This window comes from Oreochromis aureus, linkage group 18 (assembly GCF_013358895.1).
Source record: "Oreochromis aureus strain Israel breed Guangdong linkage group 18, ZZ_aureus, whole genome shotgun sequence".
Classification (NCBI taxonomy): domain Eukaryota; kingdom Metazoa; phylum Chordata; class Actinopteri; order Cichliformes; family Cichlidae; genus Oreochromis; species Oreochromis aureus.
Window position 1 is genome coordinate 7,974,557 of NC_052959.1, and position 206,538 is coordinate 8,181,094.

A 206,538-nucleotide genomic window follows, 5' to 3' on the forward strand; every position below is an offset into this window, starting at 1 on the left:
GAACATGCGTGGCAAAATGCATGTATATTACTGATGCAAACTCATCAGATTGTAAATACACATCCGTACAGGAGCCGGTTTATCCTCTGGCACAAAGTGCATTGTAATGTTATTGTGTCAGTTTAATAGGGAGCTCTTGTTTTCTACTTGCTGTGAGTGACTGCAAAAACATCAAACTAATGTTGCTGTGTATCACTCGACTGATGACTGGCAAATCTCTGCAGAAGAATGTGCATGTGTATTACTTTAATGTGACAGTGAGCTAATGTGACTTGTGGTCACAAGACAGTACAGTACAGTGTGTGATCAAGGATGCATGCAAATCCCAGTGAAATGTGAACTATGTGTGCTGCCCTAGGGGAGCAGCACTCTATTTTTTCAGAGCTTATTCACTGTTGATTTGTTGTCAATAATTAGAGGACTGATGCTGCTTTAAACATTCAATTTAATTCACTTTTATTCATATAGTACCAAAAATCACAACAATAGTCTTTTCAAGGTGCTTTATATTGTAAGTTAAAGACCCTTCAATAATACAGAGAAAACCCCAGAAATCAGACGACACCCATGAGCAAGAAATCGGTGACAGTGGGAAGGAAAAACTCCCTTTTAACAGGAAGAAACTGGCAGAACCAGGCTCAGGTTGGGGTCAGAAAAGGAAGATAGGATAAAAGACATGCTGTGGAAGAGAGCCAGAGATTAATAACAAGTATGATTCAGTGCAGAGAGGTCTATTAACACATAGTGAGTGAGAAAGGTGACTAAATAAGAAGAAAAACTCATTGCATCATGGGAAGCCCCCAGCAGCCTAGGGTTCAGGGTCACCTGATCCAGCCCTAACTATATGCCAGGTTCACCAAACTAGCATTAAAATAAAGTCAGCCCCCAAAGACTCCCATATTCCTTTAAACACACAGACATTTACAGGTTTTCAAAGAGTGTTTACAGCTGTTTACATTCTTCATAGTTAATGTCAGCATTTACAATAACATAACACATATTTTTTTATACAAGTCACACTTTTAAAATTTACTGAAACTTAAGTTTACTGCACTGAAATGGACCTTCATTAAGAGTTTGTGGTTTTAGTACCTTTTGGAGCATTTTAATAGAATTATTTGACAAATATAGTGATTTATTCAGCAGTGAATACAGCCTGAAATCTGTGCTCTACTTTTGGTGTGGGAAATTCTAGTTTTTTTTTGTGTGTGTGACTAATTAACAGTTATCCGTTTCAGTGCAATGCACCTATAAAATCTGTGGACACACCTTGGTAACCAAGCTTGCAAGTACTCAAAAACATATATAAATACATGGCCTTAGATTCCAGGTTGGAAAAATAAAGCCAATGATTAAACCTGGAACCTTGGGTTAGGCATGTTCATCAAGGAGCTTTAGAAGTGATGTTTACATTTTAAGGTTTAGGAGTTTTCTGTTTCATTCTAAGATGAATGAGCTCAGCTGCTCTTGGTTAGTGGGAGTACACTGCTGGTGTGAAACAGGTGTAAGTCCTGAGGGGCATGTTAAGGCGGAGGGTTGTTTTTGTTTTTGAAGGAGTCACATAATCACGTCCTGCATAGAGGAATGCTGTCTTGTGTGGACATACATGTTTCGCATTTCAATAGAATCAGCTCAGCGTCGTCTTTGTTCTCATGAAAATGTTCCTCCGATGAAATGTCAGACATTTCCACTGGATTTGATTTTCCAGTTTCTGAGCAACTGGAATGACTTTGAGAGAGGGGTCGGGAAAGCAATCTCTTGGACTAATCGAGTCTAAGAGATTGCTTTGCACAAATTGTTAATTTCTCGTAGCAATTAGTATGTAACTTTTTAGTACAGCATTAAACTGAACCCACTGACATGACAGTTATTAGGTTTCGCTGCTAAAATGATATTTGCAGAGATAATCAGTACAAGGTGAGGAGATACGATCAGTGCCTTACCCACAAACACACTGGTGCTGTTTGTGTCCCCTTCTTTGTGGTGTATTTTTATGCCAACCTCAGGGCAGCATTGAACTTAATGGGAAGCGAAGGCTTGTCCACTATGTTTAGTGTGTGTGTGTGTGTGTGTGTGTGTGTGTGTGTGTGTGTGTGTGTGTGTGTGTCCTACTTGTTCTACATGCTCCCTCTCACTGTGCTCCTCATTCCCTGCAGCTCTGACAGCATGGACTCATCGCAGCGAATGCGACATGCTGCACTGTGATTGGCTGAATGTGAGCTGTAGCCTGGCCCTTTCTCCAATTCAGTGGTGAGGTTATAGTGATGCAAAGACTTTTTCTTTTTTTTCCCTCTAGACCTGTATTTTTATTTCCACAAATCTATTCTTTGAATTTGTATTCACACACCAAATATGGAATTTGACGTAATGGCAAATCCCTTTGAATCACTGTTATTCATCCTGCTGTCGTACTATTTATGCGGGTTCAACTGTGTCCTCCTGTCGTTTGTGTGGGCAGTGTTTTCACGTGTGTCTCTAAGTGTTGTTGCGTTGTGTTTCATGGTCACTGCCCTGTCAGCACCATTTTCTTGTCAAGGTCTCCAAAGAGCTGAAGGTGGACATTTTCTCACTGACAGAAAACACTCCAGAAATATTAGAAACAGACAAATGAAGCTCAACTTTGCCAAGGTTTAACCTCAGTAAGACTATTTAATCTAACTTGATCTGGTCGTGGTAAAGGAGTTTTTGTTGTTGCCACAAAGAAGAAGAAGGTGTACAGAGACAGTGAAGTGGATGTGAATAATATAATAATAATAATAATGCATGGAAGGGACTACAGGTCTAAATGGGCAAATACCACAAAGTTCTTTTGTGAGGATATGATCAAAAACTGTGACAGCTTTAATCCAGTTGAGCTTTACTTGATAAATGTTTTGATATCTGAAATAATAAGAAGTAAATGTGACTGACAGCATGTAGAATTACCAAAAAGATGATCAATTACTAGCCGTCAAATGAAATTGACAGGTTGAACTTGACAGGTTGAACTTGAGTATATTAGTGCAGGTTTGACCTTCTTTTGGTGTGGAGGTTGCATGTCTGTACCTGTTTGAGTTTTCTCTGGTTGCACTGGTTTTCCTCCACAAGACTTGTGTGCTAGATTACCTTGTGATTCAGTTCAGGCCTTAAACGAAAACCTCGTGTGAGAGAGAAGAGTGTGTGACCTATGCCTCTTCTGGTTGCTGGGCTGGCAGGTTGTCTCTGTTTGTTTGTTTTGTACTGGGAGTGCTCAGTAGGTATGGTTGGGTTGCCAGTTATTAGGAAATGCCTTGGCCCAGTTTTCCCAGTATAAAGGCACTCTCCTTGCTTCCTTTGAAGAATAACTCCCCCCACACTGTCTGTTGTAACACTTCATCAGTAAATCTCATAGTTCAGTCAGACTATCTGGTTGAAAAGTTAATTTTGTTTTATTTGGTTAATTCTGTTCATTTCAAATTTAATATTTTATTGTTTTTCTATGATTTAACCTCCTGTTATCTGAAGTTATGTCCTCCTGTTATGTATAGTAACGTTGCTCTTTTGAGCTTTGCTGGGTTGCTTTTGTGGGGTGAACACGGTATGCAGATTTTGTCCCCACAGAATTTCTGTGGTTGTGAGGTTGTTGGCCAGGTGTTGGCCACTCCCTAATTTCATCAGTCATTAGTGCATAACAAACATAAAGAACAAGGGCTGAGCTACTTTGGTGGTGATAAGGTCTAAGTGGCCTAGTCAGTGGTTGCTAGGGAAAAATGCTTTTTTAGGATCTGTTGCCAAGTTGTTCCTGGAGGTGGATGTTACCAAGTTAAGTGGGTCATAAAGAAGGTGCTGCAGCAAAATCTCCATGTGGTTGCTCTGATCGTTAGTTGCTACAGGCGCGTAGTTTGTGGACAAGTTGCCATCTTCCATGCAAAAAAATGCCAACAACGACAACCCGCTTAGAACCTACAGCAAGTGTGTGGTGGTTTTCAGTGCAGCACCATATATACCTTATGTACAGAATATACACTTTTCTCTAGTGGCTGTGGTTATCAGGAGTCACTGAGTCTCTAGTCTTGCATTAATGAGGATCTGGCTAACTGCATCAGTTTCATAGGGACCACGAGCAATAACTCACAGCTGGCTAAGAAATACACATTTTTTGCTTTGCAACCAGTGATTGTCATATGGTTGCTCACTGGTCTCCAGGCTTGTCTGACTGAACTGGTCAGACAAGCTCTGGGAGAGACGTTGCCACTTTCAGGGATTTAAATAAAGCTGCTGGGGTAGAATATGGATCACAGGTCACCAGAATTTGTAGTTTCTTTTCATATCTTTGCTTTTCCTTCATGTATAGAGGATTCAAGTAGTCTTGGCTTAAGACAGGTGAAAAAAAAGCTGTTGTCCTAAAGTGTTGTCCACTATTGGATGTTACAATGGAGTAATGTTTTTCCTGTCAGGTTATTTCCTGTCACATGACTGAAAACCACAGATAAGCCATTGTAAGGAGCCATTTTCGAGGTCCATCACCAACAGTTTAGGAACAGTAGGAGCGAGGATAAGCAGTACTACCAGTAGTCACGTGAGCTGAATAATGATTTCAACCATTGTGTGAACACTTTAAAAATGCCATTCCCTGCCGTAATGCCTCATATGTAATAGAGCAGCTGGTGAAAACGGTGAGGTGGCTGCATTAGCAGGTGACTATGCTCTGTCACATCACAGGATCTGGGACATGGGTGTGGTGTCTTTGGCTCTAAGGACAGTGCTTTTGGTCGGGGATTATTTGTCTTCATGTTTAAGAAAATTTGGAGGTGAGGTGTCAGATTTGCGTGATTTAAAGTGTGCCACTTCTGTTAAAAAAAGGGCATGTGAAAGCAAATTGTTTCATAGAAAAACAAAACAAGTCAATGTGAAATCTGCTGCATTAGTGGTTTCACTTGCAAGTGTGGTTTTTGACTTATTTTTTGTTTCTGACGCCTGTGCAGAACTCCCCTCTGATGCTGCTGACTCGCCTTCTATATCAGATGTTTTATTTCTTTGACAGAAAATCTTCTTTGAGAAGACGCCTACTGGAATCTTGAGGGACTCTGGTGCTGTAAGGGTGTTTATTCACATGTCAGTAATCCCTTTTGTCAGAGAGAAGTCCAATACTGGTGATTCAGGGTATGGGGTGGGGATTGTCTGTTCCATTGAATGGGGTGCATCTGGTTCAGGGGAAAGTGTGTATGGCAGTGCGTCCTGCGTTGACCGTTAAAGTGTTGAGCTACGAGCTAAAGTTGGTGAGCTACAGTGAACATTTAACTGGATGTTCCTTCAGCGACAGTTATAAATCCGTCCCTTAAAAAAAAAATGCACGAGTTGAGTGTGAAGAGACCTTCCTAGAAATGTTTGCAGTTTGCTGTGATGCATGCTAGGGCATGTGCAATTTGAGAATTCAGATGAAGCAAGTGTGAAGGGAGAACCAGCTTCCTCTTCTGTGTTTTACACGCAGAGCTGGTAGAGCACATGTCTACTTCCTTACAATGGTCTACTGGTATTCCCTAATGGTAAGCTTGGTTTGGGAAGTTCAGTTTTCTTTGTGGTGGACTGCCAGCCTAGCTTTGCTGTTTCACTGTGTTCAGCCTGTCATTGTTGCAGACTTGCATGGTGGGTTCTGACTGGGGGAATCAGGCAGCGCTTTATGTACAGTTAAAAAACACTGAAACTCTTAGAAAGTCTGTTTGTTTGGTGACACACCTTGTTTGGTGACACACCTTCACAAACTCACATTATTCAACACAATCGAGGTCGGAAGGTCAAACCAAATAATCAAATAGTGCTTTCACTGGGTGTCGGCTGACAGGTGTAATCATTTGTATGCACGCCTCCAGGTATGTTACTCTTAATACAATCAGGGTGAGGTGTAGCCACAACAAACTGAGCTGTTTATTGTAGAACAGTTTCCTGTGCCAAGAACAAATAGGAGCTGACGCAATTGTTATGCCTGGCCAGATGACCCCATGTCTTCTCATCCTGCAGCTGTTGTGTGTAAGCAGGGTGCTGCTAAGGTTGAGGTAGTTTTATTTTGCATTGGGAGTTTACTTACTTCGTCTGCGTTTTGTTGTCCCCAACTTTGTGGGAGGGGATGTGACGGCCCCACCAATTTTGTCTGCTGGGTCAGCAGATTGTCTATGTTTTGCGTTGCAGGTGTTGCAGTAGATGATGTTGGATCATCAGTGATCGGGAACACTCCGGAGCCCAGTGTTCCCAGTGTAAAAACACACTCCATGTGCTCCCTCAGAAGAAAACTCTGCTTGCACTGCATGTCCTGTAAATCAGTTTTAGCTTTCAATCAAGCTACATCCCACTCGCAGTGCTAACACACATGCCAACACTACTGACTTGCTCACTGACATATCTCTGATAACTTTAGTTAGATTCAGTAATTTCAAATAAAAGATTTTGTTATTTTGTTTGACCTATGGTGTCACTTCCCACTGTCTTTCATGTCTTTCAAGCCATGAATTGCACAAAAACATTAACTTGAACTATTAGGATATAAATTAGCGACTAATATCCCAACTAAGTTTTTACATTTTGCAATCAACCTGCAAAAAAGTGAAAATCCATTAATTCAAAATTCCTCTGACTTCTTAAATACATTTAAGTTTCCTTCTAAGCAGCATCCTAAATGTGTGTTTCAGCTCTGAAAATAAAAAGGTGGTGCTCAGGTGTCTGTGTTCACTCGGATTTTAAGGAAGGAAAACCATATTCTGATACTTTTTTGTATTTTTTCTTATTCATTTCATCTTTATTGAATTTTCCCCTAATCAATGAGAGTGGGCACACAAGCTAAACACTGTTAAGGCTATGGTTAATGAAATATGACTCTGCAGTACATGCAGTGCATAATGAATGAAGCACAATGTCCTGGCAGGCCACAGAGTCAAACTAAACTAGCAATCACTCCAGAACAGCCAATCTCAGTGCTAGCTCACGTGAGCTGACGTCTCAGCTGGTACATCTCTGTGCATCCATATGAGCCGTGCTATTTACGAGACTTGCCAGATTCAGCCTGCAAACTGTTGTTGCTGCCACCTCAAGCTGCTTTGCAATCCACTTCCTTCCTTTTTTAGGCGATGCTGTTTCTTGTTTACAATATCAGTGTTATGGCCAATGTCACTGACGCTTGCTCTGTTCTGCTGCTCTTCCTGCCTTCAGGCTGTATTATCATGGAAGGATCGGGTCATGTGGCCTACCACCACCGAACTATACTGCATATATCATTACTGCAGATAGAATAACAGGCATATTTTGACTAGTGTGGCCCTGACAACATTTTATTTTTGAGTTGACTGATCCTTCTACGAACTTTACTGTGTGAGTTTTCCACTACAGTGTTTAGAGATTAAACCAAACTTATTCTCGCTGTACCAAAAAAGGGAAAGTGGTTATTGGTCAGTTCTTATTCCTACAGGTAGTACATGGAGTTGCTGTATTTTTATTTCATTTCATTACATTTGTCAGTGTGCACTGTGTGCTTGACTTATACAGAGGTTTGCCACACCTGGAATACTTTGATAAAGAGGGACTGGTCTGGAATTATCTCCAGTGCAGCAGGCTCATAATTCCCAGTGACGCCCCTGGGTACATTTATAATAATCTCCAGCAGACCTTCACTCCGTTTAGGTCTGTATTTAGAGCCATTAACCCACCGTATGTATCCCCTTCTCCCTCACTCCCTCACTCTGTTTCCTAATAGCCTGGATTAGCTTCTGCTTTAATAGACCCATCCATCTCCTCTGTTTATTCACTAGTTTTCTCTTTCTCTCTCTCTCTCTCGCACACACTTCTTCTCTCCTTCTCTCTCTCTGTCTTCTGTGCTCATGGGCAATTACACAAACAAATGCAGTTTGTTTTCCACTCAGTCTGACTGGAAGGCAAATGAATGGATTTATCAGGTCGTTACATTTTTAGCTGAAGGTCAGCTGTTACATTGTGTTATCACCGAGGAAAGGTGAAGTCACACTGTCACTCCTTCCATTTGCTCAGTAAATTAGCCATGCAGATTTATGTAAATTCCTGCCACAGAGTTTGGCTTCTGATTGGCCAGAGCTCGCTGCAAAGCACCCTCAGAGTTCAAATCTGAATTTACATGGTTTGACAGGAAGAGGAGAGGCGTAGGCAGAGGGGAACGGCTTTGTGTCAGCTGACGTCGTGGAGATGACATTCGTCAGAAATACGTAAGATGTCCACGCGCTCTGATGAGAAGACGTATAGGCAGCACAAGCCGTGAGGCAATGCTGTGGAATGCTGAAGGATAAATCAAGGGCAACCCAAAATATTCCAGATGGTTTTTTTCCCGTTTCATTTCCACAAAAAAATAAATAAAAATAATAATTGAATTTTAGATGGAAAAACTGGTTTGGTATCTTTAAAAATGTCGTGTTCTGCTCATTTCCGGCTCCATACTTGTATTCTTTGACCCTTTAAAAGCAACTTTGCATGATTCATAGTTCAAAAATTGTTCTTTTTTGTCTGCCAGTCAGCTTTCTTCTGACTGCAAACAAAGATCTGAACAGCAGGTTAGTTTAAAGCAGTTTGAAGCCTCAGCATCTGCAACATAGGGATTAAATCAGTGTGTGAAACACTGGCCATGCTTTAACTTTTGAATAAAGCTGTGGGTAATGTTGCGTTGCTAATTTCATAGACATATTATGAGTCTATATACAGTTTGTTATTTTGGATTCCACTCAGGTGTTTCAAAATAAGATCCACAGTTTTGGAAGAAGGTTTTTTTTAATACAGAGGTCATGTTTATCGATTAAATGCAACTAATCTGACCTACTCTGTAAAACACAGAGGACCCTGAAGCAGCATCACACACATATGTACACACGGACACACGGTTACAAGCGTGGGGGAAAAAAAAAAAAAAAAAAAAAAAAAAAGGAACAATGTTTGACCTACTATTACTGTAGGCGGGGGCGCTCGTGTACATGCTTCAACTTTAAAACGTCACCCACCCACCGCTTTCCCCCACCATCTCCTTCCGTCGTGTTTCGATTCCCTGAGGGGAGGAAAATTCCTCTTATCAGCTCCAACCAGATGCAGCATTGTGTGTGCGTGTGTGTGTGAGGATAATCCCTTGCCTTTGATTGGCTCTGCACTAACCCGTTTTTGGTGTAGCTGATGACTTTGGAGGGGGCCGGGGGGGTTCTTCTAGAAATGGCAAGTTTCATTGAGCTTTTTAAAGGTTGTGTCTTTTAAACGGCAATTACAATGTGAGGCATCTTAGAAAAGGCATTTCAGAAAATCCATTATAAACTGTTAACTCCTGCTTAATCTCATTGTATTTGCATTGAACAATGCATCTGCAAACCTCTATGGGTGTGTGAGTGTGTGTGAGCGTGTGTGTGTGTGAGTGTGTCTGTGTGTGGGGGTGTGCGTTTGACTGTGTGTGGATGTGTGTGTATGAGTGTGTCTGTGTGTGTGTGAGTATGTCTGTGTGCGGGGGTGTCCGTATGACTGTGTCTGTGTGTGTGTGTGAGTGTTGAACTAGTAAGCACTGACTCACTGAGCTTGTCTAAGATCATCAGTGACATTTCACCTCATTCTGCTCCTTTAAAGAAATTTGCTTGCCTCACCTCTAATTCTTGTGTGTAGGTGTCAGTGGGTGTGGTGCCTCCCAGAAAAAGCTTTCCAGTCCAACTGCAAATAATAAACCAAAACCCTTCACTTAACTGTGGATGATAAGCATGTCACGACATGGAAAGTCAGCATCCATTGGCTGCAGATGTACTGGTTCATTTCTCCATTCAGCGCCTCAGACACGAGCACGTGATGATGTCTGCCTCTATATGTGTGTGTGTGTGTGTGTGTGTGTGTGTGTGTGTGTGTGTGTGTGTGTGTCTCGTTGTGCAGTCCAATTGCCAAAAATTGAGAAAAACGAAAAAAACTCTCCCCCCTTGTAGTTGCCATAGTAACCAGTGAATCACCGCATCTGGCAAATTATAGGGCTGTATTGAAGGGTGAGAGGGTGCGCGTACATGAGAGTGTAAAGTGTGTTTGTGTGTGTTTGTAGGAGAGTGTGAACCTGTCCTGCATACAAAAAACTGATGTGCAGGTGAATATGAAAAAGAAAAATTGGATGATCGATTATGTTTTCAGGTGATCGATAACAGGTAACACACACACACCCCCACACACACACACAAACACACAGACACAATCTGGGTCACCGATGCCAGTTATTAGGCTCTAAAACTCATGATGTGTTGAGATTTTGTCCTCCTGCAGGGCAGCTTTGTACAGTGAAATAGCCTGGCTGTAGAAGAATAGACACATAGAGGATGAAGGTGTCTCCAGTGACCTTCTCCATCATCGATGAAAGGTGTTCAGGTATGAAGAGAAACTGATACAAATTCCCCTGTGGAGATAGAGACAAACACCCACCTTCACTCACTTACATAAACCCACTAAAAGAAGGTCAAGAGGAAACAACTGTTCTCTTCCAGTTATTTTTGCAGCACGCAGCGCTGTATAGTGGACTCCATCATAATTGTAATACATCAGGTTACATTTATACGCTCATATAAATATGTACATTATAAACAGGCTGATTTTTGAAACTTCACAACATCCCATGAATGTTTTTACTTACTGGCTAACGAGGTCTTCAGATCATAGGTTTGCATCATTTAATATTCCTCTTTGCACTTCTATCTTGACTGAATTGTTATTTTGCATTTCTAACATGTGTGATCTGTTCAAACTTCACTCTTCCAGCATGTCAGTGTATTTTATTTTGTCACAGTAAAATACATGAAAGATTTAAAAGTATCAACTGTAGAAAAATGTGTTCAAAACGGGCAATTCCTCCAATTAGAAAAAATCCACAGTGAAAAAACATACTTACTTTGCACGTTTACATTATTTTTCTTCTGTTGCCTAAACCTTAGCTTACAGCAGATTTAAATTTACATCAATTTTATCCTTAGCTTATATCTTAAGAATTAACATGAATAAATCATGCTGACATAGATGATGCCAACTGGAATATTAAAATATGGGTTTCACATCGGAGGCGATTATAAGTGTGTCTGTGTTGATGACATGCAAATGAAAACTGATGTATTTCACAAAATTTCAATTTCAAATGACCTTTAAAAATTTAAATGCATATTTTTTGTATGAAATAGTGTTTTATGTGTATAAAAAGAATATTAGTCTGCTTGTGATGCATTGAAATTTAAATATAAGTGTGAAATGACCTATAAATTGTGTATGTGCACATATGACATGTCTGCTTCCGTTATTGACAAGTGATTGATAATGTTGGGATCACTTGTGAAAATTAATCTTCTTTGTTTTTCTTTTCCCTCTCTGGATGGATTACGCGATAGGTCAGTTTGAATTGAGAAGGCGTGGCCTGAGATTATATAAAGGTGGACTGCTGGCTGTACAGGAGACAGATGGATGGGTTGCCGTTTTGGAAGTTGCTGCTAATGTGAAAGATTTGACAATAAACTAATGCTAAAACTCAGCTCAGTCAGAGTGATGTCTGCTGTTTTCTGTACTACACCTCCTGCTTTTAGCTCCACTCAAAGAATTAAATCTGCCCCTGGAATAGTTGCCACATGTTCTGGAAAAATGTATAAATACTATTTTTCATTGAATGCATAGATTACAGTACCCAACAGCTAAAAACCCCTCAAAAGTACATATGCTAATAATTTATAAGTGACATTATAGATACTAGCAGTGGGTGAATATAATGTATTGAATCTGCTGTGACACACTCTGATTTCTTGCATTAAAAATGAATATTTCCATTTTTTTCTGCATTAGTAAAACTATATCGGGCAGTGCACGTATACATGCCTCTATTATCAAAAACAAACTAGTATATTTCTGTGAGTAATCTCTGAGTTATGACAGAAAATGTAAAAAAAAATGTTGTAATAGCACCTTGTCTCCTCCTAATTTATCTGACCTTATCTGTATCGCAGAACTTTATCAGTGTTTCTATATTTGTAACATATTGTTATATTCTTGTTGCTTGAAAGGACATTTTTGTCACTAATTGTACTGACTGAACTCACAAGTAACTGTATAGTCCAGCATCTGAAAAACAAGTTCATGCATTTATTACTTCTAGGCTGAACTAATGTAATTCATTATTGTCAGATTGCTGAAAACGCTCCTTGAAAAGCCCTCAGTTGATCAGGGAGTACAAAGAGAAAGAAGGATAGGATATTTAATGGATATTTAAGAGTAGAACGGGAGGCAGAGACTTCAGCTTCCAGGCTCCTGTTCTGTGGAAAAAGCTCCTGGTTTGGATTTAGGAGACAGACACCTTCTCTACTTTAAAGATAAGGCTTTAAACTTTCCTTTTTAATAAAGCTTATAGTCAGGGCTGGATCAGGTGACCCTGAATCCTCCCTTAGTTATGCTGCAATAGGCTCAGACTGCTGGGAGATTCCCATGATGCACTGAGTGTTTCTTCTTCAATCTCCACTCTTAGTAACTGTTTTTGCACTCTGGCTCTCTTCCACAGTGTCTTTTGTTCTAGCCCCCTCTCCTCACCCCAGTGCCAAATGGCTGCCCCTCTTTAAGCCTGGTTCTGCAGGAGGTCTTTTCCTGTTAAAAGGAAGTTTTTCCTTCCCACTATTACCAAGTGCTTGCTTGCAGGGGGTTAAGTGATTGTTGGAATTAGTGGGGAGATAAGAAAAAGCATAAAAACAGGAACCAAAACTTGATAATATCACAAGAACAAAAAGTCAGTATTATGGTACAAAAAAGCTAGGACAACAACATGAACATCCAGTGAGCACAGATCAAGCTTGGAATTCATTGGAAATAGTGATTGTGTCATCTTAATTAATGTAAGTTCAATATTAACTCTCCCTACTGTTAATTGCTCTGTGGTGCTAACTAGTTAGCTGTTAGCTTGTGTCTGCCGCTTCATGATGAGTATAAATGGTAAAGATAAGGTTTATTTATATAGTGCTTCCAAAAACACAATTCTGTATTGCTTTATGTATGTGAGTTAGAATGTGAAAGCATGTGTTAGTACAGTGAAAGTAAACACAGCTGCAGGCTAATATTTCACCAAAGGTTTGTCATTACCTTTTAGTGATTTGATGCTTTACAGATAAATGATAAATTAAAGAACTCTTCCAACAAATATTCCTTTAATTTGATGTCTTGTGGTGGTGGACAGCTCTGTCTAAAGGGCTGCACTGTCAGCCAGGAACACACTGCTCCATTAAGGACAGGTTAAAGATGATCACAGCAACTTAGTGGTGATGTGTTCCTCTGCTGGGATATGAATAGCTAAACCATGCTAACGCCCACCTCATTTACCCTTTATTTGTCTGTCTGAAATTCATATATACAAACTCTAATTTGCTATAAAATAATTTTCTACATAATTATTTGATCCCCTGCAGTTGTGTGTATAAATCATGCATGTGCACAGAATCAGTTTTTTCCATTCCAGGATCTCCACCACCACAGGTAAGACCAAAGTTGTCAAAGGACCAAGGGTGTAGATCTGTACAAGGCTGGCATGGACTACAAGACCATCAGGAGGAAGCTTGGTGAGAAGGTGACAGCTGTTGGTGTGATTTAGTTTTTTGGAAATGAAAGAAATAAAAAATAACCATCAATTGCCCTCAGTCTGAAACTCAATGCACGACCTTGGCTCGTGGGGTGAAGATGAGAAAGGTGATGGATCGTCCCAAAACTACACAGGAGGACCTTGTTAGTGCTCTAAAGGCAGCTAAGAACATCTCTGGTAAGACACTGTGCTGTAATGCCCACAAGGTCTTTCTGCTCAAGAAGACACATATGCAGGCCTCCCTTATGTTTGCCAGTGATGTAAATCATGAACTCATGTAACTCATCATGTAAATATTTCAAAGAAGGCTTGGGAGAAAGTGCTGCGGTCAGATGAAACCAAACTGAAGCTTTCTGGCTTCAACTTGACTCGCCGTGTTTGGAGGAAGAGAAATGCTGAGCGTGAATCAAAGAACACCATCTCCACAGTCAAGCATGGAGGTGGAAATGTTATGCTTTGGGGCTGTTTTTCTGCTAAGGGTACAGAACAACTTCACTACACTGAGCAGCAAATTGTTACAGGCATGGCCCTTTAAGGGTGAAGCCTGATGGGAAATGTATTCAGGGCGGTGAAGGGACGTGTGGGACTGCCCCATTTGTTGGTGTGTGTGTGGAGCGAGGGAGAGAGGAAAAGGGGGAAAAATAACAAGTAGCCACGGAAGAGACGGAAAGAAAAGTATTAAAAGGAATATAATAATAATAATAATAATGCATTGGATTTATATAGCGCTTTTCAAGGCACCCAAAGCACTTTACAATGACATTATTCATTCACGCTCACATTCACACTAATAACTCCCACGGCAGCCAGAGTTGTGCCGGCGATGATCGCTGTGAGTAAACTGTTACAGCCCACTGTACATGGTGTTCGCGCCTTGGAGAAGAAATAAAGTTCGGTGAAGCAGTTGACCCCTGCGACCTTGAAAAGGATAAGGGGGAGTGAATGGATGGATGCTATTTAAGTAGTAAATTGACACAGGTATTGGGGTTATGATATTATACCTCTGCATTTTTTCCCCTACTCGTTACGTTTTCTAATCAGGAAAAAAACAAATCGAGCACTGCTCACAGGAGGCCGTCCTTGGCTTGTGTGACTGCAGCACTTCTCTATAAATCACATGGGTAAATGGTCTGTGTTTCAGGTTTAACCACTTCCCATTACAGAGTCATATGGCTGTCAGCCCGCTGTTTATTGGAAACATCTATAAAAACCCTTACAGTTTAAGTCAAATAGCCATCCTCTCTTCTCACCTGTCAGCGTGTATACACGTCGTCACCCTTAAGATTAAGACTTTGACATCTTTATTTTCAATTAATGTGGGCAGAGGAAGAAAAATTAGGCACCGTCTAGGGGAAGAGAGGACGAGGAGGAGGAGAAAGAAAAGGGAAAATGGGGGAGAGAGAAGATGTGAGATGGACGGCAGATAAAGGGAAGATGGAGAAGAAGAGGAAAAGGCAAATGATTGATGGATGTGTATTTGTGTGTCTGCGTGAGAGCGAGAGAGAAAAGAGGGAGGTGAACACAGAGAGAAAGAGGTGTGTGAGGGCACCATTAAAGCCTTGTACTATAAATCTCTGACAGTGCATGTGTGTGGAGATAACGGAGGGATGTCTCTCTCCATTCTGGCTCTGTCAGAATGATGTATGCCTCCCTTTCTTCCTTCCTGTGAAATATTAGCGGGGAGCCCTGTGCGTGTGATCTCCGCCAGCATGCGGCCGGCATGTTTGGTAATTCCTCACCTCTTATCAGCGCTCACATGAGGTATTGTAGGTGGGAGACTTGTGGTCGCCTGGGAAAAGAGGCAAAGTGACCCAGAAACACAGTCACACACATCCAGACAGCCGGGAGACACACAGGAGTGAAAGAAAAGCAGGGAACGAAGAGAGAAACAGCCAACAGCTGACAGTGACAGCTTTCTTGATGGAGGGCCGCGTGCTTGACAGGTGTGATTGATTGCATAATGGCGAGCACATTTCGGGACTCTGCTCTTCATTTAGCTGACAGCATTTTCTTTATGGCACCTTGTGTTATGGTATCATAATCATGCCAGTGCTGCTGGAGCACCCCAGAAATAAATCTTTATAATCCCCACCACCACATGAGGAGATGCAGCAGAGCCGTTCGGGCCCGTCTGTCTCCTCCGTGCCGTTTGAAATGGCCGCCTCGCCTGTCGGCCAGATTACCTCATCGTTCAGCTGCACCACAGACAGGGAGGAAAAGGGGGAGGAGGGGAATGAAGGAGGGTGTGTTGGCCCTCAGGTGAAACTTTACCATCTCTCATGTCAGCCTGTCGGGACTAGTGCAGGCTAAAAACAAATGTACGCATTTAAAGCCTTGGAAGGTGTGATCACTTTATAAATATTAGTCAGTAGATTTTACATAAAAGATGGAATGAAATGACGGTCAGTCATAGCAACTAAGCCTCAGTAAAGTATGGCCCCACTCTGCTTTTCCTCTTAGCTTTATGGAGCCTTTTAACTTCTTTTTAGACGGACTTTGATTTTCCAGTGCTGCACATATTTTCAGCTCAATCAAATCGTTGCTCCCTGACAAAGTTTGCAACAACCTGGTGGAGACCAAAACACAGATACAATTACAGTTAATATTGCATGGCTGAATATCCATCAGGTGGTCAAAATGCAACTGAGAAACGAAGATAATGTCATTAGTTTGTTCCATCTTCCTTACCACTTATCCAGTTCGGGGTTCAATGGTGCTGGAGCCTATCCCAGCATCAAGTCGGGTGAACACCCTGCACAGGATCATTAACAGGGCTACACAAGTTCATTAGTTCCTGGAAAAAGAGCCTCTTTTTCAATTTTTCATTCTTGTTTTTAATGTTGCCACTGTATACTACTAAAGTGAATTTTAGTAATCAAGATGTGACTGAAGTGCAGACTTAAACTTTAATTCAAGAGGTCTAATGAAAGTGTAGCATGTAGGAATTACAGACATTTTTATACATAGTTCTCCTGTTTTCAGAGACTCAAAATCAGGTTTAAATATAAGGTCTGTTTTTCATACTCGTCCATTAACTCATGGACATCACCAAATCCTGCGTTTCCCCTGAGATGCTCTGCGAGGCCTTTGCTGCAGCCGGCTTCACTCGCTGCTTGTTTTGTGGGCCTCTCTGCTTTCAGTCAGTCAGATCAGGTGACTGACTTGGCCACTGAAAAATATCCCATTTCTTTGCTTTTGAGAAACTCTTGCAGCATGCTTTGGGTTAGTATCCATTTACACTGTGATCAGTTTTCCAGCATTTGGCTGAATCTGAGCAGAGCTGAAGATACTCGACAATAGCAAATAGCAACAAAAACTCAACACCTGTCATCAGATTCAGATTTTTGTATTATTTTAGGTATCGTAATACTTATCGTACATAACAGACATATCTTAGAGTATAGGGAGTATCTTAATACCTTATACTGCCTGAAATGTTCTTTCTATGAATCCCCACCGCTTTCATTTATCACTTTGCTTTAGGACTGTTTACAGAAACTGCGTGTCAGGACACTGTGACACTCAGTGTGGTTAAAGTTGCCACACAAACACACAAATACTGAAATTTCTCTACAACATTCAACACAATTATGATTTTTACAGGTGTTTGTATAAAGCCTTGAAGAGAGTGAGACAGGTTAACTACAGATAGAAAGGCTGTCCAGTTGGCATGATATTATTATTTATCTATTTTTAATCAAAGGCAATAAAGGTTTAGTCTGTGTTACTGGGAGGCTACACGGTCAAGCAATGGAGGATGTTTCATAAACTGGGCATTTACGTAACATTAGACCTGGTTTATGAAGCATCCACACTCTCAGATGGGGTGAATATGTGTGACTTTATGGTCAATAGCTTTTTAATATGATCATTATTAAAGCTGCTATAGCATTTACATCAGAGATTTGCCCAGATCTATCTGTGTCTTCACACTTTGCATAGTCATCTTAACACAAATAAATTCATCAGTTTCGTGGTTTTTAAAAAAAAAAGTTTTTATTTCTATTTAATGAGTTCATTCTTTTATCAAATGAGCCCATACTGAAGGCTCAGTGCTGCACAAGCGGATGGACAAGAGGTTGAAAATGAAGCAAGAAAACGACTGCATAGGCAAAAGTGGGAGGCAGATGGATGGAACGGAAGGAAGAGGAGGGGGGAGTAAAAAAAACCAACCCTTGAAACGGGGATGAGTGAGTGAGAGACAAAGATGGAAAAGGGAAAGAAAATGAAGAAATACAGAGTTGATGAGAGAGGAAATGATGAATGGGCTAAAAGAGAGACAGATGGGCCCGGTCCATCAGTGAGATGTGGGGCAGAAAAATGGAAAGAGTAAGTAAAAGATCCGCTTAGGAAGTCAGAGATGATGATTACGATGATGATATACAGACACAGTGAGGCACCCAGAGGCTGTAGCCATCCTTTTAAAGAGATTTCACATTAAATGTAAAACACGTGTAATAATAATAATAATATTAGCTGTAACACCCACCTCCCCTTGGCACATCTTATCATGGCACAAACAAGAGAGCGATTTAACAGCGCAATAAAGTGATGTGTCACTTATGACTGTTCGCAAATGCCACATAAAGTGAAGGAGGTTAAAGAAGAGAATGCTATGAAGACACTTTCCTGGAAATTGGAGGAAGGAAATGAACCTGAAAATAAATAAAAATTAGATACTCCTTTTTCAAAACTGTCACAAATCTTAGATAATGTACTTCTAGTTTCGATCCCTTATGTACACTTCTAATGCAGTTTTAGTTATCAAATGGTATCAAATTGCTTAATTTAGACCTATTGTGTTTTTCCTTATTTTCTGCCCTTTAATGATATTGTAGGACGTTCTAGGAAACACATATTGAACAGAATTAGCTGATCAACATGTTTTATGTTGTTTTTGTCCTTGTTTGCTCTCTTGCCTTTATTTCAGTGAGAAGATTGTTACTATGTTATTTTCCAGGCACTATGACTCCAAAGACACATGTTAGGTTAACTGGTTATTCTAAATTAGCTGTAGGTGTGAATATGAGTGGGAATGCTTGTGTTAGTCCTGCGACCTGCGTTTCGCCCTGTGACAGCCTGGATGGACTCCAGCACACTCGTAATTGGATAAGCAGGAAAAAAAACGAGGTATATGGAAGTTTGTTGTCACTCTTATGTGTTCTCAGTAAACTCAAAACCTAATCTGTCAGGAATTACCATAGCTCTGTGTAAAGTCTTCAAACAGGTGTGAACATCTCAGTTTCCATCTAAAATCATCTTTATGTTTTCGATGGGTGACCCTAGAAAGAAAGAAAGAAAAAAAGAGGTCAGAGCAATCAGGCACAACTTCATGACCACCTGCCTTTTATTGTGTTGGTCCCCCTTCTGCTGCCAAAACAGCCCTTAACTATTGAGGCATGGTCTCCACCAGAACCTTGAAACTGTGCTATCGTATCTGGCACCAAGATGTTAGCAACAGATGCTTTAAGTCCTGTAAGTTGTGAGGTGGAGCCTCCATGGATCAGAGGCCAAGTCAACACCTCAAACTCCTTGTTGTGCTCCGTAAACTATTCCTGAACCATTTTTGCTGTTAGCCACAGCCATCAGGGGATACTGTTTCCATGAAAGGGTGCACATGGTCTCCAACAATGCTTAGGTAGGTGGTACATGTCAAAGAAACATCCACATGGATGGCAGGACCCAAAATTTCCCAGCAGAACATTGCCCAAAGCATCATACTGTGTCTGCTGGCTTGCCTTCTTCCCATAGTGCATCCTGGTGCCAGGTGTTCTCCAGGTAAGGGACACACACACCTTGCCCATGATGTACAAGCAAAATTAAATCAGTATGCAGTGATACAGTAGCTCGTCTGTTAGATTGGACAACACAGGCCAGCATTCGGTCCCCACATGCATCAATGAGCCTTGGCCAACAATGACCCTGGTTCACCACTGTTCCTTCCTCTGACTTGCTTTTCATAGATACTGACCGCTGCAGACAGATCCTTAGGCTTCTGACACATCAGCTTTTAAAAGACAAAATATTCACTTACTTCTTAATATATCCCACCCACTAACAGCTGCCACGATGAGGAGATAATGAGTGTCATTCACTTAACTTGTCAGTGGTCATAATGTTATTCCTGATCATTGCATCTATTGTAACCGAGAAAGGCACATGCAGTAACAAACTATTTTCAGCTTCATGTGCTAAACAGGACTTGCGTGTGATCTAGATCTTTCTTTCTTTATGTTGATTTGTGATTATATCACACTTTAATTAGCCTGACTTGGCACTCTCACTGGAAAAGTGGATGTTTTTTTTTCCCAGCAAATAAATCAATACTTGTATCACCTCACTTGTCCTGTTATGTAGTCTGTTTGTGATGTCACAACTGGTATTTGGTGGCTCCCCCTCTGTCCCTCTGACACACACACATCCTCAGACGCACAGCGCCATAATGGAGCAATTATCCGCTCCAGCTCCGAGCTGCTCCTGTGATTGTAATTTGCATTTATTATTAGCCTTCAGTCTGCTCGAGGCCGTGAGACGTGATGGTGGATCGTCACACGCCACATCACACTGACAGACCTGCACAGATGCTTCATAAACACGAGGACACGGTAACATGAGCGTGAGCGTGGCACATATACATACAAACCCACACCGCAGAGAGACTGCTTATGACGGCATGATGTTGCTTTGTTTTGTTAATGCTAATCTCTGTTAATAAAGCTACAGCAGGGACTGCATGTTCCATCACACAAATACATGCTCCACATTACACATTGTGATGTCCTGGAGGACTATGACGCGTTCTCGAGCTGTGTATTCTTTCACTGTCACGACAACCTCATCATATGGAAATTTGGGAGGAGCAGAGAGTCTGTCAAGGCGCATGCACCGAATACAACCAGGCTGCACCCTACTGAAGGCCCTCGCCTGCGCTCTCTTTCACACACACACACTCATACTCATGCACGCAATGGGAATGTGCAGGTGATCAGTGAAGTGTGAAATGATTCTGTTATCATGTCGTCTGTGTGGAATATATTTTCCCATCAAGCTTCCATGGCAGGTGTGCCTGATGGGCTTGTGGTGCTGGTGTGTTTTGGGGTGTGCATTTAGTTTCTGTCTCCATCTGTTATTGGGCAAGAAGAGTTGAAGCGGTGCACGTTCAAACGAGCATTAGTAGCTCGAGTTCAGCCTTTGTCATTTGACACCGAGAAACTCCCACTCCAAAATACTCCAAATATTTCTTCTGAGCTCAATGTATCTGGGGTCTTTGGATTCTGTTGGATCTTTATTTTACTTTGGAATAACAGAGGCTCTCCCATATTAAATGGGAAAATCATCAGGCTTAAAATATATAGCTTTTTGCGCACATTTCAGCCCAAATTGAGTATGCTTCTATCTGCTAATGACAAATAACAGGAAAATCCCAAAGCCTTGACCCTTGTCGAGGGGTGCAGTAAGCATTTCTGTACTGTTCGGGGTCAACAGTATGTGTAGGGCATGATTTTGTTTTTACCACAGTCTGTGTAAACCCTCAACCACTGGCTCAGCATTAGCATTTTGGCAGCCACCATGTTCTTTTTTTTTTTTTTAAAGCCAGAAGTTAGCTTGTACGGATGAAAGGGTGACGTGCTAATTTATCAGCTAGCCAGCTTTGTTAGCAAGCCATGTTCATAAACAGTAAAAGTACAATGCACAGGCACGCATTTAAGGCAATTAGTGCTAAGTAACCGAGTGATAAATAAACACCAGAATGTCACTCACTAAAACAGAAGCACAAGTCTCTTGGATGGGCTGTGGCCCACAGCAAGCTGTAATATTGGTCACACAATCCATTAAAACAACTCCAGCAGAGTTGGAAAACACAACAAACTCCTACAAATACTGTGAAGAGGTCCAGTTTAATGACTACTAAAAGTAGTGGATGAGGCTTAGCAGACTCCTATTATGATGTCTCTCAATCACCATGGCCACAAAACAAATTTTCAATATGGATGAGTTATAAAAAAAATCTTTTTCCCAACTCAGAGCTGAGGTGTGGGGAAGGGGGAATGCACAGAGCCCAAAACTGTACAGACACACATTTAAAGTAACACTGCTAAGTAAACGGGAGTTCTTGGGGCCTGTAGTCTTTGAACACACTCCCATGATCTTTATGTCTATGGGCAATTCTGGACTTACCCATAACTCAGGATTTATGATACTATTGCAGAATCCTCAGATGTAACCTGGTGTACACCTCCCTCGAAATGTCATGTCAGTGCAGCCTGCAACTATTGTGTTTGGCCTGTTCAGTACTCTTAGTCCTCCTGTGCATTTCCAGCTGCTATTTGCTGCAGTTTTTGAATGCATCAGTGAGAAAATAACAGTCATCAAGAATAATAATCATAGCACCTAAAAAAGGACTCACAAATCTTAGGAAATTCCTCCAGGGAAGTTTATGAAACTATCAGAATGTACAAAGAAGTGGAAAAACTGGAATGACAAACCTGTTTGTCTTTGAAAAAACAAACAAACTGAAAACAACAAGTGTGGGAACCCAGGAGGGGAAAAAATCCTGTCATCACATGTAAAACATTGGGACACACATCATGCACAAGCACAAAAAAGCCCGCAATGATGTCGACGACTTACAAAAGTTACGTTGTAGGCTCTACAGAGGTTCCCCGCATTTATCTGCTTTGTTCCTTCCACTGTTGAATTCAGTTCAGTGCAGTTCAATTCAATTCAGTTATAGTGCCAAGTCACCTTTTATATTGTAAGGTACAAACCTTACAGGTTGTGCAATTGTTGGGAATTTTAACAATTGCCCTTTGAGTAAGGACTTTGCAACAGTGGGAAGGTAAACACGTTTTAAGAGGAAGACGTACGGAAGAACCAGACTCAGGTAGCCATCCGCTACAACCGGTTGAGGGTGAGGGGAGGGAGACAGGGCAAAAGACACATGTGGGAGAGAGTCAGAGTTTAAAGTCAAAATTACAAATGATTAATTGAAGGTTTATAAGTGAGTGAAAAAGAGGTGAGTGAAGAAAAAACACTCGGTGCATCATGGGAAGCTCCCAGCACTCTGAGTCTATTACAGCATAACTGAAGGAGGATTCACCTGATCCACTATAACTATAAGAGTTATCAAGGAAAAAACGCTTTAAGCCTAATCCTTAAAAGCAGAGAGGGTGTCTGCATCCCGACTCCAAACGGGGAGCTGGTTCCACAAAGAGGAGCCTGAAATCTGAAGGCTTTGCCTCCCATTCGTCTGAGAGCCAAGTGTTTCATGTGGGTGATTACATGCTGTGAGGTCTTTAAGATAAGATGGGGTCTGATTATTCAGGACCTTGTATGTGAGGAGAAGGAGTTTAAATTTGATTTTGGATTTAACCCTTCAAACCCTTGAATGTATGCAATGAAGAAAAGCCAACATGGCAGAAAAATGCTTTCTCTTCATGGTCCTTGTCAGTGCTCTCACTGCAGCATTTTGGATCAACTGAAGTCTTTTCAGAGAGTTTCTATATAATTATAAAATAATTATATAATTATGTAATCATATTTAATAGCCCAGCCAAGAGATAATAAATGTATAAACTCGTTTTTCAGCCTCACTCTGAGACTGGAGGTTTGTCATTTCAGAGATATTGTGCAAATGCAAGAAAGATTCCAACATATTTGTTTAAAGTCATATCCTGGTTAAAAAGGCTCCGCAATTCCTCGCAGTGTTACTGGAGGGCACAGTCATGCCATCCAGAGTAAGTCTCGGGTTACAGACAATAGATTTGAATTTTGAAGCAGAAAATTAGAGGTCATCCAAGTCTTTGTGTCTTTAAGACGTTCCTGCATTTAACTAACTGTGTGTTATCTGGCTGCATGGATAGATAAAGTCAGGTATCTTCTGCATAGCAGTGAAAATTTATACTGTGCTTTCTAATGATACTGCCTAAGGGAAGTATACTATAATACCATAAGAACAGGGATTCTGCCTGCAAGATTCCTGGATTCCTACTCTCCACTTTAATAAAAGCCCACAAAGTCTACACTGAAAGCACACATGCACACGCTTCAATGGCATGTCAGCGTGCACGAGACAGCCCCAAGGGAGTGCTCAGTGTAAGAAACTTCATGACCCTGCCTAATTGATATATAGTTTTATGTGTGTGTATGACACCAAGTGAGTGTGTGTAGGAGATGAAGAGCAAAATATGCATTTAACACTCCAAGCTAACCTTACCTTTCTCGAAACAGCACTTCAGACTCTAGGAGAAAATGAACAGTCCTGCCAATCATGTGCTAATTTAGGCTCTGTGGGATGTCTGAGTCTGGAGCCTGTCAGTCTGACAGTCCATATCTCGCTGCGATTTTAAGACAACCGTGAAACAATGCAGCCAAGAGCAAAGGAGACCTCAATCTATCAAACACACACACACACACAATACCTTGTTGCGTCTTCACATTCTCTCACACACTCACCGACACACACATTCACGACAGAGGGCAGCTCTTTCGATGTATGCGCAGCTAATGTGGCGGTTACAGCTACTTATTGAATGAAATATGGCTGAGATGGAGGGTGGACAGAGGCAGTCTCTCAAGGGCTGTGAGAGAACCCTTCAAACCCTTGAATATATGAGCTCAGAAACTGTAAACATGCAAATGCATTCTTAGTCTCTGCTTTATTTTGTACGTTTGCAAAATTGTAGAAAGTTGAGGGTATAATAGCCGGATATCTTTATAGGAATATAGCATACAAACATTTGATGAACCATTATAAAAAATTAAACTGAATTAATGACTCCATACACTGAAATTAAGCAAATTCTCTGATTTGCAAAACAACTATCATAATAGTCATAAGTTGGCTTGGTCTCCATACTCTGGGCTCACTTAAAAATAATGGGATGCACCAGATTGTCCACTGTGGACGTGTGCTGAGTTTTGGGGTAGACACATAAGGGTATGTAATCACCTTTTCAGAGTATCAAGTGTTTCATTTTTTTTTATCCTGTTGAATATGTAGAACTTCATTTACTGTGTAAATCTTTTGATTAATGTAAGGGAAAAGACAGAAGGGTAACAACAACGGGTAACAACTAAAAAACAAGGCTGTCAGGAACGTAACTCTGTGTGTGTGCAGTCTGTGGGCTAAGAATGTTTACATGAAATGATTTGTTAGTGTTACAAACCCATATTTAAAAATTATATTCACTGAGGAAAAAGAAACACTAAGGAATTTTGCAATATTATTATTATTATTTAACTTATTTATTTTCATTTTGATACTGCATCTCTCCCAAAAGCAGTCTCACAAGACAGCAGTCACCATGAAACACCTATAGGCACTCATTTCTTCTTTTCTTTTTTTTAACTTTATATCTAAATTAACTTTAATTCCAAACGTTCCCAGGACCATTGCTTCCATAAGATAAGATAAGATAAGATAAGATAAGATAAGATAAGATAAGATAAGATAAGCCTTTATTAGTCCCACACGTTGGAAATTTTTTGGTCAGAAAGTGGGGAGTACAAAGTTAAGAGCAGCAAAAATTAAGAAAAACAATAGAATAGAATGAGATAAAACAGAATAACATACTATACAAAATAGAATAAATAATACGCATCAGCAGCTAAATGTTAAAGAAATAATAATAAATCTTTGCTGGAGTGCCATTCATTCATTCATTCATTCATTCCATAGATTTCAAATCATTGCTTGGCATGTCTCTGATATAATGGCCAAATTTCCGGCAACATTGAAGGCCACAGCGACTGTGCGTTTCTCCGTTGCTTAGTAACGGCTGCTTACCTCCTTCTCCGACAGCTAAAGGAAAGTTACAACCTTCAAGTTTCACTGCAAGAAACTGTCAGAAATTCCCAGAATAGGACCTCAGACTTAAAGCCCTTTGAACTTTGAACGATCAGATAAACAACTTGTGCAACAGCAGGTGTCCGTGACGGTCTGGTTCTACTAGCTACAGGTATGCTGTTTCTGTGAACTGCAGACCTGTTGTTCACAGGCTGCTCACTCTATGCAGTTGTTGGGCAGGACACTCGTTGCTCTAAGTGAGTCACACATTTTTCAACTTTGTCTTTTCACTGCCCTACACATCCTATTAAGAAGCTGTATAATAATAATAATTAGTATTTTTATTGTGTCTTCACCTGGATGTTGCTTTCTGCTAAAGCAACTTGCAAACCGGATGGTGAAAAGATTTTAATGACAACATTAGCTTCATGTGTTCCTCTGCTTGTCATCAGTATCTCATTTTCTAATTTTGTGAGATGACAAAAACGGTAGTTCCTGACTAATCACATTAAAACGCTCATCTGGTAGTTATTATAAGAAGACCGTAAACAGCAAGACTCTCAAAGGCTGCTATATATGTCTTGTTTTGGGCAACAAAAACAAACATTATTATTCATTTATGTACAGTTGTACAGGATAAGAGGTGTTTCTGCTCTCAGTCAGAGAACACATAAAATAAGTGATTAGACTGCAACTATGGGATATGGTGAAGGGAATTTACACCCAGTGAAGATGACAGGAAATTAATTCTTTCATTGCTGTTGCAATGTATACAGTACCTGAACGAGTACCAACACAGACCCATGGAAAATGAGCATCTATATGTAAATGTTGCCCTTTATTCTGGACAGCATTTGGTCTTTACTTAGACTTGTTCTCTGCATTCATATTGTTTTATAATGTTGAGCTGCTCTTTGAGTTTGTGTGTGGCCCACCCCTAGAGCCACACAATATCGAAATTCTTCCAGCCAGTGATCAGACCAATGAGATATGCCTCTGATACAGTTCTGACACAGATCACCTGTGATTTCAGGATTGGCTGGGCACCTGTGGAGCAGCTGGAAAAGAAAGGCATGGAGATGTTAAAGTCCTCAGGCTCAAAAGGAACAGGTGAGTACAGGATAAAATGCAAAGCACAAAGGCAAAAGAAATAACATTACAAAGTGATTATGGTGATGATTGTCAGGGGGACCGACAGATGCTCACACACCAGCTGAACCTCTCCTCATGTATAAAGCTAAAGAGGACAAAGCACAGACTGAGGAAGAGAATGTGAAGTGTGAAGACCTTAAGGCTCCAGTGGAGCTTTTAATGAAGGTACAGTAATGCAACTGGTCCAGCTTATCCACACTTCATGCTCTGTCCACAGAGTGCTTTTTTCTTTGCATGTTTCAAATGTCTGAAATGTTTTTTGCTTCAACTTTAAAGTGAAAATGTTAACTTTCAGTTCCTCAGAGCTCTGAAGGACAAATACTTCAAGCTGGCTGTTAAACTCTGTCACATGAGTACGTATCCTGCACCTGTTTGCTATACGTCTGTCTGTCGGTCAATGAATAAGTGAGCGAGCCGCCAAGTTAGTCAATGCTACCTCTTCTCTCCTCGCTCCAGTTCTCATCTACGAGCCAGACAATCCTGAGGCCTCAGAGTTCCTCCCATTGATCCAGAAGAAGCTGCTGGAAGGTGACAGTTGTCTTTGTACAAACACTTTAGGCTGCATGTTACAGACTAAACATCGAAGGTGTTGTTTGATTTTTCCATCAGAGCAAGACGCAGAGAAAAGCAACGAGGAAGAAAGTGATGAGGAGGATGATGACATTGATTCCGGAAGTGATGAGGACTCCTCTCATAGCTCATCTTGCTCCTCTTCTTCAGCCTCAGATGACTGATTGATTGATTGATTGATTGATTGATTGACTGATAGTACTGATGATGATCATGATGATGATTATGAAAAGGAAAACCATTTTAGCAGACACAAGCCATGCCCTCCTGCTCATATTTACCCTTAAAGCTGTTCGACCTGTCTAGCAGGGACTATGTTACATATATTGTGTTTATTTTAAGGCACACTGCCGCTGCCCACAGTCGCAGTCTTTTCAGTATAGACACAGTGACAGTTACATATTCTCTCATATTTTCACCTGGAAATAAAGTAGCTCCTGTGGACTGAGCGGATGCCCTCATTTCCTGAAAACGTGAACTGATAAATCGCTGATAGATCACCCGTGAAAATATACGGGCAAACCACACACGCTTCCTGATAAATCCGATAAACCTCCGGTTGCACGTTAACCTGCAGAAGAGACTGTAAATGAATCTACTTGATCAGTGTCATATCCATTTTGAGAATGATTATGTGATTAAATGTAAAATACCTTAACTCATTCGAACTGATGGTAAAAATGCATTGGAAAATACAACCCTGCAGTTTTATGACCAGACATGCCAAAACTGAACACTAGGAACACACAGCACATACAGTTAGCAGCTAACTGCTCAACACAAAGAAGCAGCTGAAGAGTTTCGGCCTATAGATGTGATGATATGTAAATGCTGCATTCATGTTCCTCATTCTTGTTATTATAACAGATATTTAACAGTAAAAAATCTTCTAAGCGGTTATGTTTGATCATCACTTAAAGTCTCATCAGCAGTCTCCAACTATTGGTCTCCTAGCAGCAATCTGGCCACTCTGCATCCAGCTTGTAACCCCTTTGATGCTGACTCTAGCAGTTATGTTGAAACATTACCTAAACTGATTTTTAAATTGTCACCGTCATACAAAAACATGTTTATATATCATCATTCAGACTGCATGAAATTCAACACAAAAAAAAACAACAGCACTTTTTTCCCTGGAAGTTTACACGTCTACCACCATGTTTGCTGAATCCTCCCATGGCTTTGATTTCAGGATTCTTTAAACATCAGCTCTCTCTGTGTGAAGATGATAAGCGATGCTGCATGACAGGGAAAAGATGTGGTATATAAGGAGTATGTAAATGTCACAGATTTGTGCATGAAACAAGAGAGACCAAAGCCATCATTTCTTACTTGTTTTATTTTTCACTTTTCACTGTGGATGAGAGCTGTAATGTGACCCAAACAAAAAAACTGATTCTGGAGTCCATCTGGTCCACTATCCAGTCTTTTGTTATGGTGGCAATTAAATTAGCACAAATAAAATGTTAGCCTATGTAAACTCATAAGCAGTGAAGACCTTTTATGTGCCCTGTTTTAGTGCAGATGTAAATCCCAGCAGCTAAGCCTCCTTGTTGAAGGCCATCAGTCTGAGTTTATCTTTATGCATCTCCACATGTCACTTGTGAGTGGAGAAAGATATGATTGGCTCCTGATAAAGGCTGAATAAATTGCAGCGGCTGAATGAACATAACGGCTGGTCCCTGCCCATGCACTGGATCCAGAGGCAGGCGTGAGGATGACAGAAAGGACACTAAGCCAGCGCCCGCCGTGCTTCGAAGTCTCGGCGTTATTGTCCGTGGCGAGGTTAAAGCAGTGAGTAGGTCAGAAATTATGATGTAGGCAATGTTTTCATCTCATGAAGGTGAATATTACAGACAGTGCTTGCATGGATGGATGGCTCCTGGATGGCTTGTCCTGCTCACTTTATAATAAATGTGTCTATTCTGGAATAAATGGCCTAACAGCTTCCACAGGTCCCCAAAACCCAATCAATCAACAGATATGAGGAGATGGGCCGGATGTTCTGAATATGTATCTGTTGGTATTTAAAAGCCCAGCTGTGCAGTTTCCTTCCAAGGTCAATTTCTATGTAACCAAATTTACATTCAAGTCTCCACCCTCATCCCTGTGACACCCACCCACACCTGGAGACACAAGAGCTCGCCCACACACACATACACGCACACAGGGGCGGGTAAACGTCATCGGTATTTTTCCTTTTGCTTGTTTGGTTCCTTAAAGTGGATTGTAGCTGTCAGTAGCACTCAGGGAAGCTTCATTAGCCGTCAGGGTGGGAGGCAAGGCTGTGACTCATGCCTGCGTGAAGAGACCAATGGGCAGCCGGATCCTCAGATATAAATAACGAATAAAAATATTCTTGAGTGAGAAAGGGTCACTTGCGCGCCGCCGGATGGGATTTTATCAGTGCGCTCTGTTGATATTCCGCCATCGCCACCACTGGACTGTTTCTTGTCGCGCCTTCGGGTGGCAGTTGTAACATTTAAGTTGTACTTTGTCTGGACTCGACAACCTGTGCGCCCCGTGAGCCGGTAAGATCCCTTCTTCTTTCCTTCTCCAGCTGCACCCTTCGTGTCTGTTTCTTCAGAGACAGAGATTGGGGGGAAGATGCTTAAACCACTCCACTTTTCAGCCGCTGATATCGTGAGATCAGCTTTGGAGGACAAAATGTGAGCGCAAAAACTAAACAATAATAATAACAATAATGATAGAATTCTCACATAAATCATTCCCAGACGGGAGACAGAACGAATTTATTAGTTGTTCAGTCTCTCTCTCTCTCTCTCTCTCTCTCTCTCTCTCGCTCTCTCGCTGCCTCTCTGTCTCGTGATGACATTGTAGTAAGGGTGGTGTTCACAGCATATCTTAATTGAAATGTCGATTACTGAGTCAACACATGAATGGGGAACGGTTATTTATGTGGACACTGTCACCTCATTTTATCAATATTTGCTGCCTGTGAAGTATCATTTTTAATGCATTCGTTTTATTCTGATTTTCTGATCATCTCGGTGATTTTATACGATGTGAAACGCGGGCCTTACGTGTTCTTTCTTTAATATTTTGGTTTTGATCGTTTAAAATGTCAGCTGTTATATAACAAAACAGATTTTTCTTTTTAAATTAAACGATGATTTGGTTTTAATGATCCATAAGAACTTAGTGCAAGAGCGAGCCATGTTTCTTTTGCTAGTTCCCAACTTAAAAAAAAACAACAAAAAAAACAAATCTGTAAATCTGTGGCCCATTTTCTGTAAACCTGTGTCATGCAGCAGCGCTGGGTTAGTTAACAGCTGACTGGATGCAACACAATCCGAAGAGTGTCTCTAAACAAAACCGATACCCATGCAGCCATTTTATCCCCCAAAGTATTGCGATGTGCGTCTTGGTAGCGCGTTGTGCGCAACTCACTCCAAATTGCGCGGCTTCAGCCGTTTAAAGGGAGAATGAAGCGCTCCCGGTGACGGACGGAGCATCGTTTTCTGATCAAAATCTCGGCCTGCCATTTAAACGGCACGCAATTATCGTAAATGTGACACACAGCGTCTCCTAACACTGAGTCGTTTTGTTTGCAGCTGAATAATTCCCGCACCTGGAAACCAAAGTAACAGAGGACTGATGGCTACGTCTGAGCCGAGAGCTGCCGGCGGGGACCAAGACCCCAACTCAGCTAATTTAAGACCTCCGACCACAAGTAGGTCCCCACACTCCTCTCCCTGTTAACAACACTTTGGCTTCGGCCCCCCGAGGCTAAATTGTGTTTAAGGTTGTCAGTCTCCAGAGCGCTCGGGCTGTGGTGAAAGCCACTCGGTGCCTTGCTCAAAGACACTTCTGCAGCGCGATCTATCGCCAGCACAGCGGTTTAAACCCAGGTTCACCCTCCACGCGCCTCTGTCTGCTTCTCTCTCTCCCTCTCTGTCTCTCTCCCCTCCTTCCCTGTCTGATAAAGGAGAGTGTAGCCCGGGCCATTTGCTGTGCGGGCTCCGTCGTTAATCATTCCGGTTAAAAACAGAGCCATCACAGCTGCCTGTCGCTGTCTGGCGGATCAGCGGTGCGCGCCGAGCGGCGGACCTGGCAGAAATAATGCGCCATTAGAGCGCTGGCATTTCTAACGATCCCAGAGCGTTTTTCCTGAACGTGTTCTATTTCAAAATATGAGTTTCAACCGAAAAATAAAAACACAAAGATTTGAATATTTGATCCTGTGCGCCTTTCGTCTTGATATACAGCAAAAAAAAAAAATTGATATAAGAATTGTCTGTAGTAATTTGTTTAGGCATGCTTTTTTATTCGCATCCCTTTTTAAAAAAAGAAAAAGAAAAATCTAAACCTGTGCATTAACCTGTGGGTTAATTAATCACGTCGAGCCTTTGTCGCATACACAAAATTGACTCCATTAGAGCACACTTGAGCAGCCATCTGCAGTCCAAAGCAGGGAAATAATTGCAGTTTTGTTTTGTTTTGTTTCAGAAAAACGTTACAGGGATAGCCTGCAGCTCCTTTTGTCCAGTGTGCAAATACATGCTTTATTTTCCCTTCCTCGTTACCGGATACAAAATTTCGAAATCTTTTATCTGTGGCCCTTGAGTGCCAATAAACATATAAAAAAAATATTCAGACTTTTTCTTTAATGAAAATTCGAACCAAGAAAAAGTCCTTTTAAAAAAGGATGTTTGTTTTGTCTGCTTGCTCGTGTACTGCTGCTGCTGCTGCTGCTGCTGGATGTTGCCATTATCTCTCTGCCACGCTCCATCTCACGCCTGGCGGCTTTGCGTGCGCGAGGGTCTGTGTGTGTATGTGTGTGTTTATGCCTCGGCCTCCGCACCAAGGGCTGTTTTTTTGTCTGGATGAAATTGCTTCAGTAAATTTAAATACTTGTTGTTGTTTTGTTTTTGGTTTTTTGGTTTTTGCAAGTTCTCCATCAGGTACATTCGCCTCGTCGCTTCTCACTTTTTGCGCCGTGCGCTCTGCATCTTGTTCCCTCAGGCTTTCTGCTCCATCTCAGCTCACGCGTGTCCACGCTCTGGTTTGTGTGTGCGTGTGTGTGGCACTAAGTGTATATGCATGCATGTGTGTGTGTGTGTGTGTGTGTGTGTGTGTGTGTGTGTGTGTGTGTGTGTGTGTGTGTACATCGACGCACTACGCTCCAAGTTTGTGCTTCAAGCGCCTGCTGTAGACTTCCAGACCAGAGACATTACCAGCTCGCTCCACTCACATACTGTGATCCACTCAATTAATTTCTGCCCTCCTCCGTGAGCTCATTTCACGGGTGTTAATTCCAGTCCGCCCTTTGGCTGGGTGTGTGAGCCGGCGTGGATTTGCCGTGCGGGTCACTGTCGGTCCCTATTGATTGAACTCAAATCGGAAGTGTTAGCAGACTCATCCCCCCTTGTGATCAGAGGGAGTGTAAGGAGGCTAAATCCGTGTTCAACAAAGCCAAACAGTCAGTGTAATTCTTTACAGAAAATATGAATATACCCAAACACCCCACAGTCGCACACCTGGCCAAGAGTCGCTCCTTCACGCTTTCATTTATTTATTTTTTGTTCCATGTGCTCGCTGTGCTCCATCATCCGCCTCACCACATTTGCTCGCGGTCTCCACGCTCAGAAACTCAAACGTTCATTTTGTTTTAGCCAACGAATACGCGTGGATGCACGGATGCACAAGGAAACTGGGGATGAAGATTTGCGGTAAGTTTTGTTTCGCCACGAAAAAATGGTTTAATCTTGTAGATGTTATTTAAGAAAATGAAATAAAGAAATAAAAAAAAAATTTAAAAAAGATTTTTTTTTTGACATACCATGGCCCTCAATATTGAATTCCGTTGTGACTGGTTTCCTTCTTTCTTTCCTTCTGACCGTCTCACATTTTCTTTTGCGCTTTATTATGATCTTACTCATTTCGAGGCCCTCAGAAATATAGGCCACATTACAGGTTGATAGAGCGGGGCCGTCCTCCACACTGTCAGTGTGCGTTTCCATCTTCCAAAGGTCACTGGACATTAGCCTGTAGGTCTGCTGAGGAGAGCCCCGGATCAGCCCCCCCGCCCCTCCTTGCACCCTCCCCTGTCTTTCCCATTTCAGCACCAAGAGAAAAATCTCCGGGACAAGCCTGGAAACAGAAAGCAGAACGAGCCTTAAAATAACTCGTAACGATTTGCTTTTCCTATCACATCCGATTATTTTTTGAGTCACTTTTCTCAGGCTTACTGTCAGTGTCTCTAATAGCCCCTTTTTTTCTTTTTTCTTTTTTTTCTTTTTTTACAGTGGAGGGGGTGGATGTGACGTTTATTTTCTCAATCACTTAAAGGAATCTGCTTCTTTCAGAGGCTCACACGATGGAAAGTGTGGATGTTTATTTATTTGCAGTCATGCAAGTTGAATTCAGTGTCACGTAAAGCTGTATCCATTCAAAAGGCGCATTATTGACCGCTTTACTGCAGCACAAGTCTGAGAAAGTCTGACATTGTTTTGGTTGTTTTTTGTTTTTTAGTAAGTGATCATCAGATTTTCATTAGTTAAATGACGTTTTAACCCCGTGCAGTGGCCACTAATTATTCATACGGTTTATTAATGAGCAATAAACATTTTCACTGAAAATATATTTTTACTTTAAGAACAAAGAGCCTGGGGCTTCCCCGTGTTTTTTACGCGCAATTAGGCCCACGCATTATTCTGCACATATATGCGAAAAGCTTATAAAATCTGACGGTGGCCCTGTAGAGACACGCTGCTTCAGGGCACTTTGCATCCTTCATTAACCCCTCTTCGGAGGGTGTGTATTTATTGGCTGTGTGTGGCAGCCTGTCCTGAGCACCGAGGCAATCAGACTGCACCTATAGGGGAGGGGCAGGCTGGCTGGGCGCTTCCTGACGGGGTGAGGCTGTGATGTCACAGGGTGAGGCGGGCACCCACGGGTGCTTCCTCTTCCTACTTAGCTTATATAAGTTTGGGCACCAACAGAGAAGCTTTTCAGATTAAAGTATTCCGACTGTTTATGAGCTGATAAAAAAAAAAATTCACAAAAATCTCAATTTTCATTTTTGCTTTTTTTTTATTTTTATTTATTTTCTGTTGTATTTTAATTGTTGGTTTCGCTTTTCGACCTTTTTCTTGTTTCTTTTCTCTTTGTTTTGTTTTTTTTATGACTGGGATGGAGATGTTTGGTGATAACTCCTTCTCTTCGCCGTGCAACACCTTAGGGTTCCTGCAGAAGAACAACAGCCTGGAGGAGAAGGGGAGGCTCGCGGGCCAGAAGAACTTGCTCTCGTGCGACAACAGCGACAGGGACGCGCGCTTCCGCCGTACCGAGACCGACTTCTCCAATCTGTTCGCGAGAGGTGAGAAAACCACACTTCCGCTATCCCAGATCTTCCTTAAAAAAAAAAACCCCACCAACATTATTATTGTTATTATTATAAAACTAATTATAACTCGGGCGTATTATTTCAAATCAAACATCGCTTTCCTGACACAAAACAGAGAAGAGCGTCTTCACTTTTCTGTCTGCCACCTCTGTTTTTGTCCTCTTTTTGCTCGATAATGACAGTGAGCTTTACAGGAAAATTAATTATTAGGCCAATATCAACAGAACGAACGAGAGGCCAAACTGTGCTGGGTTGGGTTATTCGTGTATGTATTGTGATGTAAACCGTGCTTTCGGAGGCTAAACTCGAGTCTAAATAAAAACCTTGCAGAACTGAAATACTTGGATATTCTGGTGGCAGAAATGTGACGTACAAAGTGAGGGGGAAAGCTCATTTTAACACCTTAATTTAGCGGAAGCGTGATTTTGTGCTATTTTAATGTCCGCATGAGTTTTAGTAAATTGTAAAGTAAAGTAAATTAAGACAACGCGACGGAATAAATAGATTACAAAGCACTATTTTTTCTTAGATTAAATATAAAATACTTTCCTTTCAAAGAACAGAATTTCTTTTAATGTCATTATAGACATACGTTTTTGCCTACTCTTTCCTGTTAAAATGTCTGCTGAGAAATGTATTTTGTGTGTTCTGATGGCTTTTTCACAACTTTAAGCCTGCTAGCCAAAATCTACGACCACATGTGGAGTCGTCTTTATTCGATCTAGCATAGCAGAGAAATGTAGCCCGAGAAACTGAGGGGAAATGGACAGAATTTTAGAATTTAGAATTTTACTCAAAAACAAAGTGCACAAGCTTTATAAAAGCCAAGCTTTTTGATTCATTTCCCCTACTTTCTTTCCCCCGCCCCACTCCTCTTTTAGACCTCCTGCCGGCTAAAAATGGAGAAGAGCCCACCATGCAGTTTTTGCTGGAGGTGGTTGACATCCTTACCAACTATGTCAAGAAGACTTTCGACAGGTCTACAAAGGTTTTGGATTTCCACCACCCTCACCAGCTCCTGGAGGGGATCGAGGGCTTCAACCTGGAGCTGTCCGACCAGCCCGAGTCCCTGGAGCAGATCCTGGTGGACTGCAGAGACACGCTCAAATATGGCGTCCGGACAGGTAAGGGCTTTGGGACTACCTTCATCGTGGAGGAAACATTAACCTACCCCAAAAGGGAAAGATTTTTATTTTTTTCTTGAAATACAAATTCAACTGTATATGTGCTTGGGTAACTCACATGGAGGTGTGTTATTTTTGATGGCAGAGGAGATTGGTATGTGTGATGTGGGCTAAGATGCAATTAACTTTTAACTTTTTGCATTCAAAGGAAACAGCAGTGGGAGATGTAGTCCTGCACCTTATTACTGCCACAGACATTATAGTAATAAAGCAGGACATTATGTCTCTGTTAATATCCACACATGTTCAGTGTGTGGATTTTGAATGTGACACAAACTATTAGAGAATGGGCCGTTTCTCGCAGAGTACACAGCCTATTTAGATGACTGCCATATGTATTGTACCCCTGGTAATTCACTTCACATCCTCCCTTTCTTCCACCCCCCGACTTATTAAAGCATGTGTCGCCTGAGGGGATCCTAACACGGCTGATTCAAGCTGTTAAAAACGACAACGCTCAAACTGTCCCCCGGGTTTTATATATCAGGCAGTCACTGACTGTGTCTACAACTCAGTAGCACTCTTTTTCTCTCCCTCTCTTTCTTCTCAAAACATTTTGTGGCTGTTTTTTTAGTTTGTGGGCTAGAGGAGCTGTCCGCGGTGCTGAAACCACACATCTTTCATTTCTTTTGTCACACCTGTTATTTCATTTTTATTGTTAATTCTTTTTAAGACTCTGTTTATTATGTGAGGAATGCACCTCCATAACCACAGTGTACATGTACATGAACTTAAACTGATTATTGAACTTTTTAATATTTATTTTGTATTATTTTTCTCTCCCTTTAGGTCACCCACGCTTCTTTAACCAGTTGTCTTCTGGCCTGGACATTATTGGTCTGGCTGGAGAGTGGCTCACCTCCACCGCCAACACCAACATGTAAGTCACACAGTATGCTCTCTGTACCGAGTGCCTGACACAGTTTATGTATAGAAGGGAAACACCTATACAATTCACAGGGGGACAACTGATATTTCCTGTTTGTAGGCCAGTGGAAATAGCCTCTAGTCATCATCATATATTAGCATTGCGGAAGTGCTTATGATGTTCCCCTGGGCTCACTCCACCACTGGTCAAAGGAGGCCGATTATATAAAGTGTTTGTGTTTTTTTCCCCTGTATTGACAGATGGTAGTCTGGCACAGTGTTATACTGTGTGTATATCACACACCACCAAGCCCCAGGGGGTGGTTAGATTGCATATTGATCTCAGGTCACAGTTACATGTTTACCCAGCTTGAGTGGAGAAGGCCTGAACCCCACATCAGCTGCACACGCTCTCAGCACACACAGATCCTGACGCAGACATGCTCTGAATGAAAAGCCACAACTCTGTGACACGATTACTGGAGTAAGGTGACAAATTATAGCAAAACACAAGCACACACACAGAGGTTCATACGGATGTCCACAGTCAGTTCATCCACATTTTTTACTGAGCAATAATCAGCCTAATATTTATAGCAATGTCACTTTCATGTGATTTTCTTAGATTTTGATGTGTATCCATAGCAACGTTTAAAATATTAATAATTTCAGTTTCCAAAAATCTTCGTAGTGAAATGATTCAACTTTTTACGTATGAAATATCAGAAGTGTGTGAAAAAATTGCCCAGTTATCCACAACAAAAGCAGTCATTATTAAATAACCTGTTTAGTCTGTCCAGCAGTCAGTAGTCAAAGGCTAATAAATTCTGTTGTTACATAACACAAAGAAAAGCTGCAAAATTGCACAATGCAGGCTGGAAATGGGAAATGTTACAGGATAGAATAAGAGTCGATCAGCTAATCAACTTATTCTGCAGGCTGTTTTATCAGTGAGAGACACAAATCAGTTAAGGTCTGTCAAAAACAGCTGAGCTTTATGTAAAAGAGGATTGTTTTAAGCTAAGGCTCGATCATGTAGTCATTATTAGATCATGAAGAAAATATAAACTCCATGGTTTCCGTATATATTTACACTTCACCCATTACCCAAACAATCTTTAAACATTACAGCTTCTTACAGACTGGGTTCCTTTAACCAGCCATTAACAGCTTCATATGGCAATCACAATGAAACTATGATATGATAATACAGACGTTTGTATCGTGACTTCAGTCTCAGTTCAGACTTGCCGCATTCATAGATAGGAGAAAACTGAACAGATTCCAGTGAAGAACTACTCTTGCAAAAATCACACCTGCATAAGTCTGACTTGGTGAAAGGGTTGGGACATCACTGCAGAAGATAACAGGACGAGTGAAGCACAAAAGGTCACCCAGAATAAACAGTAATTACAAGACAATGCACTTTAGACCTAAAAGAATATTGTCCAAAATTGCTGCTGAAGAAAAGATTAAATCTGAGGACAGTAAAGCAAAAGCTAGAAGAAAACTGTGACACCTAATTTGTCCAATTTCTATTCAAACATTAGCTTAGGAAACTACCTTCTTAGAAAAACTTTCCCATCTCATCTCCTGGTTGGAAGAATGCCCCAAGAGACGGGGCCATTGACTTCCCACACACGCTTGTGCACGCTTTTATAATGACACATGCACACATGCACACACACCAGCTCTGGCTGTCCCAGATAGATACAGCAGCTAGGGTTTCCAGTCCATTGACTACAGGCTCATTGTGAGCTGGTGTTAGCAGATAGGCCAGCTGGGCCCCACACTGAAACACAATGTCCTCCGGCTGCACAGAAAACCCTGTTACATTGTGGAAACTGGCTGCTGCAGCTCCCCACAGAGTGCTCATTCCGGCTCTATTGTCCCTGTGGGTACAGACGGACTCAGTGGTCCTTTGAGGGGCTGAGAGGAATGTGTGTGGTGGTGGTGGTGGTGCGGGGGGGGGTCAGAGGGTTAGTCACATACAGACACACGCGCAAACACACACACAAACACGTCCATAAACACACTTACACACACACATTGAGTGCCCTTGATGATGATAATAAGGGCATTTAGGGGCTGTCCCTGGGGACAGGCAGGTGACTGAGGGGTAATTTTCACCCTGAAAAGACCAATGATTGGCTCTGATTGTGATAATGATCACCATTATTGCCATTACAGCGTGAAATGACTCCGAGAGAAGGAGAATTTTAAAAAGGTTCACTGGGGTTTTTTGTGCCTTTTTTTGTCCTGTGGCTGGGATGAGTTTTGAGAAGAAAGGAATATGAGACATCCAGGATATTAAGTCTGCTTTATATAAACCATAATTCCACTATATCAAAGGACGCTAAATTGGTGAGATGAGGCCAGTGAGGGATTGAAAAGTGAAAAGTTATCCTTGGGTGTAGCAGATCATAGTCACAGCCCAGAAGTCATAGATTAGTCCAGCGCGTTTACAAAAGCTAAAAATCTTCAGCAGAAATATTTACACAAGAAAAATGCTTCCTTGGTTATTTGTCTTCATCTTTCATATTTTTTTTTTCAATTTCTCTTTGTCTCTGTGTTTTTGTTCTCTGTCACTCAGCCTCTTCGTTGTGCGTGTTTCATGATGTTGCTTTGCTGCGTGCTTTTCTGTGCGCACTCTGCATCATCCCCTCATCTTCCTTTGTTGTCCTCTGTCACACTTCTCTTCACTGCATTGTTTCCCTAAATCTCACTCTGCTTGCGGCCTTTATACCTCCCCCTTTATACCAAAATACAAAAAACAGCCTCAGCCCTTGCGCGGATAGCTATTTGAGGGGAGGGGAAAAAAACAGGGAGGAATCAAAGAAACGTGGAGATAACGCTGCTTCTAATTTGGGTGATGGGTGAAGCTACAGCGATGGAGGTGGAGGAGCGTTGTGTAACTGGCCTCATTAGAAGCGGGGTAAACAGGGATCAGCGTTAAGGGTGCGTGTGGGAAGCAGTGAAATGTCACTTAGCAAAGAGACCAAAAGCTCAGGCCTCCTTTCTGTGACACATTTGACCCACTTTAGCTTCTCCAGGAGTTTCGTTGGTTGGCTGTCCGTGGAGATAACAGTCGTTTTATCTTTTATTAACTGACAGACAGGTCAGACACATATCAAGCTTTAAAAGCGTTGGCTCATTTCAAGAGTGTGAAGATTACTTCTTTTTTTTTTTGTTTTTGAATCTTTTCTCTTTCATCTTTTTAATGAAATAATGAAATTCATAGGCATGGGCTCTCCCTCATTTTTTTCTATATGCTGGGGCCAACAGAGGGTCTTATCTCTTTAAAGCACTCCCTCTCCCTGTCTTTCTCTCTCTCACACACACACACACACACACACACACACACACACACACACACACACACACACACACACAAACTCGAGTTCTCTCAGCCATCACGTCAGCCCCATTCAGAGTCGCCGCTGAGATCGGCACCATTGACAGATAGCCATCAGAGCTTTGTGTGCTTTAATTAAACCACTGAGTGATTTTAGGAGGCATTTGAATATGAATGTTTGCTGGTTGACTCATATCAGCCACTTTTTAATTAGCCCAGTCAGCACAAGCTCCACTTTTGTGCTCTGCAGATGGAATTATAGAAGGACTAATGAATATTATAGACACACAATGAATATCACTGTGTGTGTTTTGGGGGAGTCTGTGGACTCTCTTCCTTGCGAGTGCATAAGAATGCGCAGTGTCTCTGAATGATGTGCTGCTTTCATTACTCGGTGTTATGATTGGCAGGTTCACCTATGAGATCGCCCCGGTATTTGTGTTGATGGAACAGCTGACTCTGAAGAAAATGAGAGAGATGATTGGTTGGCCAAACGGAGAGGGTGACGGCCTCTTTTCCCCAGGTCGGTCTGTAAATCACACAACCCATGTGTAGCCAATATTCATATTACTGTATGAATTTTGGTCCAAATATTCCACGTACATGTACACTGCACAGACTGTGTGCTGCTGTCCAGGGTACTGATGTGTGTGTGTGGTGTGCTTAACAGGGGGTGCTATCTCCAACATGTACAGTGTGATGATCGCACGGTACAAGTATTTCCCAGAGGTGAAGACCAAGGGCATGTCTGCTGCTCCCCGCCTTGTCCTTTTCACATCTGAGCATGTAAGTGACCACACACACACGCACACACACACACTGTACATCTCAGGTAATCTAACAATGCAGATAAGCTGCTTCATTGACTGTAGATTAATCAAAGTCAGGGAATAAGCAGTAGGTCTGTTTAAATCAGGGCACTGGCTGTTTCAATTCATTCATTATTTTAGGTTTTTTTGTATTTTTGTCCTAAAAAGAATTTGACAACTTGACAGAGAGCAGGAAAAATGTCAAGCAACAATGAGCTCTCAAAATATCCCCCCTTTTTGAATTCAGAGGTATTTCATTGCTATGTGTCCCCACAGAGCCACTACTCCATAAAGAAGGCTGGAGCTGCGCTGGGCTTCGGCACTGACAACGTGATCCTGCTCAGCACGGATGAGAGGTTTGTAATCGTTGCAGAAATCATCTGACGAATACTGTATGTGCAACATGTAGATCCACATCGATTCCATGCTGCTCTGCTCATTTTCAGAGGGAGAGTCATTCCTGCGGATTTGGAAGCCAAAATCCTCGACGCTAAACAGAAGGTCAGGGTTTTTTTAGCTTTTTTTTTTTTTTTTAAAAATAATTACATCTCCATGTACTATTATCTCTAACCACATTTCTTTTCATCTATCCTGGGTACTACATCTGCAGGGTTATGTGCCATTGTTTGTGAATGCAACAGCTGGTTCAACCGTGTATGGAGCATTTGACCCCATCAATGAGATTGCTGACATCTGTGAGAAGTATAACTTGTGGCTCCATGTTGATGTGAGTAGTTTGCAGTAGTGATGATAGCAGTAGCTACGGTGCGTCATCCACTCCTTTAACAGTACTGTTTTGTCTCGTTAGGGCGCGTGGGGTGGTGGACTGCTGATGTCTAGGAAGCATCGCCATAAGCTTAATGGAATTGAGAGGTGAGCACATGGGAACTGATAAGCTGCTGTGTTGCTATTTAAAAGAAACCTCACCGTGCTAACGATCGCACTGACAACACGCTTTCCAGGGCCAACTCTGTCACATGGAACCCACACAAGATGATGGGTGTGCCTCTGCAGTGTTCAGCAATCCTGGTCAGAGAAAAGGTACAGGAACACACACACACACACACACACACACACACACACACACACACACACACACACACAGTATCTTGTTTCTATTACTTCACCTTAAAATTTTATGATGACAAGTTTTAGAGACTTTTTTAATCCAAACATTGAAGCAGGTAGCCACATGTCATTATGAAGTCCACATATGTATACATATGTAAAGCTATTGAGTTTTAAAGCTTTTGATGTTCTTAATTACTTCTGTTTATGTTTGTAAAGGGGCAATAGTACAGGCAGGACAACAGCAATCATGTTTCATGCTTTTCTTTGAGTTACAAGAATCGAATCATTTATGACGACAAGTTATCGATCTACGGTTAGAACACTGTGTAATAAATGATAACTTGTACATCAACATGATGTATATCTGAAAGATAACACAGAGACAGAATAAGATAATATGGAGGCTTTCATTCAGTAAGGTTAGTTTGACACAGACATGTAGCAAAAGCTTAAACATTTCCATTACACTTTAGGGGGGTTTCTTCACTTTAACCTATGAAAAATACAGTTCTATAAATATCCATATTGCATATTCAAATTAATCAGCTTTTCTTGGTACATGTAGTCTGACATGTCTAAATGATGACAGCCTGGGCAGGAGAGCTGTGAAAGGAAATGTTAACAGTTTGTACACTTTGTCTGTAGGGAATCCTAGCAGGCTGCAACTCCATGTGCGCTGGCTACCTCTTCCAACCAGACAAACAATACGATGTTACATATGACACAGGGGACAAGGCCATCCAATGTGGCCGACATGTGGACATCTTTAAATTCTGGCTCATGTGGAAAGCCAAGGTGAGCCGGGTGGACAGACGGGTGCATACATGCTGGCTAAAAAAGCCAGAAAAGCATCTCCAAGCCAATAAGAACCTTCATGGTTTTGTTAGTGCAATGCTATTTAGTGCTATACTGAGTGTTTAGTATTGGCTTCTCTTTTCCCCTGCAGGGCACCACTGGGTTTGAGCAGCACATTGACAAGTGTTTGGACCTGTCTCAGTACCTATACAACAAGATCAAGAACAGGGAGGGATATGAGATGGTGTTTGACGGAGTGGTGAGCTTCCCTCATTTCTTTTTTCCTTTACCGATGTCCAGTTTTAATCACCAGGGTTAACTCACTGCTGTATTTAACAGAATGTTGTTGTATGTAAATGCAAATAAATAAATAAAAACCCACCGTGATCTGTATCTGATGTGTTCATTTCTGCCTGCAGCCCCAGCACACCAATGTTTGCTTCTGGTACATTCCACCCAGCCTGAGAGGCATGCCAGATGGAGATGAGAGGCGAGAAAAACTCCACAGGGTACAACTATAATCACACTATCAGTTCCAGCACGATCAGCTTCAAACAGCCAATAAAAGTGTTCCCATTATTAGATTACTTTCAGGAAAACAAGGCTCTGTTTTGTCATCTTTTTCACTCCAACAGGTGGCGCCAAAGATCAAGGCCATGATGATGGAGTCAGGGACCACCATGGTGGGCTACCAGCCTCAGGGCAATAAAGTAAACTTCTTCAGAATGGTCGTCTCCAATCCTTCGGCCACCCAGTCTGACATCGACTTCCTCATCGATGAGATCGAGAGGCTCGGCCACGACCTGTAGACCTCACAGCCATCGCTGCTCCAGGGCCATCCCGGAGTCTGTGATCAATTTTACTGCAAAAGCAAACGCCAGAGTGAAACATTCACAGTGCTGCAGACCGAGAAATAATAGGATACGTTTTAGGTTCTTTCTTTCCGGTCTGCCTTTGCCTGCAGCACTCTAAATGTTTCCACCGCTGGAAAGAAACGAGCAATGAGAGAGCCTCTGGAGTTTCTTACTAGCTCTGGCCCACATAGGTACTTCTATAGAAAAAAAAATATAATCACTATCTAAAGTCTCCTTTAAAGCAAATGTGCTCTAATGTCTGTGTGTGCAATTGAGCCTTGTAATGCGCACGTGTGTGAAAGAGAGTGTGTGTGTGTGCAGTCTTTTAATGTTTGTCTTTTATTGTCTTGTGTGTGTGCCACAGCAAATGTGTGTGTGTGAGTGAGTGTGGTAAATTAATGAAAAGTAGGGGGGAAAGCACAGATTGAAGTATTACAAGTATCATCAAGTTATTCTGCTGTATCATACATGTGCTGCACAATATGGTGGTGCTTTCAGCTGTACATATGTTTGATCTCAGCGCTCTGACCTGTTTGCCCTGAACCCGGTGTCCAAAGCCCCGCAGCGGCGTATTTTAGGCTCGCACTGTGTTAAAAATAAGCTAACGTGCTCAGCATAGTTACAGGTTGTGTAAAGTGTCGAGCTGTTACACGACTTCGGACCATCTGACAGAGCTACAGTCTGCAATAGTTTCCCTCGTAGAAGATCCTGATTTAAAGCTATCGTTGGTCTGTGACAACCTTTAAGTTGTAAAACTCTGGCTCATTGTCTGTTCCCTGCAGTCATGTGATGCCCATTTGTGTTTAAACCAATGTTAATATATTCATATTTGATGATATGAGAATGAGACAAAATATTTATTGCATTTCCGCAGTTGATTGCAGATTCAGGTATTTTATTGTACATGTATCTTTATGCGTATTACGCTGTAACACAGTGAACCGAGTAAAGTTTATTTAAAGTGATATCGTCAGCCAAAGAGAGAATCGGGAACGCAACAATCCATTGTCCTTTATGTCCTTACTTCTTATAGACTAGGTGTTTGTAAAACGTTACCTGTTGTCCTTTTTCTGCGATGCAATCTCTATAAGTGTGTTTCTTTTTGTGATTGTCAGTCTTTTTGACCGAATGTTTTGAGATGATTGACTGGCCTTCTGATGAGATTAAGAATGAAACCTCTATAATCCTCTGGCCGCGGCGCCAGTCTTTTATTTTAGTGAGAAGCACAAGGATGTGAGAATGTACTCTCTTGTTGAGACTGGGAAGAACGAAGAATTGCGTCTGTCTGAATCCTAATGCATTACTGTAATATAGTATATTAATTGTTACACATATTACTTGTATTCTCAGTGTGATGGGAGCTCAATGGAATATCTTGTACAAAGGTACCTGTTAGTGTCTTTGCACATGTTCACCTTACTTTCCTCCATTGTAAATGGATGCGTTTTAGTATAAGAGTTATGTTAACAGAGTATTTATTAGGGACCATATGTGAATGGCACAATTGCATAAATCATATTTAAAGTAATCTGTGTACTGTATGTGACAAGTAACTCTTGTATGTGAAGCCGGCTAAGGGAACGTTTCCCTGGCAAATTTTCAGTAGGCACTTTAACAGAATCATAACATCTTTAACAAGATATTTAATAAAGTCAATATAAAGAGAACATGAAATGCAGTGTGGCTTATTGAAAAAGCACAATAAAGAACACCCTGAAAAATGACATTTCATTTGTGTCCCTACTCCAAAGTATCCCATTCTCCCAACAAACTGTCTTTATCAGCAGCTACACACACACACACACATAGAGTGTATATTATTGCCTCTCTGCCTAATCATCCTCCAGAAGCTTTGTTTGGCCCCCAGCTGTGTGTCGGATTGGCTGTGAAACCCTTCTCTCCAGCTCCTTCTCGTCTTTATTCTTTCCTTGCTCTTTGCATCACTTTTCCCTCCTCTCTTATACTCATTTTGCTTTAAAAGAAAATCCTTCGACCTTTCTACTTTCTATGCCTTTTATTAAGCTACGATTTAGTCTGATTCAGTCTATTTAAGGCCCCATTTCATGAAGAAATAAATAGAATGCTTCCGGTGTTTCATAACCTCTAAAAAAAACCAGAGGAGAAGCTCTGGAGTGAAGCTGCACTTATTCATAGAGATGTGCTCCCGGCGCCCTCTGGTGGTGACTCTCTGCCGGCACATGATAATGATACCTTATGAAAAGAGCTTCTAATAGTGCTCCTTCTAATTGAAGGAGTTTCAATATATACAAATAAAAACATAAGTATGAGAATGCTTAGGCCCTACCTATATAAAAGGAAGCTTTTACTAGGTTTTACATTAGCATTTGCATGACTCTGGCTCGTCCCAGTTCAACTGGTTTCACTAAATGTTCTGGGATGTATTACAGGAGAAAGACAGAGAGCATCTAACAGGCAAGGCATCAGTATTCTGTTCAAATTAAAGCTTTAAGAATCTCTCACTGTGAGGCAGCTGTTGTGAATGGAAGTGTCACTTATTAAGTCTCACATCTTTCAGCAGGAAGTATGACACAACAGATAGAGTGGTTTGAACAGGAAACAGAGCATTATCTGTTATGGTTCAAAAGCAACAATCTGCAGTGTTAAAAGGAGACGCACTGTCTTTCAGGGAGAAACATTATGTCAATATTTTTGACTACTGAGCCACCATAAATTATTAGGTGGCATGTGCTAAAATAAGCTCAGATGAGCAAGCATCACTGCACCATCAACTTTAAGCTATAAAAAATACTGACAGTAAAAGATAAAAGCAAGTGTCAGTTATGTGGATCTCACCACTAGCCCGTAGAAAGGCAATAATGGAAGCTAAAGTCAATAAAGCGCTCCTCCTTCCAAAGCAAAAGCACTGCCCTCTGCCCTGTAAAGGCTGGGAAATAAAAAGCTTCATTATACACTGCAATTCAAAGCAGCTCAGTGTAACAATAGAAAAGTAGCTTCAGGGGTAAAGACTGACCTCACTTTTCAGTCCATGTATTCACGTTAATGCAAAACTGCATTAGAAGTAAATTCATGATGTAATTAAAATGTGTTTATTAACAGTTTTGCAGGACAACATAAACCAAAAGAAGCCACACATGCATGAATATGTAAATCTGCATATAAAGTGAAATAACCAATGAACATAACAATATCAACATAAAAGGATTATTACAGCACGATGCATTACCAGTGTATTTATCCACAGAGTGTCACTGCATGCGCAAAGTAAGAATTCTAAGTCTTGATGTAATTTAGAGGAGGCTCCCAGTTTATCGTCATTTAGGAACGTGTTGGGTACCCGAAAGCGTAAAATGTTGACGATTTGTCACCTAGCGTAAAATATTACACTTAGGGAGTGAGAACGTGTTGATTTACCAGCAGAGCCATTTAGAAAACATCTAGCTCTGTTCTAATTATGACTTCTTCTTTTTTTGGGTGCATGTCAGATTTAATGTGTATGAGACAGAGGAGCCTTGCAATAAGATTACATGTCTTTCTATAAGAGAGAAACAGGGAATAACCTTCTTCGCATGGGCGGGGAGCATGAAGCTATTTACAGCTCTACAAAAAATGGCGATTGAGGGTGATGGGAGGAAATGTTATGGCCAAGCTTGTGGCATGCATACAGCCTCCAAGTGGGCTGAACAAGCAAAAAAAAAAACAAAAAAAAAAAACCTTTCTGCCACTGTAAAGACGTTTAACTACATATTTAGTCATATTTAATATTAAAAAGTGCAATTTCAACAGTGCATCTCAGTTTTTCTGCATGATGAAGAAATGCTGTAAATGAAAGAAATCTGTCAGCACAAATCAATAAATGTGTAAAATTACAGAAAAAATTCTGTTAGCTCATTGCCCGGGTGAGTAATTCACATTCATTCACAAAAAACAGAAACAGGAACTTCTCTGCGTTTTAATCATCTTTATTCACCTATTGATTAATTACTTTGGTGCAGAATGAATGGCGGTGGAGGAGGTCTTTATCAGTAACATCCATTGGATTGGATGACTGGTCCCCCGGGCGCTATGTTTGACACGCCTGGTGTACAGAACCATGAGTGGACTGAATGATGGACGTGTGAAGAACATGTGAATGATGAGAGCTGAGGAATGTTTACAATTGTGGGATTTGTGTTTGAAGATATTCTTGCTCTCAAGAAGCAGCAACTGTATATTACTTCAAATTATGTAAGTACACATCTTGGGGATATGGAAGATTAGTGACAGAGCCAGTATGAACCATAATTAAGAACTTTACAAACTATTACAAAATATACCTTGATAGATATAGCAACAGCCAGCAAAACTTATGTGTGAGCAGGCTATACACAGGTAAGAGGAACTTATTTAAAATAATTCTAAATGAATCAGTGGTGTGAGTTTCTTGGTCGATTGCTTTTTTCTGTTTTCTGTTTGTTTGTTTTTTAAGATAATGAATTTTGCATCTTTCACTGAACCAGTTTGCAATCAAAGATTTTTACAGGTACATTTTAATGATTTTTTGCAGGTTAGGTGTAGTGAACTAGCAGAGCATGAACGCTGCCTGCATTTGATAAGAGACTTGTAACAGATTATAGGAAGAAGTTTTAAATGAGGATCGGTTTCTTAACCTAGTCACACAACTTCATACAAAGGCAACTAAAAGTGCTGAATAACTCTAAATGTATGTAATTTGATTAAAATAAAATAAAATAGTAAGATTAAAAAGGCAAGGTATATGTGACAGTCATTTTGAAGTTTTATCTTTCTTTTAAATGTGAACGAATATTCGTTTAGAATGTTATGTGCTACTGTTGTTTTTACTGTCTGACATTAAAGAGGCTTGTTAATATTAATTAGCTATTACCAACAGGAATTTCAAGGTTTTGAAAAGGCGTTGTTTCCTGCCACGTAATGACGCATGCGCATCAGTCCGCTTGTCGTTTGGCGACGTGTACCCGGTGAGTGGAAGTACTAAGGATTCTTAACGCGCTGGGTAACAAGCGGCCATAAACCAAACTAAAAAGGCCTTAAAAGAGCAAAAGTATGGGAGGTTCGCAGAGTGTGGAGATACCGGGAGGAGGCTCCGAGGGATACCACGTCCTCCGGGTGAGTTTGTAGCTTCTACAGCCTGCTCTTAGCTCTTAGCTTAGCCTCCGGTCTGAGGCGAACGATACCCGGTTATATGTGTTGACTTAAGGCCGGGGATGACTGCCGGGGCCTCCAGTCCAGCAAACCACCACCTCTGTGAAATGTGTAGTTTAAAGCTGTGTCAACCCAACACGCATCTTTAATCACGGTGACTGTGTATGCCTGCTGCTCAGCTAGTTTAAATATGCTTGCTGAAAGCAAAGAAACCGTAGGGCTAGTTGATGCTACGTAGCTAAATTGAATGACAGCTGCCAAGCTAGTTTTAGTAATAGACTACGTTATCAGACACTTGTATACAGGGCTATTTTTACCATGTTTACATACGCTTAGCCTTTGATTAATCTACTAGTGAGCTAAAATGAGCATTTAGTATTTGTCGTCCAATAGTGGTATCAGTGATATCAAAATAGCAAACACAGAGGCTAGACTTGATAGCATAAGTGTCATTCAGAGTAGGATTGACCCCCATCCTGATTATGGTATTCGTATACAAGGTAACTCAGATCTAAGACTGATCTGACGTGTTTGTATCCTAGAAGTTGCTCATTTGAAAGCCAGTAGAGTCATGACTAGTTTGCGTGTTGGTCAGCACGATTTATTTAGAGGAAATTAGCTTGAATTTCAATAAAGCATCACAGCCTAGCAGCTGAGGATATCCCTCATTTTCATACAGGTTCAAGAGAACTCGCCTGGGCACCGGGCAGGGCTGGAGCCTTTCTTTGACTTCATCGTCTCCATCAACAACACCAGACTGGTGAGAAAATGCAGCACTTGCAGTTTGCAGGATGAAATAGGAGCCTTATGGAAGGCTACAGTTCACAGTTGCCCCTTTCTCTACTTATGTTTGTTTCATTTTCTGCAGAACAAGGACAACGACACATTGAAGGACTTGTTGAAAGCCCATGTCGAGAAACCAGTGAAGATGCTAGTTTACTCCTCAAAGACTCTGGAGCTGCGGGAGGCCACCGTGACCCCCAGCAACCTATGGGGGGGTCAGGGCTTGCTCGGTGTCTCCATTCGCTTCTGCAGCTTTGAGGGAGCCAATGAGAACGTGTGGCATGTCCTGGTAGGTAGCCACAAAGGTTGTGTGTTGCATCATCTCTGTCTGTGTGATACAGCAGTAATTTTTCTCTGTCTAATAGGAAGTGGAGCCTAATTCCCCAGCAGCCCTTGCTGGCTTGCGGCCACACACTGACTATATAATTGGAGCCGATACTGTTATGAATGAGGTTGGTTACCCATACTTTTCTTGGTTCTTGCTGCTGTCACTCATTGTCACTAGTTCTTGATGATTTACCTTCTTGTCCTCCTGTTTCTGCAGTCCGAGGACCTCTTTTCTCTAATAGAGAGCCACGAGGGGAAGGGCCTGAAACTGTATGTGTACAACACAGACACTGACAACTGCAGAGAGGTGGTTATTACACCTAACACTGCCTGGGGAGGAGAGGGCAGGTAATACACAGACTCCTGTTGGAATTTGTCTAATTTCAAAATAAGCATCCTATTTATTTGCATCTGACATGATTAAAAATGGAAATGCATAAATATTATCAGCCAAGTAAGGTCAGCTGTTTTTATTAATGATGATGTCCTTTCTGGGAACAAATGAGCCAAAATGAGAAAAAATGAAAAGGCCGATTTAAATCTCTTTGTAAAACATGAGGATAAAGGTGGTAAATTAAAGGTCTGAGACCAGGTCGATGTCAAATGATTTTCACTGGAGAACACTGTTTATATTCTCAATTCTCTTATATTCCCCTTCTCTAGCCTTGGCTGTGGGATTGGCTATGGATACCTCCACAGGATTCCCACCCGACCGTTTGAGGAGGGGAAGAAGATCAGTTTCCCTGGAACTTCTTCCAGTGAGCCTGTCAGTCCACTGAAAGACGGATTTACTGAGGTCAGAATGTACACATTTATTTAAAAAACAGGGCAGTTTAAAGCTGCTTAAGTATGACTCTGTTGAAACTTCTTGTACCTGTGTCGATAAATTGCTTAAATTACTTAGTCTATGTGCAGGTACGGCATTGGAAGGATTTGAGTTTAGCATGCACACAGCCTGTTGGAGAGAACAGTTATGTTTTTCAATAGATTCAATGAAAATGTCTAACTTCTGCAGGTGCAACTTTCAGCAGTCACCCCTCCTCCTGCTGCACCTGCAGTTCCCTCTGGCCTTGAAGGGTCACTGTCTGCCCTGTCAATCAGCACCTCAGCCCCGCCCACCATGCCCAGCGAGCTACAGACAGGTATGTCTACACTTTCACTCACAGATGTTTGTTAAATCCACCAGTTTTAAGTTTGATACATGGCAGGAATATTCTCATCTAATGTTTAATGTCTCTCTTCTTCCAATTCAGGTTTGCCCACAGTCCCTCTTCTGCCCACCTCCACTAACCCCTCACTCACCCCTCTGGCTCCACTGAATCCTGCCACTGCCGGCTTGAACCCAGCCACCACGCTACCAGGTGATTTCAGCAAGGTTCACACCCTTCCTCAATAAAGACACAAGTCTTCGTGTACACATTACACACATTCAGTGAACATATTCATGTTGACATTTCCCACACTCAGAATAACTTTCCTTTACAAAACCTCATCAACTACCCCCTGCCCTTTCTTCTCCCCCTGAGCCTTTTTTTTGTTTTGTTTTTGGCTCACATCAGTGGCAATGGTGCTTTGTTTTTTGTTTTGTTTTCTAGTTGTGATTTTTGCCTAGTTTTACCTTCTAGAGTGGTTTACTGCATTAAAGCTGCACACATTCTGGAGAGCAGTGTACATAAGACTGAAGAAGTCTAAGAACATGAATGATTATGGTGGTTGTGTGGATGTGTTTGCATTTCTAGGTCTGATACCCCTCCCAGGTAGCTTAACAGCACTCCCTAACCTTCCCAACCTGCCAGTCCTAGATCTCAGTGGTGTGTCACTAGCAGGCGGCAGCACCTTGCAGCCACCAGCAGGGATGACAGGTGGGTAATGAAGACTTTACTCCAGTCTTTGCTTTTAAGCTCATGGAATAAAGGATCATTTTAGTTTTTGAAAATGAATTATTATTTAATTACTGCCAAACCAGGGAAGAAGTCTTGTGGGTGAACTGCTTCCAGTCTGTTCAGTGAGCAAAATGCACTGTTGCATTTAGGCAGCTGAGTGTGATCAGGAGATGGTTTGTAGTTAGATCTTGATGGTATAAACATGTTCATGCCAGCGTGGGTTGTGACACTTTATTGCTCCAAATTTCTACAGAGCAGCTGAAAAGAAGGTGAAGTGTGAAAACGCTCTGTTTGAAAAGTTAACCTGAGTTTAAAAAAAAAAAAAAATACTATCATGAAGGAGGCACAGTACCTTAGTTATTCTCTCTTATCTGTCTTCAACAGTCCCATCTCTGGCTCCACTCCCACCCCTGAACCTTTCAAATCTGGCCACGTTGCCTCCTCTGCCCACCATGCTGCCCTCCCAGCTGCCTCCTGTCCTCTCTCAGGGTTTGACTCCCATGTTGCCAACTTCCACTGCCGCCCCTCCAGCTTCAGTTACGGTCACAGCAGCACACATGATTAATCCAGCCTCCGAAGCCACAGCCCCCACAGAGGCAGGATCCACAAGCACCACGGAATCTCCAGCACCTACGGAAACAACACTAACGTCGTCATAACGTGGGAAATATGACTTCACTTCCTGTCAAACTCAAACACACCTGGTTTGGCTTATCCTTCCATCTGTCGTTCTCCGTGTTTTCTATTTATTTGGCCAAGAGTGAACAGACGCATCAATTCAGACACAGAGGTCAGCATGCTCACGGGCAAGGAAGCTTGTGTGGAGCGAAGGAGGATGCAGAGAACGGAAAGCGCCTGTAGACTGGTCTGACTGCTGTGTCTGTATTGCCTGATGGCCATAACGCAGAGGAACTGTTAGCACTGCAGCTTGCCTAAGCTACTGTATGAGGAAGATGAAGTCTACTCATTCATTTGTAGTTTACTTTTCACTTCCGCAGTTAGACAAGGCAAGGACCTCTTGAGATTTTCACCTTTCTTGTATGGCAAACCTCTCTGTTTAAGTTTTATATAACAATTTATGTTAATGGATCTGGATGATAAACACAGTTTATTGAATTGCCAACATAATAAAGAAAAAATCCGGGATTACAGCTGGAAGTTAGATGTTACATGAATTAGTCCAGTCCAGAATTAAACTCACCATACTGGAAGAAATCAGACCATAAACCCAAGAAAAGAAATGTTTGTGCTGCTGAATAAACAAGTAAACAAATCCTGAGTGTGATCAACCAACAATTTCCTGTATCTTTTTTTTTTCTTATTAGTTAATAGAACCACCAGTCAGATTAATTTGAGTCATATGTATTCCTTTTTGTTGCTGTATGTTTCCACCCAATGAATGAATCTGCATTATTTTGCACCACCTTTGTGTTTTGAAATTTAATCCTCTTGTGTGTCTCCTTGTATATCCAAAATCTGTACTTCATACCATCTCAGCAACACAGAACAGTGAGAGCCCGAAGGCCGTGCCAGAGGAGACAGAGGTTTACACAAACATGAGCTACTGAGTAAAGTGTGCACTTGCTGCTGGATACATTAAACTTGTGAGAGGTTTTTAATGCAGAGCATATCTCCTGGCATGGTCTGAGTGGAGTGGCAGAGCTGCAGTATGGCCACAAGGTGTCACTATAACAGAACTTTCTGAGAATATCTACAGTATGTACAGGTCACGCAATAAAGCCAAATAAATTTTAACAGCTTCCTCTGTGTGTTAATTTATGCTGTGCAGTGTTTGTTGCTACTAGTGAAAGCTACTTTGCACTTTCAATGTCCCAGATAGACAAAAACAACATGATGAAGATGGCCAAAAAGAAAATACACGAACAAACAAGGTATTATGGAAAATTGGTGCAGCAAGGCTTGTGTATGGAAAGCTAGAAGATTCAATATTCTGCATCTAAGCAGCATTTCGGAAAACCACAGAATAAATATTTGGGGAACAAAAGAAATTTACATCTGCCTAATAATTCAGTTGTAAAGCAAACATATAAGAGGTCCTAAAGATTGCAGTAAAATGCACCAGAAAACATGTCTTTCAAAATTTGATACACTTTTTCATAATTTTCAGACAACACCTGATCATCGAAGCAGTTTTCACATCATACACACAACCTGTAAAAAAACAAATAAAAAAACACTACTTCTAGTTCGTCACACACCTCATCAGAAAATCAAGAACCAAAAATGTGAAGTCTGCTCAGCCTTGTGTGGTCGTGTCACAGTGATCGTCGTGTCACTTTTCTCATTTTCATTTGAAAAAACAAAACAAATCAAGGTCCTTCTAGAAGCAAGTCTTACCACTCAGCAACCGTTCTGAAACACCTCTGGACAGTTATGTTGAAGCATGACTTAAATTAGCTTTAATTCAGTTATGGAGACATAAAAGCAGAACATTTTTCATCAGCAGACCAACATCATCAGGCTATAATTTGCCGATCTATCTGTATCGGCGTTTATAAACATTTAAAAGTGAAAAGTTAAAAAAGAAAGGTGTTGATTGTTGATGTTGCACAGTTTGTTCAGTGCAACTGGTATCAGTGTTAAAACTGTATAAGTTGGCATCTAGTATTTAATCCCCAATCAAAATGCTTAAAAACAAAACACACACCAAAAAAAAGCATGCTAATTTCATCAAAATGAAGTTTTAAAAACCCTTTTCACCTTTTTCAAACATCTACTGGTTCGGAATTTTCCTGTAAATTCTTCAGATAGCACCTCTCTTTCTGATAATATACATGTTGAATATACATTGCATTGAAGGTCTCATAAGACTGCAATCTCATTTTTTTACACATTTTATAGTCTTGTGCAACTTAATTATAAGAATTAAATTTAAAACAAGTCATCTTTACTAGAGCAATGCATGTGTCTTATAAGACTTGCAAACACTTGGTATTGGGAGCGGAAATGGAAATTCTTCTAAATGAAAACATGTCTGTAAAAGAAATGGATACATCAACAAGTTAAATTTCTGTTAACATTTTATAAAAACGTCTATTGTCATCGTCCCTCCTCTTAAGTTCTTGATGTTGATCTTCAATTCGCCTTTCAGTCTGTGCGTTCTGATCCAGCTCATATAATACCATCACACCATGAGCCACAAGTGTGAGCAACCTTGATTCATGTGAAAGGAAGAAAAAAACATCTGTACTGTAAAAATATTTTGATTCTGCCACCTGTGGTTTCTGTTGTGCATCACAAGTGCAAAATGTTTTGCTGTGAGTAGGAATGTGGTTAGTTTTGCAAAAGAAGCACATGAGCTTGGGGAATTGTATGTAACCGAGGATAATTATTAAAGGCTTTGCTAAAAGAGAAACTGACTGAATAAATGGGCTCAGGCTACAACATTTCCTATAGATAATGAGAACTTTGTGTCTGAAAAATGCAGAAAAAAGCTTTAATAAAAGCCTGTAAGTGAACAAAAACTCCAAACTTGTGAAATAACAGCAAAAAACAAAGTGGATTGAACTTCCTCCAGGTCCTTAATTAGGGGGAAATGACATCAGCGGTTATAGATGCTGCAGATGTATAATCATGGTACACAAGTCATAATAGTCATACCTAAAATACTTATATTTTTAATATATACGTAAGCAATCACATACCCTATTCTTATGTGTAGTGATTACTAAAAACCTATTTTTGGCATTTAAAAGCGACTGAAGTTAGAAGTGACAGTAATTGGAGTGGAAAAGAGATCCTGCACATGCTTGAAACTTACCAAGCTGGAGATTTATAAAAGACAACGATACTTAAACAGAGCTAATAAATCTGATGAAGGACAGAATTTTTAGTTCTGTATGTTCTGTTTTATGCACCTTCCCCCACTGATGCTGGACACCAAGTTTAACCTAAGAAATTCTGTAATTAACCTTGTAAAATTCAAACTGATGGCCTTCAAAATAAATTGTATGAATAAAATATCCATATTACTATGATCCTTTCTTCCCTACATACCTTTTAACCACATTCAGGTGAGATTGTAATTGCATACTGTAACACAAGCCTGCTACAGCATTAAAATACACTCACCGGCCACTGTATCAGGTACACCATGTCACCTGCTTCTTTATTGGTTTTCTGCATTTTACCAGGTGGGAAATCATATTTGGTAACTCCAAAATCTTGTATTGTATTTTGAAATAAAACTGGATTGTCAGAGGTCAGAGGATAATGGACAGACTACTTTGTGCCGATAAGAAGGAAGTCAGATAACCACAGGTATGCAGAAGAGCATCTTTAAGCACACAAAACACAGAACCCGGAAGCAGATGAGCTACAGCAGCAGAAGACCACACCAGGTGTCACTCCTGTCAGCTAAGAACAGGAAACTAAAACTTCACACGTGGCTTACCAAAACTGAGAAGCAGAAAACTGCAAACACATTGCCCAGTCAGAAGAGCCTTGATTTCTGTTGCAACGTTCGGATGATAGGCTCTCAATTTGGCATAAAAAACATGAACGCATGGGTCCATCCTGCTTTGTACCAGCAGTTCGGACTCAGTATCGACTGAGCATTGTTTAAACACCCCAGCTTGCCTGTATATCATTACTGACCATGCTCATCCCTTTTATTACCAGTGTATCCATCGTGCCTGTATAACACACGTCACAAAACTCAATCATCTCAAACTGGTTTCTTGAATATGAGAATGAGCTCGCTGTCAGCAGATCTCAATCTGTTCGGGATGTGGTGGAACAGGACATCGTCATCTTGGATTTCAGCCAATAAATCTGCTGCAGCTTTGTGATGTCATCATATTAATATGTACCAGAATCTCTGAGGAATGTTTCCAGCACCTGTCAAATCTATGCCACAAAGAATTGAGGAAGTTCTTAAGGCAAAACTGTCTCCATTAGTTACTGGCAAGGTGTAACTAATGAAGTGACTACCAAGTTTATTTATTTTATATACATATAAAAGTAGCTAGATATAAGCGTGTGTGTATATATATATATGTATATGTATATGTAGGCACGCATATATAAATATTGCAGACTTTCTTTGGCAATTACCACATGGGTGTTGTTGCCCTCCTCCAGTCTCCATCTTGTTGCACTTCTACCAAAGTTACATAACCCTCCACAGGAAATATGGGTCGCAGAGCAGGAACTAGTACTTGTCAGGCAATCTTTTAATGACGAAGCCTAGCATCAGATTCCTAACATGATATGACTTTTACTTTACTAATGGATGTATTTCTATTAAAACATGTTCTGCTGTATGTACCTGATATTTCACACCGTTCTGTTCAGCAGATGAAAACGGAGGGGGGGTGTTTGTTTCTTTTATTAAACTGGAAACTTGTTATTCCACTTCCTCACTCGCTTTCACTTTCACACAAGCCGTGGGAGCTCCTCTCGTGCGGTTTAATGGTCTTGTAATGTTTCTGAATTGATGTTGAGTTTCTTTGTTTGTTTGTTTTTTTTACCCATCTAACACCTAACATGTCAACAATCAATTCAGGATACATTTTTAAATTAAGGCATTACTTTTATCAATCCCCTTATCACTTTCGGCACATAAAATTCTTACCAATCCGGGATCCACGTTGCCTACATTTGAGAGGGCGTAAAAGGCACAAAACCATACAGGTAAGTGTTTTATTTAGACAATGACAACATTTGGATATATCCACTCGAACTCTAGCCACAGTAAATCTTGCTGCAACTGCAGCCAACCTGGAGCGTGCACACTTCTGCTGGCATGAACATTTCTCACTACACAGCGCACTGGGCCTTTGCTCTATAGGTCTGTTGGACTTTTACATCAAAATAATCAAAAAAAGTGTTGTGGGTGGGAAATAGACCAAAAAAAACCAACAAAAAAAAACACAGAGGCTGAATGTTGGTGGCAGAAGAATGTGTTGCATTCCCTTGAACAGCACAGCGGGCGTCTTATTTTATAAGAACAAAACAAAAAAAACAAAAAAAAATCCTCTTAACACAGTTCAAGTATGCACATATGCGAGGTGAAAATCATTCACAGACGTGTTACAAACTAAAAGCGACACTTATAGCAGCAAACTGAGAACAGCTTTCAGGAGGAGATACAAATTAAACAGAGCAAAGTGATAGCAAGGAAAAGCCTCAATATTATAGATCTGCTAGTGAGTGACGTCTCCTGCATGTGAAATCTACAACCAATTCTGCGTCCTGATGACAGCAATAGCAGTAACAGCTGATCCAGCCCCCCCCCCCGCCCCCAACCGCCTCTTCTTCAGACGAGCTGGCGGGCGGGCGGGGGGACAACATGATGGATTTTTTACCTGAACAAAAAACGATTAAGACAGATTCACAGATCCACTTCCTGCAACAAAAAAAGGAGGAAAAAAAAAGTGAATGGAAGTGAAATTTGATGAAGCGGGAATAAAGCCCACACTGCAGTGCTAAAAGCCAGCTAGGAGACCAGATGAAGGTAATCTGGACTGGAAACGCAAACTGAATCCAGAAATATAATGTCATTTTTTTCCTTTTTTTTTTTTAAACATCAAGTCTGATCAAGGTTAAGTGATCACTTCCAAGTCCTTGTCTCAGATCACTTTTTAAGTTAATCCCTGTGGGGTGCAGATAGGAGGCAACAGGTAAAGTCATTTGGCCGTCTCATTAAAATGAATTGCAGGTCGCCTCAAACACCGGTGCCTCCTCTGCATGTCCGGTAACCCCCATTTTCTGACCCCTGCTGGTCAGCGCCCTCATTAGCATCGAGACTGTAACTGCAGCTTTATGTTGACGTGAGTTTTAGCCACCTCATGAGGTGTTTTATGACGTGCGTGTGTCTACATGTAGATGTATATAGAGCTACGAGAAGGGAGGAGGTCATTTAATGTCTTTTAAGGAGTTAATTCCTTAAACAAATCCTCTAGATTCATCATCGTCGTCGTCATCTGCTTTCCGCTCTTCTTCCCATCTATTCCTTCGGTTTATACTCCGCCTCCTCTCTCACGCAATTGAGTTCAAGGGCATGATCAGCCTTTACTTCCTCTCATTTTTCCATCTTTTCTCCTGTTCTGTTGCTAATGTATCCGTTTTAGCAACAGCTCAGGTGGAGAAAAAGAAAAAAACAAAGATCCACATCTACTAATCGATGAACATTCCTGCCTCAAGACTGGCCAGACGGTCCCATCAGAATGTTAGTCAGTAGGTGGGAAGAGATGAGGCGGAGGGCTGCAGAGAGCCGGAGGAGTTTGAGCGTCTCATGTGAGGGAGGAGGTAGGTGTCCGAGCACAGCTGGTGAACGTCGTACCTATCCTCCTTGCGATAGGCCAGACAGCGGCGGATAAACGCCTGCAGAGCACAAAAGAGCACAAATTAAAATGACAGGAGACATATGCTGCTCTACCTTTTGTTACTGTTTGCCACTAATTTAGATCCTATTTATGGCAAGGCAATATTATCAGCTGCTTCTCCGGTAAGTCTCTCACAGGTGAACTGCGGGTGGCAGTTCACCTTATTCTGCTGTGCCTGACATTTAACATTTCTCCACCAGCTATGGGCTCTAATTTGAGTGTCACTCCAGCTTGCAGCAAATTTTCAGGCCAGAACACAGACTACTAGGGCTGCCACGATTAGTCGACTAGTCACGATTACGTCGACTATTAAAATCGTCGACGACTAATTTAATAGTCGACGCGTCGTTTGAAGCTTTGTACGCAGGAATAAGTAGTAGTATTTAAGAGTGTAATAACGGACTGAAACAGAAGATGGCAGCACTGCATGTACAAGGATGCCAGCTGCCGTTAAACCTCAAGAAGAAGAAACTGTGTCCCAGAATTCATAGCGCCCCAGCGCAGTTGTCAACAATGGCGGCAGCTAGTTAGTTTTAATATTACTCTCATTATTCTTTCTGGGTCACAAAATAAACGTTTAACATATTTTCAGGTGAGAATGTAACTGTGTAAACCTCAAATATCTGCTCAGTCTATCAAGACACCACATATTTTCAAAAGCGCTCCGACGTTTTCGGAGACGTCTGTTACCCACCAGCTCCATAGCGAGCCGGGTTTCTAGGCTCATTAGAGTCGGTGAGAACACCGGACTCCCGGCAAATCGTTTTCAAACTCACCGCCGTCTTTCGCTACTCAGGTTAAACATGTAATATAAGTCACTTAGATAACTTAAAAATGATATTGTTTGGCTTTTTTTTAGTATTTTATTTGTTCCTGAGTAAATCGGTTTGGGTGAGAAATAAAGTTATAGTTTTTGCACAGATGAATAAACGTCAAGCAGACAACTGATTATCAGAAGTGTGAGATGCTCGAGAACATACTCCGGTGTCCTGTTATATTTTAGATAGCAAGGAGCAGACGGCTGAGTTTATTAAACTTCACTGAAACAATCTGCAAATTTCATTAAAAGTGTAATAAACTATCATCTTGTCTTTATTTTTAGTTAGCACATACCTTAAACACTTCAAGCTGTAAGCTAATGATAGTTATATAAGAGCAGACGCATGCTGGTGCAATAAGCTGTACATTTTACATCCAATGGATGCATGATCTGATTAGTCGACTAATCGCAAAAATAATCGGTGACTAGTCGACTATCAAAATAATCGTTTGTGGCAGCCCTACAGACTACTGTCAGCTACTTCAGCTCTGAAAGGTTTAGTCAGAGTCTAGTGCAGGACGAGATCCTCTCTGGAGAAACAGCTGAATGATATCAGGGACCACTAGTGGTCAGTGAGCCATCTGGGTAGGAAACAAGACGTGATAAAGGAAGGGGTGTAGCTAGCTAGCAGCTAGCTAAAGAAATACTAAAATGAATCATGTATATCAGGCTGTCCCACCCAACTAAAGTCTAGGAATAGGAAACTATTGGTTGCAGCTGACTCAGATGAACGAACATGTGTCAACATGTCGCTGGACTACCAAACTACATCTCTGTTAATTATTAACACTTTAGTGTGCAACTGTAGCCAAAACTGCAACACAAGTCTCGCCCTGCTTATGCTTAAAAAAAGGAAAAAAATCATCTTGAAATGTGAGAAACTAAAACCAGTGAATTTTTCTGATTTCTTTCACACTAACATAAAAGTTTATCTCTTAGAGTACACAAGGTTTGCCTCAATTTAATCTCTCTAAATTTCACCAGATGTGATTATTTACTGATGGACTGTTTCATGTCACTTTGGGTTTTACAGGATTTTGCATTACTGTCAAACAGCAGATCCATTTGTCAGGTATTGAATTACCTGGGCCCAAAACAGACGTCCCAGCATGGTTATTAAATCTATGGATATTCCTTTTAGTTGAATTTAAAGAACATTTACTATATTAAGATTTTTAGAGCTGATGTAAAATATAGAAGATTTTATCCACACCGCCCACTATTGACTCACCATTAAGATGCTATGCGGTTAAAGGTCATTAGGAGATGCCATTTACAAGCTACTTTTCAGTCCCGAGTTTCAGCTTTATTGCATTAACGTTGAAATATTGCATCACTATGAACATAATGTTCATGCAATTTGAGATATCAAGCAACAGGAGTAAAACTAAGTGCGAGCAGCATCCATTTTATAGCAGCTATATCAATAAAGGTGACGTAAATGTCCTCGTGTGTCCGTAAACGTGTCTGTGTGTGCGTTACCTTTGCCTCTGTGCTGGCCTGTGGTTTCGCTGGGAACTGGACTTCTGTGGCTTTGAGGATGGTGTTTTCCTGGAGGATGTCCTGCTGTGACTGATTGTGACCAAACGGCTGTAAAAACAAAACACAAGATTGAAATTCAAAATCTTCATGTCACTTCATCTGACCTTGGATGTTGTGATGCGTGGTGTTACGATGCAGCACCTTGCGTCCATAGAGGCACTGGAAGAAGATCACTCCCACAGACCAGACATCCACCTTGTTGGAGATCTTAGGTGGTTCCTTCCCCACCACAAAGCACTCTGGAGGAAGGTACCTAAATACAAGATAAAGCAAACACATTTATAAAAGGACATCGTATATCAGATCAGAAATACATGACATTATCTTTAAAAAAACTGAATTGAGCTGCTTCCATACGCAGGCGGGTCAGTAGAGGTGTGATTTGTCCTGGCACAATCTACACACTCAGACATACCACAACTACACATCTGCATACAGAGCACCAGCTGTTCGACAAAAAGCCAAAATTTGGTGCTTTGTGCATTTTTTGTGCTGCAAATTTATTTATAAATAAAACTATACACTCTGACTTACAGAGGACTAAAAGTGCTAAAATGAATTTTCATTTTGTCTCATTAATCTGGGCCAAACCAACTTGCTCAGAAAGACAAAACAGTGAAATCAAGAAGACATCACTAGTCAGTTATAACTTAGGTCAGCAAGGGGTTTGAAAACTGTGTGCCTGGAGCAGGCTTTTCTTAGTGGGTATGATGCATTCTGATCACTCGGTCAGTTAATAGCTGGCTTTTGCAATGCATTCTGGGATACCTGATGGTCCACATCACCACTCCCATCAGTCCATTATTTGAGATCTCTCCGTTTTACCTTTATATGCAAGGTAACCAATCAGACATTGATGAGCTATAGTGACGATTTCATGATGCACTGCGGTACACGAATCATAATTACTGTGAAATACTTCAATGTTTTTAAATAATAAGCAAATATTTTCAATAATTATTGATATATTTATTTATGATGTATTTATTTCCTTACTTTCAATTTAAATTCATTTCTGACACATTTACATAATTATTCACAGATTTAATTATTTATTTCATTTTGGCACTTTTAGCCCTCCACAGTTTCCTTCTATGTGATAGCATGCTGCATGTGACATCTTTGTTATTGTTCTTCTCATGTGGGTCAGTTCAGGACTGTAACCTGTGCAGATCCATACTTGACTCTATACCTACCATGTTTAAAAAATTATAGTCACGATTCACTGTACATCTTATTAGTAGCACAGAGACACAATTTATACACGACATACGCCCACAGATTTAGTGCGCCGTCTCTTTCAGATAATCTGCAATCATGGGTTTAACCTGTCTGTCAGTCTGGGAAGGGTATTAGTGTATGTGTGTGTGGGCATAAGTGTTACCAGTAGGTGCCCGCTCCCTGTGATGTGAGGTCCATGCCGTCAACACCATAGTTGTCATCATCCATTATCTTGGACAGGCCAAAGTCTGTGATTTTGATTTCTCCACATGCTGTACCATCCACCAGCAAGATGTTACCTAATTGCCACAAACGCAGGAGATTCAGTAAGTGTTTAACAATCAGATATCCTGCTTTACAGTGAAACACTAAAAATCATTAAAGGAACAACAATTGACTTTGATTTCATGTCAAACAGGAGACTAACCAGGTTTGAGGTCGTAGTGGATGATGGGGGGTTTGATTTCATTGAGGTAGCGCAACGCGCTGACAATTTGCATGACAATGGAACGTGCCTCTTTCTCTGACATTAGCTTGTTTTGTTTCAGGTAGAAGTCCAGGTCATTTCCTTCACAGAACTCCAGCACCGTGCAGAACCTAACAAAGACACATGCACATGGTTACAAACTGAGGAAACAAAAAAAAAAAAAAAAAAAGATGAACAAACAAGACAAGAACAGTATTTGCAACTTCAGCTTGTTATCAGTTTAGTGATCCTTAAGTAGCTAGATACACTGATTAATCAGTATACCTTTCTCTCAGGAGATGGAAAGCCTAGAGGCTAAGAAGAGACATTTCCTTCCCCCATATGTAGGTCAGAGGTCAGGGTCAGGACTTTGTGCTATTTAATGAGACTGATCTCAGTTTCCAGCCATGTAAGCAAGCTGCTTAGTTATCCAAGGAACACTTTACGAAGTTGGTATAATATGAGCAAAATTTACCTCAGAAATATTTAAACTGTCTATCTGGATGAACATATAATGCCCTCATTTGGGTATGCGAGACTGGCTGCCGCTTCCTTTAAGCACCCTCAGAGTCTGGGTGACTACACCTCATGTGCTGAGTTAACACTCACAGACAGAAGTTAAACCTTCAAAAAATAACATCCATTGTCAGAGCACGTTAACACTGAATCATACATTCCACTGTGATTTTCTAATCTGATACCACCCTCACCTAGAGCCTCGAGGCACAACACAAACAATTCATGCATTATTTGAATATTTACTGGGTTTGGTCTTTGCAAGGCTTCAACACTAACTAGTGTGCACCATGCTGGTTTACAGCCATTAGAAAAAAAAGGTTTTTAACAGTAGTGAGAGAGGTGCATCTTGAGGATATGTGAACCCAGCAGGGCAGCAGCTGGCAGATGTCACAGGTCACTCACGTGTCAGTATCCAGGGAAAAATAGTCATACAGTTTGACTATTCTGGGATGGTCCAGCTGCTTGTGTATCCGGTACTCCCTGCATGCATGCCTAGAAGGGAAAATGTGTCAAAACAGCATGTGTAAATAAGGAAACATGTTGTCTTTGTGGACCTCAATTATTTTGTGTCTGTGGATGAGACCTACTTGTGGTAGTTCTCCTTTTTCTCCTCTCTCCAGTTCTTGTTGAGCTGGTGGATTTTAACAGCAGCATAGCGCTGCTCAAACAGGTCAAAGGCCTGCACGTGAAAGGAAAGCACGCTCATACATTTTGTCTGTAAACATACATACACCCAAAGAGAAAACAGGAAAAGCGCAGTCCTTCCACAAAGACAATACCTTATAGACTTCACTGAAGCCGCCCCTGCCCAGCAGGTGCAACAGAAGGTACCTCTCATTCAGGGTGGGATGGTCTTTAAATCTGAGTGAGAAAAATGCTTAGTGAGCAAAAAAAAATTAACACAGCATAAAAAAATACTAACCATTCATACATTCAGGATGTGTGAAGTTTCTATTATATCATCTCCCTTGTGATACAGCAAGTTTCGGTGCCAATGAAATGAGGAATTAACCTAATGAGTACACAGCTGCTCAAGGCAATCACCAACTTCTTTGTGATTTATATTCATCATATGACCACTTGATGATTTTATTCCACATTAATTTTGTTTTCATTCATCGGCTCTACTAAATAACCAGTGTGGAAAATAATACTAATGCTCATCCACAGTCATGTCTTAACTGTCAGTAAACAAGATCCGTCAGCGGGGCTGCCGAGTACACTTACGCTGAGCTGTCCTCGTTGTTTATCCTCTTCAGCTCTCTGATATGAAGGTTCCTCACCCTCTCCAACCGCTCTAGCTCTGCTTGGATCTCTGCCTCCTCCTTGACAACCATGAAATTTAGACATTTTACAGTTTAAAAACATTTTACTCATAGCTATGGTCAAACAATTGCTTTCAGCATAATTTCAACAACATTTTCACAAACAGTTGGTTTATTAGTTGATGCTTTTTATTTATTTATTTATTTTTTTAAACACTCACCTTCTTCAGATGTCCAAGGCGGAGCTTAAAGATTTCTTCCTGCTCGTGGTACTCAGCGAGGGTCAGTCTGCCAAAACACAGAGAAATCTAATTTTCCTAGGAATTCCAAATGACACCACTGCTAACCGCGGCTTTCAGTAACTTTAAAAAATAAATATTCAAAAGTGAAAGTTAAAACTACCCATAGAACACAATGAAGAGAGGACAACTATTCATTCTTTTATCGTTTAGTATCATTCTCACAGACAGCATATACTTATTTCATTGTACTCACAGCTGGGGCAAGGAGGGTTTCAGGAAGGGGTCAGAATCGTTGCCGTTAACCACCTTCGTTTTGCGCTGCTTGGGCTCAGATGCGGAGGCCACAGAGAGGGAGGGAGATGCAGGGTTTGGAGGCTTCCTCTTTGCCAGCAGCTTCCTTTGGCGCTCTATGTCCTCTCTCTGCTGGTTGATGCCCTCCTGCTGCCTGTGTAGAAAGAAAGGCACAAGCAAGAAATGGATCATAAGGTAAACACTGAGGCTGGATATAGACAACTCATCTCTGTTTATATTCGTGGCTGTGAAGTGAAGCTTGCACAGAAAAATCACTTATAAATAATAGTTGACTGTGTTTGATTTAAAAACAAAACAAAAAACAACACATCACTTGATCAGGTTCTGGAATGCGTATCCGTCAGTCCACTGCTCCGTGTAGGACGCTCCGTGTCTGACGGTGGTGAAGTGGCCGAGACGGAGGCGATCCTGCATGCTCTTCTCGCGACATGACTGCTTCTCCTGAGTGCTCTGTGGGGGAGAAACAAAAAACAAAACAAAAACAGGCAGACACACAGTTAGAACAATGGCTCTGTTGTTGAAGTATCTTAGCTGAGGCTCGATACTGTTTTCAATTCAAGCTAAGGACTCCAGCAAAATATTCCAGTGATGAACCCTGATCAATTACTATGCAGACTAAAAGTGCATTAAGCAACGTTTAAATATTATGAAACAAAACAACTCTGAATTAAGAGAGGTTGTTTAAACACCAAGTCTTCCACCACCGTGATACTATATTTATCTCGGTGGAATCCGAATGAGAACAAGTGGATGATGAAGATGTTCAAAAACCTACCAAACGAAACACGCTTTTCTTTCTCTCAGCAGCTGTGCACCAAAGCAACGCTAAAACACCAGAAAACACTGGACTAAGAAATGTATTTTTCTTTAATGTCATCATCTGTGCAAACAATAAGCTTCAAGTTTACTCAGTAAACACTAGCTAATACATGCTAACACACTCCTGCATCATCTCCTCTTTCAGATGTTAAAGAGAAATGATCAGCTTTAAATGTAGTATGGTTTTTGGTTTTTTTTTTTGCCAAATGTATGTATGTGTATGAAAACACACCTTCTCTATGAGCAGCTTCTTGCTCATGGTGATGCACTTGTTGAGTCTCTCCTTGTATTTCTCCAGGAGTTTTTGCTGTTCATCAATCTGCCGTCGCAGGTCACAGTTAGCCTGTTAAAAAACAAAACAATGAGGAACAGAATGAAAGACTGTTTACATGTAATATAAACCTAGTGTGATTTTGAAAATCTTGGTCCACTAAAATCATGCCTACTTGCCAATCAGTCAACTGGACATGGCAACAAAAACCTTGACATATGGTCTAGATTATTTAAAATGATGCTAGCCAGCCAGACCAACAAGTTTAGTTTGGATCCATCTTCATGTAAACAGTCAGTCAACATTAATGTTTTACAAGTCAGAGCCAGGCACTAAAGGCACTTCCTCTCCTTTGAAAGTAACCCTGGAGATTAAAGCATATTGGCCAACTGAGTGATATGGAGACTACAGCCCCATACGATCTGAACAGCCGTCCATCCTTCATCACCTACTGATCAACACGGAGATCTAACTCACCCTGAGCAGGTCATCTATTCGCCCTTCTTTCTTTTCCAGGTCCAAACTTTTGTTGCTCTCCAGGGCAGCGAGTTTTAGGCCCGTCAGTTCAGTCTAAAAAAAGCCAAATAAACAACACCAGTAAGAGATGACAACTGCCTGATTAAAAATTTAAAAAGAAGCAAAAGAAGAAGAAGGAAAAAAGCCTCATGTCAGTGTGTAATCCTTACCTGGACACATTTGCTTGAGGAAGCTTTGAGATTGTGCTCTCCAAAGCACAGACTAGTAGGTGAGGAGCTATTCTGACGGATCTACACACACAAAGGTTTTGTTATAAATCTTAAATTTACAGACATTTACTTGTACACAATCGATCAAGTAAGTCTGATCCCTGAGCAAGACTTTTAGGGGACACATGCTTATTTGCAGCATCAAATTGTTTTCTTAAAGTGTACTAGAGTAGCTTTGGAGAATTCACAGTGCTAAATAATCCTTATTTGGCTGACACTCGGCTTTGGTGCAGCCCCAGTTCATCTCCTCAAATACTCACGATGGAGCCTGGGGCAGAGTGTGAGTTCTGCGGAGAGCGGCGAACTGATGGGAGACCTCTGACTGGACTGGAACCATTTCCACCCTGGAACTTTGCACAGAGGATAAACTTAAGACTTAAGAAAGAGGTTCGAAATGATAAGAAGAAAGAGCAGTTTTTGTAATACTCACATCAAAATAGTCACTGATCTTGGGCCCACGTGTCGAGGTCTTTCCTGCAAAAACAAAACAAAACAAAACAAAAAAACAGTTCAAATTCAATGTCAGCCATCAATAACCCCCCCCGAATCATGCTGCTTTAACACAGACATCCACCATACCTTGACTACTCTCTGAATAGGTATCAGCTTTCCTTTTTCTCCCTCTGGACGACTCAGAGTGCTTCTTCTCCGGAGTCTGTAAATAGATATGAAACAAAAACGAAAAGCATGAATCCCCTGTGCTTTATCTAACAAAGCAGGATCTTGTGGTGGTGTTCAGCAGGAAAGAGCAGCAGGAAGGAAGAGTACATACTGAGTAGGCAGGAGAGCTCCCTCTTTTCAAATCACAGTTCTAGGAAGAGAAAAGAGGGAGAGGTGGAGGTAGCAGGAGAGACAGAAAAAAAAGAGTGGGCAGTGCAAGGAAAACACTGACAATATGGCTATGCTTATAAGCACATATTACTGTGCATCTCTTTAATAAGTGGTGTAATATGCTCTGACTGTATGTGTGTTTTACCTCCGACTCTTTGTCACTAGATGATCCCAGACTTCCATAGCTGTGATTAGAGGATTCATTAGCCAGACCCTATTCAGAGCAAGAATTCAAACACAGAGAACAAGAGAACAGTCAGCACAAGTCAGCTATTCAAGTTCTATAACGATTACTAAACGTAAACAGCAGTAAAACAAACGCTGAAGGCAGGCAACACGGATGGCTCATCTGACAGGAATCTAGCCTCTGCAGTTCTAAGGTGTGTCACTTGGATCTCTTCCAAATCATGAACATTTCCAGGAACTATGACCTCCTTTTTAGGAAAACAGGAACTTTTTTGCCCGCTTTTCCACTAGCAGGAACACGCGTTTGGTTTTTACTTCCGGGATTGTGACGTAGCCCTTTCTGGCAACTTCTGATCATGGTGGGAGTTAGCCACTGCTGCTTTAACTTCCGTAAAGCATGTTTTCTACAGCTAGCAAGTACCGATTGTCAACTAGACTGGATTGGCAGTTGTTTTTTTTTCCCTTTCACACTCAAGCTAATTTCTCATGTAGCTCCTACAGTAGGGAAAAACAAAGGCATCCACAGCTCTGTAATGAGTCAAGAAACAAAGATACACAAAGGGAAGTTTTCTGAGGAAGTTTTTGTGCACCAGCTAACTGTTTTTGAGTGAGACATATGAAAATGGAGGCTTTATTTATTTATTTATCTCTTCTTATGTTCTGTGTTACCTTAGCACCGCCGCTGGTGCTCCCAGTGCTGCCTCCCGTGTTGCCGCTGACAGCTCCTGTAAACCTGGCCTCCAGCAGCTCCTGTCTCCTGGGGTCCAGGCTGTGCAGCTCCTCCATTGGGCCTGGAATGACGACAAAAGCACAATACAGTGAGACGCTTATATTATCACCCATAATCGTGCTATACAGAATTACAGCAGAGCACACTGCTGTGAAAAAAAGAATAAAAATACCCAATAAGAATAAAAACGGGCGCAGGAAGATACATAAGTCGACAGTATCAGGGATGGGATGAGGAAAAATTAGAATGAGAATAAAAATAGAAAAATGCATTTCATTCGACTGGGAAGGAGGCAGCCGTTCAAAAGACGTGTTTGCAATATATATGCTGGAAATTACAGCAGCTGAGTGACACTGTAAGTACAAACAGAAAGCATGGAGGTCATTTTACACCTAGAGAAATGGCACAAGAACAGACCGCGCTGGCTTTAGTCTGGCAACACAAAAATTGTCAGCTGGCCCATCTACAGTATTGTTTCTTTAAAAGTTAGCCTGTCACACAGCCTCACTGCACTGTCCTCAAGCAGTCTAACCTTTGAGGATTTCAGTACTTCTGAACATTTGCAGATGGAGGAAAAATAACAAGTTGCTACATCACTCAAAAAAGAAGCAGACGGCAGCCGTGTGTCTAATTGAAATGCTACACGTGTGCATCAGTTCTCCTCACCCTGTTGAAACAGGCTATTTAGGCTGTGCAAAAAGCCCACATTTACAGTTGAATTTTCAATAGTATATAGATACATTTTCACACATCTCAGTGGTTGACCTTTCAGTTGCAAATCAGAACCACAATAGGCACAAAACGACATTCACACAATATTAAACCACAAGTGTGTTAACTGTGCGTGTTATATACATATATGTATATATGTAAATATACACATATATACACACACACACACACACACACACACATATATACACACACACACACACACACACACACACACACACACACACACACACACACACATATATATATATATATATATATATATATAACACACGGACAGTCACACTGGGCCTAGAACAACCAGTTTCCCAAGTGAGAGGAAGGCAGGTCTTCATACTCCCTACTGTCTGCTGCAAGTGTTTGTTTCCTTATTGGACATTTCCTGGCTGTCATCTTTACACAGCTTCTGGCACAGGGGCAAGCCTTAAAAGGCATAATGGACATTATGAAACCTTTGTGCAGTCAAACTGGGAGCACAACAGAATACCAACAGTATGTGGGGTTATTTTAGGACAGACAACATTTGGGTTAAGTGATCTATAAAGCTAGACCTTCGTGTTGGGAGAATTATTTTGTCTATTTAGACATTATTGTTATGGGTCTTGCGTAAAAAAAATTTAATAAAAAAATAGTCCTGAGCACGTATCCTATATCGGTATGGTACCTATTACGCAGATTTTGATTCGGAATAACTTCGTAACACCGTCGCTGTCTCAGTAATTTTCCTCTGCCCTATAACTAATGGCCTTAGCTGGAACCGTCTAAACGACTGCTGATATTTACCCAGTTTTGTCACATTACATCCAGCAACTCCGAGTCACAAGTAAATAACATCACGTCAACAACATAACAAAAGACGTGGAACAACAAATGCGCCCAAACTGGTTAAAAAAGTACAACCCACGGCCTGTTTGGTAGTTCAAAGTAGCAGGGTCATGCATTACAGCGTAATAATGGATGCATGCATAGCTGCGTTGTTTAATATTCCACTAGATGCTGTTGACAGGATGTTACAAACTGCTACAAAAACACTATTTTCGGATCGACGGCGATCGATTGACAAGAAATCACGAAACATGACAGCGAAACAAAACGAAACAACAAGCTAGCACTGCCTTTGTGCAAACACGATAGCCCGTTGCTACTTAGACTGGCCATCAACTGAACTGACAGCTGACATTTGGCTTCCAATTCACGGCATCACTGAACTTGACATCCATTTTTTTTTTAACTTGAACGAACGCTAGCTCGACACGGCCAAAATAATCCACTTCTCCAGGGAAAAGAACGCACTTTGGGGAGAATGCGAGCGGGTCGTGCACTTGGGTGAGCTGGTGTACCTTCCTTGCTCTTTGCGGTCGCCGTTATTTGTGGTTGAGAAATCGTTGGGGACGAGGAGAGCTGCGACCAAGATGGCGTCGCCTCCAAACTTCCACCACCACTTCCACTGTTACTTTGGACACTCATGAAGCCACTTTACCGCCGTGAGGAGCCAGCGTACACACTGCCGTTCGCGGAAATCCCGAACTCGCGTTCATGGTTCTTGACACCTGCCGTCGCCAAACGGGCCGGTAAACGTGAGTTACTCCGTGGCTGTCGGAGTCGCTAGACGTCTCGCATTTTGTGCTCCGTGCGGGTCCTGCGGAGGAGCGGCTTCTTTCGAGACTCGTTGAAACGGATCCAATGTAACCTTTGCATGATGACCGCACGCGCGCCTGTCAGCATCCAGTTCGCGAGCGGAGCTTTGATTCTGGTAGGCGAGGCTATCGCGAGGCTCGCGCGCGCCTAGCTGCGCGGTGGGGGGATGGCGTGACACCGAAACAGACACTGATCTGGGATCATTTTACCCTCCTCCAAAGTAGCCCGAGGTTCACCAGAAGGCGCTGCTCAGCGTCGACCTGAGAACAGCTCCTTGTTTTGGTGAAAACAACAAGCACCCAAAAAAATGGCCGAAAGTTCGTGTCTGCTTAGAGAGAAGGAAGGGAAAGAGAAACACACAGTAGGCTTTATGTACACACACATAGTCATACAAACTGACTTTATATACGTAGATATGCGCACTACTGTAAGTAGTACGTACAGTGTGCCAGTTTAGTTTGGCAGCAGGGAGTGAGCGTGTGGGTCTGTTTGTGTGTGATGACTGAGTAAATGTGTTACAGTAGGCAGGGCTGTGGTCTTGATATACTGTTGTTTCAGTCTTGAACTACAAGTTGCGGGGAGGAGGAGGAGGGAAGGAGGGTATGGGGGGGTGCAGGTGGGAGGATAGTGATGTGGTCTGGGCTATAAGGTCTTTTGTTCCAAAATTGGTGCAGTGCATCAAAATGCCTTTGCTGTGTTGTAAGGCAGCACACACACACACACACACACACACACACACACACACACACACACAAAACTCTCTAACATTTAACTGTCTGGCCTACATCTCCCTCGGATTCCTGTCTAATACATTTATGTAACCTCGACATGTGCAGCTGGGAGTCAACGACTGTGCGGGGAAGCTTCCTAATCCCTAATATTTTTAGTGTTTTTAATCTTACGGGTTCAGATAAACATTCAAAGTGATAGTAAACACACCGCAAAACGGATTTTGTGTCTGTCAAACCCAGCTTCCCCTTGCAGTCATATTGCATCAGGCAACAGACGGAGCCACAAATGATCATACTGCACCTCATATGCACCTGCCCATGGTAACCTGATTTTTTTTTTTTTTTTTGGTCACATGGTTTCCATGGTAACAGAGCAATCGTCTTGACAGGCAATCAGGAGGTTGTATAAGCAGTGTACTACATTACGCTACACCATGTATGTACACACACACACACACACACAGTCACTCAGCCGTTATGATGTAATTCCAGGTATGAAACTGGAGTTGTGTTATGAGGAAAGGGCTGACGGCAGGCTGATATTCAAGAAGCAGCCACGACATTCCAGGAGCATCAAATGCCTGATGGAAAACCGGGAGTGTTGGCTGACATTTTACAAACTGCCTCCGGCTTGCCTATACTGCACACAGCTAAGGCCTGCAACAATAATGGCCTTTCAGAAAATAATAAAAGTTTGACAAAGCAGAGGAAGTGAAGCGGAAAAGAAGTAGCTGCACAGTTGCAGAGGTATGACTTTTTATAACAGCTCTCGCATCCAACAGTCCAACTGTTAAAAATAAATAAATATAAAACAAACAATTTTCTATTTAAAGTATTTCAATTATGTTCAAGCATCGAAAAACTCGATCAATTATAAGAAAATAAAGAAACATTTAAAATACCTTGATACACGTTCAAAGTCCAGATAAAAGTAATTTAGGATGCAGTCCATGCCAACATCCTTCTTTCCTTATATCATTTTATGATGTATGAATCAATCAAGTAATAAAAAAGTAGGTAGACTTGGAATAAAAATTAATGTACGTGTGTAGTTTTAAAAAAAAATACTGAAATATAGTATTAGTAAATATATGTATCTGCAGTTATGTAGCATACTGTAGGTGATTACTCAATAAGGCTTAAAATATGCTCATCAGAATATTTACAAGACAATCAAGAATCCTTCTGAAAAGGGAAAAACTTTAAAATCTCGCACCGTATGAAGATGACCATACCTCATGGACTAAAATGATTAGTTTAACTACAGATTCAAGAGACATTAGAAATAGTAAAAAAGAAATAGTAGAATCATATGAATAAAGTTTACTCTATAATACAATCTCACATGAACAACATCACACAACATTATTATAATGAGTTATTATTTATTTAACATTAAATAAGCCAAAACGCAGTGTGTGGAGAAACTAAGCACACCCTTACTGCTTTTATAGGAATTAAGGGGGTAAGTAGCAGCTAAGTGCTGCTAATCAAATGCACTTGATTCCTTAGAAAGTGCTGGCACCTCTGTAGAAAACACCTCATACTAACTGTGATGCACGGTGGACGAGGGGTGATGATTTGGGCTTTACATCATGAGCTCATCTGTATACCAAAGTATTCTAGAGTCAGATGTGTGGCCTTATGTCCGACATCTAAAGCTTAGCCAAAACTGGGTCACGCAGCAGGACAATGATCCCAAGTATAGCAGCAAATCTACCACAGAACCACTGAAGAGAGAAAAGAATTAAGGTGTAGCAATGGCCCAGTCCAAGTCCAGACCTTTACTGAGCTGAAGTAATACTGTAAAAAAGAGTGAAGCAAAATTCCTCTACAGTGATGTGAAAAACTGATAAAATAATATGGAATACGATTTCTTTGGGTTATTACCCCAACCGGTCGCAGCAGATGGCCGCCCCTCCCTGAGCCTGGTTCTGCCGGAGGTTTCTTCCTGTTAAAAGGGAGTTTTTCCTTCCCACTGTCGCCAAAGTGCTTGCTCATAGGGGGTCATACGATTGTTGGGTTTTTCTCTGTATTTATTATTGTGCTATCTACTGCACAATATAAAGCGCCTTGAGGCGACTTTTGTTGTGATTTGGCGCTATATAAATAAAATTGAATTGAATTGAATTAAGTTAAAGGTAGTTCTACAAGTTACTGAATCACAGGCTGTTATAGTTTTTCACGCACTGCTTCTGCATTTAGCTTTTTGTTAAATAATAAAAGTAATAATAATGACACAGTATAATATGTCATTATTACCTAACCATACTGACCTAACTTTAAGACCTAGCAAGGACTGAATATGTCTCGATCAGTAAAGAATAGTTAATCAGTTAGTTTTTTTCCTCCCTTAACAACAATCTGGTCTATTTTAGGCCACAGGCTTATTGTAATGTTCTGATTTGTTGCATAAAACACTACAAAGCATGCGAAGATTAACAGTTTGTTAACATGAATTTCACATATTCTAAATGTGTTAATGAAAATGGAAAATACTTCCATGCACAAGGGTTCCTGTTTGTGAAAAGGGAGCTGCGTTTTAATGCAAGTGCACATATTTCTTGGTGAAAAGTGGGTTTTTAAAAATGTTTTATTTTGAAACTGATGGGAATGTGCGCTAAAAAAAAGATGTGTTTTAAAATGCAAGACATAAGCAGCAGCAGGGAAATGTAATCAGTGTTTTGTGAATTGCAAAATTTACTGTTAAATGTTAATCATTTTAGGAATAAGGACACAGTTGGACATCATATTTTAATGCCATGACAGTTACATGAATGTCAGAGGAAGTCGTGGACATGCAACCGTTTCTTCAGAAAACAGAAATTTAATGCATTTAAGGCGATAACGACGGAAATATTACAGTTTGAATGCTTGCTCATTAGAAAGAATTGTAAATGCTAAAATCTAAATGTACAAATTGATGAGTTTGTATTTTTAAGGATACAAATACATTCCTATAGAGACATTCGGCAGGAGTACATATAATCCACAAAGGGTAAGTCTATACTTTCATCAGTGAAACCTTAAGAAAATATACTCTTCCTGTGATTAAGGGGGGCCTGCCTTGCCTTTTCATACATGCTGACGTAGGATCTGAGGAGGTCTTCGATCGTGTGGGCCTGAAAAAGAAAAGAATGGTTCTTTTTGTGCAAATCTTTCACGTCATATTTTATTCTCCTTAACATTTATTGGCATTCACTCTGTGTTTTGTCATGCATCAAAATACATTCAAAGCCCGTCACTCACATTTGGGGTTTCACAGACGAAGGTGACGCCCCTGAACAGGGTGCCGATGGTCATCTGGAAGGAGTTGCCTTTGCTGAAGTACTCTGTTATGCGGCTGAACTCGTGCATTATCAGGATTTCCTAAAAGAATTTCAAGTAATGCAATGTTATTTGCAAATAAGCACAAATGACCTTAGGCTACTGTAAAAATATAAATATATTGTGCTTTTTATTGAACATACCTTTGTTTCTGGGTCTATTAAGCGAACCCCTTGCTTGTTGATGCCGATCAGAAGTATAGCTGGGTAGCTAGATTCACATGTTTGCTGCAAATGAAACAACGTAACATCAGTTTCCTCAAATTCTTGCGTGCCAGCGTGTCTGTCACTTAATCCAGCTAACTCACTTTAACTTCAAAGAAGGTACAGCCAAAGGTTGGCCAAATTGAAATGATTTTCAGGAAGTCGATTTTGGCTTCGTCTACTGTGATGCCACTCTGCTGCTTGTATGAGGAGATGATGTTCTGCAAGAAAAACGATAAAGTATAAAATAGCCTTACACCGGAGCTCCAATTCTATCTTCTGGGACATAAAATAGACCATTTGGGTGGTGCTTCTGTACAATTTGTTCTTTACCTTCTTCCATTCATCAGGGGACATGATTTTTTGCTGGTCAGCAGGAACCAGGTCCTTCAGCATTTTGGGGATCATGACGAACTGTGACATGTCTGACTCTACTTTAACTCTGAATAGGAGCCCACCCAGGGTAATCATGTCTTCTTTGGTGCAGTCGTGGTATCCCCGCAGGTACCTTGATCGTTCCTGCAAAGAAGCAAATTCGAGGTAAGATATCGTGGCAATTATTCATCTTAAACATGAAAAGAATCCAAGTGAATAAAGAGAGTGACTGTAATATATATACCTGTGGGAAATGGAAAGTGAGATCTGCTTTCACATCTTTCCCCGGGTTCACATTGAACCAGAGCTTCCTCTTAAAGAGCACCAAGGAAGGTAAATTGGCCTGAGTGACTGAAAAAAAGCGAGATTTACACTGATTAGATCTGTCAAGGCAAAGATATGCATAAAAAAAGTGACCGCAGCTGGTTTACTCCATTACCTTCTTTTCCCTTTTTCTTTTTTTTGGGGACGTCTGAGGTTATCTTTAGACTGTCAAAGAAATATTTATCCTCTTCCATGCTCACCGTCTAAGGATTGAAACCAAAATAGCTTTGTCACGTAAAGGAAAAAGTTGTATTTGTTACATATGGTCAGTATTGTCATATTGTGCATAGCATTTTTGTCTTTTCTATCAGATCACAGTACAAGCTAATGTCTGATCGAAAACACTGAACTGACAGTGTTAGGCAACCCCACCTTGGTTAGCGTTTTCAGGTACAGGCCGTATCCTTCAGGTGAGTTCAGAATGAGCTGAGAGGCGATGCTGATGCACATGTCTGCAATTGTGGTTGTTGATGTCACCTCGACTATCTGCGCCACAGGAAGGACAAGAAATCATGATAACATTAAATCGACATTTAATGGCAAAACTGATTCTTAATCTCTCTCTTACGGTTAATACAACTCCAGTGCAAAAGAAGCTGTGACACTATGTAAAATGCTGTGACACTATGTAAAATGTAAATAAAAACAGAATGATGAGCCAAATGTTTTTAATTTGTAAAAGGTCTGGACTTCAGGCAGTTCAGCACCTGGACTCCTCTACTACTAAGCAATGGTGTTGTAATAGCTTCAGTATGCAATTTTGCATTGTCTTGCTGAAATGTGCACAGACTTCCCTGGACGACACGTCATCTGGATGGGATCATATGTTGCTCTAAAACCTGCATTGGTCGTTTCTTTTCAGATATGCAAGCTGCCAATTCCATTGGCAATAATACAGCCCTGTGGCATCAGAGATCCAGGCTTTTTTTTTCCAACTTCAAATTTCGATTTGATTGCAAAACGGTTTTCCAGCTTGCCTTAGTCCATTTTAAAAGAGCTTTAGCCCAGAGAAAAGACGGCAGCATATCTGGAACATGATAGACCTTTAATCTAACCCTGTGAATGTCACATGAACTGTGCTCACAGACAGTGGTTTCTGGAAAAGTTCCTGAGCCCATGCAGAGATATCCATGACAGAATAATGTCTGTTTTTAATGCAGTGCTGCCTTAGGGCCTGAAGATCACAGGCATCCCGTATTATTTTACAGCCTAGTCATTTGCGCACAGAGATTTCTCCAGATATTCTGAATCTCTTGATGATGCCATGTACTATACATTATGAGATATTTGGTCTTCCCAGTTTTACATTCAGGAATAATATTCTGAAAATTTCCCACAATTTTCAGAATATTATACATATTATACATGCAGATTGGTGAACCTCTCATCTTTACTTCTGAGAAGCTCCGCCCCTCTAAGATGTTCTTTTAATACCCAGTCACGTTATTAATCTGTTGCCACATAACCTGAACAGTGCAATAATGTTCCTTCAAAGGTTTCTTTTTAGCACAAGTTTTCCAGCCTTTGCCAATGTTTTTGAGCTATGTTGCTGCCATCCAAATCAAAACGAGCTAATATATTTCATCAAATAGCAAAATGTAACCCTTTCATGCATGAATTATGACAACCTCGATCAGGATTGTTTTCTTAAGTATTTTTATTCATCTTTAGGCATGAAAAGATGAATGAAAATACTTAAGAAAAAAAATCCTGATTGAGGTTGTCATAATTCATGCATGAAAGGGTTAAATTACAATAATTACAATGAAACATGTCATACATCTATAGTAACATTAAACGACCAGTGGGTGGCAGGGTATGGAGTGACACATCAGTGTCCAATGTAGTGGTTTATGTGCAAGTATACCATCAACACTGACACAAATACAAGAAAACTGCCTTTGGATAGCTGTCCACTGTAGTGACCACTATGCGTGAAAGGGTTAAACATTCAAGTTTAAACATTCAACATGATTTCATGTTCTATTGTGAATAAAATAGGGATTTATGAGTTGTGCAAATGATTGCATTTTTTAAAATTAACATTAAATCCAAAAATTGATTGAATGCAGGTTCTTACATCAGTTGTATCATCTGGGAAGTGGACTTTCTGGAAGATCTTAGGGCTGTTCTGTTGGATGGCGTCCACTTCTACGAAATGGGGAGGAAGATTCCTGGGCTTCTTACTGAGTATACAAAACAAATGAAGTTACACACAAAAAAAATATTTATGTGGAATTTGAGATCACTAAGTTCCGATATCGGCGTTATCTTGTGGACATGTTTGTTTTTTTTAAAATTAAACTCAGTTTTTTTTAAACAGCTGATAAACTTTTTTATGGCTTTTTAAGTGTGAGTCTGAGAAATCAGTGCATTATGGTCATTTTGGGGGCCAGCATTTACCAGAGAGTAGATTCTGTCAGTTATATTTTCATCATAATTTAGTACCAGTTTTAAAGGAATTTTATTTTCAAAATATGGACAGCCAAATTTTAAGGTATAAAAATTGTCAGTATTTCTAATCTTCTCAGGATTTTTGCTTCTAAATAGTGTTCGTATCGCCAGGCTGACCTGCAGATCTCCTGCAGCCTCTCCAGGCAGAGAGCAGCCAGTGGGTATCTGGGCCGCGACTCCAGGAAGCGCTGTGTGTATTTCAATAAATCATAGCTGGGCGGGAACAAGCCTGAACACAGCCACATCAGCTGCCACCCACGCTCCATACTCAAACTGAAGTAAGGGGAAGAAGGAGAAAACGATATGATGGAAATGCATTTTGTGTGATTATTGTTTTGGTGTTTTTCCGACACAGTGAAGCACACTGGAGAACCTGTTGCTGTTGGCGGTCATCTGTCTCATGATCTGGCAGTAAATTTCATCACGCAGTTCTTCATGCTTTGTGGCTGGACCAAAGATCTGGTCGGTCAGCTCTACGGGACTGCGGACATGTTTGATGGGGTAGTCGCCCATGTACTTCAGGATGGGTAGAGGCTAACGTTAAGGAATCACTCAAATGACATTAAAATTAGACATGGCTCTTTCCTCTATAGATTACAGACAAACTGCTGAAGAATTTGGTACCATACTTTCAAATATCTGCCCATGTGAACCAACAGTATGGATGTTAAACTGTGGTTTAGTCATAAGAAAACATCTCAGCAATCCTTAAATGCAGGTACCAGTTCATGTTTTTTTAAAGGATATCAGTGAAGGCACTGCAGGCCAGGTTGCTGAGCTCAGAGTTGTTGACCAGCACCTTAAGGAGTGGTTGCTTGAGAGGCTCTCTGGAAATGACCCACAGTTTCTCCCTGTTGCCTCCTTTGTATCCTTGCCGACCGCCACCCACAGATCTGCGAGGGACAAAGAGCTTAAATATCAGCTGCACGAGTGCTGTTCGATTTGCCAAATGAAGAGTCAAACATGAATGCCACATTTTTGAGAAGCGGCATTTAGCTAAACAAATTAAGAGCCTCAGTATTACCTGAAATTCTCAAGGGCAAACTCTTTCAAAGAGACAGGGGCCACTGTTTCTTCTCCTTGAACAGGGTTAGGGATTAGTGAAGCTCTCCTCCTATCCTGCTTTGGATCAAGTTGTTCCTGAAGGGTCAGAAGCAATTTGCCAGTTACACCACAAGAGGGCGTTATATGATGTGAACTAATAGAACTTGTGCATCTCTCACTGCATAAACTTAAAAGCGCACAATGAAAAACCTTCATGTCTGTAAAGATTTTCTGTTCTTTAGTAAAGTCTTTACCATTAAAACACCATTAAAAAATGAAATCAGTGATTTGCCTAAACCTGAGCTCTGATAAACTAGTCATAACTACTTGGGTATAAAACTACTCAGCATGTAAGGTAAAGTCAACTTTACCAGCATTTCACTAGTGGGCTCGGTAAGAGTTGGCAGGAACAGCAATATTTTCTTATAGACTGCACCAGAGCTGCCGGTGCGCTTGTTGGCGGCGATGAAACAGCTCTCATTAGGGGCACTTTTTTCTTTGTCTACCTGCAGGAGGTCACCTCGCTTACAAACCAGGAACAGCGGGTCATCTGCAGAAGTGTACAGAGACAGACAGACGTGAGTGTTTTGGTATGCATGAGTGTATTTATGCATATTGAACATACTGTAGACTCTTACCTGATTTGCTAGAGTCCTGCTGAGCGGTTGCAAACACTGAGCGCTGTCTCAGCCCTTCCACATTGTTTTCTATCAGTGCTGCCATTTTCTCAGCTTCCGCAGACTTCAGGACATACTCTCCTGTGATCGTGATCAAGCTAATGGTCTGGGCACTGTCACTAAATGGGTCATAATCATCAGTGTCAGTTTTATTAGATTCTTTTAAAGGCACAATTAAAAAGGGTTTTTAAGAAAGTAAATAAAGCAAATTTACATACACACAAACATAAAAATGTGAGACCATACCTCTTCTCCTGGACTTTCCTAACTGCTATGTAAGGAATTTCATGAAGTTGCCTATTTCTCTCGTCCATGAAGAAGATGCCAGTCCAGTTTACAGCCACAATAAATCTGCTTTTGGGCAAAGGTGGTCCTGTGAACAGATATGGCGTTGCAGATTTTAAGTAGTGAACTACTTTGCAATACAAATGTGTAACATGGCAACGTTCACTTGTAAAAGGATTGTATATCCCAGCCTCTGTGGGAAATAAGCTGTGCGCAGACTCACCTGACATCATTGTGACTTCAAAAAACTTAGAAAAGTGGATTGCCCACTTCTTGCGTGCGATGTCCACCAGTTCTCCTTTGACCTCATCCGAGTTTTGCCTCCCACTGACATAAGGACCCTACGTGAGGTAACAACGATTGTGAGGGCGCCTTTATGAGGCGTTATGTTTTAAAACAATACATGGTGCACATACATAAAATAGACCGATTTACCTCTTTGTGTGCTGAGCTGATGAACTGGGTCCATCTTGTTTTAGACTTGCTTTCGATAAGCTGGGTGGTGATGCACTCATCAACCACCCTGGTGAAGTTCTCAACGCTATACTCGGAGCCAAACTTGATGTAATAGTGCATTGTTGCCATCTGGATATAATCATCATCCTGAGTGGATAAAGTACAACTTTATTAGATACAGTTGACAAAATGTTTGGAGAACATCACGATAAAATTTACAGTGTACAATAAAAAGTGGACCGATAGCTACTGCAAATAACAAAATAGTTGACCTCACTAAGTAACTTATTTGATCTTCAAAATATTTGAAAACGACGAAATGCCTGCTGAAATTCTTACTGTTCATTTGTTCGTTTAAGAATCACAATTATTGCATTTACTCTAAAAACACAATGAATGGAAAAAAAAACCCAACTTTAATGATATATTTTCTTTTTTTCTAAATCCTTCCATAAATCCTTCCTTGTTCTTTAGTGAGACACAGGCAATGGAACCAAGCCGTGAACAAACATCTACAACTTTTAAGCTAAGCTAGTAGGAAATGGTTGCCTGTCTATGTGTCCGACAGCCACAAAGCAATGTAAGCAGTCATTTATTCCATTTATATTAACTTCAGCTTTCACTTTCCTAATCATTGTATTTTGCCAACTCTTTGGCCGTTACATACATCTCACCATGTACCCAAGCTAGTTGCTTAAATGTTAGCTAAGCTAAACCCAAGCTAAGATGTCTTGTAAGGCTTACAGGAGCTGCAAGATTAAATGAGAGGTTTCTGTGGGTTTGTCACTTGTTCTATTGTTACAATATAAATCCTGATTATAGAAGGACATTAAAATAATTATTTATGAGTTACTTCTCAGACTGCAGCAGTTTTACTGGCTTTAACTGTTTTATGTGATAAGGCAGCTAGCTTATCACTGGAAGAGATTGCAGTCCTTTACAAAACCTTGCCATGAAAATGAAGGCATTTTCATTTTATTTTGAAAGGGGAGTGCCTTGGAGGCTTTTTTATATTTAAGGTCTCTTAAGCGTTGGTCCAGTAACAATGAGTGCCACTTTTGTGCTTTATTTTGTACATAAGAGGAAAATACACCAGAAAAGTAGATTTGATAATAATAAAATTTATTGTTATTATTACACTCTGTTTTCCATAATATTTCAGGAAATAAGTAAGAAGCCTTACCTTATCTGCAACGTACTCTGCTGCCTTGATTCCTTTGATGATCTGCCTGTAGATAAGATCTGTGCTGACTTCATCTAGTCTACATTCGTGCCAGGGTGTGAACAGTTCCTTGCGGAGGGACAGCGACCATGGGGCATCCTTCTCCAGTCTGCCTTGCCTCCTCATCTCTTCCTCACACTGAGATATTGCATCCAGCACGTGTGCCCCAGAGTTCCCCAGAGACCACATCTGGAGACGAGAAGTCAACAGAGGTTGAATGAGTGTGGCAAACTGCAATCTTTCTGCACTGGACTAGTCTGAAACTACAGTCAGAAGATACAGAGTAACCAAGCCTTGATGTAGAATCAGAAGCTATCACTGACCTTGTCATAGAGGCTAATGTACAGGGAGAATCCGTAGGTGTCTTTGAGACCGATGTCGTTGGCCACATCTTGGCAGACTTCCTCAGATGTGGAGGACGAGTCCAGTTGTATTTCAATATTTCGACCATCCTGTATTGCCACAGTCGTTTCAATGGGTTTCCTGGTCCTGGCAGCCTTTCAGTGCAGGGTGAGAAAGTAGAAAAAAATCAGTTGTTTCCAACCACAATTCAAATTTTGCTGCTGCTGGCCAAAAGTTAAAACTAAATAAACAGTGATCTCAGCACCATATTGGAGCGCCTTCTGCTTTTTACCTGTAGCTCTATCCAGCAGGGCAACTCTTTTCTTTGTCCATTGGCTACGATACGTTTCAGGCGCTCAGTGCAATAGCCCCTGTAATCATATGGCCCTCTGCGGAGAAAGTTCTCTAAATACTGTGAAGCACAGAACAGGACACAGTGAGCAACATGATAATACCTCGGCTAAATTCAAGTAAAGTGACATGACAAGGATTAAATATGAAGTTTGAGGCAGGATTAATGAATGACTTCATGTAGATTGACCTTCCTGAAGAGGTCTGTTGGAGGGAAAATCCCCAGACAGATGGAGAGGAGAATCCATCCTTGCATACGACTCCTCCTGTCACTGTTTTTCACCAGCTGCTTACAGATCTGACAATAGATCTCATCCCTGCACAGAGAGAGAACCAAAAAATGAAAAAAGTAGGTAACATCTTATAATACAGCCCATAACTATAGTTCCCTGTAATTGAAATGACAATGTAATCATATTTACCTACAAATACTTAAATTTAAGTACCGCATATGTAATTTTAATTGATGTGTAAGTAATTTTAGGCAGCTCATGTAAATCCCAGAAAGTTGACTCGTTTTCAGTGGGAGAAACGTTTCATCACACATCCATGTAAATATGGCCCACAGCCCAAAAACTAAAAATTGGGAAATTATTGTTTTTCTGCAAAATTAGCATAAAATTGCACACTACTTAAAATTACTTACACACATTTACCTACAGTTATTTACAGTTATATCATATTGTTCATTCTTCAAATTACTTGTAAGGCAGCATTTACCATATGCCGTGTTTTGACAGAGCATAGCCGATGATGATGTGAATTTTTTCCAAGTCTGAAAGTGGCCTTTGCAGCGTGGTACCCTCTCCAATCATAACATCCTCTTCTTCTATCAAGTTTTCTGGCTGGTTACGATGACAATAATAAAAATAATAGTAATAATAATAACAATTGCCATACAGTGTGTGTTATGAATCAGTGACAGAAAAAAAAGACAGAATGAAGAATATTATAGTCACCTCCTCGGGGATAGAAGAGGCTCTTCTGTTTCTGTCAAACTTTTTCTTGTTCTTCCTCAGGATTTTCTGTCCGGAAATGACATCATTACTAGAGGTTAAATAGTTTGATTGGGGTTTTTTTCAGTGTAATAATAAGATATATGCAATAGTTTACCTGGTCCAGTCCCACCAAGTTGCTCAGCCTCCTGCCCTGCCTGCTGGGCGGAGCCTGGGGTGTGTTGCTTGATGCCACTGATATGGCATCTGAGGCTTTAGGTTCTGGTATATCCCCCATGAAGCGCAAAATGATCCACCATATAGTCAGACATGCCTGGAGGTGAGAGAGGAAGGAGAAACTGTGTGTGAGGAGAGAAATCTCTTGGGTTAATAGTGATACGGCTGTGTCTCGTTCCTGTCTGACTTCTCACCAGTGCGTCACCCTCATCGTCGTGATGCAGAAGAGACTTCTTGAGTCGGTAGGGTAGGTGCGTGTGGCTGGCGTTGCCCTGGAAGTAACGCTGGCTGAACCTGTAGAATGAATACTCATCACCGTCGTCCTCAAAGTCATCGTTCTCCTCCTCCGCCTCATCATGTTCATCCACCGAAGGGGTTGGGCTTATCGAGTTTGACGGTGGGGTGACTATCAACTCTGTCTTCAAGAGCTCAGAGTTTTTCTTTACAGGCTCTGGACTGCTGTGACTCGTCTTTGGAGGGGAAAGCGAATTTATACCAGATGTTAAACGCACGCACTAAATGAAGAAAAACTAGGACATGTTAACATGACAGAATTAGAATCAGCTAACCTCAGATTCTGAGATTTCTTCGTCTGCTACATTGACTGACGGCGTGACGGGAAGATCATAGTCGTCTGAATCATGCTCTGACACTGACTTGATTTCCTCGTACAGTATCTGTGAGCGAACAACCTCCTCCAGCCGCTCTTGAAGCTCCAAGGCAACCTGGTCTTGGTTCTCCTTCTCCATGTCTAAAAGTAAAGCCTTCGAGACACAAAAGAGACAAAAAAGGTTTGAAAGTAGGCTCCTTTTCAGAGTGCAACTTGTGCAACTTTACCTTCCAAGATGCTGAGCACTCACCGTGTCCCTCATGGACTCAACTTCCCTTCTGGCCAGCACTCCTCGCCTTTGCGCCTGCAGCCGTGTGACTGCCTCTCTCTTTTTCTTCAAGTCCTTCCTTGCCACATAACCTCGTACCTGAACCCGATCAATCAGTGCAATTTAAAGTAAATTATTTAAGAAATAACAAAAGTATCAGTAATTAATAAAATACACAACATCCGATATGTAACGTAGATTTTGATAAGATTATTTGATAAAATATCCTAATTTCACTATAAAATGCTTAAAATTTGATCAAATACAGCAATATTTTCCAATATTCCAAACAATATAAAGCAACTACTTGTAACATATTGCACTAAACAGTTACTACATGAGAGTACATGCCTGTGCTTGTATGACGACTGCTGCTTCTCGCTGCTTTTGGTACTTTGCCTGAAGTTGCCGGCTACGGATCAGTGCTGCCAGCCGCTCAAAGCCGCGCTGAACCTGGTCAGACCGAAAGAGGGAAACAAACCTGAGGTGAATCCTCCCTAAACATCAAGGCATTTACAAGCTCTGACTTCTATAAAAGGTTATCGAACCTTTGTTTTCATGTAGGCTCTCCAGGACCGCTGTAGCACCACGGCTGCCGAACGCTTCCTCAGAAAAGACTTTCTAAAAGAGATTTGAAGCAAAGAACTTAAGTTAGGTAGGTGTATTTTTAAACCTTCATATGTGCAGTCCTTTCCTCTTATGTGTCCCCTCTGCACTGGATATGAATGTGTATGATGTCCTGCACCTGTCTTTCTGTCCAAGCATGACTCTCTGGATCACCACAGCTACCCTGCTGAGCTCTTGTTCCCTCCGCTTTTCAAGAATAGAATCGTGGGCATCCTGAAATAAAGAGAATTTTTTTAAAAAAACTTTCTGATATATGAAGAAAACTTCAATCTTTAATCATATTCCAAAACTGAATCCACATTAATGTCGTTCTGTAATCATTCAAGAGAGATGTAATGTCTCTTTGATTTAGCGTTTCGCCATGTCTTGGCATACTGTGCCTCGAGAAAAAGCTACAACACAACATGGTTTGCAGTTACAAGTTTTCAGCACCTTTAGGAAAACTTTGGTATTGCCTATTTTCCATTCGCCCTCCCTTTCGATCAGCGCCTCACAGATGGCTTTACAACAGGTCAGAGCAGACTCCTGGAGAGACAATAAAGCATGTATCAGTTAAGAGCTGATGAGAGAATCCAATAAAAGACTCATTTTCACATCTTGGTTTCCAAAAACAGGATGCATCATGACTTAACAGTATTGGGGTCGCAGATGTTCGTCTTCAGGAGCACCCTGTAGCGCTTTAAGAAGTCGTCGAAGGTGTGTCGAATGGGAAATCCCAGCTTCCGGATACGGATGGTGTCGATCATGCCGGAGTATCTGAGCTGACGCATACACAGCTCTCTGTCAAACACCTAGAAGAGAACAGATTAAAGTGGGGATGAATATTCTATGTGGGCTCTCTTAACACATCAACTATCCAACCTTTTTATTATTCAGGCTGGACTATGGGGTGATTTCCACGTCTACAGTAAAATGTCAGCAGTTCATTACTGTAGGTTTGATTTGAGTGTGTGCCCAATCAAGTCATCATCCAAGCCGAATTTGGCACATGTGAATATATCCGTGTGCCAGATTTTGTTTCTATCAAATTTCAAATCTACCCAATGTTTATTGCCACTTTTTTTTTTTTTTTTTACAACAGCTATTAATCTCAGAGAGGCTGGAAGAAAAGTTTGGTTGTCAAATTCCTCTGAGGTATTCCATCTCAAAAATGTCTTCAAATTTTATTTTAACATTTTTTATGGTTCAGAGTTTGAACATATATAATGATTACTGTGAAATTTTTGCTCAAATACTTTTCAAGATCTATTTTTTTGAAAAATGGCCCATCGACCCACCGGATATTTTTTCACACTTTGAAATATGTGGTAATTTTTGAACATGAATATCTAAAAAACTATGGAAGATAAAACCCTGGAATTTTCTGTGCTTTTTCATAGCAATCCTTACATATGCTCAAACTTTGGCTTATTAGATTTTTAGGTAAATTAGGGAAGGTCAAGCAGAAAATGTACAAAGCATTTGCTGATTTGAGACTTAATGACCCATTTGAATTTGAAGTGGTCCTGTGTGGACCACGATCACCAAGTAAGTGCCAGCCCTGCTAGCAGGTGCTTGGATTTCACAGGAGAACTGTGGCACTGTGGACTAACAAAGCTTTGCCACATTATTGGTCAGAGAGTTCTGAATGTTTGAACTTTTCATGACTTCTAGTCTAAATCCAAAGGGTGAGAAAAACTCACCAGTTACTAGCGCAGCATTGTACTTTACTCTCTGTGATATCAGGTGATGTTTAACAGGAAATTGGCTCCATTGGTTTATGGCACAAACAGAATGAGCTCTATTGCAAATGGTGGCAGTAAACATTAAAAACAAACAAAAACACAACAACATCCTTATCATTTTGGGAAATGACAGGATTTAAAGGAAATGCCTGAATTTCAGCAAACATTAGTTTGCTGAAATACACTAGTTTATCACAAGCTTCCCCCTCATTTCCCTTTTTTAGCATACATGATTGCTCAGTTTAAACAGCAACTGTATGGTGTTGCTGTGGTGGCGTAAGCAGTTGCTCATTCACCTCAGACTGCTTGTCGTTGTTGGGTTTGAAACAGCGGATGAAGAAAGGCTGGCAGGCAGACAGAGCCTTCATGAGGGAGTCCAGAGACTGCCGGAACTGGCCGCTCAGCGTCGGCACTTGTTTGCGAGTGTCAGCCAATCCCTGCGAGGATGACACGTAACAGAAGGAAAAACTCAAAAATGAAGTCCTTGAGACAGTGATGGGGGGGGGATGACGACGGAACATTTATTGCAGTTTGCCCAAGGATCAGACATGATTTTATCCTTTCATACCCGCAGAGAGTTGCTTGGGGTCATGATGAACTTCTTATTTTTAACAGCCTTAATCCCATTGGTTGACAGTTCAGACTCAAATATGTCACGCAGTAGCTTATTGGCAGACATGTCAAGCATCTTCATGATGTCAGAACTGACAGCATCCCTGTTCTTTTCCAAGAAACCTGAGGAAGGAGAAAAAAGGCAACAACAAAGTATTACTGCGCTCATGAGCACCTTGCGTTGGCTGAAGTTTTAATATTTGCTGTTTGCTTGCCTACCATTGGAGTCGTACTGAACCAGGCCAGCGAAGTGACAAATCCCAAACTTTGTGTCGCGTTCACTCCTGGAGGCGATGTAGTTCTTGTTTCCTTTGTGGTGCTGGTTCAACTTCTCTAGCATCGTAGCGTCTGTACCCTAAGGCCAACCAAGTGATTATTTAGAATAAAAAAGCTTCTGCGGCAGGGCAGAACCTTAAATAAGAAACCTCAGCAAAAGCATACCTTTGGAAAATGGCTCTCCTCATCAACGAGAGCCAGCACGTTACATTGTATTCCAGCTAGAAGGTCGAGAATCTTCTGATTGTCGCTAAAGTTGATGTTATCCCACACGACGCCCTGCTTCAGGTACTCCTTCTGCTCGAGCTTGAAGATGTGGGCCACGAAGAACTGCTGCAGCTTCTCGTTGGCAAAGTTAATGCAAAGCTGCTCAAAACTGTAAAATAAACGATGGATTGTAAATGGTGATAACTGTGAAAATTAGATAACTTAGTATACTACGAAATGCCAGCTCTGTCTGATCGTCTAATGCTTCTTAAATATGTCAACTTTATGTGACAGGTGATACAGGGCGGCAGTGCTGTGGCTGTGAAAGCTTATAGATATCAGAGAAATACGTCTGACTCAACTAATCGAATGGGTAAAAATGAGGATACTGGTAATGTACACTCACAGGCCACTTTATTATGTACTTTATTAGGTTCAGCTGCTTGTTTACTTAAATATCTAATCTATCCTGCTTTGCATCAACAGTTCAGGCTAAGGTTATTGTAGCTGAACAATGCTAAAGTGAAAAAGAGTACTAGACCTTTTAGTTAACTAAATTAAAAAGAAAAACTAGAGTTTAAAAAAAAAAAATCAAACTGAAATGATTTTGTGAAAATAAAAAAAATATATTCTTAGTTTTATTATTTGATAATCCTGTAAAATTTGTTATCACAACTTGTCTATTAAGGCTTTGACAAAAATGTTTATTGAGACTTTGGAAGTTTATGAGCCTGTGAGTCACCTGCTATCAATTTTTTTTTGTTTCTTAAATTGTAATGCCAGTACTGATTTTGTAAAACCTTGCTTTTGGCATACGCCCTAACTACTATAATAGTTATAAAGACTAAAACCAACACTGAAACTAATAAAAATTTATAACGACAATAAAAACTGAAGTAACATAAACTGAACTGAATTCAAAATAAAAAGTCAAAATGAAAAAAAATATCTGAGGAATTACAAAACAGGAAGTACAGAAAAAAACCCTCCTGACCTGTTAGTGTTGAAGTTCTCGAAGCCAAAGATGTCAAGCAGGCCGACGGACAGGTAGGCTGATTTGGAGTTGCTGGTCAGCTTCTTGTAGATGACACTGTTGATTTTCTTAACAATCCATATGAACAGCTTATTGTAGATCGCCTGAGAGATCAGAAACCAAGCACAGTTACATTTGGTGGAGTTCTGAAACACGCAAACTGTTTATTCTTTTCTATATTTAATTGTTTCTTTTGAGCTCTGCACCTGACCCACATGTTGGTGACGACGCGTGTGTATTTTTTCATGTCTTGTACCTCACAAACATAAGAAATCAGTCACACTAAACTGAAGCTCATCAAGGAAAAGTAGGACGAGAGTTTTCTAAAACATGCAGAGTAACTGTAGCAACGCTGTAAGCACCAGTCAAAGGTTGGAAATCATCTCCTGCTCTATAAAGTACAGCGTGCAACATTTACAGGGCCCAGGTTTCTTTCATCCTAAGCCAGGAACCAATAAGGAAGCAGTGATTTAAAATCGCTGGCTCTCCCTCATTACCTTCACAAAGGCGTCTCTGCAGTCAGCTGCCTGTTCACAGCTCAGGGGTTTAGTCACCATTTCTCGGTTGGTCTTAAAGGATCGATGAGTCAGATTGTTCGCCAGGGTGGGCTTCTCCACCTTTAAGCACAAGAAACGTGGAAAAAAAAAACCTTTACTAGTGCTATTTAATAGCAAAGCAGATCTTATCTGCTAATAGAGAAGGAGACCCACCTCCAGTAGTGATGCCGCCACATTGAAATGTTCTGATTTGCTGACATCACTGGATTCCATGTTATTTTGAGTGTTGGCTGATGGAAACACAAATTCACACATAAGACACAAACAACACAATAACAGCTGTAAGGAGTAATACTGTGAAATTAGGTCAGTGTGAGTTTTAAAAGATATTACAACCAGTCAGGAGATTCAACAAAACCACTTCCTACTACACAAGTACAAGTCAAAATGTATCCAGCTTGGAACATAAAATACTGCTAATGCACAAATCCAACAGATGCATCTAGGGACCAAAAGCTGATGGTGAAATTATTATTTTTGGTCCTCTGGTGTCAGTGAAACAAAGAAACTTTCATTCATTCGAAAACAACTGTTCCAAAGTTACACATGAAAAATCATAAAACCCATCTCTCAACTTTGTTTGGGAAAAGGTGACATGACCACATAAACCAATAAATCAGAAGCCAAATTCTCTATTTTTTAATAAATAAATTCATTGACAAATTCAAAGTGTAGAAATGATTTAGTCTTATGTAATTCAGGTGCTCACTGCTATTCGGTTTCACTGTTGTATAACTAGCTGCCTGTTTATGGAACTGCAATATGCCATAGCTATCATCAGGCCTAGTGATGCTCTTATTTATTTTTGGCACTGAATCAAAATCTAGCATTCGATAAAATTAGGAATGGAGATATGTTTGATTAAACGTTAGGCAATATTTGAATAGCTGTTCTGTTGAACTCTGATAGGGAAATGATTTTAAAGATAAACTAAGCTACATTATGTGCAGGCTAAAATCTTTACATAGTTTCTAACTCTGTATCCTCACCCTCAAAGCAGACGTTTCCCAGGTGTAGTAGAGCTGCCAGGAGCTTGAAGATTTCATGACAGTCTTTTCCTGAGAAATTCAGCGTTTTTAGGGCGGAATTAATACGACTGTAGTCTTTAGCATCGTCTCGTCCTCCACAAGCAATGCAGTTGCCCTGAAGAGTGAGAGACAGGATTTAGAATAGCTAGGGGAAAGCAAAGGTGTCAAACATAAGGCCTGGGGGCCAGAATAGGCCTTGCAAAGACTCCAATCTGGCCCACATTACAGCTTTGGAAAATGTGAAGCTTTTAATTGTATTTTCATAACTTTCACAGCTTTGCCAATTAATAATTAACAATACTGCAATTTATACTACACACTAAAGTAAATGACTAATAGATAAACAATGATATGACATAAAATTTCCTATTTTTTTACTATCTAGTGTAGAAATGTCTGTGGGGGGTTTTTTTTACAGTGAAAAAAAAAAGAAAATTTGCTGTGAATTAATAAAACCTTAAAACTACAGGACAGTCTGGGCAATGAACTAGCAGAATTTATTCAGTAATTGTACACGACAACTCAGTAACTTCACCAGCAATGCTGGCAGTCACAGCCTTCCTTATTGCAATACCTTGGTAAGGAATTTGTATTCCTTAGCATTCCCGAGGCTCAGGCGTTTTTTCTCCTCTGCTGAGATTCCTGCCAGCAGGCAGTAAAATATGTGGTAATTTCGCTCCTCCAGAGCCTGAGGTTGCAGAGGAAAAAATTAATCATTAGTGTTACAAAATGATAAGCTCATGGAAGTTTTTATGTGGGCTGGGTGGGAACACGTTTACTTTAGCTTCACTCCTCTTGTTGATGGTACTGATAGCGACAATGGCAACAGCAGCACATGAGATTAAGCCAACAACAGCACATCGACTGAAACAAACTCTTCAGACATAGCGTGTTGGGTTTTTACTGGTTTACCGCACATGCCCGCCCCGTGAAGAGATAACAAAGGTTGTCTTGAACAGAGCTGACTCACCTGATGACAGACACGAGACTTTTCCAGAAGATACTGCTCCACGCGTGCACCCTCAATCACTCCATCCTTGTTGAAGAAGATTTCCAAATATTTCCCAAAGCGGCTGGAGTTGTCATTGCGGATTGTTTTAGCGTTTCCAAAAGCTGAAATGCAAAAAGAAAAAAAAGAAAAGTAGTTGTTGTTCATCCGTGCCATAAAGACAACATTTCATAATGACTGTACGTTCTTTGGCTGGTGTTCCCTACCTTCTAGAATCGGGTTGGACTCCAGGATCTGCTTTTCAATCCGCTGCTCAGAGAGCTCACCGCTGACGGCTGCCAGGTACTGCAGGATCAGTTTAGTGCTCTCAGTCTTCCCTGCTCCAGACTCCCCACTTACAGAGATGGATCAAATCAATGAGCAGTTGTAAAGGATGAAATTCAGATATCAAAGATCCTCAGTGATAGAACAGACGCTGACCTGATGATGCAGCACTGGTTTTTTTGATGGCGAGTCATGTTAAAGTAGCAGGCCTCAGCGATGGCAAAGATGTGAGGCGGGAGCTCTCCCAGTTTTCGCTTATGGTATAACGTGACCTGGAGACAAAAAGGAGGGTACGCGTGTGACGTACATCACTGCGATAGGAGAGTGAAGTCATCAGTTGCGCTCTTATATCCTTACCTGCTCTTCTGTGTATATTGGAAAATCTTTGTATGGATTCACGGCCACCAGCACCGATCCCGTGTAGGTCTACACAATCAGAGAAATGTTGCATTAGAAATGAATCTCCTTTAACTTTCTCTACTCACTACGTGTTTATACACAATCAATAATTATTATTAATCTCTGGCTCTATTCCACAACATGTCTTTTGTCCTGTACTTAATGCTGCTCTTGTCAGACAAATGATCCAATGCTATTTTCAATCACGGCTAAAAACAGAGCAATTATTAAAGCTATTAAAATGCTTACTTATATCTGTTACTTATGTCTATTCATATCCATCTCATTTTGTCAGACACTAAATAAAAAGGTAAGACTATGAACATTTAGAAAGTTTGTCCACCGGACCTGTAAAATGATAAATGTTACAGCGTCTGTGTTTTTATTTGCGACTCAGTAAAATACTATGTTTTTTTTAAAACTCTTAAATAAAAAATTTACTGCCACTAGTAAAAGACGGTGAAAATAAATGTTCCGCAGTGAAGTTTGTGCGAATTTGGAGTCTACTGTGCCTGGACATCTAAAATGTTCTATTGTTCTGATTTGCCACAACTGAATCAAAGTTGATTTAGAGAAATAAATCCCAGTGAGAGAAATCTGAACAACTCATGTGAGGCTGGAATCAAACATCAAGGGAAGATGTTTTAAAGTGATCTGGGAGAAACAAACCGTTACAAATTAAAGGAATATTTCCTATAATCCATTATGCGTCCATACAATTGTTCTTAACCACTTATCCACATCAGGTTTGCAGATCCCTGCTGTCTTTGGGCAAAAACGTTAACAGAATAGTGTTTATATCAGGTCATTCACAGTGCGCTGGCCTCATGATGTGTCAATATTTTCAAAATTGAGTTGAATGAACCAAATCCATTTTACCAAATCTGCTTTTTTATCCTCAGCAACTGTCTTCTCTGTCTTGTAATATATATTTCTTTCTATTTTTAGCTCTGGGAGACGCTTTGCTGTGTCATGTTTATAATGACAGTAAAGATAAAGACACTTGACGTCAAGTCAGGGATTTAAGGTACAAGTGTCCAAAGCTTGGTGACAAAAATCCTTTTTTCCTTCAGTGTGTTGCTCACATAGATGATGCCTTGTCTGTGTCTGAGCAGGAGGTTTCTGAGGAGACCGGCCTCCGTCATGTCCCCGAGTTTGATCATGTCGTCCACCCCCTCCACCGATGTAGGGTGCATGATCTTGAGGGAGGCTTCCTGCTCCGGTGACAACCTGCGCTCCTGAGGAAGGGTGAAAACGGGAATACACTCAGCGACATAACACAAACTGTTGCTGTTTTGGGATGTTTGATTTTTCCCCTGTGAGAGTGCAAAAACACTGTTTACCTTTCCCTCATCATCCACCAGCAACCGCTGACCTGACGGTGTTACTTTGACCCTTGCTCCGATGGGCACCCCTATGCTCGAGTCCACCCAAACCCATTCCCCCTGAAAGCAAAAGACAGAAAGATTTCACGTTGTCCTTCAGGGACACGGGACTAAGTTTCAGTTTACGGGAACACAAAGTGACACTCGGTGGGGCAGCAGTTCTCTCAATAAAACTCATATCTCCAAAGTTATTATCTCGAGTTTGTTTCAGCCTTACCTTTCTCAACATCACAAGTTTCTTTTATTTCTAGTCCCTGGAGAGAAAAAGAAAAAGAAATCCATACAATGAGTTGCAATTACCAAAGTACTGACGATTTAAAGGGTTTCTTTTGGCTTTTTTAATCTGAACTGTTGTGTTCAATGCCAGCACTTAAGGTGAGCACACGTAAAAAAATCACAGAGCACTGTTAATGTCACTATTAAAATGAAAACGGTCTACCCGATGATCCTTTGGTGTGGGATCTTCATTAATTCCCGTCTCGTTCCTCGTCTTTGCGTCTTATAGAATCCGTCTCCGTATGAGGAAGGATAAAACTCAGCGTACCTATGAGTGACAGAGGTTTTATGACACTTTGACTTTGGACTGACTGTAAGAGGAGGAAGAGAAATGGATCACTTACTCAGAAGTGAATAAGGAACTTGTCACAGTGGAGTGATGTGTGTCTTTCTGGGCAATTTAGGGGAGCTTATCCAAACGTTTTTCACCGTGAACTTGCAGTATTCCTACTAAAGCTTATATCAGGTTACATCCACTACTACTATTGTACAGGACCAAATCTTGAAATGCACAATCTGCTGAAATCAACAATTCATGCAGGTCATGTTGTTTAAATAAGAAGTTAAATAAGAAGATAATAACTTTATTATGTTGACATAAAGGAGATTTTACATAAACGTCCTTGGTGGTGGATTTACCAGGGTCACTGCAGTGTTGTAATGGATGGATGTATATTCAGACTTTGGACCCTGCCTGTGTAAATTCTAATAGACACAGCTGAGCATCTCCCTGCTGCTGCAATAAAGATGTAAATATGAGATTAGACTGAAGAGGGATCAGATTTCTGCCACAACAGTCTTATTATCAACATTCTTGTTATCAATTAAACCCTATTGTATGCAACAGGGTGTGGGGAGTCCACCATTGTAGCCCTGCTGGGTCTTCAAGAAGCTAATGTTTCCTGGCAGTCAGAAGTTGTTCCTTAAATCATCAGGAAATCCTGAGTCGCTGTTAAAATTTCATGGGTTTAAAGTCATGACAGTATACTTGGCTGATTGCTCACAGGCGTCAGCCCATTCAGCTCTGATAAGGAATTCCCTGCAAACCAGTCACAGTTAAGAATGGAAAGCCTCGTAAAAGCTTCATCACGACAGTGCTGCATGGCTCTGGGTAACCTCCCACAGATGGGCAGTGCAGCAATGCTTATGTAATTTAATGGGGTGGGGTTTAATTGTCTTCAAACCTGGCTGCTTATGACGTCAGAAAGAAAGGTGAACTTCTGGTCTCTAGTCATCAGCCTGGTCTTTGACTATTTTCCTAATGACACGATGGAACTGACGCATTGAGACGATCATATCAGGAAGCTTTCATTTTAAATGAAAATCTGTTCCTCATACATATAAAGTAAAGGTGGGGTTTTTAGCAATAAACATGCCTTGAGTCTAGGTTTTTATTGCTGCTGTGGTTCAGTATTTGCCCTGGTTTGTTGTGACTTTGTTTGCAGACTATTTGCATTTACTGCAATGACATTATGGTCCTGAGGCTACGGGGCAAAAGGTAGAAGTGCTGTAGGTTGGGGGAAAAAGCTCAAAGGTGGCAGCGTGCATGTGTGGAAAAAAAGCCCAGCAACAATATCAAGAGAAATACATTTTTCAGACCTATTTAAGCCGGATATTTGTTTTTCTTTCTGTCCTCATAGTGACGAGTTAGGAAGGTGTTTAACCTTTATATACTGTTCATACTTCAGGCTTTCACAGTATTGGCCAAGAACTCCTTCACAGACACTCCCTCAGTGTTGACACGTAAATCTAACCTACAGATTTCTTAGAATGTATAAATAGTCTGACATAAATGAATGGATGATTCATTTAAGTTTCAGAGAGAATACAGAGTGGACTTTCTAGGATTTATAACACTCGTTTTTCTGTGAATAACATCCATTTTCACACAATTTCATGCCCCATTTAAACATAAAAACATACAAGAAATGATCTAAAATAAATTCTATTAAAAGGAAAAAGTGTTGGGATTTATTAGACACCAATGTATAACCCTCTCATTAACCACTGTCTTCATTGTTAAATGACAGAAAGACCACATTTATTATCATCATTACCAGCTAGTCCACAAACTACTAGCAATTTCCAAGCAGTAGTGAGGAAACCTTGTGTGCCAAAACGACTCAAATTTGATCCAAACAGGACACAAAGGTTAACGTGGAACGATCATAAAGATTTCAGACTATATTTACATAGAAGCAGATTCCACTAAAGCGGCTTTGCATGATCTATAGTTCAAAATAATCCTTGACTTTTTATTGGGCCCTCTCAGGTCATTCTCTATGTCGTGTTTGTTCTCTGTCCCCTTCCTTCAAGCCAAGTTTCTTCTGAGTAAAATAAAAATAAATCGTATAGATGTCATCCTGCCCTACCTGCCTAGATCCTGCACTGTCCCGCTGTCACCCTTTGTCACATTTAGTGCTTTTATATTTTTAATCTTTTTTTATATTTATCTCTATTTCTAGACTCGCTTTGTTTTCTGTTGTATGTATGCTGCTATGACAACTCAGTTTATAGGATTAATAAATTACTCTGATACAGGGGACTATTTATTATTATTACTCTAATTATCATCACTAATACAGGATTTTTCTCTCGGACACTCACTCCGATAGTCAGACTTTCAGCTCTCATTTTCTTCCCAGTGTTTCAGGGAAATAGGCAAATTTGAACAAACTTCACACTTACCACCAGCGTGTTGTCTACTTTAACCTCATGCGACACATTTAAACTTTAAAACAAAAAACAAACAAACAAACTAAAAAAAAACACAACCCCCCTCCGTTTCATAAAGGTCATATTCAACCCAAGGAAAGGGTGTGGGATATACACTATCAGCAGTTTATGAAGGCAGGGTAATCAATTGTTGCTTGGTGGTGAGCTACAGTGGACAAAACCTTATCTTTTGAGCTGTTGGAGTGCGTTTATCACAAATTAAGACACTCCTTGGCAATAAAAAAAAAATAAAAAAATATATCTGTGTTTGTTTGCTATATAAACTAAACAGAAGCAGGCAGTGCCTGTGTGCTAATGGTGATATATTAATGGACCCCAAAATAGCAGCTGATTAATGTCAGATTAGAAGTTCCTTTCCTTAGTTACAATCATCACCACCATTAATTAAAAAAAAAAAAAAATAAAAAAAACCCACAGGCATGATAAAAGTAATTTACAGACAACAAAACACACAGTTTGGATTTCATGTCTGTATTTTCCTAAACACAATCAAATATATTGCACTGGAGGAAGTACAGAGCATATCATCAATGCACAGTGAATACTGACCAGACGTTACATGTGACATATGACCAGAGACCCAAATAAACTGGATTTTAATGTTTGCCTCATTTAAATGTGACAAGAAACTTTGTCAGACATCTTACTTCTTCAACACAGTGGCTTGTACTGGCTTTGTACCCCTGGATTTAAAATTAAAGTACTGTCTGTACATGTAAAAAATAAAAAGACAGCTGTTAGATCTGTCAAAAAAAAGAAAAAAAAAAGGCAAACAAAATGGATTTGACATAGACGAGAAAGTGTGCAGATACAGCAGCTAATCACACAATTCAATCAAAATCAGGTGTGAGAACTAAATTGAGGCACAGGGACTGAGTCAAAGAAAATGTGGGGCCCAACTCCATTTAAAAATGTGCAGCTGCTCCAGAGTTCAGTCCCTGTTCGATCAAATTAAATTGAGCGGATAAAAGGAAGGCTGACATTCACATTTAAATATCAATGAGGTACATTAATCATTTGTGCTGACCAAATCAAATGTCAGCATAAAAACACAACTACATATGAGCAAACATATAATTCATTAAGACCTCAAGGCAGTCAACATCTTTAGCAGCAATTCACACTTGGGTCATCCCTGTGTTTTGCAGTAAAAACAAAGAGTTGGTAAGCTTTGGCCTGACTAAAGAAAAGCTTAGTCTAAACATATCGCTCCAGTCCAAAAAAAACCCAAACAAAACAAAACAACAAACCCCCCCCCCCCAAAACAAGAACTTTCTTTGGATTGGAGCAATACGTTTGCTCCTATTTCACAAAGTAGAGCAAAGAAACGTCCTGTGAGCTGTACTGAATGACTGAGACCATTACACAACATCAGAAGAATCCAAAGAAAACTTCTCAGTCAGCCTGACAACTTTTCTTTTTTTTTTGTTACATGTAAATATTAGTTAGTATATTAGTGTACTTGTTCTGATAATCTGAATTAATCAAGGTGTCACACCTTGCTATCACAGCTACATTTGACCTGTGTAGCTTCACTGTGGCAACAAGTTAAAACAACCAGAGCCGGTCACAAGTCACTGGTGTGGTAAATCCAATGCCTAGCAAAATACAAACCATCGTCTCTTCTCAAACATCAGGAAGCCGCTCATCAACATTCAAATAAAAATGGTTAAAAATCCTATTTTTCATATTAGAATGTGTATAGCAGTTATAGTCACACCAAATCATCAGCAAACAACAGCAAGACAGAACTCACTGCTGCCTTGATTCTTTCACCGTCAGACCTGAGTCAGAGCTCAATTTGGAATCTTAAATTGGAAAAAATAATATTGAATTAATTCAGATTTAAAGCCACGTAGTATGTCTACCATAGATTTTGAACTTCTTCCATTGATTCCACAAAGGAACGGAGCCACAGGACAGCTGTAAGCAAAGTCCCGTATGACAACAGATTAAAAATATTACATCCTATAACTTACCTTGAATGTATGCATGTGGGCTATTTGCATTAAATGAGTTAAAAGTATGAAAAAAAAAAAAACAACTGGAGAAGATTAAAATTAAAATCGGACTCAGATCTGACTGAATTATTGCTTCTACGTTACACTCTATAAAATGTTATTCCTAGCAACCAACAGAAGAAAATGTTCCTGACTTCCATTCAACTGTTTGTACGTTTATGATGCGCTGTCCTCGGGTCTCTTGAGCACTGCGCTGTATTTCAGAGGCGCATCATCCGACTTGAGCTGCACCTCCACTAAAGTGAAGACTGAAATGACCTGAACAGACAAGAAATTCTGATTTATTCATTCCACTCCTTCAACTGGCTTCAAAGACATTTTGTAATCATGCAAATCAAAATTTGTTACACTACTCTACCAGTCTACAAAAACAAATAAATGTGGGGTGCTTAACAGTGCTTTGGCATTTATTCTCCTGAGTATACAAAGTCACAGGCTCATGTTTGTGCTCTCACCTGCTCTACAGGCGGATCCTCCGGGGCCTCTGCAGTCCAGAGCAGCGTCAGCTCTGATTTCTTCCCCACCTTACGATGGCGGAACGCGTCCAGGCCTGTGATAGACTAAAGGTGGAAACAAACAGTTTTCAGCTGTTTCTAATATAGTAATAAAGGGATAGTTCTGTTTTGCTCTGTCTCTCATACGACAGTCTCATTTCTTTCTCCCGAGTGAGATATGAGTGTTGAGCAAAAGCATGGTAAGAACTGCAAAGAACTGAAAGTCATATACAGTCAAAAGCATAATCTCTTAATTAGTAAAAAGTAAAAAATTAAGACTTGGAAATAAATTGGTATCTTTGATGAAAAAAAACAAACAAACAAAAAAAAAATCATATTGTAAAACACATTGTTGGAGCTGACCTTGCAATAGATGCGTTTCTGGACTCCGTATCGGAGCACCAGCACATCGAAGGACTGATCCAGCACCCCCATCACCATGGCTTCAGAGTCCAACGGGCCAGACTCCTGCAAAAACGCGTGTGGTGGATGCAAATACAAACAATCTTTAGCTTAAGAAACTAGCTTAAGTCTCAACTCGTTTCACATTTTATGAATCTAGCTGAAGACAGGCAATTAAAAAAAAAAAACATTTTGAAATAAACACTGGTTTGGGTTATGGTTTACTACTTTTTTTATGTTAAGATGTTAAAAATCTACAACACTTCTCGCCTCCACCAGGACAGATATATAAAGATATGTAATGAACTCTGCTCCAAATCTGCTCCTGTGTTGTGACGTTCTTATCTTTGACCTTTTGGATTTGAGCAGTAATGATGAATGAGCTGGTTCCTAGCCTTCATACAACATGCCTCATTTATACGAGCACTTGTTTTCTATGTCTGAGTGCTTGCCAATATTCACACACCTTCACTTTCCAATAAACACACTGGGAACAACACAGAATTCAGCATCTTGTCCAAGGAACCAAACCACCAACCCAGCTCTACTTCCTGAGCCATAGAAAGCCCCTTTATCATTTCATTTCGTTTATCGAGGGAGTTGCGTTCTAAAAATAGGTGAAATAGAGATAGGTGAAATCTGCGAAGTAGCCAGCTTTATATTTTACAATTATTATAGATGTTTTACAGCCTTAAAACCCCTCACTACACACTTTTCTTAGACAGGCATGAACATTTTGACACGTTTCTCTCTTTTTTAAACACTCGAAGTTCAAACCTTCGTAGAAAAATACGTCCAGTATTATAGAATGAAACCAAAATCAAACCCTGTTTTCAGGTCCAGAACATGGGAATAAGCAGCCGGACAGAATTCAACATTACTGAATCAATGGTAGGGAAGTGGAGGAAGCAAGTACAATGACTTGAAGAAAGTTTGACTTATCTGACTGTTTTGTTTCTCTTAATGCTCCTTATAATCCGAAAAAAATACGGTAACTTCTACCTTCCTTTAGCATGTCCAGAAGGTCAACTTTTTGTCCGAGGGTTAGCATCTTCCTCTGCCTTTTGGGCGCTACCGCAGGTGTAAAACGTTTCATTGACATTGTTGTGTTTGTTTGGGAGAAAACTCGAAGATTTATGTAAATTTGACAAGCTGAACGCATTCTGTACTGTACAGGAGACACGGCACGGAGGAGAGTGAGTGACAATGGTCGACAGCCAATCAGGACGCAGAACACAATGTGCTGTTTAAAAAAGAAAAAAAGAAAAGAAGAAAAAAAACCCACAAAAAACCAAACACACATGCAAAATTGCACACACCTTCACAAAGACGCCAAAGAAGAGCTCAGAGCTGAGCTCCTGGACTCTCTTGGACAAAGCCTTCTTGTCGTTACAGTGTGACGCTTGTTTCTCTACCTCCTCTGTTGACAGGCTTATTCGAGGCCCACATTCTGTATACAAATATTCAGCGGAGACATGAGTATCAGAATTAATGGACACAAATTTAAGTGACACTGATTTTCTCGCTCAGTGCAGTTACATGCTCGTGTGTGTAGAGATATACATGCTTTGTTACAGCACTTTGATCAATGAAAGGTGTGTTTAAATGTGCTTTATAAATACACTTTACTTATTTAGTAAAAAAACAAAAGGAAAGAACAAACAATACATCGACTGAGAGCGATGTTGGAGGCTCTTTTGTGCCTTTCTCCTCACTGTCAGTCAGAAATGTCACACAATAGAAATTCTGTCATTTGTCTGAAAGAGCCTTTTGTGGAAAAGAGACCTACTTAGTGAAGAAGCCAGCAGCCGGTGCACGATGATGTCAGCATAGCGCCTGATGGGTGATGTGAAGTGTGTGTAGAGGGGAACGTTGAGGGCGTAGTGCTTAAAATTCTGCTCCTCCTTCACGACTCCTGTACAAAAGTACAACGCCATCTGGGAAAGACATATCAACCAGATTAAAGATAAACACTACAAAACTAATACAAACAGGTTTTCTTTTCACTGCTCTAAATTATACTAGTACTAACTACGAGTACTAACCTGCATTGGTCTGGAGCACATGTGGGTGAGGACTTCTTTTCTGGCACTTGTGTACTCATCATCACCAAAAGCAGTATTGAGACTCTTCTGCATGTTGAACAAGAAGAAAGAAGGTTTTCAATTTACTCTAACCGAACTTCAAACCCTGAATGCAATTGGATACCAATGCATTATGGGTACTGACGTGTAATAATCCAGCAGAAGACAGGTCGATTTTGATTCCCAGCTGGTCACACAACTCTTGCAGCTCATCCATCATCTTGGCTTTGGGTGGAGGGTGGCGCCTGAGCAGGGCCAACTCGGGGAATTTGCGGTAGATGTGGTTTGCTGTGGCAATGTTAGCAAGCAGCATGAACTCCTCCACCAACCTGGAGAACAGGTTTTATTAATGAGAGATTAACAGTCAAAGGAGGGGAAAAGACTGTGATAGGACTGATTTTAAACAGCACAGAGACAAACAAAAAAAAGAAAAGAAAGAAAACCCCAACAAAACCCATCTGTCATTAATTTACTGACAGATTATTCAGGCACTGATTAAAAAGAAAAGTCCTTTTTACTCACTTGTTACTGTCTCTGTATTGGTAAATATAACAACCTTGAGGCATCATTGTCTCTTTGTCAAGAGTGAAAGAAAGCTTCAGCTGAAACCATTAAACAAAAAATATACTTCAGTACAAGAAACTGCAGTAATTTAAGATTGAAGCCAGTTCCTTTGGCCCAGAATAAAACATTGTATATACAAACATATTTTCCAAACATTCACTAAGCGTAAGAGTAAAGACAACAGTATTTCCTCTCATAATCCAAAGAACACACCAGCACTAACCTGATCGAGTCTGAGCGCTCCTCCTAAGAAACGTTGAGCTCTGAGGTTCTTGGCAATAGCATGCAGGTTGAGCACAGCTTGGTGGACCTCATCAATAGGGTGCATGGGGTCCACGGGTGGCAGCTCCTCAGCAGAGAACATCTTCTCAGGGGCCTCGATCATGCTCTGAGCATGGTCGTAACTCAGCTTCACACAGGAGCGGATGATTGAGCGGCCAAACCACTCATTCAAGATCTGACAAGTAAGGCGGAACCAAACAAATGGGTCAATGGGAAAAAAACAACACAACATCAGATGCATTTATATCAGTTTATATACCTTTCCCTCGGGTGTGAGCGTCCAAATAACGGAGAAAGTGAGTCGGTCGACGAGAGGGTTCAAGCTGCACAACTCCTCACACAGCAACCGAGGCAACATGGGGATCACCTGGAGAGTGACGAGACAGACACTGAGGGCTGAGAACTTAAGTCACAGTTTAAATGATGCCCCTGAAATTGAGAATTAATGACATGGAAAAAAAAAAAGCCTCAGGGAGTACTCACCTTCTGAACCAGGTAGACACTAGTTGCTCTTTGGCTGGCAATGACATCCAAAGAGTTTCCTTCCTCCACAAAATAACTCACATCAGCAATGTGAACTCCCACCTCAAAATTGCCTGCCACAGACAGAAAAATTAGGACCACAGACTGTATTATAGAAGGTGCACGTAGTTGTACGGTTTCAATTCAATGTATTATTACAATGCTTGTTCACAAAAGAACACCTATGTCAAGTTGTATTATATTGTAAAAATAAAGACCCCACAATGTCAAAGAGATTTCCAATGAGCAAGCACTTGACACTTGGAATGAAAAACTCCCTTCTAACAGGAGAAGACCTCCTAAAGTACCAGGCTCAGGGTGCGGTAGTCATCTGCTGTAACTGGTTGGAGGTGAGAAGGAAGCTCACAGAAATACACAGTCCCATTGTATACCTGTGACAAACTTCAGTCATAAGTTTGGCCCACCATAAAACCTTGCTTTATCCACCTTCTTTATTCAAATGCGGACCATATTTACAAAAATAATAGTTTCTATTAAAGTGTGTATTAACCAAAAAGACTTGAAATTAGTGATTTGGAAAATAAATTCAGCAGGGTAACAAAATATTATTTATTAAAAAATAAATAAATAATAATAATGATAATAATGATCTGTTCGGAAGCAAAGGAACCGCCACCTAGTGCCCATTAGCAAGAATGCAGGTTTAAGGCATTTCTGGATTGGCTTCCCTTTTCAGAGCCAGAAGCTACATCCATCTTTTATGTACAGGCTATAGTTAGAATAGGATACTTATGACCAATGCACCACACCCCAATTAAAAATTTTTCATGATAATCCCTGACCATCGGTTATCAAAAACTGTTTCTTATTTAGTGCTTTTCTACTTAGATTTATACAACTTGCCTCATTCACACAAGCACTTTTTTCTATGGTTTTTCTATGCAAGTGCTTTCTATTTAACATTCATGCTTCAATGAATGTATCACAGAGCAACTCTGTTTTAGTATCTTGCCCAAAGATATTTGGCATGCAGACTAGAGCAGCCACCAACCTTCCAATTAGTAGATGACCTGCTCTACCTTCTGAGCTATATCCACCCCTGTCAGACATCATCACTGTCACTGAGCATTAGCAATTTACCATCTGGCAGCTGTTTACAGGACAGGGCATCATCCAGATCTCTGGCAGTCGCTGGGTCGATTGTGAAGATGCACTCATTCCTAAACATCACAAACATTGAATTATGAAATAATCAGCAAAAGGCTGACGGAAAAACAGATGCAGATTCATAAAATACAGAAAGAAACAAAAAAGAAAAAAAAAAAGAAAAACGACAAACGACAAACGTATTTGGGCTTCAGAGTCTTACCTCAGGTCTTTTCTCTTTCTCATCTCTTCAGGTGGGATGGTCCAAGGCAGATTCTTGGGAAGACAGTCCAACACCTCGTCTGAGAACTCAGAAAAATCAACCTCATATTCTATCAGGATGCCTTCTGTCTCTGGCTCAATTTCTCCAGCCTGTCCCAGTGACTTGGCTAGTCGACTGTAGGAAAAGATTTAGTGTCAGCAGAGTTCTCGAAACCAGAGTTAACAGTTCCCTGGATTATTCGACTATAACACTCACCCCTCTGCAAAATTGCTGTCCGCTGCCCAGTCCGTGATCCGACAGATGAACAAGGTGTTGTTGTAGTCACCCGGACGGGAACTAAAATCTTCAGGGCAATCAGCAAGGGGAACATTAATCCGTGGCACCCGGTGGTCCACAGGGGAGAACAAGGCGAAGGGCTTGTCTGGCAAGTGCTTCAGGAAGCCAGTCGCAGCTCTTGAGTGTTTCTTTTCAACAATGTAAACCACCTAGTAGAAAGATTGCAAGGGAAGCGATCGCTTTGAAAACTGTCCTTTACTTGAGAAGTGATAAATCACTGCTAAAGAAAAACAAGAAGAACTTATGGCCCATTTAGAATATTGTTACTGCAGTAACTTAGCATAGGATTGGAGTAGCTTTAGAAAAGATTTACACGAGTTAGGCAAATGATACAATTCCCATGGAAACTTCTAGCTCATACAACGTAGTCCTGTAGAGCCCTGTAATTGCTTTATCTCAAGCAGGAGAAATAAAAAACTGCATTAAGATGATTTTTTTTTTCCTTTTAAATGTTTTGTTTGTGAAAAGGAAGAGAAATTGTTAGTAAAAAAATGCAACACAACAGATGTGATGGAAGCTCACTTTAGCTGTCTTTTGGAGTATCTCTCCATTGGATCGTGGTGTTGATGGTTCTCCCAGACGTTCTCCTAATTCCATCACATCAAGAGAAATATTAACAGGTATTAGTTGCACTTTACAGACTTTTGTTGTTATACACATACTCCATTTAGACCAATAAATAATGGTTTACTTTGGTTTCATGTCGAGGTCTCGTCTTTCTGCTTTTAGAATGCTACTCTCCATTTAATCCTTTGAAGTTATAAATAATCTTACTAATGTCATGTAGGGTAAGGGTTAGTGTGTTGTAGAAGTTATGTGCAACCACTCCATGCATGAATGTAAATACAGACAAACAAGAAGGACTGCTGGAAATCTACTGATATGTTACCAATCATGTGAACACGAAAGCATGGCTCCATCCTTCCCTAAAACCTGCAGTTCAAGCTGCTGGTGGTGGTGGTGGTGGTGGTGTAATGGCATGGGGAGCATTATTTCGGCACTCTTTTGGAGACTGTAGTACAACCCGAGCATGGTTTAATTGCCTCAGCCTACATGAGTATTGTTGCTGACCATGTCCATCTCTTTATAACCTCAGTGTACCCGTCTTCTATGTAACAAAGCTCAAATTGATTTTTCTTGAGAAAAAAAAAAAAGTATTGTTTCTTGGACCTTGTTGAATCTATGCCAGAAATAATTAATAAAGGTTTGAAGGCAAACGGGGAACTTATGACATGTACAGTTGAATTGCTTTGCAACAGAATAGGTGCAATGTGTGATACGGCAGCTATTAATTAAAATTATTTGCAGTGACCAGTGTATTTATACTACCTGATATATTCTGATATTTGTTGTTTTGTTCATCCCGGTCGCTGCACTGCTCTTCCACAATAACAGCAGAACTGGGAGTGCTCTTTGTCTTCTTTGTAGCTGTTTGCACAGTGGGCGTGTCTGACTCACTGGCACCCTCACAGTCAGTATCTGACCTCACAACCTTCCAAAAAACAAACAAAAAAACCCAAACAAACAGACAAAAAAACCCAACCCATAAATAAAAACATGCAAAAAAAAAAAAAATATTCAAACTTAGTACAAGTGTGTATAAAACAAAGTCTGTTATAGGATACCTTTAAAAACTAAGTTAATGTTTAGCATGTGGGAACTGCAAACGTATAACGTATAAAGACAGTACACATTCAGACCCCGCCCACACCAGTAGAACAACAATTCAATGCTTGACTTCATTTTGTTCAAAGGTGCTTCTCCCTTAATTATGTCTGCCACCAAAAAACTTTCGCTGAAAAGCATCACCAAAAGTTTTTATGTACCTCCTAAAATCTGAGTATTTCATAAGAAAAAAAAACTTGAATTCTGCACATATATGTCACCAGAAATATTATTAGTTTACCTTCCACTGCTCACGAGGTAGTACTTGCACAACTACTATGTCTCCATTCAGCGCTCGGTTGCGAGCAACAATTCCATCTAAAAATATATCCCGTGTATCATCCTGTGAACACAAAAAGAAATATTTTGAATTAAACAAGGTCGCTGAGGCAGCAAAACATGATGTGTCAAATTCATTCTGTTTGATGGGAGGCCACGCCAACTTACAGGAGACGGAACGAAAGCTTCATTGTATTTCTTGGGGTTTATTCTCAACTGACCCTAAAGACAAAGAAAGAAATAACCAAACCAGTTTTTTTCAGATAACCACTGCTTCAACAATATTATTTCTGCACTGAGTGTTTGATTTAGGAACCTGATCAAAATGCATTTATAAAATTGAGAATAAAATGATAAAACTTCTATGTCTGTATCACTTGACTATTACAGAGTAAGATCAGCAATACTGAAAGAAATGAACTTCCAACTCATGCTTATACCTGAATAAGTTCTCCTCTTTTAAGACCATGGGAAACCTCCTCAGAGGTCATGTAAGCATCAAACACTTGCTTCTTTGATCCTCTGCCTCCTTTGTTCTTACCCTTGTCAGCAGGAGAATTGGCACTTGAAGCTGAAAAACAAACAGTTCTGTAATTAAAGCCACTATTAATTTAAATGATCATAAAATACAATCCCTACAATGGTAAGCCACAACACACCTCTGGGCTGCTTTACGTTTTTATCACGACCATGAGGAGGTTTGGGACTTGACATCTGAGAATCAACTCCACACTTTGATGTTCCTTCTCTAATCTTCTCATCTTCTGGGTGCTTTGGCAGATTTTTTTTCTTTGACTTCTTAGGAGACTGAAGACGTCCACCAGGCTGATCGGTCTCTTTTGAGTCGACATCTCTATTTGAATCCTTGTTTTTTCGCTGTTGCTTCTGGTGTTTCTTTGCATCATTTGATTTTGAAGAACCCAGCTCCTCCCCAGACTCGACGTCTCCGTCGTGGCTGGTGGCGGTATCCCTTCTCTGCCCCCTCCGCTGCCCATCAAACACACCATGCCTCCTCTCGCAGTCCTGCTGAACATTGCGAGTGTTTAGTTTCTCCATGTACAAAGACAATGAACTCTCTCCTCCTTTACTTTTCACAGAGGAGGGGGAGAAGTCACTTGAGTCAGAGAAATCATTAAACACTTGGTCCCTTTGTCGTGCTGGTATGCTGACCCTGTCACTCTGGGCTTTGAGCTGTGGGCTTGGCCCGTTGTCTTCCCTCTGAGAGGACGAATCCTTTGCATATTGTTCTAGATACATACTGAACTTGCTGCTGCGGTGCTGACTAAGAAGCCTGGCATAGGCATCTTTCTGAGGAGGCCTGCTCGACTGATTCTGGCTGTGCTTTGGCTCTCGATTCACGTTAGCCTTCTTAGCCTTCCGAGGGGAATCCATCAGTCCCTGTAAATAGAGAAAAGTACACACTGAAGCCAACACACTTCAATTTCTCACAACGCAGCTTTTATTAGAGAACAACCATCGGTATAATTCAAAGTATGACTAAAGAGGAGGTTGTTATACAACGACAGACTCCCCAACTCGGTAGTTGATTTGGAGTCCATATATAATGAAGTAACTTTATACAGTTACTTTATCGTTAATATTAATACGCTATAAACAGTGTTACAAACAGAGACACGGCTGGAAGTTAACTAAATAATGTTAGTTAACCATAATTAGCTAGAAACATCCGTATTCTGCCACTGTCTTCGGTATTTACGTGTTAATAATCTCTGCCCTAAGCAAATCTAAACAAGCCCGTAACAGTTGACTCACGCTAGCTAACAGTTGTTAACGCCGCCTGGTTAGCATCAGCTAGCTAGCGACTTCCAAGGGCAGGTGTCGGTTTAAGCGCTTTTTAGTGGGACCGACCGCGACAGTTATCACGACAAACGAGTGGGACATGGACATAAAGACTGTCAAACTGGAAATCTTAAACATTACCTCTTTCACCACGACGAAATCGATGTAATGTCTCCCAAAGCAAAAGGCTAATTGATACGTTCACGTCCGCGCTCGTTATCAATGGTTATTCTCACGCTACCTTTGAGGGCTGTGGGAAATTTTGCTATCTGACATTGTTAGCGAGTCTACGGGGGAATTTACAACAGCAAAAAAAAAATAAAAATGGTGGTGGCAATATAACCTTCAGGGAAAGGCATTTTTAAAGCGTTGTTTTTAGGGAGAGTAGGTAAACTGTTACATTATTTGTTTATTAGTTCATTTTAAAGCAGTGATCAATGATTGTATGTAGGCACCGCAGTTTATGTCCACTGAAATTAATGCTAATTCACACAGGCTAATGTATTAATATAACTGACCAAGTTCAGTAAGACGGCTGCCAAGTAGTGAGACTAATTTATAGGAGTCTGCTACAAATGGAAGGATACTGAGGAAAAGGTGTGTGCAAAATGTCCCATTTATGTGCTAAGTAATAAGCTCAGCATATGTAGAAGTAATCCCCATGAGTCAGTCCAAGAATAAAAACTGTAACAGTAGGCCCAGTTTTATTTTTTTTTATTTGTGTTTTTGGATTGGTGTGATAAGTCAGGCCTGGAGCTGAATGTGAACAAGACCGGGCAGATGGTCTGGACCTTTTCTAACACATAGAGGGAACTGGCTGAAGTGGTCATTTAGATTCATGGGGGAACCTGCTGGTAGATGAGTACGAGTATTAGGGCTCAGCCTTTGGTAAATAACTGAAATTCAACAGCAACGGGAAAGCTCAATTATTTTTTAACAAATCACCCTCGCTATATTCTGCTCTTCCTTCATAGAGAGCATTAGAAGGTTCTCCTTTATGTGTTGGTTGCACTCCCATCAGTCTTTATTACATGCATCAGTTGTAGAACACTGTCAAGGCCTGCTCTAAAACCACTGGACTCTCCAGTCAGTGTGAGCATCAGATTATATGGCAGACCCCTCACGTACCCTGTGGCCTGTATTTAAGTGGCTCCCTTATGGATGCTGTCTTCACTACTCATGCTGTAGGACTCAGAAGAGAAGGGCAACCTTTGTTCCTGGGGCTGTCCAGCTCTTAAATCTTACTTATTGCTGACCTGCTCCTCATCCTCTTTCTTTACACACACACTAACACATATATGATTACATATCTGGTACTTTACATGAAAATACATGTACGTTTTCTTCTTAATTCTTTTTTTTCTCAATGATTGGAAATACATTTGAACTTCAGCTGGTTGTCTTGACCATGTCTGCATGTCTGTCATGCACTGAGCTGCTCTTGTGTGACTGGCTGATTAGAAAAATTGCAATCATTTGAACAGACTAAAATGCTAAACAGTTAATTCTGGGAGAAGAAATCTGAGCGGGAGAGTTCAGCTCTCTCAATAGAAAAAGTGGATGAAGCTGCACCTCCAGATGGCAGCAAAGACAAAATTTTACTGCCCAACGAAACAGGATCTGTGTGACAGTTGTGTAAACAAGTTAGATTGTGTAATGAAGATGACAAGGAAAAAAAAAAGTAAACCAAATTGTCAGGCACGTTTATGTGCATGTGAGTGTGTGTAATTTTACTGGATCACAGATTCAAGTTAGCTAAACTAAAGGCTGGAGAGTCTCTTCTTTCTCCCGACAAACTGATTTTCACACTTGTCTGTTCACGCTCGCTTCGCTTCCATAGTACAAGACAACTTATGAATGCTTTTTCCGAGTGCATGCACATACAATGTCCCTCAGCACAATTCCTCTGGGAGAGCATGTGGCTGTGTCTTTTTGAGAAAACACAAGCTGGTGTGTGTGTGTGTGTGTGTGTGTGTGTGTGTGTGTGTGTGTGTGTGTGTGTGTGTGTGTGTGTGTGTGTGTGTGCAGTTGGATGAGGCTTTCAGACGTCTGTGGGTAACAAGTAAATGAGGCTGTCATTTCTCAGCTTGATTTTTGCAGCACCTATACACGCTTCATCCTCAGTCCTGGATGCAGTTGAATCACTTTGGAGCGATGCTTGAGATCAGAGTATCTCTGACATATTTAAATGACGTTAGCAGAGCAGGGGTTACATCAAAAAGGATATTTGTGCACAGCTTGGTTGCTTTTAACCTCACCCGTAGCAGGCTTTATTGACAACATCACAATGCACACATTTTCTCACACATGCTTCTGGAAACATCTGGCCTGAAATCTGTGCACTATTGTGTTGATGGTGTGATATGAATTAATTAGGTTTCACCTTCTGCTGCACTGATAGACACAGTCAGGGGGTTTCAACAGTACTTCAGTGCTGGATTTAATCTGCACAACACATAAAACAATAATACATAATAGTAGTGATAACAACACAACACTGCACTGATGTGAGCAAAGGACCTCAGATACATACACACATGCTCAAGAAGACAGGCAAAGTAATGAGCCTTGAGGAACGAAAGACATGCTGCATTTACCAACATCAACAGTGATGAACTGTTGGCAGACTCTTTCTTTTAACCTGCATTGTTTGTGTTTCTGATAAAAAAAAAGGGAAAATAAACACAGACATTGAGGATATTTGTTTATGTATTTATTTTACATTTTGTAAGACACAGTTTCACTATAAGATCGGGCCATTCATCTGGAACATTGCACTGATATTTGCAGATGAAAATGGCTTCTTTCTTTTTTCCCCCATCAGCATCACTTGAGAAATGGTCCCTCCTTTGGCAGCTTGTACCATGGGAAATTAATACAGTAGCACTTTTGGGCAGCCTTTTTCATCTTTATCAGGGAACCGCAGTTGATTTGGCAGCCAGAGCAGTGGCATTTAACTGTGACTGATTCTACTGAGATGGAAGGGGATTCTGTACATGTATTATTTTAAAAGTGGACCTCTATTTGCCTAATTTCAGTTTTAATGGCCAATTTTTTTTACACAGAGCCACTTGATTTTGGCAGAATTTTTTTCCGATGGGCAGCAGAGCTCGACCCGCTTCACATAAAACCAAACACTGAAAGCAGTGACAGGTTTTTTTTCTTCTCTACACAAGTTCATCCTCATCACGCTGTGCTCTCACTATACCTCCACACGGGCTGAGGTCTAAAACCGTTTCCAATTTATAGAGCTTGTGACGTTCTCGACAGCTTCTACAGGTACATCAGCACAGATGGAGAGATGTGACTGAAGGTGGAGCCTTTAATAGCAGGTGATGCTGGTGTGACAGCTAACTGCATCAGTGAAAGTACATCATTCATGCATAAAGATTAGAATTATAAGTAAACATGCCTGAGGCAGATCAGAACAGATGACTTGATATCATTTCAGAACAAATCTCAGAAAACTCGCTCTTTGTCGATAAACTCCTCTGTGATTCATGGGATAAATCCACACACTGTGTGAATAACGCCTATCATGTCTTTTCTTTCAGTGCCCTCTCCAGCTTGGGTTTCATCACAGGCTTACATTTAAACTCTCCTTTAAAAGGTCACAGCTTCTGCCAAACCCCGGACAGCACCTTGCAAACTCAGTAGTTTGAGTTCAAATGCAGCTGGTTGCATGGGTGTGGCAGAAAGAAACAGACTCCTGAGTGCAGGAAGAAAAACAAGCAGCAGAGGAAGCACCCCCTAATTTTTATTTATTTATTTATTTATTTTGCTCCTGAGCCTTTTATCCTCCTTTGCTCTCTTCTGAGAAAATCTAAAGGAACCTCTGGGAGAACAGAGGAAGCGTGGGTGAGAGCGCACGGCTGGTACAGCAGCCGCTACCGTGTTGCGGTTGTATGGACCCCAAGTTGTAAAGCATGCAGATGAAGCAGCAAATGCCTATCAAATATTTATCAGAGCAGGGGAGCCAGTGCAGCTTGTAAGAGAAGATGAAATAGTGGGGGCAGGAGCAGTCACTCTGCACGGTCTCTTTCGCTCAGATGCTCTCTCTCTCTGTGTCTCTCGACTTCCCCGTTCATTCGCCATGCCTGCCACAAACACACCTTTTCTTTTTGATTTACACGCACTCTCTTGTGAGCATCACCGGTTCTACGTCTGCCCGTGAACGTCTGTTTTTCATGTTTTCATCTGGCTGATTGGCTGAGCGGTGGTGAGTTTGTACAGTAGTTGTAGCTGTAAATTGTGTAAAACCAGACAGGCCGCAGTCGACATCGCTCGCTGCAGCGGACAGCATGGGGGAGATCTCTGCCTCGTCACCTTCCACTGCCATGGTAACGGCCTGCGAGTCACCCCGGGCGAGGTGCACTCTGCATCACCCATTTACAGTCCGGGGATGACTCCCGATCAGCCCCATGGACACGTGCGCACGCACTCGTGAACATAAACGAGTCCCCAGATGGACTAAACACAGGAAAGCAGCACAAAGAGGAATGCCCACTCTCTTATTTACTCACTGCTGCGTGGGACAAAATATGATGCAGCGATGTATCACACCGGCTTCCTCTTGCAATATGTTATCAGCACTGGTTCCAAATATAAACCCTTGAATTAAAACGTGCGGGAGTTAAATAAGTTGATGAAGGAGAACTCGTAAGGGAGGGACCAAACCATAGGGGTAAATGATTCCACTGTTACATTATTTATCCGTAATAACAAAAACAGTAACACATAAAAACCGACACAACAATCCAGGGGATAAGCAGATCATCCCAGACTTTCCCCTCTGTTTTAACGGGTAGCCATGCTAAAGTCTCCTTCAGTTACAAATTGTCTTGCAATGTATCACATGGCAGAATCACTGTGTGGTGGTACCACTGTCATTGTGAGTAATGTACCGTGACAGAATCGTGAGTGAGGCCCAGTTTATGTGCGCTTGGACGCGCACAGATGCACACTCGGTCCTATTATAGTTCTTTCAAGTCCCCCTGAAGGATTTGAAATTAGTGCATTAGGCTATACTGTAATGTCTCAGTGCCTCTAAGGCTCGAAAGGCATCTGGACATCTGCAGACACACCGTCTCGTTTGCCCTCTCTTGACGAAATTTACGTCACTCGGACCCACGAAAGCGTGGATCTGCGATTCCCAGCCGCACATATAGTATATTAGAACACACCTGGCTAATATACATGGTGCTGGGTTGATGATCAGAAATGTAACCCTTGAGAAAAAAGTGTGGCTGTAATGTGTGTAATGTTCTACTTTATACACAGTTTTGGACATTTTGTCGTGTATATAAATAATCACAGTTTAAATTATATGTGAGCTCCCCCCCTCTCACTCACTCACACACTCACACAGTCGTTTTTCTTTTCTTTTCTTTTCATTTACAAAGTAAATCTAGTTGCCAGGTTGCTCCTCCGTCTTCATTACTCAGGGCTCCTCTTCATCACCACAGCCTCCCTCGCTTTTCTTCCTACGGGCGCTACTTTCAGCACCGGACAGCTCTCGTCGTTCCCACGCTCCGCCCACCTCAGACAGACCGGCAATGAGAAACCAGCACACACGCCGGTGGGCGACTCTCGAGGTGGCCTATTAGGGTTTTATTGGGAGGGACGGAACTTCGAGTACAATTTGCTCTCTCCCTTGTCATTCTTCTCCTCTCACATGGATTTCTCCGAGCGGGAGTAAAAACAGAAGGAGAACCCGAGCACTCCCCTGGATTGCGGGCTGGTGAGGAGTCCGTGTGGTTTTCTCATGAGTTAGGAGGCTGGGTTCGCGTCTGTGCAGCTGTTTAGATCACACTGCGTGTTTTTTAACAGAAGAGAGGAAAAGTGTGCTCTCAAAGATGCAAAGATGACAAGAGGAAATCGTTTGCCGTTTTATGCTTGGTCGTAGGTATGAAATCCAGGACATTCTCGGGCGTGTGTTTGAAAGTGTTTCTGATCTCCTGAAGCGGCAGAAGATATAGAGTGGCTTTGGTGATGCTCGCCACTCTTTGCCAAGTCCACGCAGTGTCTGCTCTGTGCCTGTGACAACGAACCATGGCTCTCCTAGTCGTCCCGCTGCTCCTGCAAACAGGGCTCGTTTGGGGTTCAAACTACGGTTATGTGGAGTGGTCTGACAATGACCGCGACGATAAGAGCCCACCAGTCTTCAGCACCCAAAACATCAACAGGGAGCCACCCCACCATCCGACCTATTACCCAGTACCAGCCACCGAGCGCACGGTGGTGGCGCACAAAATCGAGGAGGACCTGCCCAGGGTGGTGACCGCTTTCTTGCACACCGGGGACTCATCGGCGCTTAGACAGGTCAACTGTTCGCGGAGGTACGAACTGAGCAGCCTGCGAGGCGGCCTCCACGTCGCCTCCCACTATTCCCTCCACAGCATTCTGGACACTGTAGCGCACGCCACAAACTTCCTGAATATGATCCTGCAAGCCAACAGGTCCCGGGAGCAAACCCTGCGGAGGGACATCCACTGGTACCACGCGCTGGTTCAAAGCATCCTCGAAGGGGATCCTAAAATCCACAGGGCAGTGGTGACCTTGCACACGGATGCGCTGACGCCAGGGCCCCACGTTTTCCTCCAGGCGACGAGAACCGAGAATGAAGTGGTACTACAGGACCTGTCCGGCTCTGCGCACCGTCACCTCAAGGGCAGGAGTCCGGAGACTGACTGGTTTAATGAGTTCAGGGACGGCAGGAGACCACACATGCACAGAAAAATCACGGAGGCATCGGGCTCCAAGAGTGGCACTTATCTCCTGGACAAAAACCAAATTAAGTGGTCTGCGCCATACCTGGAGTGTGAACACGGAACGTTTGTGCCCTATTGGCTGCTCACCCTGTCTGCAGGCTTCTATGGACTCAAGAGCAACTCAGCGCCAGAGTTCAGGTGAGACTGAGAAGTGCCACTTTTTTTGTCCTTAAAATGTAGAAAAAATTGTTTTAATGTTCTATTACAGCTCACACATGTTAAAGTATTAATTTCTTTATATCTTAGAAATAATTAAAGTTAATCAGATAATCAGTGTCAGCTATGGAAATGCTTTAACAGCATTTAATTGACAATAATCCTCTGTGAGACTTCATGTAAATATGGATCCACCTACTGCTGTAATAGAAGCAGACAGTTAAAAAGAACCTTGACAGATCTACCTAGACATTTCACTCACCTGTCAAGGCACAGGCCTGCATCCCTGCTGCAGCCAGCACTCTATTGAATTCTGCAGGCTTTACGCAGTGCTCGTAAGTGAGGATATCTATAGAAGTGTGCACGCGTGCGTGTTTGTGGGTAACATTTAGGTGCATCAAAACACCTAAAGCTCTCGTATTTCAAGGCTGCGGTCCAAGAGTGTCCTGAGAAAATCAATGAAACCATGAATAAACAATGAAATCTCTACTACAAGATGAAACCACTCAGAGGTCCAGGTGCACTTCACCCTTACATCAGTGTAAGTTGCAGTGCATAAGTCAATGTATCACTCACCCACTCAGAAAAAAATAAAAATAAAGTCGAAAGATGATAAATATTTTTTTAAGAGAGGAAAAAAAGAAAGTTTACATCAAGGGTAAACTTGGAGTAAACGCACACACATCCAACTCTTACTCTTACTTACTTAATTAGCTTTTGTGCTAACTCTAGCTTTGCATTTTTATTCTTGGACTCTAGCTTTCCATGATTCACAGTTCAAAATAATCCTTATTTATCCTGTTCTGGGCTTTGGTGAAGCCCTTTAGTTCATCTGCTTCCTTTCTTCTGATTGGTTTTCCCTCATGAACAGAAGGTTTGAAACCCAGGTGGATGGTTGCTGTAACTTAGCAATATCTTTGTACCCGAGATGCCCATGTTAAGGACATCGTCTCGGACTGATGTCATGCAAGGTGAAGAGTAGGGAGAAAAACTCCCCGAAAATGTGTTCAGTCGACCTGAAGCCTGAGCTTTTGGTTCACAGGCATTAGTGTTATATCCACTGACATCATCACATGAAACCTCTGCCATCTTCAATATAAAGATCCACAAGTGTATATGCACAGACACAGATCCACCTATACATGTAAAATATCCCTACACTGTCACTACATAATAAGCAAGACTAATTAAATTGGAATGACACTGTGATGCGCAGTGCTCGTGGTTTATAGGCAGCAGTGCTGTGTTTGTGATTCGGGCCTCACCCTGGCATGCATCCACCCCGGTGATGTGTCCCTGAGCAAAATGCTGCATCACTACCTGCTCCAGGGACAGTATTGCTTAGAGTGTTACGATGTGATGAGGGCTTCTTTGGGCTTTTTAGAGAATTGTACAGCAATCATCTCTGTGCAGGATCTGAAGACGGCTGATTCTTACCACACAATGAATTTCTATCAGCATCAGCATGGTCCACACTTTCAGATTACCTCAAATTTCCAGAGATGTTTGTTAGAGCTGCTCGAAAGTTAAGCATCTGTCTTATAGGGTAGCTTCAGCTTGCTGTAATGACTCAGTCTGCCTGTGTTGCCTTGTTCATCTCCAAAAAAGGATTCGAGTCATGTCTGGTATATTGCCCGTTTTAAACCATCAACTTGTCATGATGAGGATGTTTAACTAGTTGAGAAAGATGGGAGATGCGCTTGTGTCAGTCGCCTAAGGCGTCTGGAAAATGTTAAGTGTGATTAAATCAGTTCAGTGAATGAATTCATAATTAAATCAATTGCCTATTCCAGCCCAGCCAAGAGGGTTTTGAGTGAGTTTAAATGATTGTGACATTTTACAAGTCACTGTGATTTGTGACATTTAGAAGAAGGCAAGTCAGATACTTTAAGTCATGCACTGAATCCCATTTGTGATGTTTCATACGAATATAGAGGGGATGCTGGATTATAGAGAAACTCTGTAATGAATAGAGATGGAAACTCTATGAGGTATGCACTGTTGGGGGGGTTTGACCTGTTGATGTAAAGGTAAGGATTAAAATTAGTCAAGACCTCAGAAATAGCGATTTTAAAAAAGTCAAAACTCAGGGTCCACTTAGTATCTTTACCCCCAGAGCTTTCCAATTTCCCAGATCAAGAAATAACTGCCGTACTTTTAGTAATATAGTTTGGCATTTGTCAAAATTGACTGTGGAGTCAGCAAAGGCAGCCAAGGGAAATGTCAAGTTAAGAGGGAAAATAATAAAGTGGGTGTTTAAAACCTGAGTGTGTATCTCAGAGAAATACAGTCTGTAACTGAGGATAAATATTGGCTGCAAGTACACAACCAGATTCATGATGTTTTTCTCCTCCCTCTACTTTCTGTAATGCGAGTTGTGCTATGCTGTTTCTTCGACTCATCTCACTCCTGCGATGACATTTCTAAAAATAGAAAGTTTGTTGGCTCTGGACAGAAACGCATAAGGTAGTGGAGATGATAAGCCAGAGCCTCCATGTCTTCTACTTTCCGTGTGGAAGAAACCTTGTTGCTCTTTCTTACCCCCCCCCCCCCCCAATCATTACTTTGAGTCTGATGTAAAAGTGTGAGGTAATGAGGGGAGGAGAGAGGCTTTGTCCAGTGATTGGCTCCAGCTCTGCCTTTAACAAGGCAGTGGAAGAAGCAAAAATTTGACATGTGTAAATCAAAACCAGAATAAAATAATTCACCTCCAGCAGTATTATATAGGATGGTAAAAATGATATTGTGTCATTATAAGGAAATACTATAAGATACTATACCTCTGGAAGCATTTCATGTTTTTCTTTCTTTTATAGAAACCATACCCGAAATCGTTTCGCTTCAGAAAAGAGCGGCACTGAATTGTAGCTCACATCGATATAAATGATCATGTGCAAATCTGTCAGAAAAACAAAAATAAAGACTTTCTCTCAGTTTTCACTTTCGCTCTTTGTCATCAACACATCAGCACAGATAATATCATTGCATAACCACTGTCTCTATCTTGCAGCGCTGTGCAAAAGTCTTGTGACGCCCTTCCTTTGTTTATATTTTGCTGCCAATGAGCCAGATTTTCTTGGAATCTTTCAAAGTGGCCTTGAGCGTAGCTCTCTATGCTTTTGAAAGTCTTTTTGTTTTTCTCTGGACATTGGCTGCTTTTTCAGGCCTTGTACCTGACCACTTTCTCAAGCAAAAATTCATTCGAGCATAGAAAAAGGCACCTAACTCAAGGAATGAACCACACACAACAGACAACTTAGCAAAACACCTATTTTAAATTTTGTCTTTAGGCACTTTCTTACCTGTAGCCTGTTGCAAAAACACTGTCACGATCCTGGGTTTTTTAACTCGGCGCTTTGAGTTTCAATGTATTTTGGTGGTTTATGGTTTATGTTTAAGTTCATTTAGTTATCTTAAGCTCCTTCTGTTTTGCCTAGGTTGCCCTGTTATAGTTCATTGTTTATCAGATTCCCCTCATGTCTTTGCCCCTTGTGTTTTTGTCTCCCTCGCCCTTTGTGTGTTTCATGTTTGCATCCCATTATGTTTCCTGTTTTATTTTGAAAGTCATGTGTTCCATGTTCAGTGTGTTTAGTTTTGCTTCCCCTGTGATGTCATGTTCATTTGTATAAGCGGTGTTCCTCTGTGTTTCGTGGTCAGTGTTGGGGAGTAACGGAATACATGTACCGCCGTTACGTATTCAGAATACAAAATATGAGTAACTGTATTCCGTTACAGTTACCGTTTAAAAGGTGGTATTCAGAATACAGTTACTTTGTTGAAATAAATGGAATACACAGCGGTACTTCCCTGTTTCATATTGTCGCGGGTCAGGATTGTTTGGGTTTGTTTGACAGCTACGTTCTGTTGTTCCAGGCGGCAGCGTTACGGTTGCCATGGTTACAGGGTGACGCGCTCTCTCTCTGCGTGTTTCCTGGGTGAGAGGCGCTTTTTGTTGTTGTTGATGTTGTGCTAAGCTAAAGGCAGAATGCTACAGGCATAGCTCTAAAGCATGTAGCCTGATGGGCAGTGTAGTCCGTGCTGCAGGGAGAATGGACTACCATACCGTTATGTGTCTGTGAGCGAGGGAGGAGAGAAAGGAAAAGTCCGAGCTGTCACGGAGCAAAAACGGGAGCTGGAAGCATGTAAATATAATAATAACCACAGCAGCCAAGAAGAGTGCCTGACGAGCCCAGCTGTAAGTAAGCTATTAAGACTCAACTGTACACCGTGTTCGTGTTTTCCTCCGGAAAAATAAGTTCCGTTGGAGAAGCCTTTCAACGCCTCTCTCTGTCTCCATAAGCAAAGTTGACCCAGACAACAAAGTAAAGCTAGTTTTCGGCTACCAGCCCGACACGAACCCGACGTATTAGCCAGAGGTCCCTTTACTACGTTTCGGAGCCGCGGACCTTCAGTAACAGTAATAAATCACAGCAATAGGACATTCATGTAGTTGTAAACAGCATGATAATATATTAAGTATTCCAAAGTATTCAGAATACGTTACTCTCATTGAGTAACGTAACGGAATACGTTACAGAATACATTTTGGGGCATGTATTCAGTATTCTGTAATGGAATACATTTTAAAAGTAACCTTCCCAACACTGTTCGTGGTCTGCTGTCATGCATTCATTGTCAGGCTGTCTGTTGTTTCACGCCATGCTTCCAGGTTTCATGTATTCATGTCCAGGTTTGTTCATCTTCATATCAGGGTTTTTCACTTTCTATTTTAGTTTACTCAGTTTAGGCTAATGTTTAGTTTTGCATCAGTTTGCCTTGCTCTTCGTTTGTACCTTTTCATCATCCTTATTAAACAGCTCGCCTTCTGTTAAATCAAGTTACGTTGGGTCTGCGTTTGGGTCCACTATTCACACTCCACACAGTCTGCTTCCACTGACTATGACAAACACATAATTTTTTCCAGTTTCTTTACCTGAATCTACAGAAAATGGCAAAGATAACACATTTTGATGGACATAAAATCATACCTTTTGCACCAAAACGATGATTCCTGCAGCACTATCAGCTGGAAAATTGGTATTTCTCCACATTGTGTGCGGTGTGTTTTTAAAAAAAATCAAGGAAACCGGACAAGTGGAGGAGAAAAGAAGACGTGGCAGGCCTAAAAAAACTGGCTACAGCAGACAGAATCTGCAAGTCATCTCCTCAAGAAACAGGAAAAAAATCCAGCAAAGACCTGACACAGGACCTGAGAGCAGCTTATCCATCGATTGCTCACCTAAGCCTAATCAGAAATCATTTCATTGGGAGGGTTGCTGTCAAGAAGCTGGATTTATGAAATCAGAATTTAAGCAGTGTAGAGCAGCACTTTGTAAATAGCTTGGAAGTGACTGATGGTTATCACGAAGCCTTAATGGGTGGCTAAATGGTTTTGATGGATTGCTAGTGAGAGGAGGAAGTATAAATCATCCCAGAGAAATAAAGGACCATCTATGCTGTGTAAATGTAAAGAATCACTCTTTTAGTGGTACTCAGGCAGAGCCGTACATTTGTCTTCACAATCATTTGTTATGTTGTAGCAGAAATGATCAAATTGTACCCCATGCAGTGCTTGTCCTGATGTTTCTTTCACTCTAAGGAATTTGTGCCTTATGTTAACTTGCACACATCCAATCTTTCACATCTCTCAGTTTTTACTTCTGCGTTCTGGATCCACCAAGCCTTGACCTGCGAACAGGACTCGAGTGCACGCAAATACATACAGGCGTAAACACATTTGCTTCTTTTTCTTTCTTGTGTACTTGAGTAGAGGTGGTAGCCAAAGCCTCTCTCTGCAGTTGTTTGTTCCACTTCCCACCAGGCAGATGGGGGAGGGGGGTAACAGGTGTCAGGCACCACTTCACCACAAAGGAGTGGAGGAATTGACAACGAGGTTTAATAAAAGGCTTAATAAAAGAAAACCAGGCATTATTTATAAGTGTGCATGATAAAAGGAAGATAGAGAGTCATAAACAAAGACATCTATTCACTGTGGGCTACACAGTCTTAGCTGAAGTGAACCAGCTGAAGTCTCGGGCTGTGCTGTATTTCAGTCACATCCCTCACCAGTTTATTTAACCGTCTTCACTCCACAGTCTGAATCTGTAGTGGCTCACTGCTGCACAGGCCAGCAGTCTCCGTGTATTGAACTTGTTCGGGTCTCAGGCGCAGCAAGAAAACAAGAGTATTTCTCACCTTTGGTGTGAAAATCCTCAGAATCTGATAGTGAACACGGCCCGGGAGCAGAGAACACACCCCACATAAATACTGCCTTTAAAAACTTTACACTGGCATTTGCACAGGGAAGCATGAGATCAGATGTAGTTTACTTTTATTCATAACATACCAGCCTGCTTCCTCAAAGCTCACTACAGCACCAAATGTGCAATAATCCACCGCTGAAAGCCGTCCAACAAATGTGCTTAAAAACTATAGCACTCAGCTGTCGTGGAACTAGAAGCTGTTTATAGCAGCTTGGGTGACCTCTAATTTTTAATTTCAAGTTACCATCAGGTGAAAAATGTTCTCAAAATGAGAAAACTGCTGATATTTCCATTAGCCTAAACTACTGTGTTTAGTGTTAATGATTCTTAGTTAACTTCCTAAACATCAGTATGTTGTCATGGCAACTTTGCGATTCAGATTTATGCGCTTATTAGGCACAAACGTGCTTCAGCTGACTCGTCACATTAGTCATCGCGTTGCATTTGTTGACAGAAAAGAGAAGCCATGATCTTCTGGAACAAAAGTTGTTTGTCTTTGACTTGTCCGCAGCTCAACAAGCAGAAAATAAAGCGACAGGATACAGTATTTGTAGTGAGTCGAGCTGATGAGGCACATGATGAGGCCCATCAGTCAAGGCGAAATGGCCTGACAACCAGATTCTAGCTAAACTGCAGTCAGGCATATCGGGGCAACCTTCACAGTCAGCATCCTGCACAGGATTCCCAGCAACCCAAAAGGTCCACACAAATCTGTGAAAGTGTTCAACGCGCAACAAGAACAAAGAAACCGAATTCTGAAAATATGAAAGCTAGCGTTCTCAAATTGGAGGCAACAGACACTGCAGTCTTGACACTAAAAGCATTACTTATTAATTTCTCAGTGTCTGGAAAGAAAAGTGGCACATTATGAGTCTGACCCTGCTTCTTTTTCTTTTTCCTTACCTCTTTCTCTCTCTCTCTTCTTCTTCATTACTTACCTCCATCACTCTTAATTCTTTTCCCTTTCAATTTATTCATATTCCTCCCGTTCGGCTACACCTCCCTTCTCCTGCTTGTTGAACCTTTAACCTCACTTCCCCTGAGCATTGCTCTTCCTTCCTGTTTTTAATTTTCTTCCCTTTCATTCTGACCTCACCTGCATCTGTGTACTCCGCGCGCCTCCTTTCTGCTTGTTCTCCTCTTCCCTCCTGTTCTGTTTCACTTTTCTTCCATTCCTGCTAAACACATCTGATTCTTCAATTTCATTTGTTTCTTTTGTTTACTCTTCTCAATATTTCTGCCTCCCTCTTCCCCTCTTTTATTCTGCACTCTTGTCCTCTTTCCCCGCTTCCTTCTCTCTGACAGGGGTGTTGTCCGTGTGGACGTGAACCTGCAGGATGTGGACATTGACCAGTGCTCCAACAGTGGCTGGTTCGGAGGGACCCACCGCTGTAATCTCACCAGCATGGAGGTGAGTCTGCTGCTACTTCTCTTATGCATTTTGTCATTCTAGTGTATTACAAAAGAAAGCAATTAATTTTGGAGTTACATTCACCTATTTGTTAATTCTAGCAAAATCTAATTGTTTCTCTAAGTCCTCGCATTGAATTTGAATGCAACAGTTGAGTTATAAATGGATCATTGAAGGATTACTTAAAGGCTCGAATGAGGTGTTTCACAGAGTCTTTGCTGCCTTTCCTCTCATCGCAGGTTGCCTTTGATCATGTGTCTTCAATATGAGCCCAGATAACTGACCAAAACCCGAAGAGTAATGTTCGCCATTCACTCAGCCATGGTTACTGTAAATGTGTGAAACTGTCTGTGAGGAGTGGTACAGAATGGATGTTTTGTGTTGCTCTGTGTTGGCCCTCCTTTGAAACTTTTCTCAGACAGGGTTTATGTTTACAGCTATTGTAAATGCTAACACCAGCATGGCAATGGACTCACAGCATTAATGTTAACAAGTGCAGCCAGAGAACTTTTCAGAACTTCCTGTTTCATAGTAGGTGCTTGCAAGATTTTCCAAAATGAATATAAAAATATGAACAAGACGACATGCATACTATATTTCTATTTATATATTTAAAAAAAGGTTTTTAACTGCAATTTAATACCACTCCATAAATATAACTACTGACATCATTCGATCATTCACCATGAGGCACAAACAAACAGCATCAGAGTGATGCAGAGCAAGGGTGCATTGACGAGCTGACCATACAAAAAGCATGCAGTAGCAAAATCTGTAAGATTGCTCTGTGTGGAGATGAATGGTTCTTTCATATCACTTTGAATGTGCAATTGATGCTACAGTATATTAGTAAAAAGAACATCAATAAAATAAAGTGTCTTTCTCCATTCACTCCTATTCATTAAAGACTATCTTAAAGGAGCAGCCTCTGTAACATTGCACCTCTCTTTGATTTCTCCATAATATCCAGTATTTTGCTCCCTGTTCTCCAGCTTAGACCCAGAAGGTGCAGATAAGGCTGAAGGGAATGACACTTGGTTTTGCAGAAATTTGCTCACAACCATTCTCATGGCCGTCATACAGCAATAAGTAAAAGGCTGATTTTAAACACTACCATGTTCCTAATTGATCTGGAACATTTTGAGTACAGGACTTGCAAAAACGCTGTCTTTGACGCACATCCCTTTTCACCTTTCTGCAGTAACAGGCTGATGGGGTATTGTTGTCACCCTGTCAGGTGGGTGGATAGTTGGCAGGTGGGCAATATGGACACCCGAGGTGTCAGTGCAATAACTCGAGAACGAAGGGATGCAGGACTTTCACATTGTTACCATAGGTGCATCTGCTAAAAATCTCAGACAAGTCCAAATCTGAGTGACCTCAGCATCAAGGTTATGGGTCAGAGGTCACGTTTTCTTAAAACCTTGAATGGGATAACTTGACAAGGAAGTCATCTAGGATTTTGAAATTGATACCATAGGTGTATCTGCTAGGAGGCTGAGGGGTACCACTGGCCAGTACTTTTTCTAGTAGCCATGAAGCAATAAACAAACAAACAAAAATTAACCTCATGGTAGAAGCAAGATAAGTGGATAAGTGGAACAAAATTCATTACTTTACAAAGCAGTTTGTCGCCTACTGACTTAAGAGTCCTGCAGGACTGTCTGCGATGTGTGCGCCTTCTCCACACTAAAGCATTCTCATCTGCGTGACCGGTGTGATGGAACCGGCGGCACACATTCATCACATTTGTCTCTTTCTGAAGCGTCAGAGAGACAGAGAACGATGAGGTAGTTCTGTATTTGTGTCTGTCTGAGCGTCCAGATGCGGCGTGCGCGTGAGCGGGCCCGCCTCTGTAATTGCCACCTCTTGTGTCGGTGCCAACGCGTGATGTTTTGCAGGGAGCCTGTCTGACTCCAGCATGGGAGAGTGACTGCTCAGGCGTGCATGGCATGTTGCTGACCATATGATGTATAATAAATGCAGTGTAATGGATTGCAGCAAGATGAGATGAATTATTGACCATGCTCTTTGTTTGCGTGCGCTTCTCCCCCAACTCATCACCAGTCTGTCATGGAGCATTAGAGCGGGCAGGTGGGGGGGATATACAGATGAGACACAGATCTCTATGTTTGCATTCTTCTACAGTTTTATAAACTAGTGTCTACTGTATGTTGCCTAGTGAAATCTCAGTGTTGTTGCTGATAGAATCTTCAGTTCTGTTTTGTGGCTGTGACTTTAGGTTTGGCAGCCTTTTAATTGCCAAGGATAACAAGGCTAAGCTGTCCGAGTCTGATCACTGTCATCAAAATGCTTTGAATTACGCTAAGTGTGTGCCCTGTCTATATGTGCACATGCGGCTTTTGTGTGTGTTAAAATAAGTCACAGTGCCATTGCACACTTGTAAGCTTTTACTTTTACACACTTTTACTTCAAAATGCTGTCAATACAGTTGGACTTAAAACGTCACTGAGGGACAGTTTGAGACGGCCATCGAAGAGCTCACAGCTTTTATGATTAATGTCCTTCACACACTATATTTCTGGCCAAGCGGCAGCCAGTGATTCAGTGCCATCTTGAATCCGCAGTGCTGTTTTTCTCTTGTTGTTTGAAATGTAATGAGGAGCTTAGAGAGCAGAAATTAAGACACTGGCAAACAGCACAGAATTAAAACTTTATATTACAAATGTTTTCATAGAGAGAGCAAATATTGACCAAGAAACAATATCATCAATCTTGTCCACGGATGATTTCGTAGAGTAATGAAATCCACAATTGGAAGAGACTTTTCTTACAGGATTTATTTAGACACGCTACAGCTGATTGCTCTCTGAGAACTTTAAAAAGGAGGGCAGTGTGGAGCCAGTGAGTCTAGCATAAATTACACTATATTGTCACAAGTATTCACTCACCCATCCAAATCACTGAATTCATGCATTCAATCACTTCCATGGCCACAGGTGCATAAAATCCAGCACCTAGACATGCAGACTGCTTCTACAAACATTTGTGAAAGAATGGGTCGCTCTCAGGAGCTCAGTGAATTCCAGCTTGGTACAGTGATAGGACGCCACCTGTGCACCAAGTCCAGTTGTGAAATATCTTCACTACTAAATATTCCACAGTCAACTGTTAGTGTTGTTATAACAAAGTAGAGCTGATTGGAAACAACAGCAACTCAGCCCATGTACAATCACAGAGCGGGGGCTAGGAATGCTAACACACATAGAGGTTGCCAACTTTCTGCAGAGACAGACCTCCAGAATTCATGTGGCCTTCAGTTTAGCTCAAAAACAGTGTGTAGAGAGCTTCATGGAATAGGTTTCCATGGCCAAGCAGCTACATCCAAGTTGTACATCATCAAGCACAATGCAAATGTTGGATGCACCACTGGACCCTAGAGCAGTGGTTATGCTTCTCTGGCAATCTGATGGACAAGTGCAGTGTGGCGGTTGCCAGGAGAAAGGTACGGTCTGACTGCATTGTGCCAAGTATAAAGCTTGGTGGAGTGGGGCTTATGGTGTGGGGTTGATTTTTAGGAGCTGGGCTCACCCCTTAGTTCTAGTCAAAGGAACTCTTAATGGTTCAAACTAAGAAATTTATGGACAATTTCATGTTCCCAGCTTTGTGGGAACAGTTTGGGGATGGCCCCTTCCTGTTCCAACATGGCTGCGCACCAGTGCACATTGCAAGGTCCATAAAGACATGGATGAGCAGGTTTGGTATAGAAGATCATGACTGGCCTGCACAGAGTCCTGATCAGTGTCTGACCTCAAATGTACGTCTGGAAGAATAGTCAAACATTTCCATAAACACACTCCTAAACTTCGTGCCTTCCCAGAACAGTTTCAGGTGTTATAGCCACACACGCTATGGATTAAGAATCGGATGTCACTCATATGAGTGTGAAGGCAGGCGTGTGAATACTTTTGGCAACATAGTGTATGTGGTACAACAAATCTTGACTCTTGCCCACTTCAGAGAGAAACTAATATTTAATCTGCACGGTATAAGCTTAGCATTTTAGCATGCCTCTATAGCATTTTGTAAATATTTCCTAATGTATCTTTAATGTAGAAATGCTCAGTGGCATTTTGAATTCCCCTGAAGGTGTTCGATGCACAGACTGTCAGATAAATAAAGATAGCTGAGGATAAATAAAGAGACGTGAGAACCATGTGAAACTGTGATATAGAGCTGTCATGGTAGCAAAGGAAAGGGACTCTGCAGTAAATATAACCCAACGGCACGCTGTTAGCTGGTCTTTAAACGCTACTGAGAACTTAGGGAATATAAGTTGCTTGTCTTTGACTTAATACTCTGTGAGTCAGGCAGCACAGGACTTACAAACAGTGCATTTGTGTCTATCTCATAGCAATTTCTTACGGTTTTCAATTTCCAACGCGACATGTCCAGTTTCTTGTTTCATTCTCACCCCTGCCCTTTTCTTTCTTTCTCAGTGTCTCGTTCATTTCATTTCTTCATGTCATTCTTTTCTCCTGCCTGATGTAATTAATTGCTTATTGCCGAGCACAATTCAGCCAGCCCATTACCCCTATTTAGGTGTAGTTCTTTGGGGACTTTACCTCAATTTTCTTGTTCAAATCAAAGCCTGAAAAGAGTGCAGGCTTAAGCCTTAACAAAAACGATCTGGCTGCTAATATAGTGTCTGAGCAGCTATATCACTGTCACAATAAGGACCAAGCAAGGGGAAAGTGCTCCTTTGTCCCAGTGTCCCTATTAAACAACAGTTCATTTCTAAATCCTGCTAAATACATTTTTGTGGGAAATGGACTGTGGAAAGTTGATGTGAGGCTCATTGCTTTTCCCCAGCCAGTACAAACATACCCCGAGGCTTTGTCTCACAGTGAAACCATAATAATGAAACAGTCTCTTGTAATGTGATGGAACGTCGTGTCTCCTCCAGAATGTTTGGAAAGTAATAGCACAACACCCACTTTCTCACTGTTGCTGTGATGTAATGGTTCAGTCAGTTTGTAGATGATCAACTTTTATGTTAACACCGCAGCTTTTCCTCCTCTCTTTATTTTGCATACTGGAGAAAAAGCATTTTCAGTGGAATGCCTTTTTTTGATAGAGGCAGTTTTGCAAAACAGGTTTGGAAGGTTTATTGTCTGTAATGTATCCAAATGGTATATCTAATAAACTGAGCTTGATTGCTTTTTTATGATCTCTATTGCCAAATTGCAATTCTGAGAACCATTTTGGCACTTTTTAAGTTTTTTTCCCTTTTTGCTTGCCGTAGTACTACTGTATCTTCCAACAATAGAATTAACTTTGAGTAGCCCCTAGAATTAGGTTATCATTTGGATTATCTGACCTTTGCTACTGCAGCTTTGAACTTCATCTGAGTTGCAAATTGTAAAATTTTATGTCATGAGGCATCATTTGGACTGTAATTATCACCAGCCAAGCTGTAAAAAGTATTCATGTTACCCTACTGGTTGCAATTTGTGCAGTGGTAAACTGTGTCACCTCACTGCTATTTGAATATACAGTTTTAAAGACCAGTCAGTAATGACCGGTCGCTCAGCAAAAACGTACATTTCCTGTGTGGTTGCTAGAAGCTCCTGGGTGAAACTGACTGTAAAGCGATGTATGGTGTTGCACTAAAAACCTTCCTGTTCCGTGTTCCTGTTCAAAAATTTCACGAAGCTCTATATGACTAAAATTTTAATCATATACAGTTTTATATTATTTCCACTACTAAAAACCTGCCTTACTCATATATTAAAAGACAGACATATTTATGTTAATTTATCATCTTTTTCTTCTGATGTTCATTAGATAGCTGCATATAGTTAAATGGCAGAAATGACTGTTAATAAACATCAAACAAATTCATAATAAAAACATATTTATTGTTCTTCTTCTCTGCAAGCTACATACTCAATGTATAAGACAAAGCAATCAATTGCAGGCACAATTAGCATCACTGTTTGAGGAAGGCTTATTAACTGCTTAATTACATGATAAATATATATGTATATAGGTACAGTTATCCTAAATTGTCCCTGCACTAAAACTACTTAACTAAAAAATATTCACAAGCAAGCTACACATAACACACATGTGATATCAACAAAATACACATGTAACGTATATGTAATGCTGGTGTTCATTTTCAGATCAGCTACTACACACAGCATATATGATTCGTAAGGATTTGAGTGTTATAATTCTTTTTTTAAAAAGCAAACACAAAAGCTTTATAGGTGTTGACTATCCTGGTGCCGTTGGCCATTTGAATTTAAAGTTTAGCCAGATTGAGGAGGAGTAAAGGAACAGATATACATACATATGCTACGATACTTATAGTAAGAGATGCATTTAACCAGTGATTCTAAAACAGTAACATGGCCTTTAATTTAAGTATGTCTTTGTAAATTTTAGTTGGAAAAAAAAAAGTGCATGTTGTAATAATTCTATGAACTTCCATAATTATGCTGTTGTTTATAATAGCAGCATCATATTTTGTACTTTAAATGTATTTATATTGTATTTTTAAAGTCATTATTATTATATTTCCAATAATCAAAATATGTAAAAATGCCAAAGAATATAAAACAAGATTGTAAGTGTACATTAACTCACCAATGAATTATTTATCCTTATGGCAACTTTTTGCTGGCAGTCATTCTTTTTCTTTCCTTTATATAGTTAAGCTTTGTTCTTCCCCTCCTTCTCCTTGGTCTCTTTCCCGGTCTGCCCAGATACAGCAGCTGAGGAGGAAGGTAGGATGTGTCACCATGAACCAAATACAAGACTTCATGCATTATGGATAGTCAGTCGTAGGGGAAGCATCTTACATAAGGAGCCACTGCTTATATAATTAGATGAAGACTAGAGGATGATTAGTGTGGGTGATTTGTGACTGGATGCAGCTAAGTAGGTTTATGTATTTTCTTTTGTGTGTACTATTTTTTAATCTAAGTAGATGTTAATGTGTGTGCGGGATGTTTGCATATCTGCCTGTCGGTGTGTGCGTTTTCTCTGCCCATCCTGTGAATTGTGCCACTGGAGATAAAGGGCTTCAAAGGCAGAGCTCTACTAATGAGTGTAAACTGCTGTGACAGCCAAAGAGGGTTACCCCCTCTGTTTCTCTTCTGGCTTTCTCTCCTCAATCAGCCATGCTTCCTCCTCTCCCTTTCTTCCTCTTTTCCACACTCTCTCCTTCCGTGGCTCTTCACTTTCTCCCAAATTTCTCTATTACGCCCCACTCATCTGCCGTGTAGCCCACTCTTGTTTCCATTTTGCTTACTCTAACAGCCGTACCGCTTATCCATGTTTCCATTTTCTTGCCAATTTCTCAGAGGAGGGCAAAAAGACAGGCTAAAAAAAACCTGTGAAAAAAAACCTGTGATTCACTTGCTTTTGTTAGCCCTGCACATGAAATAACTGTATGAAGTGGCCAACTCAATTCACCATTCTTCATCCGCTGCTTTAAATGCTGTGGGAGTTGTTGAAACTTCCTCCAGTGCTCACACTTGCTCTCTGCAGACCCTAATTTGTGGGTTTACCTCCAGGGAGAGACATGGAAATCACCATTCTCAGCAACCTTGCTGGACAGAGGAGCACCATTATTTCTGGCTGCAGCTCAGCTACCTTTTATAATGATGTTTGAGTCCTTCTGTTCCCAAAAATTAATTACCTGTACACATGTGGCCATTCTGCAATACAATCAGACCGAATGGGGTGAAGAAAGGGACATGAATATAAATGTTTGCTTTTGCCTCACTGTGTGGAATTTGGTGTCCTTATCAACCCTGGCACATTGCTGCAGAAGAAGAGGATTTAAGCTTCACAAGTCTTAAACTCAGTATAAATACTGTATGTAAGGAAAAGGATACCCAGCTAAATGGGAAACGGCAACAGCCTGTGCAGATGTTACCACTGAAGGATGTTCAGGTATAAAGATTATGCAAATTTTTCTACAATACGAAGTACTTTATTTGTTAGAAAAAGAAGACGCCTGACTGCCTTTTACCTGCTTTAACAGTAGTAGTTGAAAAAAGGGTGATTTTGGGAGCAGAGAAGACAAAATGTAACCTGCTCTGCTCAGTCTTTTCCTGTTTCGCCCTCCTTTTTCTGTTTTGTTCAGCCAGAGGCTTTCCATCTCTCCTCAGGGAAGTGTGAAGCTCTACAGCCTAAGCTGTGATGAAGTGTTTGAAGACTTAGTGCATCTGTACACCATTTGCCAATCCATGCACGTGTTTACATTTATTTCTTTTTGCTTTTTTCATCATCAAAGAGACCATAAGGAGTAAAATTCAAAGCTGCATTAAGGAAGTTCAAGCTAAGGTAAATAATCCCTCAATTTAATGAAGCAAGCTTTGCTGTGGAGCTAAGCTAAATTTTGCTTTATAGTAGAAAATCTTTTTTTCTCCTGCAGAGCCCTGAAGGCAATGTAATAAGCATAAATTCACATTAATGGACTGTACCATATCATCACAGAGTATTGCCACTTTGGGTGATCCTATAAACATTCATGACTGTGTAAAGTTAAGGGTTTCTTTCCAAATGAGCCCTCTCATACAGTAGAGACGCATCTTATTGAATTAGGTATGTTATATAGCGTCGATGGCTGTGTCTGACTGACACAGTCCAGATTACCAAATGCATGATTTGAAGAAAATATTACAGTGAGAAACAAACTTTAGAAGAAGCTCTGATGAAAAATGATCAGCAGCTTTTATTAAATTCAACAGAACTAGCTTACTGAGCCTTCTGAAATAATAATGTGGAAATACTTAAAAAAAAAGAGAGGACAACATTTATTTGTTGTGGGCTCTGAATTGGAAGTTATGTTTATTAGTAACCCACTTCACATGAAAATGTAAAGCCAGTCATCCATCCATTTTCCGCTGTTTATCCAGTTCACATTTGTATGGGTGTTAGTTTCTCTTCCAGCTGTCATAGAGTGCATGTTGCCACGGTATCACAGGGCTTGAAATGTTACATATTTCAGTTATTTAAAATAACAGATTTCAATTCAGTTTTATTTATATTACAATCACTAAGTGGTTTATACTGTAAGGCAAAGACCCTGCAATATTACAGAGAACCCCATCAATCTGATAATAAGATGGCAGGAAGGAAAAACCCTCTTCTAACAGGAAGAGAGCTCCAGCAGAAGCTGGCTCAGGGAGGGGCAGCCGTCTTTAAATTAACCCCAACTTCAACTTATTGGTGGGCGAATGTAAAGAAAAGATAGAAAAGGAAAATAGTGAGTCCACAAGCAACAAACAGGACAAATTCTAAACTACAGGAGAGACTAGACGAAAGTTAATCAACTGCAGAGTTAAAAGAGGGTTGTGAAAGAGAAGTGCTTATTGCATTATGGGAAGTTCCCCAGCAGCCTGAGCCTATAGCAACATTACTAAGGGAAGATTCACAGTCACCAATAAATAGCTTGGGAGCCTTTTTACAATTCGACATTTCAATGAAAATAGTATGGAGCACAGAGACATTCAAGTATGTCATTTTACAGATGTCAGAAAGTAACAGGCATGCCAGCTCAATACAAAGTTTGAATAAGTAGCTGTTGCTGCTCTGTGCAGTTAACAGGATTTACACTATTTGGCTTCACAAAAACTTAACAGTAAAATTATTCTTTTCTGTAATCATGTGTCCCAAGAGACATGTTACTGATCTGAACAGAAATCAACTTCATAAATAGAGAACATAAAAAATGTGATATGTAATAGGCTATAATTCTATGTAGCTTCCTCGTAATGCTAATGCAGTAGCTAATTATTAGTTAATAACAAACTGCTGTGTTTTTATTGATGCCATAGATGCCAGTGTGAGTATCAGTCTTCTCTCTTTATTTTAATTTCAGGAAATGTAACAGCTGTTCAATATTCACTACAAGATGTTGTGCTCAGCTCATTTGATGTTAACTGAAGTAAATGAAGAGACTAAACATTACAAATGTGGGACCAGAAGTTTTTTTTAAAAAAAGGAAAAGGTTTTATGAAGTTGGACTGAATCCAGTATTTCTGGACTTTAGCACTGAATCCAGTAATGAGCTGCTTTGCAGAGGTCATCCGTCAGCGTTCTATACCTGGTTATTTTTCTTTCTTTTTTCCAATTCTGTAAAACAAACAAACAAACATTTACTGTCATATTACTTTTGCTTGACAGCTATGCAAGTGGGAGCTATGTGAGTTCAGGACCCAGGGTGTAGCAATTGCAGTAGCATCTGTCTTAAAGGTACAGTCAGTTGTTTTGTGAGTTTATTTAACAGAAAAAAGGAAAACTGTTTGTTTCGCCAGTTTCTGTAAGCCACCATGCCACCTTGAATACAGTGGTTGAGATGTTGTCTGTGGCTATATACATAGTACACCAAAGGCGGAGGAGACGAGAACTCGGAGACGTTTGCCTGCCGTAGAGACGAGTTTTAATTCATGTCTGCACCCTCAGACTCAAGATATGAAGGATCATACCTATGTTTTGTCATCTGAGAAGTGATCCCCTTCATCAAAGAAGATTCCCAATATTGTTGCAGTTACTTATTATCAGCAGAGTAGGCATACCACCCTCCCATCTCCCGACAGCTGGCGACAAGCCAGCTAAACAACAACAACAGCTGGTTATAAGTTAATGTTATGACAGCTAGTGTCAGCTCGAGTGTCTTAAAAATGACACTTTCCCTCTGATAAACAGTTTTAATACTTAATCATGCTGTATGAGAGTTTATTCACTAAGTGTCAGTGCACAGAGTTCAGAACCACTTTAGAGAAAGTTTCACTAACACCGTGGATGCATATTGACAGCTGAGGTAAAGAGTGACCTTTCAACCCACACTCACTACAGGGGCAAGAGTTGTTTGTCCTCTAGCAGCCACCGTAGCTAGGAATTTGCATTGAATTGGGAAGGCTCCTGAAATCTAGTGGGGAAAATTGACATACTGTAACTTGGCCTGGGTGGTGGTCTTCATGTGTTTCCATGTGTTTTTTGCCTTATTCTAAGATTTAGGCATACATTTTGCAGTGTATCAGTCTTATTCTGATAGATTTTAGTGGGCTTGATGTTGTTCTCCTATATTTATAATTTTCAAGGCTTGTTTTGTAGTGTCCTTTTCCCTCCATATTATTATTACAAAATCATCTTAAATAATTTTCTTTAATCCTTAATTAGGTTGATGATGTGTGGTTTGAAGTGAGTAGGGATGGTGAAGACACAAATGCTTATAGGAATAAGAAGAGGATGAGAAGGGGAGAGAGGAATTAAGAATGACAGCAGAGAGGGACAGTCGTCAGGGAGGATTCATCCTCCACAGAGAAACACCATTCACTCTCTAATCTGCTGCCCGCAGCTCGGCGGCTGCCACGGAAAAACGCAAGAGCCTGTCAAGTCGGCAACAGCAGTTGGATCTTAATTGAGTGAGGCCTCCCAGACGAGTCCATGTGGGGAGCTGGAGACCACCCACCCAGATGTCTGTGCGGGAAAGCATGAGGGTTCATCTCATAAGTCTTAAAATGCCAAGTGGGACTTTCGTTCCATTCCTGATACATTTCCTAAGGCTGCTCAGAAAATCTGTGGTAACATTGTGAAGTTCTTGCTCTCAATATAGATCACAGCCCTTAAATTCTGAATTTACAGACCTATCATTTCTGTCCCTCTTAATGTTCTTTAAGTGTCACTCAGCTCAGCCCTCCCGGTGACTCTCTCCACAGTCATAGCACTGTCTGTAACAACGACAAGCCACCAATCAATAACTGGCTGTATATCTCAGTTTTTGCCTCTTAAATTGGTGGAGAAATTCCAGACAGGCTTAAGTCCAAGGTCTCCTCTCCTCAGACATCCAGTATTTCAGTAGCTGGTAGTCTTGTGAAACAACAGCAGGCAGCGTCTCTGCCCAGGGGACAGAGTGATTGTAATGCTTTTAGGGTTTAATGCTTTCAGGGTATTTATAGATCTCTGAGGGACGCTGAGTGCTCTCTCTCTGTCTCTTTCTCTCTGCCTCTTTTCCTCTCTTGCCAACTCCCATCTTGGTGTCGTGTTCACAGCTTTTTATCAAATTGCACAGTGAGAAATGTGAAACAGGTACCACAGGCTGCAGTCCAAACATGGGGGGCCTGTATGTGAAAGTGACAGATAACTTATTATCAGGTTTCAGTACTTCAGCAAGGGAAAAAAAAAAACTGTATTTACCTCCATGTTGTATGTTTTGCATTTGATACCTAGTCTATCGTGTGATAACGTCATGTGGTATTTTTCTCAGGTTGGCACTACGACTTGTGGTTTTGTTTGTTGGAAAGATTGGCATGCACTGCACTCACCAGGTGATAGTGGGTTGTTATGAGTGCAACAGTATTTTCTGAGTTTGGACATTCGTTTCACAAACATTTTTAAAGCAAAAGCAACCTTAACGTGTACTTTTGTGGTACACCATGACTTAGAAGACTAAGATTCAGACATTAGTTAGTTTCCTGGAATTAAAGATGACAGATTCGCTGTTATCGAATGACAGCTGCAGGCACAGTTTGCCTTCCGAGGGCCCTGTTTTTGTCCTCATGTAGGGCCAGCATTATGCAATCAATTCTCATCTGGCTTTTTTCTACCCATACCTTTGAATCACCCCTCTATGTTAACAATTTGTATGAGGATTTATATGTTTGGGACAGGTAGAGGACATCATCTTTAGCTATGTAGCTAGCTGTTAAGTGTTGCAATATCTGCAAAAACAAGAAGAAGGCTGGATGGGAGAGATGTTATTGTACAGGTGGTGAAGACTGCCACATTAGCATTTTTTGGTAGTTACTGGGAAAAATACATTAACTGATCAAAGAAAATGCTAATTCTCTGTTTGATTCTAGTGATTAGAGCTTGCCAAAAACTGGCTCAGAAAGTTCAATTGAATTCAGTTTTTTTTATATAACACCAAATCACAACAGCAGACACTTCAAGGCACTTTATATTGTAAGATAAAGGCCCTACAATAACACAGAGAAAATCCCAACAGTCAGGCGACCACCTACGAGCAAGCATTTGGTGACAGTGGGAAGGAAAAACTCCCTTTTAACAGGAAGAAACCTTCAGTAGAACCAGGCTCAGGGAGGGGCGGCCATCTGCTGCGGCCTCGGGTGAGGGTAAGGAAACAGGACGAAAGGGAATTAGTCCCCATAGACTCATAAAAGTCCAAATTTATGGTAAAATCAACATGTTTACAGATTGGCATGCAAAAACAAAGAATAAAAACATTGTTATTTTCCATCCATCAATCCATTTTTCTCCACTTATTAAATTCTGGGTCATGATCGGGCTGCAGTCTGTCGCAGGTGTCATCGGGCGAGAGGTGGGGTATAAACTCAACACATAGATACTCACATTCACAGCTCTGGCTAATTCAGAATTACTGTTTAACCTAACCTGCATGTCTTTAACTGTGGGAGGAAGAGCACCCGTGGAGAGCGCACATAGGCACAGAGAAAACATGCAAACTCCACACAGAAAGGACCCAGCCGGCCAATAGAGCCAAACCTCAGACTTTCTCACTGCATCCCATCAGTTGTTGTTTTTATTTTTTTTTAAATTATTTTGTACCAGTAGAAAATTGCAAATAATCACATGGATCCACTAAAGTGAAAATGATGCATCACTGTAGTTGAACTACATGTCATGTGAAAATAAAGTACTTTGCCTGTAATAGAATTTTCACAGTAAATCAGTTATACAGATTGTTCTGTAATTTTTTTGGAGCTTGCCAACATTGTGATAATCACTGTTTGGCAGCTCGCTCAGGAACGCAAACAGATGTCATTATGTTGCACACGCACGAAAAATGAAGAACATCTGCAAGCAGGGTTGATGTATTGAATGTTAGGATGTTAGATGTGGCTAATGGTTAGCACCATCACCTCCCAGTTAGAAGGTCCTGGGTTTGAATCTAGTCCCAGTGTCTTCGTCATTTGTCTCTGGGTACTCTTGTTTCTTCACACAGTCCAAAGACATGGATGGGGTTATGAGGCTACTTGGTGATTCTACATTTCCTGTATGTATGAACGGTTGTAATTCTCTGTGTGTTAGACTATCAGCCTGTTCAATGCCCTGGATGTCACCCCCACCCTGTAAACCTGTATTGGATCAGAAAAAGACAAATGGATGCAGACTTATTAGAACGGTGGCATGAGAAGTATATTTCTTGAAAAACAGACCCAGCTAAAATATTCAAAGGGTTCTTTTTCCAAAGCCTATGTTAGATATAGTTCATTTGTAGTGTAAAATAAAAAAAACACATCAAAAGTTTGTTGTAATTTATATTTGAGCAGCTCACATTGATCTGAGAAAATCCAAAGATCAGGTGTTTCCACATGATAAATAAAGCTTTTGGGCTTTCTGTGATTGGCAATGCAACCTTGAATTTAAGCCAAGTTTTCCAGGAAAATATAAAGGTGAAATTGACACACACACACACACACACATTTTGCTGAAAGTAAGATGCAATTATAAAATACTTTCTCACTATGAGCACGCAGTCTGATCAAGGTAATCCATCAAAGTGAGACACGTCAAGCGACCATTTCACAGCCCTTTAATAGTGGCTGAGGAAAAAAAAAAAGCCAGGCTGGCCTTGGCCCCATTAAATTTTCTGGCTTTAGCTGTGTGTGTGTGTGTGTGTGTGTGTGTGTGTGTGTGTGTGTGTGTGTGCATGGGGTATATAATTTTGCAGGAGCAGCTCTGGTGATGGGAGACATATGGAGCTGTGTGCTTGTGAGGCAGTTTAGAAGTCCTTGGTGACATTAATCTAGTTTTGATGGTCCATGTCAATCTTCTGCACGACACGCGTGTTTTCTGTATTATACTTCTGGGAACTAGTTCTGAGAGATTTATGGGCAAATGCACAGAACCCCTGAAGTCCCGTAGAGTGACTTCGTTCAATCTTCTGTGCACGGGATAATAACTGCGGCAGCTTGTTCCACGTGTGAAATTTTAAATTCACCCATCGAACATTTCAAACGTTGCTTTTTCTTCTCACAAAACAGCAATACTATACCTTTCATACAAGGCCTAAAACATGTGCAATTAACTTATTTTACAGCCTTGTTTGCTGTGTCTTACAATCCACTGGGGAACCAGAGACGGCTTCTGCTGTGAAAGCACAGTCGAATTTAATAAATGCAACGATTTGGATGCTGGGAGCCCAATAAAGATCTAAAAAAAAAAGCATCATATTTCATCCTTGCCTACCTCAGTGTCCCGGGGTATATGTTATCTTAATGAGTCTTCACTTCCTTTGGAGTAAGCAAAAAAAAAAAAAAAAAGTTCATAATACATGCCTAGTCTGCTTCTGTGGCTGATATCCATCCATCCAAACATTTTGGCCATGATCCAGATTAATTCCTTTTTGGAGGAATAAAAAAAAGTGCCTCTTCCTGTGTTTTGTAGACTTTAATTCCACAGGTATGCTTATCTCCTGAGAGAGAAGACATGCAAATAAACGCTCACAGATTTACTCCAGCAGTAGATGAACTGCAGCTTGCTCTGCCTCAGTTTGCAGTTTTAATACGTGCTGGGCTCCCATTGCTGTTGTGTAAGGAAAACCTGATAAAACAAAGGAAGGGGTTTGCATGCAAATGGCATATTTTGAGAAAGCACCCTAACACTGTTGAAGGATTTAGTCACTCAAGCAGCAACAACACAATTGCTGGGATTGTTAGAAACCCCCAGACCATGAAAGATGATTCATCTACCCACGGGGATGTAGAGAAGTCAAACACCTTTTATGCTACGTGTGTGTGTGTGTGTGTGTGCCCAGGCTTTCTTTGCATCATGTGTTTGCCACTAAATTTACTTTATTTGCATAGATATAGTGAATCAGCTTTGCCACTTTTAGAGAGAGAATGAGACACTCTCCTCTATTGCAAACCTATTTTTAGCCCGAGCAGTATGGCACGAGGGGTGACAGCGCTGGCCAGTTGGTTGTTTGCTTCACCACGGTGGTCCAAACTGAAATGTCTCAGCAGCACCGGATGCATAGCCATGAACATTTTAACAGACATCCATGATCCACACAGAATAAATAATTTCAGCATGAGCAGCTACGTATATTGTGTGTTTACTGATCATTAGCAAACATTGCCAGGCTGGAACCACCAAATACTTTTTCCAAACGACAACATACTAACTTCTAACATCATTTAGTAACGAGAATGACAGAGTGGGGTTATCGGAATACTTTGACCATTTCCTTTGTTCCATATTCTCAAAGGATTTGACAAACATAAATTGTGCAACTGAAATTACATTCATTTAGTCAACAATAGTACTGTTACGTCTGAGAAAACAGTAATGCTAGTAAAATGTGTAATATGTATTACACTATGCTACGAAGATTTTACTAGATACTTTGCGCATCTTGCTTGTTGAGCTGTAATACTGAAAATATTTTGAGCATAAACACTTAAAATCTTTAGATTGCTGAAATATCTGAAGATGATTTCTATCAAAATGAGATGTCTTTGGTGTGATGCGTTTAGTTTTATTTATTTATTGTCTACATCTGCGTCTTATTACCCTCCTGTACCTGATTCCTGATTGCCTTCATGTGTATAAACAGCCTTGTCTGCATTTCAGTTTTTGTCAGATCGTCTGCTTTTGCCTTTTGGAAATCAACATTATATTCTTGGACTACCTTTTGTTTGCCTTTTTTGGACAGGAACTACCAGTTTATCACCTCAAGGTGCTTTTATATTGTAAGGTGAAGACAAGAGCAAAAATCAAATGACCACCTCTGAGCAAGCGCTTGGCAACAGTGGGAAGGAAAAACTCCAACTTTAAACTCTTTTAACAACTTTTAAGGAAAAAAAATGAAGAACCAGGCTCGGGGGGGGGGGGGGCAGCCATCTGCTGCGACTGGTTGGGGATGATGGTAAGAAGACAGGACAAAAGAAACTCTGTACAAGAGAGATGGAAATTAATAACTAATGATAAGATGCAGAGTGGTGTATAAACACATAGTGAGTGAAAAAGGGGAGTGAACAAGAAACACACCATCTTGGGAAGCTCCCAGCAGTCTAGGCCGATTGCAGTGTTACAAAGGGAGGATTCAGGGTCAGGCTCTTCTACAGATGAGCTGAAAGCTGAAGGCTCTGCCTCTCATTCTACTTTTAAATATTTCAGGAACCACAAGTAAACCAGGATTCTGAGAGCGAAGTGCTCATTTGGAATGATATGGGATTATGACATCTTTAAGATAAGATGGGGCCTGATTATATTTGTCCCTTTGAGTCCTGAATCTGCATTTGGATCCTGTAACCTTGAATTTCATGACATAGACAGACTGACAAATATACATGATAAACATGGAAACAATGTCACGAATTACTGTACCAAGGATTCTGATGCCATGATCATTTCTTTTGCACTCATCTCTTTTCGTTCCCCATGCGTTTATATGCCACATTTTATTTTGTTAACTTTTGTCTACTTTTGTCTCAGTTTGTGTTTTGTCCTGTTTGTTGTTTAATTGTCTCTCTATGATCCTTTACTCTCACTCACCAAGCAGATGGCTGGTTCCTGTTAAAAGAGAGTTCTTCTCACAAGTACCTGCTTGTAACGAATCATCAGGATCTTTACTTAACTATATGAAATGAAATGACTGTTGTTATCTAGTGTTATATATGTAAATAAAACGAAACATATTTATGATATAAGTGGTGATGAAAAAAAATAAAGACAGTAGAAAAGTTTGAGAGGGAAAAGAAAAAGGACTGAAAACACATAACATGTTACCAGGACATTTGTACACGGCACAAATGTCCTTGGTTTCCATCACTAAACCCAAAATAACTTGTAAGTATACCCATCTGGCACAGTTCACATTTTGAAGCAGTACCTGCTAAGTTCTATCAGTCACTCAATCTGTAGCTCATAGGAGAAATGCCAGAAAGAGGTGAAGTCTCTGAGGTGTAAAGCTCACATACTGTTTTCCAAAAACAGAAAACATGGAAGCATCGTAACTCCCAGGTCTGTTTGTCTACACCGATGCACCATGGAAGCAATGATTTACTGTACCTGTTTATTCTCTCAACCACTGAACTTCAGTTCAGACATTTATATCCTCTGCAGATCATCCCTGCTGCTTGCTGCTCCCCAGTTTGGAGATTTGGGGCTATTTGTCAGCTTTATAAAACTGATCAGTGCGTTAGTTCAGGAGAAAGCCTTGGCATGCAGTTACTACACTTACTTTAGGAAAAAATAAACTAAACATTGTCCAAAAGGACATGTTGTTAAAGTAGAGTTCAGCTGAACTGCCACATTTTAATATTTTTATACTAGATTTATATAACCTTTAATCAGAAATGCATTTCTCTGAAGCGTGGCTTTGTGCAAACGAATTACCAAATTGCCCGTTATCTTGATCAGGTTGAATGTTGAAGTAGCAAGGTTGCAAATCTGATGATGCATTTTGTAGTCAAAATTAGTTTGAAAAAATATAATTATTTTTGAATTGTTAAGCACATATTAGAAAGCTCAAACCAGCCAGTTTTTTTCTCCTGCGTCCACTGATTAGCTAAATAAAGTGAAAACAGCAAAAGACAAATAAGTATTGTTCTCAAAAACACACTTCAAGCAGGAGTTGAGTTTTGAATAATATGAATATAAAATGAATTTGTCAGTGGCTGATTCACGGGCTGTGAATACAATCTGACTGTTCTCCACAGCAGCAGTCCCACGGGGGGATGCTGTTTTTTACCAGGCATGCAACATAATACACTATTTATGAATGTTCATGTGAAATTTATTGCAGCTTTATTTGGTATAAGTATGTGCGTTCACATGAGTGTACAGTGTCCACACTGGTGCCTGTGTGTGTGTGTGTGTGTTGTTAAGTGTGTTTAAGCTCCAGAAGGTCTCTAAGCCCATGTTGCTCCCACAGTCATAAATGCAAGCTGGAATTATGCAGGCGCACTTAAATTCTGCAAACAACCCTTAATTCTTAATTTAGATATTAATTAGTTTCCCTGTTACTTGGCAAGGGCCTGTGATTTCCCCTGACACCGGGCATGTTTGTAACTGGGACGTCTGCTGCTTCGTGCCGCAGAGAAACATGTAGGAGACTCAATAACACCAATGAAACAACTTTATTAACTGAGCCCAAACGCAGCGGCCATGAGAAGAAACACATACAGTAGGAGCAGTAAACTACTTTATTCAGATAGTGCCATCTGTGTTAACTCCTGGGACCCATTATATGATTCAGATTCTTTGATTTTTCATTTCAGTGATGGGTGAAAACTCAGTGAAGCACTGAAACCCGTGTGCAGTCTTCAGCGTTATAAATTGTGCACCCTTTTTCTCCAGCCAGATCTTAAATATATTTTGCTATAAGTGCAAATGTTTTGGAAGCTCTACATAGCTCATATTTACTACAATGGGAAGCTAATGCTTATTTTGAAGCCAGAATTGCTAAAAGCGTTAATGTTTGAAGAATACTTCCAACACAATAAAAGTGCCTCTAATTATGATTTCATATTAGGAAAGACCTGGAGCAATTCCATCTCCAAGCAGAAATAAGATGAAATTGAACCTGCACATGCTCGGTAGGATTCTCTGTCTGTGTGTCTCTGCCGCAGGCTCATTTTACTATGGCAGAAGTTTTGAACAAAAAAGAAAGAAAGACAAGATACAAACTACACTGAGGTATAAAATCTAATTTTTGAATACACAGTATTTTTCTTCTGCTGTCGAAAGTTAAAGGTGACTGCAGCAAGTTAATCTTTAGGTTCTTGGTGAAAAATTAACTTGAGCAACTTATCCAAATATAGTCTGTTGCTAGGTAGCATACAAGATTTGATCTGGGATGGTAGATCTGCTGTGGTAACACAGGGCTGCAATTACCCCTGAGCCACATGGGCACAATTTAAGCACCCTGTACTCTACTAACATTTTAGAAAGAAAGCTGTATTATATCAAATGCGCCCATTAAAATAAAGCAGCTGATCGCTGAATACTTTATAGTATAAAATCTCTTTGAGTTGAAACAACTTTGACAGAAAGTCTGATGACATATACCTGTAGGTGATTGCATAAGACTCAGCTGAACTAAAAAGCTTTTATAAAAACAAAATGTAAAAAAGCACGCAACTTGATGCCAGACATCTAAAAGAATTTAAACTACAGTATATACAGAAACATTGAGCTAAATCACATGATTACGTGTTTAATTTAAAGCATGTTTTTGTTCTAATATTTTTAGTGCCACTGTTTTAATTGTCCCCTGGGGGCATCTGTTACTTAGTGTAAATTCTTGTGTTTAATACATCAAAAGACTGACTATCTAAATAATGGGGTTGGGTCACATATATTTTATGTTACAATGTTGTACGATGTCGTGTTGATACAGGGACACCAAATAACTTTTTATTAAAAAACTAAAACAGTCTGGGAATACATAAAGAAGAGGGCCGATTTCATGCACCGCCGTTTTTAGATAACATCAGCTTAACTGGTTGGTGATTGCACTGAATTCAACTTGTGGTGATTTAATGGTTGCCCAGAGCTCGAGGATGTTGCATGCTCACAATCACTTTTGATCGCAAGGCGACTGCACAGGTTGCCTAATGAGAGGCAACCAAAATAGTTACAATCTGACTTGCTTGTTGACAGCTTGCAAATAATTGCTGTCTAATTTATAAATGCAGATGACTGCCAACATTTTGCCTTCAGTCTAAATGAGTCTTTGTCACTGAACACAGCTGGCTGCCAGTTGTATTCTGGTTATATTCCTATACAACAGTAAGGTTCCCAAGCATAAATGTAATAATTAAATTTGAATTTCTGTCCATGTAGATGGCAACAGATACGTGATTTTGTATTAGTTATCAAAGTTAAGTGCTTTATTATCAGAAAGATGACATGTAATTACTAACTATCCCCCATTCAGTTCTTCCGCTGGTCCAGTTCAGGTTGGCAGGGCAAATGGAGCCTATCCCACCTGTTTTAGCGTAAGGGGTGGGATACACCAATCCAAGCCTGTGATGGACAGGACAACCACCTATGGCCAATTTAGAATCACTAGTTAAGCTAATGTGCATGTCTTTGGATTGAGGGAGGAAGCTCGGGTACCAGGAGAGAACCAAGTTAGAAAAAAGTTAGCGGTTATCCTCCAGCTTCACTGTTAATATTATGCTAACATAGCTGTGTAGCGAGTGATCACGTAGCACATCATTATATACCAGCATTAACCCTACAAACGTCACTGCTGTTTACTTTCCTGATTTCATTTATGTCAGAAGTGATAGCAGAGCTGTACGTCTTAATTTGTTCCAGAAATCTCTCAGTCAGAACATGCTATATTATATTTAGATGGAAGCTAGCGAGCTAATTCCCTGCTAACTTCTAACGCCGTTAAATTTCATAAATTCGGTTTTCATGGATGCCTGGATGTTAAACTTAATTGTTACACTTGGTAAAGCAGCAACGCAGATCATTATATTACAGGTGAAGGAATTTAGACAGTTTTTAACACTCATTGATGCCGCAGTGATCGTGTGACTTAGGGGCGTCAGACTTAAAGGCCAGATGCAGGCACAGGAAGAACGTGCCAACTCCACACAGAAAGGCCCCAGCTGGCACTTCTGAACCCAGGACCTCCTTGCTGCACCACTGACTTGATAACTTTGCAGATAATTTTTCGAGAAATTAATAAACAATCTTACGGTATAACTTTACAAGCTGGAACTAGTGAATTTGGATCTTTTGTTGCTTAAAAGCGTTGCTGATGTTTGCTGATCAGATAATCTATTCTCTAACTAATCATTTCAGCTTCAGGGAAAAAATAGATTCATATTTGCATCTGTTTTTATTATTGCAGTGTCTGTGTGTTTTGTTCTGGTTCTGACATCGAAAATACCAGAGAGAATTTATGATTTTACGCCCACTTGCTTTTGGATTCAAGAAGCAAACAGAGCTGAGTCGGCTGAGCGATCATCTTCATCCTCCTCCATCCTATTGTTTCACGTTCACATAATTTCCTCCACCAGCTCCTCGCTCTTAGTCATGCAACTCCTTCCTGTGATAATCCTGTTGATTACAACCAAAGGAAAGTGATTTTTCTTTTTTGTTTTAAACTAATTTCCACCTGTCTCTCTCTGTTCTTTTTCCTCCAGTGCACTCCCATTGTTGGCCATGGATTTGTGTTGGACAAGTACAAGTGCCAGTGCAGGAGAGGATTTTACCATCCGAGCCGAGTGGCGCTCAATGGCTTTAAAAGTAGGTTACAAAGCTCTCTGTAATAATAATAAAATAATGCATATTGCAGTGAGCTGTCAGATCAAAACTTTGAATCTTGCAAAAGCAAGCTTCTGGGAATTATGGAAAAAAGAGGAAAACAACCACCTTTTTTGAGCTGACAGTCACACATTTTGTTTGAAATTCTTGTTACAGCTTTGAAGGGGTATCCTGGGGTTTGTGAGGTTATGAAACCTCAAGCTCCAGTCAAGGGAGTTTGACTGTTCTTATTGTTGAAATGTCTACTACGTTTCTATTCTGAGCTCTAGTGGGAGCCACAGGTGGCATTCGAATCACAGTTCTGTTGGATTGTGCGACGGCTGTGTAGACGTAGAACACAAGGTGGAATAAATTACAATAAATGTTTAGTCACATTTTATTTGACCATTTGCCAGACTGCGTACCCCTCCACGGTTACTGTTGCTATGCCTGTCAGGTTTTCTGTTCTCAAAGGGCATACGGTGGCAGTATCACAGTGTGGAGTAGAGAGGACCTAATGCAAGACTCTGCAGACTGAGGCAAGCCTTTGTGGCCGATGAAAAGTGCCGTATGAAACATGAACATGCAACCAAAACCAGAAACCAAGGTGCAAAAATAGGGGGAAACCTAACAGATGTCTTCACAAAGAACACCACTTTATTAAGTACAACTGTTCAGCTGCTCCTTCACAAATATTTAACCAACCGACCACAGCAACTCAATGCATTTAGGCATGTAGACACAATCAAGACAAGCTGATTAAAGTAGTATTTCACAAACTGCTGATCCACTGGGATTTTCCCACATAGAACAGTATCTTAAATAACCCCTTCTTACAACCAGTGTATGCAGAAGAGCATCTCTAAATGCACAGCACATTCAAACCTTGAAGCACATGCAGAAGAAGACCACACCAGATGCCACAAACTCGAATTCAAATAGGATCACCAAAATGGGAGACTGGAAAATTATTGTCTGGCTTCATGATTCTCAGTTACTGATGCGACTTGGTTGGAATTTTTCTAGTAAACGACGTGAAACCAGTGATCCATTTTGCCCTGTATCTATCCATGGTTCAAGCTGCTGCTGGTGGTGTAATTGTGTGCAGGGATGTTTCTCAGCACGCTTTTGGCCCCTTAATAGCAACTGAGCATTATTTAAACACCACCTGAACATTGCTGCTGACCACATCGATCCCTTTATGAACACAGTGTCCCCATCTGCACCAATCGCAAAGCTCAGATGATCTTAAACTGACTTTTTGAACAGGGCAATGAGTTCACTGCACTCAAATGACAGATCTTAATCTAGTAGAGCACCTCTGGGATGTGGTGTAAATCTGACGTAAATCTGCAGCAACGGTGTGACGCTATCATGTCAATATGGACCAAAATCTTTGAGCGATGTTTTCAGCTCCTTGTTGAATCTGTGCCACAAAGAATTAGGAAAGTTCTCAAGTCAAAAGGGATCCAATCAGGTGCTAGCAGGTTTGACCTAATAAAGTGACAAGTGAGGGTATATACACAGAAGTCTGATTAGGCAATAGACATAAAATGGGAAAGCCACAGGTGTGCATAATCACCATAGGTGAAAGTAATCAAGGCAATCAGACAGACAGGAAACATATCTAACCTAGACAGGAAAAAAAACCCTTCATAGTAAAACAGCAAATAAGAGAACTAATACAGATGTAAATACTAACTCTTAATGAGATGTCAAACTAGGGAACAAACAGGAACCAAGACATCAACATAGAAACAAGGAGAGACAGAGAAGGGAAATCCAACGAAAACACAAATCAAACTTTAAACTAACAGCAAAACAGAAACCCAAGCTTGAGACAGAAACTCAAATACAGAGCAAACCCTGGGGCCGTGACAGTTTAGCTCCTCTGAAACAGCATCTTTGACCTCAGATGGCTGTAAATGAAATAAGAAAGCTGTATAAGCATGTTACAGGGAACATATTTCTTTTGTTTTCTATTGATTCTAAGCTCAAAATAATCATATATCGTATACTGAGCCTTAGTTTATCCTGTGTCTGAAACTATTTGTTTCAGCTTGCTTCAATCACGCTTTCTTTGAATCAGCTGCGCCTTTTAAAACAGAAGGTTTGAACAGTAGGAGGGGTGGGCTACTGTGTTGTGTGCCTGAGATGATCACTTTAAAGATATCCAATCTCACTGACATGATACAGAGTCAAGATTAGAGCGCTTAGAACAGTCTGAAGTCTGAGCTTCTGGCGCTGATCACATTATTTTGGTCATGTTTAATACGTGCATCCATCATTGTTACAGAATGACAGAAAATAAGGAAAAGCATGACGTCTATTATATGTAGCTGAAAGCACATAGCTAACAGTTACCTACCTGATATGATGCTGAAAGATTATGACCAGTGCTTGTGGACCAGGCAAAAAGGGTCTCACCAGTTGCTCATGCAGTCACTCAGCACATCCAGACTTCTAATAATAGAGATGCAGAGACAGTAAAATTATATAAAACTGTCTTGTAAATTTCAGTAAAGATGCTTAAAATAGAAAGTTTGCTGAAAACAAATTTGTCTTTTATCTGATAGTGATGCCAATATTTCTTCTTTTTTAGTGTGCTCTGTCCTTCATTTGTTCCAGGCAAACAATATAATACAATAATACAATATAATTTTTCAATACCTTTGAAGCTTTAGCAAAGTTGTTGAAAAATATTAGTAAATGTCATCTTTTGACTGATATCAGTGGGACATCAGTCAGCAAGACTGATAGTTTACCGATATTTAGGTGGTTTAGTTACAGGATATTTACATCTGATAATACATGAAACAAGTGGAGCAGTAAAGTCACATACCTGGGGGGAAAGTTATATAAAAGGTGTATTATAATATTTTTCTAAAAATATTTATAAAGGTTGTCATTCTATCATTCAGTTAGACTCTATGTGGTATAATCCTATACACCCTGTGTGGTTTGGTTGCTTCTTGTTGAAAGAATTCAACATTTAACAAACTAAAGATGCATTTAAAAGGACGCTTGCAAATAAGAGTTGAGATATAATGAGAAAGGAGTTTTGTTAATGTAACACTGTCCAGCTCCGCTTTGGGTGGAATTTGTAATGTGCTAGGTTCAACAAATAGGAGGAGAGAGCTGCTAAAATTATAAAAATATTCAACGATATTTCAATAACCCCCCAAATCTTAGATTAATAAAAATTCATGTAACACTCGATGAAGGCAAATGAGGACTCAAAAGCACAACTTATGAGCAAAAATCAGTCTTTACAAGTTTCACTGCACAAATTCCCAGTTCAACCAATCAGACGTCAGAGTACGTTAGGAGCAGGCAAGCAAAAGTCAACCTAGAAAACCAGCAAATGCAGGTTTTACAGAGAGAATGAGCAAAAGGCAGAGACTGAATTCCCTGCAACAATCTCCAAAGGAAAACTGGCATAGAGGAAAAGTAAGATGTGGAGCAAATACTAAAAGGTGAAACAAGGTCCAGGTAACACAGTTCAGGGAACAACATATTGTAGGTAAAATACACAAAGGCAGGAAGACTGAAAAGCAAGAGAGACGAGTTTCTCAAAGTAAAAGACGAAACAAGTGAATAAAAACACAGAAAAAGGGGAAAAGAGAAGGGGAAGATTTGATAGATGAATTATTTTATTTTATTCTAATGCAATCACAAAGACTAACACATATATACATATTAGGACTGTAACAATGTGCATGCAATAAGAACAAAAACAAGGAGCACCAAAAATGTGATGATAAAGATCAACTCGTAATGGAAGCATTACACAACGAAAGACAAGAAGCACTAGTTAGCCAGGTAAGTGAATGTTTCCAGCCTCAGTTAGAGCACATAAACACACTGTTTCATTTACTTCATTCCTTTTAAGTCTAGTGTCTGGTTTTCCAACTAATCAGGATACAGGACACAACCTTCTGCACTCCTTGCACACTAAAGTATATCTCCTAACAGAACACTATGCACATTTCTGAGATATATGAGGAAATCTTAAGCTTTACGGGGCATTTGCTACGCTGCATATGGACAATTGATGTTCAGGAGAGCAGTTTAGAGAACAGTAAGCTGTTATTGCCTGTCCTACAGCTCTGGCATTCGATCTTATTTTCCCAATATTCCTTATTTTTCATTCAGGTGTGAGAAACAAGAAAAGAAAAACTAAATTTGCACACCCTCTTGGCCTTGGATCATTTCTCTGCTGATGTTCTGCTTTTCAGACTTGCACTTTTCAAATATATCGTTAACTTTAGCCCTCCCGATCGTGCTTTGGGTTTGAATGTCGGTTTTCTTGACTGAAAGCGCTGCAGTGTCCTCGGACAGAAAGCCTGGCCCTGATGAGCAATATAATAATTCAACTGCGGTGGTTCTCATCCCCGACTCCAACAATGCAGCACCCCAGGGGGGTTGATATGCTAAGCTGGAGCTTTATTATAATGCAGTGTGATGAAAGATGTAGTCAAAACGCTCAGTCTGTGAAGAGACTCATCTTCCAAACCCCATGCAGATCGCCTCTTTAAAAATCGCTGTGACTCAGATTGCATTGCAGTTGCAATCCTGATTTCCACTCGTGGAACATCAGTCTTAGTCTTTGTGCATCTATACACAAAGAGACCCAAAGCAAGAAATTTGAGTATACAATTTATGCACTACAAATGCAAATGCCTAAAGCGTGCAGTGAACTTTGCAGCAGCTTCAGCGAACTGAAGAAGCTGTGCAAGTACAGTTTTGCAAAATTAATAAATAAATAAATAAAATTACAAAAAACAAACAATATTAGGGAGAAAAAACAACAGTTGTGAAGAATGTACAAACTGAAAAGCACTTTTTACTTGCAGCAGTTTAAGTGGTTTGGAAGGACTGCCTGTGCTCAAACTGAGAGCCGTGGTATCACTGTGAACATCTGGCCCCTGTGACAGATGTGTGAAAAATGAACCAAGCTTTCTTCTGTCTGCCTTCAAGCCACTGTGAGAATGATTCGATCTTCAAATCAAACAAAAGACAATGCAAACACAAATTTATGATACAAAAATTTTAGATAACACACACACTTGTGCTGCCACAAACGATTATTTTCATAGTCGACTAGTCAGATCGTGCATCCATTGGACGTAAAACCTACAGCTTATTGCACCAGCATGCATCTGCTCTTATATAACTATCATTAGCTTACAGCTTTAAGTGTTTAAGGTATGTGCTAACTGATTGCAGATTATCTATATATCATGTTTAACCTGAGTAACGAAAGATCGCGGGAGGTTTGAAAATGATGTGCCGGGAGTTCGCTGTTCTCACCGGCTTCAGTGAGCCTTGACCTCCTGGTCAGCTATCGAGCTAGTGGGGTAACAGATTTTTTTTGCAAATATGTGATGTCTTGATAAATCGAGCAGATATTTGAAGTTTACACAGCTATATTCTCGCCTGAAAATATCTTAAAAGTTTATTTTGTGACCCTGAAAGAGTAATATTAAAACTAAGTAGCTGCCGCAATTGTTGGAAAATGGAATTGGCTGAGCCGCGCTATGAATTTTGGGATAGATTGGGATACACCCGACCCATCCTTCAAATCTGGGGAAAAGGAGGATGCATTTGTCGGCCGCATTTGGAGGAGCCTTCAAATTTGGACAGCCTTCGTCGCATCGCTGTAACGTAATCAGCCTACAAATGCGGCCTCCGAATTTGGACACAGCTACTATACCGGAGATTCTTTCTTCTTCTTCGGCATTTAACGGCAGCTGGCATCCTTGTAGATGCATTGTCAAGTCAAGTATCAAGTCAAGTATTTATTTATTGTCATTGTCAAGAACAATGAAATTGTGTTTGAAGCTTCTACAACAAATAATAATAAATACTAAATTCCCCTTAGACCCAAGTGTGACTATTTAACCCAGTGTGACTTCAGTGCAATGAGACGATCCTTAGCAAAAACATGAGAATATGACAGGTAATGTTCATGGGACATTCAGACAAAGACCTGAGAAATATGACAAAGTGCAACAGTGCAACCCGTTCAATTATTGTACTGTGAGATATGATAATTGTCTATTTTTCAGACCAGTTCACTGCTCTTAATAGGTTGGATATGGTTAATGTCCGTGAGAGGGGGGGGCAGAGAGGGGGGGGGCAGAGTTCAGGAGCCTCACAGCCTGTGGATACAGGCTGTTGGCCAATCTGGACGTTCTGGCCTGTATGGACCTGTACCTTCTCCCTAAGGGCAGCAGGTGGAAAAGGTGGTGCGCAGGGTGATGTTGGTCCCGCAGGATACTGTGCACCCTCCTCAGACAGCGAGTGGGGAAGATGTTGCTAATCTCTGGCAGAGTCGTTCCAATAATTCTGCCAGCTTCTTTCACCACCCGCTGGAGTGCTTGCTGGTCGGCCTTGGTGCAGCTGGGGAACCACACTAGAAATCCGTACGTCAGAACGCTGCTGATGCCACAGTTGTAGAAGTTCAACATCAGAGGTCTGGGAATGTGTGCGCTCCGCAGTCTCCTCAGGTAGTAGAGCGCTGTTGGGCCTTCCGTACAGCTGAGGTGATGTGGTTGCCCCAGGACAAGTCCTCAGTCACAGTTACCCCAAGAATTTAAAACAGCTCACCCTCTCCACCCCTCACTGCCAATGAAGAGAGGCAGGTGGTTGTTGTGACCTTTCCTCCGAAATCTACAATAATCTTCTTGGTCTTTTGGTGTTTAAGACCAAGTTATTGTCGCGACACCATGACTCTAGTTGTTGCACCTCTGTCCTGTAGTTTGTCTCATCGTTGTTGGATATGAGTCCGAGCACTGTGGTGTCGTCGGCAAACTTAACAATGAGATTAGACGCGCAGGAGGAAATACAGTCATGAGTGAAGAGAGTGTATAGCAGAGGGCTCAGAACACACCCCTGAGGGGCACCGGTGTTGACCACAAGGGTGGAAGAGGTGTTCTTACCCACTCTGACGCTCTGTCTACGGTTAGTGAGGAAGTCCACAATCCAGTTGCACAGGGAGGAGTTGAGTCCCAGTTGATGGAGTTTGGGACGGAGTTTGTATGGCGGATGGTATTAAAAGCCGAGCTGTAGTCTACAAAGAGGAGCCGTGCATAGGTGTTCTTGTGCTCCAGGTGCTCCAGTAGTGTATGCAGCACTATGGCGATCGCATCCTCAGTTGACCGGTTCTCCTGTATGCAAACTGGTGCGGGTCCAGAGGTGGTGGAAGGGCAGCTCTGATGTGTTTAATGACCAGTCTCTCCAGGCATTTGGCGGGAATGGGGTGAGTGCCACAGGTCTGAAATCGTTCAGACATGTGACATTTGACTGTTTGGGGATGGGAACGATGGTTGCTGCTTTGAAACAGGATGGTACCAGTGAACAGGACAGCGAGGTGTTATATATAGAGGTGAAGACATCCGCCAGGTCCGCAGCACAGTCCTTTAGCACCCGCCCGGCACTCCATCTGGTCCGGCCGCCTTCCTGGTGTTAATGCTGCGGAACACCCGCCTCAGCTCATGAGCGCTCAGGACTGGAGCAGGGTCGGGTTGAGGGAGTGGGGACAGGACAGGGTCGGTGTTATCCCTATCAAAACGGGCATAAAAGAGGTTTAGGTCCTCAGCCAGAGTAGGACTGTCGGCTGAGGGTGGTGGTGTTCTCCTCTCGTAGTCCGTGATAGCCCTGATGCCCTCCCAGACCTGTCTTGGGTTTGTGATGTTCTCAAACCTGGCCTCGATCGCCTCCTGTGCTGCTGCTTGGCAGTCTTGATGCCTCTTCTCAGGTTAGCCCTGGCAGCACTGTATGCCTCCAGGTCCCCGGAATGGAAAGCGTTGTTCCTCGTTCGGATAAGTTGTTGAACTCCGTGTGTCATCCAGGGTGGATTATTAGGAACACACGGAGTCGTTTCCAGGTTGTTACATTGTCCACACAGAAACAGATGTAGTCCAAGACAGTGGAGGTGTAACTGTCCAATGCGACACGATTGTCAGTGTCCTGCTCCTTGAATACTTCCCAGTCTGTGCGGTAGAAACAGTCCTGGAGCATTGGAATAGCATCCTGCGGCCATGTTCTCACGGTTTTGGTTGTAATCCCAGTGCTCTTGATCTTTGGTGTGTATATTGGGTGTAGCAGAAGAGAGAGATGGTCTGACAGACCCAGGTGGGGATAGGCCTGGGCTCTGTATGCGTTCGCCATGTTGGTGTACACCTGGTCCAAAGTTCTATCTCCTCTGGTAGCACACTTCACATTTCGGTGGAAATTGTGAAGTACAGATTTCAGGTCCGTGTGGTTAAAATCCCCAGCCACAATGAAGACACTGTCCGGTGTGCTACCAGGCTGTTATTGATGCTGCTGCTCAATTGTGCTAACGCTAGCTTAGCATTAGCATCTGGTGGAATGTAAACAGCGCAGATGTAAACGGCAGAAAATTCCCGAGGAGATAGAATGGACGGCACTTTAACACCAACAGTTCTGCCTCTGTACTGCACAGTCTGTCCGTTACCGTGACGTTCGTGCACCAAAAGTTGTTGATATAGATGCACAGCCCCCGCCGGTCTTCTTACCAGAGTCCGCAGACCTGTCGGCTCGGTAGGCGGTGCGACCTGCTAGCTCAATAACCGCTGTCGGGAATGGCGCTGTCCAGCCAGGTTTCAGTGAAGATCATGCACGAACAGTTGTTGAAAGTCCGTCGAGTGGCGATCTGCAGTCGTATTTCATCCAGTTTGTAACGAATTGAGCGAGCATTGGAGAGGAATATGGTCGGGAGTGGTGGTTTGAACGAACTAGCCTTTAGCCGTGCCCACAGGCCTCCCCGCCTGCCTCTCTTCTGCCTCCGCTCGCAGCGTCTCCTCCTGCGGCTCGCTGTTGCGGGTAGCCCCGGGGGTTGCTTGATGATCTCCGGGGGGATGAGATACTCGGATGTTAGTTGAAGATCTCCACGGCTTAGTTGTAATAGTTGTAATAGATCATCTCTGTTGTACTGAAGTAAACCCAGACTGTGTGAAATGATACACAGTGCCACCAAAAGTGCAAAAATGTAGGAGCTCCGGGCCGCTGCGTCTGTGCGCGCCGCCATCTTACCTTATTGCTGCCATCTTCTGTTTCAGTCCATTATTACACTCCTAAATCCTACTACTTATTCCTGCGTCTTTCAGGATCTTACACAGCTTCAAACGACGCGTTCGACTATCAAATTAGTCGTCGACGATCGTCGACGTAATCGTGACTAGTCGGCTAGTCATGGCAGCCTAACACACATGCAAACACAGATATATGTAGATGATGCTAATTTCCGTTGTTACTCAGGAATGAGTGTAAGAACAGCTTAGATTGGAGGGTTTGAGGGAAAAGACTGAGACTGAGCTGTGGCGAGGAAAGATGCCCAGTGTGTCGGGAGAATGATGCTGCCAGGAGAGAGGAAATAGGATGTGGTGAAAGAGGACATGCACACAAAATGTGGTGTGACAGAGAAGGATGCACGGGACGGAAGGAGATGAAAACAGATGATCTACTTGGCTAACCTCTAACTTGAGCACCTGAAAGAAGAAAAATAGTTCACCATAATCTGAGTAATAGCTTGCAATAAGTACCCACTTTAAAACCTTGATGTACTTATGTACTATTTTTAATTGGATTTTTCAAAACTAATTTGTACTTAACATTTTGTCCATTATTACAATTGAGGCAGAATGGGCATTACAGAAATGGAACAAAGACTGCACTTGTGCCAGCACAAGGTAATATGCTGTTTCTCTGTATAGCCCCTGGGATACAGAGGAGAGGGTGGTGGCTATATTGTATTAATTTCAGCATTTGTCTGATTTTGGTTGCTTTGTTGAAGCATGTAACTACATACTTCATCTTTGAGCTGTTTATATTTTCATCTTTTAAATAAAGCAATAATAAAGTAATGTGAATACTTCAGACTAAATTGATTGTGCATGTGATCCTCAGGTTGAGATGTCACAGTCGTGCCATTTGGTTCAGTATGTAGACCAGAATTACGTGTGCGGTGTGAGCCACAGCTGGGCCAGAAATTATTTTCTATTTGTTTAAACCAACACTGCCAAAAATCCCCAACGTGCTCTGGCTGTCGAACGTAAACCTGCCACACACACCTTATAACACTCGGAGAAATTCAGTGTTCACAGCAAGTCGGTCGAGGACATTTTTCTTCAGTAATGGAGTAAACTCAGTAGTTTGACAACAACAACTCAACAAATGGGCTGTGGGCTAAAACAAGGTCCGGTTTGACTCAGCTTGACTCATGCGCCACAGTTGGTGCTTATTTATTGACATCTGGCATTTGAAAGTAGATAGAAATTGACAAGCTGAGGTTAGGGACTGTCAAAAGTACACGCAGCATGGGCCTCCGGAGTGTTTTTTAGACATCTTCTCATCTTTTTTTAAATATTAAAGCATTCTTCTTATCTGGACTTAGTCTCTTTGTAAACACAATACTCTATTTAAACACTTTTAGACATTTCTTGCTTGTTTTTTCACCTCTATTGATTTCCACCCAGACCTTTATTAACAGCCACGCTCTATTGGACTGAGATCTGGTGACTGTGGAGGCCATTTGAGTACAGTGAACTCATTGTCATGTTCAAGAAACCAGTTTGAGGTCATTTGCGCTTTGAGCCATGGCGCGCTATTCTGCTTGAAGCAGCCATCAGAACATGGGCCAGACATGGTCAGCAACAATAGTCAGGTAGGTGCTGATATTTAAATAACACAAAGTATGCAAAGAAATAAATCCCCCACACCATTACTACTCCAATGCCAGCCTGAAATACTGAGAAAGGGCAGAATGGATCCATTCTTTACTCTGATCCTTCCATCTGAATGCTGCAGCAGAATTGGGGACTTCTCAGACCAGGCAACGTTTTTCCAGAACAGGAAACCTCAGTTTCCTGTTCTCAGCTGACAGCATGTGTGGTCTTCTGCTGCTTTAGCCCATCTGCTTCAAGGTTCCAAGTGTTGTGCAGAGATGCTCTTCTGCATATCTTGGTGGCTCTGTAAACTCTAGAGTTTGTTGTGTGGGAAAATCCCAGTAAATCAGCAGCTTCTGGGATCCTCAGTCCAGCCCTACAACCACATTCAAAGTCATTTAAATCACCTTTCTTCCCCATTCTGCTTCAGTTCGACGTAGCTCATTTTGACCATATCTGCAGGCATAAATTGAGTTCTATGTATGAGGAGTTTAAAGGGCAGACATTGATGAGACAGTCTGTGCCAGTTGCAGCATGAATCACGCTCACATTCATTATGAATTTGCATAAGGACGCAAACACAGAAAATAACATCCTGTCATGTTGAACTCTTATTGTGCGTATGTAAACATATATTAGCATAAATTCAGCTTCTCTGTGATTAACAGCAAAAATACAGAGTCAGTCAGAATACAGTTACCACCATGCATTCTTTTCTCAGCCAAATGAAACCACTTCAGTGGCTACATAAATTCACTTCTTGCTTAAATTTTTTTTAACCACTATCGAAGTAATTTCAGCACATTCTCTTACAATCACGCTCTGCTGAAGCATTGTGCAACTGTGCAGCATTTGCATACCGTATGAGCTCTGGGACCTACAGAGGAATTACATGCTTATCAAACATCATTTGCTCGAGGAGCTGCAGGTCTGTGTGTTTGAAAAAAATGAAGGATTTCAGCTACAGATTGACTGCAAATCCCACTGCAGCTGACATATCCTGGAATTAAGAATTATATTTCTTGCATCATCTGTCGTGTCTTTACATGTAATTGATTAAATTCAGGTTTCAAAGGAACCAGCTCATGCTAAAAATGAAGGAGAGAATGGAGAGAATTGATAAACCCCATCCAAATCCAAGTGTGTCACATGCTGATATTACAACAATTATGCAAACAAGACTGAGGAAGAGAGCAGTGACACAATATTGTATCTTCCTCGCCTTCATTATCCATCATTTGCTTAATTACAGGCTGCATTCTTGTAATTATCTCCCCAAGGCTTTTTGATTCATTGGCTTGATGCTTTCTTTGCCTTGAAATTGATTAACTGAGCATTTAATAAGGAGTCAGCCTGTGACAGCTAAATGCAAATTAATTGCAGTGCTAATCAGACCTGTGTCTCGAGATGTGATTAGATATGAATTTGCAAAGGCTTTCTTTCTTTGAACTTGAACAACATAAGATAAGTGATAATGAAACAAATCTAAAGTGTTTTGACATCTTCAGGTAAGGAGCAGGGCTCTCACAGAGACGAGTCCTCCGACGTGTCCAGCAAGTGCCTGCCGTGCCGCGAGGGCTGTCCCTACTGCCGGGATGACACGCCCTGCCTGGTGCAGGAGGACGGTGCTCTGAGGCTCTCTGTGGCCTCCTTCCAGGGTCTCTGCATGATGCTGGACTTGGCCAGTATGGTGGTGGTCTACCACTTCAGGAGAAACAAGGTAAGGAGAATGCAAAGAATCGGCTGCATCCTTTTCTAATGTGGATAGGGACATGCTTAACAGCTTATTCTACTACTTAGTTTAGACTTTGGAGGGAGTTTTGGCATGTGTGGTGATGTCAGTAGAGCTTACGCCGGCCTGCACTCAGAATCTCAATTTTTTTCAGTGCAAAGTTTAGAGAGAATTTGAAATAGACAAAAACCTCGAAGCACTCTGAGAGAGGAAACTTCCACCAAGGCAGCTAGCTCTGTGGACAGTATTTACATTTGAGGGAATCATTTTGTGTTTTGTATACGTTCATTTAGCTTTCGTTATTCTTTTCAAATATACTTTAAGACATTTGTAGTGCAGTAAAAACAAGTGCAAAGGCTTTGTTGATACCCATTTTAATATATACTTGACATAATTGGCAGATTTTAGGTGTAAAAGTGAGGTCAGAGGTCAAATAAGACATGCTATTTGGATGCAAACTATAAAGTGATATTTAGAATCCCCATATACCAGAATCATTTCCTAAATGCTGAAAATACAAAGAAAGGCAGCAGAATTTCAAGCAACGATTTAAAGATAAAAGACATTTTATGAAGGTTGCGCGTATTTGACCTATAAGAAGAGGTTAAAGTAACAAGGTAGAATCCACATATATATTCCCTATAAGCAGTGTTGGTCAAGTTACTTGAAAAAAGTAATCAGTTACTAATTACTGATTACTTCCCCGAAAAAGTAATCCCGTTACTTTACTGATTACTTATTTTCAAAAGTAATTAATTACTTAGTTACTTAGTTACTTTTTAAAAACACAATTTACAACCTGAATAGGTGATAAAGCGATAATCTTTCAGCCCAATTCTACTTTTTCTGCATAATTCATCATACAAAATGTAATCAAATGGAAAAGTCTCTTTTTAAAACTTGTTTTATTAGTTTTAATCTTTTAACTTTATGCATCAAGCAAAAATTAAATTATATGCAACATTCTCTGACTGGAAGAAATTTGTTTAACATTTAAACCTATTTTCTGCACATTCCAGCACATAAAATAAAATATTTTTTTGTGTTTACACTCACTCTTTCAAATAGATGCAAGTAAAACACAGCAGAAAATAATTAAAATCAAAGACTAGTGGTTCTGTTGCTCTATTTTCACCTATAAAGCAGGACTTGGGTAGGCGGAGGTTTACCCTGGTGCAGGTGTGCCGCAGCGGTCAGTGGAAGAATCCGCAAGTTTCTCTGTGAATTTCACATTACGTCGTAGCGCACTCGCTGCTTGCTTGGAAGTTTAGGGGTTTTTTCGCTGTAAAAAGAAGTTTTCTTCCCACGCACAACGGACACTAATGTTTTTGTCACTTTTTATGGAATCAAACTCAAAATAAGGTCAGTACTTCCACGCTTTAAACGCTGCATGCTACACTCTGTCCCGCACTCGATATATTATGATCTGCAGACAGCTGTTGTCAGGAACGTCGCACTCGCTTACGTCACTGTCATGAGACGTTCTCGCAAAAAATCACGGTTTTAGTAACGCAGTAACGCAGCGTTCCTACGTGAAAGTAACGGTAATCTAATTACCGTTTTTGCAATAGTAATCCCTTACATTACTCGTTACTTGAAAAAAGTAATCAGATTACAGTAACGCGTTACAAGTAACGCGTTACTGCCCATCTCTGCCTATAAGTCTATGTGTTGTCAATAAAAACAACGGCAGTAATACACATAGTTTTTACTTTTTTTTTAAATAGCTCTATAAATCACTTTGACCTATAGATCACTCTATTGACCTTGAAGGAGAGGTCAGAGGTCACATGTGACATGCTATTTTACTCTATAAGGTACTTTCTTTATGTTAACAATACACACCACACTTGTAAGAATCATACTGTGGAAGCTATAATAGTTTTTGTCAGTTTTTAAAAATAAATCCTTGAGTTGACCTCGGTGGATGTAAGGCACATTTTCATAGAGTGCTAAGATGACCTGACCCTACACCTGTACAAAGTTTCATCAGAATTCATTCAAAAACGTCCAAGCTGTAGTACAAACATTAAAAATGACACGCACATATGCAAACACTACTAAAAGCATAACCTCCTTGGCGAAGAATACCCAAAGAATACCTGAAGATTGCAAGATTACATTTTACTTTTTTTTCACCTAAAGACTAAAGCGACCACGTCCGCACAAGGAAGATAATACTGAACTGTGTCTTTAAACTGTCCCCGTCATGCAATGGCGACCTGTCCGGAGTGTACCTGGATATGTGGTCCACAATGACGCTATGCTGCATATGGTAATAAGTGGATGGATGCTGAAATTGTACGGCGTAACAGTTTTAGAGCTTATCCCAAACTACACACTGACAGTCTCCCCCACTCTTCAATTTTGGTCTTTTTTGTGGCTTTGCAAAAAATTTGCAAATTTGAAACCTCCTTCATAGCGAAGATTAACTGGAAATGTCAGTGAAATGTCATGGAAAATTATTTTAAATTAAATAAAGACGAAGGTTTCAGGGATTAAATTCAAACTTGACGATTATGACAAACTCACTAAAGTTTTGAAAAGAGGAACCGCTGTGTTATAGCTGATCATGCCTCCACAGTACTAAGCCATCAGAGACACGGTAGCAAAAGATCCTCCCTGGCCTCACTGGCAGCATGCAGTTCAACGAATTACATGCAGATAATTCGCCCAGACTAAGAGAGGACATTTGAGATTTTGTCCTCAAACAATTTCAGTATGCAACTTAGAAACTGGAAAAAAAAATATTGCTACATTTACGACATACAGCTGCTTCTTAAAGCATTGCAAATTCACACAAATTTCCATCGTACACCATCAAGAATAAAGCCAAATAAAAGACAGTCCAGCTGATTTTATCTTATTTTATTTTAATTTAATGTAATTTTTATTGTCTTATTACACTGACATCATTACCATCAACCGTACTCAGCCCTCCTTCATTTTAATGTGACATCCTTGCAGTGTAGGATAATAATTACAATCACTCCTCTGGCACTTTCCTGGTGATCTATTTATAGACAATCGTGTTGTTGCCTCAGAATCTCCCATATTTCTTCACTTCACAAGAGATGTCCCTGGAGGCCTTTGGATTAACATAAAAGACATCAAAAAAATCTTATATGTGGTAATGTGGTAATTAAATACAACCCAGAAAAGTTCTGTCGTCACTCAGGGTTTCAGAGACATATATTTTATATATTTGTGCGATGTATCATTTGCATTTTCGTGCAGTTGCATGCAAGTCGGAGCTGTTATGTCTGACTTGCAGCAGCAGAATCTGAAAGGCAAACTATGGTGGCCCCAAAGGACAAAGCAGATACAAGAGAGAAAATGAATGTGAAGAAAGGCTCACTGCAAATCCAGAACAAATATCAATACAAGCAGCAGCAACATTATAGATACTTTTGCATGCCCGTCAGCAGCCTCAGCGTCTGATACCATCAGGCCAATCATTCTTTTTCACTATCCTTCAGCAATCCATAAATAACCAAGCTCTCCCTGTCATTGATTCATGAGTTTTTGTCTCTCTCTCTCTCTCCTTGTTAACAGAGCATTCGTACATCTGGTCTCATTCTGCTGGAAGCCATCTTGTTTGGTGCGCTACTTCTCTACTTCCCAGTAAGTGTCCATATTGATCTTGCATGCCACCCACCAGTCTACTGCTACTTCATTTTTTAAAAAAAATAAAAGTTCTCAGAAGTCTCAGGGAAACAAGCAGCTGGGTACGTCTGGGTATGCTTTGTCAGGAGAGAAACAGAGCCCAAACAAACTTAGAGCGTAGTGATCGGCATGTGCTCGTTATGGTCATGAAATGATGACTAGTTTTAAGGTTTTATTTGATAAATAACTGATGGACCAGTGGGTTTGCATGAATTACCATGAGGCATGCATGCTTTTGTCAGCCCATTGCAGGCAAAAGTTTGCACCTGAACTTAAAGGCCATTCTGTAGAGCACCACGAACAGCACCTTGTCACTGAGATGGAGAAGAAATAGTGATGGGCATTGGTAAAAGTCTCTCCTGGAAGACATTCATAGTGTTATAAAAGAAAACTAGAGAACAAACACAAACCGCACATACATCCAAACAGATGGAAATAGGTTTGAGACGTGATTTCACCATCTATGAAGCTCTTCTAATGCAGTTATTGGCCATAAAGTAAATATCAAAAGAGAGATGTGATGGTCAAATCCTAAGCATTACAGGTTTAAAAAGATGGAAGGAGTGGTCAAGGTCTGCTTTGGCTGAGAAAAAAAAACCTTTTCAAGAAAGAAAATCATTTTTCGGTGTCCAATATTTGTCATGTAGTGTGTGGATGTGGATCCCACACGCAGGCTTAGGCACGCAAAGCTCAGTTTTATTGATAGTCCATGGAAATAATTCAAAAGAAGGTGAGTGCAAAAAGGTACAGGGAAGAGGCAAATAGCAAGGGAAACTAAGAATCACCAGAAAATATCAAAAACTAAACAAAACTGGAAAGTCCATAAACAAGGCGGTGGGTCAACAACCCAGGACCACGAATACTGGAGTAATATGAAAATATCCCATTTCTTCAGTTGTAGCTAGATGTTGTAGTACTATAGTTAGGATCATTACAACAACAGAGAGCTGGACATCACAGCTCTCTGTGATGATACTTATAGTATAAGTGCGTTCTCTTCCATGTGTGCCTTTGTCTGTCTGCGTCGGCTGTATGTGCGAGCCAGTCCGTGTGCTCGGTGACAGCGTGCGTTCTATATGTGTGTATTTACACTTTTGGACTCAGCCCACATTGCACCTGGAGTGCTGCGTCAGGAGCCCATCTTTAGAAGGGAGGCAGATGGAAGAAACCTGCGTGCCGTATAACACAGAGATCTGATGTAGCCAGGGAATTCACTCCTTTCAAATCCTGGCACAGAGTGCCAACAGTGGAGCCACTGCTCTTCTCAAACACAAAGCCTGATGGCTGAAAAAATCAACCAGAAAGAAAGAAGTTCCAATCGCTCGGCTAAGTCTGGGGATAAAGATTTTGTTCTTATTCTAAAGTTACTGGAGTGTAACCGTATGCACGACATTTTCCCCAGAATGAAAAAAAACAAAAACCTGAAGCTGTTTTTTTTGTTGCAGCAGACAAAGAGCTGCAGGTATTGCATCCTTATGTGACCACACCTTTCTTGCTTTTGCATTCATCCATCCACTCCAGTTTACCCCAAGGATAATCCAGTTCCAAAAATAGCCCCCACCCGCAAAACACTCTGCCGCTCTGTCATCCTCGCACACATGAAGGTCTCCTTTTCCCCACCTTACCTCCTTGTCCCCCACCCCCCTCCTCCCTTCATGTTTTCCTTTGATTACCTCCTCTGCATGTTCTCTCTCTATCTCACCTTTGTGTCTGCCTCCCTCTCCCAGCCTTAACGTTTGTTGCTGGTGCCTTTTTTTTTTTTTTTGCTGCCACCACAAACCTCTTCAGCTGCAGCTGCTCTGCTCTGCTTTGGTGCTCAATGCATTTTTAAACAGTCCATCAAGTTCTAGCACAACTTGTTTTAAAAATACTTCTACTGATTAATTGATGGAGGACGCTTGGGAGGTTGGACGCAAACCAGGAGGGCCACCTTCTCTTCTAGGCAATATAAAAATATGGCTTTTTATCGCAGTCCCCAGTGACTTTGTAGTCCACATGAGTAGTACTGCAGAAGGTTGTGACGCTGTCTGTCTGCCTGTATTGTGTGTGTGTGTGTAGGCAGAGTGGAGGATGGATCATGAGTGTGTTTAGGTAGCTTCAAAGCTTCATATTTTCCCGTGGTCATGTGCATGGATTTGCCATTTGCATGTTTTTGTTTTGCACGGTATGTAGGTGGAAGGAGCAGCGTGGCCTACTTTTAGCTCTTATGTGTCGTTCAGATTTATTGTTTTGCTGTCATGTGAAGCAGAAAGCTGGAAGAACTGATGAGGTGAAGATGCCAAGTAGGATGCAAATCCTGAAAACAGACTATATTGAGACCGAGGCAGGAGAGATGGATGGACATAAGGAGGAGAGACACTGAAACAGGAGGGAAAAATAACAACCTGTTGAGTAGTTAAGATGTTGTTCACGTTTGCTCCGTCTTTACTTCTGTCTGTTTCAATCCTTTCCAAAAACTAGTTTTTCTTTGTGTGTTTTTCTGCTGTGTTACTGGTGCTAGCTTTCTTATACTCTTAAACTTTGATTCTTATGCACTCAAAACTATTTTACTAACCTCAGCGCTGGAGGATGTGCTTAGATTTGATATGTTATGCTACATTTAAAAGTCATGCTTTCAAATTGTTAATATCACCATCAAAATACTGTGAAGCGTGAACAAGAACGTTTTCACAGTACACTCATGAAAAACTAAGTGCACCCTATTAGTGTGTAGCCTATCGAACCACCTTTAGCAGTAATAACTTGAAGTAATCATCTTCTTCTCATCTCCTCTTCTTTACAATGTTGCTTCAGTTCATTGAGGTTTGCAGGCATTTGTTTATCCACAGCTCTTCCAAAATCCCACCACAGGATTTCAATTAGACTGAGGTCTGAACTTTGACACGTTGATTCTTTTCTTTTTCAGCCATTCGGTTGCAGATTTGCTTTCGTACATCAATTTTAGCCAAGCTGCAAGATGATCCAGATCATAAGCCCTCCACACTGTGCTTAACTGTTGGAATGAGGTGTTTGTGGTGATATGCTGTTTGGTTCTCTCCAAATGTGACGTGTACTTCATCGTCAGACATCTGCACTTTCGTCTCCCGAGAATTTGCTGGGATATCTGCTGGGAAGATCGTGTCATTTTGCTAACACACATCTGAATGTGTCAGACCAGAAAACTGACAAAATTTCTGCGTTTAGGTGTTCACACTTGCTGATGATCAGTTAAGCGAGTGCCTTTGATTAGCAGATTCTGGCTGCTACTTCCCTTCTTATGGGTATACTTAGTTTTTCACAGGACTGCATACAGTATACTTAAAGTGGAAGTGAAGATTTCAGTCCTGGTTAATTTGGTTAATTTTAGTTAACGCTGGTAACCGTAACTGCAGTTTCATACTTTATGTGTCAGAAATCTTGGGATGACAAAAACACACTGCTATAGGAAGTCAGGCAACTGGCCTTTTTCCATCATTGAGCAGCCGTGAGTGATTTGAGTTTATGCTCCATGTGGCATTAGTCTGCTAACCGTAGGGTGCAGTAAAAGGAGCAGAAGGAGTTGGTTACCTTGCTGAGAAGCTGGGGCAGCTGCTGTTCTTCATAACAGCTCACTGTAGCTGTGTCTTCAAGATAAATTGCTCCATACAATATTTCAAACTGTCAAAAAAAGAAAGAAAAAATGACGAATGTCTTCTTTTGCAGGCACATTTTAATGAGCAGTGGCTGGTTAGTGCTAAGCTCACTGGGAACTTGTGGTTCGGCAGCTAAATGCTTCCACGGTGAAGCTGCAGCAACTGAAACTGATGGGTTTGCATTAGGATTAGGTTAATGCAAACCCATGCAGGAGCATTTCTGCAAATGTAACCATGGACACCCAGTCTGTATTAAAATAAATATATAAATATGTCAACTGATAGACGTCAGATTCCTATTTTAACAGTATGCTGACAAAAAAGCAATAATTATTCACATGATACATTTTTAGATATGATACTCTATTTAAGTTATAACAATACATTAACATCAACATCACAAGTACTGCTGGCTTGCTTTTGGATTCCTCTCTGGGGATTAATTAATGTTTATTTTCAGCAATAGTATTTATGGATTTATTTAATATATGGATTATTTATACATGTATTGTGTCTATGCTGTTATGTTACCTGCTATTAATTTCAATTCAAATTCAAATTTACTTTAGTACATGCAGTTAGCAACTTTTAGCTATTAAATAACAAATTTCCTTCAAGCCCCTTATCGATAAGTGAGTCAGGTTCAGGCTGTTCCCTTAAATTGCCCCAATTCTGACACACACCTGCCTACCTTCCAATATCAATTAATTTATCAGCTGCAGTATTAAAGAGGAAGAGCAATAATTCCTTTTCTTGGGTCTGAGATGGACTCTGCTCCCCAGTGTCTCATGACCGGCATACCAATAACAGACTCTGCGAGGTTGTGAGGATGATTGTGGATGGAAGGAAAGCCTGCGAGTGCCGTGCTCCATGCTTTGACTCAGTGTGTCACATTTTTAATCAAGAGGTGAGAGAAATGTCTATATAGCGGAGCTGAAGTGAGTGTGAACAGAGCGAAGGCTGAAAATAGGGATGTTATGACAGTTTAACCGCTCGCTGAACCACATTTCTGAAATTCATCTTGCCACTTTTAAGACTGTATTTGATTATGAAACAATCACAGCAACATTATCAGTGATGAGGAGGTAATAAGCTGCAGATTAGTTCCTGTGGCATTTGTTATGCGTCACGTTGAGACTTGGCTCTGCTTTCAACTTCCTGAATACCTGCATAAGATGCTGTGAGATTGAATATTTCTGTCCTTTCATCTTTCTGTCTTTGCACCATAATCTTTGCTCTTCATTTCCGTGGGTAAAATAATGTACACTGTGATTCATATTCCCCACTACACTTTAGCTTCTCTTCTCTGTTAACGCATCTCACAGCCAGACGGCTACAGCCTCGGGGTTGGCTGGTTGCTCAGCTGAGTTTGCCACAGATGTTCTGCTTCTTTTCTAAAAAGGAAAAGAGGTTACAGGTGTTGTTGTTACTTAAGCTTAATTAAAGCAAATGGCTGTTGTCTTTTGAATGCCAAGGCATTGTAAGAGCCGGAATAAATCACTCGCCTTACGCCTCCGAGATGCATTTATACTGCTTATTATGTTGTACCACAATAAGTCTGAAATTATGTGGTGATTACAAAAAGCTGGAAAGCTATGACCTTCTGTTTTTGGTTATTGTAAAACAACTTACATATATAAAAAACCCAAGCATATAATTCAGAAAGTATTTTTGTGCTATAACATTGTTATCCCCAAACAAGCTCCCCGACCTGTACACTGTTTACTCTGCTGTGCTATATCACAGATTGAAAAACTGTCACTTCAGCTCCCTATCCTGTTCTGATTATACTGAGTTCAATCTAGCCACAGCACACAAACTACCTAAAGACCTGGACCAGCAGTCTAGCATAGGGCCCACATATATGTATTAAAAAAAAGCATCATCTTATAAAAAGGAGTAATTGTAAATATAGTCTTCTTTCTGCCCGAGCAGTTATTGTCAAGGTGTGTAGTGGAGAGAATCCAACTGCAAGACACGCATGCAGGTTGAAAATAAAAGTAGGATGAGCTTTTGTTGGCTAAAGCAAAAGTTCAGCAAATACCAAATTCCGAAAAGGGAAAGCAAACAGAACGAGGGGGTGAGTTCAACAGGAGGATCTGACAAAGGAATAAAGGGGAAGAACTAGGATTGGATATAAACAGAGGATAGAGTACTCAGTGTGACACAGCTGGGTAGATAGAAACATGGCATGGCTATGATAAAGACACAGACGTACAATTTATTTAATCCCACAATGGTGAAATTCACTTGTCCAAATACTATATTACAATATAATATGCTATATTATATTACTATATTTCCAAATACTATACTATATATAAATGGTTACTATATATAGCAAAATATGTACATAAAGCTACATATTACCCAGTTTTAAGCCATAACATATAACAGCAAAAGTACTTTACATGTGCAATGTAAACATATGCAACAGATGCAAAACATAAAAAAAGACACTGAAATTTTGTTGAAACAAATACTAAGTGTGATGCAGGCCTTTCACCCTCACTTGCATTTGCTTTTCAAACCACATGTAACCTTTTTAGTCCATATGTTAGATTGAAAAGAAACCCATTCTACACCTGTAATCAAAAAGATCACTCTGTGGGAAGTGGTAGTTACTGATTAATTACTGTTCATGTATGTGTATAGTTTTAGCGGATAGGTGGGGTTAAGGTCAGCGTTTACCTCAACACAAAGTCACAAAACAGTTTGGGAATCGTAGCACGATCTCACAAAAGATCACACAAACTTCAATCCGTTACAAAAAAAGTTTGTGTATTCATTCAGACCACACTGAACGGAGAGATTACCCCAAGTTGGAAAGGTGTCATGCTTCGATAGTATTTTCTTTGCTTCAGTGGGAACGTTGCCAGAGTCACAGCACTGAATCTTCAGAGCAGAAGCTGGGATTCGGGTCACCGAAAATGTAACATGTGGCTTCCCGCTGTGTTGCACACTAATGAAATGAAATGCAACCGTAGAAAGAGAAGTGCAAATGGAAGCTTGGATCCTTACAGCATGAGCCTTGTCTCTGCAGCTTCTGCTGTTACAACCTCTTCTGCAGCGGTAATAGGTGTGAATTAACTTCACATCATGCAGAAAATGATAGGCTGACATTTTATCAGCCATCGGCAAATTCTTTATTGCTTTGTTGAAACCGCTCAGAGAGACAAATCGTGACAGGTTGGACCGTACACATTCAGAAACACAAGTGTGTCTATACATGCAAATCAACGTGCAGATAAACATCACTAAACGCGCTCCTAGACCTATAAAGGAATAAGCTCTCAAATTCCTCACATCAAACGTGCACTGGAAGTTGACATATGAGCCGCATAAAGCTAACAGATGAGGGAACTGTGGAGGCGTTAGATATTCATGAGGCCAAATCCACCTCCAACTCTGCTTTTTGTGTACTTATCTCATTTGTGTCTCTGACTTCCTTCCTGTAAATACGAAAAATAATCCTAAGATGTTTCTGAGATGTGTGAAAGTTAACTCTGCTGTGCATCTTTGTAGGTGATGATCCTGTACTTCAATCCCAGTGTGTTTCGATGTATCCTCCTGAGGTGGGTTCGCCTGCTGGGCTTTGCCATCATGTACGGGACCATCATCCTGAAGCTCTACAGGTACCGTAAATAACAGGCCATAAAAAAACAAAACAGAAACAAAACACTGGACATAGCAGCCCATTAGTTTCTAAACTCCACAATTTGAAGCTGCTTTTTCAATAAGGTGCACATGTAAAGCACAACTACAGACACCACTTATCAGTCCAAAAAGCACGAACAACACAAGTATAGTCAATCCTTTCTGGCATTTCTTATCATTTCTATGCCGATGACATTCAGCTGTACATAATAATAATAATAATAATAATGATAATAATGGATTGCATTTATATAGCGCTTTTCGAGACCCTCGAAGCGCTTTACATTACAATTCCACTATTCATTCACTCTCACATTCACACACTGGTGGAGGCAAGCTACAGTTGTAGCCACAGCTACCCTGGGGCAGACTGACAGAAGCGAGGCTGCCATTTTGCGCCATCGGCCCCTCTGGTGCTAGGTGAAGTGTCTTGCCCAAGGACACAACGACCAAGACAGACAGAGCTGGGGATCAAACGGGCAACCTTCCAGTTACAAGATGAGCTTCCCAACCCCCTGAACCACGATCGTCCTATGTCTTTTAAGCCTCACCGGATGGATAGCCTGTCCACCTCGCTAGTGCTTAACCACAATTAGTGATTGTCCTACAATCAGTGTTAATTTTGACAGCAAATTTTGCTTTAGTTTTTTTTAGCTTTGGTCATAATATCGGTATCTAAGTTCTTTTAGTTTTAGTTGACTAAATATCATAATAATTGTCATAGACCAAAGCTAAGGTTGATTCAGTTAACTGCAGTGTAAAGTGTTGAAGAGAGTGTTAGTGTTAATGTGTTCTTAGCAATGTTATCCCCGTCTGAATGTTATGTTGTTATGTTATGTTCCTGCATGTGATGTGGCTAACTGTTGGAGTCTCAGAAAGTGGTCATTAAATGTCCTTGTCATGATAGGTCTGTGGCAGGCAGGACGCAGGACCCAAATGCAGGACACTCAGACGGAGGAATAAACTCAAAGAGGCTGCTTTATTGCAGTGGCAGAAAAAACTCCACAAACAATAAACTTGCAAAAACAAACCAAAACTAGAAACTAATACAAATACAGGGAGTGCAGAATTATTAGGCAAGTTGTATTTTTGAGGAATAATTTTATTATTGAACAACAACCATGTTCTCAATGAACCCAAAAAACTCATTAATATCAAAGCTGAATGTTTTTGGAAGTAGTTTTTAGTTTGTTTTTAGTTTTAGCTATTTTAGGGGGATATCTGTGTGTGCAGGTGACTATTACTGTGCATAATTATTAGGCAACTTAACAAAAAACAAATATATACCCATTTCAATGATTTATTTTTACCAGTGAAACCAATATAACATCTCCACATTCACAAATATACATTTCTGACATTCAAAAACAAAACCAAAACAAATCAGCGACCAATATAGCCACCTTTCTTTGCAAGGACACTCAAAAGCCTGCCATCCATGGATTCTGTCAGTGTTTTGATCTGTTCACCATCAACATTGCGTGCAGCAGCAACCACAGCCTCCCAGACACTGTTCAGAGAGGTGTACTGTTTTCCTCCTTGTAAATCTCACATTTGATGATGGACCACAGGTTCTCAATGGGGTTCAGATCAGGTGAACAAGGAGGCCATGTCATTAGTTTTTCTTCTTTTATACCCTTTCTTGCCAGCCACGCTGTGGAGTACTTGGACACGTGTGATGGAGCATTGTCCTGCATGAAAATCATGTTTTTCTTGAAGGATGCAGACTTCTTCCTGTACCACTGCTTGAAGAAGGTGTCTTCCAGAAACTGGCAGTAGGACTGGGAGTTGAGCTTGACTCCATCCTCAACCCGAAAAGGCCCCACAAGCTCATCTTTGATGATACCAGCCCAAACCAGTACTCCACCTCCACCTTGCTGGCGTCTGAGTCGGACTGGAGCTCTCTGCCCTTTACCAATCCAGCCACGGGCCCATCCATCTGTCCCATCAAGACTCACTCTCATTTCATCAGTCCATAAAACCTTAGAAAAATCAGTCTTGAGATATTTCTTGGCCCAGTCTTGACGTTTCAGCTTGTGTGTCTTGTTCAGTGGTGATCGTCTTTCAGCCTTTCTTACCTTGGCCATGTCTCTGAGTATTGCACACCTTGTGCTTTTGGGCACTCCAGTGATGTTGCAGCTCTGAAATATGGCCAAACTGGTGGCAAGTGGCATCTTGGCAGCTGCACGCTTGACTTTTCTCAGTTCATGGGCAGTTATTTTGCGCCTTGGTTTTTCCACACGCTTCTTGCGACCCTGTTGACTATTTTGAATGAAACGCTTGATTGTTCGATGATCACGCTTCAGAAGCTTTGCAATTTTAAGACTGCTGCATCCTCTCTGCAAGATATCTCACTATTTTTGACTTTTCTGAGCCTGTCAAGTCCTTCTTTTGACCCATTTTGCCAAAGGAAAGGAAGTTGCCTAATAATTATGCACACCTGATATAGGGTGTTGATGTCATTAGACCACACCCCTTCTCATTACAGAGATGCACATCACCTAATATGCTTAATTGGTAGTAGGCTTTCGAGCCTATACAGCTTGGAGTAAGACAACATGCATGAAGAGGATGATGTGGACAAAATACTCATTTGCCTAATAATTCTGCACTCCCTGTAGTAGGAAACCTGGAGACAAGAGACCAGGGACGAGGAGCACGGAGGGAAACACACAAAGCGTAAGGGTGTGGATGGCGTTGACGACGCGACACAGACAGTGAGACCCACAAGGCTTAAATACACAGACTGACAACGAAAGGATGGGGAACAGATGATAACACAACAGGAACAAATCAGAGCTAACGAGACACAGGAAGCAACACAGACTAAACTCAAGACACGTAAGCTTAACACAGACATCAGACATGGCAACAGGGAGGAAACATAGACGAGGGACCAGGGCGAAACAGAGACACAGAACAGAAACCAAACCCTAAGAACAAGAAAGTCTTAAGAATTAACCTGAATAGTAATAACAATAAAAACCACTGAGTCAACAGGATTGTGACGTCCTGATAAAGGCATTGTTCAATTTAATTCAGTTTTATTTATGCAGTGCCAAATCACAACAACAGTTGCTTCACAAGGCACTTAATTGTGTCCTTTTAATTTTAATTTAATTTGACATCAAATTTACATCTACAAAAAATGAATTATGCCACATATATTACGACATCATTATGTTGTCTAGCAACCATCTAATGATGGACTAAAATCACAGAAACAATACTGTAGGCTGGACATGTACTAGTTATATTTATGGGAAAAAACGTCCAAAAAAAGCAGTTTTTATGAAGGGGCGGATTATCTAGAGAGACCAAATCCATTTTTTGTACCAGGCAGAAAAAATATTATTTTCATGATTGAATCTGGGAAGTTTAACATGGACGTCTGTGGGAAATGACTCATTTTTGGAGCCATCCGCCCATTTGAAGGAAATGCTGTTTTTGGCACTTCTGTGTTGGCTTAATATTTCAATCCTGCTTCCAGTAAACTAAAACCAAAATCACCATTTGAGATGACATTTCCTGTTTGTTTTGTGACTGTTCTATGAAGGATTATGATTAAATAGCAAACCCCTGCGCAACACATGGGCCATATGGAGCATACAAATACACACACTTTTGCTACAATCACGCTATGAAACATTATATTATGACACACAATTCTAATCTCGAATTCCATTCGGTGCTCAGTTGAACTGTCAAATGAGCAAATATATAAAATTGTGAGATTTGTATAAAATATTTGGATGTGCCTTATCGATGCTGGAACTCACAGTGCTCTATGCAATGTTTATGCAAAGTTTTATTATGATTGGTTCTTATGTAGGAGGAGATAGGGAACATACACATATACATACATACTCTTGGATCATTATAGTATGATTTTACTTTAAAACACTAAACTGAAAGCAAAACATAAAAGTTAAAAAGCCTCTGCCTGTGTTGTCAACTCGCTTCTTCTCCTGTCCCTTCTTCTTTTCTTCGAGCCTCTCCTGGTCGCCTCCTCTCCCTTACATCCCGTCTACTCTCCTTCTATTAACTTGCCCATGAGTTAGTCTTCATTTCAGTAATTCAGCCATCTCTTAGTATGCACACATGCGTGCCATCTTGGCAAAAAGCACATGTGAATTTCACATCAGGTCAGATCTTACTGCATGTGCCAGCTGAAGTATTTATTCAAACACGCGCTTTAGCTTCTTGCTCTTCGGCTCCAGGCTGTGTTACCGAGATGGGAGAAGGAGGTCAAAGGCCGGCCAGAGTGTTCCCTTGGCAAAATTACCAATTTGATTTTTTTCCGAGCTCGCTGAGTGGGAAGTGCGCCCCGGGGGCAAGCTCTTCCAGTCCAGGCCCACAGAATATATTAGAGATGAGATAGATTTGTCACAGTCTGGTCCAAAGATAGCAAATGAGCAGGGTAAAAAACTGAAACAGACTTTTTTCTATGTCCAGATGGTGATATATGGTGATATAAGAACATGCTGTTGTATATTGTTCCCTACTGTTCCCTATGCTGCTGCAACTAATGAGCCTAATATGCTGCATTTTTAGCTCCTTTTACAGATGCGGTAACATCAGGAAGTAATTCACAATAAACTATGTATGCATGATTTCTGTTGGACATGTAAGCACAACTCAAAAATGACAGGCGCCTCCTTTAACCGATCCTTCCTCCCCACTTCCTGTGCTGTCCGCTTTTCTCCCTGAAACTCAAAGGAAATTACAACATGAATCAAAACCAAACATATTTACCAAGCATGAATGAATTGAACTGATTTTGCAGTTTCTCCCTGCTCATTTTATTTCAAATGAGCATGCTAACATGATCAGCAGCCAGGGGCGTGAGCAGCACTTACATACGATTTCTCTCAGTCGTTTCTGATATTCAGGCTTGTGCCTCACGCTCTCTCCCTGCTCCACACAGGGTGTTAAAGGTGTTCCTGTCCCGCACGGCCCAGAGGACACCTTACATGACCAGCTGGCGGGTCCTACGACTGCTGCTAGTAATTCTGCTGGTGGTGCTGTGGTTCCTGGTGGCCTGGACGTCCTCTGTGTGCCAGAATCCGGAGCTGAGTCAGGCTCTCATCGCTGCGGGTCTCACTCCCGAGGGGCTGCAGTTCAGCATGTGTCTGCTGGACCGATGGGACTACATGATGGCAGTCGGTGAGTAAGTTTGTACGCCTTTCCTGTAATTACACAAGTCTGACTTTAAGTAAATCCAAATAAGAAACAGCATCGTTTTCCAGAAAGAAAGAAAGTGCTACTTACCACCTAACTGGAAGGGGCTTTAGAGCTTACAGTTTGGGTTCAGGCTGCTTGGATAAGCCTTAAGATTAAGTTCAGTTTAGAAACTTTATTTTTAGAAAGAAAAAAAAAAGCAGCATGTATGTTGATGATAAAACTTGCCCGGCAACAGTAGTCCACAGGAGAACTGATGTTTTGCTAAATTTAAGTTTGACTTTTAGACATTAAAGAGTAACTTAAAGCAAATGATCTCAAACATTTTCAACTCAAGAATGTCCTGAAATCTGTTTTTTGGTATTCAATGCAACATAAAGTTCATCCTAATTATTCACTCTATCATTGTACACAACCTAAATTCATGAAGAAATAAACATTTAAATGATGAATTTATTTTTTAAATATGCAACAGTGCATTTCCACACCTTCATTAGTTGAATTTAGGCAGTCCTCTTGCCTGTGTACCCAAAAAGGAGTAGTGTAAAGAAAAGGTATGTCTCCCAACTTTTCTGACCCCATCTTCTGCCTTACTCATTATAGTGTCAAAATGTCTGTTAATGACCAGACTGTATACCTTTGTTATAATAAAAAATATATGAGTAAATGAATTGGAAGGAAGCTGTAGTTAGTGAAGGCCCACATGCCCTTGAATGTATGTTACAGTAAATCTCTTAAAGACAGATTCTTAAAGCAGGAGGCAGTGATGTGCACCTCACTGAAGCTGGCCTGACAGCAGGGGAGACTAATCTTGTTTGGAAAGAAGGGAATGGATGGATCCCTGAGAGATGCTCGGCCTGTGTGTGAAGACTGATAGACAGGCAGGCAGGGAGAGTGGAAGTGGCAGGAAAGAAGAAGAAAGGAGCCTGTGAAGTATGAAACTTGTAGGGATGTGGGCATCGATGCAGAGAGAGTTTTGCACCATCACAGGAGTGGAGAATTTGAGAGAAGGAAACAGGAGGGAGCCTGTGAAGGAAGGACAGTTAAGGATACTCCAGAGACAGGACGGTGGAACTGCTGTTTGTATGTTAGCGGTGACAGCCTCTAACAAACACCCCGCTCTGAACAGGCACCGACCGCAGGAACGATTTGCATCCACACGTGTGTCGGTGTGTATTTAGGGGGTGCGTTCTTGATGAGAAGGGAAATGAGGGAGCCCCGCTGTCTGCTCTGACAGCAGGCATAAACATGCTGCGGTGTGCTGAGGCTCCACTGAAGGACAGGACGCAGCCTGCAAAGCTGCTTTGGAGGATTTTAACAACAGTGCGTTTCACGCTCCTGAAAATGAGCCTAATTGCTTTTCTGTGTTTTTTTCCCTCATCCTGTCATAATTTCGACATGAGAACGCATGTCAGCGCAAAACTGAACATAACATCCTATTTTGCACTAAATTGTGAAGCAAAGCAGAGCTGATGCGAAACATTATCGATTATGTCACCGAGACGCGCTTATTGTAAATCCTCAATTAATCTGTATTATAGTTGGAGTTGTTATCGTTTCCGTCTTGGAAGCAGATCTCCATGCATCCCGATTCAGAGGCTAAGCACTACGCAATTTATAGACCGACCTATTCATAAATATTAATGGTCTGTAATCACTGTAAAGACTTTAGGGAGTCATATCCCAGTGTGATCCTTGGCATGGTTGTCTGTGCTCTTTCAAACAAACAGGAGGACCTCTGATTTTGTTATATTCATTCAGAGTTCTCATAAAAAACTAAAAGTATTTTTTATTTGGAAAAATTGGCTTGTTTTTTTGGTTTTTACTGGCAGTAAAAGATGCATAATGTTTTTGTTCTACTGCAGACAGAGATATATTAGAGTGCTCCCAGTCATAATTTCATACTTCCATAATGCAGTAACCCTGTAGAATTCCCGTCCTTCACATTTCAAAATAATTACTATTGATTTTTGTAACTGATGTTCTTTAAAATATAATTACACTGACACTTTCGATGATAACGAGCTACTGTAGCCGTGCACAGGTACTGCACTGTATATTCTGTAAAGTGTTGATACTGTGACGGTGGAGACAGCTGGCGTTTTAAATACATCTTTCCCGTAAACTGCTGTCGACCCGAGATCAGAGATGAGATGAGACTCAGTGATAGCAGGAACGTGTCACCGCGATGTCGGAGAAGCAGCTGCTTTACAGAGGGAGGAAAACAGCACAAACATGAGGAAGTCATGCAAAATTTGAAACGTACATTTTATATGTCATTATTGCCATGGTAACACAAGAGCCAACCAGGGTTCAGAATCATCTTCTCCTAATTTACCTTTCTAGAGAAATGATTTCTGTTTTTGCAATACAAATGCTGGAAAATAGTAACTAAATCAACACCTAAAAGAATAGTTCAAACTTTACTAGGGACACCTGTTCAGCTTTTCACTAATACGAATACTCAGTCAGCCAATCACATAGCAGCAGTGCATTTAGCAGTGCATGAGAACATGACTAAGATGACTTGCTAAAGTTCAATGGGGAAGAAAGGTGATTGAAATGACTTTGAATTTTCCCACTCAACCATCTGCAGGTTTTACAGAGAATGATAAAAAAAAACAAAAAAAAACAGAGTTCTCTGGGTGAAAATGCCTTTCTGATGAAGGGGGTGAGAGGAGGATGAGCAGACTGCTTTATGCTGATCAGACGGCAAAGGTAAATAAGGTAACAGCCATTCAAATAAGCACTTATTACAACCAAGTTATGCAGAAGAGCATCTCACAATACAGCAGCAGAAGACCACACCAGGCACTCCTCATCTGAGGTAAGAGTGAAATAGGACAGTGGAAGACTGGAACATGTTGTTTAGTCAACAGATCCACTCCAACTGTCACAACTGATAGTAGGGACTCAAGAGCAGAGCGGGTTGATGTCTCCAAAAAACAGTTTATTTACAACACCAGTGCACGATATATACAGTGAAGGGAAAACCCAAACTCCAAAGGATCACGGGGAAGCTCTCTCACACTCGCTCTCGTCTTCTCGCCCAAACTCACACACCCTCACACTGCAGGGAGGTCACAGGTCCGGGGAGGAAAGTCTGTAGCACAGGAAAAGGAAGTCACTCACGAATCACGAAAACACTAAGCACAGATTCACAGGAACTGGGAGAATCACTAACGTCTGTAGTATAATCATCCAGCGACGAGAATATCTGTGTCCCAGCCTCAAATAGTGGACAGGTAATGACAGCTGATTGCGGACAGGTGTGTGGGCCAAGGGCGGGAGCCCGCAGTGAGCTCCGCCCAGGCAGAGAGGGAGAGAGAGAGAGAGAGAGAGAGAGAGGAAACAAAACAAACACATGTAGCCTTGCGGGGCCGGCTGGGCAGGCACGGAGACCATGACACCAACAGAGCATCCCAACATCTTTGGGATGTGATGGAATTGCAGCTGAGAATTCTGCAGCTACCGTGTGATGATGGGAGATGGGATCCAACACTGGTACTAGCAAGAGGTACCTAATGGTGTGGTTCATTCTCTTTTTGAGGATGAGGTGAGACCAAAAAAAACATAATAAACAAAGTGAAAACTCATATATGCAAGCTTTTCAGGGCTGATTTACTCTTTTGAGCTCATTCCTGGATTTTTTCTTTTTAAAGCCAGTTTTAGTTAAAAAAAAAAAGGAATTTCAGAAAACAAACCCCACCATAAGCTGCTCTCTGTGCTGCTGTCACCCATGGTGGGAGATGCTGCTGTTGTGTTGGAGGTGGTGAAGTAAAAAGAGACGTGTGGGTCGAAACTCTTAAAAAGCTCCCATGCATTTCTGTCCACCTTTCCCTTCTGCGTGGCCTTTTCACATTCCCTCATACGCCCCTCTTATCTTTTATTACAGTCTCTACATGTCAGCCCAAAGCCTCCACAGGGTTCTCATTCAGACATTAAGCTGACACATTCAGATGGTGTCAGATTAATGGAAAGGAGTTTGAAAGGAGCTTTAAATTCTTTCTATTTTTTTTCACTAATATTTTAGAGTCTGTGACAAAAAGATTAAGGTTTTGGAAGTTGAATCTTTCTTGTACAATTCTGTAAGTGGAGAAAGGTTAGCCCGGTGGTGTCCAACCAACCTTTAGAGATCGGTGTTTGTTTAACGTGTTGTTTCTCATTTCGCTTAAACCATGCACAGACGCAAAAATAACAATCGATTTTGGTTTCAGTGGGTGTTCTGCCTTTTTGTCACAGTCTAACATCGGGGCTTACTTTTTCAGTGTAGCCGAGCAAATCAAAAAAACAACCCACCCACACGTAAACAACACAAATTTCAGTTTTTGGTATTTGTTTTGGGGGGGGTTTGTATAAATTTCACAACTGAGGTATTCATGTTCGATTGGTGAGCTCAGGGTGTGCTGGAAGGCACTTTAGTTGTTTTCTTTTCCTACTTTTTGCCTTTATGCTTGGGTTGGCTAATTGCCTCCTGGTTCCAGCTTCGTGAGGAAGGTATCGACCCTCTAACCTCACTCATAGAAAGAAAGCAAATTAGATCATTTCCCAAAATGTTGGACAATTAAATTAAAGGTTTAGGGTAAGTTTAGTATATTGTGCTGTCAAAAGGCAACTGTCAGCTACAGCGGATGAATTTCATACAAAATATGACCCCCCCCCCGTTTTAGGTGGCAAACAGAAACTAAAATTCAAACATTTTTGTGTCTTTTGTTGCTCAGCTGAGTTCCTGTTCCTGCTGTGGGGCGTGTACCTGTGCTACGCTGTCCGCACCGTACCCTCGGCTTTTCACGAGCCACGTTACATGGCTGTAGCCATCTACAATGAGCTCCTCATATCGGCCATCTTCCACATTATCAGGTGGGTGGAGAAAATTTGATGGAACCAACATGGGTGGGCATGATCGGGGGTGGGGGGGTGAGAGAAAGAGATATGCTGATGTGAATGGCTCAATTATGCTCTCTTGTATACTGACTGAAAGAGAGAAAAGAAAAGAGGAAAATGTGGGAACAGAAGGTACAAGAGACACATGAAACGGAGCTAAGAATGCGGAACAATCGAGCATCTTACCCTGACTTGATGAAAATCTCGCTGAGAGTAATAAGGAGATGGCACGAACAGTGGCACAGAGCTTAATGACTTTACCCCTTTGTACAGCACAACCTGTTTAATCATAATCACAGAGATATTTGTCTGTTAGATCGCCTTTCACAACTGCAGAGCATGTCAGATGAGAGTTCAGCCGCCCCCTTCATCAGGGAAATGAACAGTGTCAGCAGACGGCAGGGTAAGCCGGTTGAAAGGAGGTGAATAAAAAATGTCTTCCCCAAGCAGAGACACAGCATAGATGTACTGTTCCAGTGCCTAAAATAAACCCTGTGCCCCGCCGCTGACTGTGCCTGCCGCTCCTTCTGTGTCTTACAGAGGTGGGATGTAGCTCAATTTTCTGAATATTTTAGATGTTCCTTTTCATTTAGCAGTTGTCTTATAATTTCTTAAAAATACCTTGAAGTTACTCAGCCTAAGGTTTAATGCATCCTACATTGGGCTGTCCTGGTGGAAGTTTTCCATCTCTCCATGGAGCCTTTTAGCATGTTTTATAGCATTTATTGTTTTGGCGTTCCAGATTCATTGGTGTCATTTTCACCACTTTCATATGACAGATTTACCAGGCAGCTAGGTCAGAAGACGTAGCAGGCCTAAAAAACTTTCTTAAGGTCATGGCCTTCAGAAACAATACAGCAAAACCTGACACAGGACCCGAGAGAGGCACTGAAGCCTCATCAGAAAGAGTCTCAGTGGAAGGGTGGCTGTCAAGAAGCCATTCCTAAGGAAGGGAAACGGGAAGTAAAGATAAAGATATGCCAAATTTGGCGAGAACTGGGCTTAAAATCAGTGGAAACAGATCTCAGGGAGTGATGAATTCAAATGTTTAATTTTTGGTTCAAACTGTTGTCAGTATGTACAGACAAGGCCAGGTACAACAGACAGGTACAGCAGTGAGTGTCTACAGCCATCTGTGAAACACGATGGAGGCTCTGTCATGGTTTTTGACTGCATTTCAGCCAGTGGTGTTGGGCATCTTGTCAATAATTTCACTAGCTGGGACCACAGCGTGGGATGATGGATGAGGGGCCGTGTACTGGTGCTGCGGTTTGGGGAAGGCCTTGAAGGGGACTGGCAGCGGCTCCCGGGCCGGGCAGATCCTCATGTACTAACGAGAAGTGAATGAAAGGAAGAAGAGAAGAAAGGAGGAAAAGGGGGGCATGAAAATGAGGACAGCAGGTATTGGCGAAGGGGGCATATGTACTGAAACCGGAAGGGGCATGAATGAGGTGTGGTACCGCTCCTGAAATTCAGATGATATCTCCACTTAATCAAAACTGATAGAAGTATGAACACAGAAAAATAGCAAGATCTTAATTTTTCACTGCTAATGCAGTAAAAGCACAACTGGATGGAGGAAGACACACTGGAACAAGAGTGGCCTCAATAGAGCCCAGAGCTCAACATTACTGAAGCAGTGTGGGACCATCTTGATAGAGAACAGAACAAAAGGCAGCGAACATCCAAAGACGAGCTACGATTGTCCTTCAAGAAGCCTGGAGAGCTATTCCTGAAAACTACTTCAAGAACTGATCCCCCTCCCCTCTCCATAAAAGGTGACTATGTGGAGAGGGTGTCCTCCTTTAAGTTCCTCGGCACCCACATATCCGAGGACCTATCCTGGTCCACAAACACATCAGCCCTAGTGAAGAAAGCCCAGCAGTGCCTCCATTTCTTGAGGGTTCTGAGATGGATCAGGCTGCAGACTGAACTCCTAGTGTCCTTCTACCGTGCCACTATCGAGAGTGTGCTGGTGCACGCCATCCCTGTGTGGATGCAACAGCTGACAAGAAGAGACTACAGAGGGTCTCCTCCCTGGACTTAATTGCCAGCTCAAGATGTCTCTCCAGAGCCAGGCCAATTATAAAGGACCACCTCCATCCTAACCACCACCTCTTCAACATCCTGCCCTCTGGAAAAAGCCTCAGATCCATCAGGTGCAAAACCAACAGACTAAAGAACAGCTTCTTCCCGTGGGCTGTCAGAACTCTTAATGCAAACTAAGAGTGTGAACAGACGTCTCCAACACATCCACTCTGACGCTGCTATTGATCAATGTGCAATATTTCACTCTTTCCATGTTCTGTGCAATATTTTGGTCTCAGTGGAATCACCATCCCCACCCTAAATGACCATAGCCCCTCCACCCTTATTTATTTATTTATTTATTTATTATAATATATAACTTCCCTTGTATACAGCCCCACAAGGTTTCTGTTTCAGTGTTTCTTACGCATACACCATGTATATAGTTCACTCACATATATGTACACATATATATTGTTTTGTTTTTTTCACCTCGTTGTATATTGTTTTCTCTTCTTTACTTTTGCACCTTTGTGGTCCAGCTACCCAATTTCGCTGTGCAAGAAACTGCACAATGACAATAAAAGCTCTAAATGACAGGAAAACGTGATTAAGAGAGTTCAGGCTGTGTTATAGAATAAAGGTGCTCATATCAAATATTGACTTTTTTCCATTGGTTTCTCAAATATATGTGATGCACTGTAAGGCAGCAGAAACAAGCACTGATGAACATGTTCCTGTGTTACTTCTGGAGCATTTAGTCAGTTTTTAGCTAACACTTTATTGCTTTAACAACCAGTTTTGGCTTGTGGCCTCCATCAGGGTCATCACATTGACAGCCAGTGAAGGCCAAAACGTGTTGGTCAAGGAATAAAGCTGTTGTGTACACTGTAGGCGCTGCTGGAGCTTTGACCTCACAAGGCTCCAAAACGAAGAACATTTTTGTCAGTCCTGCTGCAGCAGAAATAAAACTGCTTTTACAGAGAGCCCGCAGGAGCCTCGGGCAAAACATTCCATTTGTCACACATTCTCCGATAAAACTGTTTCTGATTGAATATTCTTTCATTTGGGAGGCAGTCTATTGTGCTCCGTGGTACAAGGAGGAAAAGATCACATCCTTTTAATCTGTTGAGAAACTGAAAAGTCCACTGGGTACACCTTCATCAGCTCTGGGAAACTTATGAATCAAGCTGTTCTCATTTGCTGGAGAATAAAACATTGTGAGCTTTTGTGAGTGTTTTTCCCCTTTTTCTTTTCCTTTTTTTGAGTCTATATGCTGCTGCAGTCCAGCGATAAGGCTGGAGTTGTTCGATATGGTGTGTGTGTGTGTGTGTGTGTGTGTGTGTGTGTGTGTGTGTGTGTGTTTGGGAGTTGGGACACAGAAAACAGACACATATTATTCTTTTGGACTAATTCTAATTTGAATCATGATTGGGATTATTATGACAAAAGATAATGAGCCAGTGAATTGTGAACCACCTTGGTGGATTTCTAAACAATGTCAAACACACACGCTCAAGTATTTAATGCCTTTCACACTTTTTTTATTCACAATGCACTTGACTCAGCTTGATACCGCTTAAATAATTTCATTGATTTATCTGTCATGGTGTCTGGCTTTGATTGCTTGCGGAAAATTGGTGCCAAAATGCTGCTACTTAGATCCTCTTGTTAGGCTTTTGTGCACTATTCACGTTCTCCAACAATAATGGGAACAATCAGCCATGCTGGTTCTCGTGAATACAATATGATTTAAAACGGCCTTAATAAACGGGAATGATGACATGAAGCTTTTAAAAGGAACCACAAGCTACCAGAATTGCTTCTGTGTGCTTTGACATAGTTTCTGTGTGCTGTCACTGGTGACAAAAATGGGACTTGGCTCTTTCATGTAAAATGAAATGATTTGGTGTTCTGTTGACGGCGACAGAAAACAATGTCTCTCCTCTGTGCTGTGAACTTTTAGAGAAACTTTTCAAAGCAGCGTGGGAAAACTGGGAAACAGTATCAAATGATTAAAAAACATGCACGCACACAAGCGTCACCATTATGTTAACACTGGTTTATGTTAACTCGTTAATGTTAATTAACAACCGAGACAAAGTTGACAATTTTTCCCACTCGCTATAATTGCCTGTCGCCCGTGGATCTACAGCATGAAGCATCCAAAGCCTTCAAAAGCAGTTTTGGCTGCAGAGATCTTTCATATCTGCACAAGTTGCCTTTTAAAAGGAGCCAGCTTCTTCCCAGCAAACAGACGCTTTTATAATTTTCCCTCAGTTGTGTGTTTATTCCTGTGTTTACAGTGCGGGGAATGCCTCGGGTTGTGGTACATTTAATTCTGTTCTCGCTGTCCAGAGAGTGACTAAATGCTGCGTTTGTACGTGTGTCTGAGCGTATTTCACAGACGCGCCGAGCACTCTGGCTGCTGGTGAGTATGCAGAATTTCTCCCGTTGATGTTTTTTCTATTCTGCAGGTTCTCTCTGGTGCCGGGACTACACCCAGACTGGATGCTCATGTTGTTCTTTGCTCACACTCACCTGACTGTGTCTGTGACTCTGGCCCTGCTGCTGATACCTAAGGTGAATACTTCATTGCTGTTACTTACAGATCTCGCCAGTTATGAGTTTGTGTTAATGATCAAGAAAACATTCAGCAAATAAATACAAATTTAAAAAATATTAATAATAATCTAGGGCTTTAGCACCAAGCTCCTCATTAAAAACATATAAAAAGTGTATTTCACATATTAAATGTGCAGTGGGATTTTTACTGGCAGAAGAAGGAGTCAGCACATAAGTTAAAATTAGCACTTTTTTAACTTGTGTGCTGATCACAGGATTAATTCGAAGTACATTTTCCACTACTCTCGGTTATATCTATTATCCAAATGATTCTATGACAGCGTGAGAGAGAAAGAGCTGCCTGACGCTGGACAGTATGTTTGGCCTCAGGAGCTTTCATAATTTTATCATTTCACTGGGCCCAGCACAAATTCAAGACAGCCCCATAACACAGCTGAGCCTCCTCGATGCTTTAAAGTGGGGCTGATGTTGTTTTATCTCCAAGCTTAATTTGACAGCATGGTTCCTATTGTTTCCCTTGATAAACCACAAACCCTGGTCATGGTGAAACGTGGTCTTGGAGACCCCTACAGCAGGAGAACCTACCACAGAGGTTATTTAAGGCAGTCGGGTAGATGTCCGTTCCGTTTGCAAATGTCAAAAATGTGCAAGATGCAGTCAAGAAACTTAATGAATGTGTACCTGAAATAGAAATACAGGATGAGTCTGAAGATGGACTAACACTTTTGTAATATAGAGCACGACTAAGGGAGTAGTTCCCCTCTAATTAAATGGATCCTTCTTATTCTAGCAAGTCTACCTTTACGTATGTGTAGGTGAACATTATTACATTGTAATTTCAAATAAAAGACACATAAAAATTCAATTTAATTACAGTGTAACTACATCCTTAGTGGCAGGTTGTGGTGGTTGTGAGCCGAGCCATAAGCCTGTCGACATGGCGACATGGCCACTGGGAACATATTCCTAGTTTCTTTGTGGCGTTTCCACACTAGATTTTGTGTGATGTGAATCAGTGTTACTTCCCATCATATTTTTTTAGCAAGCTTCTGTCATGCCTGCTGTGGCGGGGCTCTACCCCAGAGGTCAGCTGCTTTATCCTTTGACGTTTTTTATTCCTCTCTTTTTTTCTCCACCAGCAACACTTAAACTTCTTAATAATATTAGCAGTTGGGGTCACAACAATATCAGGCTGCTTTTAGATAGTTTTGTAACCTTTACCTCAGCTATGAACGCCTGGCAGTAACTTCCTTCCTTATCTCTTTAGAAAAGTCTTTTCTTTCTCCCGTCCATGCTCAGTGTGATGCACGCAGTGATGCAAATGACATTTTTCAATTAACGCAGGGTTCACATACATGATACGATGCTAGCACTGTTAATATTAACTGAAAATTACAGACTGCTTGACTGTTTTTAGGTCTCAGCTTCTAAGCTGTAACAGTAAATGTGTAAAGGGCATTTTGGAGGATCCACAAGTAAGATTTATCTTCCTTGTTTGTTGTTCTGCAAACCAAAGAGATCAAGAAATAGTACGGGACATGAATAGACTTTTAACGACCCTCATTTCAGCACGTTTTTGGACAAAGCCAGACCATTGTTCCAGTGAAGTCCAAGTTTTGTTTTGTATACCGCATATATTGTGGGACACACAAGAGTAGCTTCATTTGGGAAAACAAAAATCTCTTCAGTGGTCTGTACATTTTTCTCATTATGCACTTAAATGGGTAAGTGTAAAGACTCTAATATATTCACTGAGCGCAGGATAGATTTTGAGGCTCCCAAATGAACTTGTACAGTGTACAGCTGAAACATTAGCCGTGCGCAGAATGTGTCGTTTCTTAGCTTGGGTGTAAGTGCAACTTATTTACTGGGAAAGCATTCCAGCGTTACAGAGTGATTTCCACTGTGGCTGCTGCTGCATTGTAGCTTGTACACAAAACACTTCATTAATCATCTTAAGTTCCTTTGTTATTAGCAATGGGCAAACACACAGATGTACACAGGCACGTTTGCTAACATTACCTTAAACTCAATCAAACTGCGTTAGCGGTTATTGTAATTTGGCTCAGCTCTCTCGCGGGTGTCTTTATGTGCGATCTCTCAAGTCTGATGGAAAACATTTAATTCTCCTGCAGTGTGAGAAATGAAATACACCATCAACACTCTCTGTTCTTTCATTCTTTCTTAATTAGGCACCTCAGAAGTGCAAGTGAGTTGAGTACACTGGGATAATTAAGCACAATGGGAGGATGTTAATCTCAAACTGCATCTGTTCTTCAAACTGGGCTAAATATTTGGCCTTTCGCCATCCCTAAATTTGTTATTCAAACAAAGTTAAACAATTTGAGCATGAAAATCAAGGCGCAATCTATCATTTATTTACTGAATTATTGGAATATTGCAGCCCTAACGTGCTTTCTGCAGAAAGGAATCACATATGAGGAGGAGATTACTGCCTGCATACACTGAACTGTATAAATTTGAATTGGTTAGGCACAATTTGCATAGTTGCATTAGATTAAAATAATAATCAACAGCAAGAGAAAATATACTGCAGTACTTTTGGAGCTAGTTATTGTTTTTTTATTGTTGTTTTCTTGATTGGGGTTTTTGATCTAAACTTTGGATTGTTTTGCTGTCGACAGATAGAAATTTCAATTATAAAATAACTGACTTCAGTAACAAAATTAAAGTTAAAATTGGAGTAAAAGATAATTTTCTAGCAAATATTGACTTCTGTAATCAGTAATATATTAAACAGATAATAGAAAATGTCTTTAGTGAGCATTATATTGTGGACAGCATCTTTAGCCAGGATGTCACATGATAACTTTTTTGTCAGTCTTCCTGTAGTTTCAGTGATTTCGTTTTATAACCTTGTTCTTGATCTGTTTCAGTTCCTGTACAAAGGGACGCAGGCGAGAGACGATATAGCCACCGAAGCTTACGAGGAGGAGCTAGACATAGGAAGATCTGGCTCCTACCTCAACAACAGCATCACCTCGGCCTGGAGCGAGCACAGTTTGGACCCAGAGGATATACGGGTAAAGCGGCCTTGTTGATCATTGTCAGACAACCCGTTAAGTCAGAATGCAACATATATTTTTAATGGGGCACCTTCTGTCTTACTCTTCATGTCTGGTGTACCACGGTTTAGTCAGAAATCACAGCACATGTGTTAGACCACTCTCACATTACCTTTTGCTTTGTAAATCTTCAATCTTAAGCCTGGTGCCCATAACTTACAAAATGAGCACTATGATGTGTTGAAGAAGACTTGAAATGAGCTGCTGAGACTGTAAGTGCATCAATGAAATGTTTAGTGATGTTCAACTGATTAACTTAACATAATTTTTCTCAACATCAGCACATTTGGACCACAGTAGTCTCCCCATTTGAAATAATGCGGGTTTCAGCAATGGCTTCATTTTGTTTAGGTCTGAACATTTTGTCCATCTTTCATAAGCACAGTTTCTTCCAAATATGTACACTTTTCCCTTAAGTGATTCCCTTAAGATATTGCCAGTGAAGAGTGAAACCGGCAACATATGGTTGGAAGCCATTAACAGGTGGCCCTGGTTTCTCTTTCAGTAATGTTTCAATATTTTTCTTTAAAAAGAAGGAGTTTTCTGTCATGGTACACCTGCTCAGGCCCACAAGTTCATTTTTGGCACCCACACAACTATTACCTAAACTCAGAAGTAAGTGAGTGTTGTAATAAATTATGATTTAAGACTTTTTTCTTATTTTAGGACGAGTTGAAGAAGCTGTACGCCCAGCTGGAAGTCTACAAATGTAAGAAGATGCTTGCCAACAACCCTCACCTTCAAAAGAAGCGCAACTCCAAGAAGGGTCTGGGTCGCTCGCTGATGAAACGGATAACAGAGATCCCAGAGACTATGCACCTACACCGGCAGTGCAGTCGTGATGATGGCAGCGAACACGGCAGCAACCGCAGCACCTTGAGGAGAAATCCATTTGAGCCGAGCCACCACGGTAAGCCCCGGCTGTAGCATGGAAATGAAGAGAGCCAATTAGTCATTTCAAAGGAAAATATTGTGAGAGCCTGCATGCTTTTTTTCCAACTATGCATTCCTAAACTTGTAAAGTGTATTATATGTAATATTACGATGTCTGGTTGGGTCCTGTTTAAGAAGCTCTATAAATGGGGCATAAATGGCACTTTATAGTTGATAGAAAAGATTGTTTCAGAAATGTTTAATAACACTGGATTAAAAAGTCATATTCGCGTCCTCATTGTAAATTAAATATGAATTCTTAAACTGGCAAAAGATCAGATTTGCTTATATTTTATTTGAATATAAATGGTCTATTTAAAAATCTTTAATCTCTTTAAAGGCTTAATTAAAAAATATCAAACCTCATCTTCTGCTGTGACCAGAGTTTACAGGTCAAAAGATGATAAGTTACATTACAAAACACTTGTCTATTAATATATCCACCAACAGGAAAACCTCGAGACGACACCCTGAAGAACAAAGTCATGGGCTTGAAAAAGTCACTCAGCTATGACCACGTCTGCGACCAGGATGAAGAAGGCGGAAGCCAGAGCGGCTCAGCTGCGGGAGACAAAACGACTCCTGTTGGGACTGTCGGGGAAGGATCTCTTCTGGGCTCTCTCATTGGCCGTAAACATGCCAAGAAGCAGCTGGAACCAGCTTCGACTCCACCGAGACTGGAACCAGCCGTGTCCACCGAATCCGTGCCGCTCTTCTGGAAATCAGCCAGCGCTCACAACCTGACACACGAGAAGAAGCCTGTGCACCTGCGCACTTCCATTATGCAGAAATCCCTGAGCGTGATTGCGAGTGCCAAGGAGAAGGTGCCGGGGCTCACAAACAAGACTCAGAGCATCGAGGATGCCAGTAAGAAGTGCATGAAGGGACAGGAAGGGAGGACGCTGTCAGAGGTGGACGAGACACCTGAGCATTACCCCAAGATGCCAGTCAGCCAATCGGTGGAGTACTCCAAGACACCTTTGAAGATGGGCATAATGAAGCAACAGGTGCTTTTCTACATAATTACATTCTTAATAGAAACTGATTCAGCTTTAATGTGTAGCTCATGTGCTTAAATGTCGATTAGCCCACTGACAGAAACTTATTCAGGTTTAATTTTATTAACTGATTAATTGTTTAAGTCATTTATCAAGAAAAGTACCTAACATTTCTATGCGTCCTTGAATATAAAGATTTTATGTTTTTTAATAGTAACAATAAGAATAACATTATTATCAGTTGCATACATAAATGAAAATGCCATGTCTGCCTTGGGGACCCTTTGCTAAGACTAAAGCTACAGTAGATCTCAGTGGTTTTCCTCATGATTGTTAATGAGGTGGGAAATTTATCAAGCAGGCTACTCGGGGCACGAGATGCAAAGAGTGGATTACTGGAATCGGACTGTGCCTGGAGACCAGGACTTTGGTAAATCGACCGCTAAAAGACTGACACTGCTGGATTCTTTAAAGCCAGATGTCCTTTTTTATTGTGCAGTAGCAGTAGAGATAAGCAAAGACTGGAGGACAGAGAGGAGTGAATGGCACACAGCAGACACAGACTACACTTGCAGTCATTTGAAGTCATGTTTTGAGGATTCCTGTAAAATAGTCCAGGGCTTAAACTGATCTCAAACAATACCTAAAAACATTTGTCCTTGCAAGATCAGGTCCAGTAGTGCTGGGCCAAGTGCAGGGTCAGAGTTTATACAAATGTTTGCTGGTCATGGGGTTTCCTTTTGTTCAGCCCCCCCCCAAAAAAACGCCATGTTGCAGATCAACACCCTCTTGGGTCAATCAGATGGCACAGATAACACACATAGATGAATGGCAAGGTAGGGAAAGAAGTAGGTCAGAGACTGCTGGTTGTTTTGCACACTTCCACATTCAGGGCAGAGAGCTGTCAACACATTCAGGACATTCTTATAGTGTGTGTCAAAAGTGTATTTTTCTTTTTACATCTTTTAAATTGTATCGAATTCAAACGTCAGGGACGCCAGTAAGAAGTGCGTGAAGGGAAGTGTCTGTCCCTGTTATACAGACACCACAGGGCTGCCACCCCACATCACAAAACCAAAAGACTTCTCCTAAAGAACTTCTACTGAGTTGAGAAACACTACAGACTCAGGTGGTACGTATATCTGAGTCTGTTATGTAACTGTTAGGAACTCGATCCTATAAAATATTGATTATATCAGCACCAAGTTACAGGAAGCCAGCACTTACCACAAACCATTTAACAAATTAGGATGTCTGGTGGTCCACGCTGAACACAGGAAGCCCCCCAGAGGGAAGCTGGAGTGGTGTATAATATTACAAATACAACATGTGGGGAGCACATGAGCATTATGAAACAGCTTCCACGCTCCCCATAAAGTGATTAGAACTTGCATTACATTTTTCCTATATTGCTTTTGGCTGGACATGCAAATGAAGCACCTTGGAGATTTGAGCATTTATCGTTATTATTATCATTTTGTTGCATTTAATAGAGCAGTGCAGTTTCCATTCTGGAAGATTGTATCCCTGAGGATGGCTATGAGGTAACAGTCATTGATTGTACCTGCTCAGAACGTGGCTGTGCAGAACAGGCACGTTGCAGGTTGCTGCCATACAGTGGATATAAAGGGTGGATGTAGCTGCTGGGTCTGAAAAGTGAAGCCAGTGCAAAAATGCCATAAACTGCATTCTTTCTAATGGCCAAGAGGCAAAAACTCATCTGTTTGCAAGAAGACATCTTGTTGTAAAAGCTTGTTAAATGATGACGTATCAACCTTGTTTCCAGGTCCAAGCATCGAGGGTCGTCCCTATGCTAACATGGTTATATTAGCTTAGCAATAGCTCTGTAGCGGGCCATCAGGTAGCATATCTTTATGGCAATGCTCAAATGTTGCAGATATTTATTTTTCTGTCATGGTTTGCTTCCAAAGTTTTAGCAAATTTGAACATTTTAGTTTTTTAGAAATAGCTAATATATCAGCTTTATAATGGAAACTACCTAGCTAGCTTTCTGCTAACTTCTAATACTGCTAAATCTTCTAAATCCTCTTTTTCAAGGATGCCTAGACATACACAAAGAATTTGGACAGTTTTTAACTCTCAGTTGTGTCTCAGAAGGCTGTTTGGACCTGGAAATAGCTAATGATTTCTGAGGGAAAATGGCCTTCATCTCTCTTTCACTGTGACTTTAGTAAACAGTCTCCTAATTACATTTTTAAATTCAGTGTCAAGTTACAGTTACTACTCTTTCAAATGTATTAATTCAGCCTTTGTTTGACAAGTAACAAGCATATGTGGGTGCAGACACACCTCTAACTTGTCTGATCCAATGCGAAACACCAATGGGCAACATTGAAAACACCCACCTTGAGGCTTCACAGCAGGACTGAAAAAATCAATGTGTGATGTAATGTTGACAAATTCATCTTTTTATACAGTCTACATTTTTACTTATGCCCAAACAACAAAAATAAGGTACTGCAGTCATGTGATGTAGGAACCAAATATAAATGTCCACCTGTCTTCGTTTAAAACTTGGTTTTTATGGTCGAAGTTCAAATTAGGTTTGCAGTAGGAGGTTTGAAAATGCATTAATCTGAATGAATGTCCTGACAGATATCCAAACAAACATGCATGTATGTGTATGTGTGCACCTCCACCCACACAGAGTGGAGCAGGCAGAAGTCACTCAAGAGGAAACACTGGTAACAGAGAGCAGCTTTTGACCAAAATATGAGAACCACTCAACAAAACAGTCTTGAACTCAGCCCTGCACTCACTGGAGGGCCCAGCAATACACCCACCAGGTTTAAAGTCGATGAGGTGATGATGGTACAGAACAGCCAGACAGACATAAAGCGATTTCTCTGATCATTGGTAGGGACAATCAACCAGTTAACCCTAAAATTCTTACATTAAGAAAGTGTTTGCTCGAGCCCCTTGTAGTATTAACTGATTTGGCATTCATTTTGATTTTTATTCCTTTATCCAACAGGTGAGTGGGAGCCAGCCATCAATTTGCTCTGAGACGGGGAGGAACCTTTACGATGTGTCCGAGGTTTGTTCCTGGGAACTGGAAGAACCACAGACTCCCTCAGAAGCAAAAACCCAGAAGCACGTTTCCATCGCTCCTGGAGAAACCACCTCGGGCCGGAGAGGCAGCAACAGCAGCTCTGGAGTCACCAAAGGTGGTCGGTCCCAGCAGAGGCAGAAGACGGGCCAGTCTCCTTCCAACAGACGCCGCGCCAAAGATAAAGGAGGAGAAAAGGAGGAAGGAAGGGAAACACGGAAATCTCGGGCACCCAGGTCACCTCTTCCTCTCAAGCCGGATGTGTGTCCCTGGGAATTCGATGAGCAACCCATGCTGAAAGGAGATTCGGATTCCATTTCTCCAGACAGAATCAGGCGTAAGAAGAGTGTCACGCCTACTGATGGGAAACCCAAAGGGCTTCACTCAGACCACTCCAAGTCCACAGGCAGCCTTTTACAGCCCCCGTCTCTGATGGTTGAAATCTGCCCATGGGACTACACTGGCCCACCTTCACCTAAACAGGAGAAGACCTGCAACAGTCCCACTTCACACAAGAAGAAACGGAAAGGCTCCAGCTCATCCAACCACAAAGCTGAGAAGGAGAAAGGGAGGGAGAAGAGTAGAGAAAGACGGAGCTCCTCCAGCAAGCCTCCGTCGGAGAGGAGAAGGGTCAGCCAGTCTTCGGAATGCGGCGCGCCAGTTTCTGAGCGGCGGAGGAGCTCAACAAGAGACCCAGAGGTGATGGAGGTCAGGAGGGCGGAGGTTTTCTCCCGGGAGACCGAGCTCATGCACGGCAGCTTGGCTCAGACTAGAAAATCACCAGAGAAGAAGAAAGACGGCTCTTTGAGCACTAGTTATAAACCCGGGGTGAAAATGGTTGACGTTTGCCCCTGGGACTTTCAGGACTCTGGGGAGAGGGCGTGATGACTGCCGGGGGACGAATGAACCTACTTTTTTCGTATTCAGATGACAGATATTGCATTTCATGAGAAGGGTTTCCTGTGGGTCACCTTAATGAGAAGTATGTTGTGAGGAAAGGAACATCTACTCTGCTGCCTATTGATGCAATCCAGACATAATTAATTGCTACACAGCAACCATCTTGTTCTTATATGCAGTAATGCAACCTTAAAAACACTTTAAAGGATTTTTTGGTTTGTTTTTTTACACTTTTGCTTGCACATTTGTCAAAGTTACATATTCTATATGTTTTTTCACACTGAGTCCATTTGGGGGGAAAAAGAATTCCTGTATTTATGAACAGAGCAGACAATCATTCACCACAAAGCACCATCAACTCTTAACCTGGGCTCACTGTCGGTCTCACGTGTTATGCCGACGATGTTCTACGTTACGCACCGAGCCAGTGGAGACTTACTTATATCAGATCAGCAGCAGGGAGAAAAGACCTAAGGAAAAAATAAACAGAAAATGAGCTCTGAGAAGCAAGACCAAAGCCCCAGACACAGCTGCGATGCCTTATCTTTAGGCCAAATGCATAATTCATGGCACCAAGATGATCTGTTAGATTAGAGAAACGTGGGAATAACAGAGGATTGTACCGCAGCCAAATGAGACAAGCTGTGTGTTTTAGTAAAAGCTTTCCATATACAGTATATGTTTTTTTCTAAAAAAGCCGTCGCATGTGACATACTGTCGAGCATCCAGTAGCTAAATGTTTATGGGTCAGCGTCTTCTCAAATAAGACAGTGGAACCTTCGATGTCGTGCCTATGGTATTCGTCTCCTTACATGATGCTTTCAAAGTGACGTGCACTGTGTTTCAAATGGTCGCAGTTACAGTTGAGGAGTACTAAAATATCAATCAGGCTCTCCTGTCTGCTGATATTTGTTTACTGTTGTATTCTTGCCCTGGATGCCCCTCCTCCTTTTTTTAAACCAATAAAAAAAAGACTCTTGGATCACAGGTTGTAGTATCTATACATCCACTGAAACTGTGACGAGATCCTTCAAGAACCAGGACCAAGACTAGAGTGGATGATGTGAATAATGCATTCCCCTCACCACCCCATCACTTAGTTGCCCATTTACCATCTGCTTGAATGCACCTTCCGTTAAATCTTTGCACATTTTCTATTTCTAAAGCTACAACGATGCATGACCAGAACTTTTTTTTTTCTTTGCCACTTTCTCACTGACAGAATATGAGTCATTTACCATCTCAGCATCGTGTCCAGAAATGACAATAACAACAACAACAGCCAGCCTTTCTGTCCTGTAATCAGCCACCCACCACTGGCACCTAGAAGCAGTACGGTCACACAAAATAGTCAGTTCAGCTTCATGAGGGTTGTGTGTGCATGACAGTGAAAATTTAGGGAACGTGATGCACCAGAATTCACCTTTGCATTTCTTATGAAAGCATGTGGGATGTGTTTCAAATCTGTATTTATCTAGCATCGTAGAGAAGAATTCCCTGTGTGAGGTCTGGCTCTATAAAATAAAAATATTTTTAAAAAAAAGAAGCTTGATGAACAAACATGACCCACCACTCCAACTTTCACATTTCTGTCAGATGTTTTGAGGCAGCTTGAAACGGAACGTTACCTACGTGTATTTTATGCTCGTTATACTGTCTAGTGTTGCTCCAAGAAGTTGCAAGCTGTCGTAGCATCCACCTGGGATTATTTATATTGTACATTCCATATTGTGTTGCATGTACATACAGTAAATACTCTGTTATCAACTCTGAATTAAATGTTTCTATGAAATCCAGGCTCTCCTTGACTATGTTTTACTGTGATTTGAATGTTTGAAGATTTTTTACTATTCAGTGATTTCACTCATCTGGCACTTCCTATCAAAATGAAAACAAAAGTAAAAAAAATCACACATAATTGCTAATCTTTACTCATTAAAGGTAGTGTTTTCAATTTAAATTAAAAAAATCAGCATTCCTTTCTCTTCAAAACACTTCCTTGTGTTTGCCACTTTCTAGTTCTAAATTTAGCCTCCTGTAAATCCTATCCTAATCCTATTCAACACTGCCACCCTGTGGAGAGATATAATATTTATTTTCCCATCAGTTGTTTGATAAGAGTTCAAATAAGAATGCATGTAGCAATCATGTATAAAACTGCCAAATAAGACACAAAGTTTAACTCACAAAGAGAGAATGGCTTAGCAGGCAGTGGCCACAGACCGCTGAGCTCTCCTTGTTCTCCCCGACTTAAATCTTTCTCTTGACATAAAAGGTCTGCAATAATCAGGTCCTATCTTAAACATCTCTTAGACCATCCCAATAGAGCAGTTTGTTCCTAAACTGCAGGCTTACTTGTTGTTCCTAGAGTATTTAAAAGTAGAATGGGAGGGAGAGCCTTCAGTTTTCAGGCCCCTCTTCTGTGGAACCAGCTTCCAGTTTGGATTCAGGAGACAGACACTATCTCTACTTTCAAGATTAGGCTTAAAACTTTGCTTTTTGACAAAGCTTATAGTTGGGGCCGGATCAGGTGACCCTGAATCCTCCCTTAGTTATGCTGCAATATTCCTTGACTGCTGGGGGATTCCCATGTTGCACTGAGTGTTTCTCCTTTTCTCACCTCTTTTTACTCACTATGAGTTTATACACCACTCTACATTTAATAATTAGTTATTATTAATCTCTGACTGTCTTCTACTCTCTTCCTCCCATTACCCTCAGCCGGTCGCAGTAGATGGCTGCCCCTCCCTCAACCTGGTTTTGCAGGAAGTTTCTTAAACAACAGTTTAATGAATGTTAAAACTGTAGGGTCTCACAAAATAAAGCTCCATGAGTCGATTGTTGTGATTTGGTGCTATGTAAATAAAACAGAATTTAATTTAATCCCCCAGTTAATAAATGGACTGGGGTTATATTCTATGGATTTACTTGCACGAGGTGGCATCAAAGTACAAATCATAAAAATCTAAGATTTAACAAATTTACCTGAGTAGAAGTACAAACTTGGTATCATAAGAGCTGTATTTCCATTGAGGTGTGAGCATGTTAATGCTCTTTGGTACCGGGACAGTATTTAATATTGTATCACACACTATAAGCTAGTAAGTTTTTGAAATATCTTGATGTACTGTTAAATGCAGTGGTGTTGTAGTGCAATGTTAGCCTCTGAAAGAGTTACTGGTTACAGATTAAATACATAATAAGAATTAAAGAAAAAGAACCGTTGCGGTAAGTTGAAGGTTAACCGGGAGGTTACCTCCAGCAGTAGCGCCCTGTTTCATCCGCGGTGACGTCATCGCTGCAGCACCGGACAGGGCTGCGTCTCTGCAGGAACAGCAAGTCCTCTTTGACACGCGTCACATCAGCTCCACAGCAGCACAACATCAGGACGCTCCACATCCAGCTTCAGCTCGATCATAGCTACAAGACGTGCGTGTGGAGGACATGGGCAACGTGCAGGTAAGAGGTCATCTATAACTAATGACAAAAGCTCAGCTGAGTTGATACGCAGTTATTTAAATGTATTAGAAGAGTGCTTAAAAGTTTGAGGTTAGGATGAATATTGAAGATCCAAACTCTGAAAGCAGAGACGCTGAGCTACAGTCTCACTGAATACCGCAGACAGCCTCCGCGAGAGCGTCACTTTTATTATTTTCTTCAGTTTTGATGTGTTTGTGCGGCCTCTGGTGTGTAAAGACAGACAGAGCTGGCGCAGTTAACTTGAGCAAGGGAGTGTGTCCTGCCAGGCCCAGGGGAAAAAAAGGCATTTCTGTAAGATCAGATCAATAAGGCCGCATTGTATTAGACCAAGGGTGGGCGAGGAGAGGAGGCTGCTGCTGCTGCTGCCCCATGACTCAGCGATCACACACAGGCAGCACCCTTTTCTCCGCAGGAGCCTGAATGTAACACCATATTAACTCCTTTCCACGACCTCACCCTTTCATCTGCGTGGAGAAGGTTACAGTTGTAGTTAAATAATGTAACATTATTAGCCAGTCTTATTGATTGATTGATTGATTTGCGTTACCTGTTGTGGCTGCTTTGAATGAACTGTGAATGAATTTATCACTAAGAATATTCAATATTTTCTGCGATTGTGTTCTCCAGCCCACTATAGTCCCATGTGAGGACTTTGATGTGACAGCAGATATAAAAGCTATTCGAAAAGCCTGTAAAGGTTTAGGTAAGTGCATACGAGTTTATTGTTTTAACTCCTATGTCAGGAAATGTATATTAGGTTATGCTGTTGTCATGTGAAGACTCTCTTTGTGTGTTTGATCATGATTATGATTATTGCCGTTTAGTAAGGTCATAATAGAGCCTCTAATTTAACTGATATTAAAGCATTTGTAAAAGGTGGGGATTTGTTTTTTTATGACTAAAAGTTTTCAGACTAATAACAGCCATTATTAGTCTGAAAACTAAGCACTCAGAAAAATCAAAAGTATTACATTTTATGTGTTGCAGAGAGTTAATTTCAACACTTGCTAAGTTTGATGTAACTACAGTACGAGGCGTACTCCTCTGAGAACTGGTGTTGGTACAGAAAGGCAAATGTCATAGTCTGCAAAGATCTTTATGCAGTGGTACTTTCACAAGATAGGTGGGTGTCGGTTTCAAAGCCTGCCTCTCACACAGCGTGGACACAAGCTTCAGTCAGTTGTGTTACTAAATCCTCACTGGCATTATCTGCTACCTGCTCACTGGAGTTGTTGTTCTTCTCACCAAGCCTGCAGTTCCCCACAGCTTACAATTGCTGTTGTGAACAGTGACGATACACAATGCATCAGAGTATTTGCACAGCTAATAACCTCCCCTGTTGATGTGTATGTTTAGTTCTGTTATGAAACAGCATTTACAGGGATTATGTGGTATTTGAGGTAAATTATATCAGAATCCATATCTCAGGTACGTTGGTTGAGTACATCTTCAAACTGTTGTTTTTTTTTTTTAACTGGACCTCTTTTGTTCATTTCCAGATCTCTATTTTTTTCTTCTTTTTTTCTAGGACTCTAGTAGAGCAGCTTCAGATTTTCAATTAAATTCAATTTTTATTGATTATTATTCGTATTGGGCATTGGTGCAGCCCCTCAGTTTTAGCTCCTCATCCTTTATGACCACCCTCCTTATAATCCAACTCTAATGATTGGCTTGCCCTTGTAAAGCAGAAGGTTTGAGCATCAGGTGGGTGGGGCTTCTGTGCTTACAGCCAGTGCTGTGTGCCTCACATGACCACATCAGGGATATCTGCTCTCAGTGGCATCACAGTGACCCAAAAGTAAGATTGTTTGAAGCAGTCTGAAACCTGATCTTTTGGCTCACTGGGATAACTTACACATTTTCTCATGTCATTATTTGAAACATTGGCCATGCTTATTATGACATTAACACTGGGATTTACATGACAGAAAATAAAGAAACTGAAAGCTGTTTTCAGTGGCTCCGTTATTCACAAGTGCTCATCCCAGCAGGTCACTCTGCATGTTGGATATTAACAGCAGATGCCTCTTGCTGGGATTAAACAGGGAAACTTTTACATGTGAGGCAAATGTGTAAACCACCAGATAAACTAAATAAAACTTGCTTATTTCAATAAAATCCAAACTGAAATAAGCAAACCCTCTCTAGAAAATACAGATTTATAATAAGTGTGGCAGAAGCGGATTTAGGGTTAATAAAATATCCACTTGGAGAGTTCAATACTAATCAAAATGTTACATCCTCTATAGTGTTAGCAGCCAGCACAGTGACACAACGCTTAGCACTGTTGTCTCACAGCAAACCAGACTTCCTGGTTGAGTGTTAAATGGTCTGATTCTTATATAGCACTTTTCTACTCTCCCAGAGTACACAAAGCACTATACAACATGCCACATTCACTTTCTTCTAAGCTTTTTAAGGCTTCCTAACTAACATTCATACTCCAATGGATGCATCAGAGAGCAACTTGGAGTTAGTATGTTAGCCCAAGGATACTTGGCATGCCGACTGGTTGAGCCAGGGATCGAACCACTAACCACTAATCAGTAGATGACCTGCTTGACCTCCTGAGCTACAGCCACCCCAAGAGTTGATGCAAGTGCTTAGAACAGCATCTTTGCTGTGTGTGTATATCTGCACTTCTATGTCTGCTCTTTATCCCAATGTTTAAGAGAAGGATATTCATCTGAAACTCCTTTAACAGAAACAAAAAGGTCTGTCCTGGTGACTTCAGTCGCTGTGATGTTAACAGCCCAGTAATAGTCTAACATTGCTGTGATAATAAAGCCATTTGAATTGCTGAGTCAATCCTTCAGGTCTGTTCTGCTGTATTTTCTCCAGGCACAGATGAAGAGGCCATTATCCAGATTCTGGCCAATCGCTCTGCAGCTCAGCGTGTGGAGATCAAACAGGCCTACTTTGAAAAATATGATGATGTACGTACCTGTCTCTTTCTGGATGTTACACACACACACACACACACAGAATAACTGCAAATCATGTGACCTATGTATTTCCTCAGGAGTTAGAGGAGGTCCTGAAGAAGGAACTAACGGGTAGTTTTGAGAAAGCCGCCATGGCTATGTTGGACCCTCCTCACCTTTACTTCGCCAAAGAGCTGAGGAAGGCCATGAAGGGGGCGGGCACGGATGAAGCCGTGCTCGTCGAGATCTTGTGCACAGCAACGAATCAGGTCTGTGGATCGACGGTGCTGTGGATAAACGGTGTTCTGGTGCAGTGTGTTTTTATTAGAGCTGACAGTTAAATCACAATGGTAACAAAGTAAAGGCAACAGTGCTGCGTTTTGTCTTCAGAATACATAAGAAGATGTGACATGAGGAAGATAAAACAGATGCTCTAAGATGTGAGAAAAACAGAAGCATCATCTTAACGCTGTCTGTTTTCACCCAACAGGACATCTTGAGCTACAAGAAGGCATATGCCCAGGGTAACGTTTCCTCTGAGTCATCTAAGGGTGTTCCTTTCCTTTCGTACTGGAAAGTATGGCTGGTTAACTAATGCACGGAATACCAATGTTATAATTTGATCCGGGTGTAGTGACGTGTGTTTTCCACGTTTTCTTTCCAGAAGTGCTGTCTGACTTTATCCACATTTAGATCACATTACAAAATCTGTTGTTGCACGGACTTCACATTGCACACTTCCCTTACAGTGAACGAGCGTGACCTGGAGGCAGATATCGAGGATGATACCAGTGGAGATGTGAGGAACCTCCTAATTTCACTGCTGCAGGTACAAAAAAGGTTCCAACCAGGAAATGCATTGTCTTTTGCACTGTTTCTGAAATCTCTGAGCTTCGCAGACAAATGGAAGCTTTTCTCCTTGGTTATAGCTCGAAGAATTGTTCTCTATGCCGTGACTCACCCACTGAGACATTCATTAGATTGTTAGGCATGCTTCCCTCTCCAGCTTTTTCAGGGCCCCCACCCTCTCCTGCTTCCCCTCTGTTTTCCTTTTCCCCCAGAAAAAATGACAAACATGAAGTGACTCAAGTTCTACAGCAATGCCAATCCAAAGAGCTCGGTGGCTTTCAGTTTATCCACTTAATCTGGAGCACATTATTGTTATCTCATTAAGTTCTTGTCCCTCATCTTTCATTTTAAACCCCTCCTAATTTCTTATCCTCCAATCTCTTTGTCTACAGGCAAGCAGAGACGAGGGCTATGAGGTGGACGAGGATTTAGCTGGACAAGATGCTGCATCTCTGTTTGAAGTGCGTGTTGAATTTTTTTCATATCAAAGCCCATAACACAGGTTGCCCTTTTAATCACACTGATGTAGTTTAATGTCGGTAAGCGGATGCCTGATTTAGATGCATAAGCATGTAATCACAGAATCCCACATATTATTCAGTTAGAGTTTATGCAGTGTTTTAAAGAATAGACGCCGACTACAGATGTCGGTTGAGCAGTCCACCACCCCAGACGGAAGCATCTCAGTGTTGTTTTAGTAAAGATTCTAGAGGAATGTCTCAAAAATGTGACTAAATAACTTATTAAATAGGAAAACTAATGTACTTAGTAAATTTTACAATGCTAATGCATTAGGCTGCATGATAAATATTATCCCAGTTTCTCTTTAGCCACAGACAGTATAAAACCAGTGGTTAGTCACATTATCAAGACTTGACCTTTTTCACCCTCTCTTTATGATTTGAGTCTTGGAAATGTGTTTAAATGTGTTATAGGCTATGGAAACAAATATCAATCTTATCGCGCTAGCATTGATCCAATATCAATACCAGCGTTGGTTTAGATAGTATCAATATTTAGAATTATCTGCCCAATAGGAAAACAGTGCATGTCTTGCTTTGCCTCTCCAAAGCGTGAAATGGACAGGCATAAGTTAAGTTACACGCTTAAGTTGCAGTACCAGCAGGTAATATATTTAAAGCCAAAAAGTCATAATAAAAGGAAAGTATGAAGACATTCCAGCCTCCTTCTATACCAGAAATGATTAAGCTATATGGCTAATATATATTTACATGTAAATGTGTCAATAATGTCTCGTTAAACACTTTTCCACGATTGTTTTCTTGTTGGCTTGAAATAAAATTTCTCCTTCTGCTCGTACGGCAACTTACATACGCACGGTGGTCCGGCGCGTTTATTACACACAAGCGTTGCCGTGATACTGGGTTACACAGAGCTACTAACATGGCTCGACAGAGTCTAACACATAAATAGCTTTTATAGTCATTCTAATATACACATGTTACCACTGTCAACTTACTCTTGTCCCCCATCTGAGCAAATTAACATATGTTCTCATTTCTTACGTAACTGATGACTGAAAGTGTCAAAGATTTATGTTGATGCTAGCACGGTGGTTAGCACTGTTTCCTCACAGCACGACAGCCCTGTGTCTTCCTCACATGAACCAAAGACATGCAGTTAGTGGGGTTAGGTTAACTGGTGATTCTAAATTACCCATAAGTGTGAATGTGAGTGCAAATGGTTGTCTATCTCTATGTGTTAGCCCTGCGACAGACTGGCGACCTGTCCAGGGTGTACCCCGCCTCTCGCCCTGTGACAGCTGGGATAGGCTCCATCCAGAATTGGATAAGCGGAAGAAAATAGATCAATTTATGTTGCTTAAAAACACTGAGGGATAATCCATATTCTTAGAAATGTTGTATTTTTTCTTCTATTTGTTCTCATCAGGCAGGAGAAGGCAGGTTTGGCACAGACGAGTCCACCTTCACCTACATCCTGACACACAGGAACTACCTGCAGCTTCAGGCCACGTTCAAAGCCTATGAGGCGGTATGTACTATATTCAATCGTTGCACGTTTTCTTTTTTTGCTGTTTTTAACTCATTTATTCATTCGTTTGTCATTTCACTCACTCCTTATTGTTGTTATCAGGTCTCATGTTAACCAGCTGTCTTGCAGCTTTCAGGAACAGACATTTTGGACACCATTGACTCTGAGGCCACGGGGACACTTAAGGACTGCTACATTACTCTCGGTACGCAAGACCACAGGCATTCAGAAGTCAATGAAATATCTTTGTTTTTTCAGTAACTCTGTGTTTGTGTGTTATTTTTAGTAAGGTGCGCTAAGAACCCACAGCTGTATTTTGCTCGGCGCCTTAACGCTGCCATGAAGGGACTGGGCACCGATGAGGACACACTGATTCGTATCATCGTAGGCCGCTCTGAGGCAAGTGTGTGTCTCTGTGTGTGTGAGTCTATGGCCTAGTGTGTAAGTGTAAGTATACCCTCGATAAGGTCTGAGAGTCTAAAAGTGTGTGACATCCTCTTTATTGCGCCAACCCACAGATTGACCTGGACACGGTGAAGGACATGTACCTGGAGAAGTACGACGTAACCCTGAAAGATGCGCTGGATTCTGAGTGCGGTGGAGACTTCAAGCGCCTCCTCATTGAGATCCTGCACTAAAACACTTTCCTCCCACTCCTTCCTTAGTTAACCACAGTGAAACATAACACACTCACACTTTCCCTTCTTTACCAGTTTCTCTCATCCACTCTCTAAATCCATCCCATTTCCTCTCTTTCTCACTCTGTCAGTTCTCTTTACAGCATGGACCAAAAACAACTCAATCGTTACAATATTATAGTCTCTAAATACACACTTTGTTGCAAAGATCATTAAAACTGGAGAATTTCCTTACCGTTAAAGCCCAATATAGTTAAGATGCATTGAATATTTATTTGACTGAATTATAGCAGCATTATGGAACTTACATACAACAAGTGCACTGGAACATAGTGAAGCTCGTGTCTTTATCCATATCATAATGTCATCAAGCAGCATCTTAATTTCAAGCATATCTGAAAGCTGCAAACTTTAAGGAGCTACTGTTGCTGCTGCTATGTATAGCATACAGCTTCCTGTGATATGTCACTTTATTTATTTGACTAAAAGATGCCTTTCTTAATATTAAAGCAATGCAATTTACTTTCTGCTGCAGCACCCTCCACTTAAGTGCCGATTCTTCACATCTGAACTCTTGTATCTGAATGCACTGTTAATCATGTGTTACAGTATTGCCAAAGCCCTGAATGTTTCAAAGTATACAGTACTAGTTTTTTGTAGTCACGTCCCTAAATGTTACATGGGATTTTTAACCTTTCACAGTTTTTCTTGTCTCACATTTATACACATCGGACTTCTTTCTGTTTTCATTCAGTAAACTAAACTCACCGCACAGAAGGACAGGTGATCGTCAAAAAATTGAACGAGACGTTGTTTTGTAACCCCTGAAGTGCAGTCCCCTTAATAGTTGTCACAGTGTCTGTATTCAGGTATATACAGTAATTTAACCTGACTGATTAAATAGTGACAGAATATACTGTTGTTGTGTCGTCATACAGCAAATTAACTAGCAAACAGTTCATTACATGGAGCAAGTAATCATTACTTTATTGCAATGTAAGTTTAAACATGGTATGCATACACAGAATATTAAGTGATAATAAATTTTAACTGTAACACCAAAAATATTTGACATTTTCTTTATTTCCTGCAGAGAGCAGTGTTGCATCACTTGTATTCGCTTCCTTTTAGGAAACTGGCGTCAGAGGAAATCATAGTGAAATTAATGGTAATGTTTAGCCCCTGATTATAATGTACTTTGTATGACAAATCTAATAAATAGTTCTTTAATGATCCACTTTCCATATTTGGGCTTTAACGTTTATCCTGATTTGGAGATCATTTAAGAGTTTATGTGTGCGTGGTGTATAAAAAGTCACACAAAAGTTGGATTTTACAGCATACACCTTTTAAACAGCGGGACCTTCTTCCGAGCACAGAAACTGTGAGTGGATTGTGGGGATAAAAAAGTTCAAAACAAGTGAGAACTGCTTCCAGATGCAGGGACACAACGAGGGGACGATTTTTCACTTTTCTTCCCCTCGCTTTAGTTTCTTTCTTTCTGTATCGCTCTCCTTTTTCCTGTCTTGATGTGAAGTTTCTTTCAGTATCAGGGTAAAGTTTAGAGTGCACCTGCTTTGTGCACATTTTTGCTACCTCTTCGTCTGCAGTCTGCGCACCATATGTCGACCACTTTACCATCCACCTCGTGCTACACTCGGGGTCTGGCAGGCCATTTATCTGTCTGCCTGAGGTTTGTGTACTCGCCACAGAAAAGCACAAAGGTGGAGGTTTGTTTTCCATGCATGCATGTATAGACATAAGCTTGATGTGCAAAGCATTTTGAAATATTGTATTTTTTTTAGGGAAAGCGATCCTATTGCAACATTTTTCAATGAGGGACTGTTGGGAAATTACTGGTGCTGGTTGTTGTGGTAGGGGAAGTGTGATGGTGGGTGGGATGTAGGCTGAAAGTCACATTTATGAGTGAACTAAAACATTAAAATTTTCAGATATTTTAGCCATAAAATTAAACATTTATACTTTTTATTATATCTCTTTATTTTCTCACTCTCTTCTGTCTCTGTTCATATTTCTGCAGTCCCTAAATAAATGTGTTGTTAGTTAGTGTAATGGCATTTATTTCCTGTCCTTTCATATTCTGAAAGCCCGGAAAATTGATAATACCAAAACAAATTATGGTTATATAATAAAGTCTCCGTGCAAAATCATGTACTGCCCAATGACACATCCATACCTAGCTGCCACACTCCTGCTTGCTCTATCATCCATCTGTAATCTATTATCCACAGTGCTAATGTTCTTAGCCAAGCTAGACGCAGCTCCACTGTCTACTGCAGTGCCCTGACCTTTATCTTCTTCAGCCCACCGTAACTCATCCAGTCAGTCACCCATCGGCCTGCGGGTGGTTTCAATTTGTCCCAAGACATACTCTCCTTCTGTTATGTTAGCCTACGGATACCTGCTTCTTCTCTTTGGCCTCCCAGGATTTTGACAGAAGCTGTGCATGAACTTTTCATTTTTCAGGTTTATTTGTTTCTGGTGAAGAAAACACCGATCCCCTGTGAGTCTTGATTTAATGAATAATCTATAGCACACATAACCTGAGGGTCATGACTTCAAAGAGCGAAATAATAACATCAAGCGGTCTATCGGATTTTATAGAGCATATGCCCAGGATCGTTATGCGCTTTTTTGATGTTGTGCCAAAGAAGTGCAGCACTCTGGGACTGAGGGTCATTGGTGGAAGTGAATAGGAAATCCATTAGGAGGTTAACTACCCGGCTAATATAATTTCAACTGTTTAAATTCATGATAAAGATCCACTGTTCTTAGATGTGTAATAGGAAACACATGGCAACTTCCACTCAGAGCAAACATGTTTTGCATTCAGTCGCCACATCTCAGACTGAAGCATGTAAAGCTCTTGATAAGACTAGTGCATGCAAGAATATAAAAAACCCTATATGCACTCACAAGACAATTTATTAGGTACACTTTGTACCAAAGGTTGCCTTTCTTGCCTTCAGAAGTGTGTCGAATTTCTTTGTGGCATAATTTCCACAAGTTCCTGGAAACATTCCTCAAAACTTTTGTCCATATTCAAGGTGATTTTGATACATGGTCACTGACAACAAGTTTGTGATTTTTTTTTTTAGTTTTGATGTGTTATCATGCTGTAAACTCCTATCAGACTATAGTTACACTGTGGTCACTGTGGTATCCCCCACACCATTCCACCACCACCAGCCTGACTCACAGATATCATAGATACAAGGCAGGATGGATCCCTGCTATCATGTTGTGTACGCAAAATTCTGACCCTGCCATCTAAATACTTCAGCAGAAATTGAAACTCATCAGACCAGGCAATGTTTTTCCAGTTTTCCATTGTCCAGTGCTCGTGACCTGTGGAAAACTGTAGCTTCAGTTTCCTGTTTTGACCTGATAGGACCGTCATCCAGCGTGGCCCTTTGCTGCTTTAGCTCACCTCCTTCAAGGTTCAATATATATCCACCAGTGATTTACAACTTCCTTGATATTTTCTCTGTATTGAAACTATTTCTGTAAACCCTACATGTTTTGTTGGGGGGTCACAGCAGAAAGTTTAAGAGCAGTAAACGTTAAAAAAAACAATAGAATAGGATAAGATCAAATAGAATAACATACTATACAACAAGAATAAAATACTATACAAAATAGAATAAAATGCTTTGTTATAGTAGGAAAAATTGCACTTGGTAATATTGCACATCAGGGAGACAGTTACAATTGTGTAAGGAATGTGTGTGTGTCTGTTTGCACATGTGTGGTCATCTGCAGTGACCATGTTGTGGAGTCTGACAGCAGATGGAAGGAA

The 206,538-nt window shown here is 41.0% G+C and overlaps 8 protein-coding genes across 16 annotated transcripts; 5 read left to right on the top strand and 3 right to left on the bottom strand.

Moving 5' to 3' along the window:
* Positions 1-25,343: 25,343 nt before the first annotated feature.
* On the top strand, positions 25,344-27,969 carry erich2 (glutamate-rich 2). 2 transcript variants are annotated; one of them, XM_031758877.2, is made up of 6 exons: positions 25,344-25,606; positions 26,383-26,459; positions 26,536-26,666; positions 26,797-26,854; positions 26,958-27,029; positions 27,111-27,969. In XM_031758877.2, exons 2-6 carry the CDS (start codon positions 26,423-26,425, stop codon positions 27,233-27,235), a joined length of 423 nt encoding a protein of 140 aa, XP_031614737.1. In that variant the 5' UTR covers positions 25,344-25,606; positions 26,383-26,422; the 3' UTR covers positions 27,236-27,969. The 2 variants fall into 2 exon arrangements, with proteins under 2 accessions (XP_031614737.1, XP_039458586.1); XM_039602652.1 differs by having other exon boundaries at positions 25,344-25,521.
* A 1,306-nt stretch (positions 27,970-29,275) lies between these two features.
* On the top strand, positions 29,276-45,049 carry LOC116335257 (glutamate decarboxylase 1-like). 2 transcript variants are annotated; one of them, XM_031758902.2, is made up of 17 exons: positions 29,276-29,602; positions 30,647-30,765; positions 32,708-32,764; positions 34,276-34,413; positions 35,322-35,564; positions 36,414-36,504; positions 40,257-40,369; positions 40,517-40,632; positions 40,932-41,011; positions 41,102-41,156; positions 41,266-41,382; positions 41,464-41,528; positions 41,618-41,696; positions 42,372-42,521; positions 42,673-42,780; positions 42,941-43,030; positions 43,157-45,049. In XM_031758902.2, the coding sequence occupies exons 2-17, from the start codon at positions 30,690-30,692 to the stop codon at positions 43,328-43,330; spliced, it is 1,752 nt and encodes a 583-aa protein (XP_031614762.1). In that variant the 5' UTR covers positions 29,276-29,602; positions 30,647-30,689; the 3' UTR covers positions 43,331-45,049. The 2 variants fall into 2 exon arrangements, with proteins under 2 accessions (XP_031614762.1, XP_031614763.1); XM_031758903.2 differs by lacking the exon at positions 32,708-32,764 and having other exon boundaries at positions 29,277-29,602.
* A 3,232-nt stretch (positions 45,050-48,281) lies between these two features.
* Positions 48,282-53,272, top strand: LOC116335255 (Golgi reassembly-stacking protein 2-like). Its single transcript, XM_031758900.2, has 10 exons — positions 48,282-48,481; positions 49,197-49,277; positions 49,386-49,589; positions 49,666-49,752; positions 49,845-49,975; positions 50,291-50,423; positions 50,643-50,769; positions 50,881-50,988; positions 51,367-51,489; positions 51,895-53,272. Exons 1-10 carry the CDS (start codon positions 48,419-48,421, stop codon positions 52,167-52,169), a joined length of 1,332 nt encoding a protein of 443 aa, XP_031614760.1. The 5' UTR covers positions 48,282-48,418; the 3' UTR covers positions 52,170-53,272.
* Positions 53,273-57,160: 3,888 nt separating this feature from the next.
* LOC116335243 (serine/threonine-protein kinase tousled-like 1-B) lies at positions 57,161-71,380 on the bottom strand. Of its 6 annotated transcripts, none has more exons than XM_031758880.2 (22): positions 70,902-71,380; positions 68,769-68,890; positions 68,059-68,127; positions 67,855-67,893; positions 67,662-67,737; positions 67,513-67,556; positions 67,343-67,426; positions 67,023-67,103; positions 66,814-66,906; positions 66,298-66,408; positions 65,560-65,696; positions 65,188-65,379; positions 64,914-64,980; positions 64,655-64,752; positions 64,207-64,288; positions 64,015-64,106; positions 63,830-63,919; positions 62,870-63,039; positions 62,606-62,741; positions 61,363-61,474; positions 61,162-61,269; positions 57,161-58,857 (listed from the first exon to the last, which is right to left on the bottom strand). In XM_031758880.2, the coding sequence occupies exons 1-22, from the start codon at positions 71,026-71,028 to the stop codon at positions 58,708-58,710; spliced, it is 2,280 nt and encodes a 759-aa protein (XP_031614740.1). In that variant the 5' UTR covers positions 71,029-71,380; the 3' UTR covers positions 57,161-58,707. The 6 variants fall into 6 exon arrangements, with proteins under 6 accessions (XP_031614740.1, XP_031614739.1, XP_039458143.1 ...); XM_031758879.2 differs by having other exon boundaries at positions 67,343-67,432; positions 70,902-71,379; XM_039602209.1 differs by having other exon boundaries at positions 67,343-67,432; positions 70,906-71,035.
* A 3,290-nt stretch (positions 71,381-74,670) lies between these two features.
* Positions 74,671-94,678, bottom strand: LOC116335241 (unconventional myosin-VIIa-like). The gene is made up of 50 exons (XM_039602228.1): positions 94,601-94,678; positions 94,379-94,415; positions 94,120-94,221; positions 93,862-94,014; positions 92,735-92,803; positions 92,534-92,649; positions 92,320-92,447; positions 92,075-92,217; positions 91,679-91,792; positions 91,066-91,219; positions 90,230-90,306; positions 90,017-90,136; positions 89,481-89,623; positions 88,445-88,655; positions 88,223-88,358; positions 87,960-88,126; positions 87,688-87,828; positions 86,300-86,458; positions 86,100-86,192; positions 85,786-85,880; positions 85,589-85,661; positions 85,392-85,493; positions 85,023-85,139; positions 84,732-84,926; positions 84,357-84,632; positions 84,104-84,259; positions 83,950-84,015; positions 83,711-83,835; positions 83,181-83,307; positions 82,932-83,051; positions 82,621-82,794; positions 82,259-82,486; positions 81,055-81,222; positions 80,843-80,960; positions 80,581-80,707; positions 80,296-80,453; positions 80,029-80,207; positions 79,638-79,753; positions 79,361-79,506; positions 78,987-79,140; positions 78,731-78,886; positions 78,240-78,345; positions 76,532-76,645; positions 76,275-76,362; positions 76,080-76,186; positions 75,794-75,979; positions 75,565-75,681; positions 75,401-75,484; positions 75,180-75,299; positions 74,671-75,052 (listed from the first exon to the last, which is right to left on the bottom strand). The coding sequence occupies exons 2-50, from the start codon at positions 94,388-94,390 to the stop codon at positions 74,957-74,959; spliced, it is 6,432 nt and encodes a 2,143-aa protein (XP_039458162.1). The 5' UTR covers positions 94,391-94,415; positions 94,601-94,678; the 3' UTR covers positions 74,671-74,956.
* A 2,947-nt stretch (positions 94,679-97,625) lies between these two features.
* Positions 97,626-109,215, bottom strand: dis3l2 (DIS3 like 3'-5' exoribonuclease 2). Of its 2 annotated transcripts, XM_031758893.2 has the most exons (22): positions 109,094-109,215; positions 108,323-108,550; positions 107,812-108,175; positions 107,593-107,723; positions 107,321-107,374; positions 107,115-107,216; positions 106,538-106,700; positions 105,731-105,795; positions 105,128-105,357; positions 104,873-105,046; positions 104,644-104,723; positions 103,504-103,616; positions 103,280-103,387; positions 102,962-103,195; positions 102,697-102,776; positions 102,320-102,503; positions 102,136-102,222; positions 101,880-102,027; positions 101,410-101,540; positions 100,052-100,156; positions 99,650-99,754; positions 97,626-99,452 (listed from the first exon to the last, which is right to left on the bottom strand). In XM_031758893.2, exons 2-22 carry the CDS (start codon positions 108,542-108,544, stop codon positions 99,351-99,353), a joined length of 2,982 nt encoding a protein of 993 aa, XP_031614753.1. In that variant the 5' UTR covers positions 108,545-108,550; positions 109,094-109,215; the 3' UTR covers positions 97,626-99,350. The 2 variants fall into 2 exon arrangements, with proteins under 2 accessions (XP_031614753.1, XP_031614752.1); XM_031758892.2 differs by having other exon boundaries at positions 107,812-108,550.
* A 5,754-nt stretch (positions 109,216-114,969) lies between these two features.
* Positions 114,970-194,574, top strand: LOC116335240 (probable G-protein coupled receptor 158). The gene is made up of 13 exons (XM_039601755.1): positions 114,970-115,860; positions 123,447-123,552; positions 145,692-145,794; positions 157,991-158,202; positions 161,770-161,838; positions 169,017-169,126; positions 174,076-174,314; positions 179,051-179,189; positions 183,719-183,824; positions 186,725-186,871; positions 187,580-187,823; positions 188,297-188,853; positions 191,840-194,574. The coding sequence occupies exons 1-13, from the start codon at positions 115,004-115,006 to the stop codon at positions 192,797-192,799; spliced, it is 3,849 nt and encodes a 1,282-aa protein (XP_039457689.1). The 5' UTR covers positions 114,970-115,003; the 3' UTR covers positions 192,800-194,574.
* Positions 194,575-196,126: 1,552 nt separating this feature from the next.
* anxa13l (annexin A13, like) lies at positions 196,127-204,572 on the top strand. The gene is made up of 11 exons (XM_031758910.2): positions 196,127-196,273; positions 196,922-196,997; positions 199,136-199,230; positions 199,317-199,487; positions 199,709-199,742; positions 199,968-200,047; positions 200,460-200,528; positions 201,979-202,080; positions 202,210-202,285; positions 202,367-202,479; positions 202,599-204,572. The coding sequence occupies exons 1-11, from the start codon at positions 196,259-196,261 to the stop codon at positions 202,716-202,718; spliced, it is 951 nt and encodes a 316-aa protein (XP_031614770.1). The 5' UTR covers positions 196,127-196,258; the 3' UTR covers positions 202,719-204,572.
* The last annotated feature ends 1,966 nt before the right edge of the window (positions 204,573-206,538 follow it).

Excerpts from the sequence above, each read along its gene's own strand:
- dis3l2 (XM_031758892.2), bottom strand. The coding sequence starts at position 108,544 with ATGGATTCCCCTCGGAAGGCTAAGAAGGCTAACGTGAATCGAGAGCCA. Across the intron at positions 105,047-105,127 it reads GACAGCAATTTTGCAGAGGG|TCGACTAGCCAAGTCACTGG; the intron begins GTGAGTGTTATA and ends CTTTTCCTACAG. Across the intron at positions 103,617-104,643 it reads CTGTAAACAGCTGCCAGATG|GCAATTTTGAGGTGGGAGTT; the intron begins GTAAATTGCTAA and ends TGTCTGTGGCAG.
- erich2 (XM_031758877.2), top strand. The coding sequence starts at position 26,423 with ATGGAGATGTTAAAGTCCTCAGGCTCAAAAGGAACAG. Across the intron at positions 26,460-26,535 it reads CTCAGGCTCAAAAGGAACAG|GGGGACCGACAGATGCTCAC; the intron begins GTGAGTACAGGA and ends GATGATTGTCAG. Across the intron at positions 26,855-26,957 it reads TGTTAAACTCTGTCACATGA|TTCTCATCTACGAGCCAGAC; the intron begins GTACGTATCCTG and ends TCCTCGCTCCAG.
- LOC116335243 (XM_031758879.2), bottom strand. The coding sequence starts at position 71,028 with ATGAGTGTCCAAAGTAACAGTGGAAGTGGTGGTGGAAGTTTGGAGGCG. Across the intron at positions 63,920-64,014 it reads AAAAAGGAGAACTACCACAA|GCATGCATGCAGGGAGTACC; the intron begins GTAGGTCTCATC and ends TTTCCCTTCTAG. Across the intron at positions 61,270-61,362 it reads AGTGCCTCTATGGACGCAAG|CCGTTTGGTCACAATCAGTC; the intron begins GTGCTGCATCGT and ends TTGTTTTTACAG.
- LOC116335240 (XM_039601755.1), top strand. The coding sequence starts at position 115,004 with ATGGCTCTCCTAGTCGTCCCGCTGCTCCTGCAAACAGGGCTCGTTTGG. Across the intron at positions 161,839-169,016 it reads CGCTACTTCTCTACTTCCCA|GTGATGATCCTGTACTTCAA; the intron begins GTAAGTGTCCAT and ends GCATCTTTGTAG. Across the intron at positions 179,190-183,718 it reads GCCATCTTCCACATTATCAG|GTTCTCTCTGGTGCCGGGAC; the intron begins GTGGGTGGAGAA and ends TCTATTCTGCAG.
- LOC116335241 (XM_039602228.1), bottom strand. Across the intron at positions 90,137-90,229 it reads TGGCGGCATCACTACTGGAG|GTGGAGAAGCCCACCCTGGC; the intron begins GTGGGTCTCCTT and ends TTGTGCTTAAAG. Across the intron at positions 84,633-84,731 it reads AAGAAATCTCAGAATCTGAG|ACGAGTCACAGCAGTCCAGA; the intron begins GTTAGCTGATTC and ends TCCCCTCCAAAG.
- anxa13l (XM_031758910.2), top strand. Across the intron at positions 196,998-199,135 it reads AAAAGCCTGTAAAGGTTTAG|GCACAGATGAAGAGGCCATT; the intron begins GTAAGTGCATAC and ends TATTTTCTCCAG. Across the intron at positions 200,529-201,978 it reads ATGCTGCATCTCTGTTTGAA|GCAGGAGAAGGCAGGTTTGG; the intron begins GTGCGTGTTGAA and ends TGTTCTCATCAG.
- LOC116335255 (XM_031758900.2), top strand. The coding sequence starts at position 48,419 with ATGGGAGGTTCGCAGAGTGTGGAGATACCGGGAGGAGGCTCCGAGGGA. Across the intron at positions 49,278-49,385 it reads CCATCAACAACACCAGACTG|AACAAGGACAACGACACATT; the intron begins GTGAGAAAATGC and ends CATTTTCTGCAG. Across the intron at positions 50,989-51,366 it reads CCCAGCCACCACGCTACCAG|GTCTGATACCCCTCCCAGGT; the intron begins GTGATTTCAGCA and ends TTGCATTTCTAG.
- LOC116335257 (XM_031758902.2), top strand. The coding sequence starts at position 30,690 with ATGGCTACGTCTGAGCCGAGAGCTGCCGGCGGGGACCAAGACCCCAAC. Across the intron at positions 40,633-40,931 it reads TCCTTTTCACATCTGAGCAT|AGCCACTACTCCATAAAGAA; the intron begins GTAAGTGACCAC and ends GTGTCCCCACAG. Across the intron at positions 41,529-41,617 it reads AAGCTTAATGGAATTGAGAG|GGCCAACTCTGTCACATGGA; the intron begins GTGAGCACATGG and ends CACGCTTTCCAG.